This window comes from Dama dama, chromosome 6, assembly GCF_033118175.1.
Source record: "Dama dama isolate Ldn47 chromosome 6, ASM3311817v1, whole genome shotgun sequence".
NCBI classification, from domain to species: Eukaryota; Metazoa; Chordata; class Mammalia; order Artiodactyla; family Cervidae; genus Dama; species Dama dama.
In genome coordinates this window covers 43,546,346-43,834,703 of record NC_083686.1, presented here as the reverse complement: position 1 = coordinate 43,834,703, position 288,358 = coordinate 43,546,346, and the positions used below count along the sequence as shown (strand labels likewise).

At 41.7% G+C, this 288,358-nt stretch overlaps 1 protein-coding gene and 1 pseudogene across 3 annotated transcripts; one reads left to right on the top strand and one right to left on the bottom strand.

Annotated features, from left to right (window-relative positions):
• The first annotated feature begins 155,280 nt into the window (after positions 1 to 155,280).
• CRACD (capping protein inhibiting regulator of actin dynamics) lies at positions 155,281 to 283,794 on the top strand. 3 transcript variants are annotated; one of them, XM_061145907.1, is made up of 10 exons: positions 155,281 to 155,409; positions 233,330 to 233,501; positions 255,003 to 255,138; positions 262,552 to 262,716; positions 265,555 to 265,623; positions 267,848 to 268,030; positions 268,632 to 271,407; positions 280,405 to 280,595; positions 281,283 to 281,445; positions 283,615 to 283,794. In XM_061145907.1, the coding sequence occupies exons 3-10, from the start codon at positions 255,019 to 255,021 to the stop codon at positions 283,773 to 283,775; spliced, it is 3,828 nt and encodes a 1,275-aa protein (XP_061001890.1). In that variant the 5' UTR covers positions 155,281 to 155,409; positions 233,330 to 233,501; positions 255,003 to 255,018; the 3' UTR covers positions 283,776 to 283,794. The 3 variants fall into 3 exon arrangements, with proteins under 3 accessions (XP_061001890.1, XP_061001887.1, XP_061001888.1); XM_061145904.1 differs by lacking the exon at positions 155,281 to 155,409 and adding an exon at positions 172,018 to 172,035; XM_061145905.1 differs by lacking the exons at positions 155,281 to 155,409; positions 255,003 to 255,138 and having other exon boundaries at positions 233,284 to 233,501.
• LOC133058560 (large ribosomal subunit protein mL48-like) lies at positions 173,749 to 174,607 on the bottom strand (annotated as a pseudogene).
• Positions 283,795 to 288,358: the final 4,564 nt, after the last annotated feature.

Below are 288,358 nucleotides of genomic sequence, written 5' to 3'. Positions count from 1 at the left end.
TTCTCAATATATTTTATATCAAGCTTGCTAGGTGGCACTAGTGGTAAGGAACTGACCTGCCAACGCAGGAGACATAAGAGACGCGGGTTTGATCCCTGGGTGGGGAAGATCCCGTGGAGAAGGGCATATGGCAACCCAGTCCAGTACTCTTGCCTGGAGAATCCCATGGGCAGAGGAGCCTGGAGGGATATAGTCCATAGGGTCACACAGAGTTGGACATGACTGAAGTGACTTACCACACACACATCTTCGTCTATGTGATATGTCAATTTCTAAGAAAGTTTTAAAACTCTCCCACTATCACTGTAGATTATTAACTTTTCCTTTTTCAGTTTTTAAAGAATTCAAAATTTCTATTGTTAGATACATAAATTTTCAAGAGTGTTGTTTTCTGTTGTTTGCTTGTACCTTATAACATTTGATACTTTTCACCTTATAATCTCTTTTGTCAGATATTAATGTTGTTAGTTACTCTTGCTTCTCTTTTTGAACAGCTTTATTGAGATATAATTTATATACCTCTGCAAAGTCCACCTATTTAAATTGTAAGATTTGATGGTTTTTAGTATACTCACAGCACTAGAGTATAGAAACATCACATCTATTGAATGACTCTCCATTCTCCCCTCTCATTCCCCACCAACCATGATCTACCACTGTCTCTATAGGTTTGCCTGTCTGGATGGACATTTGATACAAATGGAATCATAGTATGTGGTCTTTTATACCTAGCTTCTTTCATTTAGCATAATGATTTCAAGGTTCATCTGTGTAGTAGCGTGTATTTGTACTTCATTCATTTTTATTGCCAAGTATTCCTTTGTATGGCTAATAACACCTTTTGTTTAATCCATTCATTAGTTGACAGACATTTCGATCATTTCCACTTTGGCCATTCTAAGTAATACTACCACAAACATTCACATTTTGTGTGATTATATACCTTCATTTCTCTTCGGAGTGTACCTGGGAGTGGAATTTCTGGGTCACAGGCAACCTCCACATTTAACATATTTCAGAACTGCCAACTATTTCCCAAAGTGGCTAAACCATTTTATATAACACCAGTGATGTCTGGCGGTTCCAGTGTTTCTACATCCTCACCAACAACTATTATCTTTTTTATTATTGCTATCTTGGTGGTATAAAGTGGTATTTTATTGTGGTTTTGATTAGCATTTCCCTGATGGTTAACAACATTGAGCATATTTTCATGTGCTTATTGGCTGTTTGCTTATATTTTTGTCAGAGAATTGTCTGAGGTCTCTTACCCATTTAAAAATTGAGGTATTTATCTTTTAAACTATTGAATTGTACAAGTTCTTTATATATTCTGCATACAGGTCCCTTATCTGATACATATATAATTTGCAAATACATGTATCACCTGATTTGCAAGTTTGATTTATGCCACTTCATTGTATCAGTACTTGCTTTTGGTGACTGAAAAAAATCCAAAGAGGATTTTCACCTTTACAAAAAAAGGCAAAGGTAAAAATAACATTCCGTGTTTTCTTACAGCTGTTATGGAAAAGATGTGCATTCCAAGCAGTGCGCGCAGCACTGCCAAGTTCCTTCCCCAGCAACTGCACGCTGTATCTTGGCATCAAGCTGCATGAGTTTGAACTGTTTCTGTGATTTTCTGTGCTTTATCTTTTTCACTGAAGTATAGTTGGTTTACAATGTGTTAATTACTGCTGCACAGAAAATTGCTCAGTTATACATGTTAATATATATACATTCTTCTTTAATATACTCTCCCATTATGGCTTATCATAGGATAGTGAATAACGTTTTCTGTGCTATACAGTAGGACTTCGTTGTTTAACTCCTTTATCTTGATTTATTCTGTGCATCCATTAGCAAGGTGTGTCCTAAGCTATGTGCTGCTTTGCTTTACACCACTGTGGCATATGTAAGCTTTCATAAGAACGCTCTGCTTTCAGACAGCAGAGGAAATCTTTTTACTTTGCCACCTTAAGGGCCATATTTTCACTCTCTTGATATTATTTGCTTCAAAAAAATTTTTTTAAAAAACTTACAAAAAGCTTTACATTTTGATGTAGTCTAGTTGTATTTTTTCCTTTTTGCCTGTGCTATTGGTGTTTTATCTAAGAAACCAGTCTCTAACCCAGGGAGGTGAAGATTACTCCCTATGCTTTGTTGGAGCAGCTTTATACTTTTGGCTCCTACTTTTAGATCTATATTTTGAATTAATTTTTGTATATGGTGAGAGATAGTGGTCTAGCTTCATTGTTTTGCCAGAACTATTAATATTCAGTTGTCTTCATGTGCTTTCTTTTTATTAGTATTTGCCTATTATACTTTGTCATTAGTTTTTGAGATCATTATAACTTTGTAATTTACTTTTTATTTTATGGAAATATACTCAGTTCCCCAACCAGGGATCAAACCTCTGCACCCTGCACTGGCAATGCAGTCTTAACTGCTGGACTACCAGCGAAGTCTCTGAAATATAGCTGATTTACAATGCTGTGTTGATTTTTGTTCTAGAGCAAAGTGATTCAGTCATATACATATATATATACATTCTTTTTCATATTCTTTTTAAAATATTTATTTATTTGGCTGCTCTGGATCTTAGTAGTGGTATCCAAGATCTTTAGGTGTGGCATGGGAACTCTTAGTTGGGGCATGTGAGATTGAGTTCCCTGATCAGGGATTGAACCGGGGCTCCCTGCATTGGAATCGAAGAGTCTTAGCCATTGGCACTAGGGAAGTCCTCTTTTTCATATTCTTTTCCATTAAAGTTTGTCACAGGAATAACTTTGTAATTTTGACGGAAGATGTGTACATCTTCATTGTACATGCAACAATTATCCTCAGTTTTACAGACTTGTGGAAAAGTCTGAAATTAAGTGAATTACTCACAAACCCCTGCACAGAACAGCAAGTCAGTACCATAACAAAGAGTTGGACACGACTTAGCGACTGAACAACTATTGATGGGATAGGCGTTTTTTAAATCTCACCCCATCCCAAGAGTCACTGCCTGCCCTTTGAGTCATTTAAATATGTCCCCCTGAACCCTGAAATATTCACAACAGCCTTTGACCTGGAGTGGTCAGGAGGGAATTACTAACCTTATGCTTGAGTAATGGAAACTTTCAGAACAATGGGCTGTTGGGAAGATGACAAGGCTCTGAAGAAGTTGTCAGGGACAATCAAGACACTTTCTTTTTTTTTTTTTTCTTTTTCTTTTTTTAGTAGAGTACAGTTTATTACACCGGTGGGCCCAAGGCAGTCTCTCCTCTTAGCTAAGGACCCCAACCAGTTTTTGTGAAAACGTTATACACCTTAAGCATATGTGCCCAAAACCACCTCCCCAAATTCCCTGAAACTAGTCTGAACAAAGGAAAAAGAAAGATACAATCTTAGTCAACCCGTGATTCATATGCCTTAAACCTAGGTAGTTAACAGCGGACACTTATCAATAGGCTTGTGGTCCTTCCCCAATAAGCATAATAGCATGTATGATTCTATTCCGTTACACAGATAATTAGGGTATTCTTTCAGGTGATGGAGAGCCCCAGGGTTCTTCCTTCCGGGGCCTGGTTTCCCAGTTGGTATGCAAGACACTTTCTACACCACAATATTTCTACTAGTTTAGCTTTTTCCTATCTTTATTTGTTACCTGTATAAATTTTATTTGCACAGATGCTTTTTCTCCCATTCATTTCATTGGTCTCTTGAGTGAAAGATTTGACTATTGTACTCATTTCTTGAGCATTAAGAAAACTCCATGTAAACACACAGGAATAGGGAGGCTAAAACAGAAATGACGGAATATGAAATCTTGAGGCTCTGGAAGTCCATGGTCTACCTCGGGGTTTTCAACCTTGGCACTGCTGACATTTCACCAGAGAACTCTGGGCTGTGGAAGGTTGCTCTGTGCATCGCAGGACGTACAGAAGCACCTCTGGCTTCTAACCACTAGATGTCAGTAGCAGCGCCTGTGAGCCAGTCGTGACGACCAACACGTCTCCAGAGACGGCCGGACGTTCCCGGAGGCAAAATTACCTGCAGCCGAGAACTATGGTGGTGCGGGGTCGGAGAACACTCTCGAGAGTCCCTTGGACTGCAAGGAGATCCAACCAGTCCATCCTAAAGGAGATCAGTCCTGGGTGTTCACTGGAAAGACTGATGCTGAAGCTGAAACTCCAATACTTTGGCCACCTGATGCAAAGAACTGACTTCTTGGAAAAACTCTGATGCTGGGAAAGATTGAAGGCAGGAGGAGAAGGGGACGACAGAGGATGAGATGGTTGGATGGCATCACTGACTCAATGGACATGAGTTTGAGTAAGTTCCAGGAGTTGGTGATGGGCAGGGAGGCCTGGCCTGCTACAGTCCACGGGGTTGCAAAGAGTCAGACACGGCTGAGCAGCTTAGCTGAACTGAGAACTATGGGTTTAACTATATAATATCTTTCTCATATTCTTTAACCTATAATCTCTAATATAGCAGTTAAATAAATGGTTAAGTATTTTTAAAATTCTTAGTGTTCTGCATCTTTATTTTGTATCGCATTATGAAAATCCACGTGTCACATGTCAAAAGTGGAACAGCAGACTGATAACCCTGTTTGATGTTCCACTGTTACTATAACCCTGAGTGTAGTAATTAGGAAGCAGTGTGTTTGAAAAGTGAGGGAAAAAAACAGCACCCATCAAAAGTGGTGCCTGATAGCTTCTGATTTCTGAGGCCTATGAGACACAAAATCCATTAGAGCTAAGGAAGCTCTAATATTAGTATAAATTCTCTAGAACGCTTTCAATAATTTATGAATGTATAATCTGGTGTCCCTTCTTCTGCAAAATTAAAAGACATTAGACCTACACTTGATTTATGTAAATTTGAATTTATAGCATGTGTATTCATGTCCTTGGCAAGATTATAATATGTCAAGAAAAAGACCCCAGTTACATGTTCTACACAGACTTGATTTTTGGCTTCTGAGAGCTTCTAGTGCTACTAGATCAAATCAAGGAGAACCTTCTCAAGCCTTCACAAAACTCTTCCTTGTGCTTATTTGGAATAAAGCAGACATCATTTGGGAGAAGGAAATGGCAACCCACTCCAGTATTCTTGCCTGGAGAATCGACAGAGGAGGCTGGTGGGCTGCCGGCTATGGGGTCGCACAGAGTCGGACACGGCTGGAGAAACTTAGCAGCAGCAGCAGCAGACATCACTTAGAATATCAAAATACTGAATATAGATATCAAATATAGATATCAAAATATCTATATTTACAAAAATACACAACCATATTCTGGTAGTTAATTAAAATGTTCATCTAGAAAAACCCATTTGGATCAGGCAGTATGCAGTAGATGTTTCCACTGTCAAAGCTGCTTCTTTAAGTCAGGCACCCATATTAAAATTAGTAGTCCTGTTTTTGGCACTGGGACATCTGACTCAAGATTGAGCACCTGTTTGCCTTACTCCTCATCTTTTGCATCTTTTGTCACAGAGGATTTATTTTTTTGCCCTGTTTTCAATTTCTTTATTAATAGTGATACAAAATTGTTTTTGGCATCTCTGCATGCATTGTGAAGGAAAAGATCACCAGAAACAGATTTCCAAGTTCCATCGAAATAGTCATAGCAAAGCATACGGGGGAAAAAAAAGTCTCAGTGTTTCCCGTTAAGCCACAAAAGGAAAATAGTTTTCTTAAAATATCAAAGTCAATGTTTAATTTCATTCTGGCTGGGAACAATAACACCCAATGTCAGCGTCACACTGTTCAGATGCACAGCCACTCAGCAAAGCAATTTCGAGTCTTTCTACTTTTGTGTGTTATCTTTCAACTTGTTTGACTTTCAGGAGTCCCCATGCCATTTCTCACGGTCGGGGCTCTGCAGGGGAAAACTCCCTCGGGAGTCCAGGTCGCTGCCCTAGACTCTAGCTCATCCCGGTACCGGGAGCCGGATTTGCACCCCGTGGAGGGTGCTAACTGACGGTCCCGAGTTCTCATCCCACGTAAGCCTCCCTGTGAGCCCACCACAGTAACCTCAGACCCCACAGGTCAGCCAGGCCATCCCCGGCGGTGGTGGAGAGGACACTGACCAATCCACGCCCTTGCCCGCGATCAGCTCCGATTTCTGGGCACCACCACCCCCAGGGGAAGGGAGCCGTCCCGCGGCTTCTTTCCCTGAGGGCTCGAAAGGAAACCGGGCTCTCCGGGTCCCGTGGCAGGGCCCGGCCGTCCAGGGGCGAAGCCGGGCGGGGCCGCGGCGGGCGCGGGTCCGAGCGCCCGAGGCGCGGGCGGAGCATGTGACCACGCCGCGCGGGGCCGGGCTCGCAGTGCCGCGCGGCGGCGGCGGCGGGGAGAGCAATGGAGGCCGTGGCCGCCTGAGAGGCGGGTGCGCTGCCGGCGCTGCTGCGGAGGCTGCTGGTGCCGCGGGAGCGCCGCGGGCATTGCACTGGCGCCCGCCGCCCGCGCGGGATCGCCATCGCCATCTAGCCACTTTCCCAGCCCCGGCTCCCGGCCGGGACGTCAGGTGAGCGCCCTCCCGGCCCGCGGCCGGAGCCAGACAATGGGTGCAGCGGGCGGGCTTCTCGCGTTCGCCGGCGACCCCCGGGCCAGGCCCCCGCGGCGGCCCGGGATCCCCGACCTTGCCCCTGCCCTGGGTTAGCGGGCTCGGCTGGGCGGGTCGTGGACTTCGGGGCGGTGTCCCCGCGCGTGCGGCGCGGACCCTCCCCGAGGCACCCGGCGCGTGGTGTGCGCGGCTCTGGATCCCACGCGAGGAACCTGCGGACGGGCTGCGCCCCCGGTAACTTGCCGAAAGCGTGGGACCTTTACATTCCCTCTGTCCTTCCCGCGACGCGGCATCCGGTCCTGGGGTCTCCGGCTCGGGTCCCGGCTGTGGCGGGGGTCAAAGCGAGACCTCGCCGTCTGGGATCTCGGGCGCTGACCGGGCTCAGCCCTGCCTCCCGCCGCCCTCACCCCCCAACTGCATTGCTTTGTTTAACCTCTGCCGAGCCATTTCGCACAAACTCTTGTTGTCCCAATTCTGATGAGCCACCAGTTTGATGGCTGAGGCAAGACAAAGGTTTTCCCTGTTTACAAGGGCTGGAGCCGGGAGACCGCACGCTGCCAGTGATGTAAAAATGTGTTTTCCTTATCTTCTCCCCTGGGTTCTTGCGATGGTTTTCCTGGTTCTGTAACCGTTCTTTCTTGCAGAGCTCTGTAGTGGCGAGATTGGACCTCCTAACCCTACCGAGACGGTGGGTGGGGAATTGGCTTTTATTCCTGCTTATCAGTAAACAGAAGGGCAGAGGGTTACGTTTGAGGTGTTCTCAGAATAGAGGCATCGTAATCGTTTTCTGAATTCTACATTTTAAGAGACAAAAAAAAAAAAAAAAATGTTTAAAGACACATGGATTCGGTGGATGGGCGGGGTGGCAGGGGGCAGAAAACCTAGTAACTATGAACATGTGTTGTGAAATTTTAATATGGTTTTAAGAATAATGGCCCGGAAACTGATCTGGTGTAGGTGAGGGAGTGTGTGTGTGAGGGGGGGTGGTGTTGATGGAGAGGGAGTGGTTAGAATACAAAGGATAAGGCAATTTCAGTAAAAGGTTCTTAGTCAATATCCTGTAGCAAATTTTCAGTTCATCAAGTTGTCATTAAATCATCATTCTTCTGTAAAAATCACCTGTAGTAGTTGTTGAATTATATATAAAATGGCTAACAATTATTTGGCATTGTAATGTGACTCAGGAATCTGAAAACAACAGTCAATTTTGAGTAATTTTAAAAAATCAACAAAGGAAAGATGCTTCCATCACTCCCTCTATTCTGTGAGAAAACTGAATCCTGGTTGACTATATTCAACAGAAAATTAGCCTGTAAGAAAAAAAATTTCAAAGGCAGGTTTTTTTAAGAAACATTTTTGAAAAATGCATCTTATGTAAGTGATATGGTTGGTTTCATTACTTCAACTCAGATATGTGAAAGGAAGAAAATCAAGGCTACTGGATTGTCCTTTTCCAGTGTTAAAACGTAGTTTCTTCCAAACCCCTATATTTACAGTCACCTTTGAAATGGAGAAACTTTCACTCTAAAGACTTAACAGTCACTTAGCACTGAATTTGGAGTTGGGAAGATAATACCGACTTGACATACTTAGGCAGTTGGTGTGAGAAACAAAAGCTTCCACTGAGGGAGGGGATGTAAGTATACTTATGTCTGATTCACCATTGTACAGCAGAAAACAGCACAACATTGTAAAGCAATTATCCTCCAATTAAAAATAAAATTTAAAAAAGTAAAAAAGAAAGCTTCCACATAGTTCTTTGCAAGCTATAAAGCACTGTAATAAATGTTAAGTTATTATTATTGCTAGGTGAGGAAGTTGTATTTTACAATTTTCCCTTACACAGTTTCAGGAAAATTAATTGAAATTAATATGAAATTCTCCAGGGTAGGGGACTTCCCTGGTGGTCCAGTGGTTAAGATCTGGTGCTTCCACAGCAGGGGCACAAGTTCAGTCCCTGGCCAGGGAACTTGAGATTCTGTAAGCAGTGAGACATGGCCAAAAAAAAAAAAAAGAAATTCTCCATGGTAAGGGACGGTCTGGTACATACTAGGTGTTCAATAAATAGTTGAAGAAAGAATGAATTAATGAAAAATAAAATGCAAATAGATAAAATATGCATACAGATTGAATTGGTTTACTTCTTTTAGTTTAATGAACATATACTGAAGGCCTGTTGTGTGCCAAGAACTGTATGGACTGTGCACACACAGTTCATAAAAGCCTGGTCACTTTCCTGTTTTGATCATGTGTGATGTATGTTTCTGTGAAGACCTGGGCCCCTTGGGTCATGTTAATGATCATCTCATATAACTGAGTAGCACAGTAGAACATTTCACTCGTTATATGTACAAATACTTTCTCACAATGGCCTGTGGGAGGCAGGACAGATACTATCATTCCTGTTTTGTAGGTGAGGAAATCCAGACACGGCGAGATTAAATGACTTGCCAGCTCCTCACCACTGAATCAATAGTGCCAGGGACAGAAGGGGACCTCCTGCCTGGTGTTTTCATCTCTGAATCATGTTGTCTTCTGCCCGTTACGCTGTACCTCCACAACATCTCTCTTGAATTAGACCTCATGAAAAAGTCTACCTCTTGATTAACTTTTACATAAGGAAAAATTATATCTTACCACCCACTAAGTGGAATGGTTGAGTGGGAAAATTCTGGAGACAGGTGACTGAATTTGAATGCTGGGTTTACCACTTGTTAGCTCTGCATCTTTGGCAGGTGACTTCATCTAAGTCTCAGTTTTGTCATCTGTAAAATGGTGTAACTAGCAGTACCTACCTGCCTTATAGGATTGGGGGCAGGATCAAATTAAATAATGTGCTTAGCACAAAGCTTAGCATAATGCTTAGCACAATGTCTAGTAGAAACTAAGCATTTGGTGTCAGCTGATTATTTTTATTCTCATTATTGTAATGAAGCAGTGGCTCTTAAACTTTTTTTTTTCACAATAAGAAATGTTTTACTTTGCCATCTGGTATACAGATACATTACAAATGTGTTTAAGTAAAAAAGTCATTAATCAATGCTTAGACTTCCTATGTGTGCAATGCATTTTTATATTTTTCATTCTGTTTTATTAGAAATGCTGGTTGAGATACACTAAATGATTTCACATCTCATTAATGCACCAGGACCTGCAGTTTGAAAAGCACTAATGTTAAGGATAATCAGGTTAATGAGTGCATTAAAGACAAATCTTTTTTTGAACCTTTATATTTTTCCTTCTAATTATTTACAGCATCTTCTGAAATTTGAATGTTAAATTACACTGAAAACAGATTCTTAAACATTTCTTAGTAATTATAACCGTATATTGAGTATTTATTACTGTCTAGATACTGTGCTAAGCAGTCTATTTTTGTATGTTATCTAATTTAGTGCTTGTAACAGCCTTGTAAGAAGGTCTTCTGTTTCCATTTGATAATTGAAATTAAGACTCAAAGAGGTTTTATGAACTTGCCCAAGGTCATAAAGTTAGTGAGAGATGAAGCAAGAATTCAGAGTTCTTTTTGACCCCAAAGCTCTCTGTTCTTCCAGCCCCAACCCTCTGTTCTCAGGCTCTCCCAGTGATTTCTGAAGATGTATTATTCCTTCTCTTAGATAAATTTGAATGGCAATATTGAGAACTTACCTGTTGTGGTACATCTTTTGCAGTTTCCTTTGAAATGACTCATTTGAAGAAAATTTTCAAGTTAGTAAGTAAGAAAGCACACTGCATAGACCAGTATTTCATTTTGACTTTGGCTGGTCTTTGATGTAAACATTTTGGAATAGCTTCTCAGGTTTTTATGATAGAGTCAATTAATTGGTCAGTTTTATTGAGCACCCAAAGGTTTAATATATCTTTGGAAGAGACATGAGATAGCTGTGTAACTATAAAAAGACTTCATTACAAATGAATGTCTGCTTTTGTTAAGGCACAAAATGAAGACTTAAGAGCTGCAAAGAGTACTTTATAGTATATTGATTTGTTTCAAACTCACCAGGCATTTGAAGTACTTATTTTGTAAAGTGCTTTTAAGAAACCATCACTAACTGTACTATTAATTTTTTTGTTTTTGTATTTCAGTTCCTTGCAAATGTTTCTTAAAATTTTAGTAATATTTTAGTCTTTTTGGTGGTCCTGGGGCTTTTCTCCTCTTTTTTTTTTTTTTAACTTTTCTCCTCTTTTAAAGATATTGTGAGAAAGAATTAAGGAAATATATTTTATAAATAGTACTTCGAAACACAAATAGATAATTCACATGACAATGGAAAGGCAGATCTCACTGTTTTTTTGCCATTTATGTCTGACAGATTCAGGCTCTTTTGTTGTCTGGTTGGATGCATAGGATTGTATCTTATAAATAAGATAATTACAAGGTGCTTAAAGATATATAAATACACTCCTGCCTTTGCAACATGGCTTCCATGTGCATGGAGCTTTGAACTTTCACTGGTATGTTTAACTAGTTTGCTTGTTGAATTAAGGTTGGTGTTTTCAAAACTGACAGGTTTTTAAAATCAGAGTTTGTATAGATCATGATGATATTTTGGACAAAGAACAGCAATTTCCTGGTTTTGTGAAACCACATATTTTCCTCAACCATCATTTTCTGTTAAGATTAAAGTGAGTATATTGTTTCAGTTATTGTTGGATATCAGATTTTATCCCTAGACGAACCCTCAAAAATTCCTTTTGCTTCTAATGAAATTGTGTATAATTGTCATAAGCTTATATTTTATGCTTATTTTATTAACTTATACCTTTTGTCTAACTCTTGACTCTTAGTGGATTGGCATAGTTTTTGTAAGCATCAAGAAACATTCTAGCTATTTTTTTCCCTAATTTTTTTATGTTCAGGCAAGCAAATTGGGTTCTCGTTACATTTTGTACTACTATTATTCTTGATCTGAACATTCTTAGGGATAAAAAGAGGAAAATCAATTTAGATGTGTACTTGCGCTAGTGCCTTATAGGCAGATACATATGCAAATTTGGATCTACATATATATATGATTTCCAGTTACATGAGAAGTACATGATTACAAACTCTTAATCCATAAATTTAAGAATAATCTTAAGTAACTTTGTGGAAGTGAAAACCTGAGTAAACACCTATAAGAGATGTTGAATGCCTTGTGTGTGTGTATGTCTGCTCAGTTGTGTCCGACTCTTCGTGACCCCGTGGAATGTAGTCCGCTAGGCTTCTCTTTCCATGGGATTTTCCAGGCAAGAATACTGTAGTGGGTTGCCATTTCCTTCTCCAGGGGAGCTTCGTGATTCAGGGATTGAACCTGCATCTCCTGCGTCTTCTGCATTGGCAGGTGGATTATTTACCACTGAACCACCTGGGAAGTGCATTGAATACTTTGGTCACATGTTATCAGAAATATTTAAGAAAGCAAATAGAACAACCATATGTAACAGCTTTTATATTGAGTTTGCATGTGGAAAGGTGATTCTGTATAAAGTGTCAAAAATGAAATGCAGAAATAATTATTCAGTCCGATTTTAAAATCTTCACCAGCTCTTCCAGATGTTTGTAGAGTTTTTGAAACAATATACTTTGAAGTTTGCATGGAAATTTTAATAAAGATACTTCCGAAGCTGGTACTATTTTAAAAATGTGGCTTTGAGGAAAAGATACAGAAGCTGCATCCGTGAAACACTTTGGGAAATATTTAAATTGGAAGTAAGCACTCAGCTCACTAGGGACAGGTTGTTAGAATTTAGAGCAGATACCAGCTGCTAAGAAGAAGTATTCTCAGTAACAAGATAGGAGGGAACACTTGCAAAAAAAAAAAAAGAAAAGACTTTTTACTAGGGAGGGTAGGGATACCCGACCCAGAGGTCCACTGGCCTCATTCCACTCCCCTGGGACTAAGGGGGAGAAGGGGAGCATGTGGGGTCGGGGGGGTGGGCAACAGAGAAACTCAGTTATTATTTAAATCTGAGATAAGCAGGATTCAATAAATAATCTGTGAAAATTCGTATGTGTAATTGTTAAGCCACAGTTTTCCCCGCTGGGGAGAAATAAAAAGGAAAGCCCATGGCCCCAAGACCACTGTTGTTGGCAGAGGAAGCATGAGGACCCCGTTGTCAAAGCCATTTGTGGCCTCAGGCCAGGGCCACAGCTGATACTCTTAGGGAAGCTTGTGATGAATTCGGCCGAGCTGGTCACACACTGCTGATGAATTCCAGCTGCCGTCAATGACTGCATTTTGTCTTTTCTTCATTTTGAAAAGTTCTTAATAAATGTAGAGTGACTTCTTCTCTTCCACGGTATCATTGTGACAGATGCTGTGGGCTTGCCTGGCACTCTTTAAGATGCAGCTGCCCGGGCATGTTTGTGATGGGTTAACTGTTTTCTAGAGTTAATGAGGTCAGGGTCACAGGTTCAATTCCTGGGAAGGCCAGTTAGCTTTGCTTTGTTCTCTGATCTCATGTTGTGCTCTTAACCCGGACTAGCCATCTGGCGAAGGCAGATCGCTGATCACAAAGGGACTAATAAGCAGGACAGTGTGGGAGGAGCAGCAGGGATCTTCCTCAGTGGATGTTGAGTAAGTAGAGAAACGACTACAGAAGCATGTGTACTTTTGTGTTTCCTAGCATTGTCTTAACATGTGGACGATAACGAGGTGGTCACATCATTTTCTTTGTCATTTCTGTTGAACTCCCATCTTTAACAGTTGCTTTTTTCTAGTTCTGAGGTTTTGGAAGTCTCATTCAGTCAGCAGTTCTACATTGTCTTGAATGCTGTTAGCTTCCTTGTAAGTTTGTAGGACAGTGACTCAGTGAGAAAAGGGTAAGGCTGACAGGAGAACAGACCACCTACTCAGTCGTTTGCGGATCTAACCCCCTTTGAGTTAAAAAATAAAAGTTACAAAAGCAAAACACCATTTTGAATGGGAATGAATAGACTGAGACTATCCAGGAGAACACTTTAGAGTTTTTCTAAGCATACTTTATCTATAAATCTCTTATGCCCTTTGTTAAAATTACACCTAGTGTCAAGTGAAATATCTGAGATCATCTACACGAGTGCTGTCTTGTACAGTCACTGGTCCCTTGGGCTATTAAAGCATTTGAAATGTGGTCTGTTCAAATTGGGAGGAGCCCTAAGTATAAAATACACACCAGATTTCAAACACTTGGTATGAAAAAAAAGTGCAATGTGTCATTGATATTTTAAAAATATTTTAACATGTTGAAACAATGTTTTAACTCTATCAGATTAACTTAAGCATTATTAAAGTTAATTTTACCTTTTTTTTTTTTGAAAATGTGTTTACTGGAAAATTTTGTATTTTGTGTTTACTATAAAAGCTACCAATGTGGCTTGCATTATATTTCTGTTGGGTGGTGTTGTTCTAGACTAGCCCTTCATTTTACAGATGAGAAGCCCAAGTTCAGAGGTTAAGTAACTGAGCTGAGTTCTTTCCATTGCCTGTAACCTCTCCCTGTTAATAGGTGTTCAGGAAGATGGGAACTCTTTGAACCATTGAAAGACCATTTAGTGCCTGACAGTTATCATATGTTGCAAGGTCTATGCCTGAGTCATTGCATATTTAGGTATTATGCCAGGGGTGTGTGTGTCTGTGTGTGTGTGTGTGTCTGTGTGTGTGTGTGTGTGTCTGTGTGTGTATCCGTATGTGTGTGTGTGTCTGTGTCTGTGTGTGTGTGTCTGTGTCTGTGTGTGCCTATGTGTGTGTGTGTGTGTGTGTCTGTGTGTGTGTGTGTGTGTAGGAGGGGGGCTTTGTTTATAATGCTGATATTTAGGCTTTATTTTACCTTCCTGTATAGATCAGAGGCCATATAGCTTTATTTAGTTCTGAGAAAAATACATTAAATTGGACATTAACAGTTGTAACTCTGGGATAAAGAAGATATGGTGATCAGTCACATGAGTACTTCGTTGTGAGTTTCTCAGGTAGTTTTGAATGGCCCTTGAGGACAGAGTAGCGAGCTTTCAGGGCTGTCCCTTTCGTGTTCCAAAGGAAGAACTTACAGCCTGTTAGCTTCCCTCTCTTAATTATGGATGTGCCTGATATTCCAATCAAATGAGAAATAGCCAGGATTGGGTGGTGTTAAGGCTGTGGCCTCCCATCGGGGCTTTCTGTCAGTTTTATGACATAATAGTCTTTAATTGGCAAAGATAGAAAGGAAGAAACCTGGGGGAAAATTGGAAGGTTGAGATTGACATGTACACACTATTATATATAAAATATATCACTAATAAGGACCTACTTAACACAGGGACCTCTACTCAATACTCTGGAATGGCCTATAGGGAAGAGTCTTGAAAAAGAGTGGGCATCTGTATTTGTGTAACAGATTCACTTTGCTGTATGCCTGAAACGCATGCAACACTGTAAACCAATATACTCCAATAAAAATTACAGGAAAAAAAAAAGAAAAAAACCCCTCAGGACCCAATTTGTTATTTTTAGTTGAGATTTTTATTTTCCTAATCAACATAGCAACTCTCATTAACATCTTAAAGAAGTTTACATTATGCAGCTTCCGATCTGTTCTCCCCCACCCCGCCCCAGCCCACTCAGAGTTGTAAGTCACTATCAGTTTGTTATCAGTGACAACTTGCTAACAACAACTTTGTCAGGCCACCTCTGACACTTCGATTACTCTGCTCATCCATACTAGGTAGTAATGTGCATGAGCTTACCCTTTTAATAGGGGCGTTCTGGAGTTTGAGAGAAGATAAGCAATTACTTCCAGAAAGGTGGTTTATAAAAGTAATTCCAGATTATCATTTTCCTGTGCTTTTTGTCTGTTACAAACAACCCAGGTAGATGGTAAGTACCGAGAGAATCAAAACAGGATAGCGACCTTTGAATGGTTACCTTGAAGTAGGCCAAAAATAAATAACTATGTCCTGCAGTATGAAGTTTAATGAAAAGTCTCATAACCACCCACATTCTGTGCAGCCTGAGTCACTGTATAAACTCAGTTTATCTCACGTCAGCAGACATGTGTTGAGTGTTGCGCCCCATGGGCTGGGCACTGGGGACTAGGCACCGTGGACATAGCATGAAAAGAACAAAAGTTGAGGGAGTTCAGGTCACTTGAATGAGGACTTTTGTTGTAGTTTCTAGCTTGAGAAAAGAATGTAGCATTGCTGCAGAATGAATGAACACACCGATGATTTATGTCCTACAAGTCTCTAGTTGATTTCATGTGTTGTATTTGATGTCATGTCCCATCTCTCGCAGTAACTGATTTTTCTAAAATTTGGGTCATTGGGACAGTCGCTTGGGTATGCCAGAAGGCTTGTTGTCATGTTGACCGTCACACTGGACATGGGAGGGTAGCATACGTCCCCTGTGTTCCTCCTCCTTTCCCTGACCCAGCTGTTCACACCAGGGCCTGTGGAGATGCTAGTGAATATAAATGTGAAGAGTTCAGTCTAGCAGAGAAGAAAGGCAAGAATGTAAAATGCGCTGTGAGAGAACGTCCCAGTGCTGTGGGGACTCTGATGAAGGGGTGACTGTTTTGGTGAAGGAGGACAGAATGAAGAAAGATAAGGAGGTAGCTTACAGAGGAAGTGATATAGGAGCTGGGTCTTGAAGGAGGGGTAGAATTTTGGCAGATGGAGAGGGGTGGAAAGGTATTCCAGGGGTCGGGAACAGAATGAGCAAAGATACAACAAGCATGGAGCCATGACATGGAGGCGGCAGGAGCATTCAGGCATAGAAGGGAATGGCGGGAGACCAGACCAGACATGTGGATCAGGCAACATTTGGAGTGATTTGAGAGGCCAAAGAGTACTGATATTTTTCAAGCAACAAGGAGCTATCAAAAGCAGGGAGTGGCATAATTGCATCTACTTTTGGGAGAATGACTGGGAGTTAAGCTTGGTTCTAAAGCCAACTTTCCCTCTAGCCTAGTGACCACAGGCGAGTCACTTTACTCCTCTGAGCCTCAAATAATCTCGTGTAATACTTTGGCCACCTGATGCAAAGAGCCGACTCTTTGGAAAAGACCCTGATGCTGGGAAACATTAAAGGCAGGAGGAGAAAGGGGTGACAGAGGATGAGATGGTTGGATGGCATCACCACCTCAATGCACATGAGTCTGAACAAACTCTGGGAGATGGTGAAGAACAGGGAAGCCTGGCGTGCTGCAGTCCATGGGGTCTCAAAGAGTCAGACACAACCTAGCAGCTGAAAAACAACAACAACAACAAATAAAAGCATAGAGCAAGAGTTACCAGTCGAACAGTAAACAAAGACAGCGCTTCCAAGGGTTTGGTCTATGCCAGCTCCTGTAGTTGGTGTTGGAATATGAGAGCAAACGTATGGCCAGGGCCCCTGAACTGCAGAGACATTCTGGTGGGAGAGAGGGACAAGAAACAGTACACAAATATGTATATAACAGTGTCAGGTTGTGATAAGTGCTAAGAGGAAAGTCATGCTGAGTGAGTGGAGTGAGAAGTTTCTAGATAGAGAAACCTAGAGAACTTTGAATGAAGTGGAAGAAGCCTTGGAACAATATGGAATTTCTTCCAGATCTCAAATCATCAGTATAATTAAGTGAAAAGTTATAGCTCTTTAACTTTGATTAAAGTCAGTTTCCAAATAGATGTTGTTCTTACAGTTTCATTTAGGTCCACCAGTATGGCTGTTGATGGGCAGACTCTGTTTAGCATTGCATCTTTGAAAAAGCTCGACTAAGCACAGCATAATCTCATTTTAGGAAACAGTTTTCTTCATATTCTGGAAAAATGCCTGTTGTGTGGGTGGGTAATCCCGAATGTTATCCCTCAGCCCTTTATCTATCTCCAAGCTTGTGGCTTATGGAAAGGGAAGATGCTTGGCATTTAAGCCACTAGATTTAGGATGGCTGTTCAATATATCGAATGACTCTTCTATTTTAATATAAATTAAAATTAAGTGAGAGCCCTGGGAAAGCTCTGTTTTAATTAGAGTTGGAATGCATCTTAGGAGACCATTGCTGCCAGTTATAATCATAACAGTGGCGTTATGAATTTTTTTTTTAAAGAATCCTTGCTTAATAAGCTGGGTCTTTCCTGAGGTCTTCAAGTTTATTTTATAGATGATTTTTGTTGAATCAAGTGAAAGGCAGAAGAATGCAAACATTCTTCTTGGACCCTAAACCTTTTTCTTGGAGATGTGAAACAGCTGAGCAGTAATCTGCAGCTGAGGGTGCTTATGACTGTCTTGTTCTTGAACATGAACCATGAGGTTGGGAAGTCTGGATTTACCATGTATTGAGGACCGTTCACATAGAGGTTTTTTTTTAATTTTACTTGAGCATAGTTGCGTTACAGTATTGTGTTAGTCTCTGCTGTCGAGCAGAGTGAGTCAGCGATACATGTACACACGTCCCCTCTGTCTGTGGATTCCCTCCCGTTAGGTCACCGCAGGGGACTGAGTAGGGTTCCCTGCGCTGTAATGTAGGTTCTTGTTAGTTATCCGTATCATACATGTCATCAATAGCGTGTACATGTCAATCCCAGTCCCTCAGTTCATCCCACCCCCTCCGTTTCCCCTGTGGTCACATACAGCTTTGAACTCTACATTGTTGGGTCGCTGGAGCGATAAACCACACCTTCAGGGATGGTGTAAGATGTGATCCATGAGCTCCGCTGGCGTGGAATCCAGGGCGTTGCTTGTCTGCCTCATGGTTCACAGCCAGTGAGACTGGCCCCACCTGAATTATTTAACCCATCTTATCCTTAAGATAATTGCAAAGTGTTGTTCTAGAACTAAACGACTTACAAATTTGGGGCTTGCACATTTTTGTCTTTTCCTCATTTTCTTTTACTGAAGATAGAAATATCTCCTGGTCTTCGGTTCTGCCCGATGATTGTTTATAATCCCTGCTCTGGATTACCTCATTCTGCCAGTCCCTTACAATATGATTTATCTTTTTAAAATTAAATTCTCATTATACTTCCCTATGAATCTTTCTTCCTTAGAATGTTTAGTTGTTTGGTATAGCTGAAGAAAGAGGCAGGAAGGAAAGGAGGGAAAGAAGAAAGGAAATTGTATTTGCACATTGTACTCATAGGTCATGTATATATTTGATTTGCTCATTATATTACATTAATTTTCAATATTCTATTTTTTTCCCTCCAATGTTAAAAATATCTTTATTATGGTAAAATATTTACAACAGAATTTACCATTTTTAAATGTGCAGTTTACTAGCATTACATACATTCAGAATGTTATGCAACCATTATTTTATCCACATCCAGAACTTTTTCACATTCCAAATGGAAACTCTGTATCTGTTAAACAATAACTCCTCATCCCCCCTTTCTCCTGGTAACCTCTGTTCTACTTTCTGTCTCTGAACTCTCTGTGAATTCTAGGTACCTCACAGAAGTGGGATCACACAATGTCTGTCCTTTCATGGCTGACTTCCTTCACTTAGAATTATGTTTTCGAGGTTCATTATGTTGTAGCATATATCAGATCTTCATTCCTTTTTATGGCTAAAGAAGATTCCACTATGTGCCTGTGTGTGTGTATAAAAAAATTTATTCATCTGTTGATGGACATTTGGGCTGTTTCCACCTTTTGGTTATTGTGAATAATGCTTCTTTGAACATTGTTACGTAATAATCTGCTTGAGTCCCTGCTTTCTATTCTTTTGGATATGTAGGTAGGAGTGGAATTGCTGGATTGTATGGTAATTCATTGTTTTTTTTTTTTTGAGGACCTGCCAAATTGTTTTTCATGGGGACTATAACATTTTATTTTTAATTAATTTTTTTTGAATATTGTTGATTTACAATGTTGTATTCCTGGTGGCTCAGATGGTAAAGAATCTGCCTGCAGTGCAGGAGACCCGGCTTTGATCCCTGATTTGGGAAGGTCTGCTGGAGAAGGAAATGGCAACCCACTCCAGTATTCTTGCCTGGGAAATCCCATGGAGAGAGGAGCCTGGAGGGCTACAGTCCATAGGGTCACAAAGAGTCAGACATGACTGAAACGACTAACACTTACTTACGTACTTACTATACCACTTTATTTTATTTTTAATTAATTTTTATTGGAGTGTAGTTGGTCTATAGTGTTGTATTTGTTTCTGCTCTATAGCAGAGTGAATTAGTTATACGTACACATATGTCCACCCTTTAGATTCTGTTCCCATACTGGTCATTACAGAGTATTGATTAGAGTTCCCAGTCTATACAGTAGGCTCTTATTGGTTATTTTATATGTAAATGGACAGGGAGGTCTGGCGTGCGTGCTGCAATTCATGGGGTTGCAAAGAGTCGGACATGACTGAGCAACTGAACTGAACTGAGTGTGTATGTCAGCCGGAATCTCTCAGTTTATCCTCCCCCTATTTCCTCTTGGTAATAACCCTGTTTGTTTTCTCCATCTGTGACTGTATTTCTGTTTTGTAAATATGTTCATTTGTACTAATTTTTTAGATTCCATATGTAAACAATGCCACATGATATTTATCTTCCTCTAACTATACCATTTTAAATTCCTACCCACAATGTACAAGGGTTTCAGTTTCTCCACAGCTTCACTGGTGATTGCGTGTTATAACAATTAATATTCCATTGTATATATATGCCACATCTTGTTTATTCATTCGTCAATGAAAACTTGGGTTCCTTCCATGTTTTAGCTATTGTAAATAATGCTACTGTGAGCATGGGTGTACAAATACCTCTTTGAGAACCTACTTTCAATTCTTTTGGATATATACTCAGAAATGAACTGCTGGATCACATGGTAATTCTATTTTTAACTTTTTTGAGGAACAATTTTATTGTTTTACACTGTGGCTATGCCATTTTACATCCCTAGCTATAGTGAACAAGGGTTCCAATTTCTCTACATCTTCACCAACACTTGTTGTCTTTTATTTTTTCACAATAGCCTTTCTGACAGGTGTAAAGTGATATCTCACTGTGGATTTGATTTGCATTTCCCTAATGATTAGTTATGTTGAACACTTGATCAAGTGCTTATTGGCCATTCCTGTATCTTCTTTGGAAAAATATTTTTTTCAAGTCCTTTGCCCACTTTTGATGCTTGCTTCTTGGTAGAAAAGCTATGACCAACCTAGATAGCATATTAAAAAGCAGAGACATTACTTTGCCAACAAAGGTCCGTCTAGTCAGAGCTTTGGTTTTTCCAGTAGTCATGTATGGATGTGAGAGTTGGACTATAAAGAAAGCTGAGAGCCAAAGAATTGATGCTTTTGAACTGTGGTGTTGGAGAAGACTCTTGAGTGTCCTTTGGGCATCAAGGAGATCCAGCCAGTCCGTCCTAAAGGAAATCAGTCCTGAATATTCATTGGAAGGACTGATGCTAAAGCTGAAACTCCAATACTTTGGCCATCTGATGTGAAAAACTGACTCATTTGAAAAGATCCTGATGCTGGTAAAGATTGAAGATGGGAGGAGAAGGGGATGACAGAGGATGAGATGGTTGGATGGCATCACCAACTCGATGGACATGAGTTTGGGTAAACTCGGGGAGTTGGTGATGGACAGGGAGGCCTGGCGTGCTGTAATCCATGGGGTTGCAAAGAGCCGGACATGCCTGAGCGACTGAACTGAACTGAACTTGCCAACTTTTGAATCAGATTGTTTGCTTTTCTGTTGTTGAGTTTTGGGAGTTCTCTGTATATTCTGACCATCAGTCCCTTATTAGATACATGATTTGAAAATATTTTCTTCCATTCCATGGTTGTCTGTTACTGAGTGGATAGTGTCTTTTGATGCACAAAATTTAAAACATTTTCATGAAGTCTAATTTGTCTGTTTTTTCTTTTCTTACCTGTGTCATTGGTGTCACATCCAAGAAATCACTGCCAAATCCAATATTGTGAAGCTGTTGTCCTATGTTTTCTTCTAAGAGTTTTATTGTTTTATGTCTTAACATTTTGTTCCTTGATTAATTTTGAGTTAATTTTTGTATATGGTGTTAGATAAGGGTCCAACTTCATTTTTCTACATATGGTTATCAAGTTTTCCCAATGGTCTTCTGTTCTTTTCTCATTGAATGTTCTTAGTGCCCTTGTCAAAAATCACTTGCCCCTACATACAAGAGTTTATCCCTGGGCTTTCTATTGTATCCCATTGGTCTGTTTGTCTGTCTTTGTGCCAATACTACACTTTTTGGACTACTGTAACTTTGTAGTAAATTTTGAAATCAAGAATTGTGAATCTCCCAATTTTGTTCTTCTTTTTCAAGATCTTTTTGGCTATTTGGAGTTCCTAGAGACATGAATTTTGGTATGAATTTTCTATGTCTGCCAACAAATGCTGTTGGAATTTTGATAGAAGTTGTATTGAGTCTGTGGATAACTTTGAGTAGTATTGACATCTTAGCAATATCAGGTCTTCTTATCCATGAACTTGGGATGTGTTTCCATTCATTTTATATCTTTAATTTCTTGCAGAAGTGTTTTACAGATTTCATGGTACAAGTCTACACCTCCTTAGTTAATTGTATTTTATTCTTTTTGATACTATTGTAAATGGAGTTGTTTTTTAATTTCCTCTTCATATTGTCTTCATATATGTGTATAGAAATACAACTGATTTTTGTGTTCTGACTTTGTATCCTGTGACTTTGCTCAATTCATTTATTAGTTCTAGTAGCTTTTAGGGTGGGATTTTAAAGAGTCTTCTACATCTAAGATCATATCATTTACAAAAAGAGATAATTAAAAGAATATTTTAATTTATTTTTTTGGCTATACCAGGTCTTAGTTGCGGCACACATGATCTTTTAGTTGCAGTGTGTGAACTCTTTACTTGTGGCTTGTGGGATCTAGTTTCCTAACCAGGGATTGAACCTGGGCCCCGTACATTGGGAGCTTGGAGTCTTAACCACTGGACTACCAAAGAAGTCCCCCGAAGAGGTAATTTTACATCTTTTTTTCCAATTTGTATGCCTTTTATTTTTTTCTTTTTCTTGCCTCATACTCTGGCTAGAAGTTCCATTAGAACTAGAAGTGAATAGAAGTGAATCCAGTTGAATAGAAACGGTAAAAGCAGACATTCTTGCCTTGTTGCTGATATTAGGGGGAAAATTTTCAGTCTTCACCTTTGAGTGTGATGTTTGCTGTGGTTTTTTAATATATAAATTTTATCATGTTTAGATAGTTCTCTTCTATTTTTATTTTGTTAAGTGGTTTTTTTTTTTTTTTGTTATCATGAAAAGGTGTTGTATTTTGTCAAGTATTTTTTTCTCCTTCAACTGAAATGATCTCATAGTTTTTTCCTTTCTTCTTTTTTTTTGATATGGCATGTTACATTGATTAAGCTTCATATGTTGAATCATTCTTGAATTCTAGAAATGAATCCCACTTGGTCATAGTGTACAGTTCTTTTAATATGCTGCAGAATTCTGTCTGCTGGTATTTTGTTGAGGATTTTTGCATCACTGTTCCTAAGAGTTACTGGTCTATAGTTTTCTTGTAGAGTCTTTTTCTGGCTTTGGTATGGGTTATGTTGACCTCACAGAATGAGTTAGGGAAGTGATCCCTCCTTTTAAATTTTTGGAAAAGTTTGAGAAGAAGTGGCATTAGTTCTTCTTTATATATTTGATAGAATTCACCAGTGAAGCTATCAGGTACAGGACTCTTTCTTTGTTGGGGAATTCTTGATTACTGCTTCTATTTACTTATTTGTTTCAAAACAAACTTTTTGGTTAACCTAATAGCAAACAAAAAGTACAGTTACAAACCACTGTTACAGTAATACTAGATTTTATAATTGCCTATTTGGTTACCTTTATTGAGATCTTTATTTCTCCATATGACTTTAAGTTACTCTCTAGTGTCCTTCCATTTCACCTTGTAGGACTCTTTTAAGCATTTCTTGCAGGTTGGGTCTAGTGGTCATGAACTCCCTCAACTTTCATTTACTTAGGAATGTCTTAATTTCTCCCTCACTTTTGAAGGACAGTTTTGGTGGATATTGGATTCTTGGTTGAAGTGTTTTTGTTTTAGCGTATTGAATATACCAGTGCCCTGCTTCTGGCCTCCAAAGTTTCCCATGAGAAGTCTGCTGGAAATTTTATTGAGGATCCCGTGTACGTGATCCTTTGCTTCTCTCTTGATACTTTAATGTTTTTCTGTTTGTCTTTTGAAAGTTTGATTATAATACGCCTCTGAGTTCATCTTGTTGTTGTTCGGTCACTGGGTTGGGTCCAACTCTTTGCAACCCTATGGACTGCAGTACGTCAGGCTGCCCTGTCCCTCACTGTCTCCAGGAGTTTGTCCAAGTTCATGTTCATTGAATCAGTGATGCTCTCCAGCCATCTTATCCTCTGCTACCCTCTTCTCCTTTTGTCTTCAGTCTTTCCCAGCATTAGGGTCTTTTCCAATGAGTTGGCTGTTCAGGTGGCCAAAGTATTGGAGCTTCAGCGTCATTTCTTCCAATAAGTATTCAGGGTTGATTTCCTTTAGGATTGACTGGTTGGATCTCCTGGCAGTCCAAAGGACTCTCAAGAGTCTTCTCTAGCACCACAGTTTGAAAGCATCAATTCTTGAGCACTCAGCTTTCTTTATGGCTCAACTCTCATGTCCACACGTGACTACTGGAAAGACTATAGCTTTGAGTATCAAACTGATGTCTTTGCTTTTTAATACGCTGTCTAGGTTTATCATAGTTCAACTTACTTCAAATTCATTGAACCTTTTGGATTTTTATATTGATGTCTTTTATCCTATTCATATTCTTCATCAGATTTGGGTAGTTTCAGCCATTATTTCTTCAAATATTCTTCCTGTCCCTTTATCTTCTCACTCTAGGATTTCCATGATGCATATTTATTGATATTTCCATTTTGTTCACGCATCATTTTCTTGGCTTTCTCCATATCTTCCTTTAGTTTCTTGAGCATCTTTAAGTTAGTTTTAGAGTCTTTGTCTAGTATATCTGCCACTAGGTTTTTTTCAGGGACCGTTGCTATGCTAGTGATTTATTTTTTCCTCTGAATGGACCTTGCTTTCCTGTTTCTTTGTCAGCCATGTTTTTTTGTTGAAGGTTGGACATTTGAATCTAACTCTGGAAATCAGATTCTCCCCCTTCTCCAGGATTTTCTGTTTTCTGTAGGCTGTCCCTGTGCTGAGAATTAGCCTGAAGTGTAAACTCAGTATCTTCTGAGGTCCTTTCTGAACCTTTCCCAGAATATATATGGCCACTTTCTTATTTTGCCCGTATATGCAGTTGTTTTAGAATGTTGTAGTCTTCAATATCTGGCTCCCCAGAGGAGAAAAAGTGAAAAATGGCAGGGGAGTGGGGGAAAGGGCACTGGCCTTATACATTCCCATAATTTCACTTCAGCCTCGGGGAGAGGGCTTGCAACAATGGGGAGAGATACGGTGCTGTAGCACGGCTCTCGAGTACTTGGAGGACAGAGTAGTTTTTGCTCACCCTGCCTCTCAGGTTGTGTACAAGCTGCTCCAGAGACCATACACAGCTGTCTGCCATGTGGCTGGGGGGAGAGATAACTGCCATGGTGCTCGGAGCGGAAATTGACTTAAATTAACCATAATTTACAGTTTAGGTCTTCCCCTGGAAATTGCAAGCCTTCAACAGAGCAGAATTCCAGATATTTATGTCTCACAGATTCTGGCAGTGTAGTTGTTTTCTAGATGGGGAGACTAATTCTCTGCCATCTTCTCCAGAACCCCTCTTACTTTTGCCCATTAAAAATTATTTATTTATTTATTTAGGCCATGCCTTGTGGCTTGCAAGATCTTAATTTCTCAATCAGAGATCAGACTTATGCCCTTTACAGTGGAAGTGCTGAATCTTAACTGCTGGACTGCCAGGAAAGTACCTCGTTTGCCCATTTTGGAATTGAGATGTTTGTTTTAATTTATTGTTGAGTTTAGGAATTCTTTATATATTCTGGATATCAATCACTTATCAGATGCAACATTTTGTAACTATTTTCTCTTATTCTAAGGGTTGTCTTTTCACTTTCTTGATGGTGTTTACATGTTTTCTTAATTGTAAAAGTTAATAGATGGGTGTGAAAGAGGATTAAAAAGCAAGCGGCAGACACAAACTCAGCTATTCAAGTAGATAGTAATATTGATGCTGTTCGATGAAGGCTTCCAGGAGAAGACAAGATGAAGTCTCTGCCTCATAGTCTGTGTTCAGTTCCCTGAGAGTTTGGGAACCAGTTTCCAGTTCTTCTGGGAAGCCATTCGTGACCAAAGCCACAAGTGAATACTGAGGCATGTAGACTTCTTATAGCCAGGGCATTTGACACAGAGTGGAGTTGGCTATTGGTCATTCATATACGTTTCCTCCATGTTTCTTCCCAAACCTTTGCTGGTAACCCCATGTTTTGGTTTTCTTACATATTTTCATCCACTTTGATTCAGCAGTAATATTCTGACCATGGTGTTCACCTGCTTTTCCCTGTAATATCTCCTTCTGTGCTGTTAGGTTGGTACAGAAGTAACTGCAGTTTTGCACTGTGAATTTAAAATCATAATAACTAGGTTCAAACACATCTTTATTAATCAAAATAGGAACCATTACAGTCAACACATTTTTGCCAATGAGAAATAAGTTTGTTTCTGTAGCATAAAAATTCATGCTTTAGGATTCGATGAATTCTTGGAAAGCATTGTCTGCCTCCTGCTAGTTGTGGAAGTGTTTTCCCTGCAAAAAGTTGTCGAGATGCTTGAAGAAGTGGTAGTTGGTTGGCAAGAGGACAGGTGAATATGGTGGATGAGGTGGAACTTTGTAGCTCAATTCTTTCAACTTTTGAAGTGTTGGTTGTGCAGTGTGAAGTTGGGCATTGTCGCGGAGAATTGGGCCTTTCTGTTGACCAGTGCCAGCTGCAGGTGCTGCAGTTTTGAGTGCATCTCATCGATTTGCTGAGCACGCTTCTCAGATGTAATGGTTTCCCTGAGATTCAGAAAGCTGTAGTGGATCAGACCATAGCAGACCACCAGACAGTGACCATGACATTTTTTTGGTGCAAGCTTGGCTTTGGGAAGTGCTGTGGCGCTTCTTGGTCCAACCCCTGAGCAAAGTCATTAGCAAAAGAGTAAAAAGTGAGAAGTGTGCATTAAAATGATGTGTAACATAATCACATTTGTTTAGAATGTATTTAAACATCAAATGGAACATTTCAACAATGCAAAAGCCATCATTGCTTTTGTACCAAATCTAGTAATTGTACATTTGTCCTAGTGTCTCAGGTTAGTGAGAGAAAATCTCCCCACCAGTTCAGTGAGTAACCAGAAATAACTCTGGTTATTTCTTTTGGAGGCAGATTTATCCATTACATTTCCACCTACAAGAGTTTTTAAATTATAAATCTGTTTGCAACTGCTGTCTCCAACTTTCTCAAGCAATCAGCCTTTTTGACTGGAATTGTCATTGTTTGTTTACCACCTGAAGCTTATAGTGGTAACACTTATGGTTTTCATTTTTAAAATGAAGCAAAATTGCCTTTATTACTCTCCCCAAACTCATACATAGGACAAGGAGAAGAAAACACAGTTGTGTTCTTATTGATTCTCTTGGTCTGACAAAGACTTTGGGGTGGTATGTGAGGCTGAGTAGGTAACAAAAAACTTGCAATACATATTTTCAGGACATTGTCCTTACAGTGTGATAGATGGAGCAACAGTATGAGGAGATGGCATAAGGTTTCAGTATGTGATCCTGTGTCTTTAAGTCTAGTAAGTAAAATCGAAATAAAGCAAATAGTTTGGTTGTTAAGAAGTTTAGAATCAGTGATGTTTCCTGACATGTCTCTGTGGCGATGCACAGATGCTAACCATGAATAGTTCCATCTTTAATTGAGAAGAGGGGTGCATAGAAGAGCCCACTTTTATTCATGAGCTCAGCTCCAAGTATAGAACTCGCATTGACATATAGGTTAATGTCAAAGCAGGAATAGATATATCTGTATATCCAATAATCGTGTTGTCTTTCCACTCCCAAGGTGCTACCTCAGTTCTCAAGAATTTCATGTCCCCAGTACTGCACAGATAGTTTCACCAGTATAGAATTCAGGGGTGACACTTTTGTCTTTTTGTAAGATTACAAGAGTTGTTCTTAGATGCAGTTGAACCTTTATATTTTAAAAAAGTTTTATGAAACATCATAAAACTGCTTTGCTAGAATAATTTGAAGGTTATTGAATTTTTTATGTGTATAAATGTGTTTGTACCTTTATATGTATGACTTTGTTTTTATGCCGTCTTATTTATAAATAGTTTCTCCAAGTAGAGTATTTGTTTTTGATTGGTTAGAGAGCCAGTATCATTAAAAAGGTAATAAGGAAACAACTATTTCCTTAGAGGATATTTGGGAGTTTTACTGCATCGAGTAATGTTTCAATGTAAAAGAAATGAGCCGTTTCAGTCCCTAGCCTCAGGTTGTAGAGTCCTGAAGTATTTTTTGGCCTCCTTCCTTAGGTTGCAGTAATGTGTTAGCATCTGTCCCAGAGCTAAGAATTATTTAATATAAATTCCAAACCACCCACCAACCTTGCAACAAGAGAAGTAAATAAGGACTTGCTCATTCTGAGTAGATTGAAACTTTTGGACCCTGGCCTTAGTGGATCTTATTTAGTGTACTTCTACATATCTTTGTGCAATTTAAAGAGTAGAGACACCTGGGTTCAGGATGGAGCATTGAGCTCACCCTCTCGTAGGGCTCTGTGCACTTGTTGCTCTGAACCTTGTGGATGAAGCCTCTTCTCTGACCATAATCTTCCCACTTTTCAGTCCCATCCTTTCCCCTGAGAGGTAATCTTTCTTTATTGCCTTAATTCTGGGTTTTTCCTCTTTTTAACCCTGTTCTGATTGTCCAGTGCATCGGTCTCCTAGTTTTACCCCCTCTCATGCCCAGCCTGGCCTCTGTGGGCAAGCATGTCATTACGCACTGGTACTCCCCTCCTGGGGCCTGAAAAGACCCCCAGCCCCAGCTGTTGCACTCCCGGAGCACTTCTCTCTGCCTCCAGCCCTCTTCTCTGTTCTGTAACACATTCATATTGTCAGCCCTTGACTGACCATCATTATTTGTCAGAGACATTACTTTGCCAACCAAGATCCGTCTAGTCAAAGCTTTGGTTTTTCCAGTAGTCATGTGTGGATGTGAGAGTTTGACTATAAAGAAAGCTGAGCGCTAAAGAATTGATGCTTTTGAACTGTGGTGTTGGAGAAGACTCTTTTTATTTATTTATTTATTTATTAGTTGGAGGCCAATCACTTCACAACATTTCAGTGGGTTTTGTCATACATTGATATAAATCAGCCATGGATTTACACGTATTCCCCATCCCGATGCCCCCTCCCACCTCCCTCTCCACCCGATTCCTCTGGGTCTTCCCAGTGCACCAGGCCCGAGCACTTGTCTCATGCATCCCACCTGGGCTGGTGATCTGTTTCACCATAGATAGTATACATGCTGTTCTTTTGAAATATCCCACCCTCACCTTCTCCCACAGAGTTCAAAAGTCTGTTCTGTATTTCTGTGTCTCTTTTTCTGTTTTGCATATAGGGTTATCGTTACCATCTTTCTAAATTCCATATATATGTGTTAGTATGCTGTAATGTTCTTTATCTTTCTGGCTTACTTCACTCTGTATAAGGGGCTCCAGCTTCATCCATCTCATTAGGACTGGTTCAAATGAATTCTTTTTAACAGCTGAGTAATATTCCATGGTGTATATGTACCACAGCTTCCTTATCCATTCGTCTGCTGATGGGCATCTAGGTTGCTTCCATGTCCTGGCTATTATAAACAGTGCTGCGATGAACATTGGGGTGCACGTGTCTCTTTCAGATCTGGTTTCCTCAGTGTGTATGCCCAGAAGTGGGATTGCTGGGTCATATGGCAGTTCTATTTCCAGTTTTTTAAGAAATCTCCACACTGTTCTCCATAGCGGCTGTACTAGTTTGCATTCCCACCGACTCTTGAGAGTCCCTTGGACTGCAAGGAGATCCAACCAATCCATCCTAAAGGAAATCAGTCCTGAGTATTCATTGGAAGGACTGATGCAGAAGCTGAAACTCCAATACTTTGGCCTTCTGATGTGAAGAACTGACTCATTTGTAAAGCCCCTGATGCTGGTAAAGATTGAAGATGGGAGGAGAAGGGGATGACAGAGGATGAGATGGATGGTTGGATGGCATCACCGACTCGATAGACATGAGTTTGAGTAAACTCTGGGAGTTCATGATGGACAGGGAGGCCTGGCGTGTTGCCAGGTCTCAAAGAGTCAGACATGACTGAGCAACTGAACCGAACTGAACTGAAAAGGTTTGCAATAAAATAATAATTAAAAACTTCAGTCACTTATTTTATTGCCCTTGACTACTTTACACATTTTATTTTATTTTATTTTTACTTTACACATTTTAAAAGCAGTTATCGCAAACCTTTTCTGTACATATCAAGGTGAAAGTGAAAGTCATTCAGGTGTTTCCCACTCTGTGACCCCATAGATTGTAGCCCATCAGGCTCCTCTGTCCATGAAATTCTCCAAGCCATAATACTAGAATGGGTTACCATTCCCTTCTCTAGGGGATCTTCCCAACCCAGGAAATGAACCCAGGTCTCCAGCATTGCAGGTGGATTCTTTACCATCTGAGCCACCAGGGAAGCCCAACGCCTTCAATTTTGGATGACTTAACCTCATGCTTTTCTCAGGAAATTCAGCGTGAACTTGCTTTTCTTCTGTTTTTCTAAACATTTCAAAACTCATAACTATCTCACTAAGTTTTCCTGTAGATCTGCTATTTAAAAAAAAAATTTATTTGGCTGCATTGGGTCTTTTTCAGCTGAGTAATTCAGGGTCTTTCTTGAGGCGCACGAATTCTCTAGTTGTGGCGCGCGGGCTTCACTAGCTGTGGCTCACAGGCTTACTAGTTGTCTGGATCCCAGGGGCTCAGTAGTTATGGTTCGCAGACTTAGTTGCATGTAGGATCTTCCAGACCGGGGATCAAACCCGAGTCCCTGCATTGCAAGGTGAGTTCTTAACCACTGGACAATCAGGGAAGTGCCTAGATCTCAGTTATTTTAACAGACTTTTTGATGTGTTTTTGTTTGTTTTTTACCAAACATGTTTTGAATGCCTGCTCTGTTGGCATTTGGTGAAAACTACCCTAGTGGTGAAGGACCCGCCTGCCAATGCAGGAAACGTTAAGAGATGTGGGTTCAGCCCCTGGGTTGGGAAGATCCCCTGGAGGAGGACAAGGCAACCCACTCCGGTATTCTGGCCTGGAGAATCCCATGGACAAAAGAGCCTGGCGAGCTACAGTCCGTAGGTTCGCAAAAAGTTGGCCACGACTGAAGTGACTGGGCATATGCACAGTATAATAACTAATGTCAGAGGGGTCAGAACACATCACGGGGTGCTTGCATATACGTCCTCTCCCTAATCATTACCCCGGGTCTGCTTCCTTAGTGTTCTGGAGGAGAAACTTGGCTTTTTCCAGAGGCAAGCTTTGTGTTTGCTCTCTTGACCTTATTACCTCCATCTTCTCAGAAACTTTGGTTTCAGATCATCTCCTTTTCCTCACTGATTCTTTCCCGGCTTAATACAATATCCTTAGGTCCGACTTACAATGTAAAACAGTGTTTTAAAACCATATTCTCGAGACTCACCTCCTCTTTGAGATGCCATTCTATCTTTATTTCTTCACTCACTCACAGGTTTTCCATAAGTGCAGCCTCAAGTCTCCACTTTCACTTTTAAATTTAAAATTTTCACTTTTAAATTTTCCACAAATTCCTTATCTCATTCTTTCTGGCTTCTTCCTCTCGTCTCCACTTTACAGATTCACCAAAAGTTTAAATTACAGCCAAAAAATTGCAGCACCCTTTTTTGCCATCTGTGTCTGGTCACAGGTGTTGGAAATGATCCTTCACTCTTGAAGACAACTGAAGTCATTGCGGGCTGGCTTCGAGGCTGGGGGCCTGCTGTGGTTGTTGGGCCATGGGTGGAGGACGTGATGCAGGGTGGAGGACATGAGTGAGATGCAGGAGGCTCCCCAGAGCTCCAGGTGACTGCTTCTGGAACTGCTTGACAGAAGCCTTTATGGTCACACTACCAACTGGGATCTGTTACTTTCTATGATGGTTTAAGATTGAGAGCCTTCAGTTTGGAGATGAAGCTTAAGTCGTGAGAATGGCTGAAACGGAGCAGGGCCCTGTGGCCTCTGCCCCCCGCCTTATCCTCTGCCTGCCTTGTCTGTGGAAAACTTTAGTCAAAGAGTAAGTTTAGTGAGAGAAGTGAGAAATGTGGAAACAGAGGAAAACAGTCAAAGGAGACTAAATGATCATAATGTAGTCATTAAGCACAGTTAGGGACCTTTAGTCCTTTCTCAAGGACTATCGGGAATATTCTGAGCCATATCCTGTGAAACCCCAGGTGGGAAAATTTAACTCCATGGTGACTAGGCTGTGCCTATGACATAAGCGGCCACAGTTCTGAGAGTTGGTCTCAAAGAAACGGGAACACGTGGACCTGGAAGTGAAGATGAACTGTACGTAAAACAAGCAAGATGACGCTGGTCACACCATCGATGACCACTTTGCAGATGACTGTCAGAGCTGACTGTGCTGTTTCTGCATGTAGCTCCCTCCATCTTGCTATAAAACCTCTTACCCAGGGCGGGGCCGGGGGAGGGAGTGGGCCTTCGGACAGACGTCCACCACTCTCCCCTGCCCAGTTGCTGACATCTGAAATAAACTTTCCTTTCCACCAATCTGGCCTGCTTATTGGCTTTTGAGCGGGGAGCATCTGGACACCACCACCATTTGGTAACATGGGGGAAATCCCCAGAAGAGTCTGTCAGGAGAAGAGAATAGGTCCGTCAACCAAGTCCCAGGGCTCTCCTATGTGCAGAACTTGGCTATGAGGGAGATTTAGGATGATCAGCTAGTAAGCTCTTTCTGATCGTGGTCTGGGAAGGAAGCCCTGTATCTTTCTCTGTTTCTGAGTATCAAGGGGAAAAATGATGCATTGACTTAGAGACCTCCTACGTTTAACGTGCTCATTAGCTTTTGTGCTGTTCTAACCTCAGATATCTTCCACCAGGGAACACTTTATGTCAGAGCAGGAATAATGGATGGGGGACCCTTTACCCTGACAATGAATGAGCCTGTGTCGAAAACGGCCCGAATACAACTGGAGCAACAAAGAGGCTATGTCTTCTGTTTTCTCCTCTCCTACTCCAAAGAGAGAATATACCTCCTCATATCAAAGGAGGAATTAGAATCAATTAGAGAGGCAGACTCTTTCCAAGAGTCTTAGCAGGTTGAGACTGGCAGGGGCTTAATTAACCTGACGGTGTGTGTACAAGTGCAGTACGCAGCCCTGCATATAATGGGTGAGCGACTTAACGTTAATTATTGTTAGTTAATAGCTGCCTTCAAATCCTCAACTGTCACTTTATAGATAAGGAAATTGAGACTCAGATGTTCAGGACCTAACAGTGATTCCCTTAAGCTACGCAAAAAGAGAAATCAGCGACAAGTCACTAGCGTGGCACCTCCGGCTGTCTGCTTTCTGGCTCCAGCTCCATTTCCATCCCAGGGCCTCCGCCACTACTCTCCGGACCCTCCGCTCAGCCTCCAGCCACCCGCCCTGGGCCGCCCCTGGTCCCCGTCAGCTCCATGCTTTCTACACGTGTGCTCTGCCTGCAGCCCCTTCCGCTTCCCCCGCCTTGTCCGGGTCCTGGCCCATTTTCAGGGTCTAACACCACCTGCCACTTCCTTCCTGACCTGTCTCGTCACATTACCCTCTTCCTCTTTGAGATTCTCTAGCATGATTCGCAGGACAGTATCTGGATGCTGCAGTTGAGGTGGTGGTGATGGGGAGTAAAGTGCTATTAGCTTCCAGTCCCCCATCCCTCATCTGCATGTTTATTGCCTCTGTTGCAGAGCGGAACCTGCTGGGTAAATACGGAGGAGAGCCGCCTGGGGGCTGTGCGGATGTGTGTGTGTGTGAGCACACATGCGTGTGTGCATGCATGCAAGGCACCCCCATGGGCAGGCGTCCCTTTGGGCTCCCAGGGAGAGGAGAACCGTCCTCTTGCTTGGCGGTTTCCCTGACGAGTCCCTGCTCACAGAAGTTGCATGCTTTGTCTGACGTGGGCTGTGTGACATTGTGCCAGCCTTTATTACCTTGTAAAAAGACCTTGTGAGGTTTTAAAGTTGGATCCTTCTCATGTTAGTGTCTGGATTAAAATAGCTAGCTAAATAACCCTATTTGTACCGACGGTTTCTAAGAATCATGTAACTTCTTTGGTAAGACTTTTATTCCCCTGAGGTTTTTGCAGTAGGATAAACTTAGGATAACCCAGGAAAAGTGAAAACTGCTTCTTCGTAAGAAAGATACTGAGGACAGTGATGTGTGCCCACTGTGACTGGCATCTTTTCAGATAGACAGTTTCTTGCTTCAAGGTCAGAGAAATACTAGAGTTTCCCTGGTAACAGTAATGAAGGGTCAGTTCTCTTGTATTTACCTTTGCTCTTCTGTCTAAAATTGTATTTACCTTGTCAATAGAAGATCTGGGTTCTTTTTCTCTACCTTAATATGTTGTGATGGTAACAATTACTATTAGTGGAGGTTGTATTTATGCATTTCTTTAATTCATATAAAAGTTTCAAAATTGGAATATCTGGGTCCAGAAAAAGTATGAACTCTGGCTTAGGTTCATAGTATGTTGTTTAGTTGCTAAGTCCTGTCTGACTCTTTGCAACCCCATGGACTGTAGCCTGCCAGGCACCTCTGTCCATGGGATTTCCCAGGCAAGGATACTGGAGTGGATTGTCATTTCCTTCTTCAGGGGATCTTCCCAACCCAGAGATTGAACCCACATCTCCTGCACTGGCAGGCGGATTCTTTACCACTGAGCCACCTGGAAAGCTCAAGAGACATAAATTATGCTTGTTTATACTTTCATTTTCATAAATATATATAAGTTTATATATATATTATATATAATATAATTTATATTATATAATATATATTTTATATATAATATTTATATTATATAATATAAATTATATATAATTTATATTATATAATATACTATATATATATTTAATTTTTTTTTCAGTGGATTTTGTCATACATTGATATGAATCAGCCATAGATTTACATGTATTCCCCATCCCGATCCCCCCTCCCACCTCCCTCTCCACCCGATTCCTCTGGGTCTTCCCAGTGCACCAGGCCCGAGCACTTGTCTCATGCATCCCACCTGGGCTGGTGATCTGTTTCACCATAGATAATATACATGCTGTTCTCTCGAAACATCCCACCCTCACCTTCTCCCACGGAGTTCAAAAGTCTGTTCTGTACTTCTGTGTCTCTTTTTCTGTATTGCATATAGGGTTATCATTACCATCTTTCTAAATTCCATATATATGTGTTAGTATGCTGTAATGTTCTTTATCTTTCTGGCCTACTTCACTCTGTATAAGGGGCTCCAGTTTCATCCATCTCATTATTTAACGGCTGAGTAATATTCCATGGTGTATATGTACCACAGCTTCCTTATCCATTCATCTGCTGATGGGCATCTAGGTTGCTTCCATGTCCTGGCTATTATAACATGGACATGGGATTTCCCAGGCAAGGATACTGGAGTGGATTGTCATTTCCTTCTCCAGGGGATCTTCCCAACCCAGAGATTGAACCCACATCTCCTGCACTGGCAGGCGGATTCTTTACCACTGAGCCACCTGGAAAGCTTAAGAGACATAAATTATGCTTGTTTATACTTTAATTTTCATAAATATATATAAGCTTATATATATACATATATATAATATAATTTATATTACATATATAATTATATATAATTATAATATATAAATATAAATATATTTATATAAATAAAAATATAATAAAATAAATATATATAATTTATAATATAATAATTTATATATAAATATATATGTTTTTCTATTGGGTAAATAATTTGTATTATACTTTGTATATAATGAACATTTGCGTGCAGGTTTTTGAGTGGGTATATGTGTTCAATCTCTTGGATGTATTTCTAGGAGTAGAATTGCAGGATCATGTGGTAATTCACGTTTAATATTTTGAGGAATGGCCAGGCTTTTCCAAGGTGGTTGCCACAGTTTACATTCCCAGCAGCAGTGTATGAAGGTTCTAGTTTCTCTGTGTCCTTGCAATACTTATCTTATTATGAGTGTTTTGGATTATAATTGTCTTAGGGCTATGAAGTAGTATCTCAGTATGATTTTGATTTACATTTCCCTGATGCCTAATGAGGTAGAGCTTCTTTTTGTATGTTTATGGACCCTTTGTATATATTCTTTGGAAGAGTGTCTGTTGAGATTCTTTGTCAAGTTTATGTTGGGTTGGTTTTCTAAAAATCATTTTGTAAGAGTTCTTTCTATATTCTAGATATATGTTTGCAGATATTTTCTTGTTCTGTGGGTGGTCTTCTCTCTTTTTTTTCTTCTCACTTTCTTGATAGTGTCCTTTGAACCACAAAAGTTTTACATTATGACATAGTTCAGTTTATTTTTTATTTTATATTTGTGCTTTTTATGTTGAATATAATAAACTATTGCCTAGTAAGTGGTCATGAAGATTTGTTCCTGTGGTTTCTTCTAAGAGCTTCGTGGTTTTAGCCCTCATATTTTAAGCTTTGGGTCCACTTTAGTCCATTTTTGTGTAAGGCAGGACTTTAAGTTCATTCTTTTGCATGTGGATGTGGAACCGTCCTTTCTGTCTCCCGTTGGGTTGTCTTGACGCCCTTGTTGAAGGTTCATTGACCATAAATGTGAGGGTTTGCCTCTGGGCTGTCCATTCTGTTTGCTTGTTCAGTATGTCTGTCCTATGTCAGCGTCACGCTGTCTTGATTAATATCACTTTGCTCTTCTCCTTCTAATACTCACATAGTAAAAAGGGGCAGTTAAGTTGTATACAGTGGCATCATCTCCTATCGGATAAGGTAATAAAGCCAATGGGAGACGCACAGAACAAACACAGGAGCAGTTACCCTTGACAGTCCTCGGGAAGGTGCAGCGTTGGAGGTCGGGTACTAGTTTTCATTGGTTCATCGCCACCATTTTTTTTTCGCTCGTGTCTTTAGTTGAGCACCAGCTGGAGTCAGCTTCCATTTAGGGGCCCTGCTATTTGCAAAATACTGACCTTTAAGCATTAGAATTTCAGTGCAAATTCACATTTTCCTTGCCCCATCCCTCATAGTACAGATGCTCATTGACTGGGGAGCTGGCAGAATTTTTTACACTGTTCATTTCAAGTGTTCCTCCCTTCTCTACCACTCTGCCTTTGTCTTCTTCCTCTTTCTACCTGGCTCTCCTCTTCCCTGCTTTTTTCCCCTTCTTTTTCTCTCTTTCTTTCAGTACCCTCATCGCCTCCCAGCACTCCTTGCTGAATTTCTGTATCTTCATGTGGTTGCGATATGACCTGAATTTAAATGCATAAAAAATGAACCAACCTCTGTCTCTCACAGTTTTTGTGTGTTTTTAATTTTTTGGCCACACTGCACGGCATGTGGAATCACAGTTTCCTGACCAGGGATCGCCCCCTGCAGTGGAAGCACTGGATCACCAGGGAAGTCTCCTCTAACGGTGTTGATTACAGCAAGGTGAAATTAACCTTGTGGGAAGCACTCAGAGGACAGGCTGTCCTAGATGCTTCTGGGGGTCGCAGCTGCGGGTTTCCTGGTGAAGTTTGAATCCTCGGAGGCTGTTAAAGAAATAAATCCTAAGACTTGTATTCACACAATGAGCTGGAAGGGGTTGCCCTTCTTCAGTACTAGCCCCGTGTCCTCTGGTCTGCTTGTTGAGGACTTCCTTCACAGTTAATGTCCTTGTTCATTTGTCTTGATTTCACCCAAATGAGGATCTTTTGAGGGGGTGGGGGCAGGGCACGAGACCTTTCTCAACACAGCTGTTACAAACAACTAGTAAGCAGTTCTGTACTTGAACAGGTCTCTAGAGTTTAGATTTGTTCTCTTGACATTTACTGTGCTACATCACATTACTAAGATCTTTGGGAAGATCACTGGCTAGTGGGAGATGAGTGAACAGATAGATAATAAGGATAGTTTGCTTGGTTTCCTGAACAAAGAGACAGTGACCTAATTGTGAAAAATATATGAAACTCAGAACTAAGTATTAACAAAAAAGTGAAACTCATTCATGTAGCCACATTGAGGTTACAAGTTATTTTAGTTCAGAATTACTTACCATCTCATGCTGTGTAGCTGGACATTGATCTGCTTGTTTTTAAGGGGGAGTATGAATTCTCAATAGGGAGGATACTGCCTTCAAGGGCACCAAAATTGGTTCTTGGAGAGGCTGAAATCTTTGCCATAACAATGGTATGTGGCCCTCCAAAGGGCCAGAGTATATAAACAGGTATTTACATTTTGTGAGTGAGGGGAGTGATTAGGGAAGAAAATATCTTAAAAGGTTCCTTGGAGGGTGCTTCTCCCTCCAACTGATATGTTGAAGTTCTAATCCCTTGTACCTCAGGATGTGACTAGTTGGGAGATAGGGCTTTGTAGCGGTAACTAAGGTAAAATGAATTCATTAGGATGGGCTCTAATCCAACATGACTGGTGTCCTTATAAGAAAAAGAGATTAGTACAAAGTCGAGCATAGAGGAAGGACTGTGTGAAGACAGGGAGATGATGGCCATCTTCAGGCCAGGGAGGGAAGCCTCAGAAGAAAGCCCTGCTGATACCTGGATCTGGGACTTCTAGCCTACAGAACCATGAGAAAATAAATTTCTGTTGTTTAAGTCATTCAGTCTACGCTTTGTTTTGGCAGCCCTAGCAGGCTAATAAAGGGAGGGAGGTGATAATGACAAAAGGTTTGAGAAATACCAATGTAGAACAACCTACTCTCTTTTATGTTCTTTTAAATTTAGATCTATTTTTTTCCAATTCTCTATGTTACTAAAAAATCACAACATTGCAATTTTATAATCTTATTAATAAGTACCATTCACAAAGGAATCTACCCTTCCACATCAGTATCTAATTTGAACCTCGAAATTGCTCTGTGCAGGGCTTAGGTATTCAGATTCCTATTTTATAGATGCCTCTGGGCATTTGTACATGTCATTCCTGCTTCCTGGCAAGACACTTCCCTGCCTCTTGCGTACCTCCCTGCCCCTTTCCTCTACTGAATTCTTTCAGGACTTAGCTTCCTTCAGGAGACTTTTCTCTGACCTGCTGACATGCTTCTTAGCACTGCTTCCCCACCGTGGTGCCAATCACATGAACGGTGTTGCCTGTTTGTCGTCTGCTTCCTTTAGCAGCCTGGCAGCCCTATGAATGGGAGCTCTGTCTCTCATCACTGAACTTCCAACATCTAGCAGAGTGCCAGGATATTTTATTTATGGAGGTATCAGATCCTATTGCTAATAATTTGGACTTAGTTTTCTAGCGTCTAAATGCAGCTCTTCCTCAACAATATCACACCACTTCTCTAAGGGTGCATCTGAAGTGTGTGTCACAATGGGTGTGGTTTTGTCTCTAAGTCCAAAAGAACACAAGTGGGGTCTGCTCTGCATGTGCTTCAGGCCCCTGTCCCATCCTGCCAGTGTGGCGTGTATGTGTGTGTCTGCAAGTGTGTATAATGGACTCAACCTTGGCTTGTTCCCGGGGGATTTCATGCTACCTATCCCATCAAAAAAGGCTCATTTGTCCTTTTATAGTTTCCTGGTAACTTCTTGGGAAAGACCCTGATACTGGGAAAGATTGAGGGCAGGAGGAGAAGGGAGCAACAAAGGATGAGATGGTTGAATGGCATCAGTGACTCAAAGGACAAGAATTTGAGCAAACTCCAGGAAGTAGTGAAAGACAGGGAAGTCCATGGGTGGCAAAGAGTCCGACACGACTGAGTGACTGAACAACAGAGTAGCTTCTTATTGGAGACCGTGATACAATCAGTTTCCTTCTTCCTTCTAGCTGTTGCTAGAGATGGGAACTAGACAATGTTTATGATACAACATGAAGCTGACAGAGCTGAATCCAGCTTATATGTACAACATGATTGCAGTTGTTTCGTTCGTTCTCATCACATACAACCTGCAAGTGGCAGGCTAGGTCCTGGGGTATGAAGGGGAGGCCTCTCCTCTAGTCATGAAAACAGATGGATTCTACAGGGTTAGATGAATTCAGCAGGGACAGTGTTTCAGCAGAGATAGGAGGAGGATGCTGTGAGGTCTGATGAGCCCAGCAGATCCTTTGCCTGAAGATATTTTGGGAGGATATTGTACATGAGCTGGTTTGAAGGGGGAAGAGTGGGAATTTGCCAGATGAAAGGTGGGTAAGAAATACACAAAGGCATCAACCTATGGAAAGGTCTGGTCCAAAAATGAACGTGTATATTGTAAAAAACTGAAAAGGAGTAGTTGGTGTTTCATGGTTGTGGAATTATCGGTAGGTTTCTTTTGTCCTTTTTTAGAATTTCCCTTAATATTTTTGCTCTATCCTTTTCCTAACTCAAAATAAAATGGAAGAAAAGCCTGTGATGATTGTATCAGACCATTAGAGTGAATTAGTTTGTCATTGTCTGTGTTTGTACTTAATTTAACATCCAGATTAAAAACCTAGTATTGCCCATTTGACTAAATTGTTACTGGTTGTTGTTACTAGATTTTTTAGGAGAGAACACGGACAGGGATACCATTTGGTTCCTTTTTTTTGATAACAGATCCCAAGTTTCTTTTTCCTTGGAGCGCTTGTGTCTGGCTCTCATTTGGGCCACAAGAATTGGCCTGGAGGGGGTTATTTGCTGAAGTCCATGGGAAAAATGTGTCTTTTAGCTTGGTTGGCAGAGCGAGTTGACCCTGGGTGCAATTAATGGAACGCATTCGACCAAGAAGGTGAGACAACAGGGTGGCTGAAAGGGCCCTGGGACAGACTGGGTAGTTTTAGTTACGGGGGAAGAATCTGCAGATGGAACTCTCAGAGGCACAGCAGGGCCGGGGAATGGAGCGAGAAACACAAGGCAGGTGAAGCCGGGCTGTACAGGAAACGAAGTCTGCAGACACTTGGCTGGTGGTAGAAGGCTCCTTTTATGTGGAGTCCAGCGTGTCTTGCCAGGGCAGGGAAGCCATTTAAAGGCACCATGCTGGCCCAGTCACCAGGCGCTGGAGGCTTTCCCAAAACAACTTCAGAGCGAGGCTGAATAGACTTTTCAGCGCACAGCGTATATTGAAGGTTACCATCGACTGATGGTCTATATGCAGAGATGTCTCCTTTCTGACTTTATTTGTGGAAGGAAGACTTACAAAAAAGATTTTGATTACTTCATATTTGAATTATCACACTGTCCCCCCCACCCCCCACAGCCACTTTCAGATAAAGTAGAAATAGACATGGCTTATTAGGTAGCTGCTTAAAACTTTTTTTTTTTGGTCTAATAATTGTTGATTGTGTCTGGGTCCAAACCAAACTTATTTCTCATGTGCCCCTAGTAACTTTTTCTTTTAATTCTCTTTCTCCTCTTTAAAAAATGAAAAAGCCTTAACTTTGTGCAGTAACACATTTGTCTTTTCCCCAGTGACATAAGGCAAGACAGAAGTTGGTTTACCATTTGAGCAGTTTAATAATTTGAATGATGAGAACCTGAGCATTGGAAGAGTGAGATGCATGGGGGTATACAAGACAGGATAAGGAAAACTGCTACTCAGAAGCACTGTTTTCTCATGGCTCTTGTGTTAGCTGAGTATTGAATATTTTAAATTACCTTTTGAAACGATGTTGAAAGATATGGTGGTAAAAAAAACTGGAAGAAATTATTTCATAATAGCAGCATTTGCTGGGTATATGATCATGGGTTCTGGCCCATAAAATACAATATATATATGTTTTCAGAGGTGGCTTAAACAATTCAAAGTTTGATTTCCACAAATCATCTTACATTATTTGTAAGCAACCACGTGTGCTGGATCAGATATTAAATTGCACCAGATTTTCCCTCGTCTTCAGGGCGTGTCATGACATGCATCCAGAGATCAGCTGTCACCTCTGCCTAAGAAGCCCTATATACATTTTCAGTTTTTTACAGTAATATTATAACACACATGCATGGTACTGCATGGGTGATTACAGAAGTCTTGTTTGTCAGATAATCCCTGCTTATAAACTAGAGAGTGGCTCCCAGTTCTGTGGAACCTCGTCTGAGCTGGAGAATGGCACATGCTGTGGTAGGTGGTGGTAGCCTGCCAACTCATTAGTAAGGTCAGTTTTCTAGAAGATATAGTTACAAAATAAAGGCCCCTCTCTCATCAACAGATAGTTTCAGTGGCAAAGTCAAGGTGACAAGACTTAAAATATTTATTACCTTTAAAGGCATACACCCTTTTATGAGCAGCAACCAGGACACCAGACCTTTATTAACAAAGATAAATGATATGTTTAGAGCAGCAATACCTCTCTAAAAACAAAATTCTGAAAATGTCTCATTTCTCAAGCTGTATTAGATCTGTACATCTGTTTTCTCTTGCCCCAGTTATCTTGTTATCATAGATCAAATTAAACACCTGCATGATGTCTTCTGTTTAAATTCTTTCATATCCACACCACTTAATACTTTGTACTATTTTGCTGAAGACCCATCTGGACAGTGTATGGAGAATGTATCACATATAGTTTTATTTTTAATGATCTGAGCACCTGTATAGCAGGACTGCCAGAAATCCAAAGATCTCCTTGTGGTAAAATGTTCAGGCAAAAGGGCTAATTAATTTTCTGACCAAAGTATTTTTTGTTTCCTGCCTCTATTCATTTAACTAGAGGAGGTACATATTTAATATTTAAGTTAATTAATATTTGTGGTTGATAATGGTGACATCATGAAAAGTTAAATAATGTATTAGTTGAAGACATCAGTTAAGAGATGCAGCAAAACACGAAGAGTCAAATGAACGCTCTGAAGTCGTAAAGGAAAAATACCATTTCAGGCTAGAGTGGTAAGAGAGGGCTTTGGAGGACCGTGTGAGTTTTTATTCATTCGTTTGTCAGGCGAGTGTAAGCTCCTCGGTTTTTGTCTTGTCACACTGTTCTATTTTCGCGGGCTTTTCCCTTCCAGGTCTTTTAGCCACCGCCATTGTGGACCCCTTTTCCCTATTCTAACTACTTAACACATTCAATAATTGATACTGGGAAAACTGGACAACTACGTGTAAAAGAATGAAATTAGAACATTCTCCAACACCATATACAAAAATAAACTCAAAATGGATTAAAGACCTAAATGTAAGATTGGATACCATATAACTCCTAGAGGGAAACAAGAGCAGAATACTCTGACACAAATGCAGCAGAGTTTTTGTGGAGCCATCTCCCAAAGTAAAGGGAATAAAAGCAAAAATAAACAAATGGGACCTAATTAAAAGCTTTTGTACAGCAAAGGAAACCGTAAACAAGATGAAAAGACAACCTACTTTGAAGGGAGAAAATATTTGCAAATGATGTGACAGATAAGGAGTTCATACCCAACGTTATGTAAATAACTCATACAACTCAACATCAAAAACCAGACAACTCAATTGAAAAACGGGCTGAAGACCTGGATAGGCATTTTTTTCCAGAGGGGAAATGCAGACGTCCAGCAGGCACATGGAAGGGTACACATCATTGCAATCATCGGGGAGATGAACATCAAAACCACAGTGAGCTAGCACCTCACAGCCTTTCAGAATGGCCATCTTTAAAAAGAACGCAAGTAACAAGTGTTGAGGAGAATGTGGAGAAAAGGGAACTCGTCTACATTGTTAGTGGGAATGCAAATTGGAGCAGCCACTGTAGAAACAGTAGGGAGGTTTCACACGAAAAACAACGTAAATTGCCATATGATCCAGCAGTTCCACCCTGGGCATGTATCTGAAAGAAAGAGCAACACTAATTTGAAAAGATACATGAACTGGTGTTCATGAGTGAGTGAGTGAATGAACGTCACTCAGTCATGTCTGACTGCGACCCCATGGACTATACCGGCCAGAATAGTGGAATAGGTAGCCTTTCCCTTCTCCAGGGGATCTTCCCAACCCAGGGATTGAATCTGGGTCTCCCACATTGCAGGTGGATTCTTTACCAGCTTGAGCTTCATAGCAGCACTGTTTACAGTCACTTAAGATATAGAAGCAACCTAAGTGTCCATCAACAGATGAATGAATAAAGAAGATGTGACCTACACACAGGCACTCACAAACACAATGAGATACTACTCAGCCACAGAAAAGAACAAAATGTTGCCATTTGCAGCAACGTGGATGGACTTGGGCATTATGCCAAGTGAAACAAGTCAGAAGGAAACAAATACTGTATGGTAGCACTTACCTGTGGATTCTAAAAAGTATAACAAGCTAGCGAATATAGCAAAAAAGAAGTGGACTGGCAGATATAGAGAACAAACCAGTGGTTTTGGGTTGAGTTTGCAATATAGGGACTGGGGATGGGAAACACAAACTGTTGGGTCTAAGATAAGATTCAAGGATGTATTGTACAACATGGGAAATATTGCCAATATTTTGTAATAACTAAATGGAAAGTAACCTTTAAAAATTGTATAAAAATATAGAAAAGTTAAAAAAAGAAGGTTTATTGAGATCTTACTTAATTCCTGGAACCTCTGTAGGTCCAAGGCATACAGTAGTGGACAAGATTGACCAGTTCTCTGCTCTTAAAGTGCTTAAATTCTGGTGGAAGAACAAGGGAAAAAATCTATTTAAGAAGAAATATTTGATAATGGTTCTGCAGAACTTTCATGGAAGGTGGTATGCTAGAACATCTTGGGAGATTGTTTTAGATTGTTGGCCTGTAGGCTGCTTGAAGTGGTGGTTTTAGCTGAGACCTGAATGATGAGAAGGAAGCAGCCCTGTGACATCTGGGCCCTCTAGTCAGAGGGGCAGCCAATAGCAAGGAGCTTCATTTGTTTGAGGAACTGGTGATGAGATAAGAAGAGTTGGTAGGGATCCTAGATCACATGCACCTATGGGGTTTTGGATGGTTTTGGATTGAATGCTAATTGCAGTGGTAAACAGGAGGAGGCTTTTAAGCAAAGGAGGGCCATGAGCTTGTTTCTGTTGAAGAATTTCATTGTGGACACTGGGAAGAATGAATTTGAGGAAGGCAGGAGCAGAAGCAGAGATACTAAGTAGGAGGTGACTGTAGAAGTCCAAGCGAGGGACTGTGGTGTCTTCTCCCAGAGGGTGGTGAGGGCATGCAGTGAGGTGGATAGATTTGGGGTGTGTTTTGGGTATAGAGGCTGCAGGATCTGCCGATGAATTTAAAATGGGATGTGAGGCATTACTGTATAGAAAATGAATACACAACAAGGACCTTCTGTATAGTACATGAAACTGTACTCAATATTTGATAATAACCTATATGGGGAAAGAATCTGAAAAAAAATATATATATTTATGTATATTAACCAAATCACTTTGCTGTATGCCTGAAACTAACACCACATTGTAAATCAACTATATATCAACTTAAAAAATGAAATTAGATGTGAGGAAAATAGTAATCAAAGGTGCCTTAAAGGTTTCTGGCTTAAGCAACTGGATAAATGATGATGAACTTTGAAGAAAGGATGGAATTTGGAGGAAAAGAGCCAATAGTTTCACACATAGAGATAGGAATAGATAGAGCTTATGGGGTAGGTTTTTATGATTTGATAAAAACCAGAAGTTTTTCTCAGTGCTTCCAAGAACAGAGACATCATATTCTATTCAGTATACTGAGAACAGAGATGTCATATTCTATTCAGTATATTTGGGAAAAAATTATAAATGTTTTTTCTGTGTGATGGCCTGTCAGCAGAAGTGGAACAGGAAGTTTGGGGAAAAGAAGAGTAGAAAATAGTAACAAGAGGAATAAGCAAGTTGGAGAAAGACCAGGGATGGAAAGATACAGAAAAAAGTTACAGATAAAAGACAGATGCTTAGAATTAGAGACACAAAGGCCACGCATTCCCACAGATTCTGCATTCTCCTGCTTTCTACACTTAAAGCCAAAGATGGATGCTGGAGGCAGTTATAAGGAGGTCAGAACATTTTTTCTTTCTTGTAATTAACTGTGGAAGTGGTACTGAGTTACCGACCAAAGGCAAATGAGACCAAATCTTTTTCAGAAGTGGAAGAGATTCCTTTCTTCCATTCTTTGTTATTAGAAAGGATGTTGTACCCTGAAGTGTTTCCAGGATGAAAATGTATTTTACAGTTTGTTATGAATATAACCTGAAAAATAAATCAGTAGCAATGCACAGTTATTCATTTTATAAAGAAAAGAGGCTCTCCAAAGGAGTTCTTTCTCCTTAGTAGAAAAAGTGAGAAATCAGCTATGAATTAACAGGCTAAGCTGAGCTGCATGAGTAAACACATAAACAAATACACAGTAAGCTCATGCATGCCATATCATACTCTGAATACACCTGCATTTAATTTAATAAATAGACTCCATTTTAGAATAGAGAAACAATTTGAGATTTTTCTGTTTCATTATTGTAAGGAGGATCTATAACCACCCTAGATTCATTATTAATTTTCTTAAAAATTGGTTATTGGTTAAAAATGTGCTTACTAAAATCCATAAGGACCTATGAATGAATCTAGTCAACAGGGAGATAAGACGAAGAGGGTTTTAGATGGCTATGTAAATAGAAGACCAAGAAACTTGCTATGTGCACTGTAAAAGTACATATGTTATTGGGACCTTGAGTTTGCTTCATCTGCAAAGACCAGTGAAATGATCACAAATAATAAAAGTACTCGAGAATTTAAAAGCCGTGGAACTACACTGGACTGAAAGGTTAGGAGCTACACTGGGCTGAGGATTTTTCCATGTATCCTACCTACTCATTCCTTCTTCCTTCCCTTTGTCTTTCCTTCTTTTTTTTTTTTTCCCCTCAAAGTTGTAATATTTTCTTAAGAGAACATGGAAGGAACACTCAATTAAGATATTATATAATCCTTGGATTCTGTTATTTATGATTATGACCTAGTATCTTTGTGAAAAAAAAAAAAAAAAAAACTGGACTAGATTTCTAGAATATACTTTTACACTCGAAAACAATACTCAATATGAAATTTGCATTTATCCTCTTGTTCTGGCTTCTTGCCTTTTGGGATATTTATGATGATGTTCATAATATTGTTACCATCAGGGTCAGCTCTGCTCGGCCCCAGGACAGAAGAAGGCCACAGGCCCTGAGAAATGTCTGATGGGATGACTGGGGATGTGTTTTGATTTAGAAAGACAGATATATTATCACCATCCTTTCTCAGTGAATGATATTAAATATCTGCCCCCAAGAGGAGTTGTTTATGAATGGCCATTCAGGACAGAGAGGTAGACCAGAAAATAGTCTGGTTAGTATAGAAAGATTTATGCAGGGGTTGTTACCATGTGAATTTTTCTTGGACATTTCAAGATGAGTTTTGATCATTACACATAACTTCATCAAAGGTTAGGTAAATGGATTACATAGGAAACCATTTGATATGTTAAAAGAAAGACATGTTGACCTGAATTAACACTTAAGCCATGTGTAAATCTCTTGGGCCACAGCCCTCACTGCAGGCTGTTGTGATTGTCACAAAGCTTCACAGTTTGGGTTTATGGGCAAGTGTGGGTGGGTCTGAGTGGAAAGCTGGTGCTTGGCCAAGAGTAAATCCTGTTTCCTGGCATAGCTTCTCTACAGACGTTCTTATCCAGGTGACAGAGATTAAATTTCAGGGGGAAAAGGTGAGTGTAGAAGGGGAAAGTCTGGGGGATGTGTGTTGCCCCTCACTAAATATTTCCTGCCGCTTTCACATCCCTCAACCAGGAGTTTTTAAAAAACAGTAGTGGAATCTTTATTTTAACGTTTATTTATGTGGTTCTCTTGGAAACCTTAATGTCGCCCCTTTTTATTTTCAAATGGGAATTACTCAGGTATGTGTTTGGCTGACAGTCATATCAGCTCTCGCGTGTGGTGGTTGGGAGGGTGCCTGGGACTTGGACCAGGGTTTCTTGTGGAAATTCTCCCGCTGGACAGCTGTGTGACTTCAGGAATGTCTCTGCTCTGCTGGGCACCAGGAGTCAACAAGTGTACCTGGGGGGCAGCCTTTTCCTGGAATGGAGCGGAAAGTAAATATTTTAGGTTTCCCAGGCCACATGTGGTCTCTGTTAAATATTCTACTTTGGTTTTATTTGTTTGTTAGAACCCTTAAAAAACATAAAAAACATTCTTAGTTCCCGGGCCACACATAAGCAAGCCGTGGGCTGAACTTGGCCTCCTTGCTTTCGTTAGCCCACCACCGTGTCAATAGAATAGAAAAGGAGCGGGGAGAAGAAAAGGAGTTTGAACCGGCAGTTCTTAGATATGACTGAGTAAGGTACACCAGGCTAAAGCGTAGATTCTTAAGGCAAGGGTTTTTCTTTTATTTTAAATATTATGTATTTATTTCATGATCTAGTTTCCCTTTTGTTTGTACTTTTCTCAGTTTTAAACGTGATTTCCCTCCCAAGTCCTAATCTTCGTCTTTCCAAGCGTGTTACTGTTTACCCTTGGTAGCTCTCCACAAATTTCTTATTTGCTCAGACAAGCAAGCTAGTTAGAGGAATGGCTTTCTTTGCAGATGCAGATGTGACCTTTCACTTACAAAAAGGAAGCAGCCATTTTTTTGCTCCTGGAAGCCTAAGAAAAGAAGTATTAAATAGGCCTGACCCCAGCAGCTCGAACTTTGGGAGGGAGCGGGTGGCAGGGAGCAAGGGATGATGAGGGGGGAGCGTGTCTGAGCGGTGCTGGTAGTGGGGAGGGGTGGGAAGGGGTGGATGGTGGTGAGTGTTAAGAAATACCCCAGTCCCTCTTTTTCTGTTGGAGTTGCATCCTGTTGCTCGCATGTAACACACAGTCCAGAATTCTATGTATAGAGACCCCTTAGCCCATACTGGGATGTACTGGTGTTTCTGCAGGACAAGACTCAGAAGAGGGCGCTGTGGATCACACACTCCAGTACCCCGTGAACCCCAGTCCAGCACCCCTCTTGTTTCTTTCTCTTCTCTGACTTTACCTGATTTCCATGGTGTTCAGAACTGTCTGGCCACAGCACTCTCCTGTCGCGGCCCAGTGAGTTTCTTCTAACTTTCTCCACTGTTGTTACTGGTGGCACGGTGGGTGAATTGGCCTAGCCCCCTTCATGCCATGGGGCCTGACTATCTGTGGGGTTTTGATTCCAGAACCACTCCGAACACGTCCCTTCTGTCCTCAGGCAGGCACATTTGAAGAAGACGCCTACTATACTCCACTCTTTGACCTTCTGTTCTCTCCTCCACCTCAGGAATTTGCTAATAGCTCCCCCTACTCCACAGAAATGCACTCTCTCATTTTTTTCTTTTGGAAGAATGACTAGCAATTTGGGCATTGATCCTTTTCATGGACTTCAGCTCATATTTGATCCCTCTAATCATTATTGATGAAGTAATTTGTTAGTATCTGCGTCTTACTTATAGACTGTTCACTCTTCCAAGAGAAAGGAATACCTGTTTGTTCCTCATTGAGTCTAAGGGCTTCCTTCTCAACAGTTATGATAACCCTGTGCAGTTGACGTTATTATACCCATTCTGTGGGTGAGGAAGCTAAAGCTCAAAAGAAGCTAAATAAATATCTTGTTCAATGTCACATTGCCAGTGTGGCAGGAGAGTTCGGATTTTGTTAGCATTTATACATGTTGGTTATACATCCCGAATGAAAGAATAGTTTGCAGTTGTAAATTTAAGAAATACTCACTTTACCAAAATTTACCTGTGATTTTTGAGGCAGTAGAAAGAATAGTGGCATGGGGGAAGGTGGAATAAGATGAAGGCAGATAAAAGTACAACTGCTGGTTACAAGATAATACATACTAGGGGTATGCTCTGCTGCTGCTGCTAAGTCACTTCAGCATGATAAATACATGCTAACACTCTGTATGTTACATATGAAAGTTAAGAGAGTAAATCCTGAGTTCTCGACATAAAGAAAAATTTATTTTTTTAAAAATTTCTTTATGTTCTATCTGTATAAGATGATGAATGTTCACTAAACATTTCATGATATCCTTAAGTCAAATATTTATACTGTGCCCCTTAAACTTAGACAGTGCTGTATGTCAGTTATATCTCAATGAAACTGGAAGAAAAAAAAAGAAAAGAGCAATAGATTTAATATCAAAGGCCTTGGCCATTATTGTTTTAGCGATTTTTAGCCAAACCGATTCACCCCAAGTTACTTCTTCCATTCGAGCCTTTGCGCAAACCATATGTGGCGTGTGGGAGTGCTCCATGAAGGTTCTGCAAATAGGACTTGTTACCTAGTTTTTCATTGGAGTTTACCTATGTGGATAAATCTCAGAGACCAAATTCTGGAGAGTTTTTTTTATTGTTTTAGAGTAGTATACCTCAGCCTTTTTGCAAATTAGAGATATTTTCCTTTAGTTTTGAGTAGTACATGAATTAATACTTAGTATCACTGGTCAAGTACAACATTTAGAATGCCCTACCAAGGTCTGGGAGTACAAGTGTGCATGTCTTGAAGCGTTCATACCTTCACGCTGAAGTAGGATTTTGTGTGCCAGCTAAATTGGGTCACTTTCTAAGTGAAAGGAGCTTGTATTGCTCCAGACACAGGGCTGCTTATCCTCCGTTTTGTGAAGCTGTAAACACGATGCTTCCCTCTCCCTCACTGTTTTCTTGATGCTTTTGTTACCTGAGGGTTCACTTTGCAGATTTTTTTCCCTGAGCCCTATCACTTTTCTTGATAGAATATCCACTGTTAAGTTGCCGCCTATGGGCACTGCTCTTCCTGTAGGTAGCCTACCTGTGTGTGCAGGAGTCATTCAGACAGGACTGGTTTTGGTGAGGGTATTAAAGGATTTTATGGGCTCCAGCAGCGGATTCCCAATCGAATTGCTCCAGGTGTCTGTTTATAAAGGAGGAGGATTTATTTCATGCGCTGATAGAGTTTCAGTCTATTATTAATTTGTATGAAAAGTTCTTAATGAGGAGTTTATCATTTGCTATATGTCTGCACCTTCAAATTTCATTTTAAAATAGTTTATTTAGCAGAAATATATTGGAGGATATCCATGTGCCAGAAACTATTGGTGAAGAGATAGAGACCAAGAGAGACCGACATATTCCACCTTCCTTGAGCTTATAGCATAACCTGAAAGGTAAACTTTAAATCAATAGTTATACTTGGGTGTGATGAATATAGTGAATGGGGAAATGCAGGATTTAGAGAAGCTGTGATGGACTGCAGTGGGTTTGATGCCTGGCACTCCTTTTCTAGGAATCGCTGTTTATATCCAACCATCCACATGGTTATTTATTTTTAAAATTTTATTTTATTTTATTATTATTTTTTTCACATGGTTATTAAAGTTGAACCAATGCTGTTGTCATTGTTGATTGTTTCAAAGATGAGCACCTTCAAATTGGACCAGTACCTTTTCTTCCCCAGAACTTTGGAAATGGATCAGAGGCAAGACGACCAAGGGATTTCTGGATGTCTAAGCAGGAATGTGAAAGCATGGGAGCTTTTAGGGTCACCATAAGACCTGAACGAGGGGAGGATGCCCCAGGAAGAAAATGGGAGGAAATGAGTCTGATACTCAGAGGTGTGGGTACCAGAGACGGGGAGAATTATCTTGCAGTGTTTAGGCTTCTGGTTAGAGTTCTCCATGAGAATCTTTATAATAAATGTCCCTTCTCTGCTTAAGGTAGTTTGGGTTGCACTTCTCTCTGATGACGCCGGAGCAGTCTTTTCTAATACAGACATGTATAGCACAAGGACCTTATCCAAACCAAGGGATTGGGAAAGCCACTTACAACGTACTTTTTACAGTGTTGTAATTGTTGGTTGGACTCCCAGGATAACATACCCATGATGATGTAACCCATAGTGTGGTTGAAATCGATTTCTGTTTCTCCTTAGAATGGATTCATTCATTCGTATTGAAGGCCCGATGTGTCCCATGGGACTTACTAGGACCTGGGGAAGTAAAGTGCACTGTTCGCTGGAGGAACTTCTGCTTTTCACTAAACCGCTTGTTGACATTCTCATCTGCACTGTCCCTTTCTCCTACGTTTTGGTTACATTAGGGGTTAAGTAGACTTTGGTGGGCGAGTCTGGGAAACTGACTTCCATATGACATTGTTTCTCTGGTAAATGCATTACCTAGTTGGTAGAAGGAGAATTTGTACCTTTTGGCTATAGCAATTGATGAGTGCACCAAATATTTTTTGAATATTTTCTATGTGTCGGGCACTGCTCCCAGTTCTGGAAACAGCGATGAATGATGTGGAAAAGGCTCTGCCGTCACGGAGCTTAAATTTTAGTGTAGGGACATGGGCAATAAACAGTGAACAAATAAATGAACAGACGGTTTAGTTAGTATCTGTGCCATGAACGAAAAATAAAGAGGATGTGGTGAAGGAGAGTGACTGGGGTAGGGTGGAGTGTTACTGTGGGGTCAGGAAAGGAATCACTAAAGAGGGAAGTTTTCAGGTGAGAGGCACCTGCCCCCGGGAAAGAAGGGAACATGGGGTCTCCAGGACATGGCCCTCCGTACCACCAGCTGCGAGGTGGAGGGCACCGGTCAGCCCTGGGCCCTGAGGAACAGTCTCTTTGCTTATGGGAATCAGTGTGGTGTAGACCTGGGCTGTCCCAGCACCATGACTGCTAGCCACAGGTGACTCTTGAGCACTAAATGTGGCTAGTCTGAACCAAAATGTTCTATAAGTGTAAAGTACACTGGACTCCAAAGACTTAGTATGAAAAAGAAAGCAAACATTTCCATTATTTTTTATATTGATTATACAATGAATTGATATTATTTTAACATACTGGGTTTATAAAATATGTGATTAAAATAAATTTTTACTTTTTTAATGCAACTGCTAGAAGATTGGAATTCCCTTATGGCTCTGTCAGTAAAGAATCTGCCTACAGTGCAGGAGACCTGGGTTCAGTTCCTGGGTCAGGAAGATCCCCTGGAGAAGGAAATGGCAACCCACTCCAGTGTTCTTGCCTGGGCAGTCCTATGGACAGAGGAACCTGGCAGGCTGCAGTCCATGGGGTTGCAAGAGTCAGACACAGTTTAGCCACTAAACCACCACTAGAAGATTAAAAATTGCATCTGTGTACAAATGAACTTGTTTACAAAACAGAAATAGACCCACAGGTGTAGAAAACAAGCCTGTGGTGACCGAAGGGGAAAGGGGTTGGGGAGGGGTAAATTAGGATTAACGTATATGTACACTACTATGGAGAAAATAGATAACCAACAAGGACCTCCCGTATAGCACAGGGAACGATACTCAATATTTTATAACCTATAAAGGAAAAGAAGGAAATGGCAACCTGCTCCAGTACTCTTGCCTGGAAAATTCCTTCGATGCAGGAGCCTGGTAGGCTACAGTCCATGGGATCGCAAAGAGTTGGACACGACTGAGCAACTTTACTGTATAAGGGAAAAGAATCTGAGAAAGAATATATGTTTATGTGTATGTGAAAGTGTTAGTCGCTCAGTTGTGTCCAACTCTTTGTGACCTCATGAACTGCAGCCTGCCAGGCTCCTCTGTCTTTGAAATTCTCCAGGCAAGAATACTGGAGTGGGTAGCCACTCCCTTCTCCAGGGGATCTTCCTGACCCAGGGATCAAACCCCGGTCTCCTGCACTGCAGGCAGATTCTTTACCGTCGGAGCCACCTGAATCACTGTGCTCTGTGCCTGAAACGAATATGACACGGTAAATTGTCTGTACTTCAGCAAAAATATATATAAAAATTAAAAATATAAATATATAAAATAAAAAAAATATAAAACTTAAAAACACTGTAAATTGTCTATACTTCAATAAAAATATATATAAAATTAAAAATTAAAAATATAAATATATAAAATAAAAAATATATATATAAAATTTAAAAACACATTAGAAAAAGAAAGTAGACCCAAATGGTCATGTTTCTGGTGGACAGCACTGGTGTTGATGAATTACCCAGTGTTTTGGATTCAGACTGGTGAGGTTTGAATATGTAAGGATTCTGTTATAGTTTCTGTGTTTGTTTTACTATGGACAGCTTATCTGCTTTTCTTTGTCCTTTTTCGTCTTTCAGAGGTGGCTAACACTTTGTAGTGTTAAATCAGCTTTGGTGGAGTGTCTACTGTGTATCAGGCACTGGGAGATAGCGCTAGCCTCTAATTTTATATAAATGTTCATTCCTTCCCTCACTTTCTGATGTGACATAAGTTAGTCGTACCTGCCTGTGGGTATTTGGGGATATGTTTGGAACTCAGAGAGTGACTTTGTTGAGAAAGTGCTATGCAGGCTCATGACACTATTTTAATTTACATTTTTGTCTTATTATTTTCACATGAGGTTTCTGAGGTCTTTATCGTGTGATGAAAATAATTATTCCATTTTACAAATAAAAGAGATTGTTCTATCCAGAGTGGCCCTCTAGAGGACCTTTGGCATAAAGAGCCTGGCCTCGTGTGTCCTGCAACCAGGCTACCTTCCCTTCCCTTAAATGCAGTTTCTTTCTCCATAGGAAGCTGAGTCCTTCCACTGGAAGCCCTGAATAGGAATTCCCGTTCCAGGTTTCATGCCAAAGTGATGCCATATCTTTTGAGTGTTTTTGATACTCTTGTTCTGCCAAAGTGACCGTATCAGAATCCTAAAGACCTTGTATATGCTTCAGGAGGTTAGGTAACCAGAGGCCCTCTGGCCCAACGCCATTTTAGATAGTGATTGGTTGGAAGAAAATGCTGATGCCCTTATTTTTTCCCTGGCGGAAACACTAAGGTCTTTCCTTCCCAGGTGGCCTCTATTTCCCTGCCAGTAATGTATGAACTATGGCTGGCAGTTCCTAGGCCTCAGATTGGGACACTAGCTGTCATAATAATTTGATTTGAATAAAGACACCTTGAAACTATATCATTTGGAAGACTGAATTTGACTCCTTGTAAGGTGAAATTGATTGCATAGCATGAAAAGCTTTGCTTAAATTTTAGTTGAATTCAAGTAGTAGTTACCGAGTTCAGTGTTGGAAAAATAGCTTGCGGTTTTACTCAATATCTGAGGGATTTTGAAATTGTATTTGAAAAAAAACTGTTTGAAATGCATTGAAAGCTGGGTTGGTTTACATATCCCTTTTCTTCCAATAACTGCTTGTTTCTTTTGAATCCCTGAGTCTCAAGGAGCTTTCTCTTTCTTCCCTAACAAGTCATAATAATGTTTGTGACTTGACTCCATTGGCTGTTGCTGTCTTTTAGTTGGAAATGTAAGCATAGGAAAATGTAGAAACAATTTATATGGTGACTTAATATGTATTCATTTATGTGTATTCCACAACTCCATGTACATTTATCTATATTTAGTTCACAAAATTATCTACCAGAAACCTTAAAAATTGCATTTCTTACAATAAAAGAAAATAAATATAATTTATTTTGTGTTTGAATGTATACATCCACCAGAATAACAAGAAGAGTTATGATTTATCTACATCTTTACCACCACTTACTGTTGGCAGATAACTCAGTTTTTACTCATTTCATGAGTATAAAATGGTATTTCATGGAGACTTTCCTTTCAGTCCAGTCGTTAAGACTTGGCTTTCCAATGCAGGGGGTATGAGTTCAATCCCTAGTCAGGGAGCTAAGATCCACATGCCTTGTGGCCAAAAAAAGGAAAACAGAACAGAAGCAATACTGTGACAAATTCAATAAAGACTTAAAAAAAAAATGATCCCCATCAAAAAAATTATTTTAAAAAACAGCATTTCATGGTTGTTTCAGTCTGCATTTTCTGATCATCAGTTTGGCTGAGCATCTTAGAATTATTGACCTGTTGAGCCTCCTTTCTGTGAATTACCTCATCATTAGTGTAGTCCATATTTCAGTTTTTGCCTTTTTTTTTCCTTTACAGCCTTAAGGAAGTCTGTATATTTTGGATCATCTTTCCATCTGTCTCTTAGCTTTATGTTGTCTTTAGTCAGGAAAAAGTAAAGCAACTTGCCGATTCTCTCCTTTATGATCCATACTGTTTCCTTTTAAAGAAATGGCATAAAATTATATTTGATTTCTGAATAAGACATTAAAATGTATAGATAATGAAGAAGAATATTGATAAATTAGAATACATCAAAATTAAAAACAATATAATATATAGTTTAAATCAGATAATACAAATTCATTCATTCCTTCACTCACTCAGCAAATACCCTATAATATGCCAGGAACTCTTCCATACTCTGACGGTATAACTATGCACAAGAATCTCTGCTTTCCTGCACTTACATTTTAGTGAAAGAAACAGAAGATAAACTAAAAATCTAGAACATGTAATTTATCAGTACTGTCAGTACTGCAGTGGTGAAATGACCTCCACAGAGAAAAACCAGGGAAAGAGGATAGAGAGTGCTGTAATCATTAAGTAGAATTGTTCGGGAGCCTGACTCAGAAGGTGACTTTTGAGCTAAACCCTGAAGAAGTTGAGGTGGTAGTGTGCGGGTGTAATGGGAAAGAATGAACCAAGCTGAGGACGGGGCCTGTGGCGAGGCTCTGAGGGGGAGTGTGCCTGCCGTGTTCAGGGAACAAGACCGTGTGACCGGAAGGGAGTAAGTGAGGGGCAGAGCGGCGGGGGAGGAAGGAGCCCGACCCGCATGCCTGCTGCCTCGAGGCTCACTGCAGAGGCTTTCGCCTTTTCCTCAGAGGGGTGGAGAGTCATTGGTGGGTTCTGACAGAGAGGGCTAGAAGCTGACTTCCCGGCTCACTCTGACACCTGTGTGGAGAGCAGCAGTGAGGGGACAGGGAGACCAGGTGAGGGGCTCTCGTTCATCTTGGGGGTATGATGGTGATGGCAGTGCGGCGGTGGGAAGTGGGCATGTTTTAAATATGTTTTCATATATCTCATACTTTTCAGAGGTAGAAGGAACAGGATTAATGATGTTTTGGATGTGGGAGGTAGAAGAGAAGAGTCAAGGGTAACACCAGAGTTTTCCGTGTGAGCCATTGGAAGGACATAGTTGCTGTTTATTGAGATGAGGAAGGTTAGGAGCATTTTTGGAGGGGAAGACCAAAGGCTCAGTTATTGACAAAATAAGAGGAAGACATGAGACTTGCATTCAGGGGAAGAGATCTGGGTGGAAATATACATCTGAGAAGCACCAGTGTATAGCTGGTATTTAAGCTATGAGGCTGGATGAAGTAACCCAGAAAATGAGTATAAATTACAAAAGAAGAGTTTCAAGGACTGAGCTCTCAAGCACTTTAATATTTAAAGGCTTGGGATATGAGGAGGTCTCAGTGGAGACTGAGAAAGTCTCCAGTGAGACAGTGATGATGGAGTTCTGAAGTCTAGAGGAGACAGTGTTTTAAGAAAGGAGGAGATGACCCACTGTCTCCAATGCTGCTGAGAGGTCAAGGATGATGAGGACTGCGAATTGACCATTGGGTTCAGTGATTTGAAGGTATGGAGGCTGTTGGTGACACTGACAAGAGCAGCTTAGTGGAACGGTGATTGCGACATTGTTTGGAATAGGTTTAAGAGAAAAAAGGAGTTGAACTGAAGACAGCAAATAGAGGCAACTGTTTGAGTTTACTCTCATGTGGAACAGGGAAATGGAACCAAAGCTATAAAGGAAAACAAAAGTCAAGAAAGCTATTTAAGGTGGAAAATACAGTATGTTTGTTTATGTGCTCATGTATGTGCCAGCGGATGTCCAAGTAAAGTGGAAATTTAATGGTGTAGGAGAACGGGGAGAATTTGCCTCCCAGAGGGTGGATGAGAGCAGGTGAGTTCTATTGCACAGAGTGGAGGGCTTGGTCTTAGGGAAGTGGACACGTCATCCATAGTAATAGGAAGGAAGAGAGAATACCCTTCACGGGCCCAGCTATAGGCAGGTAAGTTGGTGCAGTGGGGAGAGCTTGTGGAAGTTCTCCGCTGATGCCTCTGTTCCGTCAGCTGAGAGTGATGGTGTGGGGAGACCATGTTGGAGTTGGAGCAGAGGGGGAAGGTATGGAATGGTTGCTCCAGACAGGGGAAGAGTGGATGGTGTGGTGCTATGTTTGGATTGTCTGACCGCACTAGGAACTCTGCTGCTTGAGGTTCATGACCGTGAACTGAAAGTTTGACCATTCTAGTTGACTGTATTTCTCTAGCCATGTTCAAAAGCACTGAGACAGTTATGGAAGAGGTGAGGATTGAGTTTCACTGGGTTTGGTGTTTTGACAGATGAATGGGATGAAATAAGAAAAAGGGCTAGCGAGGTAAAGATGTATGCAAGGATGGTTATGCTAGACCACGGATCAAAACTGACTAAGAGAAATCTAAAGACAAGAAAAGAGTGAATGATGGTGAAAAAGGTATGGGATCAATGGCCTGTGAACACAGAGAGGTCAAAAATTGTTAGAGATGTTTGGAGGTAAAAAATGAAGTGACAGAGAATTGGATGGAGGGGTTGCTGTTATTAATTTTAGAGAAGTAGAGTTTTCATTTTTGGTCTGATTTTTAGTTGGCAGTTATTTTAAAGAATTATCTGTTTGACCTAATCTCCCCTCATTTGTTAACATTCTATAAACCAACACTTAAATTTCTCCTCAAGAACCATTAATTGAAAAAAATCCAAAAAAGAACCCTAAAATGAAAACGTTTATATGTATATTTAGTTTTTAAAACTGTAAGGGCCTTGCTGGTTTTTGCTGCTTCTTTAAAATATTTTCCAAGTGCCCTTTGGCAAATCCAGTGAATTCAGACTTTCTGGTTTGAAGTTCTGGTGCTTAAGCTCAGCTTTGCACATTTACTTGACAAATGTTTTACTGCAGCATATGTAGAATGCATAGTACAGTTTCTTTGAAACTGAAGTAAAATTATCTGGCATCTAAAGCCTAATGTGAAAAACAGTAAGGACTCAGGGGTTTTCTCTGGTGGAGCGGTGTGATAGATTTTGCTATGGACAGGTTGTAAAATCCGCCTGATTTTTCATATTTTCGCATATGAAACTTTGAAAAGTTTTTGACTGTTTTCATTTTCACATCTGATGATATAAGTTCAGTGGTGTTAACTCTTTATGTATGCATATACCTATGCTGCTTTGGTAACAATGTAAGTAAATGTTATTATGGCCTTATAGAGTTGTACAACATGTGATCAGCTTTAAAAACTGTTAATTACTGAGGCTTATTCTGACCCACTTTAAGAATAATTTCAGTTGTCACAGGTCTAGAGCATTGTTGCTTCATTTTAAATATCTGGTATAATTAACACTTCTTCCACTTAACAGCAGTGAGAACTTAAGGTGTCAACAGGATAATTCCCAGGGGTCAACAACTTGTTTCCCAGGCGACCTGCACATTTAAACTTGATGCTGCCGCCATTAGCTATTCTTTACCAAGGTAAACAGCGTTTACTCTCTGCTGAAATTTCCACCCTGTTAATTACACTAGAAATAGCATTTGTATAGATCTGGTGACCATTCACTGAGGAACAGGTAGCTGATTAGTTTCACGTGAACATATAGGTAGCTGTGGGCCTCTGTCTGAATCATCAAAGTCTGTTTTGAGAACTTGGACCTTCATCTTTCACGAGTACTATAGGTACCATTATTGTCACATGGAAGACTTTGGGTCTGTTGGATTTCTATTGTCTACTAGTGACTACCTTATTCAAGTATCATTTTTAGGACCAGAATCTGACATTAATTTGATGTTCTCTGTTTCCTCTGGCTCCTTATTTTTCCAGATGAAGTTGAATCTTTTAAATATCTTCTCTTGGAGGACATGTTTTGATGATGTACTCACCTGTCTTTGATATAAACTATGACTTGCCAAAACCACAGTTTCCCCAAATGAAAAATAGACATGTCTGTGGCTTAAAGAATAGTATCCTTAAGCTGCCCACACTGGCCATTTAAGGTTTTGGCATATCAGCTGTTGTGAAATGGCCAGTTTCCATGACTCCCTGTGTCCTTTGATGGGCTCACCCTAATGAGACCTGGCTCTCTTTCCTGTGACTACGGGCTCAAGAAAGGAGGCTCTGTGTGGGTTAGCAGACATTGAGACTTCTGCAGGCCAAGCCAGCAGAGTTCAATTTGTCACTCACTGGGCTAAATTAAGTGAGCAGGGCACTGGAAGTGGGACAGACTGGCCAACTGCACATCATATAATGCCGTGTGTGTTACTGTGGCCTATGAAGTGGTCATGTCTCTCCATTAGAAGAGCCTGTTGAAATAATACACTGGAGAAATCATACGTGTATGTCATTTCTGGCACCAGATGTTAGTTCTTGGAAACCAGTTGGGTGGTGTTTTTCCAACCAAATTATTTCTAGGAAATGAATGAGTTTTTCTTAAAAGACATAGTTTTTTTCTTTTTCTTTTTGGCTACACCATACAGTATGTGGGATCTTAGTTCCCTCACCAGGGATCGAACCCTTGCCCCCTGCATTGGAAGTGTAGTCTTAACCTCTGGACTGCTAGGGAAGTCTCCAAAGATACAGTTTTTCAATTTTAATGTCAGAATTAACCTTGCCTGCATGTCACAAATAGCTAAATCTCATAACTGATTTACTCAATTATGAGCCAAAGGAGTCCTATGTAAAAATTATATCCAGGTTAATTATGAAAATGTGTGACATTTTAGTGACAAGAAATAAACAGTTATAGTTATACCAGTTAATAGTAGCTAGCAAATTTAAATTAGTGGCAAGTTAGTAAATTTTTGCTATTTCTTTCCACAAACCTATCATTAGGAAGATTTACATCTTTCTTGTTGTTATGGGCTGAGTTATGTCCCCCACTGAAATTCATATGTTGAAGTCCTGACCCCCTAGTATCTCAGAATGTGACTGTTTGGAGATAAAGTCTTTACAGAGATAATTAAGCTGAAATGAGGGTGGGCCCTAATCCAATATGATTCAGTTCAGTTCAGTCACTCAGTTGTTTCTGACTCTTTGCGACCCCATGAACCGCAGCACGCCAGCCTTCCCTGTCCTTCACCAGCTCCCAGAGCTTGCTCAAACTCATGTCCATCAAGTCGGCGATACCATCCAACCATCTCATCCTCTGTTGTCCCCTTCTCCTCCTGCCTTCAGTCTTTCCCAGCATCAGGGTCTTTTCAGATGAGTCAGTTCTTCACATCAGGTGGCCACAGTATTGGAGCTTCAGCTTCAGCATCAGTCATTCCAATGAGTATTCAGGACTGATTTCCTTTAGGATTGACTGATTTGATCTCTGCAGTCCAAGGGACTCTCAAGAGTCTTCTCCAACACCACAGTTAAAAAGCATCAATTCTTCAGTGCTCAGCTTTCTTTGCAGTCCAACTCTCACATCCATACATGACTCCTGGAAATACCATAGCTTTTACTAGATGGACCTTTGTCGGCAAAGTAATGATTGGTATCCTTCTAGGAAGAGCAAAGTTGAACACAGATATACACAAAGACAATGAAGACACAGGGAAAAGGCAGCCGTCTACAAGCCAAAGGGAGAGACCTTCAGAAGCAACCAGCCCTGTTTTGATCTTGGACTTCCAGCCTCCAAAACTGTGAGAAAATAAATTTCCGTTGTTCAAGCCACCCAGTCTGTAGTACTCTGTTTCAGCAGCTCTATCCGACTCATACACATGTCAGGTGTGAGCAAGAGAATAAAAATGTGTCATCTTATAGATAAATAAGTACGTGCAAGTTTTAAAACCTTAGTTTAGAGTACAGGTGATCTGAGTGGGGAAACCAGCACTTTGTTCCTCTGTCGCCAGTTGCCAGAGCCCCCGGTGAGATGAGGGAGGGGGGCGAGTGGAGTAGAAAGCCATGAGATTTTAGATCTAGAAAGCAAGGACCTTAGGCATCATCTGTTGCAACCTCATTTTTTCCAGGTGAGGCAACTACCACCTGGAGTGCTTCGAGGCTGTCCTCAGGGGGGCATGGTTAGCTGTGGGCACATCCATGCCCAAGTCTCTTACTTCCTGGTTCAAAGCTGGGCCCAACTCCTTTTCTTCTCAAGGCTGTGTCTGTATATAAGTAATAAGGTTCTGCTGTTTTGGCACATTTGATTTAGAAAAGAAGTTTTTCTCCCCCCGCCCCTTTTTCCCCTTATGTTCTTGTTAAACATATTTTCTATACACAAAAAGGCATAAAGATAACATAGTACTGTGAATCACGTACATACAAATGAGTTCCCTTCTGAGAGCACGTTTATAAGTCCAAATTGTTTGTAACTTCAACAAAGATAGTGTAGGTACCCAACTAACACAATTGACTATAGTACTGCACTGTGATAGGTTTATAATACTTTTCACACAGATAATATATTAAAAACAACACAATTTTTAATCTTACAGTACAGTACCTTGGAGAGTACAGTAGTACAGTACAGCAGCTGGCATACAGGGGCGTGTTTGCATCTTTGAAAGTTCATAACTTTGAAGGTTTATATGTGGGCCCACCAGGCTTCTCTGTCCATGGAATTCCCCAGACAAGAATACTGGAGTGCGTAGCCGCTCCCTTCTCCAGGAGATCTTCCTGACCCAGGGGTTGAACCCACATCTCCTGCATTGCAGGCGAATTCTTTACCAGTGAGCCACCGGGGAAGCCTGTATATGGGGAATTTACTGTAATTATCTTATGCATCCACCACCCACTTGAAGCTGTGAAAATTTTACAAAAGGACTTAGAGCTCTTTCCGTGATCATATTTCCGTCCTTTCTCCAAAGGTGACTTGATTTTCTGTGTAATTTTGTACTTTTGTCAAAAGTGAATATATCACTATATAATTTTAAACAATATTTAGTATCATTTTATATATATTAAGCATTATATAAAGATCTCATGTCAACCGTATCCTTTTCAGTTTGTTTGTGTTCCACTCAGTTTTGATCATGAGATTTATCCTTGTTAGTGTAAACTGAATGCGTTGCTCTGCCTCATTCATGTCCACTGCTATAGTTTTCCTGTTTGTGAATATACTGCATCTCTCTAGCTGAGATTTAGGCTCTTTCTACTTTTTTAGAGAATGATACTGCTATAACTATCCTTATATATATTTCCTTGTACATAACTTTCCGTGTGTGAAAGTTTATTTAGGGCTGGTATCTGTGGGTGGAATTGCTAAGTCATGGGTTGTGTACATTTTCAGTCTTTTCCAGATACTGCCGAGTTTGCTCTGCCAAGTGGTTATACCAATTTACACTCCTATTTAATAGTATAAGTTCCTGTTGTTCCACATCCTTGCTAGCAGTGATTTTGTGCTGGTCGAACACAGTTTAATTTCTCTAATTATGTATGCTTATTAGCATCCTTTTCACGTTTATTGGCCACTTGAGTTTTTTAAAGTGTATCTTTTTTTTTTTCCTTTTTCTAATCAGAGTCCCAGAACCAGAATGGACTGGATAGTCCAGTGCCCACCTCCCCGTTAAAAAAGAAACTAAGGGACATCCCAGAGAAATGTCGTGTCTAGTTCACTGTCCCCAAACAGACAAAACTCCTAGTCGACTGTTCTTTCTATCATACCAAGCAGTCACATCATGTATTTGGATGGATGACCTTTTTGGTGGTGTTGTGAACAGAGTCCAGAGCTGAAGAGTTTAATTGGTGAGTGTGTGAGGATTATATGTGGGATTTTGTTGGATCTGAATTTTCTGCAAACCCGAGTCATCACCTCCTGTTGAAAACCCTCTTGGTTTCCTATTGCTGGCTAGAAGGTCAGAGCCACTTAGCTCAGTCTGTTGGGTCGGGCCCCTCCTGCCTTTTCCAGCTCTCTTGGATCCCTCATTGTCGTTCCTCCAGCCACGGGTCTTGCTTTCGGCTTCACACTTGCCCAGCAAGCCCCTTCCTCAGCAGGGCTCTCGGTTCTCTCTGCCTGCAGCCCTCAGCTCCAGCCTTCGCTTCCTCAGGCAAGCCTTCCGGAACATTCCTACTAGAACACATTTCTCCTTTATGCTCTCAAGGCTTGTGCCTCTCATAGCACTCACCACAGTTGCAGGTTTACATTTATGTGGTTGACTGTTTATGAAGGTCTTTTCCCTGTCTGTTCTTTAGTGTCAAGAAGTCAGGGCCTGCATGTGTTTCTGCTCACTCACCACCGTTCTATCCCTAGCTTTTAGCAGGGTGCCTGACTGATGGTTGAAACTCAGTAACTATTTGTGGAATAAGTGGATGATTAAAAGGTCAGAATCTTAAAGAAGTTCATCTTACCTAACTCCCCGGAGGCAAAGCTCTATCTAATTGGACTCCTCCATTTTTTTCTCAGCCTTGCCCTGCATTGCATTCTTGAGGAAGAGAGCAATACTGGTTGGACTGTATTAAAGATAAACATTCATGGCTTAAAGCATATGGCAATGGAATAAGCAGAAGAGTAGAAAAAGATTGAAAAAAGAAAAAAAGAATTAGCCGTTGGGAGGAGGAGCACTAGATCACTAGGTACCTAATCAGGCAGCTCCTAGCATGGGGCATCTGAGCCATGCTGAGGGTTTGAGCACAGCTGGCTGGCTAGCTAAACTCAAACCCCAGAGGGTCTGGACCACAATAGGATGAGCAACTGCTAGTCTAGAAGCAGGTGTTAACTAACTTAGAGCGGGAGACCTCTGAATAGATCTTAACTGGGCCTTTCCTTCCCAGATTCTGGTTTGAAGAACTCAAAATGAGGGTACACTGTAAGAAGAAGAAACAGTTTTGTGTTCCTCTCCCCCTAAATGATTACTTTTATGTGCACAAGACAAATATGGGTTCTGTATGTCACTAATCATTTCATTACATTAATCCTTAAAGAACAACAGAACTGCTGGCAAAGTCTAAGTTGTGAGATTCCATGTTCAAGTAGAAATCTTGCTTTTAGATTTTTTATTCTTTGTCTTTTGTAAACTCAGCATTGCCTAGGCTAGAAGAAAAGAAGAGACATCTCTACCTTTTTGTGGGCTTGTCCATAATTCTTACACCAATCAATAGCTATAATTCTTCTATGTTATCCTTAATTCACTATCAAAAGAAAGAAGACATTCTCTTTGCATTGTTCACTTAGCAATTGCAAGTCTTCACTTTGCTCACAGCCTTGGTAACTTGGGGTTCTCAGTGGAATGTACTCCTTGAGTTCTGTGTTTTTCACTAAAAGCAGAGAGCAACAATGATGTTGCAAGAATGCTGAGTGAGAACATTGAAACTAACTAAATAAAACTACCTATTCCCAAGTTATGTCTTTTGCTATAAAATGGAAGATATTTGCCTGAAGTATTATTGATCTTTCAAAGGACTCTTTAGGGTAGTTATTGTGAGCATCTAGTTATTTTGACTTTTGATAAAGTAAAAATAACTGAAACAGTGAGCCTGAGTTGTTTCATGTGCTAGGAGCAAAGTGCACACTTAAATCTGTTCTCATTTCTAATAAAATAATAGAACCTACTACACTGTCATTAAAGGACCTACTTCATGTGGTTGTGTGAGTGTTACGTGGGTAATAAAAGTGAGTTTATAAGTTTAGAGCTTGCCTCCAACATAATAAACTTTATGTGAAGTGTTGATTATTAGTTATTTATTATCATTACTATCATCTGATACCTTTCATACAGCAAACCTAGGTTGTGAAGAGACAGCATCCTTTCTGACCATTAATTCATTTGTCTTCTGTCAAAGTTTATTGAGTCTGAATATAAGCTAGAATCCAGTTCTAAATGTGGAGTATCTATGATGTCTGTTGGATGTGTATTACATCTGATCCTGATCTCTTCTTTCCACTCCTGACACTCTGCAAATCTATCCCCAGAAAATCTAATTCTTTCTTCCTGAGCTTTGGGCAAGTGCTTCCAAGTAATCCTTCTTGTGACATCTGACTTCCTTCAGAATCTTTTTTCCATCCCCAAGCTCTTGTCCTCATTAAAACCCTGGAAAGTCGCTGGGTGTATGTGGAAGTTATTATCTTAGACCTTGGTCTCTCTTGAATGACTTGCAGGCTGGGGTGAAATGGCGCTTAGGATGTTTTTCTCGGTCGCATCCTTTCTGATCTCCCAGTTGGGAGCCTGGATGCAGCGACTGACTGTTCCTGCAAGTCTGGATTCTTGTCTTTTTAAAGCTCTATCTCATCTCGTTTGTCCCCAGGCCAAACCCTTAGAAATCACACATCTTCAAGCCAAACGCTTTCTGTCCTTTAGACTCCTGCAAGAGTTGGGAAAGGCCCATGGGATCCTCAGAATTATAAACCATCAACAGCCAAAAGCACAGTGAGAGGAGACATGAAGTTCATGCCCCAAGAGTGAATCCTACTGTACAGCATTATAAGACAAAACTCTGGAGACTTCTGGTATTTAAAAGCACTTTTTCTTATTGAGGGAGATCTATACTTTCTCAACCTTTCTGACACTGTCAACCTGAATAGTATATTTGGAAAGTTCCTAGACTGGCAAATTTGATTTATTTATTCCAGTTGGCAGACCTTTTCAGTGTTAGCTGTGTGGGAATTTTCTCATCAGCCATAAGAGAGCTGTTTTATAGTCAGAGCAGGTCACATAGCTTCCTAAAGGAAATAGCAGGCTGGCTTATCAGTACAGTAAGAGAAATCATTTTTCTTTTTTCCTCCGTTTTCTTGGTTCCTCTCTAATAGCTTGGTCTTTAATAATCAGATCTCATTTGAGTTGTGCAAGAACCTGAGAATATTTAATGGACACCATTGAGCTGTGGTGGTTGTCCTTGTGGGAAAGCACAGGTACTATATTTGCTGGAAAAGCACAAGGCATATTTAAGGCCAAGCTCTGTTTTCTCACTCAGGCTATGCAACTTAAGATAATAGTGGGTGGCACCAGAGACAGTTGGTGAAACTTGCCAACCGTGTATGTGAACTTCGACTGGAGGCAACGGACGTGATATTTAAAGAGCATTGGGCAGCCCTGGTGCCTCAGTGGTAAAGAATCGCCTGCCAGCTCAGGAGACAGGGGTCCAGTCCCTGGTCCAGGAAGATCCCACATACCTTGGACAGCTAAGCCTGTGCGCCACAACTACCGAGCCTGTGCCTGGGAGCCTGGGGGCCGCAGCTCCCCAGCCTGTGCCCCCTAGAGTCCATGCTCCAGAAAAAGACGAGCCGCTACCATGAGAAGCCAGAACACCATAACTAGAGAGTAGCCCCTACTCTCCACAACTAGAGAAAAGCCTGCATACTCAGCAACAAAGACCCAGAACAGCCAAAAAAAAAAAAGATGAACACCATCAAAAGTGCAGTGTATCAGTACCCTTAGCACAGTGCGCTCTGAAGGACACAGCATCACTTCTGCCTGTTTTTGTAAAAAATGCATATCCTTGACCCCATCATGAGAAAATATCAAACTCAAATTGAGAGGTTATGCAAAATACTGTTGACTGATACTCATCCCAAGTGTCAAGATCATGAAAGACAAGGAGAGACTGAGGCGCTGTCACAGATGAGAGGAGTCAAATAGCTATAATGTGAGATTCTGGATAGGATCCTGGGACGGAGAAGAGTCATTAGGGGAAAGACTGTGAAACTTGAATGAGGTCAGTGGTTTAGTTGATGTCAATGTTAATTTTATGGTTTTGCTAATTGTACTGTGTTGATATACATTGTGGACATTAGGGAAAGCAGAGTGAAAGGTATGTATGAACTCTAAAATTTTTCAACTCATATAAATTTAAAATTAAGTATTTCAAAATTAAATATGAAAAAGATGAAATTAAAATACCTATAGGTAAAATTTTAAATATAATTAAAAGGCTTGAAAGATAAAATCAAAGAAAGCTCCCAGAAAGTAGAGAAAAAAGACGGATAGAAAATAAAAGAAAGAATATCCATACTGGAGGCCCAACATCCAATCACAGGAAATCCACAAAGAGGGAGAAATGGAAGGAAGAGTGTCATCAAAGAAATATTTCAGAACAGTTTCCCAGACAGTACTGGAGGCTATGAGTTTTCATACTGGAAGGCCTTTTGAGCACTCAGCACGATAGATGCTGGTCAGCCCACCCTGAAGCTTCCTGGGGTAACATTGCAAAATACTGGAGGTAAAGAGAAAATCTTAAACAGGTGAATAAAAGTGAAAACTAACACCCCAAATGTAAGTTATTTTAAAAGTTTAAAATATTCAGTTTGTCCTAAGAAGTGAATTTTTTATGGTTCTGAACGGCAACCTTAACACAAGAGTGTTAAAAAGCAGCTGGAGAATTTATAGTTAGAGGAGACACTGGTGGTGTGTACGTGACAATTTGCCAATTGTCCTTCTTTCCTAAACCTTCTTCAGAACTTTTTGTTTTCTTTCAGAAAAAAAGACACTCATGATCTAACAGAACTTGCATCTAAGCCATATTGCTTGAAATTTGTGTTTGACACGATCCTTATTCTCTCTCCTGGAAAAGGAAATGGCAATCCCATGGGCAGAGGAGCCTGGCAGCCTGCCGTCCATGGGTCGCAAAGAATTGGACATGACTGAGCGCAACACATACTTTCTCTCACACCCGTTTCTTCTGACTGGCTGGGGATTAGGCATAGTGTTTATTTGTATTGAGTTACTGGTTTTTTAGGTTAGTTTCAGACTCAGTAATTAGACTCAATTACTAATTTTGAAAATGTGTGAGTAAAGGTGTTGGGTCTAAAACCAAAAAAAAAAAAAAAAAAAATCCCAGATAGACTTCAGCAGGTCTGTCTGTCTACCAGTTCCGAGTCTGATTGCAGTGTTGAAACCATGGTATTGAGGTCACTGAGATCTTAATGTGGACTTTGCTCTAATACCTTGATTTAATTCAGTAAGTCACTGTGGTAATAAAAATCCTTGTTTGTAGTATGTGTTGTTTTAAGTTTTTATCTTTATCTTTTCTATTTGACAACATTTATGGTCTCACTGTTCTGGTCAGTCTGCTGTCTATTGTTCTAGTGAGTGATGATGAATAAAAATATCAGTTATCTTTGGTTGTTGACCCTTTCAAAGTGCTAAAATAGAACACTGGACAGCCACAGTGGCACCAGTTTAAATGACAAATGCAAAAAAAGTGTGATGTGAGATGACAGGCAGTAAGTCTTTTTCCTAGCTTACGAAAAGCTATTTGGAGATTTAATTGAATAAAAATGAAGTTCTTTTCCATGGGACATTTTTGGGGATCATAGAAGGGAAGGGATCATCATGGGAAGATATTTCTCCACATTATTCCATCGTAAGTAATCCTTTTTAATGCATTTTTAGAGGAGAAGTGAAGTTGCTAAGACACTTGAGCAAAATTTGCTAGTTTTTATGTCTGTGACACTTGGAAAGGAACATGAACCCTTTCTGTCTCATCTTGGTGCCTTCCCAGTGCCCTGGTGGCACCTTCACAGCATTTATCTCGTAATATTGTACAGACCTGTTATCTCTGCTTCTTGCACCAGATTGTAAGCTTCTTAGAGTTCTGTTCTTTGTGGTGTGTTCAGTGACTGGTACTGTGCCTAGGGGTGAAATTAATACACAATCTAACTTTTTACAAAACAGAATTCTTTTCTATGAACTGATCACTGTCAGCATTTTCCATACTGGAGATCTCCAAAGCCTTGCTTGTATAAGTAAAATGTTGGAAGCCCTCCATAAAAAGTTTCAGAAAAGATACCCTTAAGAAAAAAATTTACCTCCCATGGAGGATCATTGAGGCCAGAAATGTTTATTGAGTATAGGATCATTTTGGAATATGTTCAACTGTAAATAACCAAAATCCTAACAGTGGCATAAGCAGTAAGGATGTTATTCATCTCACATGATAAAATGTTTGCAGTGGACACCCCGTGGCTGATCTGATGGCTTGGTGATATCACAGTGGACTTGGGTTCCTTTTCTTCCACTCCTTGTAGTCTTGTTCTTGTGCCTATGAGTAGGTACCCATCACACCTCCATGTGTTATCTTCATGTTTTAGACAAGAAAAAGGGGAAGGAGGACTGAGGGGCATGGCAGGAGAATCTGGTCCCTTTTAAAACCAGTTGTAAAGTCCTCCAGTGACCGTGTGTACTCTTCGTTTACCAGAAATGGGTCATGGCTGTGCATAGCTGCAGGGGAGCCTGGGAAGGTAAGTATTTAGCTTTTCACCATCTGTAGGAAGGCAAGAAGTAAATTGTGAATGGCTTTTGGGTATTAATTCACTAAAATGGATCTTCCTTTAAACATTTTTTCATTTTTAATAACTCTCCTAGAGCACTAATTTTCAAACTGTAGAGTGAGATTCATTAGAGTTTCATAAATAGCAATATAGTCAATTGCTACCATTATTAAAAAGAATGAAATAAACTAAAATAGAAAAGAATGGAGAATATCAGAATATATCTTAACTTGATTAGGGCAAGTATTTGTGAAACACTTGTTTCATTTATATACAAGAATAGCAAGAGAGATAAGAAAGCCTTCCTCAGCGATCAATGCAAAGAAATAGAGGAAAACAATAGAATGGGAAAGACTAGAGATCTCTTCAAGAAAATTAGAGATACCAAGGGAACATTTCATGCAAAGATGGGCTCAATAAAGGACAGAAATGGTATGGACCTAACAGAAGCAGAAGATATTAAGAAGAGATGGCAATAATACACAGAAGAACTGTATGAAAAAGATCTTCATGACCCAGATAATCATGATGGTGTGATCACTCACCTAGAGCCAGACATCCTGGAATATGAAATCAAGTGGGCCTCAGGAAGCATCACTACAAACAAAGCTAGTGGAGGTGATGGCATTCCAGTTGAGCTATTTCAAATCCTGAAAGATGATGCTGTGAAAGTGCTGCACTCAATATGTCAGCAAATTTGGAAAACTCAGCAGTGGCCACAGGACTGGAAAAGGTCAGTTTTCATTCCAATCCCAAAGGGAGGCAATGCCAAAGAATGCTCAAACTACCACACAATTGCACTCATCTCACACGCTAGTGCTCAAAATTCTCCAAGCCAGGCTTCAGCAATATGTGAACTGTGAACTTCCAGATGTTCAAGCTGGTTTTAGAAAAGGCAGAGGAACCAGAGATCAAAGTGCCAACATCTGCTGGATTATTGAAAAAGCAAGAGAGTTCCAGAAAGACATCTATTTCTGCTCCATTGACTATACCAAAGCTTTTGACTGTGTGGATCACAGTAAACTGTGAAAAATTCTGAAAGAGATGGGAATACCAGACCACCTGACCTGCCTCTTGAGAATCCTGCAGGCAGGTCAGGAAGCAACAGTTAGAAGTGGACATGGAACAACAGACTGGTTTCAAATCGGGAAAGGATTTAGGTTAGTATCGGGAAGGTAAGTATTAGGAGTATGTCAAGGCTGTATATTGTCACCCTGCTTATTTAACTTACATGCAGAGTATATCATGAGAAACGCTGGGCTGGAAGAAGCACAAGCTGGAATCAAGATTGCTGGGAGAAAAATCAATAACCTCAGATATGCAGATGACACTACCCTTATGGCAGAAAGTGAAGAAGAACTAAAGAGCCTCTTGATGAAAGTGAAAGAGGAGAGTGAAAAAGTTGGCTTAAAGTTCAGCATTCAGAAAACTAAGATCATGGCATCTGGTCCCGTCACTTCATGGCAAATAGATGGGGAAACAGTGGAAACAGTGGCTGACTTTATTTTTTTTTTTTGGTCTCCAAGATCACTGCAGATGGTGACTGCAACCATGCAATTAAAAGACGCTTGATCCTTGTAAGGAAAGTTATGACCAACCTAGATAGCATATTAAAAAGCAGAGACATTACTTTGTCAACAAAGGTCTGTCTAGTCAAGGCTGTGGGTTTTCCAGTAGTCATGTATAGATGTGAGAGTTGGACTATAAAGAAAGCTGAGCACCAAGGAATTGATGCTTTTGAACTGTGGTGTTGGAGAAGACTCTTGAGAGTCCCTTGGACTGCAAGGAGATCCAACCAGTCCATCCTAAAGGAGATCGGTCCTGGGTGTTCATTGGAAGGACTGATGCTGAAGCTGAAACTCCAATACTTTGGCCACCTGTGTGAAGAACTAACTCATTTGAAAAGACCCTGATGCTGGGAAAGATTGAGGGCAGGAGGAGAAGGGGACGACAGAGGATGAGATGGTTGGATGGCATCACTGACTCAATGCACATGGGTTTGGGTGGACTCCGGGAGTTGGTAATGGACAGGGAGGCCTGGCATGCTGCGGTTCATGGGGTTGCAAAGAGTCGGACACAACTGAGCGACTTAACTGAAATGAACTGGGTCACAATGTAAAATATTTCTGTACATTCTGTTAGAAAACATCAAGAGCCATTTTTCTGGAGAATCATTGATTTTACAAGTGTTTATTATTACGGCAATATGATGAACTTAAAGGAGATAAAACATGCATTTGTAATCCAGGAAGAAAGCTGTATGTGCTATAAAAGTTACTGATAAAAAGTGCTGTGGAAGGTCAGTGGAGTTGGATTTACAGTAATTCTAATGGGGAAGGCTGGGATGCGCCGAGGTCCTGAAAGGAGAGTGGCATTTGAATTGAGGCTTGATGGATTAGAGGGTTCTACTCTTTGTCTGCCTCGTAATGCACTGAGCATTGTTCATACCTGTGTCAGAGGTGACAGGGCCCATTTCACAACCAAATGTTTGAGAGTTACAAGAATTTTAAGAACAGCTCTATTTCACTGTTTAACCCTGGACCTATTCATTTTGCATTTTTAAAAATAACTGCATGTCTAAATCGCAGATAATTAGGGCAGCTTTTGGACAAATCATCTTTACCTCTAGGTCTTAGTTAATAATTGCTGTTCTCATCTTAGTGGAAAAAATAGGGTCATATATGTGCTCCTATATTTTTTCAGTGAGATAATGGTAAAGCTAGAAATAAAAGATAAATTAAAATGTAATTAAATTGAATATAAGATTAAGTTAAAAATAAATTCTAGAAATATAAAATTGGTGTTGCCAATAAAATAAAACTAAAGTTTGTTTACAAATCGAAGCACTCCTAAACTTGGCATTTTAGTGTAGGAGGATCCTTCAGAGGTAGGTGGCCCAAGCTCATCTAACTAATATTGAGGAAATAAAGATTCATAGAAGTTAAAGTAATGAGGCATAAACCAGAAATCCAGCCCAGGTCGTGGACTTCCTAGCCTGTTGCTGTGTGTTACTATCACCAGTTTGTAATTTTAAGAGGGATGAGGAAGTGAGAACTCAGAATACTATTTCGGGACCTTCCATGCTTGCTAGAAATAAAATGATTTCACACTTTGTAAATTATGTGATACTAATGTAGACAGAACCACCAAAGTTCATTGTTTTCATCCCCACTGCTCTGTCCTCTGGTCAGCATTCTCTGTGTCGCCGACTGAGTTCTGCAGTCATTAGAATTCCGAGGTTACTGCTGGGGATGCAGTGACCCATTTTCAGAATCAAAAACATCAGCTAATCTGTCTCCTTGCCAGCCAGTGTTAGGTGTTGGCCACTCCTTGTCTTTTGCCGCCTGCACTCCTGAATAATTGCTTTAACCAACAAGCTTAGTCATCTTCTCTGGTGCAGAAGGTGATAAGTTGTACCCCTTCTGTCCTATCAGAGATTTGAATACATTTTCTTTCTCCTGTGGTATATAGATCTCATCCAGTTGCCTGAATGACATGACTTCTGCTCTTGACTCAGGAACACTGGCACTGATGTTCTGGCTTCATAATAGTACATGGAAAAAGGGACTTTTGTAAGAAGAAAATAAATGGGAGCAATTTTATCTAGAGCCTAGACGTGACAGGATAGACCCTGTAGACGACCAGCGTGAGCGTCATTGTCTTCATATCTATGGGGCAGACATTCTTGTCATCATTTTACAAGGTCAGAGTAAGTAATGGAGCTGTAATTCAATCCCAGGTCCTTCGAATTCCACTCTGTGCTGCCCAGTAGTGATATAGGACGTAGGAAGGGATCTTTGCTTTATGGTAGATTTCTTAAAAGGCCGGGAAATTCACAGGCTCTGCTGCAGCAATTTTAGTCCTCATCACCAAGTTTGTCAAAGCTCTGCCCTATCTTTTTTAGCCTCCTTATTGTAAGGAAATGTAAGCAATTAAAAAATATGTGCCATAGCACTGTTAGGCTTTTTTCAAGTGACTGGGTTTTTTATTTTTTTAATTGTTTTTTCATAAAAACAGCAACAACTAAAACAAAGCCTTTCTTCTGTATCATTTGTTTCGTTTCAACTGACAGATTTTCATCATCAGTGACAGTGGACATATGAAATGCCATTATTAAAAAGATCCATCAACCATAGGCTTATCATCAGCTGGACCAGAAGGGACTGCAGAGATCATCTGGCCCTGCCTCCTTATTCGTACAATCCAAATTATCCTTTTTGCTGTCCTGCATGCTCCTGATTTCTTTTGTTTGTTTGTTCATTCATGTATTCATTCATTCAGAACACTGCTGCATGCTAAATATTGATTTGGGTCCTAAGATAAGAGTAATGAAAACAACACATTTTGACTTCAAGGTACCAACAAATCTATGGGGAGGAAACACACTCACATATGACTAACTATGGTACAGTTTGATAAGTGGAGTAATGGAGCCATAAACTGTGGAAGTTTTAAAGATACCTTGTTTATTTCTGCCCTAACATTTTCATCCTTTGGTGTAGTGGATGATTAGGAAGCTTAGGGTTTTATTTTATTTTAGTTCATGGATTCTTGAGATGTTTAAAGTTGGGAAGGATCAGAGGCAGCAGGTTGTTATTAATACTAACAGGGAAAGATATAAGAATGCAGTTTCTTTAAATGCAGTAACTTCTCAAATAAGTTCTTTAAATAATTGTATGCATATAATTATACAGTCTCTCTCTCTATATATATTTTAATTGAAATACAGTTGGTTTGCAATGTTGTGCTAATTTCTGGTGTAGAGCAAAGTGATTCAGATACATATATATATGTATATATACTTTTTCTTATTCTTTTCTGTTATGGTTTATTACAGAATACTGAATATAATTCCCTGTGGTCACTCAGTCTATATTTTTATTATATAGTGAATTATGCTTTACTCAAACCAACAAAATACTCTTTATATGAGCAATTCATTGAGAAATTAAAGTAGATGTTAAAAACATAGAACAGTACAGCCAGTATTTATTAAGTTCCTCTCACATGGCCGGAGTTGTCGTAAGTTCTGTGGAGGGTTCGTCATGGCCACCATTATAGTAGCTAACATGTATTGAGTGTGCCAGACCCTGAGCGAAACACTTCACATGCATCATCTTGTCTGATTCTCACAAAAGCCATAATGGTGGTTACAGTGACTTATAATACAGATAAGGAAACTGAGGCCCAGGGAGATCATGAAACTTGCCCATGATCTCCGAGCTCCTAGTGGCAGAGTTAGGCCTGTCTGTCTGAGAATTTATGCTCTCTCTCTTTTTTTTAATCTGATTTTACTTATTTTTTTTAAATTGAAGGATAATTGATTTATAGCATTTTGTTGTTTTCCGCTATTAACATCTACTCTGGATAAAAGAAGTAAAAGATAGGGACCTGTAGTTGAGGAAAGTTTTTGCTTTTTCATGACTAAGTAAAATTGTAAGGGAAAATATGAGACCATATATAATCAAGTTCCATTATTAGTCTTTTCTCTTCCACTTACCATACTCCCGGTAGCCAGTCTCGTCCAGCCTGGTGATTGTAATTCCATCTCTCAACTGATGACTTCTGGACCTGTATCAGCAAGCCCCACCACTCATATGACTCCAGACCTGATTTTACAACTTCTGCTGGACATTTGCGTATTGTTGTCCCGTGGGCATCTCAAACTCATTATGTCTGAAAATAAACTTGTGAGCTGCTCATCCACATCTGCTCATTCTGTTCCAGAATTTGTTAATGGCATCACTGTCTGTGCCCTTCTCCAAAGCACAGACATCCAGACAATGCCCTGTTTTTGTTATCCTATAGCTGACTCCACTTTAATCTGCCGTTTTTATTGTGCGCATTTGTCTAAAACATTCTGATTTCAGAATGTTGTGATGAGTTAATTAAGTAGACATCATTTATTAAATGGGTTTCATGAAGATGAAACTATTCAACATTTTCACACTGCTTGAATGTGAAGAAAAAGTCTGTGCAAAATCAATTTTCACAGTTATATTATCTACATGTCAGAATTCTGTCTTGATGTCAAGATTTCAAAGTAGTTGAGGTTTAGAACTTACTATGAGCTAATTCTTTTTGCACTTTGTATGTATCTCTACTATCTCAGTGGTCACATTTTCATAATCACTTGTTTATATTTACCATTCTGTTGAATAGCAGAGACTCTGGTTCTATATGTTTTTGAAATGCAACCGCCACCAGCAAGCACAGTGCCAGACACAGAGCAAATATTTAAATAATATTTGCTGTTTGAAGGACTGATTCACAATAATTTTAAGACCAAAAAATTAACCACAAGTAGGGTAGGAAAGCATAATTTAATCGTCTAAGAAGTTATCAAATTGTTCTATATTAGTAAGCAGTCAATCAGATAACTTTAGAAAATCTTAGCCTTCTTCACATTAATTCACACGGTACAATGGGTTCAGTCTCATAATATACAATGTCACTGCTTAAAAATCTTGAGTAGCTTCTCATTACCTACTAATCCAGTGTCCTTTCAACTCTGATTATAAAGCTTCAGCCTCTCATCTCTTCCCTGAAGGACCTTAAAATCTGATGTGAAAAAAGGTAGATAGTATGCCACAGTAACCAGAATGGTTGTAAATATTCATATGTGAGTCATGATTCGTAGCATTAATGCCAGCGATTAGTAATTTGGGTCTTATTTCATATTTCTTTTGTGAAAGACAGTTAGTTATCTGATTTGAGTTGTCCTGCCCTTTTAAAAAATGTTTATAGGGTTTCCTTGGTGGCTTGGTGGTAAAGATCCTGCCTGCTAAAGCAGGAGAGATGAGTTCAATCCCTGATCTGGGAGGATCCCACATGCTGTGGAGCACCTGAGCTGTTGAACCTGTGCACTAGAGCTGCTGAGCCCACGTGCTGTGACTCCTGAAGCCCGCGGGCCCGAGAGTCTGTGCTCCACGAGATGCTGCCGCACGGAGAAGCCCGGGCATAACAACTGCAGAATAACCCCTCCTCGCCACAGGTAGAGATAAGTCTGCAGCAGTGAAGACCCAGTGCGGCCAAAAACAACTAGATAAATAATTTTTTAAAAAACCAAAAATCATTTATATGTGAGAATGTCATAAAATAACAGAGATTTGTCTGTTTTTGCGTTGACAGCTAGAACATGACCAGTCAGCACTACTAGCTCTGATACTTATCCTCAAGGTCTTGGGTTTTTTAATACTTCTAAGTGATTAATCATAGAAAAGAAGAGGATCAAAGACAGTAGTATGCTGACTTTATTTAACCTAGGACACATCAATTTTTTAATTTAATCCATATGGCATAATTATTTTTGTTACCAGTTAATATCAGAGCTAGTCATTATATTCTATATAATAATCATTGTAATATCAGTAAATAATCATTTCATTAAACACATATATACCTATGGCTGATTCATATTGACATATGGCAAAAACCATAACAGTATTATAAAGTAATTATCCTCCTGATTAAAATAAATAAATTTTAAAAAGAATTACTGTATTCTTAGTTTTATAAAACCATTTTTAAACAATAATAAATTCCAATTATAAAGATTATTTACATTCATTAAAATATTTTCTATATAAAATAAACTTTGTATGCTTAGTCACTCAGTCGTGTCTGACTCTGCAACCTCATGGACTGTAGCCCGCCAGGCTCCTCTGTCCATGGAATTTTCCAGGCAAGAATACTGGAGTGTGTTTCCAATTCCTACTCCAGGGTATCTTACTGACCTAGGGATTGAACGTCTGTCTCCTACATTGGCAGGCGGGTTCTTTACCACTGTGCCACCTGGGAAGCCCAACCTTTATGCATACTAAACAGAAATATTGCATCTTTCAAGTCTTACTGTTTTAAATGCAAACTAAAAATGTCAAATGGTCACCTAAACGACAGATATGAAGAAACTAAAATTCTGTTTCTTTATATGATAGTCACTGGACTATTGTTTTTTTGAATCTGCCATTTCAGTGCAGAAATATGTGACATGACAGGGGTTATTACATAAACTGTGAAGCCAGACTGAACAATTCTGAACCATTGCAAGTTATTCCAAAAATGAAACTTTGTAGCTGAATCTGCTTCCTCGGGTATATAAATGGGCATTCGCCTACCATGGAGAATAAATGTTTAAGTTATAAAATTAGAAATGTGCTAATTTGAAACTTACAGATATATTATTAAAACTTGACAGTGACTGTAGTAGTAATTTAGAATTTAGACTAACGAAAGATTTTGGCAGAGGACTTCCCTGGTGGTCTAGTGGTTAAGAATCCACCTGCCAATGCAGGAAATGCAGGTTCCATCCCTGGTCTGGGAGGATCTCATATGCTATGGGACAAGTAAGCCCATGTGCCGTGCTCCTGAGCTCCCTCGCCCTAGAGCCCATGCTCTGCAACAAGAGAAGCCACCACAAGGAGAAGCCCAAGCACCCCAACTAGAGAGTAGTCCCTGCTCGCTGCAACTGGAGAAAGCCCGAGCACAGCAGTGAAGGCCTAGCACAGCCAAAATAAATAAAATTGTAAAATTATACCCTTTAAAAAAAAAAAAGGATTTTGGCAGGGAGGACTGTTTTGTCACTAACACTGTTTTAAATCTCCAGTGCTTGATGGTAATAAAACTCACACTGAGTTTAGTCAGTTTATCCACGTTTTTAAGTTCTCTACAGACATCATATACCCTTACTCTCTCTACTGGAGCAGACCACTCCTGCTGCCCTGAGCTTTGGATACCAGTTAATCAGAGTCTTAAATTGATTTGATTTCTCTTGTGTGTTTCCATTGATCGTAACCTACATTGATGGCTCAGATGGTAAAGAATTTGCCTGCGATGCAGGGGACCTGGGTGCAATCCCTGGGCTGGGAAGATCCCCTGGAGAAGGGAATGGTTACCCACTCCAGTATTCTTACCCAGAGAATCCCATGGACAGAGGAGCCTGGTGAGCTACAGTCTAGGGTCGCAAAGAGTCAGACATGACTGCGTGACTAACACTTTCACTTTGACGTTGATGAACTTGAATTACATATTCTCTTCAGTGGAGCCCGACCTGCGTCCTAAATTCACTTGTATCCCACTGCCTGCAGTATCTTCCACTATCTGCCCTCCCCATCTTCATCCCTCATTCCCAGTTACATCAGCAGTTTCACCAAATGCTCGCTGTCAGGCAAGAGGCAGGAGGTCGTCCTTTTTTATTAAGCTTTAGCTTTGTTACATTTCAGAATCTCAACAGTAGGAAATGTTATTGGTGAATCAACTCGACTTGCATTCTCCAGCCCTGCTTATGCCGTTCTGACCTCATATCCGCACAGGAATATCAGTGATGTATTGCCTGAGGACAAAATGTGTTTCCAAATAAATTGGTTCACAGAAGGGCAGCTGGAGTGACTTCTCGATATTCTGCATCTTGATTTTTTGTTGTTGTTGTTAATTAATATGAAGGAACATGATGTTCCCTCAAACTGTTACAGGCATAGATGTATCACCACCAAATGCCAGATCCACTAAGTATTAAGAAATCTGGAATGGTATGAAAGTTCTTTTTTTTTTTTTAATTAGTTGGAGGCTAAATACTTGACAACATTTCAGTTGAAAGTTCTTAATAGCTATCAAAGTAAGACAATGTTTTATATGAGATTTTCAATGGCAGTGGAGTTAGAAGTCGTAGATTTGCTTTTTCAGTGTGATTTTTAAAAAAATTATGTATTTATGGATTTTTGGCATTGGGTCTTCGCTGCTGCACGTGGGCTTTCTCTAGTTGCGGTGAGTGGGGCTACTCTCTAGTTGCCGTGGTTTTGTTATTTCAGAGCACGGGCTCTAGCCTGCAGGGCTTAGTTGCCCCACGGCATGTGAGATCCTCCTGGACCAGGAATGGAACCTGTGTCCCCTACATTGGTAGGCAGATTTTTAACCACTGGACCACAGGAAAGTCCTAGATTTACTTTTAATATGATCCACTGATGGATGCTAATAATAGTTAATATTTGTTGAGTGCTTACTGTGTGTGAGGCACTGTTCTAAGTACTTCATATGGGTTTTGCTGAAGTAGGTGCTCTTGTTGTTGTTCAGTCGCTAAGTCATGCCTGACTCTCTGCAACCCCATGGACTATATAGCATGCCAGGCTTCCCTGTCCTTCACCATCTCCCGGAGCTTGCTCACATTCATGTCCATTGAGTCTGAAATGTCATCTAGCTATTCTCCTCCTGCCCTCAGTCTTTTTCAGCATCAGGGTCTTTTCCAGTGAGTCTGCTCTTCACATCAGGTGGCCCAAGTATTGGAGATTTAGCTTTGGCATCAGTCCTTTCAGTGAATGTTCAGGGTTGATCTCCTTTAGGATGGACTGGTTTCATCTACATGTCGTCCAAGGGGCTCTCAAGAGCCCTCCAGCACCACAGTTCGGTGCTCAGCCTTCTTTATGGTTCAACTCTTAACGTCACAACTATAGCTTTGTCAGCAAAGTGATGTCTCTACTTTTTAATGTGCTGTCTAGATTTGTCATTGCTTTCCTTTCAAGGAGTAAGCATCTTTTAATTTCATGGCGGCAGTCACCATCCGCTGTGATTTTGGAGCCCAAGAAAATAAAATTTCTCACTGCTTCCACTTTTTCTCCTTCTATTTGCCATGAAGTGATAGGACCATATAGCATGATCTTAGTTTTTTTTAATATTGAGTTTTAAGCCAGCTTTTCCACTCTCCTCATTTACCCTTATCAAGAGGCTCTTTAGTTCCTCTACACTTTCTGCCATTAGAGTGGTATCATTTGCATATCTGAGGTTGTTGATATTTCTCCCTGCAATCTTGATTCCAGCTTGTGAGTAATCCAGCCTAGCATTTCACATGATGTACTCTGCATATAAGTTAAATAAACAAGGTGACAACATACAACCTTGACGTACTCCTTTCCCAATTTGGAACCTGTCTGTTGTTCCATGCCTGGTTCTGACTGTTACTTCTTGACCTGCGTACATGTTTCTCAGGAGATAGGTAAGGTGGTCTGGTATTCCCATCTCTTTAAGAATATTCCACAGTTTGTTGTTATCCACATAGTTAAAGGCTTTACCATAGTGAATGAGACAGAACTAGATGTAGGTGCTCTTATTATTTCCATTGTATAAATGAGAAAACTGAGGCGTGGTGAAACTGAGTCTCTCAGTCATGTCCGACTCTTTGTGACTCCATGGACTGTAGCCCACCAGGCTCCTCTGTTCATGGAATTCTCCAGGAAGAGTACTGGAGTGGGTTGTCATTTCCTTCTCCAGGGGATCTTCCCCACCCAGGGATTGAGCCCAGGTCTCCTGCATTGCAGGCAGATTCTTTACCATCTGAGACACCAGGGAGGCTTTTATTATTCCCATTTTATAAACTGAGACACAGAGAGATTTAAGCAATTTTCTCCATATTACACAGTAGGTAGAAGGCCTGGAATTCTAGTCTGGGCCATTTGACTTCAGATACCACACTATTAACCACTACATCCTCAGTGGTACTTAAAAGAACCATTGGGTATCACTTAGTTCTAGGAATGCCAGAACCTGACAAACTTTCAGTAAATGGTTACTGAAATAAAATCAAGCTTCCCTGATGGCTCTGTTGGTAAAGAATCCACCTGCAATGCAGGAGACCCAGGCTTAATCCCTGGGTGGGGAAGATCCCGTGGAGAAGGGAATGGCAACCCGCTCCAGTATTCTTGCCTGGAGAATCCCATGGACGGAGGAACCTGGTGGGCTACAGTCCATGGCACTGCAAAGAGCTGGACACGACTGAGCAACTAAACCACCCTACCGTCAATCCAGAATCTGAGCACATCCGAACTGGAGACATTTTGTTCATTGTTGTTGTTGTGCAGCGGCTCAGTTGTGTCTGACTCTTTGCAACCCTATGGACTCTATCTATCCAGGCTTCTCTGTCCTTCATCTGTAACTAGTAGGGCTTCCTTACTTAAAAAAAAAATTCTTAATGATGGAACTCTCTGAACATATGCAAAAGTAGAGGGGAAAATGGTACAGTGAACCCTTGCAAACCCATCTCCCAGATTTGACAATTATCAACACATGACCAACTCTTGTTTCCTCTCTATCTGCCCCCTACCACCCTCCCTGGGATATTTTAAAGCAAATTTCAGGCAAGTTTTTCAGTATGTATTGAAACAGTATACAAGGCCCTGTGTCCCCGTCTTTTGAAGTAAATTTCTGACTAAGACTTAACAATTGGAAAATGTGAAGGTGTAGAAACACAGAATGGCTGTTGGGCTGGGGAACTGGTAACAATTTAGACTGTAATTCCCACATTGCAGAATCACCAAACCCCCAGTTGCCTGAAAGATATAGATAAAGGCCTGACACACATTCCTGAGTTGTGAGTTGTTTTTATGGGAAGCAGGCCCCCTCCAGATGAAAACTGTGACCACAAGAATATAGACCCTAGACTGCTTGAAACCAGAAGGCTGATGAAGCTTGAAACTCCACCTTGATGGCAACCAATCTGAGAGTTGTCTGTGAACTGATCACGCCCTGCTCCTTTAACACTATAAAACACCTCACCACCCCCTCCAGGGTGAGTCACACACACAGTCTTAGGGGCATTAGCCCCCTTTGCCTGGCAAAGCAATAAAAGCTACTCTTTTCTACTTCTCCTAAACTCTTTTCTCCACGTTTCTATTCAGCCCTGATGTACAGAGGCCAAGTTTTAGCAACAGTATTATCCAAAAAGGACTCTGTTAAAAATCACATTAAAATTAATTAAATTGATATCAAATAGCTCAGTTCAGTTCAGTTCAGTTCAGTTCAGTCACTCAGTTGTGTCCAAGTCTTTGCGACCCCATGAATCACAGCACGCCAGGCCTCCCTGTCCATCACAAACTCTCGGAGTTTACTCAACCTCATGTCCATTGAGTCGGTGATGCCATCCAGCCATCTCATCCTCTGTCGTCCCCTTCTCCTCCTGCCCCCAATCCCTCCCAGCATAAGGGTCTTTTCCAATGAGTCAACTCTTCACGTGAGGTGGCCAAAGTACTGGAGTTTCAGCTTCAGCATCAGTCCTTCCAATGAACACCCAGGACTGACCTCCTTTAGGATGGACTGGTTGGATCTCCTTGCAGTCCAAGGGACTATCAAGAGTCTTCTCCAACACCACAGTTCAAAAGCATCAATTTTTCAGCACTCAGCTTTCTTCACAGTCCAACTCTCACATCCATACATGACCACTGGAAAAACCATAGCCTTGACTAGATGGACCTTTGTTGGCAAAATAATGTCTCTGCTTTTTAATATGCTGTCTAGGTTTGGTCATAACTTTCCTTCCAAGGAGTAAGCGTCTTTTAATTTCATGGCTGCAGTCACCATCTGCAGTGATTTTGGAGTCCAAAAAAATAAAGTCTGATACTGTTTCCACTGTCTCCCCATCTATTTCCCATGAAGTGATGGGACCAGATGCCATGATCTTAGTTTTCTGAATGTTGAGCTTTAAGCCAACTTTTTCACTCTCCTCTTTCACTTTCATCAAGAGGTTTTTTTAGTTCTTCTTCACTATCTGCCATAAGGGTGGTGTCATCTGCACATCTGAGGTTATTGATATTTCTCCCGGCAATCTTGATTCCAGCTTGTGCTTCTTTCAGCCCAGCGTTTCTCATGATGTCCTCTGCATATAAGTTAAATAAGCAGGGTGACAATATACAGCCTTGACGTACTCCTTTTCCTATTTGGAACCAGTCTGTTGTTCTGTGTCCAGTTCTAACTGTTGCTTCCTGACCTGCATACAGGTTTCTCAAGAGGTAGGTCAGATGGTCTGGTATTCCCATCTCTTTCAGAATTTTCCACAGTTTATTGTGATCCACACAGTCAAAGGCTTTGGAAATAGCTCACAGTGTTCAAATTTTCCTATTTCATAAATATATTTTATTATTTATTTTTGTCTTCATTGCTGCGCTTGGGCTTTCTCTAGTTGCAGTGAGCGGGGACTACTTTTTGTTGTGCACAGGCTTCTCATGGTAGTGACTTCTCTTGTTGCGGAGCATGGGCTCTAGGCACACGAGTTTCAGCAGTTGAGTGTGGGCTCCGTAGTGGTGGCGCACAGGCTCTTCTGGGACCAGGGATTGAACCCATGTCCGCTCACTGGCAGGCGGATTCCCACCCACTGTATCACCAAGCAAGTCCCATAAATGGATTTTATAGTTGGTTTGTTTGAGTCAGGATCCAAATAAGAGTCTTGTGTTGCATTTGGTTGATTTATTTCTTGAGTCTCTCAATCCATCAACATCCCCTCTCTTCCTTTTGTTTTCCCTCTTACCACTTGTTGATAAAACATGCTCATTTGTTCTGTAGAATTTTCCATGTTGTCTTGCTCTACCTTGGGGTGAGAAAGAGTTACTTTTGATTTCTGTAAAGTGTAGGAGAGGAGAGGAGAACAGTTGTGGACTGTGTCGTCCCTAAGTGGAACCAATGGCTACTGGAAGGCAGTACAGGACAGCAGCCGCCTTGACCATCCCAGTGTGTTCTTGGAGACCTCTTTCTGAGCAGTGATCCTTTTACCTTTTATATTCCTACTGATAATAAAGAGGCACAGAAGGATGTAGGAGTGCCTTCCGAATCCTCAAATAATTATCAAATGTTACTGATTATGTGTTAATTGATACGTTCTAATTCTTCGAAAACTGATAAGTTCACAGATGTTCAATAAAATTAATTTCATTAACTGGGCTACTGTGTAATTAGAATATGCAATGCTGTATTTGTTATTAAAATCTAGAATCAAGAAATGGAAACCTTCATATTAAGGAGTATGTTGGGTCGTACTTTGAGAACATGTGAATATCTAATTATCCAATGATTTTTACATACATTGATGATCTGTGCCTGAATCAGTTATTACATGAGAGTTGCAAAATGGTGATTTTTCTAAAATATTTTTTTTCCCTACATTTGTTAGTTGCCATTCTTTACTTTCCTTATTTTTCTATTTGATATGCTCTGATTACATGTCCTCTTTTTATTTCATCATTTTGTGCTCATGAAATTAACATTTTTAATGTTTATAATCTTTTACTGTCATTGTTTGGAGGTTCATATTGCTCAAATTTGGCCAGTGAGATCCCCTTTATACCAGCTTTTATCAACTCTTATTAATAACATGATCCATTAGTCTCTCAGCTCTTCCTTGCCCAACAAGACAAGAGCAAGTATGAAGCCTTGCTCAGGGAGACTTCACACTTTCCCAGACTAGAACTCAGCCATTTCTTCAAGGGGTCCTCCCTCTGTAGTGAAGGAATGGTATTTAAAATCCAAGATCTGGGCACTTGGTGTCATCATTGCTTCTTTCCATGTTCATTTTGACGCAACCCTAAGTCTTCTGCTGAGGATGGAGAGGAGATACCAGGCTCTTCAAACCCGTTGAGACAACCCCTTTGTCTCTCTCAGATCCCTTAGTATCATCAACAGACAGTGAACACCATTTCTAGTTTTTCCATTTTCTAAGAATGAAAGTTTGTAGTCTGTTTTCCAGATGACTTGCTTCTCTTCCAGTTTTACCTGCTCTGTTATAGAAGAATCATGGAATTGCAGACTTCGGTTTACAATATTTTGCTTAGAAACTGTCTTATTGTTTGTTAGTTTGTTTTTTCCATTTATTTTTATTTGTTGGAGGCTAATTACTTTACAATAATGTAGTGGTTTTTGCCATACATTGACATGAATCAGCCATGGATTTACATGTGTTCCCCATCCCGATCCCCCCTACCAGTGATTCTTTGCCAACTTCAAGTCTCAGACTGTTTTGAAAATCTGATGAAAGTGGATACTAGCCCTGGAAAAATGCTCAAACACAAACATTTTTATATACAATTTTATTGGGTTCTTGAACTTGTAAAGCCGAGTTATCTCTACGAAACGCCCCTTATATCAGATCCTAGGTTGTGCTCCACCTCTGCCATATTATGTATGTACAGGGAAGCTTGGGATGTGGGCAGGTTTAGGTGACTTCCTAAAGGCTACACAGTAGCAGAAGCAAACTAGAGTCTAAGGGTTTTTGTTTTTTATTCTCATGAAAAACAACTGGTTTGCCCCCACTTATATCACAAAAAGTTCTGCAATGTAGTGAGAACAAGAACTTCAAATAAAAAAATGACCTTGTAGAGTGAAGACACTAGGAGTGGATTTTTATTTTTAGAAGAAGAGTCCATAGAAGCTGGGCACCTGAATTTTCCAATTTCAAAAGAATAGAATTCTTTTTTACTGAAATTATGTTTTCTGTAGTTCCTTTTTCTTACTTTCTTCACCCTAATATTTAATGTGAAAAGTGGTTGATGTCTTTGGAGGCAGAGGCCAGCACAGTATTTTGGGAAATGAACGGATGATGGAACGTTTCTGCCTGTGAACAGGCGCTTTCCCTCTTGAATAGCACCTGCTACCATAGGGTCTCGTAAGGCAGGTATCTGGTGTGACTGGCTGGTTTTATGAAGTACTCTCATTGCTCCCTGGGCGTCTTCTGTTAGTGTGTCTCAGTTGTCTCTGAGCCATGTGCAGTTTTTTAGGATTAAAGTTGTTTTTAAGGATTTCTGCAGAAACCTTGTTATTCAACACACTGTTGTGACCTTCAATCTGGAAAGCCTCAGTGCATCTCAGCCTTGCTCCAGAGAGCCAAAGCCGGCTCCAAGGCAGCACAGATTGTAGCTGTCTGTAGGCTTTGTTTGCACAAAGGGACGCTTCTGTTACAGGCTCCTTGGTATTGCAATGGTGGAAGAGGGAAATGTTACCGCTTTCTCTCTGGTGTTTTCTTGTAGTGGAGGAGTGACTGAAGTACAGGCAGTCAGGAGAATTTGAGCAAAATGAGATGGTTCTCATGATGTCCCATCTTATCAGTATCTACTGGTGTGTATGTGTGTGTGTGTGTGTAGGCAGGTGCGCTGTAATGCTGGAAAAACACAGGCTTCTTAAAATGTAGACAAATCAAGGAATGATTTTAACTCAAACAGGCTAGACTGAGAGTCTGTAAAATAATAATGACTTTAATTTGCTGCTTTTCATAGAGTATAAAATAGTCTGCAAGACATGACCTGCAGACCCCTGAGAACACTGATCACAGAGCTTTTATCACGATACAGCAGACTTCTGTTTCTCTCTCCTTGTGTGTAAAAGGGATCCTTAGTCACTGCTGGTTCTGGAATTCTTCAGTGGCATAGAATTGGTGCCTGGTATTGTAATTAATTTGTTTACTGGGCAGATCTTTCATCCTGTCCCCATAAATGCTTCTTGACAAGGTCGACTGGATTGGTTTCTGCTGTTGCGAGATGCAAAACTGGAAAGGCAATGATGAAGGTGTTTCAACTTTTATTTGTATGAAGTAGATGGATAAAAGCAATAGTTCAAATAAGATATAAGTAAAAATGTTTCTTAAGTGCCTGAACCTTTCATGTAAAATGTTCTCTTTTATGTTAAAAAAAATCAAAGACCATATTCTGTGATAATTGGACAAGTGCTAAAGATACTTAAATAATAAACGTGGCTATATTGACTAATGTTATTTGAGTCAAGAAGAGTATTTCAGAGATAAAATTTTTTGAACTAGCATTTATTTTTCAGTAGAAGATACACCAAGCATAGTTATTTTAGGAATCTGTTAAAAAAATCCTAGCTGTACTGTTGGATTATTTTACTTACTTATAAAACTTTTTTCTTATGATGTTCATCACAAGTACCTGATTAATTTTGAGAAAACAGATAAACATTAAAACTTTTTATGAACTGGCTTTTTGTTGTATGGATTCATTAGATATTTAGGTGGGGAAGAGGTGAAGAGAAAGTGGGGAATTTGGAGTATATGTAGGTTTACTGTTACTTTACAGATTTTTTAAAAAATCATTTTTAATTAGAAGATAATTACAATATTGTGAATTTTTTTCATACATTAACATTGGTAGACACATGTCCACTCCCTCTTGAACCCCCTTCCCACCTCCCTCCGCATCCCACCCCTCTAGATTGTGGCACGGGCTTTGGGTTGCTGATGTTCTAGGCTGGTAGGAGTAGTTCTCCGTAACTGTTCACGTCCTCCCTGCCCTGCTGCACTGGGGGGCTGCTGCCACCAGGCGGGTGCTGGTGCCTCGGTGTGGCTACACGGTCCAAAGTGGAAGGCAGTGATTCAGCAATTTAGCAAGTGTTTATTGAACACTGCGCGTCAGGCACTGTGCTGGGTGTTGGGGATACAAGGATGAATAAGAAGAAATCTCTGCCTATAAGAGACAGACAAAACCAGTAAAGTGATAGAAGTACATGTACTGTGCTCCAGAAGGACAAAGAGAAAAAATCACTAACCTTGATGTTTATGGAAGATGCTCTGAAAGGATCTGCTATGGAGCTGCACCTTGAGGGTGACTGTGACTTTAAAGTGGGGATTGTCCTGTAGACAAGTGATTCCAAGAGGATATACTTACATAAGTTGTGTTTTTTTGGGAAAATGATGACCATAAAGTTATTTAAAACCCTAAATCTCCAGTGACTAAAAATAATAATATAATGTTGTTCAGTCGCCTGAACTCTTCACGACCCCATGGACTGCAGCACACCAGGCTTCCCTGTCCCTCACCATCTCCCGGAGTTTGCCCAAGTTCATGGCCACTGAATCGGTGATGCCATCCAACCATCTCACCCTGTGTCGCCCTCTTCTTCTACCTTCAGTTTTTCCCAGCATCAGGGCCTTTTCCAATGAACTGTTTGCATCAGATAACCAAAATATTGGAACTCCAGCCACAGCATCCGTCCCTCCAGTGAATGTTCAGGGTTGATTTTCTTTACACTTGACCGGTTGGACCTCCTCGCTGTCCAAGGGACTCTCCAGGACCTTCTCCAGCACCACAGTTCAAAGCATCAGTTCTTCGGAACTCAGCCTTCTTTATGGCCCAACTCTCACATCCATACCTGACTACTGGAAAGACCATAGCCTTGACTATAGGGACCTTTGTCAGCAAAGTGATGCCTTTGCTTTTTAACACACTGTCCAGGTTTGTCATAGCTTTCCTGCCAAGAAGCGGTCATCTTCTAATTTCACGTCTGCAGTCACCATCCGCAGGGATTTTAGAGCCCAAGAAGAGGAAATGTGTCACTGCTTCCATCATTCCCACTTCTATTTGCTATGAAGTGGCAATTATATAATACATGTAAGAAAATTATTTAGAACAAAATTTAAAAGAATATAGGTATTTTAATATATTTAATTATTATTTGGTTAATTTCCCATTGTTAATAAGCAATCCTTATTCTGATCTTGGTTTAAAATCATCTTAAAATTACCCAAATTTAAAAAAATTAATTAAAAAAAAACTACCCTAAATTTTTTAAAATCAAAACTCAGTGGATCCAGACAACCCAATCAAAAAATGGACAGAAGACACTCTCCAAAGTAGACATACAGCTGGCAAATAAGCACATGTAAAGATGCTCGTCATCACTAATTATTAGAGAAATGCAAATGAAATTTAATGAGGTACCACCTCACACCAATCAGAATAGCTATCATTTAAAAGTCTACAGATAACAAATACTGAAGAGGGTGTGGAGAAAAGGGAACCACCCCCCCTTTATACTGTTGGTGGGAATGTAAATTGGTAAAGCCATTATAGAGAACAGTATGGAGGTTCCTTAAAAAACTAAAAATAGGACTATCATATGACCCCAGCAGTCCCACTTCTGGGCATATATCCAGAAGATACCTGCACCCCAATGTTTATAGAAGCACTGTTTATAATAACCGAAGATATGGAAGCAGCCTAAATGTCCACTGATAGATTAATGGGTAAAGAAGATGTGGTATACATACACACACACAAACATACACACACAGTGGAATACTACTCAGCCATAAAAGGAATGAAATAATGCCATTTGCAGCAATGTGGATGGACCTACAGATTATCATACTAAGTGAAGTAAGTCAGAAAGAGAAAGACAAATACCATATGATATTATGTATATGTGGAAACTAAAATATGACACAGATGAACCTATCTAAGAGACGGACTCATGAACATAGAGAACAGACTTACGTTTGCCAAGGGGCAGGGGGTAAGAGAGGAATGGATTGGGACTTGGGGGTTAACAGATGCACACTAACTCTTACGTATAGAATGGATAAACAACAGGGACCCTACTGTAGTGTGCAGGGAACTATATTTAATATCCTATAATAAACCATAATGGAAAAGAAAAAAGCATCAATCTTCCCTTTCCTATCTCTCTGTATCTATTTTATTTATACATTTGTCTATCTAATCTATCTATATCTGTCTTATCATCCATCAGAATTAAGGACTTCCAGGTAGCTTGGAGTTAAAAAAAGACTTTGTATACTATTTAATTTTTTCATCCACTAGTTGGTTAGTGTATAATATTCAACAATTGCACAGTACTTGTCATTTTATCTGTCTGAGACAAAATTGACTTTTCAACCAGCTTGACTTGCACTCCACCCTCATGAAGCTGGCTTAGTCAGGTCACCATCTCCTTGTTACTAAATCTCATAGACACTTCTCATGCACATGTTTCTTGACAAGATTATGTCACTTCTCTGCTTAGAACCATTCGTGACCTCACTGCTCTTAGGATGAAGTTCACACTCTTTAATGTGGCCACCTCTGACCCTACTCCTGCCTCCAGAGCTTCATCTCTTACCCCGCTTCTCCACTCACTGTTATGATCCCAAACAACTGACCTTCTTTCAGTGTTTTGAATGGACTCTGTCTCCCTCACCTCTAGGAATTGCTCTTTCCTCTGTCCTCATTCAACACCTCTGCTGCCCACTCCTATTCATCCCTTAAGTCTGAGTTCAGACTTATGCTTTCCTTTTAAAGAAACTAAACCCCAATCATGTCCGAATCCTGTTTCTCCCATCTCAATTCCAGCCCCTCTAGTCTCAACAATCATTATTCTGGAGTATACTAAAAACTCCCTAATTGGGGTTTCTATTGGTGCTCTTCCCATCTGTATAATCCATTCTCTACATACCCATAAGAATCATCTCTTAAAAATATAATTGGGATCGTGTCACTTTTATTTAAAACTCTCCAGAGGCTTAGCCTGTAATTGAACTCAGGTGGTCAGGGCCCCTTAACACTTTACAGATGCAAACTTCACTCTCAGCCTTGGTTGCATGCTCAGTTATCAAATAGGCATCCAGGTGATTCAGTATGCACTTACCTAATTTTAAAGAATGTTATCAGAGTAAAAATACAAAGCTAAAAATTTCTTGCAGAAAATGTTCAGACTTTGGCAGCACCTTCCCTCTTTGAAAAAACACACTAGCTCAAGCCTTCCCCTGGCACCTCTGCCCACCTCGCCAGTCTGGATGATAAACCTCTTTTCTATACCTCTTTCCATAGTCCATTGTCCAGTGATGTCTTTAAGGTCTAGTGTTCTTCTTACTCTAATTCCATCTCTGACCTCTAGTGTTGTGCTTATTAGCTCAGTAAATATTTTTTCAGTCGACTAGTTAAAATCTGACACTTTCCCATACTTGACTCTGGTTCTCTCTGTTGGAAGACCCGGCATCTGTACTGTTATCATGTCCAGTGTTCTGTCCTTATCATGCTTTCTGTCATTTTATAATATTATTGTAAATGATTCTGTCATAAGAGTAGTAATGTGTTCATTTGGAACACTTTTAAGGTTTCTAAAAGTGAAATTTAAGGTTTCAAATGAAAATGAACTATATTCTTGATAATGACATGTATGTGCCTGGCATATGTTACATACTAGTACTAGGGTTGAACTGAATAAGCTAAGTGGATAACTGCCTTTATTACCTCTTAATATTTTTCTATTGTTCTTATCTTATAACTATACTGTTTATACTATTTAGAATTCTTTTTAAAAACGTAAGAAGTATTGGCCAATGTTTCATAAATATAACTTTTCATGGCTGCCTGATATGATCTTCATGGACTAATTACCATATTATGCATAATTGATTTGGACAATTTTATTGTCTACCATGTGCCATGAGTGTGTAATGGTGAATAAGACACAACCCTTTACCTAGAGGTACTTCCGGACTAGCACATAGGGAGGAAGAAAGTGAAGAGACAGTTGCATTCCCATGTTTTAGATGTTAGGTTATTTCCAAGATTTCAATATGAGTCTTGACGTATGTTGTCAAAACACATCCTAGGTATTAATGACAACGACCTTCCCTCCAGTGAAAAAGACCTGGAACTCAAGAGCGCAGAACAGGGTTGGAATTTTCCACATCTAGCTGTGTCTGAGCCTGTTAGCTCATCTTAGCTGCGAGGATTAATGAGATCATCCTAAGCTCCTGTCACAGTTTAGACTTGTGCCGTTCAGTATGGTAACCACTAGTCACATGTGGCTGTGAAACACGTGGAATGGGCGCTGTGCTGCCGGTGTAGAATCCGCACTGGATTTGAAAGATTTGTTGCAGAGAAGGAATGGCGGACTATCTCAGTAACCACTTTTATGCTGGTTACATGTTAAAATGGTGGTGTTTTGAACATACATTTTAGTCTCATCTGTTTTATTTCCGTGTGGGTGCTAGGTGATTTGAGATTACATATGTGTCTCTCCTGGGCAGGGCTGTTGCAGATCCTCAGTAAATGTTGGTTGAATATCAGTGTCACCTACTTAGCTCCTCCTTTTGGACCTTTACCTCCTATGTGTGTTTCTTTCTTTCCCCCTCTGTCTTCCCCCTTCCTGTCTGTCTCTTTCTCCCCCTTTCCACCTCTACTTTCAGGACAGAGATTAGCCATTTGTCAGTTTCTGAGCTTCATTTCCTCCTTTGTAAAAGGGAGATGGTAATGCTTGTCTAACTGCCCCGTAGGTTTCTTTGTTGTAGCGATAAAATAAAGCGGTGCATAAAAAGTGCTTTGTGAGTCATAAAGCAGTGCACAAATGAAATGCATATTCATGCCTTTGTGTCTGCACTTTAGTATGAATTTAAACCCCACCATGAATTTAAACTTGTAAATTAAATCTGGTAATAGAATGAAAGATTTTATCTCCTGCTTGGGCTTCCCCATGGTATAACCTAATAGACAGGTCCAACTTACTGGTCCGGCCTGATAGACTGGCCCAAGTTAGTCATGCTCTCCAAGCCTTACTTTCCTCATCTTCAAATAGGTGCTCTAATATTTTGCAAAGTTATTTAATGAGTTGACCTAATGTGTTACAGAACGCTTGCTTGACACGTTGCAGATGATTAATAAATTGCCGCTCCCTTCCCTCATGCCTGGGCTTCCCTGGTAGCTTAGAGGGTAAAGCCTCTGCCTGCAATGCAGGAGGCCCAGGTTCGATCCCTGGGTCAGGAAGATCCCCTGGAGAAAGAACTGGCAACCCACTCCGGTTCTCTTGCCTGGAAAATCCCATGGACAGAGAAGCCTGGTAGGCTACAGTCCATGGGGTCACAAAGAGTCAGACAGGACTTAGTGACTTCACTTTCCCTTTCTCGCATGCCTATTTCTAGTGAGAGCCAGCAGTGGTCTGGGGATCAGGAGTCATCTAAAAATGGTCCTGAAATCATACTTAGGCACAGTGGTGGCTTATTGCCCCTGGTTTACTCTCCACCCCAAACATAGTGACAGACATGAAACTGGATGCAGTAAAGATTTCAGTGCAGTCCTTTGAGTTTGAGTTGTACTTGCGTAGAGTGGAGTTTTCTGCAGAGTCTGCCTCTGTGAGCAGCAATCCCAGGAGATTATGAATTTAATAAATTCAGGAAGACACTCTTCCAAACTTTTTCAAGCAGGACTTCTTACTTTATTGAATAAAACAATCTTTTAAAATATTTAGTGCTTTTTCATATTACAAAAACAATACATTCTCATTATAACAGTTTAAAATGCAGAAACTTATAGACAGTGAAAACACACCTATATATTCCATCTCCCAAAACCAGCTCTGTAGTAGCTCAGTTGGTAAAAAATCTGCCTGCAGTGCAGGAGACCCGGCCTTGATCCCTGGGTCTGGAAGATCCGCTGAAGAAAATGGCAACCCATTCCAGTATTCTTGCCTGGAAGATCCCATGGACAGAGGAGCCTGGCAGGCTGCAGTCCATGGGATCAACAAGAGTCGGACATGACTTGGCAACAAAACCACCACCAAAAGTTAATACTGTAGTTTATAGTTTCTAAAATTTTCTATGAACATGTACCTTCATTAACCTGTTAAAGTAGTATGTATAATAAACATTTCTTTTGCAAAATGTGTGTGTGTGTATATATATATGTATGTATGTATATATAGATAGATAGTTACTTTGCCTTTCTAACTTAGCTCATTTTGGACCTTTTTCCATGTAAGTATGTGGAAAACTTCTTTAACATTCAAAAACTTTTAGTAATCTTAGGTGATACAGTGAATAAACTGGCTATGAATTCAATTATATTTTAAAATATATTTTAAAAATTAAAGACAAGAGTAATCGTATACATTGGAAAAATGGCAATATGTTTGTGTGAAACATTCAGTCTATGTGATGTTTGGAAAATGGTGTTCAGACCACGAACCTGGTACTTATATGAATTTACTGGAATCCTTGGAATGATTCCATATTGCCCACAAATTAGAAACCACTTCATGGGAACAAGTTTAGCTGTAGATACATGGGAACAAGTTTAGCTAGTCACCCAGGGGTACCCAGTTTACCGGTAGTTGACATCTTCCAGAAAAGCTTCAGAAAAATGGTAATCATCTGATGGTCATAATAAATGCTCTGTTAGGTATGTATCAGCTGTGGGGTACCCTTTTCCTGGCCTTAGTGATGCAGCAGTTTCAGGGGCTTTTCTAAAACTGGGACCCACTCAGAAGCTGCTCAGGAGAGTCTTAATCCGGTTTGATTTTTGTAACCCAGATCTGTCAATGACTGTTACCTGCTCTGAGCAAGATCAGCTTCAACATGGACTTTTGAAAGTATTCTCCTTGCAGGTAGTGTGTAACTCTGGGGATCTGCCTCCTTTCCTGCATTCACCTCTGCCTGTTTAAATCCTCCTTTTCTTTCAAGACTCAGCTTATCAATGAAACACCCCTCTTACCTTCTCCTCTGTTCTGATTGGTTGTACCGTAGATGCTCACACTTCCTTATAGTCTACTTCATATATAATGTTGAGAAGTTATATAATGGCTTCTGCATAAGTCACCTATCCTATGGGCTTCTAGAAGACAGACATTTTCTTCCCAGAGGACCCAACACAAGACTGGATGGTCAGTAGTCACTTACTAAGTACATACTTTAAGTTATTAGGCACTTTCTTGAGTTTTATTTTCTCTCTTCCCTTTTTAAATCAATTGACTAATACATCTAAATCTGAGCATCTTAACATCTAAAATAAATACTATAGTGTTACTGAGCTATTGGAGAAAAATCAAGAGACCTCTGTATGTCCAAGAGGCACCAACATCTGTTGGTTTTGGATAGCAGAGAGCGCCAGTCCAGAACGGTTTTGCAGTAGCAACACAGCAGGAAGCTGTTGGAGGTCTGATTGCCCTTGTAGCTTGCACTCTTTTGCTGAGTCACTATTTCAGAACTCTGTTAGAGTGGTTGGATTCTGTTTCTGACATTTTCTTATACCTGCAATGTGAAAAATCTTTATTTCATTAAATACTAGTCATTTATAGATGAGAACCATCAGTGATGAGGCAAGGATTTTACCTTTGTATTGAGTACCCGTAATAGGTTAATGATTTATAGATATGAAAACTCCAAAGCACAATGTGTGGTGTGGGCAAAGGGATAATTTTCATCATTTTAATATTATTTTCAAAGGAAGTGCATGTTCGTTGTTGTTGATAATTTTGATTTCATTTGTTCTGAAATGTTAAAAGATGACACTTTGATTTTAGATTCATCTGTCTCATCTCACCCCCCCACCCTCGTCAAATAATCAACCATTCAGCCAACAAATATTTATTAGGCATGATTACAAACATGTGAGAGAAAATTAATTCAATTCAACAAATATTTACAGAGCAGTGCCAGTGGAAGAGATATAGCAGTTAACAAGAATTGACTGTCTGCCTCTTTGAATTTACAGTCTGTCTGAAAACAAACAGTAAACAGGTAATTACAAAGGTGATCCAGATTAAATATGTATAAAATTAAACTGAATTGACTGACACAAAGATACATATGATTTAGCCCCCTTTCTGAAGGAGCTTATACCTTAAGTGTTGAAAGAGATATATACAACTTACTAGAATGCCAGGCAAAATAAATCTTGTAGTAGGAGCATAAAAATAGTACTTTGGGGCAAAGATTAGGAAATGATTAATTGGGACCTCAGGAATTGCAAAAAATTCTGTGAATAAGAAGTCAGCCTTAAAGGGTAGACATTTTGACAGTCAGATGAAGGGAAGAAAGGCATTTTAGATGGTGGTGCTAATTAGTCATACCTCTGATCCACTCCTGTTGGTGATGGGGATTAAAATATCTCATCAGCTGAACTCATCAAACTGGATTGAGGACTATGCCTGGGACCCATGGGGCCTACAGCATTCCTCCTCCTCCCCAGTTCCATGTGTGGACTTCATTCGGATGCACAGCAGCTGGGAGACTTCGTGCTGCCTTCCGGAGGAGGAGGTGCTCTGCTGATGTACAAGAGACTCTGAGAAAGGGGCCAGCCCGAAGCTGTCAGCCTGAACATTGCCCTTCTCCCCAGTCAGATGGTTTATGTCTCCTGAGGGGAGGGAATATGAGAAATGGTAAAATGAAAACTTCCGCCTCATTACTTTCCTAAGAGAGCAGAACTAAGGGCAGAAGTTCCAACAGTATAGGCAAAGCTGGAAACTTGAGGAGAAGAGTAGAAGAAATCCCTCTATACTAGGTAAGAAAATGGACAACCGCCCATGCTAAACTGCATGACGCAAATAAAGAATTCTGCCTCAGTCAGAGATCAGGGGAGAAGGGATGTCAGCGGGTCCCAGGATGGTCAGGGAAGCCTGACTGCATGAAGATGGTAGAGCTGAACTCTGTCTGTGATTCAGATAGAACAGATTCATGCAGTTTTTTAGTCATTTATTATTTAACATGAAATGAGTTTCTGTTACCACCTTCTACCTTTCTTTTGAGAGGGAAGTGGGATAAAGGAGAGGGGCTTTCTTCTTCATTGGAAACTGGACTTCTGTTTTGAGATGTGATGAAGCTGTCAGTGTTCATTCTGACCATGACTTCCATAGCTTGCAGATTTTTATCAACTTCCCACTCAGAATAGCTTAGTGTTATCCAAGCATAAATTTTACACTCTTAGTTCTCCTTGATCATTTTATTGCTATTTTCTAGATCTTTTCCTTAAAGTCATTATTTAAAGTCATTATTTATAGACTCGTCACACAGGTTTTTTTGTTCCTTTTTTTTGGTATGGCATGTATCACATCAACAAAACACAAGCTGACTTATGTTTTTGCTAAAAAAAACCGTGTGGCCCTTCAGGCAGTTTCTTAGAACGGTGTGTTATTTGGCAAAGGACAGGTCAACTTTGAGAGCTCCAGAGCAATTCCAGATCAGGGAGCCTCAGGTGGATGAAAAAGAACAAGAAAATAACCAGTGTCCCCTGGCAGCACCCCTCCACTCTCCCCTGTAGTGTTGATCAAGTGTCTGCTCTGTTATCTCCTGACCCCTTCACCTTCTAGTAAAGAAAAACAGGGTCTTATCGAAACAGTATTTCGTGGATGGATGCCAATGCCATTTAAAAAGGTATTGAGTGGGTTGGGATTGAAGAAATGTGAAATCGTTTGTTGAAGGAACAGTGAACAGTTGAATGCTCAGGGTATCTGAGTTTTAACAGTTTTATTGAGGTGAGATTGGCGTAAGATAAATGGCACATATTTAAAGTGTGCAATTTCGTATTTAAAGTGTGCAGTTTGATGGGATTTGACATACGAATTCATCTGACTGTATTCTCCTCTCAGGGAACTTACGAGGAAACTGTCACCACAATCAGGAATATTTCATCCTGCAAAGAATATTCACGCTGCCCTGAAACTCATCCTTCCTCCCATCTCTTCTCCAGACAACTTACATGCTTTCTGTCATGATGAATTAGTTTGAATTTTATGTAAATCAAATTATACAATACGTACCCCCCCCTTTTTTTGGTCTAACTTTTTTCCCTCTCAACATAATAATAATTTAGATTCAACCACATCGTGTGTATCAATAATTTGTTTCTTCTTATTGCTGAGTAGTGTTCTTTTGTGTGTGCGTGTGTTCTAAGTCACTTCGGTCGTGTCCGACTCTTTGCAACCCTGTGGACTGGAACTGGCCAGGCTCCTCTGTCCATGGGATTCTTTAGCCAAGAATACTGGAGTGGGTTGCCATGCCCTTCTCTAGGGGATCTTCCTGACCCAGGGATCGAATCTTACTCTCTTACTTCTGCATTGGCAGATGGGTTCTTTACCACTAGTGACACCTCGGAAGCCCAGTATTCTCTAGTTTGGGTGTACAGTTTTATTTTTCCACTGATGGAAATTTAAAATAGAGCTGCCATGAACATTCACATGCCAGTCTTTGTTTGGATGTATGCTTTCATTGCTCGTGTATAAAAATGTGTAGGAATGAAATGGCTGGTTTGTGTTGTACATACACGTTTAAGCTTGTAAGCTGATAAACTTTTCTGAAGTGGCTGTACCGTTTTGCATTCTCACTAGCAGTATTTGAGCGGTCCAGTTGCTCCACATCCTCAGCAATAGTTGCTATTGTCAGTCTTTTTAATTTTAGCTGTTCTAGTATATATAGTATCTACCTGCAGCTCTAATTTGCATTTGAATAATGACTTTGTGCATTGAACGTTGAATGACGTTTCATGTGCTTATTTGCCATCTGTATATCCTCTTTGGTAAAGTATCTATTCAAATCGTTGGCCTGTTTTCTTACTGGAGGCTTTCCTGTTGTTGAATTCTAGAAGTGTGTATTCTGGATATAAGTATTTCATTGGATAGATATTTTACAAACATTTTCTCCCACTTTATGGCTTGCCTTTTCATCTTCTTAAATGTCTTTTGAAGAGCAGAAGTTTTCAGTTTTGATGAAGTCCCCTGTATTATTTGTTTTACAGCTTGTGTCCTGTTGAGAAATATTTGCCTAATCCAAGATATTTTCTTCTAGAGGTTTTAGTTTTAGATTTTACATTAGGTCTGTCATCCATTTCATTTAACTTTAGTTTATGATGTGAGATAAGGATTGAGCAAGGTTTATTTATTTTTTTCTCTTATGCATATACTTCCTGAGTTGCCCTCATACTTTCCTTGAAATCAGGTGGCATATATGTCTGTGTTTATTGATGAATTCTCTGTTCTGTTACATTCTTTGTTAGTTTGTTTTTACACCAATATCACTTTGTTGTGACTAGTGTAGCTTTATAATAAGTCTTGAAAATGCACTTCCAACTTTGTTCTTTTTCAAAATTATTTTTTTGCTCTTCTGAGTCCTCTCTTTCTATAGACATTTTAGAATCTGTTTCTCTTTTCTACCAAAAAAAAAAAAAAAAATTGCTTGCAAGGATTTGAGGTTATGATTGGGGTCATGTTAAATCACTAAATCAATTTAGGTGAAAATGGATATTTTACCAATATTGAGTCTTCCAGTCCATGAGCCTGAATAAATACTGTATTTTGTTAGGTCATCTTTAATTTCTCTCAGTAGTGTTTTAGTGTTTTAGAGCTTTCAGTGTATATCTTGTGTATCTCTGTCACATTTTCCCCATTTTAATATTCTTTTAATACTGTTAATGGTACTGATTTTCAAATTGTAGGTTGCTAATATCTAGAAACACAGTTTTTCTGTACTTTAAAAATTTTATTTATTTATTTATTTCTGGCTGTTCTAGGTCATTGTTGCTCCTTGGGCTTTTCTTTCATTGCTGTGAGCAGAGGCTGCTTCTTGTTACAGTGCATGGGTTCCTCATTACAATGGATTCTCTTTTGTGGGTACAGACTCTAGGGAACGGGGAGCTCAAGTAATTGCACTTCCCGGGCTCTGGAACACAGGCTCAGTGGTTGTGACACGTGGGCTTAGTTGCTCTGTGGCATGTGGGATCTTCTCAGACCAAGGATCGAACCCATGCCTCCCACAGTGGCAGGCAGATTCTTTACCATTGAGCCCCCAGGGAAGCCCTAATTTTTTGCATCATGTAATATTACTATGCATACTTATTAGTGCTATAGTTTTTAATATATTTCTTATGATTTTCTATGCATATAATGTCTTCTACAAATAAAGACTATCTTACTGTTCCTTTTCAAACTATATGCCATTTCTCTTTCTTGCTTTATTGAACTGGCTGTTATTTTCTTGATAGTGTTCTGTAGAACTGGTGAGAGCAGACATCCTTGCTTTGTTCATGATCTTAGGGGGAGAATATTCAGTCTTTCACCATTAGGGATCTTGTTTGCTGTAGATATTTCGTAAATATTCTTTATTCTTCTCTTTCTAGTATGCTGAAAGCTTTTATCATGGGTGAATGTAGATTTTGTTAACTATTTTTTCTATATTTATTGAAATTGTCATGTATTTTTTCTATTTTAGTCTGTTGATATGGTAAAATAAATTGATTTTTGATTGTTGAAGCTTTGGATTACTGAAGTGAAATCCACTTGGCCTTTGTCTTTACCTGTTTATATATTGTATGATTTTATTTGGCAGGTATTTTTGTGTATACATTCATGAAGTGGGTAGGTAGATAGGGTGTTTTTGTTTGTTTTTGTTTCTTGCTTTTAGTGTCTTTGGTTTTGGGGTCAGTATAATGTTGGCGTCATGGAATGAACTGGGGAGTGTTCTTTCATCTTTTATTTTCTAAAAAAGTTTTGTAGATTAGTGTTATGTCTTCTTTAAATGATAGGTGGAATTAATAAGTGTTAAGTTGCTAAAAGAATAGATCCTAAAAGTTCTCATCATAAGAAAAAAAATGGTTTTTTAAATTTTTCTTTCCTTTTCTATGTTTTTTTTTTTTTTTTTGCATTTAAGTAAGATGATAGTTGTTGGTTAAAATTATTGTAATAAATCATCTAATAATATAAGTCAAATCATTATATTCTGTACCTTGAATTTATGCAATGCTATATGTCAATTATATATATCACAACAAAACTGAAAGAAAAAGAATAAGTGAAGACAGCTGAATCTACAGTTCTTTTTGTGGAAATGTCTTTAAAAATTCAGTTTCTTTAATAGCTATTGGGATTTTCAAGTTATCTATTTATTTCCAAAAAAGTTATTGTAGCTTATATCTTTATGGAATTCGTCCATTTTATTGAATTTTTCCTTGCCATCTATTAATGTTTTTAAGCTATGTAGTTATGTCTCTTTTCTCATTCCTGGTATTGATAATTTATGTCTTCTCTCATGGTTTTTATCTCATCAATCTGGGTAGAGATTTACCAGTTTCATTGCTTTATGTTCCCACAGTGTAGTAGAGTTCTTTTTTCTTCCACACTTCTCCAGCATTTATAATATATAGACCTTTTGATGATAGCCATTCTGATCATTGTGAGGTGGTACCTCACTGTGGTTTAGAATTAGTGATGCTGAGCATCTTTTCATGAGCCTGTTGGCCATCTGTATGTATTCTTTGGAAAAATATATATTTAGGTCTTGTGCACATTTTTGACTGGGTTGTTTGGTTCTCTGATACTGAGTTGTGTGAGATTTATGTATATTTTGGATGTTAACCCCTTGTTGGTCACATCTTTTGCAAATATTTTCTCCCATTCCATAGGTTGTTTCTTCATTTCATTGATGATTTCTTTTGCACAACAAAAGCTTTTGATTGTGATTAGGTTTTATTTGTCTATTTTGCTTTTATTTCTTTTGCCTTGGGAGACTAGTCTAAGAACATATTGCTGTGATTTATGTCAGAGAATGTTTTGTCTATGTTCTCTTCTAGGAGTTTTATGGTGTCATGCCTTATGTTTAAATCTTTAAACTATTTCGAGTTTGTTTTTTTAAATGTTATGAGGGAGTGTCCTAATTTCATTGATTTACATGTAGCCATCCAGTTTTCCCAACACCACTTACTAAAGAGACTATCTTTTTTCCATTGTATATTCTTGCCTTCTTTGTCATACATTAATTGATCATAGGTGTGTGGGTTTATTTTTGTACTTTATATTCTGCTCCATTGATATTATATATATATATATATATATATATATATATATATATATATATATATATACACACACACACACACACACACACACATATATATTTGTGCCAGTACTATGCTGTTTTGATTACTATAATTAAAGTTACCATAAAACTATCTACTTGTTTTTCATTTGTCTCATTTGTTCTTTGCCCTGATTTTTTCTTTTCCTGCCTTCTTTTAGCCTTGTTTTTTTGTTTTTTAGCAGGATTGAGTATTTTTATGATTCTAATTATCTTTATTTATTGGCTTATCAGTTATATTTTTGTGGTCCCTCTAGGATTTATTGTGTAGCCAAGTAATAATATATCACCTCACATATACTGTAAGAATCTTAGAATAGTATGCTTCTGTTTCCTCCTACTTACCCTTGTATGTTGTTACCATACATTTTACTTCAACATGATTTGCTGTTCTAAGCCGTGTAATTCATTGTTATTTTTACTTTAGGCATTTAATTATCTTTTAAAAATACTTTAAATTTGAGAAAAACAAATACTTGTGTTTACTGACATATTTACTGTTTTTGGTACTTTTTATGTTTTTGTGTACCTTCAGATTTTCATCTGGTATAACTTTTCTTCTACCTAAACTTCCTTGGAGTGCTGTTCTGCTGGCGATGCATTTTATTTCACCTTTATTTTTGAAAGATATTTTCACTGGATATAGAATTCTACATTAAGTTCAGTTCAGTCGCTCAGTCGTGTCCGACTCTTTGCAACCACATGGACTGCAGCACGCCAGTCTTCCCTGTCCCTCACCTGCAGCTTGCTCAAACCCATGTCCATCGAGTTGGTGATGCCATCCAACCATCTCATCCTCTGTTGTCCCCTTCTCCTCTTGCCTTCAATCTTTCCCAGCATCAGGGTCTTTTCCAATGAGTCAGTTCTTTGCATCAAGTGGCCAAAGTATTGGCAAAGTAATTCTACATTAGAAGGGTGGTTTTTTCTTTCAGACTTTACAAATATAATATTACTCTTATCTAGGCTCTATTGAAATCCATTATCATTCTTTATTCTTCTGTGTGTGTGTGTGTATGTGTGTGCACTCACGTGCTCAGTCATGTCTCAGTCTTTGCCATCCTGTGGACTGTAGCTTGCCCGCCTACCAGGCTCCTCTCTCTGTGGAATTTTCCAGGCAAGAATGCTGGAATGGGTTGCCATTTCCTCTGTCGGGGGATCTTCCAGACCCAGAGATTGAACCTGTGTTTCTTGCATCTCCTATGTTGGCAGGCAAATTCTTTACCACTAGCGCCACCGTGTAGATTCAAGGGATTAGATCTGATAGACAGAGTGCCTGAAAAACTATAGATGAATGTTCAGGACATTGTACAGGAATCAGGGATCAAGACCATCCCCAAGAAAAAGAAATGCAGAAAAGCAAAATGGCTGTCTGAGGAGGCATTACAAATAGCTGTGAAAAGAAGAGAAGTGAAAAGCAAAGGAGAAAAGGAAAGATATACCCATTTGAATGCAGAGTTCCAAAGAATAGCAAGGAGAGATAAGAAGCCTTCCTCAGTGATCAATGCAAAGAAATAGAAGAAAACAATAGAATGGGAAAGACTAGAGATCTCTTCAAGAAAATTAGAGATACCAAGGGAACATTTCATGCAAAGATGGGCTCAATAAAGGACAGAAATGGTATGGACATAACAGAAGCAGAAGATTTTAAGAGGAGGTGGCAAGAATACACAGAAGAACTGTACAAAAAAGACCTTCACGACCCAGATTATCACAACGGTATGATCACTCACCTAGAACCAGACATCCTAGAATGCAAAGTCAAGTGAGCCTTAGGAAGCATCACTACAAACAAAGCTAGTGGAGGTGATGGAATTCCAGTTGAGCTATTTCAAATCCTAAAGGGTGATGTTATTTCAGTCCTAAAAGATTGTGTGAAAGTGCTGCATTCAATGTGCCAGCAAATTTGGAAAACTCAGCAGTGGCCACAGGACTGGAAAAGGTCAGTTTTCATTCCAATCCCAAAGAAAGGCAATGACAAAGAATGCTCAAACTACCTCACAATTGCACTCATCTCACACGCTAGTAAAGTAATGCTCAAAATTCTCCAAGCCAGGCTCCAACAGTACGTGAACCATGAACTTCCAGATGTTCAAGCTGGTTTTAGAAAAGGCAGAGGAACCAGAGATCAAATTGCCAACATCTGTTGGATCATAGAAAAAGCAAGAGAATTCCAGAAAAACATAAATTTCTGCTTTATTGACTATGCCAAAGCCTTTGACTATGTAGATCACAACAAACTGTGGAAAATTCTTAAAGAGATGGGAATACCAGACCACCTAACCTGTCTCCTGAGAAATCTGTATGCAGGTCAGGAAGCAACAGTTAGAACTGGACATGGAACAACAGACTGGTTCCAAATAGGAAAAGGAGTATGTCAAGGCTGTATATTGTCACCTGCTTATTTAACTTATATGCAGAGTACATTATGAGAAATGCTGGGCTGGATGAAGCACAAGCTGGAATCAAGATTGCCAGGAGAAATATCAATAACCTCAGATATGCAGATGACACTACCTTTATGGCAGAAAGTGAAGAAGAACTAAAGAGCCTCTTGATAAAAGTAGAAGAGGAGAGTGAAAAAGTTGGCATAAAACTCAACATTCAGAAAACTAAGATCATGGCATCTGGTCCCCATCACTTCATGGCAAATAGATGCAGAAACAGTGGAAACAGTGGCTGACTTTATTTTTGGGGGCTCCAAAATCACTGCAGATGGTGATTGCAGCCATGAAATTAAAAGACGCTTACTCCTTGGAAGGAAAGTTATGACCAACCTAGACAGCATATTAAAAAGCAGAAACATTACTTTGCCAACAAAGGTCTGTCTAGTCAAGGCTAAGGTTTTTCCAGTGGTCATGTATGGATGTGAGAGTTGGACTCTAAAGATAGCTGAGCACTGAAAAATTGATGCTTTTGAACTGTGGTGTTGGAGAAGACTCTTGAGAGTCCCTTGGACTGCAAAGAGATCCAACCAGTCCATCCTAAAGGAAATCAGTCCTGGGTGTTCATTGGAAGGACTGATGTTGAAGCTGAAACTCCAATACTTTGGCCACCTAATGTGAAGAACTGACTCATTTGAAAAGACCCTGATGCTGGGAAAGATTGAAGGCAGGAGGAGAAGGGGACGACAGAGGATGAGATGGCTGGATGGCATCACCGACTCGATGGACATGGGTTTGAGTAAACTCTGGGAGTTGGTGATGGACAGGGAGGTCTGGTGTGCTGCAATCCATGGGGTCACAAAGAATTGGACAGGACTGAGCAACTGAACTGACTGACTGAACGCCGTCTGGTAAGGCCATTCTTTTGTGTATATTATATATATTTTTTCTTTTTAATGTTTTCCTCTTAATCAGTGGTTTTCAATAATTTGGTTTTGTTTTATCTTGGCATGGTTCTCTTCATATTTTTTCTACTCGAGGATTTGTTTAGCTTGCTGAATCTGAATTTATAGTTTTTAGAAAATGGGAAAAATTGTCACCATTATTCTTCAAATAAATTTTCTCTCTTCTGTGAGGGTGGGATGTTCTAAGAGAAGAGCATTGAAACAAGTATACTATCAAGGGTGAAACAGATCGCCAGCCCAGGTTGGATGCATGAGACAAGTGCTCAGGGCTGGTGCACTGGGATGACCCAGAGGGGTGGGATGGGGAGGGAGGCGGGAGCGGGGGATCCGGATGGGGAACACATGTAAATCCATGGCTGATTCATGTCAATGTATGGCAAAAACCACTACAATATTGTAAAGTAATTAGCCTCCAACTAATAAAAATAAATGAAAAAAAAAATTAAAACACTCCTTTAAAAAAAAGTTTTCTCTCTTTTTACCTTTATTCTCTCCCTCTGAAACTCCGGTTACCCTTATGTTAGGGCACTGCTGTTTCCCGGAGCTTGTTGTTGGTCTGTTTGTTTCCTTTATTAAAGTAATTTTGAGCTCTATATTTAATTTTGGAGAATTTTTATCTCTGTGCCTTCACATTTTCTAATCTTTTCTTCTACACTATCTTGTCTATTGTTGACCCTATTCGGTGTATTTTTCATCTCTAGAAATTTGATTTGGTCTTATTTATATATTTTATTTATCACTCTCATACATGACTGTATCTTCTTGAACATATTGAGTATATGTTCAAGACTCAGATATGTTCTGACTCAGATCAATAAATCCTCAGGCTGCTAACATGTTAGTACCTTTGACTACTAAGTTTCTTGTCCATGTCATTTCTGGGTCTGTTTCTCTTGATTGATTTTTTTGTCTCATTGTCAGTCATATTTTTTGCTTCATCCTAGGTCTGGAAATCTTTATTGGATGCTGGACCTTGTGAATTTTATGTTGTTGGGTGTCGGCCTTTTTAATTCCTTAGAATAGTTTTGGACTTTGTACTGAACTAGCTAACTGGGGAACAGTTTGATATTCTGAGAAATAGCTGACATGTTCAAGTCTTCGTGTTGGCCTTTGTTGAGTGAGCTCGGAACAGCCTGTGTCCTAGGGCTCAGTCGTCCCCGCGGCTCAGACAGCGCCCTTCCGAGGACTGTCCTCCTGCCCGTCCGTCAGAAGGCCTTTCCCCTCTGCTGGTGTGAACTCCGCTTGCCGTGCCCTCTCATCCGTGGTTCGGGGGTTTGTTCACATGCATGTGCCAGTCAGTCCTCAGTGAAAGACTCAGGGTAATCTGTGGATCTCTGGACTTCTCTCTCCATAGCCCTCGCCTGATTAATGCCCTCTCCCTGAATTCTAGGTGGCTTGGGTTTCTTAACTCTCAACTCTTCTTTCCTCAACTCAGAGAGATCACTGGGCTGCTCCTGGTCACTGTCCTCCTGCGCTATGGGCTGTAAGTTCTCTCCAATCAGTAAATTAGAGCAATTGGAGGGCTTACCTCTCTTATTTCTCTTCTCCTGGGGATTGCTGTCCTGTGCTGACTGTTATCTAGTGTCTGAATAACATTGCCTCATATATTTTGTCCAATTCTTAGCTGTTTTAAGCTGAGAAGAAAAATCCAGTCCCTTATACTTCATCATGGCCACAGTTCAGATAGCACTTTAAACAGTGAGAAAAATGGAATGTGGATTTAAAGAGTTGTTTCAGATATATGTGTACATATACATGACTTTCTCTGAGATTGTGAACTGAGGTTTGAATCATTGATTTTGGAGATAGATTGATGAAAGAGTGATATTAAATCACTCACACTTCAGTCTCTGATTCTGAATTCAGGCTTTATTAACTAACCTGTGCCATGTAATTGCACTTCAACTCCCTGGGTGTAAAGGACAGTTTATCATCCATTATCAGAGGAGTCCGAAACATGAGATTTGAGAAGGTTTGACGCTATCTAAGACTAGAAGAAAGTCCTCTTCTAATTTCAAGCCCTTTGACCTAGAAAACTGTAAATTATTTGTCTCTCTTTCAATCAACAGAGGAAATACATTTGATGATTTCTGATTCTCATCCTTTCCTGAAGATAGCTTCTTTTTTTCTCAGCAGATTTCAAAAAGCTTTGATTATTAGTGCTCCAATAATAAGCATAATTTTAGTGGACTTCAAAATTAGGGCAGTATATATAATAATTCTTGTCTGAAAAGTCTACTGATGACTTGAAGAAAATTGCTAATTAAATTGTCAGTGGCTTCTATTTATCAGTGGGTCCATATTAAGCCAGAAAAGTCATTTTGAAGTTTGTTTTCACTATGGATTCTTCCATATAGTCAGGTACAAATATCTTTCAGTGATAAAGTCTCTTTTCCTTTTGATACTTGAGTTATGAAATAGACAAACATGTAAATAAATGACATTGAAAGTAAAAGTTTCAGCAGTCCTATACCTTGGGGAAAACAACTCCTGATTCTTTAAGATTTTTTTCCTTCATCTTTTAAAAAATTTTTTATTTATTTTTAATTGGAGGATAATTGCTTTACAATATTGTGTTGATCTTTCCACACTAATTTAAAAGTCTGTATGTAACCTTATTGAATTCCAGTGATTTTTAGATCTATTTATATACCTTCCAGCTTGATCATGATTATTTTTGATATTCCTGTTTTGGTATCACATTATTTACATTTCAGCATTGTATTTCATTTTACCGTCTAATAAACAAGCCCTTTTCCACTGAATTTCTTTTTCACAATTTTTTTTTACATATTATCAATCACTTATTTTATTAAGAGAATTTTAGATTATAGTATCCAATTCCAGGCATAAAAATTGCATTGACTTGGTTGGACTTACGTTAATAAATGAGGGATTTGTTTGGAGAATTTTTCTTCATTTAAATTTTGTACTTTTTTTGTTAAGTTTATTCTCAGGAATTTTATTTTTTTGTTGTTGCTTTCATGATTCGTACCTTTTTCCTCCTTCATTATACTTTCTAATTAGCTAGTGTGGGAAAGTTGTTATCTTGTAACTGGAAAACGTATTAAAATTTCCAATTAGTTCTCAATAGTACTAAGGTAGATAGTCATAAGCTGAAATAATGATAATTGTCTCTACTCCAGTATTTTAATTGTCTTTCTTTTTTGCCTTACTGCCTTTCAGCTGCAGTGTTCAAAACAATAATATCAGTTTTCACAGACCTCCAGTCTCAGTCATTTTTGTCTCTATTGATTTATCATTAAGATTGAATTTCTGTTCTCTTATAATAAATGCTTTATATCAAATTAAATATCTATTTAAAATTACCAAATGGTCATCATAATGAATTTTGATATCTACCAAATGTTCTGTATTATCTATCCAAAGAATTATGTCATTTTTCTTCTTAGGTTTCCTAGTGTTGAATCATCCTTCTAGTCTTAGAGTAAGTGCATCTTGACCATGATATACTATTCTTTGTCAGACTGCTGGATTTGACTTGATAATGCTTTATTTCAGATTTTCATCTGTATTCATAGATGAACTGGACCTACAGTTTTATTATGAATGTTTATTTTAACCTTGCGTATCAATGTTCAATTTCTTTCATTCTCTCAATAAATTTATATTGAATTTCTTTTTTTTTTTTATATTGAATTTCTATTATGTGCCTGGAATGCTATTAGTTACTGGGGATTAAGTGTTGAACAAGATGATAAAATCTCTGCTGTCTTGGAGCTTGTAGTCTGTTGAGGAATAGGGTTAAGAAAACAAGGTATTAAAACACAGTGTTATAAATGCTATAGTAAGGATAAAGGGAAAATAGGAGGAGCGTCTATCCCATATTTGGGGAAATTGGAAAACACTTTCTAGAGAAAGTAGCATTTAAACTGACATTTAAGTAAGAATGTCTATTCTAAAGAGTAGTGGAGTGGAGAGGAGAGTGTCCTTGAGAGATGGAGGGGCCTGTGGGAAGACCTGAAGGTGAGGAAGAGCATGGTGCTTCTGAAAAAAAGGAAAAATGTTCAGTAGGACTTGAGCAAAAGTGGAGGAAGAGGAGAGCTGAGACATAAGGCTAGAATGCTTCCCGGAGATCAGAACTGACAGAACCTCGTAGAATATGTTCAGAACTTTGAATTCTCGTCCCAAGATTAACGAGGAGTTTTTAAAGGATTTTAAGCAGCGAAGTGGTATGATCAGATTTCTTAATTGGTGAAAATCTCAGCTGTTAGATAGAGAGAGAGGATACCAGTTGGAAAGCTGCTGTGGTGATCCTGGGAAGGGATGATGGTAATGAAAATGAGGGTTTTAACTGTATGCTAGAGAATTAGGAAACTCCTCTGTTCCAAGAAGAGTTAGTGGTTTTGACTGTACTTGTGGTGTTTAATCTGTATTTCTTTCATGGTTATTAAATTATTTGTTATCCTACCTCTTTTTCAATGAACTTTCATAATGCATATTTTTCTTGAAAATTGTCCATTTTGTGTATATTTGCAATATTTTAGTGTAAAGCTTACATGCAGTTCTCTTGTTTTTAATCTCTTCCAATTCTATGTTTCACCCTCATCAAGAGGCTGTTTAGTTCCTCTTCACTTTCTGCCGTTATAGTGATATCATCTGCATATCTGAAGTTGTTGATATTTCTCTCAGCAATCTTGATTCTAGCTTGTGATTCATCCAACCTGATATTTCCCATGATGTACTCTGCATGGGAATTAAATAAGCAGAGTGACAATATACAACCTTGTCATACTTCTTTCCCAGTATTGAACCAGTCAGTTGTTCCATGTAAGGTTCTAATTGTTGCTTCTTGACCCTCATACAGGATTCTCAGGAGACCGGTAGGCGGTCTGATATTCTCATCTCTTTAAGAATTTTCCACAGTTTGTCGTGATCCACACAGTCAAAGGCTTTAGCATAGTCAATGAAGCAGAAGTAGGTGTTTTTCTGGAATTCCCTTGTTTTCTCTGTGACCCAATGAATGATGGCAGTTTGATCTCTGATTCCTCTGCCTTTTCTAAACCCAGCTTGTACATCTGGAATTTCTCGGTTCACGTACTGCTGAGGCCTAGCTTAAAGAATTTGAGCATAACCTTACTGCAAGCAAAATGAGCACAGTTGTATGGTAGTCTGAACAGTCTTTGGCATTGCCCTTTGGGATTGTAATGAAACTGACCTTTTCCAGTCCTGTGGCCACTGCTAAGTTTTCCAAATTTGCTGACCTATTGAGTGCAGCACTTTCACAGCATCATCTTCTATGATTTGAAATAGCTCATCTGGAATTCCATCACCTCCACCAGCTTTGTTAGTAGTAATGCTTCTTAAGGCCTCCTTGACTTCACACTTCAGGATGTCTGAATCTAAGTGAGTGACCACATCATCGTAGTTATCCGGGTCACGGAGATCTTTCTTGTATAGTTCTTCTGTGTATTCTTGCCACCTCTTCTTAATATCTCCTGCTTCTGTTAGGTTCTTACTGTTCCTGTCCTTTATTGTGCCCAACCTTGCATGAAATGTCCCCTTGATCTCTCTAGCTTTCTAGAAGAGATCTTTAGTTTTCCCCATTCTATTGTTTTCCTCTATTTCTTTACATTGTTCATTGAAGAAGGCCTTCTTATCCCTCATTGCTATTCTCTGGAACTCAGCATTCAGTTGTATATCTCTTTCCTTTTCTCCCTTGCTTTTCACTTCTCTTATTTCCTCAACTATTCATAAAGCCTCCTCAGACAACCACTTTGCCTTCTTGCATTTCTTTTTCTTTGGGATGATTTTGGTCACCACCTTCTGTACAATGTTATGAGCCTCTGTCCGTAGTTCTTCAGACACTCTGTTTATCAGATCTAATCCCTTGAATCTGTTTGTCACTTCCACGGTATAATCATAAGGGATTTGATTTAGGTCAAACATGAATGGCCCAGTGGTTTTCCCCTAGATTCTTCATTTTAAGGCTGAATTTTACAATAAGGAGTTGATGAACTGAACCACAGTCAGCTCCAGGTCTGTTTTTTGCTGACTCTATAGAACTTCTCCATCTTCGGCTGCAAAGAATATAATCAGTCTGATTTAGGTGTTGACCATTTGGTGATGTCCATGTGTAGAGTTGTCTGTTGTGTTGGAAAAAGGGTGTTTGCTGTGACCAGTGCATTCTTTTGACAGAACTGTGCTAACCCTAGGCAACCACTAATCCACCTTCTGTCTCTATTATAGATTTGCCTATTCTGGACATTTTATATAAATGAGATCATGTTATATGAGGGCTTTTGTCACTGAGTTCTTTTAACATAGTATTTTCAGAGTTCATCTGTGTTGTAATATGTGTCAATAATTCATTCCTTTTTTATTCTCAATAATATTCCACTATGTGGATATTTCACATTTTATTTATCCATCCATCAGTTGATAAGCATTTGGCTGTTTCCTTTGGGCTATTATAATTATAAATTATAATTTGGCTATTATAATGATCGTGCTGTGAACATTCATGTGCAAGTTGTTGTGTAACTATATGCCTTCATCTTGAGTATATGCTGGGAGTGGCGTTGCTGGTTAATATGGTAACCCTGTGTTTAAGCTTTTGAAAAACTAACCAACTGTTTTCCAAAGTGGTTACACCATTTTACACTCCCATTGGCAATGTTTACAGGTTATAATTTCTTCACCAACTCTTATTTCCTGACGTTTTGATTATAGACAACTGCTGCTAAGTTGCTTCAATTGTGTCCGACTCTGTGTGACCCCATAGATGGCAGCCCACCAGGCTCCCCCGTCCCTGGGATTCTCCAGTCAAGAACACTGGAGTGGGTTGCCATTTCCTTCTCCAATGCATGAAAGTGAAAAGTGAATGTGAAGTCGCTCAGTCGTGTCCGACTCTTAGCGACCCCATGGACTGCAGCCTACCAGGCTCCTCCGTCCGTGGCATTGTCCAGGCAAGAGTACTGGAGTGGGCAGCCATTGCCTTCTTCTATAGACAACTCCTATGTACTTAATTGCTTCCTTTTCCCCTGCCATTTGTGTACTGGCCCCTAAGCCCCCACAGTGACTGTGTTAATGATACAGCTTTTAAAGAGGTAATTAAGGTTAAACGAGGTCTTAAGGGTGTGATCCTAATCCAGTAGCATTGATGTCCTTATAAGAAGAGAAAGGGATACCAGGATACCATGAACAAACACAGAGAAAAGGCTGTCTAAGGACACAGGGAGTTGGCCGTTTGCAATCCAAAGGAGACCTCAGGAGAACCTAAACCTGCTGATGCCTTGATCTTGGACTTTTACCTTTCACAACTATGAGAAAATAGTTTTCTGTTGTTTAAACTCTGCAGTCTGTGGTATGTTAAGGCAGCCCTAGCAAACTAATACAACATTCTAATTGGTGTGAAGTGTTATCTCATTGCACGTTTGGTTTGGATTTCCTTAATGGCTAATGATACTGAGCATCTTTTATATTTGTTTTTATTCATTGCATTTTTAATGTCTTCTATTTATTGTGATTTCATGTTTTCCTTTAATTTTCTTTATCTTTTGCTGAGTTAACTTTAATAAGTTAAAATTTTTATTTCAATTGTAATAACATTTATCCTTGGATTTTTATGAATAAATTTAAACACATATTTTCTATCCATGATAAGAATGAAGCACAAAACCCATAGCAATCTTTTTCTTCTCTTTTCCAGTTCTGGGACTGCCAGCTCTCCTTCCCAGTCCCTGCCACCACAACTGTATTTTCTGTCATCTTAAAACTGATTGCTGGACTGTACTGCAGATTCAGTACAAGGTTCTTGCCTTTCGAAAAGAAAGATACAGTCCTTAAACTTCTTGAATTCTACAGTTTGAGATTGGTAACTCTTTCAAATAGAAAAAAAAAAAGATTCCTTTCGGGGCTTCGCCTTTTAAAGTTTCTTTTAAATGTTCTGTATTTGTTTATTTGTAAATTTTACACTTGGAAATGTAACTAAGCCCTGAAAAGTATGTGGGATAATGTTTCAGCCAAACAAAATGTGGAGTTTTTTAAGGAGAAAGACATTACATAAATCCAGAACCAGTAAAGAAAATCAAAAACTATGATTTCTTTTCAAAATATAATATAGTGAAATTGGCTCAGTAGAACTTTGTCCAATAAAAAACTGGTTTTCAGAGTGAGTTTGAATTTTTATGATTACACATAATTCCTTCAAATGGGCTATGTATGGAATCCTGTCTCAAGCCTATTGGTCTCTTTGAAAGTGCATTAATGTACTTACATGCATTCTTGCTGTCAAAATCATGTAAACCTCTTGCCTTTTGCTTTAGTATAAATGCTTTTCTAGTTTAAGTAAAGTTTTAAAGACTTGTGCCTTTTATTTTAAAGCTAAGGCTCTCAGCATTGATGGAAGGACTAAGCAGTATCTCAGCGCATTACACAATAGTTACAGCTCTATTAGAAATAACAAATTGCTCAGCTAGTCAACAGTCCTTAATCAAGCCGCAGTTTTAAAGCACTGTTCTAAATACTATAGAAACTTACAGAGAAATCCCTCATGAACCCAAATTCTAAGAACATATATCAAAAAATAGAGAAAAATCAAAGCAGAGCTTAAAAGCACAACTTAGTGGTTAAATTTGCAAAGCTCCAAAGTCAGCCTTATGTCCATGTTTGTCAGTGTTGATGTCGGATAACTCACTAAGCTTCAGTTTGAACATATGTAGAATGATGAGGATAGTAATAGTACCTACCTTATAGACTGGGAAAATTTTAATAGGATAAAACATGTAAATGTGCTCATTAGTAGCTGACACATAATAAGCATTCACTAAATGTAAGCAATTGTTTTTAATGATTTTTAAATTTTTAAATATTACAGATATCAAGAAAGGGAGCAAATCATACATATATACATTTAACAAGCCATAATAAAATGAGCTCCAAGGGAATCACCACCCCAATGGCAAGAAATGGAACATTGCCAACATGTAGAAACTGACTCTCATCTTCCCCATCACAGCTTATTCCCTCCCTGCCTCTACTCTCTTGACATGTGTTATAATCATTTTCTTATGTTTTACTGCCTAAGCAATATAGGTTAGTTTTTTCTATTTTGGACTATTAAAAATGGCTGTATTTTGCTCTTTCATTTAACACTGTCTGTGAGAATCATCCTTGTTGATGAGTGTTGCTCTAATTCATTCCTTTTTATTGCTGTATGGTATTCCACTATATAAGTATATAACTAACTTACTGATCTATTTTATTATGATGGATATTTAAGTTATTTTCAGTTTTTAAGTTTTAAAAACAGTGCCGTCATTGACATTGTGGTGTTCATATTCAAGAAATTCTCTAGCAATGCAGTTGCTGAGTCATATATGATATGTATCTTCAGTTTTCTGAACTCAGTTTTCTCAAATTGTTCTGGTTTCACTACCATTAGCTCTGATTGAGGGTTCCCGTTACTTCATATTCTCACAAATACCTGGTATCGGTCAGACTTTTAATTTGTACACTCTGGTATGTAGATAAATTATTAATTCATTTAAAAAAAAAATCCCAAACTTACAGGAAACTTGCAGGTACAGTACAAATAATCATTTTTTCTTGAAGCGTTTGAGAATAATTTGCCAACATGATAACCTAATGTCCCAGAATATTTTGGTTTATGTCTTCTACAAAGAAGGATATTCTTTGATGCATCCATAATATAGGCAATAAAATCAGGAAACTTACTCAACTGCATTGTGACCATCCAATCTACAAACCTCATAAACGGTTTCACTAATTGTCAGATGCATGTCCTTTAGACTTCCCTGGTAGTTCGGACAGTAAAGAAACTTCCTGCAATGTGGGAGACCTGGGTTTGATCCTTGGGTGGAGAAGATCCCCTGGAGAAGGAAATGGCAACCCACTCCAGTATTCCTGCCTGGAATATCTCATAGACAGAGGAGCCTGGTGGGCTAAATCCATGGGGTCACAAAGAGTCAACATGACTGAGCAACTGATGCTGTCCTCTATGATGAAAGGATCCACATTAGAACACATACTGAACATAGTTGGTATATTCCTCTGGTCTCTAGTCTGGAGCCATTCCTCTCTCTCCTTGACTCTTATGGCCCTGATACTTTTGCAAATAACAGGCAGATAATTTTGTTGACTCTCTCTCAGTTTATGATTGTCCGTTATTTTCTTCTGATTAGATTCAATTAGATATCTTTCCAGGAGCATCACAGAAGATGGTCTGCTGTATTCTTCTCATTGCATCGTATCCCGTGACAGATTCTTTTGATTTGTCTTATTACTGCTACTGCTGCTGAACACTTGATTAAGGTGGTGACTGCTGAAGTTCTACATCATACAATTAATCATTTCTTCTTGTAATAACTAAGACATTTTTGGCGAGTGAGAATCACTGCAAGCTGGCTTCTATCTTTTTCACAGGTCACCCTCTTTTACTACTTCTTTACTTTCTGGCATAGTCTCCCCAGCCTAGGCCACCCTTCCATGGGAATGCCCTCCTTGCCTGTAGGTAAGTGTAAGTAAGTGTTAGTCACTCAGTCGTGCCTGACTCTTAGCGACCCTATGGACTACAGCCCATCAGGCTCCTCTGTTCATGAGATTTTCCAGGCAAGGATACTGGAGTGGGTTGCCATTTGCTTCTCCAGGGGATCTTCCCAACCCAGGGATCGAACCCAGGTCTCCTGCACTGCAGGCAGCTTCTTTACCGACTGAGCTACAAGGGAAGGCCTTGCCTGTAGGTAACCCCTCCCAAATTTATTGCTTACTTACATCTGCTCTCTTGAGTTTCATCCCTGACTGTCCAGTTGTCTGTCTGGCATTTCCAGTTGGGTATCTCACGGGCATCTTAAATTTTAAGTTTAGAGTGCAATTCTCGACTTCCATAAGACATAAGCCAAACGGCTTCCTCCCCTAAGCATCTCCATCTCATGCAGTTGCGTTGCCATCTTCTCCCTTTCTCAGGCCGAGAAACACAGATCTCAGCCTTTGGGCTTTGCTGTCTTCCCCATCACATGCAGCTTCAGACTGTCAGCAAGTTTCGTACATTTACCTCCCAGATATGCGTCTTGCCTCCCCTCTTCTTTGCAGCCCCTCTGGGCTCACTCTCCTTCCTCTTGGACGTTTACAACAGCCTCTCCCTTGGCTTCCCCACCCTCACTCTTGCTTCACTCAAGTCCTTCCCCACACACCTTGTATCAGTGCAGATCAGACCAGCTCACTTCTGTGCTTAAAACCCTGCAGTGTCTTCTCATTCTTTCAGAATAAAAGCCAGTCTCGTGAAGCTTTGCAGGCTCTGGCTTCTGCTTTGTTTTTCAGCTCCATCTCGCATTCTTCTTTCTCCTGCTGAAATGTGGACAGCAAGGGAAACACCCCCTTCTTTCAGTTTCTTTAACCTTGAAAGCTCTTTTCTACCTCAAGGTCTCGCCTGAACACGTGTCTTCATGCCTTTCACACAGCTACACTTTCCTTAGCCTTCAGGTCTCACCTTAATTGTCCCCTCCTGAGATGGGTCTTCCTGGATTATCACAAAGTTCATCCTGCCCCACACGTCACTACACTGTTAAAACACCCTCTTTTCTTCATAGCACCTTACATGATCTGAAGGTATTTGCTTCTTTTTTTTCCTAAGGGTTTTGTTGATTTTTTTTTTTAATATGAACCATTTTTTAAGTCTTTGTTGAATTTGTTACAGTATTGTTTCTATTTTATGTTTTGGTTTTTTGACCATGAAGTGTGTAGGGTCTTAGCTTCCTGCCTAGGGATCCAATCCGCACCCCCTGCATTGGGAGGCGAAGTCCTAGCCATTGGACCTCCAAGGAAGTCTCCATTGCTTCTTAACTCGCTTGTTGTCTTCTTTACCCGAGTAGATTCCAGGCTTAGGAGAAGAGTAGCTTGTGCCCAAGTGCAGCATTGTGTTAGAAGAAAGTAACAGTGGTTCAGTACTCAAGGCCACCAGAAATGAACGCAGTGCAATTGCCTAAAAGAGGAAGTGCATCCTTTTTGAGGTATGGAGAAGAAGATTAAGTGCCACTGTTAATATAAGAGAATAAAATGATTTTTAGAAGCTAATTTTTCCAAAACTACAAATGGCCAAGATGGGAAAATCAGTGAGAATCTATGAATAGACCATGATGAAATCTGCATCAGGGAGTTCTCTTACCTTTAAAACAAAAGAACCACGTTGTTCTCCAAGTCCACAGAGCTTATAAGAGAGGCCTTTGAAAGCCAGTCTCCCAGCTTCCATTGTGTACCTCATAGCTCCCAAGAGAGATGTCCTGTAGTATATGTAGAATAGTAAACTGAACTCAGCAGAGATGCTGGTCATTATCAATAACGGTTTGGTCAGGGGACATGGTTACTAGGTGAAGGGACAGCAAGCCGTGGGAAAGAACAGGAACCCAGTTACTCACTTCCTGAGATTTTTGTAACAATCAGACCCATTCAGATCTGTTGTAAAGGTTTAGGATTTTTACGTATTGATTTTTCTAAGTTTTTCAAAGCTAATTTTTTTTTTTAGTTAAAATAGAAATTTAATCCAATAATAATGATGACTGTTTTAGTCAGCAGTTCTTAGGTAACAAATAGCCCCAAATTTCAGTGGTCGTCAAGAACAGAGGGTTATTTCTTGCCCACATTACGTGTCTTTGGCAGATGGGCATTGAATCTGCTCCTGGTCCCTGTGTCTTTTCATGCTGTGGTCCAGGCCGAAGGAGCAGCCTCTCTCTGGGACGTGATGTGCTGCTTATGGCAGAAGAAGAGCCAGTGGAAATGTACATTGCCCATTAAAAGTTCTGATCAGACATTATCTGTGTTGGGTCTACTAATAGGCTTGTGGCCAAGGCAAGCCACATGGACAAGCCCTTCATCAGTGGGTTGGGGATAAAAATCCTCTTCAAGGATCCTATGAACACATGGAACCAACGGAGATGACAGGGCATATCCTGTGAACACCTGAGGAACCAGGGAACTGAGGATTCGGAATCAGCGGTGCAGTATACCATGCTGGCAAACATTTACTGAAGCTATTTGCCAGTTACTTATCCATATTAACTCATTAGTCCCTATAATTTTCCTATCAGATAGCTTTTATTGATTACTCCTGTTTTACAGATGTGGAAATTGAGGCCAAGGTCCACATAGCTGGCAGGTGTGAGCCAGGCTTCAAACCTGGGCATCTAGTTTTTAAGGCATTCTCATTCTAGGAAATTTGAGAATGAGCACAGGTTGTTGATTGAAACATTTGGTGTGTTCTTTTTGAGAACAGTGCTGCATAATAATTAACGTTACATTATACTGATAGTTATTCTTCTAAGTAGAGTATATTTCCAAGGAATTATAAGGCTTCCCCCATGGCTCAGTGGGTAAAGACTCTGCCTGCAATTCAGGAGACACAGGAGATGTGGTTCATTCCCTGAGTTGGGAAGATCCCCTGGAGAAGGAAATGGCAACCAACTTCAGCATTCTTGCCTGGAAAATCCCATGGACAGGGGAGCCTGGCAGGCTACAGAGTCAGCTAAAGAGTTGGACATGACTGAGCGACTAAACACATAAACAAAATTTAAAAGGATGTTAACTGTGATAACTAGATGGACCAGTCCATTGACCTCTAAGGACCTGAGAATTCTCTCCATTCCAAGTTGCCTTTCATATCAGCATTCTGATTTGTGAACCTATAGAAATAAATATATTTGGCTTATATATTTCTTGAGTTCTTACTATTTGCCTAGTAAACCGAAGTATGACATTAAAATCCTACTAGTTCACTTAAAGGCACAGCTCAACATCTCTTCCCTTGGGAAGCTTTCCTTGGCATTTCAAGCTAAATTTGCCACTCCTGCCTCTGAGGTGCATTAGAAAGAGCCCAGGAGACCTGGTGTTGCCATGTAGCAACCATGTGACCTGGGGGCAGGCTCTGTCTTCTCTGAGTAAAGAGGGTCAGGATACACATCTCACAGAATGGTCATGAAGGTTCAGTAATGTTTCACTTGGAAGTACTTTGTGACCATTAAGGTTTTCTGCAAAAAGGATATGATTAATCTTTATAGCATTCTTCCTGACTTCTCCCCTGACCTTTCTGTCCTCCTCTCTTCTGTGGGTTCACCCAACAGGTATTTCCTGGACGCTGCGGTTAGGGACAGTCATGGCAGTGCTTAGGGACATGGACTCTGGGACCCGATTACTTGAGCTTAAATCCCTGCTCTACCGTGCATTCACTGTATCAGCTTCGTATTTAACCTGCCTTAATTTTCCAATCTGTAAAATGGAAATAGTAATAACATCTTTCTATCTTGGCTTATTGTAGGGAACTTTGCCTGATGTATATCATTATCTGCTGGGATGTATACTCTCCATGGGACTTGGCTGGCAGTCCAGTGGTTAAAACTCTACCTTCCAATTCAGGGGCACAGGTTCGATCCCTGGTTGGGGAACTAGGATCTCACATGCCACAGAATGTGGCCAAATTTTTTTTTTTTTTAATGTATGCTCTCCTAAAGGAAATGAACCTTGAATGTTCATTGGAAGGACTGATGCTGAAGCTGAAGTTCCAGTACTTTGGTCACCTTATGTGAAGAGCTGACTCAGTGGAAAAGACCCTGATGCTGGGGATAATTGAGGAGAAGTGGATGACAGAGGGTGAGATGGTTGTATGGCATCACTGACTCAGTGGACATGAGTTTGAGCAAACTCAGGGAGATAATGATGAGCAAAGAAGCCTGGTGTGCTGTAGTTCATGGGGTCCCAAAGAGTCAGACACACTTAGCGACTGAACAACAATGCTCCCCATGTGGGTTTCTCTCGTGGCTCAGACGGGAAAGACTCTGCCTGCAGTGCAGGAGACCTGGGTTCAGTCCCCGGGTCAGGAAGATCCCCTGGAGAAGGGAATGACTGCACACTCCTGTTTTCTTGCCTGGAGGATTCCATGGACAAAGGAGCCTTACGGGCTATAGTCCATGAGGTCACAAAGAGTCAGACATGACTGGGCGCATGTGTGCACGCGCACACACACACACACACACACTCTCTCTCTCTCTCTCTCTCTCGTTCTCTCTCTCTCTCTCTCCATAAGGGCAGTGATTTCATAGCCATGTGCCTAGAAACAATAAGTTCTTAATAAATATTTGTTGAATGAATGAGTGAACATTATAAGCCTTGCAGAGAAAACAGTAAAAGACAATGTGAAATCACATGTAGTAAGTGATTTTTAAAAATCTTTGCTCTTATTTTAATCTTTGAATATTCGGAGATTAAATTTTAGCTGATTAGCAAATATACTTACTGGCGTATAATGATTAGGCATCACTATTATTGAATCAAAACATCCTATTTAAAAAATTAATTTTATGAGACTTCTGTAGGAAAATAGTATGTTAATGTTTTTAAAATAAACCATCAACACTGTATCCTTTAACTTTAAATTAAGCTACAAGTTCTCTGATTCTTTCATTACACTTTGACTAGATGTCTATTTGCATTGCCTTGAAATTACGTGGTTGTTTTTTTTTAATGCTTTCAGTGAAGCATGGTAAATACTGTTCTATGTATCATCCTTTCCAAGTTGCCATGAGTTATAAGCAACACTTGTGGAGAATAAGGTCTCTGACAAAAAAAAATATTTTTAGAAATCAGAATTTACCAAACCATGAGTTCTTCAAGAATTGAGAATGTGTCTTACTGTGCCTTTGAATCCACACAATTAGCTTGATTTTCAGCATCTTGGAGAAGCTTAAGAAATGAATGGACAAATGAATGGATGGACAAGTTCTGTTCTGTCAAAGATTGATAGGAAAGAATGTCATCCATCTACGTTTTTTTGAACTCCTGAGTCTTGTCATTCATTCTGCTAGCAAATAACACTGCTGAGCAAAATCAACTTAGTCACTTAAAGAATTCCCTTCACAGAGCTGAGTTTTAATGTTTTGTGCTATGTTTATTTTTAATCAAAGGATGATACAAGGAAGTAAATAAAATTAGTTACTCCATTTATTACAGAAGTTTTGACGGCAGTGTCTATTGTCTCAATTCACTCCCCACCCCCCCACCTGCCACAACCCTCCCCAAAGAGCGTTCCATTTGAGAATTTCCTTTTAAAATTTCATGCTAGGAGAATTTTGCTTTCCTGAAGTGTTGTCTGCCTCCTTCTTTCTGCTTGTGAAAATGATCTGACTAATTGTGCCTCTGCTTTAATTGTGACTCCCTGGAGTCCCAGAGTCGAACTTGGAGTGTAATTATAGCACATATATTTGTGTCTTTCATTTCAGAGGTCTGGAATTTCTGCTCTTACTTATGTTCTCCCTGTCTGGATTTTAAAATGTCTATTAATATTTTACTGTTACTTGGTTACACATGTACTTGCTGAAAGCCACCCCAAATCCCTATGGAATGAGGTAAATTATAAATAAATACATACACATGCATTCTTACAGTCCCAAAGCGACTATGTATACAGAGGCCTCTAATTGGATTGCTGACACCTAGTGGCAAGAATCTCTTTTCCACGTCAAGTAGAACTCCCATATGCTCTTTCTCTGTGTTGTCTCTGTGGTTCCTACAGTATAAATAAGTTCTTCAAAAGGTATGGATCTGGCGTAGCTTTCTGAGAAGGTGGCCTACTTTTGGGTTCTTTGAGTTTGCTAAAGTAGTGCTTTTGCCTGAAAGTCCATCCTATAAATAAATGAATTTTTTTTTCGTAACTTCCTCAAAAGAAAGACCAAAGATCATCCAGTAAGTTCTTGCCTTTTGGGTAAAGTAGACCATGTTTGCATTCTGTCTGTTATTCTCAAAAAAAGGACAATTTTAGGAGTTGTAATCATTTCAGCTCAATTGGCAATTGTTTTGTTAGTGGTTTGTAGAAAAGGCTAAAGCTCTTCAGAAGACCTACAACTTGTCCATTTGATATTTGTTTTAACAGGGTTATCTTTATGGTTGGCTGTTACCTTTGTGACGATATGTCAACCGGACAGGGAAGAATGTGGCATCCATCAGGGTGATTTCTCTGAGCTGGCACTGCCATCAGTCAGCTTTTTAAGGGTTTTGGCTGAATTCTAAATTCACATATTGATGAAAAGTAGAGAACTATTTCAGGACAGGTTTTATTTTTAAAACCTTTTTGTTTTAGAGTATAGCCAATCAGGATAGATTTTAGAGCACAACTTCATTTTCAGTAATGTCATTTGAATTCTAGAGAAATAAAGCTTGTACCCTGTTCCTCTGAACTTTTAAATGCGCGTTTCTCTTCTCCTTTCTTGTTTCCCCAGTAGGTACAAATCTGACTCTTTCTTCACATCCAGCCCAAGGTCATTTTTTCTGTAGACCACTGCTCACCTCCTGTATGCAGAAGTAGTTGCATGTTGTATGTTATGTGATAGCAGTTACTATAATACTTTCTTGTGCTATGGTAGCTTACCCCTCTGGGGAAGAATTACTCTTAAAGTCCTATTATGGAATTATGAAAAAAGAAGGGAAATTATCATTAATACTCACAGAGGAGAAAATAGATTCTAGCATTTACTCTCCTATCACTCGTACATTGTCTCCTAGTTCTTGGAAGAGCATTTCTTTAGTAAAGCTACACAAAATCCTCCTGAATGTAGTCATGCTGTCCAAATGCTATCATCACCAGTGTTAACTCCAACCTCCTGGGTGAACTGCTACATAGTACCTGTGTTCTTATCTTGACTTAAAAAAATAGTAGACTATTAAAAATAGTTTTTATTGGACTTTACCTTTGCATAAAAATGAAGGCTTGTTTATTATAGAAAATCTAGCAAAAGCAGCCATACAAGAAAACTCACAGCTAAGTCACTCTCATGTTTTGATATTTTTAACCATCCCATATTTTGAATTGGGAAAAGTTTCATACTATTTTGCTACCTGCTTTTTAAACCAGGCTACTTATATAAAGTTTGTATTAATATGAGCAAACTCTACAGAAAATATGTCCCCTTTCTATAGGAGACAAGTGCTTGCGTGATAGATCATTAAGGACATCAAATAGAAACTGCACTGTATCCAGGTCTGAATTCTGCTTTTGCCCTTTGTCAGCTGTGTGACTCTGGGCAAGCTACTTAAACCTTGGGAGGCTTCGTTTTTTTCCGAGTAAAATGAGGACAGTTAATGCCTACCTTTTCCAGGCACCATAAAAATGAAATGACTTGACGCGCATACACACACCTGTTACATAACCTTTTTAGTCTGTTCACCTCTACCTGCCCGTGGTGCTGCATTGTCAGTGACCTTTGCCCCCTGTGTTTCTGCCATTTGATCTTCCTGCAGTTTATGAACTAGACCAGCGTCTCTTGTGCAGATGTACTCATGACTCATTACATCCTGCGGTGTTAACTAGTGCAGAGGGAAGATGTAGACGAAGATAAAGGACTGGAGACAGGCTTTACCTGGAGGTTCTGGATAGAGGAAGATAACTACAGACACAGTCCTCAGCCTAAATAAGATCTGTAGTCTAAAAAAAATTAATGTGTATCAAGAAAATAACTAGCTGAGAAGTGTTCCTTATTCCTCATATTTGTAATAACTAGTTCTCAGTCTTTGGATTTGCAGGGGTAACAGCATGAGATGTTTGTTTTTATAGGAAGATCACTTAATGAAAGTGATTCTAACAGGAAGGACTAAAATAACACTTTGCATTTGCATACATTTGCATGTTTAAGCAATGGGTAGGCCTTTCTGTTTTCCTCTGGCATTTGTGGATAAAAAAAAGAAAGAGAGCCACACAGATTGATGTGGTTTGGGGTCCAAGACTGACTTTATCACATATGCCCACCAGATTCTTCCCATTTCCAGCAACTGAAATGTCTTCCTTTTTGAACTATTGATACTTTGTGTTTTGACACACTTCTGCTTATGCATTGTTTTGGCTGATATTAACCACACCCTAACTGGGGCAGGTGAAACTACAGATAACCTACTTTATTGAACAGCACAGTTAGGGATCAGAGTTGTGTAGGTTTTATTTTTTACTTTTATGATGGGTTTGCCAAATTGAATACATCATATAAATAATAAATATTGTTATAAATTTATAAACTCCACTTCCTGCAACAAACATCTCTGCTCCACGTAACTTCTCCCATGCTTTGGATTATTTCCTGAAGTCATAAAACTGAAAACCTGATTGAGAGAAATGAATATAGTTCAAAATGCAAACTGCCTTCCAAACTGTATTAATTTACATTTCCATTAGCAGTGCATTCATTCTTAGCTGTCTCTATGTGAACTCTTTGCTTATTAATTAGATAAGCAAAATATATTTTTTTCTTTTTTTGGCCATGTGGCATGTGGGATCTTAATTTCCTGACCAGGGATCAAATGTGCATTGGAGGCACAGAGTCTCAATCACTGGACTTCCAGGGAAGTCTCCTAAGCAAAATGTTAAATCTCATTTAATTGCTTTATTTCTTTGATTGGAAGGGTATCATTTTTCTCTATATATGTTGTTGGCCTTTCATTTTTTGGTAAATTGTTAATAATATTTGACCTTTTATCTCATGAGGTAACACTGTTTCTATATAAGTGGGAAAGTTTTGATGTTTATCCATATTTCATAAGGCATCTAGCACTGACGTTCTGGAACCCTCTAAGGACAACATTTCTGCTGACTGTCCACCACTCAGAGAGGCAGTGTAGCTACTAAGGGCATGGACTTAGGGAGTGAGTTCGCCTGGGTTTCACCCCAGATTCTGCCACCTTTTAGCTGCGCATCGTTGGATAAATTACTTGGCTTGCAGGGCTTCAGGTTCCTAAATTTTAAATGAACATGCTAATAATTGCCTCTGCACTCCATGGTTGTATGAATTCAAGGTCAGCCCCTGTGGCATCTGGCACACAGCAAGCATTTAATACATGTGTGCTGTTTGAAAAACAGAAAATACGTGTGTGCTGTTTGCCATCCTTCAGAACCTAAGCTCCAGGACAGCAGGGCCTTCGGTCTTGTTTGCTGTTGTATCACGTGCTTGGGAGACACGCTCTTGGGTGCTCCTTCAGGAACTAATCCTAGAAACATCACTGAGAGCAGTGATGTGACTGCCCAGGTGTCTGCAGTTGGCACTTTTTTTTTCCTGGGCTGTTTGAGAGGAAGATAAGGGTGGGACGGAACCCAGCAGGAAGTGATATGATTTACCTCAGCTTCCTTAACACACTGGATCAAGAACTTCTCAGGAGTCTGGGAAGAATGGCCAGAAACTGCCATCTGGGCCAGGACCTTCCAGATGCCCAAGCTATTTCTCCTTTCTCCCATTTGCTTTCAGAGATTGGCCTGCCCCTGAGTTGCCCTCAAACAGTCTTTGAGAGGAAACAAATGAAGTGCCTCTGACCGAAATCTCAGTATTAGATCACAGTATTAGCTCCCGTTCAGAGTTTAACTTGAAGAACAGTTTATTGGAACCTTTTAGACCTAGTCCCCATTTATCTTTGCCCGAGGCAGTTTTGTATGGGTTTATTGAGGTCTAGTTTATATACAGTGAACTTCAGCTCTTTTCAGGTGCGCTTTGAACAGTGTGACCACATTACAATCAGTAGAGAATGTTCCCATTACTCCAAATGGCCCCTCTTCTCCCTTTTCATTAGTCCCCTCCTCTTATTCCAAACCTAGCAACCACTGATCTGAAATATATATTGTCTTGCCCTTTCCCGTGTCATGTAAGGGGTATCATGTTGGGTTGGCCAAAATGTGTGTTCGGGGTTTTCTGTACCATCTTATAGAAAAACCCGAATGAGATTTTGCTCAACTCGATACAATACTCAGCTTTTTGAGTTCAGTTCCTTTCGATCAGCATAATGCTTTTGAGATTCATCCACATTGTTGAATGTATCAGTATTTCCTCCCTTTTTATTTCTGAGTGTATGCTTTTTTGAGCCATTTAGAAATGATCTTCTTTACCCCCAAGAGTAAACGGCTGACTCTTTTTGCCTGTGTTTACAGAAGCTCCTTGAGTGTCAGATTGCCTGTGAAGTACACGCAAAGGACTTTTATAACTCAGAAAATCTGAGTAACAGGAAGATACTGTGGATGTGGGACTTGCTGACTACATATCAAAGTGTTTCTGAATTACACTGATTTTTTGTTCCTGTTCTTTTCCATTGTGTTAAGAAATAAAAGTTTAAAAACTATTTGGTCCCAGTAGAAAATTATATATATTATAAATTTTAAAAGTGCATCCTAAAAATAGTGTTGCACTTAAACTAGACAAAATCACTGGTTTGCTCACATAAGGGGACTCCTTCCTATGAGAGCAAAGGATAGCTTGGTTTATTACTCATCTCCTTTTAGACTGCTGAAGAGCATGAATCAATTTAACATACGAAAAAGTCATTCAGTTGAGTAAATCGGAAAATGTAAACTGTCTCATCAGTCTTTACAACATCTGTGTTGTACGAGGGAATATTATCAATATTTGTATTTTAAAATGGAGTCACTGACGACAGTGAAAGTGAAAGTCACATAGTTGTGTCCAACTCTCTGCTATCCCATGGACTGTAGTCCGACAGGCTCTTCTGTCCTTGGAATCCTCCAGGCAAGAGTACTAGAGTGGGTTGCCATTTCCGTCTCCAGGGGATCTTCCAACCCCAGGATTGGACCCAGGTCTCCTGCATTGCAGGCAGATTCTTTACCAACTGAACTACTAGGAAAGCCCATTGATGGAGGTTAAATGTTTTACTCAAAGTTACATGATCTTTTTCTCATCTTGGAGCTTTTGGAGGACAGAGATTCATTTTATTTACTTTGCAGCCTCCTGTGTGGCTGCATTTGCCTCACACAGAGAAGATACACAATGTATCAGACTGGCTGCATGAGGAAGCGCAATGTCTGTCTTAGAGCAGGAGCCTGTTTTTGGCCCCTTAAATTATTGGAACACAGACATGCCCATTCATTAAAGTGTCTGCTGTGGATGCCTTGTCTCTAAAACAGCAGAGGTGATCATTGAGGACCATCTGGCCCCAGAGCCTAAAACATGTACTTTTCATTTACAGAAAAAGTTTGGCAGTTCCTGCCTTAGAGTCATACTGTCCAGGCTCACATCTCAATTCTCCCACTCATGGTGTGATGCTGAGCAAGCATAATCTTAGATTATTCTAAGCTGGAGTTTCTTCCTCTGCAAAATATGGATAATAGGAGTAGCTACCTTGGAGGCTACTTTTTATCATGGACTGGAATGCAAAAGTAGGAAGTCAAGAGATACCTGGAATAACAGGTAAGTTTGGCCTTGGAGTACAAAATAATGCAGGGCAAAGGCTAATAGAATTTTACAAAGAGAATCCACTGGTCATAGCAAACACCCTCTTCCAACAACACAAGAGACGACTCTACACATGGACATCACCTGATGGTCAATACTGAAATCAGATTGATTATATTCTTTGCAGCTGAAGATGGTAAAGCTCTATACAGTCCAGGAAAAACAAGACCAGGATCTGACTGTGGCTAAGATCAAGAATTCCTTATTGCAAAATTCACACTTAAATTGAAGGAAATAGGGAAAACCACTAGACCATTCAGGTATGACCTAAATCAAATCCTTTATGATTATACAGTGGAAGTGACAAATAGATTCAAGGGATTAGATCTGATAGAGTGCCTGAAGAACTATGGATGGAGGTTCATGACATTGTACAGGAGGCAGTGATCAAAACCATCCCCAAGAAAAAGAAATGCAAAAAGGCAAAATGGTTGTCGGAGGAAGCCTTACAAATAGCTGAGAAAAGAAGAGAAGCTAAAGGCAAAGGAGAAAAAGCAGGATATATCTATCTGAATGCAGAGTTCCAAAGAATAGCAAGGAGAGATTTAAAAAAGCCTTCCTAAGTGATCAGTGCAAAGAAAAGAGGAAAACAACAGAATGGGAAAGACTAGAGATCGCTTCAAGAAAATTAGAGATACCAAAGGAACACTTCATGCAAAGATGGGTACAATAAAGATCAGAAATGGTATGGACCTAACAGAAGGAGAAGATATTAAGAAGTGGTGGCAAGAATACACAGAAGAACTATACAAAAAAGATCTTAATGACCCAAATAACCACGATGGTGTGGTCATTCACCTAGAGCAAGACATCTGGAATGCAAAGTCAAGTGGGCCTTGGGAAGCATCACTACGAAAAAACCTAGTGGAGGTGGTGGAATTCCAGTTGAGCTATTTCAAATCCTAAAAGATGATGCTGTGAATGTGCTGCACTCAATATGCCAGCAAATTTGGAAAACTCAGCAGTGACCACAGGACTGATAAAGGTCAGTTTTCATTCCAATCACAAACTAAGGCAATGCCAAAGAATGTTCAAACTACCGCACAATTGCACTCATCTCACACACTAGCAAAGTAATGCTCAAAGTTCTCCAAGTGAGGCTTCAGCAGTATGTGAACTAAGTACTTTCAGGTGTTCAAGCTGGATTTAGCAAAGGCAGAAGAACCAGAAATAAAATTGCCAACATCCATTGGATCATAGAAAAAGCAAGAGAATTCCAGAAAAACATCAATTTCTGCTTTATTGACTATGCCAAAGCCTTTGACTGTGTGGATCACAACAAACTGTGGAAAATTCTTAAAGAGATGGGAATACCAGACTATCTTACCTGCCTCCTGAGAAGCAACAGTTAGAATTGGACATGGAACAATGGACTGGTTCAACATTGAGAAAGGAGTACATCAAGGCTGTATATTGCCACCCTGCTTATTTAACTTATATGCAGAGTACATCATGAGAAACACTGGACTGGATGAAGCACAGGCTGGAATCAAGATTGTCAGGAGAAATATCAATAGCTTCAGATATGCAGATGACACCATCCTTATGGCAGAAAGTGAAGAGGAACTAAAGAGCCTCTTGATGAAAGTGAAAGAGGAGAGTGAAAAAGCTGGCTTAAAACTCAACATTCAAAAAGCAGAGATCATGGCATCCAGTTGGATCACTTCATGGCAAATAGATGGGGAAACAATGGAAAAAGTGACAGATTTCATTTTCTTGGGCTCCAAAATCGCTGCACATGGTGACTGCAGCCATGAAATTAAAAGACGCTTGCTCCTTTGGAAGAAAAGCTATGAGAAATCTAGAAAGCATATTAAAAAGCAGAGATATTAGTTTGCTGACAACAGTCCATCTAGTCAAATCTATGGTTTTTTTCAGTAGTCATGTATGGATGTGAGAGTTGGACTATAGAGAAAGCTGAGTGCCGAAGAATTGATGCTTTTTAATTGTGGTGTTGGAGGAGACTCTTGAGAGTCCCTTGGACTGCAGGGAGAACAAACCAGTCAATCCTAAGGGAAATCAGTCCTGAATATTCATTGGAAGGACTGTTGCTGAAGCTGAAACTCCAATACTTTGGCTACCTGCTGCGAAGAACTGACTCCTTAGAAAAGACCTGATGCTGGGAAAGATTGAAGGCAGGAGGAGAAGGAGACGATAGAGGAGGAGATGGTTGGATGACATCACCGACTTGATGGACATGGGTTTGAGTAAGCTCCGGGTGTTGGGGATGGACACTGCACCAAGCCTGGCTTGCTGCAGTCCATGGAGTTGCAGAGTCAGACATTACTGAGTGACTGAAGTGAACTGAACTGACCTTGGAGGCATTAAAACTGCCATCTGGGTCAGGACATTCCAACTGTCTCAGGTATTTCTCTTGCCTCCCTGGACTGTCAAATAGAAACTTTGCCTGATTATTTTCCGATTCTAAACTTTCTAGCAGATTTTAAGCTCCTTGACAGGTAGTTAAAACTTTTTTAAAGGCAGAGCAAAGGTCTTCAAATTTTCAAGCTTGAACTGTAAATCTTGCAGTGCTAAGGCCCCATGCTCCCAAAGTCTAAGAAGTGTGGGATGGGACCCTGAAATCTGCCTATTTGCCAGGCACCGAGGTGATTCTGGTATGAACAATCCATCCAGACTTTAAAAACACTATTTTAAAAGAACTAAACCAACATAGCTTAGTGAGTGGGATTGTGGATAATTTTTTAGTGTCTAGATTTATGTTTTGTGGTGTAATTTCAAGTTTATTTTATTATTAATACCTCTGTAAACTATTTTAATTTTTTAAGTAAGCCATAGTATCCATAAAGCTACTAAAAATAAACAACACTTGTCTACATGGTACTGATGCAATAGCCTCAGTTATTAAGGGAAAATAGAAACATGTAAGACAGTGTGTGTTATATCTAATTTTTGTGTTAAGAGAAAGAGGAAAAGAGTTGAGGACATACACATATATGATAAATACAAAGATTCCTTGGAAAGACAGAAGAAGCTGGAACCATCCTTACCCATCTTCCTTACCCACCTTCCTTTAGATCAAGGGGATTTAGGAACACAGAAAGACTTGAGATCCCTCTGACACTACTGCAGTGATGTGAATAATTAATCACGAGAACCAGCCTGAGAGCCTAAGGCCAATTTAACATACGGTTTTTATAAGAAAAGACCATCAACATTTCCACAATGGCCTTTTACAAGCCAACATGTAGAACCTACGTATAGAACAGAGATGGATGTTACAAAGCAATATATAAAATCATATTTTGGGGGGTTTAATACTATCTATGTTAATGCCACAATAAAGTCATTACTGAAGCTGGTGAGATTCATCAGGGCAGGAGTGTGGGTGGATCAGGGGAAGTCTATTCCTGATGCTGGAGAGCAAGCTAACTGGAGAAAGTTTCTTTGTAGCTAAATCAGGGAAGATTCTCTACTGTGTTCTCAAATGTCATCAAAGGAAACAAGTTGAGTCAAAAAGTACTTTACAAGATGAACAGAGAATTGGCAGTTCTGGAGCGCCTTCAAGAAGGATACACACTTGATTGCTATTTTAGAATTATGTCTAAAGTCTAAATCATTTTTATCATCTGGTAAGGAACCACAGCTGCTTAGCATTAGCTTAAGCAGTGCTACATAGTCTCAGAAGGATCACTGACCATCTCTCTCAGAACTGTACCTTTGATAACTGGTGAAGAGGTGAACCAGTTCATGATCCCATACTAAGTCTATCCTCTCATGCCTGAACCCTAAAATTTCCTTCAAGAATATAGGAAGTAAATAGCCATTTATTCTCCAACCAAATATCAGAGAGATGCAGTTTATTGCCTAAGATGTGCTTTTGAACAGTTACCTTTTAGAAGCTGTAAATAAAGAAACAGATTAGTTTACTCATCTGTATTTCAAACAACCAGCAGAGGTATTTATCTGTTGAGGTACTTTCTTGCAAAGAATTAAATAAATTCAGGGTGTGATGCTCAGGTTCGGTTTGTACTTTCACCAAGTAGCAGAACAGAACACCTTCCTTTTCCCTGTTCTTCCTCCTCCACCTTCTAATAGAATAAGCTCCTGACGCCATCTTTACAAACACAGAAGATCATGGCATTGCTTGGCTTGCCACTTCATCGCTTGGCTTGACACTCCCTATCACATGCATTCCGGTTTGAGTGAACTAATACTTTGTGGTAGACTCCAGTTAGCCTTGAAGATGGTGGGCTCCTTGTTGGGGGATATATGTGTGCTCTAGCTCTGTTGGGAATGGTGATCATGAGTCACCGTGGTAGAGGGAATGTAAAATGGAAGTCCAGGAAAACAAAGGGTTTTTCTCTGATGCTTGTTGAAACTAGGGGAGGCTTAGAGTTGAGACTCATCCTGGATGTTTGTGGGATGCAGGGACATTGATTTGACCAGAGCAGGCAATTTGTGATGGGGGATGGTAGATGTTAGGTAATAGAAACTGGAGTGGATAGGTTAAGTGGGGCCAGGTTGTGGGGTGAGGGGTCTTGAATGCCAGACTCAGCTAGAAATTTATTCTGAAATAAATAATAGAGAGTCATTGCATCTTTTGTAGAAAGGGAGTAACAATGCAAGCAGATTTTCCTGAAATAATCTGACAGCAGTGTTTAGAGCAGAGCAGAGATATAGAGCAAGTCAGGCATGAGTAGATGACAGCCTGGATTAATGGAGAACAGATTAAAGAGGCATCAGGGAAGGAAACAAATAAGATTTAAAAAGAAAACTAATCAGGCATGGAGAATGACAGAAATGAAAAGGTAAAATTACAGGTGTTAGAAAAACTGTGTAATATTTTCTTCACTTTGAAGATTTATCAGTGGAAGGGGAAGAGTATGTAGAGGATTAAAAGCAATTGGGAATACAATTTTCAAGGAGCCTAAAGAAACAGACAAATTCAAATAATGGTGTCCAGTTGGCAGCTGTGGATGGGAGGGTGGTGAGTGTTGAGATGGGTGTGAATTGAGCACAGACTTGTTTGGGACTCAGGGGTCACTGTGCAGTTTGAGTAGAACAGTGAGATCAGGAGTGGTTTTGGGGGGTTAAGAAAACAATGCTGAGATAAACAAAGGATACAGACCACTTGCCTCTGAAGTTAACAGTGAAAAGAAGACTATTAATTAAAGTCAATAGTAGCAGCAACCTTACGGGTCACCAAAACTTGTAGTTTAGCCACCTGTTTTCTGTGCAGAGGAATTCTACAAAATTATAAGATCTGGGAGGGGAAAAGGGTGGATTCCAACCCTTGAGCCTGACTCTTGTGAACAGAGCATCTGTGACAATGTTTACACGTGCTGATGGCTTTAGAGTGTCCTCATTTATACCACACAGCTTTACTTACATGTAGCTTCTGTACCTGTGAGTTCCCAGAAGTTTTGTTGAGTAACGCAAGAGATGAAGGAGCAGAATTTCTGTTCTCCTCCTGCTACTGCATGGAGATGGAGGAGAAAGGGAAGGAGGTCACTGATACCCTTTGTTTGAACTTCACAATATAATTTCACATCTAGCGAAGACTGGATTGTGGCTCTCCTGGCCTGAAGTTCAGATTATTCCTACTGCCCCTCCTGTCAGGGTGGGGGCCTTACAGGAGGAAAAGGAGGATGGTATCACTCCTTAGGACCTGCTGTCTGCTGAGAGCCACCAAAACTGGTGGCTTTTCTTGCCAGTTGCTGCTGATAACGGGCTGAGAAGACACTGCTCCAGATGACTTGTGTTGCATCTGCCTGCAAAGCTGAAGCCACTCAGACAAACCTAATTCTACCTGGCCAGAACCAGCGGCACAGTTCCCAGTCTGGGCAGAAACCTTCCAAGATATTCATTCAGCTGCTGTTTCTGTCACAATCTGCTCTCAAGTGGCAGGTCATAGGCATCGTGACTTGCAGAAGTAAATGAATCTTGGAGTTGTGGTCTGACACCCTGCCGTACTGACTGCTGGATGAGAGCTTGAAATGCAGGAAAGTGATTCTTAGCACTTGTTTTTTGGGGGGGCAGACCCCACAGCCAGTTAGGGGCTGTGAAACATTCTATGCATGGCCTGGAAGAAGGAAAATTTCCACTTCTCAGCTTGTTCAAAGGAGTTTACCTGGAAATACATACTCTGGGTCCAGTGAAGGATCACAGGCAGTCCCTGGAGTATGGTATCAAACATACATGGCCTCATTATGGCTGATTTTGTTCTTGTGTCTGAAAACATCCAGGTGTAGGAATTTGCAAACTGGTCACATTTCATGGGTTCTCCAAGGTTCCCCCTCAGGATGTGAGAAAGAAAGTGAATAGAGGTGGGTTGAGGGCTGAAACCTAAGTTTTCAACTTGGGATGAAAGATAAGTTGTCGGGACTTACTTGGTGGTCCAGTGGTTAAGACTCCTCACTTCCACTGCACCAGGTATAGGTTCGGTTCCTGGTCAGGAAAGATCTTGCATGCCATGGCCAAAAATCTCCCCCAAAGATGTAAATTTCCATCTCCACAGTAAGTGAGCTTCCATGAAACTAATTCCAGTCAGTTAAAACCTTGCTTGGGGATCATGAAATTTACTTGGTGCTTCACCAGACCCCTTTTGTCTAAATGGGAAGAAATTTAAGAGAGGAAAACCAGATATCAGACTTGGAACCATACGTGCAGTCAGTCCTCATTATTCTTGGATTCTCTATTTGACAGTTTGCCTACAAGTTAAAATTTATTTATAATCCTAAAATCAGTACTTGTGACACTTGAGTCGTCCTTTGCAGGCATACACAGAGTGGCAAAAAAATTTGAGTTTTCCAACATACACATTCCCAGCCAAGGTCAAACAAGGCCGTGATCGACCTTATTGTTCCTGCTCTCATTGTGTAAACAAGTGTCCTTTTCGCAGTCTATTTATTGCTGTGTTTTCTCATATTTGTGGGGTTTTTGTTGGTGGTGGAGGTGATTTTGCTACTTAACCCAGCATGATGCCAATGTGCTGTTTAGTATTACTGAAATGCAGGAAGACTGTAATGTGCTTTATGAAGAAACATGTGTGTTAGATAAACTTAATTCAATCAGGAGTTGTAGGCTGTTGGCCTGAGTTTAATGTCAATGAGTCAATATATACTAAATAAGGTATCTTTAAACAGACACCCACCTAAAATGATACACATGTATTGATTGCTGGATGTGTTATGAACTGGGCTCTCAGGAACCTAACCCTATATTTCCACTAGGAGCAGTGGTTTAGTTTTCATCAATTCAGTGTCCATGTTAAGTTTATAGAAAACACCTACTAGAAATAATGAGAAGCAGCTATACGTAAAGTGAGTGCCTTCTTTAGAATGAGCAATGTTTTACTCATAATGTTGGGTTAATGTTGTATAGTAAATGCCATCTCAAATGACTCATGAAAATGATAAACATCATAAGGCTGGAGTGAGTCTTCAAAGGACTGAGGAGCAGGGATTGCCTTTGCTGGTCAACGCTTGGATCCTTGAGTGCCCAGAAGGAGGGGGGGTTCTTTAAGAGAGAGGATGAGCTCATTTCAGCATCTGGTGGGTTATGAGAGGCCTTCTAGACAGTACTGCTCAGTACTGTTGCCCAGAAAATGGCTTTGCAGGTTGACTGGGGTGTGTGTTTGTATGTATGTTTGCTTTTAGAGTGTGACTGAGAGAGATGTTGTGTTTGTTTTTTAGTCTTACTGTAGTAAATTTGAACCAAAATTTAAAGAAAGGGATAAGTATTTGAATTTATTAGAATTTATTTTCTTTTTATTTGAATTTATTTTAGAAGATTAAATACTGTGAACCATTTAATTACAGCCTCTTGATGTCCTGCTAATTTTGAAAGCAAAGATTTTGGATACTTTTTTCCTGTCCTTTTGTGATAGTCGTGTTGGGCAGACTGACTTCCAGGATACATTAGGAAAGCATATACAGTAACAAAGACCCCAGTCTTTAGTTGCCTTACCTCTTCCTTGAATCCAGGAAAGCATTACCTTCTTGATCACAGGAGTGGAGACTGAGAGAAGGATATGAACCTTGTGAAGTTCCACCTTGGTGGAGGTGGTAGGGGTCACGGTGGTAGGTGGTGATGGGAAGAATGATGGTGGTAGATGTGTTTCGTGTAGCCCACACTTGGATGCATGTGCTAGGTGCCCTTCTGCGGTATTTGCCCAAATACCAGTGCCTTCACTTCCTTATTCTTTGTGAATTACAAGTCCCTGGCCTCCATTCTCCAGGAATGACTCCCTGGCACCCATTTTTACACACGGTGACTTTGTCTTTCAGATTATAGCAGATCATACTGGATCCCAGTTGGGCCCAATCAGAGTCCACTGGAATTAAGAGGTTTTAACCTTAGTCTGGGTTGTACTATTAAACAGAAGAGATCTAAAGTATGTGGCATGACCCGTCTTCTGCCTGCCGGATAGACACAGTACCAGGAACAAAATGACCTGTAGAGAGAAAAACAGATAGTAGAAACAAACAGAGAAGCAGATATGAGAAATGGTCTGTAGGTTCAAGTTTTAAGCTTTTTTTCTGCAGCCAGTCTGTATAATTATTCCAAAAGTTCTGTGTAAATTTTGTAAGTATAATTATAATAGATTTTAATTATAATAATTACAGTTTTTTTTGCCTAAGTCAATTTCTGTTACATGCAACTAAATGAATCCTGCAAATACAATATGATACTATATTATCTTAAAGTTCCTCACAGTACTTTTATTCTAAAAACTTGTAGATGAAGATCTCTTCCAAGATTATTAATATTAGATTGCTATCAGTGTTTTATCCTGTTAAGAGTTTAGACACAGTAAGAAAAGGAAGTGGAAGACAAGTATATCTCAAGCATTACCTTTCTGGGGAAGCATTTCCAATTCAACCTGAGTTAGGTGCCCTCATTGTGGGTTTCCATGGCACAGGGTTGCCAGATAAAATGCCAGAGACCTCAGTATTGCATGGGACAAATTATTTATTGTTTATCTGAAGTTCAAATTTAACTGGGCATCCTGCATTTTACCTGGCAGCCCTAGATCCATGCAGAGGAGTCCAGAATCAGGAGTCGTGCATGAGAAATTACCAGAAATTAGGTGTGGCTGGAACATAAACCTTGTAGAGTTGGAATCATTTTGGTGATAGTGAGAGCCAGAGGTGTAGAGGAGGACAGAGGCCAAGTCATTCTTGTTCAGTCACTAAGTTGTGTCCAATTCTTTATGACCCCGTGGACTACAGCATGCCAGGCTCCTCTGTCCTCCATTAACTCCTTGAGTTTGCTCAAATTCATGTCCATTGAGTCAGTGATGCTGTCTAACCATCTCATCCTCTGCTGCCCCCTTCTTCTTTTCCCTTCAGTCTTTCCCAGCATTAAGGTCTTTTCCAGTGAGTCAACTCTTCGCATCAGACGGCCAAAGTGTTGGAGCTTCAGCTTTACCATCAGTCCATCCAATGAATATTCAGGGTTGATTTCCTTTAGGATTGACTGGTTTGATTTCCTTGCAGTCCATGAGACTCTTAAGAGTCTTCTCCAACACCACAGTTTGAAAGCATCAGTTCTTTGGTGTTTAACCTTGTTTATGGTCCAACTCTCACATCCGTACCTGACTACTGGAAAAACCATAGCTTTGACTATACAGACCTTGTTGACAAAGTAATGTCTCTGCTTTTTAATACATTGTCTAGGTTTTTCATAGCTTTCCTTTGAAGGAGAAAATGTCTTCTAACTTTATGACTGCAGTTACCATCCACAGTGATTTTTAGAGCTCAGGAAAATAAACCTATCACTGTTTCCACTTTTCCCCATCTATTTGCTATGAAGTGCTGGGACCAGATGCCGTGATCTTAGTTTTTTGAATGTTGAGTTTCAAGCCAGCTTTTTCACTCTCCTCTTTCACCTTTATCAGGAGGCTCTTTAGTTCCTCTTTGCTTTCTACCGTGAGGGTGGGATCATCTGCATATCTGAAGTTATTGGTATTTTTCCCAGCAATCTTGATTTCAGCTTGTACTTTATCCAGCCTGGCATTTCACATGATGTACTCTGTATATCTTCCCTGGTGGCTCAGAGGTTAAAGCGTCTGCCTCCAATGTGGGAAACCCAGGTTCGATCCCTGGGTCGGAAAGATCCCCTGGAGAAGGAAATGGCAACCCACCCCAGTATTCTTGCCTGGAGAATCCCATGGACAGAGGAACCTGGTGGGCTACAGTCCACAGGGTCACAAAGAGTCGGACATGACTGAGCAACTTCACTTTCACATTCACTCTGCATATAAATTAAATAAGCAAGGTGACAATATATAGCCTTGACCTACTCTTTTCCCAGTTTTGAACCAGTCCATTGTTCTGTGTCTGATTCTAACTATTGCTTCTTGACCTGCATACAGGTTTCTCAGAGGCAGGTAAGGTGGTCTGGTATTCCCATCTTTTGAAGAGTTTTCCACTGTTTGTTGTGATCCACACAATCGTAGGCTTTCGTGTAGTCAGTGAAGCAGAAGTAGATGTTTTATTATCATTTCAGAAAAATTCCCTTTGCTTTGTGAGAGCACAGTAATTGAGTATATATCATTTTTTGCTTTGTTTTGATGTAACACTGTGTGATACATTTAATGGTGTGGTTGTAAGTTCATTTTATTTTGATAGCTGAGTTTTAATAGCCAAAAAAGGTAATTCATAAAGAGGAATTGATCCAAATAGAAGAATGACATCATTGGCTGCACTTACTAAATCAAAATATATATTTTTTCAATTGCATTCACCAACAATGCCAAAGTTTTTGTTTCAGTTCAGCTAGTAATTGTTATTTTTCCCATGCCACTCAATTGTCCTTATAAAGCATATTACATTTTTATATTTCTAAGAAAGAGTTCAAAATTCATTAAGATTCATTCTGAAGATTTAGAAAATGCTGTTTCCAAGTTTATAAAGTGTGCAGATATGAAGATTTCTATAAACTCCTTATTCTTTCCTCATCAGGTATTCACATATTCAAGTATTATTGCTAGGCATTGTTACAGACCTTGGTGCTAGAACACTGAACACAAAATAGACAGAATTCCTCCCTTCATTCAGTGAGAAAGGGAGATGGACAATAACAGATAAGCAAGTGTAATTAAAATTTGTTGGATGATGATAAACGTTAAAGAAAAAAGCAAAGCAATGAAAGGGGATGGGAGGTGTTGGGAACAGTTCCTGTTTTAGATGGGGACCAGGGGAGGCCACGTGGGAAAGTGATATTTCAGTAGCAATCTGGAGGAGGTGAGGGAGGATATCTGGGGAAATATTCCAGGCAAAGGGAGCGGCCAGTGCAAAACCTGAGGCCGCATGTGCCTGGCCTCTTTGGGGCATGGGTCCATCGAGGCTGGAGGTGGGCGTAATGGTCCAATCATGTAGGAACTTTGTAGACCATTGTAGGGAATTTGGCTTTTACTCAGAGACGTGTGAGAAACCGTCAGGTTTTGAGCAGAAGAGTGAGGGTGACTGGCTGCTGGGGGCAGTGGTGTAGTGAAGGAATTGGGGAAGTACATGTGGGCACGTCAACAGGAAGCTGCTGCTGTAATCTAGGAGTGAGATGACAGTAGTCAGGGCTAGCCTGGGAGCGTCATCGCTGATGAGAGTGCTTGTGGTCTTGATGTATTTTAAAAGTGTTACCAGTTAGTTGTCAGGAGAGAAAAATTAGGTTTGGGACAGTTGTGGGAAGTGTGAGAAAGAGGATTCAACAATGACTCCTGAAGGTGATGACTTCCATCGTTTTCAGCAACAACAAAAATCACCTGATGGAAAACTCTCCAACACCCATTTTCAAAATATTCTTTTCAGAGTCAGTTTCCTTGAAAAGTAATTATTTACCACTCATTATTAAAGCCCCAGCTGTATCAGAAAATTAAATGGCAACTAGCTTACAACCTGGATCACTGTTTAGAAAAATTTTTGGAAAAAAAAAAAAGAAATAAGCAGGTTGTCTTTTTGTTTTTTCACCAAAAACACATCTTTTGAAGCAAACAGTTGACAGTTGCTTTCACTGGAGCAGTCAGGATATTTTAGATCACATGTGTACTTGTAAAAGAACAAGTATAAGTCAAATTGAGATTTGACAAGTCTTGGTGTGGTGGTGTGAAATAACCAAGGAACTGCTGTGTAGTATAAAAGATTTTCATGCTCAGTTCCATGTTATGACGAAGTTTCACAACGACTCTGCTAAATTAACTATGCCAGTGACGTTCTGTAGCACTTGGTGCTTTTCTGGAGTCAGCTTCTCATTCTGTAGTAGCTTGCCTCTGAAGGATGCAATGAATGCCTTTCACAGCTGCTGTTATCTTTTCCTGGACTCCTTTCTTTACTCCATCAATTTGTATAGGTGCTTCATAAAATGATTGTTTTTTTTATTAGAGAAGTCATTTATTATTAGAATGTGTATTTCTTCTGCCTTTCTTTCTTTAGTGGCTCACTAAAAAGTAGTTCTTTATAGATTTCATTATTGAGACAGTATTTTCTGTGTTTTCATTAATAGTATGATCCATTTTGCATCGCAAGTAACTTTTAAATATTTTCTCAACTCTTCACCCAGATTTTAACTATTGACTAAGAAATGAATTTGATTTATTGCCAGTTTTTCAGCTGTGCGTTATTTATCAGAAAGTTATTAATACTGTTGGTTGATTTTTGTGTGTCATTTATAAAATCATTTTATACAGAGGGAGGAAGAACAAATATTTCACAGATGATGTGTGACTTATCTTTTGTTTGAACATAATTATTACTAGTATTATATTGAGTATCATAGTGCCTTAGTACCAGGGGAAAATAGATTTGTATTCACATTTTGTAGACTTAATTGTAAAATGTCTTGCTAATCACACTGGCTTTATATTATTGTTCATGGCCCTTTAAGGCACTTAGAATGAAGCTCACTCTTAATGATCATGGATGTAAAGCAGTGTTTCAAATACTCGTATTGATGGTTTCATATCTTGGAAGCTGAGGTTTCATCAGGCCACCGTTGTTTTAACTTCACAGAGTTGCTGACAGAGAGCTCATATTAGAAATTCTGGAACCTCCTTGTGTTTATTTCTGTTTTTCTGTATTTGTTTCTCTGTAAGGAATGAACACAAAAGTCTTGCAGGCAAAGTAGACCCTGTATCTTTGGGACCAACAATAGGGAAATAAGACTTAATCTGTCTGAAATCAGTGTGGTAGGGAGAAGATTTTTAGGTCATAGGATTGGGGTGAAAGGCTTTGACTCTGCTTTTTGAGGACCAGCTGAAGGTTTAGTGTTACTAATCTTTTACAAAGAACCAACTTTTTTGCCTTTGTTGATTTTTCTCTACTCTTAATTGTTTTCTGTCTAGTTCATTAAATTTTTTTCTTATTGTTTATTTCCTCTTTCTTTCCTTGGATTTATTTCTTTGTTCTTTTTCTAATTCTTTGATATGGATATATAAATGATTGATTTCTAACCTTCTTTTAAAATATAGCTTAGCTTCACTATTTTTTATTTGTCATCATTTTTTATTACTTTAGTTAAATTTTTTCTAATTACTCTTGTGATTTCTTCTGTGACCTGTGCTGTTTAGATGTGTACTGCTTCATTTTCAAACATTTGAGAATTGTCTGGTTAACATTTTTGTGCTGATTTCCAGCTTAATTGAAAACATGCTGCTGTTGTTCAGTTGCTCAGTCGTGTCTGACTCTTTGCAACCCCATGGACTGCAGCATGCCAGGCTTCCCTGTCCTTCACTCTCTCATGGAGCTTGCTAAAACTCATGTCCATTGAGTCGGTGATGCCATCCAACCGTCTCATCCTCTGTCATCCCCTTCTCCTCCTGCCTTCAATCTTTCCCAGCATCAGGGTCTCTTCTAAAGAGTCAACTCTTTGTATCAGTCGGCCAAAGTATTGGAGCTTCAGCTTCAGCATCGGTCCTTCCAGTGAATATTCAGGATTTATTTCCTTTAGGATTGACTAAAGAAAACATGAAACATTGAAAACGTGCTGTAAGATATGTCGGGCTTCCCAGGTAGTTCGAATGGTAAAGAATCTACCTGCAATTCGGGAGACCCAGGTTCGATCCCCTGGAGAAGGGCATGGCAACCCACGTCAGTATTATTGCCTGGAGAATTCCACGGACAAAGGAGCCTGGTGGGCTCCACTGCATGTTGTCACAGAGTCGGATATGACTGAGTAACTACTACTTTCACGTTAATGTATGTCCATTAATCTTCAACGAACATGTTATGACAGTTTAATGAGAAAAGGAAAGTCTTTCCAACAAATGTGGGAATAAGTTGGGGGAAATGAACCACATACTCCTTCCTTAGACCGCAAACAAAAATTATTTTGAGATAGATCATAGGCATAAACATAAAGCTAAAACTGTAAAACTTCTTGGAAAAAAAGTAGGTGAATATCTTTTAGACTTTGAATAGGGAAAGATTTCTTAAAGAATGCCAAAAGCACTAATGTAAAGAAAAAAAAGATTAATTAGGATTTATCAGCATTAAAAACTTGTGCTCGTCAAAAGACTGTTAGAAATTGAAAAGGCAAGCCACAGGCTCAGAGAAAATATAAACAATACGTATATCTGACAAAAGACTGGCATCAATATAAAATGAACTCCTATAAGTAATTTTTAAAAAATCACAATTTGAAAATATTGGACTAAAGACTTGAACAGACACTGTGTAGAAAGATATGCAAAAAGCTATGATTAGCCACCAAAGAAATGCATATCACAACCTCACACTGGAATGGCACAAACTAAAAGTCTGCCAACATCAAGTGTTGATGTGTCTGTGTAAACTGGAACTCTCATGTGTTACTGATGGGAGTATAAAATGATACAGCTATTTGGGGAAAATGTTTGGCAGTTTCATATAAGGTTACATGCACCAACTCTATAACCTAGCATTTCCACTCCTAGGTATTTACCCAACAGGAATGAAAATATTTATTCATAAAGAGACATGTAAGAATATAATAGCTTAGTCATAGTAGCCCCAAAATGGAAACAGCCAAAAACCCATTTATGAGGGGAACATATTAAAAAGTTATGGTATTTTCATACAATTTTCATACAATTGTTTAGCAATAAAGAATGGTGAACTATTGATACACTCAACAGTGTAGGTGAATCTCAGACACATTATGCTGAGTAAATAAAGCCAGTACATACTATATGTTTTTCTGCAACTCTCTTGCTTTTTCGATGATCCAGCGAATGTTGGCAATTTGATCTCTGGTTCCTTTGCCTTTTCTAAAACCAGCTTGAACCTCTGGAAGTTCACGCTTCACATATTGCTGAAGCCTGGCTTGGAGAATTTTGAGCATTACTTTACTAGCGTGTGAGATGAGTGCTATTGTGAGGTAGTTTGAACGTTCTTTGGCATTGCCTTTCTATGGGATTGGAATGAAAACTGACCTTTTCCAGTCCTGTGGCTACTGCTGAGTTTTCCAAATTTGCTGGCATATTGAGTGCTCCACTTTCACAGCATCATCTTTTAGGATTTGAAATAGCTCAACTGGAATCCCATCACCTCCACTAGCTTTGTTCGTAGTGATGCTTCCTAAGGCCCACTTGACTTCACATTCCAGGATGTCTGGCTCTAGGTGAGTGATCACACCATCGTGATTATCTGGGTCATGAAGATCTTTTTTGTTCAGTTCTTCTGTGTATTCTTGCCACCTCTTCTTAATATCTTCTGCTTCTGTTAGATCCCTACCATTTCTGTCCTTTATTGAGTCCATTTTTGCATGAAATGTTCCCTGGGTATCTCTAATTTTCTTGAAGAGAACTATAGTCTTTCCTACGCTATTGTTTTCCTCTATTTCTTTGCACTGATTGCTGAGGAAGGTTTTTTATCTCTCCTTGCTATTCTTTGGAACTCTGCTTCAAATGGGAATATCTTTCCTTTCCTCCTTTGCTTTGTGCTTCTTGTCTTTTCACAGCTATTTGTAAGGCCTCCTCAAGACAGCCATTTTGCCTTTTTGCATTTCTTTTCCATGGGGATGGTCTTGATCCCTGTCTCCTGTACAATGTCACGAATCTCCGTCCATAGTTCATCAGGCACTCTGTCTATCAGATCTAGTCCCTTAAATCTATTTCTCACTTCCACTGTATAATCATATGGGATTTGATTTAGGTCATACCTGAATGGTCTAGTGGTTTTCCCCACTTTCTTCAATTTCAGTCTGAATTTGGCAATAAGGAGTTCATGATCTGAGCCACAGTCAGTTCCTGGTCTTGTTTTTGCTAATTGTATAGAGCTTCTTCATCTTTGGCTGCAAAGAATATAATCAATCTGATTTCAGTGTTGGCCATCTTGTGATGTCCATGTGCAGAGTCTTCTCTTGTGTTGTTGGAAGAAGGTGTTTGCTATGACCAGTGAGTTCTCTTGACAAAACTCTATTAGCCTTTGCCCTGCTTCATTCTGTACTCCAAGGCCAAATTTGCCTGTTACTACAGGTGTTTCTTGACTTTCTACTTTTGTATTCCAGTCCCCTATAATGAAAAGGACATCTTTCTTGCTTTATTGACTATGCCAAAGCCTTTGACTGTGTGTATCACAATAAACTGTGGAAAATTCTGAAAGAGATGGGAATACCAGACCACCTGACCTGCCTCTTGAGAAACCTGTATGCAGGCCAGGAAGCAACAGTTAGAACTGGACATGGAACAACAGACTGGTTCCAAATAGGAAAAGGAGTACGTCAAGGCTGTATATTGTCACCCTGCTTATTTAACTTATATGCAGAGTACATCATGAGAAACACTGGGCTGGAAGAAGCACAAGCTGGAGTGAAGATTGCCAGGAGAAATATCAATAACCTCAGATATGAGATGACACCACCCTTATGGCAGAAAGTGAAAAGGAACTAAAGAGCCTCTTGATGAAAGTGAAAGAGGAGAGTGAAAAAGTTGGCGTAAAGCTCAACATTCATAAAACTAAGATCGTGGCGTCCAGTCCCATCACTTCATGGCAAATAGATGTGGAAACAGTGGAAACTGGCTGACTTTATTTTTTGGGCTCCAAAATCACTGCAGGTGGTGATTTCAGCCATGAAATTGAAAGACACTTACACCTTGGAAGGAAAGTTATGTCCACCCTAGACAGCATATCAAAAAGCAGAGACATTACTTTGCTAACAAAGGTCCATCTAGTCAAGGCTATGGTTTTTCCAGTGGTCATGAATGGATGTGAGAGTTGGACTATAAAGAAAGCTGAGCACCGAAGAATTGATGCTTTTGAACTGTGGTGTTGGAAAGACTCTTGAGAGCCCCTTCGACTGCAAGGAGATCCACCCAGCCCATCCTAAAGGAGATCAGTCCTGGGTATTCATTGGAAGGACTGATGCTGAAGCTGAAACTCCAATACTTTGGCCACCTGATGCAAAGAGCTGACTCATTTGAAAAGACCCTGATGCTGGGAAAGATTGAGGGCAGGAGGAGAAGGGCACGGCAGAAGATGAGATGGTTGGATGGCATCACCGGCTTGATGGAGATGAGTTTGAGTAAACTCCGGGAGTTGGAGAGGCAGGCCTGGCGTGCTGCGATTCATGGGGTCGCAAAGAGTCGGACATGACTGAGTGACTGAACTGACTGACTGACTGACATACTATATGGGCCCGTTATTTTTTTAAAAGCTCAAAAACAGGCAAAACTAATCTTAGGTAATAACAATGAGAACAGTGCTTGCCTTTGGGATGTGGGGGATTGATTAAAAGGCACCTGAGGGAACTTTCTGGAATGATGGAAAGCTTCTGTATTTTTATTTTGTTGATTGTTGCACAATTGGATTTCTTTATCAAAATGTATCAAACTATACAGTTAAAACCAGTGTTTTCCTGAATGTAAATTTTACTTTAATTTAAAAAATGATATTGTTTTTGTAATTTCCTGTGAATCTATATTACTTCAAAATAATAGGTTCAGAAAAGTACTCTTATCAGATATTTCCATTTGTTGAAATTTCTTGAAACTTTTGTGATCCACATGTGGTTAATTTCCATAAATGTTAGTGTGTGTTCTAATTTAAGCACTATGTAATCACAGTTGTTGAGTGCAGTTTTCACTATCTCTCTTTTTCTTAAAGGGAAATTTTCCTAGTAATTGTTGAATGACTGCAGGACATTATATATAAGCTTCCCTGATACATAATGGCCCAGCGGGTAAAGAATCCACCTGCAATGCAGAAGACACAGGAGACTCTGGTTCAATCCCTGGGTGGGGAAGATCCCCTCGAGGGGTAAATGGCAACCCACTCCAGTATTCTTGCCTGGAGAATTCCATGGACAGAGGAGCCTGGCAGGCTACAGTCCATAGGGTCGCAAAGAGTCAGACATGACTGAGTGACTAAATACACACATGTATAAAAAGTCATAGATACTGTGGATGATGGTATCGTTCTCCAGAGGCTTACATTTGCTTCTGATAGGCAGTTGGAGTAACGCAGACCTCTTCAATCTAATGAGGGACTGAGCTGATTGGAGGCTTCAGTTGTATTTTTAAGGATGCAGCCCTTTAAGGCATCCTAACTGATAGCATGGGATATTCACCTGGGCTTTTCCTTCATCAGTGGTCCCTGAACTCTACTTTTCCTTCCTCTAGCATCATCGAACAATGAAATGCGCTGTTTAGCTCCCCAGCCTCTTGGCTGCTGTTTTCTGCTTGGTTTACATTGTCTATCGATGAGCAAGTGCTTAGAGAGACAGAATGTGGAGCTGGCTTCTCTGGACTCCCCTTTACTTTGGGGTCTCCTCCACCTTGTGAGCCTGTTAAAAGGCCTCCTCACTTCATGTTGTCTACAAGCAGCTGCTTTCTGCTTGGCTTCTCAGCGGTTTTGTCCTGCGCCTCAAAAAGATCAGTAGATTTCAGGGGCTTCCCTGGTGGCTCAGTGGTAAAGAATCCTCCAGCCAATCCAGAAGACACGGGTTTGATCCCTGCTCCCGGAATATCCCATATGCTCCAGGGCAACTAAGCTCATGTGCCACAATGACTGAGCCTGTGCTCTGGAGCCCAGGAACCTCAGCTGTTGAGCCCATGTGCTGCAGCTACTGGAGCCCACACCCTCTAGAGCCTGTGATCTGCAGCAGGAGTGGCCCCTGCTCACAGCAACTAGAGAAATCGCCAGCAACGAAGACCCAGCACAAAGTAATAAGTTAAATAAATAAATAAGTTAAAAAAAAATCAGAGAGGAAAAGTAGTATGATGACTGCCCTCATTTTTATTTACCTTCTCCCTAAGTTCTTGGCCTCTCATGTCCTGCTGCCTTGGTAGTACTCCAGTACCTTCCAATAGCCTTTAAAAATAATTCTGTCTAGCTTTTCTAGCTGTTTCAGTTGGTCTGATACAAGCTTTCCATCTTAGCCATAACTGGGAATCCTTCTCTAAGCCCACAGTGTGAACTCCTCCCAATGGCCACTGTCATCCTGAGAATTGAAGTGATTCCTTTCTGTGTCATTGCCCCAGAGCATTGTCTTTTCCTGGGGTTTGTGAAGGGCATATATGAATCTGGAGTTGTTCCTGGACATTTCCCACCTCCTTTCCAGTTAACATCTCCAGTCATTAAGTCATTTCCATTCCAGTGTATTTAAAGGGATTGTGTGTGCCCTACCCACAGGGAGCCTGTTAACCTAGTTAACACTGTGGTTGGTATTTGAATAAAAAGTGCCCTCATTATTTCTAATGATTACTGTCTTCACTAGACTGAATTTGTATCTTCTAGCTCCTTGAATTTTAGCTGAATTACCATGAAAAATAAACATGAGAATTCTGTGTATAAAAGGATGGGAGCCTCAATATTCATGAACATGATCCTTTCGGCCTCTTCTAAAGTGGAAACAGTTTGTAATAAGTGTTTTCAAGGCCCTAGAATAAATTTAGGCTAAAGAATGCAAATTTAATATCACTAAACCTAATTGGTAACCTCAAGAAAAAAAAAAAACAGACAATAAAAAGCCTCTTTTGTAATGACTTCTGCCAGGGAATGGAAAAGAGATTGATTTTATTTTATTTATTTATTTATTTTATCTTTTTTTTTTTTTCATTTATTTTTATTAGTTGGAGGCTAATTACTTTACAATATTGTAGTGGGTTTTGTCATACATTGACATGAATCAGCCATGGAGTTACATGTATTCCCCATCCCGATCCCCCCTCCCACCTCCCTCTCTACCCGATCCCTCTGGGTCTTCCCAGTGCACCAGGCCCGAGCACTTGTCTCATGCATCCAACCTGGGCTGGTGATCTGTTTCACCATAGATAATATACATGTTTCGATGCTGTTCTCTCTAAACATCCCACCCTCGCCTTCTCCCACAGAGTCCAAAAGTCTGTTCTGTATTTCTCTGTCTCTTTTTCTGTTTTGCATATAGGGTTATCATTACCATCTTTCTAAATTCCATATATATGTGTTAGTATGCTGTAATGTTCTTTATCTTTCTGGCTTACTTCACTCTGTATAATGGGCTCCAGTTTCATCCATCTCATTAGAACTGATTCAAATGAATTCTTTTTAACGGCTGAGTAATATTCCATGGTGTATATGTACCACAGCTTCCTTATCCATTCATCTGCTGATGGGCATCTAGGTTGCTTCCATGTCCTGGCTATTATAAACAGTGCTGCGATGAACATTGGGGTGCACGTGTCTCTTTCAGATCTGGTTTCCTCGGTGTGTATGCCCAGAAGTGGGATTGCTGGGTCATATGGCAGTTCTATTTCCAGTTTTTTAAGGAATCTCCTCACTGTTCTCCATAGCGGCTGTACTAGTTTGCATTCCCACCAACAGTGTAAGAGGGTTCCCTTTTCTCCACACCCTCTCCAGCATTTATTGTTTGTAGACTTTTGGATAGCAGCCATCCTGACTGGCGTGTAATGGTACCTCATTGAGGTTTTGATTTGCATTTCTCTGATAATGAGTGATGTTGAGCATCTTTTCATGTGTTTGTTAGCCATCTGTATGTCTTCTTTGGAGAAATGTCTGTTTAGTTCTTTGGCCCACTTTTTGATTGGGTCATTTATTTTTCTGGAATTGAGCTTCAGGAGTTGCTTGTATATTTTTGAGATTAATCCTTTGTCTGTTGCTTCATTTGCTATTATTTTCTCCCAATCTGAGGGCTGTCTTTTCACCTTGCTTATAGTTAGTTTCCTTTGTTGTGCAAAAGCTTTTAAGTTTCATTAGGTCCCATTTGTTTATTTTTGCTTTTATTTCCAATATTCTGGGAGGTGGGTCATAAAGGATCCTGCTGTGATTTATGTCGGAGAGTGTTTTGCCTATATTCTCCTCTAGGAGTTTTATAGTTTCTGGTCTTACATTTAGATCTTTAATCCATTTTGAGTTTATTTTTGTGTATGGTGTTAGAAGGTGTTCTAGTTTCATTCTTTTACAAGTGGTTGACCAGTTTTCCCAGTACCACTTGTTAAAGAGGTTGTCTTTTCTCCATTGTATATCCTTGCCTCCTTTGTCAAAGATAAGGTGTCCATAGGTTTGTGGATTTATCTCTGGGCTTTCTATTCTGTTCCATTGATCTGTATTTCTGTCTTTGTGCCAGTACCATACTGTCTTGATGACTGTGGCTTTGTAGTAGAGTCTGAAGTCAGGCAGGTTGATTCCTCCAGTTCCATTCTTCTTTCTCAAGATTACTTTGGCTATTCGAGGTTTTTTGTATTTCCATACAAATTGTGAAATTATTTGTTCTAGTTCTGTGAAAAATACCGTTGGTAGCTTGATAGGGATTGCATTGAATCTATAGATTGCTTTGGGTAGAATAGCCATTTTGACAATACTGATTCTTCCAATCCATGAACATGGTATGTTTCTCCATCTGTTTGTGTCCTCTTTGATTTCTTTCATCAGTGTTTTATAGTTCTCTATGTATAGGTCTTTTGTTTCTTTAGGTAGATATACTCCTAAGTATTTTATTCTTTTTGTTGCAATGATGAACAGTATTGTTTCCTTAATTTCTCTTTCTGTTTTCTCATTGTTAGTGTATAGGAATGCAAGGGATTTCTGTGTGTTAATTTTATATCCTGCAACTTTACTATATTCGTTGATTAGCTCTAGTAATTTTCTGGTAGAGTCTTTCGGGTTTTCTATGTAGAGGATCATGTCATCTGCAAACAGCGAGAGTTTCACTTCTTTTCCTATCTGGATTCCTTTTACTTCTTTTTCTGCTCTGATTGCTGTGGCCCAGACTTCCAAAACTATGTTGAATAGTAGTGGCAAGAGTGGGCACCCTTGTCTTGTTCCTGATTTTGGGGGAAATGCTTTCAATTTTTCACCACTGAAGGTAATGCTTGTCATATATAGCTTTTATTATTATGTTGAGGTATGTTCCTTCTATTCCTGCTTTCTGGAGAGTTTTAATCATAAATGGGTGTTGAATTTTGTCAAAGGCTTTCTCTGCATCTATTGAGATAATCATGTGGTTTTTATCTTTCAATTTGTTAATGTGGTGTATTCCATTGATTGATTTGTGGATATTAAAAAATCCTTGCATTCCTGGGATAAAGCCCACTTGGTCATTGTGTATGATTTTTTTAATATGTTGTTGGATTCTGTTTGCTAAAATTTTGTTAAGGATTTTTGCATCTATGTTCATCAGTGATATTGGCCTGTAGTTTTCTTTTTTTGTGGCATCTTTGTCTGGTTTTGGAATTAGGGTGATGGTGGCCTCATAGAATGAGTTTGGAAGTTTACCTTCTTCTGCAATTTTCTGGAAGAGTTTGAGTAAGATAGGTGTTAGCTCTTCTCTAAATTTTTGGTAGAATTCAGCTGTGAAGCCATCTGGTCCTGGGCTTTTGTTTGCTGGAAGATTTCTGATTACAGTTTCGATTTCCTTGCTTGTGATGGCTCTGTTAAGATCTTCTATTTCTTCCTGGTTCAGTTTTGGAAAGTTATACTTTTCTAAGAATTTGTCCATTTCTTCCAAGTTGTCCATTTTATTGGCATATAGCTGCTGGTAGTAGTCTCTTATGATCCTTTGTATTTCAGTGTTGTCTGTTGTGATCTCTCCATTTTCATTTCTAATTTTGTTAATTTGGTTCTTCTCTCTTTGTTTCTTAATGAGTCTTGCTAATGGTTTGTCAATTTTGTTTATTTTTTCAAAAAACCAGCTTTTAGCTTTGTTGATTTTTGCTATGGTCTCTTTAGTTTCTTTTGCATTTATTTCTGCCCTAATTTTTAAGATTTCTTTCCTTCTACTAACCCTGGGGTTCTTCATTTCTTCCTTCTCTAGTTGCTTTAGGTGTAGAGTTAGGTTATTTATTTGACTTTTTTCTTGTTTCTTGAGGTAAGCCTGTAATGCTATGAATCTTCCCCTTAGCACTGCTTTTACAGTGTCCCATAGGTTTTGGGTTGTTGTGTTTTCATTTTCATTCATTTCTATGCATATTTTGATTTCTTTTTTGATTTCTTCTATGATTTGTTGGTTATTCAGAAGCATGTTATTTAGCCTCCATATGTTTGAATTTTTAACAATTTTTTTCCTGTAATGAGATCTAATCTTACTGCACTGTGGTCAGAAAAGATGACTGGAATGATTTCAATTTTTTTGAATTTACCAAGACTAGATTTATGGCCCAGGATGTGATCTATTCTGGAGAAGGTTCCGTGTGCACTTGAGAAAAAGGTGAAGTTGACTGTTTTGGGGTGAAATGTCCTATAGATATCAATGACCTAGCTGGTCCATTGTGTCATTTAAAGTTTGTGTTTCCTTGTTAATTTTCTGTTTAGTTGATCTATCCATAGTTGTGAGTGGGGTATTAAAGTCTCCCACTATTATTGTGTTACTATTAATTTCCTCTTTCATACTCATTAGCGTTTGCCGTACATATTGCGGTGCTCCTATGTTGGGTGCATATATATTTATAATTGTTATATCTTCTTCTTGGATTGATCCTTTGATCATTATGTAGTGTCCTTCTTTGTCTCTTTTCACAGCCTTTATTTGAAAGTCTATTTTATCTGATATGAGTATTGCGACTCCTGCTTTCTTTTGGTCTCCGTTTGTGTGAAATATTTTTTTTCCAGCCCTTCACTTTTAGTCTGTATGTGTCTCTTGTTTTGAGGTGGGTCTCTTGTAGACAGCATATATAGGGGTCTTGTTTTTGTATCCATTCAGCCAGTCTTTGTCTTTTGGTTGGGGCATTCAACCCATTTACATTTAAGGTAATTATTGAGAGGTGTGGTCCCGTTGCCATTTACTTTGTTGTTTTGGGTTCACGTTTATACAACCTTTCTGCGTTTCCTGTCTAGAGAAGATGCTTTAGCATTTGTTGAAGAGCTGGTTTGGTGGTGCTGAATTCTCTCAGCTTTTGCTTGTCTGTAAAGCTTTTGAATTCTCCTTCATATCTGAATGAGATCCTTGCTGGGTACAGTAATCTAGGTTGTAGGTTATTCTCTTTCATTACTTTCAGTATGTCCTGCCAGTCCCTTCTGGCCTGGAGGGTTTCTATTGATACATCAGCTGTTATCCTTATGGGAATCCCTTTGAGTGTTATTTGTTGTTTCTCCCTTGCTGCTTTTAATATTTGTTCTTTGTGTTTGATCTTTGCTAATTTGATTAATATGTGTCTTGGGGTGTTTCGCCTTGGGTTTATCCTGTTTGGGACTCTCTGGGCTTCTTGGACTTGGGTGGCTACTTCCTTCCCCATTTTAGGGAAGTTTTCAGCTATTATCTCGAGTATTTTCTCATGGCCTCTCTTTTTGTCTTCTTCTTCTGGGACTCCTATGATTCGAATGTTGGGGCGTTTCACATTGTCCCAGAGGTCCCTGAGGTTGTCCTCATTTCTTTTGATCCTTTTTTCTTTTTTCCTCTCTGCTTCATTTATTTCCACCATTTTATCTTCTACCTCACTTATCCTATCTTCTGTCTCCATTATTCTACTCTTGGTTCCCTCCAGAGTGTTTTTTATCTCATTTATTGCATTATTCATTTTTAATTGACTTTTTTATTTCTTCTAGGTCTTTATTAAACATTTCTTGCATCTTCTCAATCTTTGTCTCCAGGCTATTTATCTGTAACTCCATTTTGTTTTCAAGATTTTGAATCACTTTTATTATCATTATTCTAAATTCTTTTTCAGGTAGATTCCCTATCTCCTCCTCTTTTGTTTGGCTTGGTGGGCATTTTTCATGTTCCTTTATCTGTTGGGTGTTTCTCTGCCTTTTCATCTTGTTTAGATTGCTGTGTCTGGAGTGGGCTTTCTATATTCTGGAGGTCTGTGGTTCCTTTTTCTTGTGGAGGTTTTACCCAGTGGGTGGGGTTGGACGATTGGCTTGTCAAGGTTTCCTGGTTAGGGAAGCTTGCGTCAGTGTTCTGGTGCGTGGAACTGGATTTCTTCTCTTTGGAGAGCAATGGAGTGCCCAGTAATGAGTTTTGAGATGGGTCTATGTGTCAGGTGTGACCTTGGGCAGCCTGTATGTTGACGTTCAGGTCTGTGTTCCTGTATTGTTAAAGAATTTGCGTGGTGTGTCTTGCTCTGAAACTTACTGGCTCTTGGGTGGTGGTTGGTTTCAGTGTAGGTATGGAGGCTTTTGGATGGTCTCTTATTACTTAATGTTCCGTGTAGTCAGGAGTTTTCTGGTGTTCTCAGGTTTTGGGCTTAAGTCTCCTGCCTCTGGATTTCAGTTTTATTCTTCCAGTAGTCTCAAGACTTCTCCAACTATACAGCACTGATAATAAAACTTCTAGGTTAATGGTGAAAAGATTCTCCACAGTGAGGGACACCCAGAGAGGTTCACAGAGTTACATGAAGAAGAGGAGAGGGAGGAGGGAGATAGAGATGAGCAGGAGGAGAAAAAGGGAGACTCAAGAGGAGAGAGACAGATCTACGCAGCTGTCTGTTCCCAGAGTGTTCTCCGTAGCCCAGACACCCACAAAGATTCACAGAATTGGATTGGGAAGAGAAGGGGAAAGGAGGAAACAGAGGTGTTCTGAGGTAGAAAACAGAGAGTCAAAAGTAGGAGAGAGTAATCAACACACTCCTGAATAAAAATGGGAACTGAATATTGGATTCTTAAATGTCCAAAATTTATATCACATACTGAAAAACAAAGATTAGAAATCTAGAGTAGGGGTTAGACTCTTAAAAATACAATATTAAAAACAAAAACAAAAACACAAAAAATTTTAGAAATATATAAAATTTTAAAAATAGGGCTTCTCTCTCTTTTTTTTTTTTTTGCAAGGTTATAGTGAAATGAAAATGAAAATTAAGGAGTAGTAGAGGAGTAATAGAGGACTTTAAAACAAAATAAGAGAAAAAAAAAAACAAGAAAAAAGTTTTTTTTCCTAATTAAAAAAAACGTAAAAATATATGAAAATGAAAGTTAAGGAGTAATGGGGGAGTAATAGGGAATTTTAAAAGAAAATAAAAGATAAAAAATAGAAAAGAAAAGAAAAGATAAAAGTATATCTAGGAATTTCTCTGGAGCTGTTACGGTCAGTGTGGGTTCGGTTCAGTTTCAGATAGCTCCTCGTTCCAGCTTACGCTTCTCGATATCTACAGGCCCCTTCTGGTGTAGTAAGTGTTTTCTACAGGGATTTTAATCTGTTGCACCGGTCCCTTCTGAAGCGGTTCCCTCTGTTTATTTGGCTTCTGTTTGCCGGTCTCTTCAGCGCCTCATTTCCGCCCTGACACAGGCGGGCGGAGGTGGTCTCTTGTTCAGGTTGCTGGTTCCGTCGCGCTGCGGGGAGAGGCTGGCGCTGCTTTCCCCTCTGCGCTGCTCAGGCTCCCGGCTGCTCTATATGGATCGTTCCCTGCGCTGCTCAGGCTCCCGGCTGCTCTACATGGAGCGGGCCCTGCGCTGCTCAGGCTCCCGGCTGCTCTACATGGATCGTTCCCTGCGCTGCTCAGGCTCCCGGCTGCTCTACATGGAGCGGGCCCTGCACAGCGCGCGGTTCCAGCCCTCCGGTGTTCCACAAAAGCGCGGACTCGGCTGCGCCTGCGTTTTGTGCCTTCCCCGCCTGAGCGGCTCAGGCAGCCAGGAGCTTGACGGGCGCACTCTCCCCGGGTGCGTGCGCCTTCTCCCCTCTGGGTCCCCAACCTCAGTCCCCGCCCACACCGGTTCGGTGCCTGTGCCCTGTGTCTAGCCGCGACCCTCCCGGCGGATGTCGACCATCCAGAATCTCAGGAGGTCTTTGCTTAGAAACTGGAGGCCTGTTTGCAGTGCGGTAGGGGATGCGGTCCTTGGGGCCGAGCCTGCCCCTTTCCCCTCCCCGCTGCCTCCTGCCTCCGGCGGGGCTGGGCCGGTCCGCAGCCTGCGAGCTCTTCTCTGGGCTTGCTCAGACCCTTTGTTCTGTGAACGGCCGGCAGTGTGTTCAGGCCGGTTAATTTTCTCTCTCTCTCGCTATCCCACAGTTTAAGTTGGAATGTCACAAAAGCTCCCTCCGATTGTCCTCAGGGCACTCAGGCCCGGTCCTTACCCTAAGCAATGCCGCCCGCTCCTCTCCGTTCCGCCCCCACTTGCTGGTGGCGGATGCGGGCGTCTGGGGTACTTTTCTGCTGGGAGTTGCTTTTAGGCACGGTAATCTGTGGGTTTTATTTATTTTTCCTCCCAGTTAGGTTGCCCTCTGCGATTCGAAAACTTCCCCCAGACCCGCCAGTGCGAGGGTTTCCTGGTGTTTGGAAACTTCCTTTATTAAGACTCCCTTCCCGGGACAGGTCTCCGTCCCTAGCTCTTTTGTCTGTCTTTTTATCTTTTATATTTTGTCCTACCTCCTTTCAAAGACAATGGGCTGCTTTTCTGGGCGCCTGATGTCCTCAGCTAGCGATCAGAAGTTGTTTTGTGAAGTTTGCTCTGCATTCAATTGTTCTTTCGATGAATTTGTAGGGGAGAAAGTGGTCTCCCCTTCCTGTTCCTCCGCCATCTTCAAGAGATTCATTTTAAAGATGTCTTTGGAGAGAAATGAAGATATAAAGTTCATGATTTTTTTTTTTTTTTCCTCAACAGTTCACAAGAGCAGTGATTCCCAGGCTTTCTCAACAATGTACCCTATTTCTGGGCACACTTACCACTGAGGATAAATTCTTCTTTTTACAAGAAGAAGAAAATTTTGGAGGAGTGCTATCTACAAGGGCGTGTAGCTATTCAGAGAGGTGAGTCGTTTGTTTAGAGGATGGGGAAAGAGGTAGCTCACAGAGAAAATACTGAAGAATGTTTCATTTATTGTGAGTGGGACTTGACGTGGATGGTGTGCATTTCACTAAATATCAAGTTAAAAGATCCTTGTCATTGATGGTCTTCTAATTCTAGATTTAATTCTCAGTTCTTTATGTGCCATCTGTGTAAATTTGGACAAGTCATTTAAATTCTCAGAGCTCCAGTTCTTTTATCTGTAAGAGAAAATTTCATATGAAAATGCTTTGCCAATGGGAGAGTATAATATAAAAATAAAACTGTTATTGCTTATTGTTAATTACTGTTATTTGCTGCTGTTACAAAATTCTATGGAATAAGTTAGCGGCCTTGTGTCTCATGGTGCAGTTGGTCTGTTGAGCTTGGTACTGTAGATTGAGGGCTTTGTCCTGAGTGCCTGGAGTGGAAGGTGTTTCACACCTGTCCCCCAGTAAACGCAGCATCATACTGTTCTTTCAGCTGCAGGTTTCTGTTATCTACTTTTTGAAACTTGGAGGAAAGGGTGGAAGTTAAAGACAAGATCAAAGATGAGAAAACAACAACCACCTGTATTATTTGTTACAACAAGCAAATCAGTGTTGTTTAATGCACACACCAAACCTTGGAAAGTGAGTGCTATTCCTACCATGACATTTTTTCTCAAGAGACAGGATTCCTTAGGGAATCGCTTAAAAGCAGATGAAAACCATTTTGTTTTACCGTGATTGGGGAGATATTATTGGATGGAAGGAACTCGAAGTTCATGATTTTTTCTAATGTTTTTGATGACATGTACAGTTTCTATAATGATAAAGTGGCTAATTAAAGATAAATAGTGGATGAACAAAATCTTTGTGGAGCACCTGTTATGAATTAGGTCCTATTGTAGATGCTAATCCCCGTCATGAATGAAGCAGGTGAAGATCCCTGCCCTCATGGAGCCTGTTCTACCTTGGAGAGAAATAGTAAATAATGTACACAGTAGAGAAATAAGCTAAAAGCAGTCAGGATGTTAGAAGCCAGAAAGAACACAGGAAAAGAAAAAGCAGAGCCAGGTAAGGGGAAGTGGACGTATGCTGGGTGGGTGGGAAGATAGATTTCAGGGTCAAGTGAGGTGGCAGGACCTGCCTTATTGAGGAAAGACAGGAATTCCGGGGTTAGCCCTGGTGTGTTTCAAGTGGAGAAGGAGCTAATACAAAGCTCCTAACAAGGGGACATGGTGATGTCCCAAACAAAGCCAGGAGGCCTGTGAGCTGGAGTAGAGTGGGTAGGAGAGAGAGGAGCAATGTCAACTCTAGAGGAAATAATGTCATTTCCTTGGTTTAGATACATAAGGAAAGTTACCTTGTCTTCTTGTCTCTCTGGTTTATTCTAAGTATTTTGTTCTATTTCCTCTGCAATTAGGGTACACACATGCACAATAAGTAAACTGTACCTCCACCACTGTATCAGTTTCCAAGTGTTGCTGTAACAAAAGACCACAAACTGGGTGGCTTAAAACAACAGAAATGTATTGTCTTGCAGTTCTGCGAAAGTCCCAAATTAAGGTAGGGTCACGCTCCCTCCCATGGGATGGGAGGATGTCACGGTGGTGGCAGTCATTGGCTGGCGTTCCTTGGCCTGAACTGCATCACTCCAGTCTCTGCCTCTGTAGTCATGTGACTTACTCCCTAAATGTTTGTATCTTCCCTTGGTGGTCCTTTCTTTTTAAGGAATCCAGGCATATTACATTAAGAGTCTAACCCAGGCGTCCACAACCTCTGGGCTCCAATGCCTGATGATCTGAGGTAGAGGTGATGTAATAATAATACTGGAATTAAAGTACACAATAAGTGTAATGTGCCTGAATCAATCCTGAAACCATCCTCCCCACCCACCATGGTTCATGGAAAAATTGTCTTCTATGAAGCCAGTCCCTGGTGCCAAAAAGACTGGGGACTACTCTAGTTTGATGCCATCTTAACTATGACATCAACATTCACCTTATTGCCAAATAAGTTCACATTCTGAGGTACTGGGGGTTAGGAATTCAATACATCCTTTGGGGGGACACATTCACCCAAAACAGCACCTTAAATAATACATAATAGTCATTATTATCCCCATCTTGCAAGTAGAGAAACAGGCTCAGAAAGCTTAAATGACTGGGCCAAGGTCAGAGTCAGTAAGCAGAAGAGCCTGGTCCGTGTTATTTTCATCATGGACATATCAGTGCCTTTATCAGTGTGGTTTTATCATGCTGTGACAGTGACGGAAGGATGGAGGTGACAGAGCCCTGCCCAGGTCGATGCATTGTGGTCCTCATCCGTACTGCTTAACCCCAAGGCAGCTCACAGTTAACACTCTACCTCAGCTTCCTGTCAAAAGGAAAATAGGTGCCCCTCCATAGACCACTCCCCATTTTGCATTTCATTCCATAGCATGGTAAACATAGGAAACAGATGCTTTTCCCCTCCTTCAGGATTTTTTTCCAGGAAAATATTGCTATAATTTCTGTGGCTTGTAGAACATTTTGTGACAGGACCACATGTTTTTTTCCTCACACAACATGGGGAAAAAAAAAAAAAAAAAACACGACTCTCTGAGTCAGTTGGCATATTGCAATAAAATTAGGGGATTTTGAAAGCATTTAATTTATTTTGCTTTCTCATTATATTTAAGCATTTCTTCTTGATGTAAAGCTTATCTAGCCATTGGTAAGCCCGAAATCAACTCTAGAACCTCGTTTATGCTCAGTCTTAAGACTAAGGGAAGCACCAAGAAAAAGAAGGATGCAGCAAAACTGAACTGAACTCTTTTCTGTGGGTCACAGTGAGCAGTGATATTGTTACGGAACCAAACTTGGCCTACTCATCCATGTGCAGTAAAGCACATCTCCTCACACCAGGTTCTCATGAAGGGAAATACAGCATTTATCGTAGGGCACCAAGCAAGAACAGGCAGCTTATGGTCGAAAGACCCGAACTCCCTGGCAGCTTTTCAGAAGGGATTTCAAAAGCAGCATGAAGGGGACCCAGGGTATGTGATCAGCGCACAATTCTCAGATTGGTTGGCATCAAGGTGGAGTTTCATTGGTTGGCATCAAGCTTCATTAGCCTTTTGGTTTCAACCGGTCTGGGGTCTATGTTCTAGTGGTCAGTTTCCATCTGGAGCTTCCTGTAAAAACAACCTAGGAATGTGTATCAGGCCTTTATCTGTATCTTTCAGGGAACCTTCAGTCTGATGATCCTGCAATGTGTCAGATTTATATGCTAAATTATTAGCAATTTCCTGGCCCAACAGCTCTTTGTTTCTATATCTTCACATTTCCTTTTCCTTAACTCTTGAGTCAGCCTTTAGAGACGCAAGGGAGGCCTGGGAGACGAAAGCAAAAGCCTTTTACTTCAAAGAACAGGTACACAGGGGCTTTTTCAGGGTTTCCCCTTTTCTTTGATACTCCTCAATCTTCAGGGGAACAGGTTCAGGAAAAGAAGCAAAGTTTTGGATAAAGGGGTTAATCATAAACTCAGCAGAGAAACTCAGTTTCAGGGGGACTTGGTTTCAATGTCCCCTGGCCAGGGTGAATAGTCCTCAGAGGCAGGGGTCCCAGAGGAATGTCTAAACTGTGGTCTAGGAAATTCAAGGCTAAGCAGTAAGTCTAGGAGATGGAACCAAGCCGTGGTTGAAAAAAGAAGCCATAAGGTCAAAAGGGGAAAGGTCAGAGCTAGATCAACAAAAGACCACCTGAGTGGTTTAGAAAATTGGTTGGGTGAGCGTTTGGGAGGCCTGATATTCTACGGCCCTAACTGCACGGGGTGGGGTCCCAGGAAGGAAGGTGTGGGGTAAGACGGGGCAGTCCCAAACCTGCTCTTCCCAAATATGATCATTAGCAGTTTTGTTGTTGTTACATAGTCTACAAGTTTCTTTTCAAATTCCCTTCTTTTTACCTCAACTCAGTATTTTTATTCCCCCTACATTCTGGGACTTTTCTTTCCACTTAACAGCTGACTGCTTTGGATCTGTGTGTGGAAGTGTATGTTCTTCTTAGTATCAAAAAGAAGTGGGGAAAAACTGTCTTTCTTCCAAAGATGCTTCTGCTCTTTGTTAAAATTGATGATCTGTGATCCTGAGAGTGTGTGGAAAGAGCAGTGTCTTCATATTTTAATGCTAAACGGAAACAACCCCTGGCCTTTGACGTCACCACCACAGAAGGCCACTCCCCAGAGCGCAGCTTGGTCACACAGCTCTGGGAGGGGGCAGGGGGCTTGTGAGCACGGGTGCCCGCTCGGCTCGAGATTCTCCAGCCACACAGGTAACCGCAGGTGGGCAGTCGCTCTCGCTGCTGCTGCTGCTGATGGTGATGATGATGAAGGACCAGGCAGATCAGGGGTCAGTGGTTAAAAGTACTTCCCTGAAACAGACATCATGGCAAAATGCTGGAGTTTCTCTAAGAAAGACTAAAGGGTGACAAACACTGGAAATGGCTCTTTGCAACCCCATGGACTGTAGCCCGCCAGGCTCCTCTGTCCACGGGATTCTCCAGGCAGGAATGCTGGAGTAGGTGGCCATTCCTTTCTCTCGGGGATCTTCTTAATGCAGGGATTGAATCCAGGTCTCCTGCACTGCAGGCAGATATTTTGCCATCTGAGCCACCAGGCTCTAGGGGTTTACCTGTTCTAGCTATTTCGTATAAATGGCATCATGCAATATTCTTTCTGTGTCTGGTGAAACATTTGTTTTCTGTTACAAGTCATTTATTTCTTTCAGTCTGCTCCTAGCATTGCCCTCGGATAGCTGAAATGCTCTGGGAAAATGAAAATTTCTAATTAGGACCTAAGAAGACCTCTTCGGGAATATCTACTTCACCTTGGTTGCTGGTGAGCTTATGAGCCAAGTAACAGCTGAGAATGAAGTTATTGACTTTGCAAGGATATGAAGAATTGGACTTTACCTTATTCACATCTATCTTGACTCTCAATTCCTTCCAGCAGCATCTCCAGTTTATGTCTTGTGTAGCGATCTGGACACCAATTTATCCCATTATCCAAATGAACCTGTAATTGATATTTTGGCATCAGGATACTAGAGATTATATTGCTGGCCTGAACAACAAAGCATAGCCTCCCCCCAGGGAGTAAAATGATACTAGCTGTTGAAGACGAAAATTTGAGAAATACTTTACACTCTCCTCTCTTAGGGAGGCTGCTCATCCTCCCTCCTCCCTTCCCTCCCTGAAGAAATAGAGGCTGCCCAAGAGGGCTCTGGGATGCAGACAGCAGAGGCTTGAAATAAGATGCCTCTCTCCATCTGCCGGACGTAATCCAAGATGAGCTGCACAGATGAAGCTGGCAGAGAAATGGGGAACCGGATGGCAGACAAGGTTCTAAGGGGACAAAAATCCTAGCTAAATCCTTTTATGGGAGCAAAAGAGCCTGCTGGTCTAATAATGCGGAATCCAAGAAGGAAATTGATGTAGTGCTAGTGGTTTAGTGAATGAAAGTTTCTTTTCTGTAGACCCCCTAGGGTCTAACTAGTAACAACTAAATAACCAGTAACAACTAATGTGTTCTGTGGGATGACAGTTAAATATGGGACAAATGATGACTCGTCTGCACCAATGGTGATTATCATGTACTGTTTTATGTGCTAGGTGAGATTGAATCATTGACTGCCTGCTCTGAGATATTTTTTCTGGGAGCCTGAAAATTCCACTTTAGAGTAGCTGATGGATTTGATAGGGTCCAGCAATGACAGGGCTGGGGTGGAGCATTTTTGTTGATTCCCGCTCCCTTCTCTCCCACCCTCCCTCCTTCTCTCCTCTCTCCCCGTCTCCCTCCCTCCATTCACCTGTAAGGAGCTTGTTATGCACCAGACCCTGTGCTAAGGACTTTTGTTGTTGTTCTTCAGTCCAACTCTTCATGACCCTGTGGACTGCAGCACGCCAGGCTTCCCTGTTCTTTACCATCTCCCGGAGCTTTCTCGAACTCATGTCCATTGAGTTGATGATGCCATCCAACCATCTCATCCTCTGTCACCCTCTTCTCCTGCCCTCAGTCTTTCCCAGCATCAGGCTTTTTTCCAGTGTGTGGGCTCTTCACATCAGGTGGCCAAAGTTTTGGAGCTTCAGCTTCAGCATCTGTCCTTCTAATGAATATTCAGGGTTGATTTCCTTTTGAATTGATTGGTTTGATCTCCTTGCTGTCCAGGGGACTCTCAAGAGTCTTTTCCAGCACCACAATTCAAAAACATCAATTCTTTGGCATTCAGCCTTCTTTATGGTCCAACGCTCATATCCGTACATGACTACTGGAAAAGCCATAGCTTTGACTATACGAATCTTTGGCAAAGTGATGTCTCTGCTTTTTAATACACTGTCTAGGTTTGTCATAGCTTTCTTCCAAGGAACAAGCATATTTTAAGCGCTAAGGATGTGAAATGAGACCCTGCCACCCAGGAGTTCCTGGTCACTCCCTTCTTATTTTCTCTCTTTTGTTTCCTGTTCTACTGTTACAGAGGACGTAAGCAGCTGTGTATTTGTCCATCTCTCATAGTAGGAAGTAGCTTCCAAAGGCCAGAGTCCTTCCTGCCTTTAAGCCTTTGATTCTATTGATAGCATTGCCCTAGCAGAAATTTATTGAATTGAACTCAGATATGTAAACAGATAACTGGATAAAATACAGTTAGTGATATTTGAGCGAATTTTGCACAAAGTGCCTGGAAGCACATGGGGCAGAGTCAACAACTGCCAAAGGCAGCCAGCGGGCCTCCTGGAGGTGTCACTGGAGCTGTCTTGAAAGATGAGAAGGTGTTTGCCAGACAAACAAGGGGGGTGCCCAGTCTTCTGAGGTCACACCTGCGTGAATGTTTCTTGGGAGGTGATCCTCTAATCCTGCCCTTTTCTTTCTTTAATGAAATTTCAAATGAAGCAAGTGATTCTGCTTGATTTGCCAGGAGCTTTGGATCAAGTCCTGGGATTAAGTATGGGCTTCCCTGGTGTCTCAGTGGTAAAGAACTCACCTGCCAAGAGACAGGAGTTCAGTCCCTAGGTTGGGAAGATCCCCTGGAGAAGGAAATGGCAAATCACTCCAGTATTCTTGTCTGGAGAATTCCATGGATAGAGGAGCCTGTCGGGCTATAGTCCATGGAGTCACAAAGTGTCGGACGCGGCTGAGTGACTAAACAACAACTGCGACAGTCCAGGTACCTTTCCAGAAAGTGACAAAGCTGGTTTCCTCTAGGGGCTAAAGCCCCTCTCCCACCAAAGAAAAGAAAGTCTGTTGACTTCCTCACCCCTACAGTGCAACTTGCTTTCATCTTCCTTTTCCTTATTGAAATATTAAATATTAAGAATTTCATTTCCTAAACGAGTTTGAGTTGGAGCCAAGATTTCACTCTAGTGATCCTTTCACCATCGTAGCAAACACGCCCAGAGAATGCCTGCACTGCTCTGGAGTGGAGACTTAAAGAGACCCAAGGGGAGAGACTTTCTGCTCCTAAAGAGCCTAATGCTGTGCTTAGTCACTCAGTCGCGTCCAGCTCTTTGCGACCCCAAGGACTATAGCCCGCCAGGCTTCTCTGTCCATGGGATTCTCCAGGCAAGAATACTGGAGTGGGCTGCCATGCCCTCCTCCAGGGAGCCTTCCCAACCCAGGGATTGAACCCAGGCCTCCCACATTGCAAGTGGATTCTTCACTGTCTGAGCCCCCAGGGAAGCCCAGAATCCACACCAAACAGGAAGTGAACATCAGCCCAGAAGTGCTCCTCTTCTGCCCGTTACTATTGAAGCAGATCTTCCTTGCACACAGAGTTGACATCGACACTTTTTGACACAGCTGACTCTAACCCTGAAGTTTTTAAAATTTATCTATTTTTTGCTACTCCTTGTGGCTTGTGGGATCTTATTTCCCTGACCAAGGATCGAACCCGGGCCCTCGACAGTGAGAGGGCAGTCTTAAACACTGGACTACCAGGGACATCCCTAAACTGAAATTTAGAAGTTTCAAGGCCCAGGGAACAGTGAAGAGAGCCATACTCACCACCAGAAGATTTACCAGAAGAGCATCTTTAGTCTAAACTTGACAGTTTTTATGTTTCAAGTTTTTAATATATTTTAAGAAACCTCAGAAAGTCCTTTCCACGCAGAAAAATACCCCCAAAAGGAGCATTTATCTAAAAGGAGCATTTATTATTTGGTTATATATATTCATGTATTTTAAGGGCCTCTATCATTTTATTTTCATTTATCTATGATAAATTTCAGTGTTTTGTGAAACTCAAGAATTTTGCTAGGACTGGAACCCCGATTTATAATTCTGATGATTACACAGATGAGGATGTCACTTAGCAAAGCTCATCTTGCCTTCCCCACACAGTTCCTTTTGAAAAATATTTATTTATCTTTAGTTGCACTGGGTCTTTGTTGCTGTGCATGTGCTTTCTCTAGCCGCTGTGTGAGCTCACTGCGGTGGCTTCTCGAATGTTGCCGAGCACAGACTCTAGAGCAAGGGCTCAGTAGTTGCAGCACACACAGGCTTAGTTGTCCTGCGGCATGTGGAATCTTCCTGGACCGAACCTGCGTTCCCTACACTGGAAGGCAGATTCTTTACCACTGGACCACCAGGAAAGTCCCTTATGTGATTCTTGAGTTGGGCACCACTTGTTATAGGTAAGGTTGCTCACCCAAACTTCCCTCTTCTCTCGCTTTTCCAGTCATCAGCCTAGCTGTGCTTCAGTTCAGTTCAGTTCAGTCGCTCAGTCGTGTCCGACTCTTTGCAACCCCATGAATTGCAGCACACCAGGCCTCCCTGTCCATCACCAACTCCAGGAGTTCACCCAAACTCATGTCCATCGGGTTGGTGATGCCATCCAGCCATCTCATCCTCTGTCGTCCCTTTCTCCTCCTGCCCCCAATCCCTCCCAGAATCAGGGTCTTTTCCAATGAATCAACTCTTCGCATGAGGTGGCCAAAGTATTGGAATTTCAGCTTCAGCATCAGTCCTTACAATGAACACTCAGGACTGATCTACTTTAGGATGGACTGGTTGAATCTCCTTGCAGTCCAAGGGACTCTCAAGAGTCTTCTCCAACACCACAGTTCAAAAGCATCAATTTTTCAGCACCCAGCTTTCTTCACAGTCCAACTCTCACATCCATACATGACCACTGGAAAAACCATAGCCTTGACTAGACGGACCTTTGTTGGCAAAGTAATCTCTGCTTTTTAATATGCTACCTAGGTTGGTCATAACTTTCCTTCCAAGGAGTAAGCATCTTTTAATTTCATGGCTGCAATCACCATCTGCAGTGATTTTGGAGCCCAAAAAAATAAAGTCTGCCACTTTTTCCACTGTTTCCCCATCTATTTCCCATGAAGTGATGGGACCAGATGCCATGATCTTAGTTTTCTGAATGTTGAGTTTTAAGCCAACTTTTTCACTCTCCTCTTTCACTTTCATCAAGAGGCTCTTTCGTTCCTCTTCACTTTCTGCCATGAGGGTGGTGTCATATGCACATCTGAGGTTATTGATATTTCTCCCGGCAATCTTGATTCCAGCTTGTGCTTCTTCCAGCCCAGCATTTCTCATGATGTACTCTGCATATAAGTTAAATAAGCAGGGTGACAATATACAGCCTTGACGTACTCCTTTTCCTATTTGGAACCAGTCTGTTGTTCCATGTCCAGTTCTAACTGTTGCTTCCTGGCCTGCATACAGGTTTCTCAAGAGGCAGGTCAGGTGGTCTGGTATTCCCATCTCTTTCAGAATTTTCCACAGTTTATTGTGATCCACACAGTCAAAGGCTTTGGCATAGTCAATAAAGCAGAAATAGATGCAAAGCAGTTGAGGAAAACAACAGAATGGGAAAGACTAGAGATCTCTTCAAGAAAATTAGAGATACCAAGGGAATATTTCATGCAAAGATGGGTTCGATAAAGGACAGAAATGGTATGGACCTAACAGAAGCAGAAGATATTAAGAAGAGGTGGCAAGAATACACAGAACTGTACAAAAAAGATCTTCACGACCCAGATAATCATGATGGTATGATTACTCACCTAGAGCCAGACGTCCTGGAATGTGAAGTCAAGTGGGCCTTAGAAAGCATCAATGTGAACAAAGCTAGTGGAAGTGATGGGATTCCAGTTGAGCTATTTCAAATCCTGAAAGATGATGCTATGAAAGTGCTGCACTCAATATGCCAGCAAATGTGGAAAACTCAGCAGTGGCCACAGGACTGGAAAAGGTCAGTTTTCATTCCAATCCCATAGAAAGGCAATGCCAAAGAATGCTCAAACTACCGCACAATTGCACTCATCTCACACGCTAGTAAAGTAATGCTCAAAATTCTCCAAGCCAGGGTTCAACGATATGTGAACTGTGAACTTCCAGATGTTCAAGCTGGTTTTAGAAAAGGCAGAGGAACCAGAGATCAAATTGCCAACATCTGCTGGATCATCGAGAAAGCAAGAGAGTTCCAGGAAAGCTGTGCTTAAAGGACTTCAAATCCAAATGCCAGGTCTTTCATAATTCATTCTGACACCTCCCACTCTTCCCAGAAGTGTTTTTTTTTCTTCCTCCAAACATCCACAGCACTTCATCCACCCATACACACTCAAAACTTAACATTTTCTACTTGGTTTATAATTTTTTGGTAAATATCTCATCAATTCAGTTCAGTTCAGTCGCTCAGTCGTGTCTGACATACCTCCTACTAAATATATTTCCCATGGAGTCAGTGAGATTTTCTTTATGTCTTTGTATATATCTCATCTCCTCTTCCCTCATCATTCCCTCTTCTCTCATCCCAATAGCCGTCTCAACATAAATCCATCACAGATACTTGGTAATAATTCACTAAATGGAGTCAATGGATGGAATTTCCATCTCGATAAATGTATCCAAGAATGTCTTCATCCTTTCCAGATACCATAATCCATAGCGTAAATCCTTATACCAGTGTTTCCCAAAGTATGTTTCACGAACAACTATTCTGAAGAATGTTTAAAAAAGAATTCTTAAAACGTCTATGGTTAAAAACTTTTGGGAAATTCTAACAAAGTTTTAAACAGGATTCTTACTGTGGGACTTCTCACGTTGTAAGCATTGAGGAGTTTTAGTTTCAGAGTCTAAAATGAGGCAGTAAGGCTGTGTTCCTTCTGTAAGCTTGAGGGGAGAATCACTTTCCTTGCCTTTTCTAGCTTTTAGAGGTGTCTGTCTTCCTTGACTCAAGGCCTCTTCTTCCATCTTCAAAGCTGGCAATGTAGTGTAAGGATGGAAAGTTTTTCTGTTTTTCCCTTCTAGGTTCTTTGGCTAACCTGATAATTAAATTGCCATATGAAAGACTGTTGTTGAGTCACTCAGTCATGTTTGACTATTTACGACCCCATGAATTGTAGCCCACCAAGTTCCTCTGTCCATGGGATTTCTCAGGCAAGAACACTGGAGTGGGTTGCCATTTCCTTCTTCAGGGGATCGTCCCGACCCAGGAATCGAACCTTCATCTCTTCTGTCTCCTGCATTGGCAGGTGGGTTCTTTACCACCAGCACCACCTGGGAAGCTATGATAGATTAACAGGAGAAAAGCAAATTTAATTTTGTATATATGGGGGTCCCATATATACATGAAAATATGAAACTCAAAGAAATCACCAAAGTAGGAAGTTTTTATACCTCTTAGACAAAGGAACAATAAATTTGTGCAACCTTGACAAAACAAAGAGGTTTGGGCTTGGGGTAGTAAATTAGTGAAGAAATAACAAGTTTTCTTTGCACAGCCTTCTTGGTCTTGAATTCCCCATGTCTGGTGAGAAGGATGCCTTCTATCCCCCAGGGAGGATACCTTTCACATGGGAGACTTATTTCCCATTTTTAAGGGCGACACGCGAAGGTCAAAGTGCCCTTTTTGCACTGTCTCTTTCCCAAGTAACTTTAACTCAAAGTAATCAGTGTGCCCAGATGGCATACTTTAGGGTGGCATATTCTGCTTGCCTTCAGTCTCATGTTCCAGTCTCTCTCCCTCTCTGATGTCTGCTTCTGTCATCACATCTCTTCCTATGACCCCTGACACGCCTTCCTCCTGCTTATAAAGGTACTTGTGTTTGCATTGGGCCCACCTGGAAAATCCTTCCCATGGGATACTCTTCATGTCACAATGCCCTTAATTTAATCACCTCTGCAAAGTTCCAGTGCACAGAAGGTAGCACATTCACAGGTTCTGGAGACCAAAAGGTCACCGTCTCTGGGGTTCCTGTGTCTGCGGCAGTTAGGGGAATAAACCTTTCATTCCTCGACAGAGAACTGGATGGAATACCCACCACCACCTCTACCATTATTTCTAAAGGAAAGTGAATTTTGAGTTGTGATGCAAAACAAGTTCACATCTGCAATACACAATCAAGGATAAACTGTGAACTCTGTGTATAGTAACATCAGCAGTTATGACAGTAAAAATCACTGACAGCCATCCTACACCCAAATCTGCCTAAACTCTTCTCTCACAGTCCCAGGTATATAGCCCTCGTCTTCACAGTACATCAGACAAATTTTGTGATAGGACTGTCCACTAGGATTATTTTTCCCTTCAGAGTTTTCCATGATCTTTTAAACTGTTTACAAATGTGAACCTGTTATACATGATTTTGCACTGAGTTTATTCTCTGTACAGGAAGCTATACTCTTCTGGTAGTCTTGTTTTTAACCATGTCTTACCCACTGCCCCAGAGACGTCAGTAACATCTATCCAGTGTTATCGTCACTAAGTAGGGTGTGATGCAAATGGTAAACCAGAAACATGGTACATGAGAAGCTTGGTAAGGTGTGAAGACTTGTGGGAAGAAGCTGACTATGAGGAAGACTAGAAATATACAGTGGAATATTACTCAGTCATAAAAGGGAATGAAATTGTGCCATTTGCAGAGATGTAAATGGACCTCAAGACTATTACAAAGTGAAGTCAGAAAGAGAAAAGCAAAAATATCATATATTAACGTATGTATGTAGAATCTAGAAAACTGGTACAGATGCAGCTGTTTGCAAAGTAGGCAGAGACACAGATGTGGAGGAGAAGCATGGACACCAGTGAGGGGAAAGTGGAGGTGAGATGAATCGGGAGGTTGACATATGTACATGTTGATGCTGTATATAAAATAGATAGCTGATGAGAACCTGCCGCATGACACAGGGAACTCCACTCAGCGCTCTGTGGTTTCTATGGTGACCTCAATGGGGAGGAAATCCAAAGAAGAGGGGATATAGGTAAACATAAGCTGATTCACTTTTCTGTACAACAGGAACTAATATAGCATTGTAAGGCAACTATACCCCAGCCAGATGTTTCTAAAAATCAAACTAGAGATGGAAAAAAAAGCTGACCAAACAATAGAATTATGAATTGAAGTCTGAAATGTGTCATGTTTTAAAAGACTTTGTGGGGAGTAAACCCATAAACACTGTCCTGTGCAAAGAAAATCAGGTTACCTAAGGAAGCTACTTGATTTCACATAACTAGAATGATTTTCCTAGTGTCAAAAAACTGGACTTTTCTTACGAAATATAGCCATGAAAGATCTTTGAAACTTCATACAGAATTACATATCAGGCATTAGGAGGGAGCAGTGTAAAACTGATTAATATCAGCCTCCCTTCAGCCCACACAGACAACATTGTCTCATAAGACACCAAGTTCCTCCAAGGCAAGGACATTGTCTCATTAATCTTTGAGTCCCCAGCCCGCACATGTAATTTGGCATATTGTCATAATGTTTGTTGATCACCAAGTAAAATGGTTGCAAAGTTAGTCCCTTCCTGTATGATGGAAAGGAAATTATGTTTGAAAAAGCTGACAAGGGAGGAGTGTATGAGAAAAGAGAAAGAGTGTGGTATGTTGAGATTTTCAAAGGAGATGTCTAGAGATTTTCTTCATTCTCAAAGTGTTCATTTTACTACAGTTATACCAAAGTATTCCATCAAAAACAACAACAACAACATATGCACTATCAATAGAGAAAAACAAAAGTATATTGAGATTCTGATGTTGATATTAAGTTATGAGAATCATTCTTCAACTAAATTTCATATGTTGTTGTATACCCACTGTTGCATGCATAATCTTAAGGAATCACTTGCAAATAATTAAATTGGCAATTACTAAATCAAAGAATTCTCACAGGCTACTATGTTTTCCTTAGAAGATTAGGAAGACAAGTTTTGTCATTTTTGTATTCCAGTTGGAGCATTCTCTATCCTGCCTCTGTTGAGATTATGAATTTTCTGAGGACAGAATATGACTTATGCCTCTTTTCTCTCCCCAATTTGTGTAGTTCCATTTTGTGGGCTTCATGGGCGTTCAGTAAGTAGTAGAGGACTTGGATTAAATGGGAAAATATACCATTGTGAGCACTGTAAAAGTCAGTGTGGGTAGGCATAACAGGATGAGAAACACATTTGCATGTGTCAACTATATTGATGCATTTTCCCAATCTTGTCCTAACATTTCACATAGGTTGGGTAGATTATGCTTTGCAGTATACCAATAGAGCCTATGAAAGAAAGCATGTATCTGATTCCAGGTCATCTACCAGAGGACTTTTGTAAGTCAGTCCCAGGAAATTGCGTTCAAAAGCAATATTGTGTCATTTATAGCAATATGACAGTGGTGCCAAAGAAGAAAGGAGTGAAGCTTCAGAATATCCAGTTGTTCAGTGATGATGGAATTTAAGGCTACCATGAACAGAGTCGTGAAGCTAAAGAAGCAGCTAAGAGGTGCATAAAAGGAATCAAAATTGAATAAAGAACTGTTAATATTATAGCTTATGTTTTAAAGATAATCACAATGAAAAGTAAAACCATGGGGGATAGAAGTAGTGCTCTGAAAATGGTTTGACTTCCTCCTGTGGTTTGACCAGCTTGGATACATCTGGACTAGTCTCGGTAGAGAGATGACATTTAAGTTGAGACTGATTGTTTTATCAATAAATTCAGTAACCTTAAGAGAGGGATGGAAGTAATAACTTTAGAGATTTGTGTTGTAGTGTTGAGGAAATGTGTAAGAAAAACATTCAGTTTCATCTTTCTACCTGAGATTTTTTGTGAGCAACGTGGGTCGTGAAGAGTGTATTTTGAGTTTTAAGAAAACACTTCATACTGGGATGTAAAAGTAGGGAGGATGTTTAACTTGCTTAACGCAGCCACTGTGATGTGGGAGCTTCAAGGCATAGAAGGGGGTATAATCACAACATGGCTTTAATATGCAGGGGAAAGATGTGCAAATGCCTCATGACAGAATGTTATAAGAAACAGCTGATAAAAACTGTACAAATAACAAAGAATTTTATGGAAGCGCAGAGAAATGAATGCTTCAAAAATGTGATTGGAATTTGAAAAAGTTCAATAAAGGTAAAAAGATATAAAAGACATTTTGATACTAAGACAATTTAGGTGGTTACATGGGCTTCCCAAGTAGCTCAGTGGGTAGAGAATCCGCCTGCAATTCAGGAGACACAGAAGATGCGGGTTCAGTCCCTGGGTTGGGAGGATACCCTGGAGGAGGGCGTCGCAGCCCACTCCAGTATTCTTGTCTGTAGACTCCCATGGAGAGACGAGCCTGGTGGGCTACAGTCTCTGATGGGTCTCAAAGAGTGAGACATGACTGAAGTGACTGAGCACGTACATAGTTGATTACTTATACCAAGTAGAGAGATAGTTGCCAAAGGAACCGGTGGGCATAAGCCAGAAAAACTCATGGAACTTAATTTTTCTAAAGAAACAGAACTTAAAATGGAAATGTGTTATAGCTGGGAAAGTAGGAGGATAAAAATTGACCTTATATAAATGCAAACATTTCAAAAAATGATTTTTGCCTTAGTTTGTCAAGCCAGGAAAATTTTTTCTCTAATAAATAATCTCTACAAGGTAAACACTTCTGAATTACCTGGGAAATAATACAGGAATAAAAGAAGAAGATGATGATGTTTTTTAAACCTGTTCTCTTATCCTAAAAATATTATGAGAAATTAGATTTATAATAACAGATCTTATAATAACAAATCTTGGGTATTCATGAGCTTTTGAAATAGAAGAGATGAGATGTGAGAAAGCTGTATATTTGGCAAGATATATTTTTCTTAGGCATAGTTTGGAAATTATGTCGTTTTACCCAGAATAAACATTGACTTTATTACTACTAAAAGAGAAAACATCCCTGAGCTAATCCTGCCTTTCCTTTTCAGGTATGAGGAATACAGTAAATTTCTCCCTGGGGGCAGGGGTCAGCAATTTGATGGAGACTGTAATTCACTGAATGTGCAGTTTTGTGGACTGTGAAATGCAATAATAATTTCAGGGTTTTATTACAGGTATTACTTTGTCTCCTCCATCTCTTCCATTTTATTACATATCATATGCATCAACATGACGAACGGTAATGTGTTTTCTTTCACTGAAGTGGAAGACATAGAACAGAATTGGTAATATAAGTGTGGGCCACTGTTTTTTTCCAGTGTCGTAAACTTTGTGCTCATAGTCTGTATGCTATACTTTCTATTTCAGTAACGTTTAACAAAACCTTGGCCATGGAGGAACTTACACTTACACAGAATGTCCGTACTGAGTCTCTGAGTGCTAATGTTTCAGGTATGGTACCAAGTGGCGACTCTGAGTTGCAAATTAAAGAGACAGAAGCCATCTCTTCCCTATTGTTTTTAGTGGATTTAGCTACAAATAATCCATACAATAACCTCAACTGTGTGGGACACAGAGAAACACCCAGATGTAAGTGAGCAAAGCAAAGGCCGCAGAACCGGAGCCATTCATCCTCTAAACTCCTGGGGGACCTTCCTAGCCTTTCCCTCAGCACCTAGTGATTCTCTCTGCATATAATCTTATCATACTGGATGATCTAATTTCCTATCTCACAGGCACAAGCAGCCGCAGCAACCTAATAAGAGGGCTTCCCAGATGGCCCTAGAGGTCAAGAACCCATCTGCCAGTGCAGGAGACATAAGAGACGTGGGTTCGATCCCTGTGTCAGGAAGATCCCCTGGAGGAGGGCGTGGCAAGCCACTTCAGTATTCTTGCCTGAGAAATCCAATGGACAGAGGAGCCTGGTGGGCTACAGCCCATGGGGTTGTAACAATTTGGACACAACTAAGTGACTCACACACACACAACCTAATAAGAAGAGACAGTTAAACTCGTGAAAGAAGGAGGCAGAAAACTTATTTTGAAATAGGCACAAAAATGTTTTAAGGCAGAAGGGCCACTGATAGAGACAGACCATCCTGTCTACTTTAGTTTCTCTTCAAGTTATTGCATCTGAGGTTAATAGTAATAGCCCTGAGACATCAAGACTTTAATTTATATTCTACACAATGTATTATTTATTAGAGATAAAGTTTCTGTTCAAAATGCTTTAATGTTTAAAAATTTTGATACTGATAGGGATAATATTTACTTAACCTCTTCCTTCAGCCTGCTTTGCTCAGCTTAGTCGCTAAGTCATGTCTGACTCTTTGGGACCCCACAGACTGTAGCCCACCAGGCTCCTCTGTCCATGGGATTTTCCAGGCAATAATACTGGAATGGGTTGCCACTTCCTAGTCCAGGGGATCCTCCTGACCCAGGGATTGAACCTGTGCCTCTTGCGTCTTCTGCATTGGCAGGCAGATTGTTTACAATTACTGCCACCTCGGAAGCATTATAATATAGTGCATTGAATGAACCCTAAAATACATGTTTTTGTTACTGGTAATCAGAACATTTTGATTTTCAACTTACATTTCCTCTCTTTTTTCCCCCTCAAAATTCCTTCAAATGAATTACATGGAAACTACCAACAATTGGATTTACCCTACCTTCCTTGACAGAAAAATGATATGTGTATACTAGTCGATCCTTGCTGGTTCATGTCCTGGGTTGTTCAATGTTTTCATTTTATTTTATCCAGAGCAGTTTTCTCTCCCTTTAAAAAAATTAGTTAGGTTGAAAATAGCGTATTGAGATGTTTATATATTTTTCTTTGTGAGAAAATAGAAATCTAAACCAGGGCAAGGGAGAACTTTGGAAAACATTCTGCGTGATGCCTGCACTAAACGTCCCTTCCTTTTCCTCCTCAACACACACCCTTGGGCCAACATGGCTTTAGTGTGTTTGTGAAAGCCTGTCCTGAGAGTACCTTTCTGTGACTCAGACTGTGAAGCTTTTACTGCATCTCTAGGGAAATACAAAGTCTATGAGCTCTCCCTATTTCCTTATTGTATAGGGTAAAAAAAAAATTTTTAGGACATATATTTTATTTTTCTTGATCAGCTGATTCAGTTGACAACATTATTTCTTTTTTTTTTTCCTTCAGCAGCAGCTTTTTATTAGATGGAGGATACCCAGGGTTGGCTCAAAGAAAAGTGGTGACAATTGGTAAGCAAGGAGAGGAGACGCTCCTGGCAGTGGAGATGGGTACTTGTGATGTTGAGGGTCAGGGTCTCCTGCTCAACTCTGGCCACCCAGGAAGCTCTTCCCCTTGCCACTCAATATCACCAGTGTTGAAAGGCATCAAAGGGTCTGCAATGAGCTAGTTCAACTTGGCTAACAGTTCTTCCAGTTCTGGCCAAGCTTTGAACCTTCCCTTGAAGTCTTCTTCAGTGTGCTCCCTCACTGACAATTTGACTCCTTCAGGAAGATTGCTTTGGAATTCCCAAGAAAATCTCTGCAAACATATCACTCAAACCGCTGATCTGAACCACTCGCTCATGGGTGGTAAGAACTGAGTCCAGTAACATTTTGTTGCCTTGGTCCTGAAGCTGCAACACCTCCATGGTTTTGGTGGGCATCGCATAACTTTTCCTCGACTTTAATGGAGAGATGATTGCAAAGGTTGTGAACATACTGGGCATAACTCTCTGTCAGGGCCATGTCATATGCAATCAGGTGAATGTTTAAAGCCCCATATTCATAATCTGTCCCCAGATTAATGGGTCTCACTTCCACTTTTCCCTTCTTTTGGGGCTCTTCTGGCTTAACTAGATGCTTGTATCTTCCAATGCCATGCATGGGCTTTGACCTGTAGTGCTGACTGGTGGTCAACAGAATGCCACCTGCAGCACAGATGGGATTCTCTCCTGAAGTTCTGAACCTCAGGAGGGAAAAGGCTTGCTTAAAAATGGTGTCATTCTTCAGACACAGCACCTTTCCTAGTGCTCCGTTCATCCTTGGTGGCCGACAACATTATTTTTTATCTTTCATCACTAGAAATCACAATTTCACTTTGCTATGTGATTCATCTACACAGTTCTACAGTTATTTGTTGTTATCTGGAATATAAAAGGGGCTTCCCTGTGTGGCTCAGATGGTAAAGAATCCACCCATAATGCAGGAGACTCACTCAGGTTCAATCCCTGAGTTGGAAGGTCCCAAAAGCATTGGTTTCTCAAGTTTCTGTTATCTTAACCCCAAATAAACCAGGTTCTATTTTTGGATTAGGAAAAAAGCATATATACTACCATATAGATAATGGCAGTATACCTCCTATCTGTTTTAAGCTATTATTTCCTTGAGATATGAGAAATTGTGCAGCGCATTGGCCGTGAACCTCGATAGAAAGTTGAGAGAAGTCAGTTTCTCCTTAGGGAATTTATACTATTGTTGGTCTTTGACTCTAGCCTGTAATTGGGAAAGAAACAGACCTGTAATGATCTCATTCCTACACTTCTGTAACACAGCAAGATATTTCTCTGTTCGTGGACAAGGTATGGGTGGTATTTAATACAGGAATGGTAGTGGTTTAGTGGCTAAGTAGCGTCCAACTCTTGTGACCCCAGGGACTGTAGCCTGCCAGACTCCTCTGTCCATGGGATTCTCCAGGCAAGAATGGTGGAGTGGGTTGCCATTTCCTTCTCCAGGGGATCTTCCCGACAAACCTGGGTCTTCTGTGTTGCAAGCAGATTCATTACCAACTGAGCCACGAGGGAAGCCCAATACAGGAATAGGAAGGAGAAAAAAAGAAAGTATTTGTTGAACTGCTTAGTACCTGTGAAAAAGCAGATCCATGAAATTGTCATAAAAAGAGCTCTTATTCTGTTCTTGTTGGAGTTGCTTTGATTACCTACTGTGTGCCAGGCACTGCGCTCTAAGTCACTTCACACGTATCTTTTTTTTTTTTCTTGGAGCCATGGCTTTATAGTTCACAGGAAGGAAAGAGACCATTTGTCTGTTTTCCATGCTGACTTAAAAAAAAAACGCAGAATAGAAGACTGTTGTCCTTAAAGTTGAAGGGGGAAATAAATGGCATAGAGAAAATAATGTACTTTAAAATGAGGCCAGAGAGTTACCTTAGGGTGCTAATTTTCATGCTGCTGATTGGCAATTCAAATGTAGAAAAACCTGAGCAGCCATAGATCACTTTCCGTTTAGTTCACTCACTCAGTCGTGTCTGACTCTTTGCAACACCATGGACTGCAGCATGCCAGGCTTCCCTGTTCATCACTCCCGGAGCTTACTTAAAACTCATATCCATCGAGTCAGTGATGCCATCCAACCATCTCATCCTCTGTCTTCCCCTTCTCCTCCCACCTTCAATCTTTCCCAGCATCAGGGTCTTTTCTGAAGAGTCAGCTCTTTGCATCAGGTGGCCAAGTACTGGAGTTTCAGCTTCAGCATCAATCCTTCCAATGAATATTCAGGACTGATTTCCTGATTTCCTTGAGAATTGACTGGTTGGATCTCCTTGCAGTCCAAGGGACTCTCAAGAGTGTTCTCCAACACCAAAGTCCAAAAGCATCAGTTCTTCGGTGCTCAGCTTTCTTTATAGGCCAACTCTCACATCCATACATGACTACTGGAAAAACCATAGCTTTGACTAGACGGACCTTTGTTGGCAAAGTAATGTCTCTGCTCTTTAATATGCTGTCTGGGTTGGTCATAACTTTTCTTCCAAGGAGTAAGTGTCTTTTAATTTCACGGCTGAAATCACTATCTGCAGTGATTTTGGAGCCCCAAAAAAGAAAGTCTCTCACTGTTTCCATTGGTTCCCCATCTGTTTGCCATGAAGTGATGGGACCAGATGCCATGATCTTAGTTTTCTGAATGTTGAGCTTTAAGCCAACTTTTTCACTCTGCTCTTTCACCTTCATCAACAGGCTCTTTAGTTCTTTGCTTTCTGCCATGAATTGTGTTATCTGCATATGTGAGGTTATTGATATTTCTCCCAGCACACTTGATTCCAGCTTGTGCTTAATCCAGCCTGGCGTTTCGCATGATGTACTCTGCATATACCAGCCTTGACGTCCTCCTTTCCTGATTTGGATTGGGAATAGATCACTTAGGTTTAGTCAAGTTTCCTACATTTTTCACGCATCAAGCGGATTCCCTTGTACTTTATCAAATTCCAGGATTTAGTCTGTGTTTTGGTGGGCCCCTTCTCAGCTCTTCCAAAGCAGAGTGGCATTTTGGGGAGGTCAGCCCCCACAGCGTGAGGCATAGCAGACAAGACAGATCCTAAAGGAAGTTATTTCTAGACAAAGATGCTTCCCCTAATATACACTGTCTTGGGAAGATGATCTGAAAAAACGGCCTTGGAATAAGGTTCTTCCACAGAAATGTTGTCAAGGTGGTAAACTGAAAGTAGAAGAAATGCTGAGCTTCTGTGGCAAACACCGTTTAAATCTCTAAATACTTCTGATGATATGTTCATTTGAAAATGAGGGACAGGCTTGGTTAGAGAGAACCTCACATTTCTTTCTGCCCTTAGTTTGAAGTCTAACCAATACTGGTGGGACTTATCCCTTGTTCCCTGAGAACTTCTCATGTTTCCTTCCAGAAAGAAGTATTCTTTCCTCTGAACTTCCAAGAACAGATTTCATGTCACTGAAAGCTAAGTGAAGTTTCTAACTTTTAGACTCCCAAGATGGAGGTAGTGACTCTTTCCAGAGACCAGTCAACCGTAACATGGAAATATCCTTTTGTTCCCGTGCTTGATCTGGGAATAAAAATGGATTTTAGTTTTGTCATTATCTTTAAATAATGTTAAAATGTTAAAAGTAGAAACTTTAAAACATGCAGAAGTCTATTTTTATCAAGTTCATTAGAATGAAACAGTTTCACTTGTATCTTGATGATTACTCCAGCTTCTTGATTAGCATCCTGGATGCAATATTTGTTGCAAGTTCTCCTTTCTTTCTGGCTTAGCATTCATTGGTGGTAGTGTTTTAGTCGCTCAGTTATGTCCGACTCTTGCGACCTCGTGGACTGTAGCCTGCCAGGCTCCTCTGTCTATGGGATTCTCCAGCAAGAATACTGGAGTGGATTGCCATTTCCTTCTCCAGGGCATCTTCTCGACCCAGGAATCAAAGCCGGGTCTCCTGAATTGCAGGCAGTTTCCTTATCGACTGAGCTACGCATTCATTTAGGACGTTCTAAAAGAATAGCCATCCCCCAGAAGTGCTCTCATTCATTACATTATGCTAGTGATAAATAGAATTAATTTATTTTCTTCTGCTTTTTAATTAACCTAAAACTTATGTTTTTTCTCCTATGAAATATTTCTGCACAGTGAAATTTTCATTAATCATCAGCTGGTACCCCAGAAGTTCAGCCAGAATAGAAAGAGAAGGAATGGCTATCTCTCTCTCAATGTTTTTGAGGGTGGGGGTGAAATAGAATAGTTTTATTGCTTTGCCAGGCAAAGGGGGCCACAAGGGCTAATGCCTTCAAGATTCTGTGAGCCTTTCTTCCAGTATCAACACTGTTAACTTCTGATAAGCATAATGGGAGCAAGGGCCACTCTCTGCAGGATCTATAAGTTGCCTTAGGGTAAAAGTCACCCAGACGTTTTTGAATATGCTGACAGTCTTTTCACTGATTCTCTAAGAAGCCACTCCACTTGCTCATCAGATATTATTATAAAGAACAAGGGGTTACAAAGAGGCCTATCACCCTGTAGCTTTTATGTATCCTACCATCTTCTAGAATTTTCAACATAAAATTAATGAGAACAGAATACTCAAGGTTTTTTGTTTTAAATATATTTTATAGAGCAGCTTTAGATTCACAGTAAAATCAGTGTGGTATTTTAACTTTAAAATTCTACTTATACAAAAACAACTTCATTGAGATATTATACACACATAAAATTTACCTTTTTAACTTGTACAATTCTGTGTTTTTCAGTATGTTCATGGAGTTGTGTAACCATCACCACTCTAAGTTCAGGATTAAGATTTACTTTTAAATGATGAAATTATAAAATGCCATTTAAAGAATTTAAAGAAAAGGAGAAAAATATCCTTCAAACTCCCCATTCTAACCAAATTCTTGTCATTCTTGGTGCATTTTATTTTAGATTTTTTAAGCATTGAGATATTTTCATGACTAATGATGACAGTGTTCTATGTCATTGTTTAAAAATTTGAGAGTAGATGGCTTTGTCTCTTTAAGCTGCTCCCAGTGTGATGAAGTGTGCTGTGATTCTTACTGTGGTGTGTGAACATGAAATTATTCAAGTGAAGAAATAACTTCATGGCTGTGTATCCTGTGTTGTGATGCTGTTTCTCTTGGTATTTGAGCATTTCCAACACACTGTTAAGGTTTAGGCTTTTGATCACTAATAGTGAATAGTCTTTTATTCCTTTGTTCTACGGTATGAAAACATTAGAAGCTGGAATGTCCTTAGATGATGGTGTCTCCTTAAACTCAGGGCAGATTTGGTATTGGGTATTGTGAAGGAGTGATTTCAGCAAGCATCAAAGAGAAGACTGGACAGTAAGTATGTAAGAGTGAACAATAGGAAAAAGACAGTAAAACATTCATAGACAGTGGATCTAAACACGTTTACAGAAGTTACAGAAATGGCCAAAAATATATGGAAAGGTGCTCTGGGGTTATGAATGAAAACCTTTTTTCTGGAATCAGATTAAGAACAATTGAAAAAAATGGATAACTTTAAATGGAATAAAGGACATGGAAAGGAGGTAGTTATACTATGAGAGTATAATCGTTCAACCTTTTAAGAGGCTAATTTGATAGCATTTATTAAGATTTAGAATAACTTATCTTTAATTGAAGAATAGCACTCTTAAAAATTTTGCAGAAGTAATATCACTGTATATAAAAATACATGTATATAGATGTTCATTGAAGCCATAATTCAATTACAAGAAATTGGAAAAAACCTGTTACTTGGCAATAGGAAAATTGGCTAAATAAATTATGGTTCAGATAGCCAATAAAAAAGACAAGGTACATATATATGTATTGCTCAGTGCAGATGTGTATGTGAAAAAGTAGAAATATGATAATCCCTCTTATTTTTTAAAAGGTGTGATTGTAGGTAAGTCTGTTTCTGTGTAGGAAAACAGGGATGGGGGAATATTTTACTTTTTGTTTTATATGCTTTTTTTCAATTGATTGGATTGCGAGTGATTTTTACTTTCTTCCCCACCATCCCATATTTCTCAAATCCAGAATTTGGAAAATTAAGTGACATTCTTATAAGGCTCTTGCAAAGAATGCAATAATTTGAACCAAGCTGTCAAAATATTGCCAAGTAGAACTCCTTAAGGAACCAGCTTTACTGAATAGCTAACTGATTTTTAATTAGGATATTAGCAATTTATATGGAAAAAGATATTTCTTAAGTAGGTGGAAATAGTTTTCACTTAGGTTAAATCTTTTGAAATAATTTTTACTTTTCTAATCATAAAAGTAAAATATCATTAGAAAACACTTTGAAAAAAATTTTAAAAAGATAATAAAAATTACCTGTAATTCTTTCACCTACAGATAATAGTAGGCTAAGTCTTAAAACCTCATTTGTGCCATCAATTTGAAAGTTCAAAAGATTTTATTTTCACAATGAGAGTATGCTTCACCTTAATCACCTTGTCTAATTGCTGAATTAGAGAGGGGATCCATACAATCTTATTGAAGTTTCCTGAAATGTTTCCTATAGAAAATTAGCTTTGGTAATGTTGCACGTTATAAATAGAGTTAAAAGAGAAGGGTAGAAATGCTGAAAGGTGAAAAAGAAGGGAGCTCGAAGACAGACAAGTGTGACAAGCAAATCCTATATTTTCACGTAATTAAAGAAGGGAGTAGCAGTGTCTGCGATCAAACCAGCCAGAAAAGACATTTCCTTTCGCTTCTCCCCTCCTGCTGATGGTGCTGGCAGACAGCCTAGTGCGAGTGGAAAGGACCAGCAGTGGCAGGAGCATTTGTGTTAGTTCGTGCGTGCGTGTGCGCTCAGTCGTGTCCAACTCCGGCAACTCCATGGCTGTAGCCTTCCAGGCTCCTCTGTCCATGGGATTATCCTGGCAAGAATAGTGCAGTGGGTTGCCATTTCCTCCTCTAGGGGATCTTCCCAACCCAGGGATCAAACCTGTGTCTCCTGTATCTCCTGCGTTGGCAGGCAGATTCTTTACCTCTGCACCACCGGGGAAGCCCTGTGTTATTTGGTACCTGGAGGGTAATTGTCTGAGGGACTCAAATCCTCATGCTTGCTGGGGGAGAGACTGGATTACAGAGGTAACTACCCTAAGCTTCTCACCCTTGGTACTACCCCTTAAGTCTCCTCTTTGCCACGACAGACCCCGACTCCTCCCTGATAATTAATTAGCCCACACATCACAGGCAGGTCTGGTCATGGCTTCTTGCGGTCCCTTTGTCCCCTCACTCCCCAGGCCAGAATCATATATTGTGGTGTGCTACCAGAGGCTAGTGCCTTGAGTTCTTCCTAACTCCTCAGCACTTTCCCCAGGCCATCCTCACCTTAAGGATGGCCCATAAATTTTGTTGTCCAGTGCTAAACAAAAACGTGGGCCCCTTGTTCAAAAATTAAGAATTTTAAGTCAAAGCATTAGAACAAGTGGGGGCCTTTTGGAACTGCAGGGTGCAGGCCCATGAGGCTGGCTCTGCTCACCTTAGCCCCATCTCCTGACCAGAGGTTTCCTGTTACCGAGAGAGGGCACATAGATAGTACCCCCATTCTGCCTCCTTTCCTTTTCTGAGTTCGTTTAGTACTTAATATCCACATGGGGCTATGGGTCTGCTGATCCTTGGAATAAAACTGTTCTTTGAGAAGGACAGGTGTTGTGGGGGAGGAAACACATTCTCTTTCCTACTGCCCTCTTGATTCTCCATCTGGGACCCTGTAGCTTGTACTGACAAGGACATATTAACAAGGGGAAAAGAAACAAATGTTTATTAACATCTGGAAAACACTTACACATGGGCATACCCAGAGATGGATAGTTCCAAAGAGTGGTTAGAGCTTGGGCTTATATAGCATCTTAGCAAGGGAGCAGTACATTTTTAGAGAAGTGATGAGACAAAGGAAAAGGAGTTTGAGTTTCTAGGGGCAAAAAATTGATAGAAAGCAAATATATGGGTAACTAATGGATAATGAGTAAGAACTAGTTAGTGAGAGTTGTTATATAGAATCTTCTGGAGCCATCTCTGGGTGGACACAGGTCTAAAGAACAATTCTACCCTTGTTCTTTGTGGTAGAGAGTTAGAGGGAGGACACCTTTGTAAATTTATGTTCTGCTTTAGGCAAATAGAGGGGCTTCCCTGGTGGCCTAGATGGTACAGAATCTGCCTGCCATGTTTGAGTCCCAGATTCGATCCCTGGGTTGGGAAGATCCCCTGGAGGAGGGCATGGCAACCCCCTCCAGTATTCTTGCCTGGAGAATCCCATGGATGGAGGAGCCTAGGGTTTGGAAGAGTTGGACTTGCCTGAGTGACTAACACTTAAACTTTCGGCAAACAGGAGGAAGACAAAGAGCTTTCCTCCGATCTGCTTCTTCTGAGTTGCCTTCAGCGCACTATAATCCTTAAGGTGAAGTGGCGTACATCGGGGCGGCATTTTCTGCTGCCCCGTAGTGTCCTTCCTGGGCGGATGGAAGCCCATCTGACACCTTGCGGATATTTCAGAAAAGACTGCCCTTCCTGCAGACACGGCCCTGTGCTGAGGCACCTAGCTCAGCGTTCAGTGAGTGGGGTGCAGGCTGGATTTCATTCCGCTCCAGTGTGCCTGGCGGGGCATCCCCATGCCGGCCACAGCCTGCATGATCCTATCCGATCGCGTGCCCAGGGCGCAGTGTCCTTCTCCTCCGTCGTTCCCGTGTGCATGCGTACTCACCTGTGTCCCACTCTATGCGGCCCGTGGCCTGCAGCCCTCTAGGCTCCTCTGGGATTTCCCAGACAAGAAGACTGGAGTGAATTGCCATTTCCTCCTCCAGGGAATCTCCCTGACCCAGGGGTCGCACTCACGTCTCCTGTGTCTCCTGTGTCTCCTGCATTGGCCAGAGCTTTCTTTACCACTAGCGCCACCTGGGAAGCCCCACATAAAGATCCAAATCCCTTGACTTCAGTACTTAGTGGGTTTGTACTCTAGGATATAACTCTTTGCCCTTTTTGCTAGTTGGTTTTGCTCACTTATTTTCAAAATTCCTTTTCTTATGAATAAAAGTCTTTCGTCATTGGGATCTATCTACTAAGAATAGGCAAACAGATCCATTAGACTCTTCCATCTTTCTGTTCTAAGTTGGAGGGGTTTTCAGCCTCACTCTTAAGATAGTATATGTTTAAACAAAGAAGAGAAATGAATGAAATATAAAAAGAGAAAGATGAATTGTTATACTCTCTATAGTATTTTATAATTTATGGCTAGATTCGCTTGAGAGTAAGCCGGGGAAGGGTGAGGACTGAGGTGAGAGAAGAGAAGAACAAAAGAAGTCATGTTCTTGAGAGGGTTGGGTTTTTTTTTTTTTTTTTTTTAGCTGTATCAGGTCTTAGTTGCAGCATGTATAAGCTTTAGTTGTGCAGAAATTGTAGTTTGGCATGTGAACGCTTAGTTGCAACATGTAGGATCTAGTTCCCTGACGAGGTATGGAACCTGGGGCCCCCACATTGGGAGTATGGAGTCTTAATCACTGGCCCATTATGAAAGTCCCTCGAGAGGGTTTTTTTAAACTGGATTTCGACACATTAAAAGGAAGTTAGCTTCCCTTCATCTTCCCACCCACCAAAAATAAATAATGCATATACCAGAAAGACTTATGGAAGTTGGGATCTATTTATTTTGGCCTTTTAAAACCCTGCATATGTTCCTCCCATGAAGTCATAATAGAGCAGCCGAAGGGCTGTGGTGAGTTACCACCAGACCATCCAGCCTGGTATTCAAATTGTAGTCATACCCAGGAATGGGACAGGGGAAAATCATCTAAAACACACTAAGCCCCCATGAACTTTTCTAAGCATTTGTATAACCTGTGTAAACACTACAACCTCTGGACTCTGTGTATGTGTATGTGTGTGAGCGTGTGTATGTGTGAGCATGCATGTGTGAATGTGTTGGAGAGAGGACTGGAAACTAAAACTCCAGTACTCATTAAATAAAATAAAGTAAAAAAAAAAAAGATTCTGTATTTGCTTGCTTGGATCCTCAGATTTATTTCTGATTTGTGTGCCATTTCTGATGGCAGAAATTCAGGCTCTATGATTTTGGAACAGATTTTGGTACTCCTGTGGCTTGGTATTGTACTTATGAACTTAGAGATATTGTATATGAACAGATTTATAAACAAAGATTTGCCAACAAAGGTCTAGTCAAAGCTATGGTTTTTCCAGTAGTCATATATGGATATGAGAGTTGGACTGTAAAGAAAGCTGAGCGCCAAAGAATTGATGCTTTTGAAATGTGGTGTTGGAGAAGACTCTTGAGAGTCCCTTGGACTGCAAGGAGATCCAACCAGTCCACCCTAAAGGAGATCAGTCCTGGGTGTTCATTGGAAGGGCTGATGTTTAAGCTTAAACTCCAATACTTTGGCCACCTGATGCGAAGAACTGACTCATCAGAAAAGACCCTGATGCTGGGAAAGATTGAAGGCAGGAGGAGAAGGGGACGACAGAGGATGAGATGGTTGGATGGCATCACCAACTGTATGGACATGAGTTTGAGTAAGCTCTGGGAGTTGGTGATGGACAGGGAAGCCTGGGATGCTGCAGTCCATGGGGCTGCAAAGAGTCAGACATGACTGAGCAACTGAACTGACTGATAAACAAAAATGTACAATATGTGTGCATAGGTTCTTGCTCATCTTTTCTCTAGGCAAATTCAGAGTTTATAGGAATATGCTGTTCCTGCCATTAAATGTTTGTAAGGCAGACTAGAAGAATATTTTCTTTGCTTTTTATTCAAAAGCAGAACTTCTTTTTACTCTTCCGTATTGTTTTGTTTCTGATAAAGGAATTGGATTTCTAGGTGGGTGTGAATTGATATGTGCTTATTTTACCAGTTAGGATGTGAACTTGACCGTGAAGACCAAGACACCAAATAACAGAAATATGATGGGAACGTATTTCTCTCTCTTGTAACAGCTCAGGGGTAGGTGGCCCAGGACAGTATGGTGGCCCTGCTCCATAAGGACATCTGGGACCTAAATTCCTTCCCCCTTGTTACTTGGCCATCCTTAGTGTGTGTTCCTCACCAAGGTGGTCCAGGATCGTTTCCTACTGTGTGCATGTTCTTGGCATCAGAGTGGAGGACGGGGAGAAAAATGGCCTGTGCCTTCCTTTTAGTACACATCCTGGGAGTTTCCTACATCCCATCAGCCTTACCTTAGCCACAAGCTTCAGAGTGGATGGCCAGACACTTCACTGAAAGTCGTGGGGTTTACCCTTGTTGGAGAAAGGGAGAGTAGAAACTGGGGGACAGCTATAGCTGTCAGTCTCCATCTCCCTCATCTCTGAGATCATTCTGCCCATCACATGTTAAAACCAGAGCTCTAAATGTTATATGACATAATTAGTTCGTTAAGAAGTTAGACACAAAATCTGACATGAATTGCAAATGGTTTCTAATCGGCAGTCAGTTTTGATCATATGCCAGTGGCTGCCTGTGGCATGTTAAGAACTATGGTTCTGTATTGGCGCTGAACAGGAAAATAATTATATGATCAATAAGTGAGAAGTTATTCTCCTATCCTGGGCCCAAGATAGCATGATAAGGTCATGTGTTTGCTATCATCATCTTAATTCAGAGAAGAACTCTTGTAAAGTCAGAGATTTTTTTTGTCGGTAGCACTGTTAGAGATGTTTTCTCTTTTCCCCAGTGAGTCATTTCACTGCCACCAAGCAAGCATTTAAGTTGGAGGATGGGGCTGGGGTTTTATGTGTAATGGAAATACCACTGACTGGTGGAAGAGCGGGGTCTGTTGAATGACCAATTGAAATAAAATTTTAGAACACAGAAGAAAACCTGAAGGTACTAAGAAACCCCACCATTGTGTGATTATATTAAGAAAAGAGTGAGAAACAGGTTGGTAAGAATCAGTTAACTTTCTCCTTGCTCTGAACTTGTTTACATGACTGAGTTTGTAGTTTTCAAGTTCTGTGTGTGTATTGCCTTGTTTTGCTTTATCTATGTGTCTCCTCTCAACCAGCCATGTGGCTTTGAGAAACAAGTCTACACGCAAGGTCTCACACACAGAGAGAGCGAGAGATATTTGTTCATTGCGGGAATGAAACCATGCAGGGTGTTCTAGCTTGCAGTGCTTTTGTGTATTCAAGGAGTTTGCTCATGGCATAAGCATTACTACCTCTGTTTGTCTTCCGGACGCTGAGGTTGACGGTGACTAAGTGACTGTACCATTTCCCAGTGGTTCTGAGTGCGTTATTGATTAGTAGCAGAATTGACTAGCATAAATGGCAGCTGAGGGTTTTCTTCCTCTCTTCTACCTTGTGCTGTTATGGCAGAAGTGAAGGGCCATTTTCAAGGCTCTCCAAACTACATGATAAATAATTGTTGGATAAATTAATATCCTCCTCTAGACGAGTGCAAAGCCAGGGGTCAGGTCCGGCTGCCCTGACTGTGATTTCCCCGTGCAGCCCACTGGTGGGCGTCGCCTCCCGTTTGGTTCAGGTCCCAGCTTCTCCCTTACTTGTCTGTAACTGGGGGTGAGTCATGGCAACCTTGCTGCCCTCCTTTTTCCAATTGTAAAAGAGAGATGCCTTTGCCACCAGCTGTCTTAAAGTGCCTCTGACTCCTGGAACGAAACCCCTCTGGAAGCAGGAAGCATTGTAGTCGAATAAACGGGCTCTTTGCATGATAACTGCCTCGTCCTCTCCTCTATTCTCACCCCGATTTCCTGCTGAGGTAAGGAATGTGGAGTGGGTTTTGTGTGTTTCTCTTCAGCTTTCAATTCCTTTTGTGTATGTCTGGCCTTGTAAATGTAGTGAATAAATGCTATAATTATAACCCTTTTTGACAGCTCTGTAATTTAATTGTAATTCACTCTGAGCATCTTTTAAAGACAATGATGTGTATTGAAAATGCAGCTGTTCCGATCTCCTAATCTGACAGGAACCGTTGGAATCATTGTCCCAGCGACTGTGGAAACTTCCAATCTATTCAAGGCGAAATATAGGAATATACTGTGTGTGTGAGTGTGTGTGTGTGAGTGAGACCACTTTCTGTACTCTAGTTTGGCAAAAGTAGCTGTGTGATATTTACAGAGAAGTATTGGTTAAAATTTGCCTTTGCATAAATATGTAAATTACATATTATAAAGTGGAAAAACCCTTGGATTTATTTCGTGCAGTAACCTGAGCGGTATACCTCTGTTAACATTGCTCTGCCAACCTGAAGTTGATTCCCGCCAACACTGGCAGGTGGTCCTTGGGAACCTTGTGGTTGTTAATCGCTCACTCATGTCCAGTTGTTTATGACCCCATGAACTGCAGCACACCAGGCTTCCCTGTCCTTCACTATTTCCCAGAGTTTGCTCAGATTCATATCCATTGAGTCAGTGATGCCATCCAACCATCTCATCCTCTGTTGTCCTTCTCCTCCTGCCCTCAATCATTCCCAGCATCAAGGTCTTTTACAATGAGGTGGCTCTTCACATCCGGTGGCCAAAGTATTGGAGTTTCAGATTCAGCATCAGTCCTTCCAATGAATGTTCAGGATTGATTTCCTTTAGGATTGACTGGTTTGATCTCCTTGCAGTCCAAGGGACTCTCAAGAATCTTCTCCAACACCACAGTTTGAAAGCATCAATTTGTCGGCACTTGGCCTTGGTCATAAAAATGTTGTATTATTTCCTAGGGCTGCCATAACAAATTACCATAGACTGGCTGGCTTAAATAGCAGAAATTGATTGCTCTGTTCTCTGTGTCCTGGAGGCTAGAAGTCCAAAATCAAGGTGTTGGCAGAGTGCTGTCAGAGAGGATACGTTTATTCCTCTCTCGAAGCTTCTGGTACTTTAGGTGTTCCTTGGTTTGTACATGATGTTCTCTCTGCATCTTCACACCATCTTTCCTCTATGTGCATCCCTGTCCAAACCTTCCCTGTTTATAAGGACACCAGTCATGGGATGAGGGCCCACCCCACAGACCTCATTTTAACTTGATTACTTCTGTAAAGACCTTCTCTCTAAATAAGGTCACATTCTAAGGCACTAGGGGTTAGGATTCAACATATCTTTTCTGTAGAGGACACCATTCAGCTCATAACAGATGTCTACTTGAATATGCAAAAATTTTCTTCTGACAATAGCTACGAATAATTTGTGCCCTGAAGACTTTTGGATGATTGCAGGAAGCCTCTCAAAAGTATTATTTATTTTATATTGATATTGTTCCTTTTATTTATTTTGGGCTGTGTGTGTGTGCTCAGTCACTGCAGTCTTGTCTGACTCTTTGTGACCCCATGGACTCCATGGAATTTTCCTGGCATGGATACTGGAGTGGGTTGCCATGCCTTCCTCCAGGGTATCATCCCGATCCGGGGATCGAACTCACATTTCCTGTGTCTCCAGCATTGCAGGCGGATTCTGTACCACGGAGCCACTGGGAAGCCCCTTGGGCTATACTACAGGGCATTTAAATCTACCGTCTTCCATTGGAAAAGACACTGATGCTGGGAAAGGCAGGAGGAGAAGGGTACGACAGAGGACGAGATGGTTGGATGGTATCACCAACTCAATGGAGATGTGTTTGAGCACACTCCAGGAGAAGGTGAAGGTCAGGGAATCCTGGCATGCTGCAGTCCATGGGGTCGCAAAGAGTTGGACATGACTGAGCGAGCGGACAACAATAACCTGCTCTTTGGCCAAGTAGTTGCAGTGGAGCCTGCCTGCCTTTTGACTTTCATTGCCCTGAATACAATCTGAATACAAGATGTTGTGAAAGAATTGATAATGTCAGATTGTCTCAGTACCTTCTAACTGTTAGGTGAATTGAAGATGAGTTCCTCCAATTAAAGCTGAATAACATGGGTCTTTCCCCAACCCTAGTTCTCCTCTTGCCCACCACTTCTACTTCCTGTTACAGAGGAGTTTGAATATAATTCAGGAAGATGTTTCTAGTATCAGGAGACTCCTTCATTTGAAGATTCTGGTGGGCTTGATCAAAGTTTGTTATGAAACAGAAATTTGAATATAATATCTCAGATTAAGGAAATAAAATGGAACAGATAAAGATAGCTTGATGCAATAGAAATAATACTCAGCTGGGTATTAGGAGACCAGATTATGGTCAAAATTCTGCAGTTAACTAATGTGACCTTGGAGGAGCAAATTCACCTGTTTACTGACTGTACACTGTGGGCATTGGGTCATTAGGTGACCTTCCAGCTCAAGTCCTGTGATTTCAGGGTCACTGATACATAAGTAAATGCAGGTAGATAGTAGTGATTTAGGTCAGTGCCCAAACGTGGTGCTTGGCAAGATGTTAAAAGGTGTTGTTAGAGATCCAACATAATTGGTGAAACAGATAAATGATTATCAGGTGCACTGAGGCTTAATGCAAGGAGGTGAAATAAGGAAATGAATTGGGGAAATTCGGTTGTAAGAAATATGAGAAAGGAGATCAAAGGATTCTGTTTGAGTGAAAGAAAAGGAGTAGAAGCTTTCAGAAGCCCTCCCTTGGCTGTGGTTGGCAGGCACCTGTCAGAAGGGCCCCCTCAACTCTAGCAGCCACACCTGTGTCTTTGTTACCACTCAGGTGTATTTCTGAAGCCAAATATTTACTTTCTCTGAATCTCAAATCCTGAACATGCTAAAGAAAAGTACTCAGGTTGCAGGCTTTCTTTGGTTTCTAGGAGATCAGCTCAGGAGTCTCATTAGGACAACTTGTGATTTCCAGTCTCTGCTCTTGTGACCAATTTTTGGCTCTCATCTAAACGAGCTCTTTGTACTTCACTCTGCTCCCTAAGAAATGAGACAGTGGCGTTTTAGTTTTTGTGCCTAAGGGAAACTTGCCTTTCTTTGAAGGAGTGCATAGTCTGCCAGAGCCTGTTGGAGGAGGGACCCAAGCCTCACTTCAGTTCTTGGTATGCTGTATGACAGGATGTTGATTTCAGGACCATCTGCAATGAGGATAGGCTGATAAATTCATTTTGGTGGCCTAGTCATTTTTTTTTTTGCAAGCGTGGCTTTTGATTTTTTTAAAAAATTTGTTCTTTGAGCTTACGACCCTTGAAGAAGGAGTTGGATTGGCTGTAAGGCATGATTATTCATTTATTAAATACCGACTAGAAGAAACAATAATTATGGCATGCTGTGACATATGCTGTATTAGAGGTTTGAACAAAGGACTCTGTGAGCCTAGTGAAAGGGGGAAATTAGTGGAAGGGGAACTCCTGCCTGGAGAAAGCGAGGGCAGGCTTCTTAAAGGATGTAGCATTTTAGCTGGGTCTCAAAGGGTATATAGAAAATAAATAATACCCAGAAAGGAAGGCATATGGATAAACCATGACCAAGAAAAATGTGCTTGATGTGTTCAGAATATAGCCAATAATCCAGTGTGCTTCTGTTGAGGGTCTGTAATGAGGAGGGATGGGGCAGACCTCTGGAAAGGAAGTAGGTTAAGGCTAGATTATGAAAGATGTCAATGTTGTGCCATGCTTGGGAGCTGAACTTGATCCTGTAGGGAAAGAGAGATACTGAAAGTTTTTAAACACGATCAGATCCGCATTTTAGAAGATCATTCTGACAGTCACATGTAGTATAGACTAGAAGGCCCAAAATCAGTCAGGAAAATGAATTTGGAAACTATTGCAGTACTTCTTTGAGAAAAGCAAGGCACAGTCTCTTGTTCAGGTGTTTATTTTTTCTTGTCTGCTGTTAACTGCTACAGGGGCTTCTACTCAGGAGTTTTTATTATGATCATTACATGGTTAAGAGCTGAGGCTTTTTCTTTCTCTTTAAGTTCATTGGGTTTTTAATTTCTTTTAATTTTAAAATAGGTAATGAATTTACATATGTCAAAAACACCAAAGTTTGAAAACTATAAAGTGAATTCTTCTTCTCACCCCATTTCTCATGTTATTTTCTCCCTCCCCAAGGTATCAGTGTTCTTAGTTTTATGTGACTCTCTCTAGAGATTTTTTTAATGTATATACAAGAAGATTTTATTCTATATTTTTTTATACCTTATAACAAATATGGTTGCCAGGCACACGATTCTTACTGTTTTCATGGAGTTTTGCTTCATGGGTATCCTGGAGGGTCTCCCACAGTCTGGTTTTGCTGATTGCATCCCTGCAGTGGAGTTTATATGTTCCTCGGTCCTCTGTGTTTTTTGTTAAGTTAGTAGTTTGATCAAAGCGCTATCAGATTTAGATTAGATTTTTTTCCAAAACTGTTTCATAGGTGGTGTGTCCTTACAGCAGAGGCAGACAACACCAGGTTGTCTCTTTTCTTGTCGCGTCCAGTACTTTTTCTGTTTCATTCTTTAATGTTTTAATCTTTGCCCCATTTGGAGGTTTTTTTAGTGAGTAGTGTGAGTATGGTTCCAGCTTTGTCCTTTTCCAGTTGGCTATCCAGTAATTCCAACAACATTTACAGAATAAACTATCTTTCCCCTCTGATTTAAGATGCCACGTGTATTAAATATTGAATTCCCAAATGTATTTGGGTCTATTTTATGAGTTTCTATTCTGTTCTATTGATATATGTACTCATGCAGTCTTTTCATTTTTTTAAGTTTTTTTTTTTTTTTCCTATTATGTTAAAAGACTTTATTACATTTGTCACAATACTGCTTCTGTTTTATGTTTCAGTTTTTTGGCCATGAGGCATGTGGGATCTTAGCTCCCCCACCAAAGGGCAAACCTATACCGTTTGCATTGGAAGGTGAAGTCTTAACTAATGGACCTCCAAAGAAGTCCCCATGCAGTCGTTTCATACTGTCTTAATCATTCTTGTTGTTAAGACGCCAAGTCGTGTCCTCATGGACTGCCAAACTCCTCTGTCCTCCACTATCTCGCAGAGTTTGCTCAAATTCATATTCATTGAGTCACTGATGCTATCTAACCATCTCATCCTCTGCCACCCCCTTCTCCTCTTGCCTTCAATCTTTCCCAGCATCAGGGTCTTTTCCAGTGACTCAGCTCTTCGAATCAGGTGACCAAAGTATTGGAGTTTCAGCTTTAGCATCAATCCTTCCAATGAATATTCTGGGTTGATTTTCTTTCGGAGTGACTGGTTTGATGATCTTGCAGTTGGAGAGACTCTAGAGAATCTTGTCCAGCACCACAATTTGAAAGCATTAATTCTTTGGTGCTCAGCCTTCTTTACAGGCCAGCTCTCACATCCATACATGACTACTGGAAGAACCATAACTTTGACTGTATGGACCCCTGTTGGGGTCCAAGTGATGTTCCTGCTTTATACTTTAGACAATACACTGTCTAGGTCTGTCATAGCTTTCCTTCCAAGGAGCAAGTGTCTTTTAATTTCATGGCTGCAGTCACCATCCGCAGTGATTTTGGAGCCCAGGAAAATAAAATTTGTCACTGCTTTACTTTTTCCTCTTCTATTTGCCATGAAGTGATGGGACCAGATGCCATGATCTTACAGTTTCTTGAGTGTTGAGTTTCAAGCCAGCTTTTTCACTCTCCTCTTTTATCCACATCAAGAGGCTTTTTAGTGTTAGTGTTAGTTCCTCTACTTTTTGCTACTAGAGTGGTGTCATCTGCATATTTGAGGTTGTTGATATTTCTCTGGCAATCTTGATTCCTGCTTGTGATTAATCCCAGCCTGGCATTTCACGTGCTGTACTCTGCATAATTAATTATTGAAGGTCTATAAAGCATCTTATTATCTGGTAGAACTAGTTTCCCCTTGTTAGTCTTCTCAGAGCATTGCTCATTATTCTTTTTTATTGGAATTGCCTTTGACTTGTAGGTTAAGTTAAGAAGAATGATGTCTTCATGATGTCAGGTTTTCTTGCCCATGAGCATGGTACGTCTTTCTGTTTGATCACTTGTCTGGCCCTTGGAAACATCTTGACATTTTCCTTTTTCAATCCCTTAACATTCTTATTAAATTTATTTTGTTGTTGAGGACTCTTCATCCATTATATCTACTCTGTGTTCTCATTGATCCTTACTCCATCAGACTTAGAAATTCTCTTCTGTTTTAGTAGTTTTCGGTTGCTTTTCTTGCATTTTTCATCATCAGTTCAGCTCAGTTCAGTCACTCAGTCGTGTCCGACTCTTTGCGACCCCATGAACCACAGCATGCCAGGCCTCCCTGTCCATCACCAACTCCCGGAGTCCACCCAAACCTGTGTCCATCGAGTCGGTGATGCCACTCAGCCATCTCATCGTCTGTCGTCCCCTTCTCCTCCTGCCCTCGATCCTTCCCAGCATTAGGGTCTTTTCCAATAAGTCAACTCTTCGCATGAGGTAGCCAAAGTATTGGAGTTTCAGCTTCAGCATCAGTCCTTCCAACGAACACCCAGGACTGATCTCCTTTAGGATGGACTGGTTGGATCTCCTTGCAGTCCAAAGGACTCTCAAGTGTCTTCTCCAACACCACAGTTCAAAAGCATCAATTCTTTGGCGCTCAGCTTTCTTCATCATCTGTAAATAATGTGATTTAACTTATTCTACTCCGGTCTTTTATTTATCCAACTCCTTTCTATTGTGTTGGCTAAACCTTTCACTTACTTAGCTGCTAGTGCTGTTTTACTGCAAATTTGCTTTGGATTTAGTCCCACTTCTCCAGCACTACCTGGCAGCAGGTGACATAACTGCCTCCTTTGCCTGGAGCTGGGTGCCAGGTGTGATCAACTGGTATCAGATCTAGGGAGAGTTGGGTGTCAGAGGATACAAGTGCTAGGCCATGTCTCTCCGTCTAAACAGTAGGCTCTTCACACCCTTATTTTTTTTTTAAGGGAAATAGGTAAATAGCTCTTCATTTGTGATCGTCTCTCAACATTGTGGTTTTTTGAATAGCCCTCTTGATTGCATCTTCCCCTTCTATGCTAGATTGTCTTTTCTTTTGCCTCCATTTCTCTCTGCCTGTGTGTGTGTGCTAAGTTGCTTCAGTTTGTGTCTGACTCTTTGCAACCCTATCAGCTGTAGTCCGCCAAGCTCCTCAGTCCATAGAGAGTCTCCAGACAAGAATACTGGAGTGGGTTGCCATGCCCTTCTCCAGGGGATCTTCCTGACCCAGGGATCAAACCCATGTGTCTTATGTCTCCTGCATTGCAGTAGATTCTTTACCACTAGCGCAATAAGGGAAGCCCCTTCCCTCTGCTTCCCTGGACCCTTTTCTTTACCTCTCTTTTATTTCTCTCTTCTATTTTTCTCTTTCCCCAGTTCCCTGTTATTCTCTGTATTATATTTGATTTTGAGTCTTGGGGTAGTTAAATTCTTATAAAGAAAAAATCTTATAGCTAGACTTAGCACGCTTTATTGGGTACCAATATTTAGGACTTTTATCTTTGTCATTTGAAGCTGAGGCAGGATGACAGGTTAGAGTGGCAGGAGCCTCATGTTGGAGACTCCCTAATGTCTCTTGGGCATTTAGGAAGTGATTCAAGATTGTTTTAAAACGATTCTTTGAGATATTACTGTGTAATACAGAGAAACCTCCATTTTTTAGATACAATTTATTCTTGGAAATGCATCTTAAAGGTCTTGCTGTGAGTTAAAATCCTGATCATGAAAAGCAAGTGTTCTGACTGCACATGAAGTTTCTCAGGGTCCAGTTAGACGTGGATGTATAAGGAGCAATGAATCAGCCTTGCTGCTGGTTCGACTTTCACTATGTACTGGGTTTCGGTGTTGGGGCCCTACCGTGGAGCCCTCCTGGCATTCTGGTTCCTCTAAGACGGACATTCTGCCTTCTCCTCTAACCCCAGTCACTGCAGTGATGGTGTCCTCCTCCAACATTAGGCACTGTATTGAAACAAAACCAAGATAATCAACTTCTTTTGTTGAGCGCCTGTCCTGAGCTGGCCACTGGTGCACGTCCATGAATCAAGCCTCGGGCACCTGCCTTTGCTGCCAGATGCTGTGCTGTGTGTGGATCACCAGTGCAGAAACAGCTCAAACACAATTTTAAGAATCCACAGTACGACTTTATTGAACCTGTACCCTGATGCTTCTTTGTTAATACAAATGCCACATTATTATAAACTTCAGTTCTAAAAGAACGGTATGCTATTTTCTAAATAAAGAGAAGCTTGCCCTTTCATAAACTCAGCTAGGGAAAGGCATGGACCAGCATTCAGGAGCTCCGCTTCAGCCCACTGCTTCCTTGGATATCTCTGCTGTGCACTCTCTCCACCTGTGTTATTTCCTCTCTCCAGCACTTGCTTCCTTTGTTGATGGAGCAACAAGTGACAGGATAAAACTTGGAGCCAATATAGTAATAAAAATCAATATAGCAATGAAAATATTTCTTGGACAACAAAGAAAGGCGTGCCCTTATATTTGCCCCTGCACTGTGGGGCTTATTGCTTATTATTTCTTTGTGTCTTTTATCTTCCTTTTAAAGCTTGAAAATAATCCACTTCCCTTCTCATCTGTTCACCACATTAATTGCTCTAGGCTGGTAGGAGTTTCTTCAATATAGGTCTTCTTCCTGCTGTTGATTTTAAGTCCATTACATAACCCCAGCTGATTTATTGTTTAACTTCTTAATCTTCCTCTTATTGGTGTTGGGAAATGTCCTTGGTGCCACTGAGCAGATTAGGTTTGGAGACTGAAATGGTCCCTAGTTTCTTTATAAAAAGCATGTGTAAACTTTTTTGTATATATTTCACCTTGGGTGGTGATCTGTCTGGCCTTTTCCAATTGAATAGCAAGTGTATATCAATTGCTTGATTAGAAAAGATGGTCTGAGTACTGCCGTCTGTCTTTGCTGGCCTGGATGGGAGACATGGAGATGTAAGACATTGCTTTTATAATTGGAGAGTGTAGAGTCCACTTGAAATGCAATCTTAAGTCACTCAGTTGTGTCCGACTCTTTGTGGCCTCATGGACTATACAGTCTATGAAATTCTCCAGGCCAGAATACTGGAGTGGGTAGCCTTTCCCTTCTCCAGGGGATCTTCGCAACCCAGGGGTCAAACCCAGGTCTTCATGTTGCAGGTGGATTCTTTACCAACTGAGCCACCAGGGAAACCCAAGAATACTGGAGTGAGTGGGTAGCCTATCCTTTCTCCAGTGGATCTTCCCGACCCAGGAATTGGACGGGGGTTTCTTGCATTGGAGGTAGATTCTTTATCAGCTGAGCTACCAGGGAAGTCCATGATGGGTTGGAAAAGATTAGACTCCCAAGTCAAAAGATCTGCAGCTATCTTGTTTTATGGCCTTGTTTTGGCTTTTTTTTTTTCTTTAGAAAATGAATGGATTGAATTGAAGACGCTTAGGACCATCTACCTTAGAGAGCTAAGCAAGTGGGCTCTGGTTCCCAAGGCTTCTACCAAATGCTCCAAGTCCCTCACTTTTAAGTATTAGCTTTCCATATAAAATGTTAAAAAAAAAAAAAAACGCTTGCAGAGCTAAAGTTATTTGAAAACACCTCTTCTAATTGTGATTTTTTTGTGTGAGTCCAAGACTTTGCAACAAAATATAAGAACATTTAAGAAGCATATGCTAAGTGTGTGACATAGAATTCTCTGTTAGTCATTCAGCTTTCACTAGGTTCCTTGCAGATTGGAGAATATTGTAGCTTCTGAACACCATACTGTCTTCAGTTAAGTATGCTGTGGACTCAGATCAAAACTTATGTGAAATTTTATATGGCTGGTAGTCCTAGAAAATATAAAAAAGTAGAAAAAAATTGTTAATAGATCTCCCACTTAATAAAGATAATAATTCTTATGTTGCTGACTTATTTTACTTCCAGGTTGTTTTCCTGTATACCATGATATTTTAACCTAGTTCTGAATATATTGTGTGTGTATATATATATATACACAAACACACGGCTTTATATTCTGTGTGTGTATACATACACACACACACACACACACACAGTTTTATATTCTGGCTTTTTATCTAATCTTACAGCTGAAATGTTTTCCTGAGGGCTATGAGGCAAAAGCCAGAAAAAAACATGTAGCACAATGCATGGCTAACAGGAGGTGCTCAACAAATAGCAACTAATCAAATTACTTGTTAAGTTAATTCCAAGCAAATCTGAAAGTTCTATTTCTGCCTATTCTGTGATATTAAAAGCTCCTGTTGCCTGTTTCTAAAACTGAATGTACACATACTGTAGGATCCGCCAACTCCAGTCCTAAGTGAATCTTGAATAGAAATGCATACGTATATTAACTAGAAGATGTGTTTTAGAATGTCGTAGGAGCAATGCTAATAATAGCCCTAACCTAAAAATTAGCCAACAGTCTGTCAACATATGTTGAGATAAATCTGTGGATTCACACAGGGAATACAAAACAGCAGTGATAATGCGCAATCCACGACTAGACACAAAGCCAGACACAGAAGAATTCGTGCTACATGATTTCATTTAAAAGTTCAGGAAAAACCACTCTGTTCTGTTAGAAGCCTGTTTAGGGAGCATGGAGAAGACTTCTGGATGCTGGCACTGTTTGATTTCTTCTTCTGGGGGCTGATTACACGATTATATCAGTTTGCAAAGGCTCATCCTGCTGTATACTTAAGATAGGAGTGCTTTCTATATGTTTATTATACTTAAATGTAATTTAATTTTGAAAGAACCTGTTGTTTGCTAAATTACAGATGATCCAATATAATAATAAAGTACTACTAAGTACTTTAAGGATTTCATAATATATTCATTAAAAGGTAGAATGGAATCTGTTATGCATCTATTTATCAAGGTACCCCTTGGACATATTCTGATGTCATTCTATAGTTCCCTGCTATATAGCACATACCAGACTATATTATAATTGTCTATTTTCCTCTTCTCCACAGTAGACCTTAACTTTTCTGGGGTCAGGAACATTGTCTAGTTTGATCACTCTTATGTCGTCAGCACCCAGTAGGACTCAAGAACTCGCTGAGTGGATAGAATGAATAGGCCACACGAGGGAGATCTGTGAATAGGGGCACTGTCCTGGGTTCCCAGTGGCCATTCTGGTGTCTTATTTATGATGTTCTGCAAAGTTTGTGTCCTTATCCTGAGTTTGCACATGTTTTGTACAGGAGAAAACTGTAGTTAAAGGAATGTGCTCTAAATCCCTTAAAAATAGTGCTGCAGAACCATAGTTGGATTTTTTATGTTTTGACTTCAGAGCACCCACTAGTTACATACAACTAAGTTACATAAGCTTCCTTTACATTGGTAATGTATAACTAATATGGTCCCTGTATCAGTTAGGGGCTTTCCTGGTGGCTCAGTGGTAAAGAATGCTCTTGCAATGAAGGAGACACAGGAGACATGGGTTTGATCCCTGGGTTGGGAAGAACCCCTGGAGGAGGAAATGGCAATCCACTCCAGTATTCTTGCCTGGAAAACCCCATGGATAGAGGAGCCTGGCGGTCGCAAGAGTCGGACACGAGTAAGGTGACTGAGCACTGAGCTGTATCCGTTAATTTAAAATCTACGTAAAAAATACACATGAAAGAAAAGAAAAAATAAAAATATGTTCTATATACACATGGGAAAAACAATTAGTGAACAATAATATTGCATGCTGGGATTATAAGGCCAACCGCAGCTACTAATAAGAGGCCCTGTCAAGCCTCTACATAAGCTACACAAAGACAACATCAACATATATACCCACATTGTATGGTAAGGTGATAAAACGCCAGATGATTCAATACAAATAAAAATATATATTAGAGTGTTAATTGTGTGCTATACAAATTTGGTACAAAAAGAGCTAGAAGAAGGAGTGAAAATGGCTAATAAGCAAATAAACAATAAAAAAGTCAAATTCATTGATAGATTATTGTTGTTGTTCAGTTACTAAGTTGTGTCCGACTCTTTGTGACCCCATGGACTGCAGCATGCCAGGCTTCCCTGTCCATCACCAACTCTCAGAGCTTGCTCATCTCATGTCTATTGAGTCAGTGATGCCATCTAGCCATCTCATCCTCTGTTGTCCTCTTCTCCTTTTGCCCTCAAACTTTACCAGCATCAGGCTGTTTTCCAATGAGTCGGCTCTTCACATCAGGTGGTCAAAGTATTGGAGCTTCAGCTTCAGCACTAGTCTTTCCAAAGAATATTCAGGGTTGATTTTCTTTAGGATTGACTGGTTTGATCTTGCTCTCCAGTCTTGAAGATTCTTCTTGAAGAGTCTTCTCTAGCACCACAGTTCAAAAGCATCAGTTCCCTGGCACTCAGCCTTCTTTATGGTCCAACTCTCACATCCATACATGACTACTGGAAAAACTATAGCTTTCACTATATGGACCTTTGTCAGCAAAGTGATGTCTCTGCTTTTTAATACACTGTATAGATTTGTCATAGCTTTTCTTTCAAGGAGCATCTTTTAATTTCATGGCTGCAGTCACCATCTGCAGTGATTTGGAGCCCAAGAAAATAGTCTCTCACTGTTTCCATTGTTCCCCCATCTATATGCCATGAAGTGATGGGACCAGATGCTATGATCTTAGTTTTTTGAATGTTGAGTTTTAAGCCAGCTTTTTCACTCTCCTCTTTCACCTTCATCAAGAGGCTCTTTAGTTCCTCTTCGCTTCCTGCCATATGGGTGGTGTCATCTGCATATCTGAGGTTATTGATATTTCTCCCGGCAGTCTTGGTTCCAGCTTGAGCTTCATCCAGCCCAGCATTTCACATGATGTACTCTGCATGTAAGTTAAATAAGCAGGGTGACAATATACAGCCTTGACGTACTCCTTTTCCTAGCTTTGAACCAGTCTGTTGTTCCATGTCCAGTTCTAGCTGTTACTTCTTGTCCTGCCTACAGGACAATAGAAAAATAATTGCATATTAAAAAAAAGACTGAAAATTTTCATCAACAGATCATCAGTAGTTATGTATGGATAAATTATGGTACAAAAAAATAAATATAAACCCACTTAACAGCTGGCATCTTTTTGGAGTAAAATTTGCCACTGTTAAAAATTTAAAAATTGCTAAAATCTGGCTGTTCTTTGACCCAGCAATTTAGTTTTTCAGACTTTACATTCAGGCAGCTATACAGTTAATCCTCCAGTGACTAATTCACTAAAGAACATTTACTGAATATACACTTTGCATCATAAAAGAACACTATAGGTGAATAAGGCTGTTTTGGCATTTTTGATAAGTTTGATAATTTTTGATAATGTTTATGGCAGTTTTGGTAAGTTTATAAATATGGACAAAAATGAAAACAACCCATCTCCAACAGCAGAGACATAGCCCCTTCCTCCATTCCCATTCCTGTTCCCCTACCCCCACCCTAGGTAACCACTAATCTACTTTCTGTCATATTGTATTAGTTTACATTTTTAAGAGTTTTATATAATGGAATCATACAGTATGTTTGTTCTCTGTCTGACTTTTTAACTCAGCATAATTATTCTGAATAACTCAGATCCATCTGTGTATAGCGTGTATAAATGGTTCATTCCTTTTCATTGCCTGCTAGTGTTTCATTGTATGTAGTATTCATTGTTATGACACAGTATGGCTGTGTCACAGTTTGTTTATCCATTCATCTACTGATGGGCATTTAGGTAGTTTCCCACTTGGGGCTTCGATGAATGAGTATTCTAGTATAACAGAACACTCTTTGCATATTTTCATTCTCTTTGGTATGTTTTCATTTCTCTTGGGGAAATTCCCAGGAGTGAAATGGCTGATCGTATGATAGATGTATGGTTAACTTTAAAAGAAACTGCCAAAGTGTGTTTCCGAAGTTGCATTCCCACTAGCAGTATATGAATGACATTTCCTCCACATCCTTGTCAGTAATCAATGTGTTCAGTCCTTTTGATTTTAGCAAATGTTAATAGGTGTGTAGTGGCTTAAAATGGGTTTTCCATGATGATTCAGTGGTAAAGAACCCGTCTACCAGTGCAGGAGATGTGGGTTCGATCCCTGAGTAAGGAAGATTCCCTGGTTCATGGCAACCCGCTCCAGGATTCTTGCCTAGGAAATCCCATGAACAGAGGAGCCTGGCAGACTACAGTCCATGGGGCTGCAAAAGAGTCAGACACAACTCAAAGACTAAACAATAATAATATTTTACTACAATAGAAAGGAGTAGATGTATAGTCAGTGTCTATTGAATGAATAAATGGTTAAAAAGTCAACAGGATTTGATTGGGTAAACAAAAGGGCAAAGGTGACCGCAGGATTTCAAGTATTAGTGGTACCACTGACAGAAGTTGGGAAATGGTAGGCTGATGTGGTTTTACTTGACTTCATTGTATATGACATGACAAGTGGAAAAGTTTTGGTGGACAATTGGAACTTAGGTGGATGATTACGACTGAAAATATAGACTCAGAAATTACCATAGTGGTACAGTTAAAGCCAAAGGAACTCTCTGATTTTCCCCAAGCATTGATAGGGAATTAAGCACACACTGCCCTCTGCCCCACCTTCCTATCTTATTCAGAGGATAACACCCTATTTTGTTTTAGATCATGTTTTCAACAATTCATTGACATTTGTAGACTTATAATAAAAGTGAATTTTAAGGTGTCTTCATACTGTGGATTTTAAAAGAATTAAAATGCCTCACACTATTTTCACTATAAAACACAAGATTATGTGCTTGAAGAAATACAATGGGACTCGGGGAAGAATTATAAAATCTCATGAACTCATATCTAGCCAGATGCCGTAAAGCAATAAATCTTAGGGTATTTGTCAAGTCACGGCTTTCATCAAAAGCTGATAAGATATCTGAAGCTGGAGCTGCCTGAGTTTGCATAAACCACTGAGAGATTCTGTTTAGGAAAAACTGTAGAACTTAGAAACTTGCATCTTATGAAATGCCTATGCAAAGATTATTTTGAAGGTTATTTTTGTTTCCTTGGAGGAACAAGAAATATATTGGCATGCTTTGTAGTGCTAGAGGCACATTAGATACCAGCTCACATCCCCATCAGTAAGGCTTAGTTCATTGAGGAATGGAATTGCTCTTTTTTGAACAAAAGTATCAGACAAACCACTTGTCTAGAACCCAGGATCACAGAAGTATAGGCTCCCCGAACAGTGGCAGCGAAGTGTTAACCGGAGGTCAGACTTAAGTGCTCAGGGCAGGAAGGACAGGCCCATCCAGGTGAGTCTGCTCAGCGGCTCTGGCACTCACTAATGCTAATCATTAACAGTGTCTTTAGCTCTTAAAACAAAGGTCTAAGCAACTAGAAAGGAAACGATTGAGAGGTTTGACCATGTAAAATCTGACCATACGATAACATCTGTGCTACAAAACATGCCATGAAGACAGTTTAAAAACAGACAGGAAAAATATTTGCAACATATGACAAGAAGTTTATATCCTAGATATATAAAAAATGGGACTGTTTTCTACCCATGAGAGAGAGAGAGGGAGAGAGAGGGAGGGAGGGAGGGCTAGTTGCTGGTGAGGGTGCACGCAAATATCCTTTAATATCTTTGTATGAATAAAAAAAATTTAAAAAGAGCCAGGCATGAGCTACTGATGAATATGATTAATCTAGTTTTTTACACCCAAGGTCCATTTATTTGCACATAAGGTCCCATAAAAAACTGGTAAGAAAAATGGACCTTAGGCACAAAGAATTTGATTAATTATAATTTTTGATTCATGACTCACTATCTTGTCAGCAACTGCAGCTTCATATCATCACCTTTTTGTTGGCTGCTTAGTAACTGATCATATGAATATGGAGAAATATATTTAACCACTTGCCTATTGCTGAACATTTTAGATTGTTTCAAAATATTTCATTTTCTGAATAATGCTACAGAGTCATTTTTGCATATTTTCTAAGTATTATCTTAACATAAATTCCTAGAATTGAAATTGCTAGGTTAAAAGATATCTATCTGTATACACCTATATATAGATAGATAGACTGATATGTAAATACAGATGTATAAATTATATAGATATCTTTAAATGCAGTAATATATATTATACTATAATATATTAGCATATGTATAATATATAGTATTCTAGTTATCTAGTACTATATAACTACTCCAGAACTCTATCTATATATTATATATGTATGAATACAGATATCTTTTAACCTAGCAATATAGATAATGTTTTAATTATTTAGTGCTATATAACAAACTACCCAAAACTTAGTACTTGGAACATCATTAATTTTACTCATGAATCTGCAGTCTGGACAGGGTTCAGTTAGGGTGGCTTATTTCTGTTCCATTTGACATTAGCTGGGGAGGCTGGATTCTTCTGAAGGCTTTTACTCAGCTGTGTGGTGCTGGGTGGGGAAGAGTTTCATCCCTGGGGTGGGAACAGCTGGAACTCCCCAGCTTTCTTCTCCATCTGTGTGTCATCTCTAGCCTGTCACTTCGGGGTAGCTAGGCCTCTCACATGGCAGCTTAGGGCTCCAAAGGCTTGTGTGCCCCTAGAGCACTGGTAGAAGCAATGTGGTCTTTTCTCACTTGGGCTTGGAATCCGTGCGGCATCACTTCCACTGAGAGGCCCATGCAGGTTGGGGAGGACACGTAGACTCCCACCTCTCAACAGAGCAGCGTCAGGACCACATTGTGGGACGAGCATAAGGGGATAAGGCGCTATGTTGTTGTGGCCATCTTTGGAAAATATAATCTGCCACCCTCGTGCTGGTAGAGATTGAGGGCGGGAGGAGAAGGGGACGACAGAGGACGAGATGGCTGGATGGCATCACCAACTCAATGGACATGAGTTTGCTCGAGCTCTGGGAGAGGGTGAACGACAGGAAAGCCTGGCATGCTGCAGTCCACGGGGTTGCAAAGAGTTGGACATGACTGAGCGACTCAACAGCAACATATGTTTTTAAGACGTTTTATACATAGTGCCAGATAGCCACTTCAAATATTGTACAGTGTTGAAAATTATTTTTTTTGAAAAAGGAAATGCTACACAAGAGTCTTATTATTTTTCACTTTGGCCAATCTGATCAGCAAAGATGGTGCTTCATTTTTTTTAATTAACTTTTTTTGGTTACTCTTGGCCATTTTTATTTATCTTGTGAGCTGCCTATTCTCATGTTTTCCAGAAATAATAAGATAGTCATAATATCTTGTTTATAAGTCTGATTTTTAACTAGAGTTTCAGAGGGCAGTTTCTTCAAACCCACTCCTTTTACTGATAGGGAAACTGAGTCACAAAGAGCCCCAGGTTGAGTTCCATGAACTTGTGCAAAGCTTATGTCAGGTAATCCAGCACTGCAAACTGATACTAAACACTGGTTAAAAGTGCCTGTATTTGAAAATAATTCATCATATGGAACTGTGGTAGGTTGAAAATAATGTCTTGGTAGAAATTTTGTGAAAAGGAACCCTTCTCTATGAAGATTCTTCCTATAGATAATATATATAATATAGCTCTTAGGAAAGGTTTCAGTGCTACTCCAGAGGACATCCCCAACAAAAGAGTGGATGCTTAACATACACCTTTTTGGTTCAACTTACTTAACAGGGCTTCCCTGGTGGCTCAGTCGGTAATGAATCCACCTGCAATGCAGGAGACCTGGGTTCGATCCCTGGGTTGGGAAGATCCCCTGGAGGAGGTCATGGCAACCCACTCCAGTGTTCTTGTCCGGAGAATCCCCATGGACAGAGGAGCCTGGCGGGATACAGCCCATGGGGTCACAAAGAGCTGGACACAAGTGAGTGATAAGCACACACACTTACCAATGAGTCAAGCAGAATGTTGGGTCCTGGCTACACAGTGGTTCGTCAAACAGACTGTCTGCCCTCAGGAGCTTGTCCTCTGCAGGTGACAGTGGACATGGAACAAATAATCATGAAACGAATATAAAATTGTCAGTTGCCATGAATGTTGTGAAGGAGCAGTGCAGGGTGCATGAAACACAAGCAGGGGGTCTGCTGAAGTGCTACTGAGGCAGTGGGCAGTTCAGCTGAAACCGAAAGAGGAGTAGGAGACGCTGAGGCAAGTCAGGGGAAGAGTGTTCACCGAGGAGGCAAAGACCCAAGGAAAGGAGGGGACTGGAAGGATTTATTAGTGTGCCCCAGGGGAGTGAGCAAAAATGCATCTAGAGAGGCGAGCAAGGCCGGAGCTGGTGAGCCAGCAGTGCAGATTCTGGCCCCTCTCTGACCTACTTTGTTAAAAGATCCTCTGGCTACTATGAAAGTATGAAAGGCCTGGGGTCGGTGAGCATGTAAATGGCTTGCAGTCATTCAAGCAAAAATGAGAGTGACTTAGACAAGGGTGCTGACGGTGGATAGGCAAAATGTGACAAGCACTTTAGGTAGGGGTGACTGGAATTCTGCTTTGCACTTCAGTGCTGTCTTTGATTCATTCTGTGTCCTGGAGCCCTGGAGGGCTCAGCCTTTATTGGCCATGGCCTCTTCTGAATCCATCTCTACCATGTCAGACTGACTTGGCTGTGGCCCCGTGGTGCCAGGGCTGTCCAGAGGGAACCGTGGGTTTCTGATTTGATGCTCCAGCAGGCAAGGGAAGAAAAGACACCTTCTGACATGCTTTCTGACTCCCCCTTTGGCTTCCCCTCACCTCCTGAAGCAGAGGAGAAATAACACGATGAAGGCCTCGGGTTTCTCAGCAGAAGAGAATTGAGTGGGGCTGGAGCAGGTGGAGCAGCTTAGAGGAAGCAGGGAACAACATCCAGATCTTCTGTTTTTCAGACTTTTTGTTCCCCACAGTTTCATCAAAACTTTGTTTTCTCTACGGCAATCCTCTGAGAAAGAAATTCTTTATAAGAAAAGTTGCCTTCTGTGAGGGAAAAGAAAAAGAAGCGTCTTTGGACTTGAATTCTTATTTAATTAAATTGATTCAGATCCATAAACTGGACCAAGAACCTGCAATGTCCTAGGCAGGCACTGTGGTGAACTGACATCATCTTATTTATCCCTTCACTGTGGCCTTGGGAGAAGGATGACCCTGTGCTCAATTTACAGATATGGAAATGGACCTTTATGTAAAACATCAACATCAAAGAATAAGAGAACCGTCAAAATCTCCCTTTTCTCCAAGTTTAGCTGAGACGAGTAATGGCCTGCATGCCATCTAGATGCATTTAAGCAGAACTAAACCTGCAGCAAATTCAGGTCATCTTTGCACCTGGAAAAAAAAGTCTCTAAATCTAGAAATAGGATGGTTATTGTCAGCTTAAATCGACCATTGTGAAAACAAAATCAGCCACCATCAGAATCAATTAGTCCTCGGCTTTGTTATGAACCCCAGCCAGACTCCCTGCACTAGTCTCCTGTGTATTGAAGACCGACCATAATAAAGTTTTGTCTTATAATTACCTCCGAACTTACAGACTTCTGGAAGATGAACATATGGATATCTGCCCTGCTGATATTAATGTATGAAATCAGGTGAAAGTATTAAATCTATATGGAACTTTTAAAAAGCAATTAATTTCCAGATGTTTTAATTTCATTCCTGATTTTTTAAATTGCTCATTGTTCTAACATGACCCAGGTGTATAGTAGGCTCCAAGATTACAGATCTTATGGCATAATATTCATTTATTAAAAGTGTACCCTTGGGGGAGGGAGACTCAAGAGAGGAGGACTACATATATAATTATGACTGAATCACGTTGATGTACGGCAGAGACCACCACAACATTGTAAAGCAATTATCCTCCAATTAAAAAAAAAAAGTATACCTTTGTTCATACCAAAAAATACATGGTATCATCCCCAACCTCAAGAAGTGGGGAAGATTGACAAGGATGCAGATGATAAATATCCTGGGAGAGATATGCCAAAGATCTCCCCAAGCACAGGGTGGCTGGGGAGGAAGCACCTAATACAGACTGAAGTGGGGGAGTGACCCCTGAGAAAGAGTCCCTGGAGGAGTCAATAAACTGCACAAAAATCAACACAGTCTTGCTGAGCATATGTGCTTTACATTTTGCCTGGTTTGCCTCTCTCCTGGCTTGCTTGGTCCTTGGAGAGACCAACCACGACTTTAAGCAGGGGGTCGGTGGTTAGGCTTAATCACAGAGGTGCTCTTGCATTTAGCTAGGTGCATGCCTGATTGCTGGTCTTCCCAGGTAGCTCAGATGGTAAAGAGTCTGCCTACAATGTGGGAGACCCAGGTTCGATCCCTGGGCTGGGAAGATTCCCTGGAGAAGGAAATGGCCACAGACTCTAATATTCTTGCCTGGGAAACCCCATGGACAGAGTAACCTGGCAGGCTGCAGTCCATGGAGTCGCAAAGAGGCGGAGACGCCTAAAGCCACTAATACTATGCCTGACCGTTTAAAAGAAGATTCCTAGGTTATGTCTGCTTTCCTCCAGCCCATTCCTGTCTTCCTCAGAAACTTACTCTGATGCTGCCCTTCCGCCACCGTGAGTCCCATTAGAACATCTGTAAGTCCGCCTGCATCCCCCGTGACTTGGGAGCCATCCCACGTGACAGATGGGCCGCTGTCACGGCAGCTGCAGTGGATGAAGGCAGTAGGGAAGCTCACACCATGCGGTCAGCTGTCCAGCCTGGGAGTCAGAATCCACACTAGGGCAGCTGCTGTTTTCCTCCCGGTACCTGGTTGGCATATGGAAAAGGGAAGACTATAACCCAAGATGCTCATGAAGTTTTCCTGTCCTCTACGGCTCTTCTCTCTAGTATGGCTGCACATTACAGGGCTTCTGTGTTTTCTGAGTCCATAAATTCCACCCCCCACCAACTTTAACCTGCCCATTGCAGCCAAAGGGCCTTGACTAAGACAGATAAATCAAAGCCTACATTTATACATTGTTTTATCTGACCAGCAATCCAGTGGCTTTATTCTCCAAGGTGAGTTTCTCTTCCTGAAATGTCATTGAATTGAGTCTTATAGAAGATGTTTTCTATGCTTGACTCAGATAATACTGAGCCATTGAGGGAATGAGTAAATGGAAATAACCAAAGTGAATGATCCTTCCTGACTCCTCTGCCCTTCATTTCATTGAGGGACTTTTATCCCAGTTAGAAGCCAGGATTTCTTTTATTCCTTCAATAAGTGAATATATAACCAGCAAGTGCTATGTTCCAGGCATGGTTTATAGGCGCTCGGAATGTGAAGATTAAATAAGATATGGACCTTGTCCTCCAGAAGCTCACAGTTTAGTGGAGGAAAATGACAAATAAACCAGGGACTACAATATAGTAAATGCTATTTAGGGAAGCACTGAGTAATACAGAAACGCAGGGATAGCACTGGATCAGCCTTTGGAAGAGCTCCAGGAGGCAGTCAGGACGGGCTTCTTGTAGGAGCTGACACCTGAATGAGTCTCGAAGAATGAGCACGAGCTAGCCAGAAGAGGAAATTGAAGAGCGTGTACCATGTACATAATCTAACATAAGTGAAAATAGGAAAGTAAAAGACATGCCAAATTATAAAGTTTTTATATAAAGTTTTGTTCCTCAAAATAATCTTTCAGGATAAAGAGAGTTGCCTTATGTTAAGGTCTTTAAAACCTTTTCCATCGTAGGGCACTCTGTCAATTACTTTATTCTGTTTAGGAAAGACACAATAGCCCAGAACTACCTATGTCACTGCTGGTTTGTATGCTTATAGAGGTCATTTGACCAAGGAAACAAAGAAATTCAATATAGATTTAATAAGTATTTGGGGGCAGGGATGGGGAATGACTTTGCAACTGCAAGCCTTGGATATCATTGCAAATAAGCCTTTTAAAGATCACTTTAGTATGAAATACAATTAGTGGTTACTTTGTGGAGATCATGAGTGTACACCCACAGGATGAATGGAAAAATAAAACTCTTCTTATTTTAAAATAGCAAATGGATATTTGTGGCTTGGGATAAAATTTCCAGTGATAATATCATGTACAGATGAAAAAACTATTTCCAGTTTTAAGATGGAGAAGGAAAGCCACTTTCATATCTTTCCCCTTTTTCAGTTCCCCAAAATAATAAAGTGAACAAGAAACAGAAATTCAGATTCACCTTTGATGACACTAGGAGAGATATATGTAACCTTGAACTAGAATTTTTAAAGACTGAAAAGTGACAGAAGGATGGTAAGAATGGTAAGGAAAGTCAAACAAGTTCCTGCAACATAGGCATTCAAAAAACACCTGAAAAAATAAAGGCATTGGGGACCACAGGAGACGGGTGGGGTAGAAGGCTGAGAAGCAGGGGATTTAGAAGAAAGTCTGTCCAAGGAGTCATTGCACCCCAGATCCCCATCCCATTCCCCTCAGAGAGGAAGCCAGACCTTGCCTCCTTCCCCTCCTCACATAAAACAAGAAGGTTATCCTCTGGAAGAAGTAAACCAAAAGACTGCCAGACTCAGGTATAAGGCACAGAGGAGGTGGCATGAGAACACCTGAGAGTGGATGCCAGCAGCCTGGATGTTGCAAGGGAGGAGGTTGGACAATCCACCTGTAGCGAGATCCTGACATTTGGGAGTCCATAATTTGGAGAAGGCTCTAATGCCCCCGCCCCATCTCTTTTCCCTTCTGTCCTTTTTACTAATAGAATACCTGCAAGTTTTGGCAAGGCACATGGCTGCCTAGGCTGCAACTACATTTCCCAGGCTCCCTTGCAGTGAGGTGTGACCGCTGACTAAACTTTTCTGAGCCCTGTGAGGAGCCCCTACTTCGTCCTCCCCTATCCCTCCTTCCCTTCTAGGGTGGGCTGTGGTTGTGGTGCCGATAAGGGAAGGACAAGACCCTGGGAGACAGCGGAGCGGCAGAATAGAATAGAAAGAGCAGCAGCAGCCTGGACCAGCCATCGACTATGAAATGTTAAAGGAGACAGAAGTAAACTCTTAACGTGTGTGAGCCACTGTATTTGGGGACTGCTTTGTTGTGGCAACTTAGCCTATAACCTAACTAATACTCTATGTAGTAAAAAAAAAAAAATTAACCTGGCATTTTTCTCAAATACATTATCATGAAGTCTACCAGTTCATATGCTAGCTTCAAAACAGCTTTTTCATGCTTCATTATTAAATATGAGTAGATAGCTAAGAGTCACTCAACCTTTGATTAAAGTATCCAGCATGAAAGACAGAGACCAGAGTGAAGAAACAGGAAAAGAGAACTCAAAGACATCAGAGCAATGCAGGGAGCAGAAGAAAACTTCAAAGAAAACAGTTAAATCCTCAAAGATATAAGAGAAAGACACAGCCTTTGTGAAAAAAAGAGTAGGAACCTATTCATTCAGAGAATAAGAAGAAATTCTTGAAAATTAATCATTTATGAAGTAGATCGTTCAGTAAAAGGTTTGGAAGATGAAGCTGCAGAAATTTCCAGAAAGATAAAAAAAGGATGAGCAATGGTGAGAAAAAAAAAATTAAGAAAACTGGAGAATATTCCAGTAAGACCAACATATTACTGAGTTTCAGAAACAGTGGGAAGAGAATAGTGAGAATTCTTAAAGAAAAATTATCAAAAACAATTTATTATTGATTTATAAAATGTCAGAGTTGAATAATAGAGTATTTCCAGATTAATATATCACTTAATTTAATATAGGCATAATTAAACTAATGTATTTGAAGAACATGTTTGACTATTTCAACTGTATCCCTAAAATGTTATGGAAGGTGATCAGAAAGTCAGGGAATAGGAAGATAGTCTTACAGGAAAAATGCAAGAGTCCCTGAGATTCAGGACTACCTTATGTTTGATTTGTTCTGGAAATTTTAAAAGGTCCTGGAGGCAGACACACAGTGTGAGAGAGAGAGAGTAGCCCTGGCTCCCATCAAAATTCACTCAATGATGGTTCCCCCAAACTGGGAAGGTGGTTCATGTGCTGACAATGATGTTCTAGGGCTGGTAATGATTCCCAGGTCATGGCGTGAGTGCCTGAGGAGTTTATGACACCATTCCCTTAAGTGGTCATAAGATGTTACATGTTTAGGAAAGAATACGATGGGGTTAGTTTTAGACCTGCTGAGTTTGAGGTATCTATGGGATGCCCAAGTAGAGATCCAGTCCACAGATCTGAAAAACAGAAGCTTAAGGAAGCTTTAGGCATGCATTTATATATTTATTTGTCTCTCTCTTATTTGTTTACTTAACCTTAGAACTGAAATCCGGTTAGCATACCTTGGTCGGTTGTATTAGTTGCCGAGATTATGAAATGCCCTGTGCTCATTGGTAAATGGTCACCTCTTTCACACCCCTCAGTGCTGTTTCTCCGCACACCCTCGCTGTCCTTACTCCTCCTGTCGATCCATTCAGTCCTTTGCAGCGGCCAAAGGGCCCAGAAGGGGGCTGTCCCAGTCCTGTCTGCTCTAATTGTGAAAGCTTTTGTTTAAGTCCTGCTTACAGCTTGTGAAGGCTGAACCCATTTCCCACATGTCCATGTGTTTAGTCTGGGTCATGACCTTCCATGAATCTGCTCTGCAGATCTGGTAGCTCTCCTCCTTGCCTCTCCTCTGCCTCTTGACTGCCTGAATTACTATTCACTGCTGCTGGGCTCCGTACACTTTCTCACCTCATCTCTGTGCTCGTTATTCATAAAAACTTCTCCCTCATTTCTGAACATTCCACATTTTTATTCAGCCTTTAAGATCAGTTCATTGTCCTATTCTACCAGAAAGCCTTCCTTATCTAGAAATGATCATTCCCACCTTGAAATAACCAGTTCCTTCCCATGTAGCATACCATTTCCTGTCTTATGCAGGTGATACCTTAGTCCTTACTGTAGAGAATTTTTCATAGTGGATAGGCAATAGTAATTGTTGAGTGGATTAGGATATAAATCTAAATTTAAGAACTCCACCAATTATCACTGGTATATAGTGGCTAGCAGTTTCATCATTTCTTTAGAATATTCATATAGTATAATTTCAGCTTCTCCCCAGATCTCCTTGGGCCTGATTTCTATAATATTATATTTCATTACATGCCAAAAAACAAAATAAGACAAAACAGCAGCAACCACAAACAGATGCAGAAATGTTTGTGCTGATTTTCTGAACTATCAAGTTGTGTTGTGGTCATCCCTCTCTCATGTGAAAGGGTGATGGTGTTTTTCCATTTTCTGCACTGACTTTAATCAATCTTTCAGAAATGCTGGAGCGGAGCTTTTCTTCTCAGGAGCGTTTGCTGTTTGCTCTGCTGCCGCAAATCAGGCTCCTATTGTGACATTGGCAGCGGCGGATGAGTCATTGCTTTGGCTGGGACGAAGTGTTTCCTGAAGTCAGATACAAGAGCAGAATAACTAATGGTACCTCGCTACCTGTAATCTCTCTCACTCACTCACTCTCCTATTGCCCTGTGTGGAAGTGAAGTAAAAATCAAACTTCCAATGTTTGGTTGAGGTAGCAAGTAATTTGTACTTAAGGTCATTGGTATATTAGCATACATGTAATTTCCTTTTTTCCCCTCTCTTCTTTTAAATAAGATTCAGGCAAAAGATAGACTCTGATGTGTTTCTCACATGACACCTCTGTCTGTTTTGCTCAGAGGCCATGTCTGGTATTTGCTCTAGGTAGATGTCATGGAGAGGAGGATTGGCAGAGACCTGCGGGTAGATACAGCTGTGATGTCCAGCCCCCGCACCTGGCCACATCTCATGTCTGCAGTGCTCAGAAAATCTTTATTTTGCCAGAAGTATGGGAAATGAAACTTCCTCGATATCCACTTTCCTGTCTTCTAACACTAGGAAATGCTGAATGGACCTAAAATATCTAATCTCTTCCCTTTCTCAACTCCCTTAATTTTATTTATTTTTGGCCACACTGCCCAGCATGTGAGATCTCTGTTCCCTGACCAAGGGTCAAACCTGCACCCCCTGCATTGGGAGTGCAGACTGTTACTGCTAGACCGCCAGAGAAGTCCTCAACCCCCTTATTTTAATGAAAAGATTTATATATATATATATATATATATATATATACACACACACACACCCCTTTCTTGGGGGCCATGTGTGGGAGTGAACCTAAGTGAAGTTAGTTGTTGTAGAAATAACTAAAGTGGACACAGTAGCAGAGGACAGTTCTGCTGTTTCACAGAGGGTCTCTTGGAGTAACTGTCGGGGGCAGAATCCTGAGTTGAACACTCCATCGGCAGTTTTCTCCTTACTGGAATTAGAACCATGTCAGAAGCCACCCCGGCGGTACCTGGACCTAACCTGAGTCGAGCGGTGGAAGGTCTCACCCTAACACACCATGCATCCCCCTCATACTGCAGTGTCTCTGACTGGAATAACTTGCTGGCTGGGAGAGTCTCGTTTGTTTGATTGGGAAACTGCTGGCTTTAGTTATTCCAGAAGGTAAGTGTGTGGAATGTGAAGAAAAGGCCCTGGATTTGCCCTCCAAAATTGGGAAATGGGGGGTAAAAAATAGGCAATCAGTGTCAACACTTACTGGCATCAGAGCATGGCCTCCATGGCAGCAGTTTTCCACAGTGGTGTATCCCCTAAGCACTCTCTTGCCTTCATTTGAATAAACTTTGTTGCATGTGAGAGAACAGAGTGCATTATCACTAGGTCAGGTAGTTACTCATAATCCAGGCTTTGTGCTCTGTGACCATCGCCTGCCACGGGGCTTGTGGGAAAGGCTGAAAACCACTGTGACTTGAGACCATTTTTCAAACTAGTCCTCTCTTTCCGTCTCAGTAGCTGAGAGTCGAGACCCAGATGGAGTCAGTATCTTCTGACACTCTCAAGTCTCCCTTGCTGGATCCATACTGTCTGATGAAACACTGTCCTCGTGGCCTTTTCTCACCTGACTTTATTTCTGTGTTGGCGAGCGAGCAATAATGTGTGTGATCTGGTAGGTGTTGAGTGGAAGATGATGGTAACTCGGACATTTAAAGAAAAGTCTATTTTGGTTTTCCAGAGTTACATATGGAGAAGGCAATGGCACCCCACTCCAGTACTCTTGCCTGGAAAATCCCATGGACGGAGGAGCCTGGTAGGCTGCAGTCCATGGGGTCGCTAAGAGGCAGATATGACTGAGTGATTTCACTTTCACTTTTCACTTTCATGCATTGGAGAAGGAAATGGCAACCCACTCCAGTGTTCTTGCCTGGAGAATCTCAGGGGTGAGGGAGCCTGGTGGGCTGCCGTCTATGGGGTCGCACAGAGTTGAACATGACTGAAGCAACTTAGCAGCAGCAGCAGAGTTACATAATGGATCTCAGCTTCTCTTCTCTCTCTCTGGAGTTGGGAGCCTTCCAGTTCCTAACTGGGAGAGGAACTCACCAGAGAGTTCTGTTGTGAAATTTGGGAGGGGATTTTGCATCAGATGCCTCACACTTACAGCATCCCACAGTATTTTCTCATGATAAATAAAATGGAGGAGTGGATTCTGTGAGGCTGAGGATAATTCTGTAGGCACCTCCCCCCCCCCCCAAATACCTAAGTAAGTGAATAAAACATCCCAGTAGCCCCAGATGTGGAATTAATCTTCCAAGTGCCAGCAGGGCTGTGGGGTCACATTAGAGGGTACTCAGGTGCTGGTCCTCATGCAGCCTCTTCTTGCATACAGACCAGGAGCATGATTGTCTCTCACTCGAAAGTCGGAAGCATCGCAGAGGGCAGCCCAGTGCAATTTGTTTTCAGAGAGCTTTTTTCTCAGGTTATTAGAAAGATATTTATTGAAATAATTCGTCCTGAGAGCTGATGTCTTACTAGGCAAAATGCACATTTGAGGGACCTGGTGTTGTTCATACATACATGCAAGACTGTGTTTTAAACTTTGGATAATTCATCTGCTCTGTTTCAGGGAGCTAGAAGTACAGCTCAGCCAGGAAATATTTATTAAGTGCCTCATTCTTCCACCACCATTAGATGCAACAGGGCCCTGCTCTCATGGAGCTTGCAGTCTGTTTGGAGAGGGAACAACAGCATGGATTTTTAGAATTAAAATGTAGTCAAGGCTCAGTGCCTTGACTGAGTTAGTGACTGAGACTAAATTTTGCCAAAAACACCAGGTCCCTACCTTGACAGTTGTCTTTCAGAGTCTGCTAAAGCCTCCATTTCCACAAAGTCCTCTTGGATTGTGTTGGAGGGAGGGGGAGGATTCCTCTTGGAATGTGTCTATTTGCCTTTTACCCCAGAGCCCGGCAGCAACCTGGAGTTAGTGTAATTATTAGGATGTAGGTTGGTTTCTCTGAGAAGGACACGGCAGCCCACTCCAGCGTTCTTGCCTAGAGAATCCTGTGGACAGAGGAGCCTGGTGGGCTGCCGTCTATGGGGTCGCACAGAGTCAGACACGACTGAAGCGATTTAGCAGCAGTAGCAGCAGCAGGTTATTTTCTAGCCCTCCTTGAAAAAAAAAAGAATGCCTCATCTCATGGTTATTTGAACTCTAAATTGTGCATGTGTCTGTTATTGCCTGTGTAGCTGATATATTACAAACATTACTTGTTTATATGTTTGTCTAGAACTGTAGGCAACTGGAAAGAGGGTTAGCATTACTTTCTCGCTATCTGGAACCCTACCACATGCCAGTGAGATTAAATATGTTCTGGGATTGGGGTGAGGTAGGATCAAGAAGCCTCATTTACATCTTATGAATAAGTCTGAAATACTCTGAAAAATATCTAAAATTAAATTTTTTTCTCATTAAATATATCCTTACATTCCTTTTTCCTCTTTATTTTCTTCTTTCTCCCATTTTGCACCCATATTTCCCACTCTTCTCCTTTCTCTTCCTCATCTTTTTTCTTTTTTTTAGTAGTAACTAAGAAATGGTACTTAAAGGTCATGACATATCCATTCATCAGTTCAATGAATTTCTTAATACTATCACTATAATTCCTAATTTTTTTTGAGTACTTAACTATATGCTCACATTCTGCTAAATGATTTATATGCAGTGTTTTACTCTTAAAAATCAATAAGCTTTGTATTATTATTATTCATGGTTTATAGACAAGAGAACAGAAACTTAGGAGACTGGGAAACTTGCCCAGAGTCTTATTTCTAGTAAGTAAGTGAATTGAGACTCAAGCTCAGGATCTTACTTCAGAGCTCATCTGCCTCCTGTAGAGGGAGTGTTCAGTCAAGAAGTATCACCAAGATGCACATTTGGAATGCAGCAAAGATGGTTGAGATCATGGTATTTGGAATTAGACAGACTTGCTTTGAATCTCCACACTGCCACGTATTACCCATATAACACTGGAAAAATCATATCACCTCTCTGAGCCTCAGTTTCCTCACCTATAAATGTGAAAAATAGTAACTTACTGAGTGGTTGTGAGATATTACATGTAAAACTTCAAGCCTGGCACATAGCCAAAGTTTAACAAAGTTTACAAGTTTTATTCTTTATGGTAAAAAAAAAAAAAAAACATTTACCCTTCTGCTAGCAACTTCGTCTCTTTCTAGTCATATTTTGAAATATTCTTTTAAGGGTCCTCTGTAACCACTGGGAATTTAGCATTAAGAGTATCTAAAGATTCCTTGAATCCATTGATATCTGCACCTGTGTGGTTCTGGGGGTTAGTGACAAATTCTGAAATTTCCCACATGACTTGTGAAGGAGTCTAATGCAGTACTTCTGTTCAGCAGTTCCAGAATGATCCCCTTCATTCTTTTGCCTAATATCCTAGTGCTTCATCAGTACTTTGGATACCAGCCTAGGAAAGGAATCCTGGGAAAAGTGATGGAGAGGAGCAGGATATTCCTCAGTGGTCTGTCTTCTGGTCAGAGCGCCTCCCTGGCTGGTGGCTGGCTGGACATCAGGCTCAGAGGCAAGAGACCTGATGTCTTCACTCACTTGGCATCTGACCTTATTCAGCTAACTTCTCAAGTAGTGACTTAATTGTCACTCCCAGCTCCTTGAAATTGTCCTGAGAAAGGCATTTGAAAAATAAAGTGATGTAATTCAGCAGAAATGAATCTTGTGCTAGCAGATTGGATTTCCTGCGTGAAATTTTATATTGAGGGTAAAGAAGGTACAAAAGGTGGGGCATAATACCTTTTTAAAAGTTGTTTCCCAAATTAGAAGTTTTTAAGTTATGCTCCAAAACCCAGCTCAGCAGCCACAAAGGCGCAAGTTTAATGAAGCTTTCTTCCTTTTTTAGTCCAGCAGTGGAAGATTTTATAGAATGATCAAAGCCAAAGTAGAGTGTAGTATGAACATCAGCTTTGGCTTTGGCAGTGTCAGGGAGCTTATTGCTTTGGCAGCTCTTAGCTTGTTTTTGAATGTATTACTTTCTCTCATTTAGCCAGCGTGCCTACCACATATGCAATGCCCTGTGTTGATAAACAGTTGTTGACTCTTGCATTGAAATGCATGCCTGGCTTACTGGGAAGTGTGTTAACTTTTTTTATTAGCATTTCTCAAGTATTTTTGACTTGATCTGGAGCAAGAAACACATCTTATATCAGAACATATGTGTGCATAAAGTTGTGTATACCCACAGACATAAACACAAATATATAAACTAGAGAAAAGAGTTTTCTGAAATCATACTCATCCTGTTTTGTGTTCCATTTTCTTCTCTTCTTTTCTACTTAGTTTTAAAGGATTCTGAATTCTACTAAACTGAATGCGGGGTCTACTATTAAGTGGGCTATCACTCACTATGTACAGGACACTGGCCTTAGGATTCCCTTCGTCCAAACTTCCCTAGCATCACCAGCCCTTGCAGGAAGACTTTGTGTCTTCTTTTCAGCTCACCCATGGTACATACGTACCACCATCACCACTGTCAATAAAACCTTTGGACCATCAAGTAGGGTAGTGTTAAGTCGCTCAATCATATCTGACTCTTTGCAACCCCACGGACAGTAGCCCACCAGGTTCCTCTGTCCATGGCATTTTCCAGGCAAGAATACTTGAGTGGGTTGCCATTCTCTTCTCCAGGGGATCTTCCCAACTCAAGGATCAAACTTGGGTCTCCTGCATTGTAGGCAGATTCTTTACCATCTGAGCCACCAGGAAAGCCCAGTAGAGAGAGCCCTACAAACCATTGCAAGGATGTTTTCTTCTCGCAAGTCTCTACCTTTTTCTCATAGGAGACTAGAATCTTGAAAACTTCTTAAGTTTTGAAAAACAACTTATTCTCCTCCTAAATTTTAAGTTTCTATTAGCTGGTGTCAGGAACTCAAGAATTCCTGTGATATGCCAGTGCCAGCTCAGTGCTCTGTACCCAGTAGGACTGCAGTCAATATGGTTGATCAATCAGTGTCCCAGATCTGCACTCATCACAACGGAAAAGGGACTCTCGCAGAGGTAGCAAGGGCCTGTGCTAGACAGAATAACACTGCTCCTCCATAGATGGACTGAGTTGGTAGACAGGACATAAAATTGTAGGATTGTTAAGTACAGTAAGAATCCTGATAGGGTGTGCATTCCTCAATATACAGCTAAGAAAAGCAGACAGGCAAATGCAAGTCTAGCAGAATCTGAATATTGTTGTGTGACCCCATGGACTGCAGCATGCCAGGATTCCCTGTCCTTCACCATCTCCCTGAGTTTGCTCAAATTCATGTCCATTGAGCTGGTGACGCTATCCAACCTTCTCATCCTCTGTCGCCTCCTTCTCCTCCTGCCCCCATTCTTTCCCAGCGTCAGGGTCTTTTCCAATATACTGCAGTAGAATTGGTCAGCAACTAAAGCTGTCTCCATTTGTATCATTGGCCCATAAATCTGAGGTTGTCTGGGACCCATCTGACTTTGTCCTTCAGAACTTAACAGGAACCCTGAGTGCCTAATGTAACCCCTGAAATCTCAGAAGTGTGTCTGAAGGCAGGTCCCCATGTTTTGCCCAGAGTTGAGGCTCCCATTAGTCACTTTTCTTAGAAAACCTTACTGAGTCAGACCCAGGATGGCAGTGGGGTTATGGGGTTGGGGATTCAGGTTCTAGGATTGTGACACTGTTTCTTCTCCATCAGCATTGGCATTCCTAGGACTGGGAAACTGGATTCTGACACAAAGAAATGGAGTGACTTGGCTCTCTTTGCCGACTTGCAGACTATGTTATTGCTTCTTCCAAACCCTACAGGTCTTTAATTTTGCAAAATAACTATGATGGTAACAAAACCAGTGTAATTAGGAGACAAACCAGGAATGGAGAAAATGTAATGAATATAATTAACAGATAACTTATGAAAAGAGTTCGAGGTTTTATGAGCCAGAATATATTCTAACTTCACCAACATTTTTTTAAAAAAGATTTACTTATTTATTTTCAGCTGTGCTGGGTCTTCACTGCAACACGCGGGCTTTCTCTAGCTTGTGTGGGGGCTGCTCTTTGTTGTGGTGCCTGGGCTTCTCACTGTGGTAGCTTTTGTTGCCGAGTGCAAGCTCTAAAGCATGGGCTCAGCAGTCATGGCACATGGGCTTAGTTGCTCTGCAGCATGTAGTATCTTCCCAGACCAGGGATCGAACTGGTGTCCCTTGCATTAACCGCTGGACCACCAGGGAAGCCCCTGAAGTTCACTAACATTTTAAGAAATGATTCTTAGAGTTTTAAAACAGGGAGGGACCTTCGTATAGAGCTTAGGCACTTCATTTTGCAGATGTGGAAACTGAGGTCCCAAGAAGCTAGAAAATGGCAGCAGTGACCAAATAAACCCAGATCTTCAAGATTGGGGGGCTTGTTTCCCCACATTTACATAAACTCTTGAGATGAAGAGCATCTCTCCTTATCACTGGGAAATAGTACACACACACAAAAATCACAGGTTTAGCCACCGTTAGACTTGGTGATGCTAAAACAAACAAACCAAAAAGCAGCAGCATTTGCCCAGAGGGCTGTGTTTAGGTATTAAAATCTGAGCCATAATATTTTTGGTTCAGGAGTGACCTTTGTGTTCACAGTAGAGCTCCTGTGACTCTCCTGGAAGGCTGTGGACAGTGAGTTATATGGGAAACATTTGCATTTCTAAGGTGCTTGTGACCCCTGAACCTAGATTACCTTACAAAATGATGCCCAACCATAAAAGGACAAAGGACACCTTTGAGGTTTCTCTCCAACTTCCACATCACGTGAACCCAGGGATTTTTAAAGAGATAATACATCTCAGACACTGGAGGAAATTTAAATCACCTTCCCTTGGACTCTCAGGATTGGGTTGTCGTTTATTCTGCCAGCATCTGGTGCACGAACTAATGTAAAAAGTTTCTATAAAACACAGTGGTTGTGTCTTTTTTGTCTCTCTGAAATAGGACATTGCCAGAGTGAATCTATTACCTGTCTGAGCTATGGTCCAAGGATTAGCCTAGGTATGAGAAACCTGCCGGGAGGGCAGTGATGCTCAGAGAACTGCCTCATCCCCACAAAGTGCTCTCCAGGGAGAACAGAACAGAGTCAAAAGAAATAAACCTGGTGCAAAGGAAGGGGTTCAGATCAAAGAAGAATCGCCCGACAGGACTGTCTGACAGTCTGGAGTACTGACACAGACCATGTAATTCCATTTGAAAATCTTTTAAAGCAGTATTTTTTTCTGTTTTCAGAAATGATATCAGAGTAGTTTTACCCATAGGTGCTTCCCTTGTGGCTCAGCTGGTAAAGAATCCGCCTGCAATGTGAGAGACATGGGTTCGATCCCTGGGTTGGAAAGATTCCCTGGAGAAGGGAAAGGCTACCCACTCCAGTGTTCTGGCCTGGAGAATTCCATGGACCGTACAATCCATAGGGTCACAAAGAGTCAGACATGACTGAGTGACTTTCACTTTCACTACCCATAGGTAGGCACAGAGGACCCACTTCCATCATGCAAAGAGCAACACTTTATTCTTACTAGAACAGACATTCTGGAAAAAGATCTGCCTTCTTTGCCTGTGGTGCTTCTGTCAAAACTGTCATTCATGCACTTACAGACTGTCTTATCTGCTATCATGGTAGTTTGGGGCTTCTCTGGTGTCTTAGGTGGTAAAGAATCCGCCTGCAATGTGGAAGACCTGAGTTCAGTCCCTGGGCTGGGAAGATCCCCTGGAGGAGGGCGTGGCAACCCACTGCAGTATTCTTGCCTGGAGGATCCCCATGGACAGAAGAGCCTGGCGGGCTGCAACCCACAACATCATGTTTAATCAAGGAACTTGAGAGGCCCCGGCTTGTGGAATTCACTGGTCTTGTCTCTGCTCCCCATCATCCTGTGGCTGCCGGCTTGATATACTGCAGTGGCCTTTGAAGACTCAGTTATATAGTGCCAGTGACATAGTGATACCTTGTGGGGCTGGGACAGTGTCTTCTAGTTATGATATATGTTCTATGTCAGTGTCCAATATGTAGTAATGTCTCTCTCATAGCCAGGCTTCACTGGTCCAGGAATCAATGGGTGGAAATGGGAGTGGCTTCATTTTCTGTGATCCACTAGGAAAATTTTTCTTCCTGCCCTCTTGACCTCAGGTTCTGCTTGTCTAGAGTTCTTAGTTACAGTAGGAGGAATACTTCCACCAGTAGACACAGCAGTGATTCCAGGAGACAACATAGTGAATTGTTGGGATTCACGTGGTCCCTGTGGACCTGCTTCTCATTCAATGGGCGAGGAAGAGAGTTACTGTCTGGGCTGGAGTGATTGACTCTGATTATCAAGGGAAAATTGCCGCTACTGTATAATGGAGGCAAGGAAGAGTATGTCTGGACTCCTGGAGATCCCTTAGGGCATATTATATTCCCACATCCTGTGGGGTAATCAAAAACTACAACAATCCAGTTTGGGACAGCTAATGGACCAGGTTCTTCAGGTGTGAATCAACTCACCAGGCAAAGAACCACAACCAGCTGAGGTCCTTGCCGAGGGCAGAAGCAATGGGTAGTGGAAGAAAATAGCTATGATCAAACCGGTATTGTAAACCAATCATCAATCAATTAAAAATAAATATTAAAAAAAAAAAAGATAGCTCTGAAGACCAGCTACACCACATGACTGTTGGAGAAACAACCCATACTAGTTATGGGTACTTCTTCCTTATTTTGTTATGAATATGTTTCTCTGTGTAGTAACAAAATATGTTTTCCTATCTCCTGATCATCGAACGTAAGATGTTTTAATAATAACTTTATATCTCAATGGGGCTTCCCTGTTGGCTAAGACAGTAAAGAGTCTGCCTGCAATGCAGGAGACCCAGATTCGATCCCTGGGTCGGGAAGATCCCCTAGAGAAGGGAATGGCAACCCACCCCAGTGTTCTTGCCTGGAGAATTCCATAGACAGAAGAGCTTAGCGGGCTGCAGTCCATGGGACTGTGAAGAGTTAAGACACAACTGAGTGACTAACACTTTCACTTTTCACTTTATATCTCAGTATATAAGTTACAGGAGAAGTGTGAGCATTGCCCAAGGACTTTGATCTTCTTTTGCAGAATGGGTGTTTTCAGATGTATATAGGATAGTTGTATCATGTGGGTGAAAGTATGACTTTGTTATTGGCTTTATTTGGAAATCAAGTGTGGTGTGAGTGTGCATGAGAGCCAAGTTGACAAAGGGTGGAGTGTGATGATCATTTTGTTGCTGTGTCAACTTGGCTAGGGTATACTCCCCAGTTATTTAATCAAACATACTTCAGTTCATTTCAGTTCAGTTCAGTCGCTCAGTCGTGTCTGACTCTTTGCGACCCCATGAATCGCAGCACGCCAGGCTTCCCTGTCCATCACAGACTCCCGGAGTTTACTCAGACTCATGCCCATTGAGTCGGTGATGCCATCCAGCCATCTCATCCTCTGTCGTCCCCTTCTCCTCCTGCCCCCAATCCCTCCCAGCATCAGAGTCTTTTCCAGTGAGTCAACTGTTCGCATAGGTGGCCAAAGTACTGGAGTTTCAGCTTCAGCATCAGTCCTTCCAATGAACACCCAGGACTGATCTCCTTTAGGATGGACTGGTTGGATCTCCTTGCAGTCCAAGGGACTCTCAAGAGTCTTCTCCAACACCATAGTTCAAAAGCATCAATTTTTCAGCACTCAGCTTTCTTCACAGTCCAACTTTCACATCCATACATGACCACTGGAAAAACCATAGCCTTGACTAGATGGACCTTTGTTGGCAAATTAATGTCTCTGCTTTTTAATATGTTATCTAGGTTTGGTCATAACTTTCCTTCCAAGGAGTAAGCGTCTTTTAATTTCATGGCTGCAATCACCATCTGCAGTGATTTTGGAGCCCCAAAAAAATAAAGTCTGACACTGTTTCCCCATCTATTTGCCATGAAGTGATGGGACCAGATGCCATGATCTTAGTTTTCTGAATGTTGAGCTTTAAACCAACTTTTTCACTCTCTCTTTCACTTTCATCGGGAGGTTTTTTACTTCCTCTTCACTTTCTGCCATAAGGGTGGTGTCATCTGCATATCTGAGGTTATTGATATTTCTCCTGGCAGTCTTGATTCCAGCTTGTGCTTCTTCCAGCCCAGCATTTCTCATGATGTACCCTGCATATAAGTTAAATAAGCAGGGTGACAATATACAGCCTTGACGTACTCCTTTTCCTATTTGGAACCAGTCTGTTGTTCCATGTCCAATTCTAACTGTTGCTTCCTGACCTGCCTATAGGTTTCTCAAGAGGCAGGTCAGGTGGTCTGGTATTCCCATCTCTCAGAATTTTCCAGTTTATTGTGATCCACACAGTCAAATGCTTTGGCATAGTCAATAAAGCAGAAATAGATGTTTTTTTGGAACTCTCTAACTTTTCTGATGATCCAGCAGATGTTGGCAACTTGATCTCTGGTTCCTCTGCCTTTTCTAAAACCAGCTTGAACATCTGGAAGTTCATGGTTCACATATTGCTGAAACCTGGCTTGGAGAATTTTGAGCATTACTTTACTAGCGTGTGAGATGAGTGCAATTGTGTGGTAGTTTGAGCATTCTTTAGCATCACCTTTCTTTGGGATTGGAATGAAAACTGACCTTTTCCAGTCCTGTGGCCACTGCTGAGTTTTCCAAATTTGTTGGCATATTGAGTGTAGCACTTTAACAGCATCATCTTTCAGGATTTGAAATAGCTCAACTGGAATTCCATCACCTCCACTAGCTTTGTTCATAGTGATGCTTCCTAAGGCCCACTTGACTTCACATTCCAGGATGTCTGGCTCTAGGTGAGTGATCACACCATCGTGATTATCTGGGTCATGAAGATCTTTTTTGTACAGTTCTTCTGTGTATTCTTGCCACCTCTTCTTAATATTTTCTGCTTCTGTTAGGTCCATACCATTTCTGTCCTTTATCGAACCCATCTTTGCATGAAATGTTCCCTTGATATCTCTAATTTTTGTGAAGAGATCTCTAGTCTTTCCCATTCTGTTGTTTTCCTCTTATTTCTTTGCAGTGATTGCTGAGGAAGGCTTTCTTATCTCCCCTTGCTATTCTTTGAAACTCTGCATTCAAATGGGAATATCTTTCAGTTTCTCCTTTGCTCTTCACTTCTCTTCCTTTCACAGCTATTTGTAAGGCCTCCTCAGACAACCATTTTGCCCTTTTGCATTTCTTTTCCCTGGGGATGGTCTTGATCCCTGTCTCCTCTACAATGTCACGAACTTCTGTCCATAGTTCATCAGGCAGTCTATCAGATCTAGTCCCTTAAATCTATTTCTCACTTCCACTGTATAATCATAAGGGATTTGATTTAGGTCATACCTGAATGGTCTAGTGGTTTTCCCCACTTTCTTCCATTTAAGTCTGAATTTGGCAATAAGGAGTTCATGATCTGAACCACAGTTAGTTCCCGGTCTTATTTTTGCTGACTGTATAGAGCTGCTCCATCTTTGGCTGCAAAGAATATAATCAATCTGATTTCGCTGTTGACCACCTGGTGATGTCCATGTGTAGAGTCTTCTCGTGTGTTGTTGGAAGAGGGTGTTTGCTATGACCAGTGCATTCTCTTGGCAAAACTCTATTAGCTTTTGCCCTGCTTCATTCCATACTCCAAGGCCAAATTTGCCTGTTACTCCAGGTGTTTCCTGACTTGCTACTTTTGCATTCCAGTCCCCTATAATGAAAAGGGCATCTTTTTTGGGTGTTAGTTCTAAAAGGTCTTGTATGTCTTCAGAGAACCGTTCAACTTCAGCTTCCTCAGCGTTACTGGTTGGGGCATAGGCTTGGATTACTGTGATATTGAATGGTTTGCCTTGAAAACGAACAGAGATCATTCTGTCATTTTTGAGATTGCATCCAAGTACTGCATTTCGGACTCTTTTGTTGACCGTGATGGCTACTCCATTTCTTCTAAGGGATTCCTGCCCACAGTAGTAGATATAATGGTCATCTGAGTTAAATTTTCCCATTCCAGTCCATTTTAGTTCGCTGATTCCTAGAATGTCAACATTTACTCTTGCCATCTCCTGTTTGATCACTTCCAACTTGCCTTGATTCATGGACCTAACATTCCAGGTTCCTATGCAATATTGCTCTTTACAGCATCAGACCTTGCTTCTATCACCAGTCACATCCACAGCTGGGTATTGTTTTTGCTTTGGCTCCATCCCTTCATTCTTCCTGGAGTTATTTCTCCATTGATCTCCAGTAGCATATTGGGCACCTACCGACCTGGGGAGTTCCTCTTTCAGTATCCTATCATTTTGCCTTTTCATACTGTTGATGGGGTTCTCAAGGCAAGAATACTGAAGTGGTTTGCCATTCCCTTCTCCAGTGGACCACATTCTGTCAGACCTCTCGACCATGACCTGACAGTCTTGGGTGGCCCCACATGGCATGGCTTGGTTTCACTGAGTTAGACAAGGCTGTGGTCCTGTGATCAGACTGGCTAGTTTCCTGTGATTATGGTTTCAGTGTGCCTGCCCTTTGATGCCCTCTCGCAACACCTACTGTCTCACTTGGGTTTGTCTCACCTTGGACTTGGGGTTGCTCCTCTTGTGGGGTTTGCTGCTCCAGCAAAGCGCAGCCGCTGCCCCTTACCTTGGTTGTGGGGTTGCTCTTCTCGGCTGCCACCCCTGACCTCAGACGTGTAGCTCCTCTCGGCCTCTCCTGCGCCATCGCAGCCTGGTGCTCTCGGTCACTGCCCCTGACTTTGGGCAAGGGGTAGCTCCTCACAGCCACGCTTCTGCGTGGTCCATCGCAGCCAGCGTGCTGGTTGCTGTGAAGATATTTTGTATGTAATTAAAGTCCATAATCAGTTGACTTTAAGCAAGGGAGATTATTCAGTATAATCCAGGTGGGCCTGATTCTATACATTGAAAGACCTTAAAAAGAGCTGAGGCTTCTCTGAGAAAAGAAATCCCACCTGTGAACCAGCAGCAGATTCGAGCCTGCCCTTCCTAAGGACTTGCCTCGTGGGTTCAAACTTGCTTAGCCAGCCCCCGCCTGGCATAAGCCAATTTTTTGCAAATAATCTCTTAATGGATCTTACATGCACACACTCATGCATGCCTGTGTAAAAACACCTCCTGCTGGTTCTGTTTCTCTGATTAAACCCTAACTGATACAGCCTCAGATGTCCCTAAAACTGTCTTTACTCATTAGTGCTGCCAGTTAGGCCCCACGCAGATCCTACAGGTGTTGGGTGTTTAGTTAGCATGTGTTGAATTGAAGTGAATTTAAGGTCTTCAGCCCTTGGGTAGAGGTACCTTTGTTGAGGTAGTTTGCTACTGCACTAAATTGCAGAGCAAGGTAGCAGGCAGCTCCCCAACCAGTATTTCCCTCTCAGAGTTGGGCGTTGATTCACAGCACCCTGTGAAACTCAAGTGACAGAAATTGGCAGTGAAAAGAACCACCACCCACACGTCTTCTAGTATGTGGGAGAAATGTGGCCAAACACTGAGACTTCACATTAAAAATTATGTCTGCCTCTGTAACCATTTCTCAATATTATTTAGTTTGTCTTGTGAATTATTGTGAAATCTGTAAAAGGAGGTTCTGAGAGTCCAATGGGAAAAACTGGGAAAATTAAAAATTGGTTTTGAGAAACAAAGGACCTGAGAAGCAGCCAAGAAGTTACATTTTCTTTGGTTGGTCCTTGTGTAGATCTAGTAAGTACAGTACAAGCCTATTTCAGTATGTTTTCCTTAGTATGTAGAGTGAGTTCTACTATCATGTGACATATGTGTGGCTAAAAATCAGTGAGCTATGCTGAATCACAAAGGGAAAACCAGGGACTCATTGGAAAATGGGAGAGCGGCAGAACACAAAAAATTATCTATGACACATTTAAAAGGATAGGCACTAATAAAAAAAAATGGTAACACAGTTTTACACATGTTAAATGGTCATGAAATAAAGCAATACTGTAATATATATGGTAGTCTACCTTGAAAAAGACCTAGAGTTTTCTTGTGGATTGGAGTATTGGAGGGCTGCCCCTTGTGAGTTGCTGTGAGGCTGTGGAAGGGAGACAGAAAGCTGCAACACCACATGTGCATGGGTTTATCTCAAAGCACAGGTGGCAATCTGGGGGACGTGGTAGACGTTTGAGGTGTATGTGTGTGGAGCTTTTGTGTGTTCCTACACACCTCATTTCAGCAGAGTGCAGTTTTCCAAGCACTCATCTACCGCTGGTCGCGGATGAGATATCAGTCACATTGGAACAAATTTGCATTTTCAAAACAAGCGTGATTGTGAGACTGACTGTGCTGCCCAAAGAGATCACCACCTCTTATCTGTACTTTCAAACTCCCAAAGGTTCTTCATCGGCTTGGTGCAAAATTCATTTATTAACACTAAGATGAATATAAATGTTTTCCAGAAACACTGCATTTGATTGTGAAGTGCTGTCACGCATACCCGTGGGGTTTTGACATGCCTCTGTACAGTCTGAAGACGTCTCATTTCTAGAGCACGTCTGACTCTAATGGAACGGTCCATCTGTAGGTCGAGTGTCTGCCTTGTGTCAGGCGTTGTGTTAGGGCACGGTACCCAGCAACTGCCTGAATCCTGTAATTTCACTAATTTAAGAGGAATCCTGCAGTGCTTTTCTTATTTCTGGAACATCAGAATACTTTTGAGAAGAAGCTGTTTAGTTAAAAAAAAGATCACTAGAGCTACACTCTAGTAAACTCCTGTTTACTGAGCAGTCTGCTCTGGAATTTAGGGGAGAAATTTTAGAGTGTATAAGAATATGGTACCTAAAGAAACTACAAGACATTTGAAAGAGATAATGAAGACATTGTTTCCCAGAGTGTTCAGAGGAGCACGAGTCATGATGGATGTTCAGAAAGTCAAGTTTGGGCAGCACTGCTCTTCTGGAAGACAATACTTGGTATCAGCATATTAAAAACTCTGAAAGGTCCCATAGTGAAGAAACAAGTTTAACTTTGTTTTACATGGATTCTCAAATGGACTGGTCTTTGAATAAGAACCTGGTACTGACCCACAGAGCACAATCTGAGAAACTCCAGACTAACACGTGATGTTCTAAATGAACTAAGAGGAAATTCTGTTTCTCATTTGGAATGGTGTTATATAAATCTAATGCAGAGAAATTGTATGCTTTTATTATTTTAGGTTTAGAAATGAAAATGTAAAAGTTGCATCCTCATGACAAATGGAAAAATGAATCAGATTTGCTTGACTTGCCCAGTGATTTTTAATTTTTGGAGTCTTCTGTATAAACTAGTAATTATACTGATGTAGCCATCAAATGGTATGTAATTATATCCATGAAATAATAGATAATGGGCACTTTTTTAAATGAAAAAAAATCCCCTTAAGTAATTATTAGATGATGAAAGTAAATTAATTCAATTCAGTACTTAAAGAATGGAAATTATTGTGATCCCTGAAGCAGTGTGTATGCAGATATAGGTTCTTTCATGTGAAAAATTATGGCAGAAAAATGCTGAAATATTAAAAAAATGTGATACCCGCTGCTTTTTCTCCTATAAACTCAGTCATTTTAAGATGGTAAATATCCACAGAGGCTGGTAAGCAGATGTTTCATAGCTAGAAAGACATGGAATCAGGATTCAGGCCAATTACACGCGCTCTCATCTCTGGGGCCCACACGCTTAACCCCTAACTAGAGCTGCAGTCAGTAAGAAAAAACAAATTTAGTAGAAATAATACTTATTTCTTCTTCTTTCTCTCCTTTCCCCACTGCCCTAACCACCCAACAAGAGTAAATTTCTGTTGTAAAGTTGTAAAATGCCATCCTAAATATTCTGTTAGAGAATATTTTGCTATGTCCTACTGCTTCTGATGACTGTCGTATTTTGGGAGTATTTCATATTAGCATTGCAGAAGTTGTCTGTTTTGCTACATTGTGAAAATTGCTTTGATTTTTTAGGCCCATCTGTACAAAAATATTTACAGTAACAATTGGCATTATTTGTCAAGAAAATAGCTGCTAATGATGACCACTCACTTAATCCAGTTAATTCTGTGGAGACAGACTGTTGATTCAGCTGCCAAATCATAAATTGATCATAAATAGTTTACTGAAGGATACGTACAGACATATGCTCAAGTTTTCATGATGGTTGTTGTGGCATAGAATTGTAGATTCTTCATAAAATATAGGTACTTGCCTTTTTGATATGGAAGATCTTAGACCTAAACATTGAGAATAAAACTGGGGAGTCCAGTAAATAAGAGTATAACTCCTTACCTGATTTATAAAATTGTATTCCCTATTCAGATTGCTTTTTCATCCTGTTCACACCTAGACAGCGTATTAAAAAGCAGAGACATTACTTTGCTAACAAAAGTCCATATAGTCAAAACTGTGTAGTTTCTAGTAGTTTCATGTATGGATGTAAGGGTTGGACTATAAAGAAGGCTGAGTGCTGAAGAATTGATGCTTTTGAACTGTGGTGCTGGAGAAGACTCTTGAGAGTCCCTCGGCCTGCAAGAAGATCAAATCAGTCAATCCTAAAGGAAATCAGTCCTGAATATTTATTGGAAGGACTGATGGTGAAGATGAAGCTCCAGTACTTTGGCCACCTGATGCAAAGAGCCGACTCATTAGAAAAGACCCTGATGGTGGGAAAGATTGAAGGCAGGAGGAGAAGGGGATGACAGAGGATGAGATGGTCGGATGGCATCACTGACTCAATGGACATAAGTTTGAGCACGCTCCGGGAGATGGTGAAGGACAGGGAAGCCTGGCATGCTGTGGTTCATGGGGTCGCAAAGAGTCGGACACCACTGAGTGACTGAACAACGACAATATTAAGGTTGCTTGGTCAGAGTTTGCTGTCTGAATACTGGGTGGGCCTAATGTTAGTTGCAATTACTAAGTTTTTTTTCTAAAGTTAATCTTGTAAAATTAGTTAACTGCCACAGTCAATAATAAAATAATCATAAAAGTAAACTTTTGAATTTTATTTAAAATGTAAAGATATTTCCAACAGGAACATTAATTAATTGTGGAAATGGAGACGGGGGAAATTTTGTTTAATAATTGAGATGTCACTAAACACTAAGACTTTGAAGCAGACTTCAGTGAAAGCTTCTGTGTTATGACTCCTCCTCTGAAGAAAGATTGGTGTTCCTAGGATTTAGAATCTTTTTTTTTTTTCCGTGGTAAGAGGAATGGTTATTGGTTGCAGAGTTCAGGTAGGTTTCCCTGTTCTTTTACCTTCGCGGTAGTAAGTAAGGCACTGATGAAACAGCCTTTGCTGAGTAATTCACGAGCAGGGTGCCGTCTGACATCTGGACTTTGATATGTGTGTGGGCTCATGCCAAGGGATTGGCCATATAACCTGCAGCACACAGTGCCAGGCTGGTGGGTTTATAGACAGCCCTTAAACAGCCAGCTCTGCAGAACAAGTCCCCCGGAGGGGGCCTTTGTGTGCTTGCCAAGTCCGCCAAGTTCTCCGAGCAAAGGCTTCCACAGCCGGGTGTCCTCTCCCAGACTGTTCACTTTCTGTCCTCCCCATCGATATGATCAATGCAGCCAGTATTTTATATGGTGGCTGCCACCATTCAAGACACTGGGGCATTACAAAGGCTGATGATCCCTAACATCAGCCTTCTTGCCTGACCATGTAGACCAAGTCACCCATCAGTTAAATAGCCATTCAAGAAACTGTCATTTAATTTGCCTTTAATTATAGATAAGTCCCTTGGTTCTAGCTCAATTGAACCCCATCAAATCCACTTTAACTTTAGAGCAAGGGATGACTTTTTTCTTATCAGTAAATTCTAACAGTCTAAAATTCTCTACTTAGCTTAAAAGCTTTATTTGTGGACCCAGGCTGGGGGGTGTCATCATAACTGACATTTTTAGAACTTTACTATGGTCTTTTAGAATATTTCCAATTAGAAAACTTGGGGTTAGGTATGTCTACAGTGGGAAGAGAAGCAATTGATATAAAAGGAGAATTTTATCTCCTAAATAAATGAAATGTAGCTTAAGTTGCTATTTGACCATTTACTACTGCTGTCAACCTAGAAATCAGATGTGATGTCAGTTACATGTTTTGAACCTTGGATGATCATGGAGAAAGTACTGTACTCATTTATTTCATCAGGCAGTGCCAAAGACCAGTTATGTAGTAATGTAATAATACTTGCGGCACTTACAGGATGTTATTCGTTTAAATTTTTTAATGGATTCATTTTATATAGAGTCAAATCTTTTTAAAAAATATTTATTCTCGGCTGCCTTGGGTCTTAATTGTAGCACACGGGGTCTTTTGTTGCGTCTCAGGCTTCTCCCCAGTTGCAGTGTGTGGCCTTAGCTTACCAGCGGCATGTGGGATCTTAGTTCCCTAACAAGGGATCCCCCCGGAATCCCCTGCATTGGAAGGTGGATTCTTAACTGCTGGACCACCGAGGAAAACACGTGAAGTCAATTCTTCTAACACTTACCTAATGTTCTGTTATGGTCTTCAAAATCTACTGATTATAATTTTTAACATTAACCATTGGAGACGTTACTGTTGGAAACCAAAAGTAGGTTTTGTGAAAATCTCTGACCTATATGCCTGAATAAATAATCACTGAAAATATTTTGAAATTAAACCCTCCAATTTTTTTTGTTTGTTTTTGCCATTTTTAAATAATGTGATCTCAGTTATATTGCACATTTCCTTGTCTTTTGGTTAATTTAACTCTTTCTGAGGACTACATGCCTAACGCACTGCCTTATTTGCTGTGTTATCAATCTCCTTTCCTCTTAAGGGGGATACAGTATGTTATTTCCGGGATTGATGAAGTTGGAAGGTGTGTTTGCGTCTATACTAAGGATCCCAGACTGTTATCTTCTTGTAATTGGTAATTATTCTTTATGCTTCCTCACTTCCTCTCACTACTGCTTAGGGCAAAGTAGTTTAAACCACTTCTTCCTCACATCAGACTTTCTGTGAACTCTTAGTAAGACCAGAACTGCAGATCACGAGAGGAAACGAGATGACCATCTTGAACATCATTAGCCTCGTTTTGATCTCGGGACAGCAGAGATCTGGGGACTTGACACCCAGATGGGGGCTCAGTCCTGTGTGTGTTGTGCAGGTACTTTTCCATACATATGATGAGCGTTCATCTCTCCTTTCCCCTCAAAGCTCCTGACTCCAGCTTCCAAGATATATTTCCCAGGATACAGACAAGTAATTTCATCTCTCTGGGCTCAGGTTTCTCATCCAGAAAACAGAGATGTTTGCAGTATCTGCTTCCCAGGTGGTTTTGAGGATAACTGCAGTAGTATCTGTGAAGTTCTCACAGCAGTCATACATGTGTCAGATATGTGCATGCTTAGTCATCCAGTCGTGTCCGACTCTTTGCGACCCCGTGGACTGTAGCCCACCAGGCTCCTCTGTCCAGGGAATTCTCCAGGCAAGAATACTGAGTGGTTGCCACTTCTCTAGGGGATCTTCCCGACCCAGAGATCGACCCTGCATCTCCTGTGTCTCCTGCATTGCAGGCTAATTGTATGCTGCTGAGCCAGCAGTCATGCGTAGCAAGGGTTAAATAATTAAAAAAAAAAAAGATTGGCCTCTGGATAAATGACTCTTTAATTTTGAAAGGAAAGATCTGAGAGGAAGCTTCTCCTAGTAGAGGTTGATTTACACTTTCTCCTCTGGGGTAGGAGTGGGGTAATTTAGACGAATTTGTATACGAAGGCGCAGAACTGAAAGGGATTACCTAAAATATCTGTAGAAAGTGCTGGCAGTAAGCCTGGGTCCTGACTGGATCTAATAACGTATGGAAAGATGTTCATAACAGTTCCTCTGAGGCTCTTCATAGTATGTCTTAAAAGGAGACAAGAGGAATAAACTGCAAAAATATGGGGATGGAGGGACTTGGGGGCAAAGCTTATGCCAAGAGTTAGCAGTTATCTTCTATTACCTAATAAAGGCTGAAAGAGTGATTCTCAGGGAAGATGAGATATATATATATATATATATATATATCTCAAGTTATATGTGTATCTATCTATCTATACCTATCTATCTATCTATCTATATAAAACCTTTTAACCACCTGTCTAACTTAGGTGTTTTTCTCAGCATCTCCCACGGAAAGGGGCCCTGGCCATCTGCTTTGTTAAAGAAAGCAGGCACCAGCATGGTGTAGCACACGCAGGGGATGCCCTGCCAGCCAGCATGAAGCTGGGCAACCCTTAGTGGTGCCCGCAGGGAGAAGGCCCTGCCCGGGGCGCGGCCCCCCGCCGCTGTGTGGCCCCGCTGCCCGAGGACCATGCTGGCGCCGGGCCAGGTGGCTGTTGGCTCCGACGGCCGCCCTTTGCCCCGGCTTGCAGCCCAGGTCATAATTCGCTCTAGGCTCAGAGGTGCAGCCTTGTCCAGCTGCAGCGTGTTTATCTTGTAATCCACAGACAAGAAGAAAGGAGGCAAATTCCAGCCTTTTAAGAAGTTGTTCGGCAAAAGGAAAAAGAAAGGCACGTCGGTGTCCCAGGAGGCGTCTGCGGGGCGCAAGTGCCGCTCTCCCCCAAGTGTGAGCAATGGGACCTTCTCTTCCGACGAGGAGACCCTGGAGGACAGTCTGAGGTAATCACTCACGCTTTTTGCCCTGAGACCTTCCACGGAGTTCGGGGTAGGGAGTGGTGTCCCAAGGGAGGCAGGGCCACCTCAGGCCGGGTTTCACCTCCTGGAAGGTGGAGGATCGGGGTGCATGGGGCGCTAGCTCTACGCAGCCGCCTCGGGGAGCTGGCACATGGGTCTCACTTGCCGGGAGAGCCCCGGAGTCTAAGCCTTCCTCTTGCTGCCCTTGCCCTGGAGGAAAGTGGCAGCTCACTGCCTCAGCTCAGCAAGCTTCCTTGGCTTGAAGGAGACCGTGTCCCCTGTCCCACTGCCTGGTGAGGAAGAGGTTTCACGCCCACATTGAGTACATAGACTGCTGGTGCACGGACGCCACCCTCACACCCCTGGCCATCTCTTGCAGCTCCTAGAACCCACCTCCGATGAGTTTCTGCTCCTTGTTCTCTCTCCACCTGTCTCCCTTCTTCTCTGCTCTCCTCCGCCCCTTCCCCCTCTCCTCCTTCTCTCTCCCTCCCTGTCTCTTTTCTCTCCTTCTCTCTCTCTCCCCATCTCTACTCCCTCCTTCTCTCCCCTCTTGTCTCTGCTGTCTCCTCCTCTCTCCCTCACTCTATCTGGCTGTGACAGTGTCAAGAACTTAGACACGCAGGGTCAGGCAGTACTTTCTCACCTGAGTGCTGGGAATTGAAGTCAGAGTCAGAGATGGTTAAGCTCTGCCCCTGACAGCTCTGCAGTCAGCTCCTCTGAGGAGGCCTTTCCCACTACCAGTTCTGGTTTGTTTGCCCTTGACAGCATTCCCGCAGCATCGGGAGCCTGGCTCCAGCAAAGAGCTTGTCGCTTTCTCTGGACATTATTGATGGGCTTGTCTGTCTCACTCACCTGTCAGTTCCGTGAAGTCAGAGAGCGGGTTTTCTTCAGCCTCATCTTAGGCTCTCAAAATGTTTCCTGTGAATGCTTGGCGATGCATTAAGTCCGTGTTGATGGCATAGATGATGTAATCTGTGATATTCTTATTGTGTTTCAAGGACAAAGACAAAAACATCCTCAGTGGCCTGTCTGTGAGTATAGTGTTGTCAACTGCAGCTGAGCCCAGATTACAGAATCCTGAAGCAGGCCATCCACATTAAGCTTTACAGTGCCCACGACAGCATTTGTTAGTTCCAAGTAATGCCGACTCCTTTTCTCCACAGGCCCGTATTTATTTTCCATTCTCTTTAGTAAGGAAATTACTGACCAAAGGAAACGATCTCAGTGAAAGAGAACACAGCTAGCACCAAACTAGACCCAACTGTTGGAATGTCAATGCTGATGTAGAATTGAGTATTGTTCAGCGTGAATCACTTTTGATTTTACTTCAGTTTCTTCCTTTGCAAAGTAAGACTCTGAAACTTTCTGCTTCACACATCAGAATGAGGTACAGATACTGAAATACAACCGAGTAGCGGATTAATGCAAAATCTGAGCACGTCTGGAAAGTTCTCCTTGAGAAGGACTGTCCTGTGAAAACACAGCTGGTCCCTTTTATAGCTCTGTCAAGTCTCTGATTTCTTGTCGAACTATATTCGACTCAGAAGACCCTAGACTCTGGTTCTCATCCCACTTAATTGGCATTCCAATTACCCTTAGGTTTTTTCCTTAAGGTTTAAAGTTTTACAAAGCCTTGGGGAAATCTACATTGGATCTGACAGCTACATTTCCAGTAAATATATGTAATGTTACCGGTTCTTCTTAATAAACCTATATTTATGAAATGTATGCTGTATTTTAATTGTTTAACACATTTGTGTGATACAGGAAGCTAGAAGGATACACTTTGGACAGTGAGCTTTAAAATGGCTCTTTAAATATTTTTAAAATTAAACAGGAAAATAGAAGTTCCTTAAAATAGATATATTCCTGTTTTCTTCTCAGAAATTTCATTTTTTAAATATTAAATTATTTACATATGTATTGCCGCTCTGGGTCTCCCCTGCTGCAGGCCGGCCTTCTCTGGGTGTGGCCAGCACGGCTGCCCTGTGTTGTGGGGCTCACGGGTGTCTCCCTGCGGGACTTCCCTCGTTGCAGACCACAAGCTCTAGGTACTCGGGCTTCCGGAGGTGTGGCACATGGCCTTAGTTGCTCCGAGGCATGTAGAATCTTCCCAGACCAGGGACTGAACTCGCCCCTGTGTCGGGAGGCATATTCTTATTCACTGTATTACCAGAGAAGTCCCAGAAATTTCCAACTGAAAAATAATTCCACCCATGAAGTAAATACTATGTGCATCATCTACAGTATAGCTGAACTTCTGATTATTTGCCCTATTTACAGAAGGAGAAGATGAAAAATGCTGCTTCTGATAATTCTTATTTTCAGTTCACTGCTCAATTAACAGATATGCTCCTTTATGTTGTGTAGGATTCAAAAAGTATGTGTGTGTGTATATATATATGTGTGTGTGTGTGTGTGTGTAGTGTATTTTATTTGTTAATTTCCAAAACGGGCAGCTGGTACTAAAGTACAAAACTCAAAATTCTGTGAACATGATCTCAGGTGGAGGCTCCAAGGAGGCAGACTTTTCAGCCCAGTGTGAAGGAGAATTTCATAATTACTAGAGCTGTTTCAAAATGGAGAGGCTGGGTGTATGCCAGGGGGATGGGGACTGATGAAGGGCAATTTCTGCACCGGGTATGAATTTAAAGGAGCTGAACTTTAACATGCTGTCGAACTCCAAAAATCTCTAATTCTAGAAATGTCTCCATGGCCAAAAATAGCTCATTATTGATCTGCTCCTTCTGCCTGAAATTTCTCATTTCCTTTGGGTCTTAAAGTATTCTGTTCTTTCTCTGGCTTAGAAGCCTTCATTTCTCCTAGGCTGCTACTTTTAAATTATACATGCCAGTGGGGAAAGCAAAACAGTAAAACACGATCAGTTTTTAACAATTTACTATGACTTCCTTTATTAACCAAAGACAGCTAATGCCGTGTTTCCCAAAGTGTGCCAAATAGATTTTAAACTTCAAAAGGGGGAGAGGGTCATTTTGACAAAAAGGTCGGGGAAATCCTGGACCAAAACGAATTAAATGGAATTCTTTACACAGGACTTTTCAGAGCTTTTACTATGCCATTGTGCCCTGGGAATTTCCAAGAAGAGAGATGTCATTTGCAGCATTTCCAAGATTCCTTTAACCACACATTTCCCCACCCCCCACCAGAGAATATCCATTGGTGTATATTAAAGTTACCACGTGTCAACCTTAATACAAACGTGTTTTACGTAGGTGAATTCACGTGATATTTCCCATGACTCTCTGAGATAGACATTATCCCTCCCATTTCAAAGATGAGAAAGCCAGAGCCAGAGAGTGGCTTGCTGGTAAGCCGCTGAGGCGAGGCCCCACAGCAATGGGCGCGCTCGGAACCGCCCGCTCTCGGCCTCTCTGTCCCGCGTCCGCTGGGCTAGGGAGCTAGTCACGTGGCCCCGGTTGTCCTGCCGGCCCCGGGTCGCTGAGCTCGGACATCCTTTGGTCCTCAGCTGCCTGCCAGGGGTTCTGCGACTTCCGGGGACGCGCTTGTCCCGCCTCCAGGCTCCGCTTAGCGCCCGGCGGTGACTGTCTCACACGCAGCTGCGGCGCTCGACAGGGAGTGCCCGCTGCGAGCGTGCTAAGGCCGGAAGGGGCTCCCCGGACGCGGGCGCCCCCGGGGGCTGGCGCAGGACAGGCAGGGCCTCGGGAGTAAGGGGACCTGGAGCGGCCTGCCGGCAAGCGGCGGGGCTTGGAGTGGCTGAGAGACAGGCGCGGATGTTTCCAGTCGGAAGAGGCATAAGCAGGGGCTTCCACGGGGGGACGAATGTGGCAAATAGGAGTAAACTTTGCAGCTCATTCTGTGAGGCCACTGTTACCTTCATACCAAATCCAGGTGAAGACATCACAGAAAAAGAAAACTACAGACCAATATCTCTAAGGAATCAAGACATAAAAATTCTAAACAAAATACTAGCAAACTGCATCCAACAACATATAGTATTACACGCCATGACCTAATGGAATTTAAGCCAGAAATACAAAGTTACTTTTATATGCAAAAATCAATCAATATAATACACTATATTAACAAAATAAAGGACACAAACCACATCTCAGCTGATGAGATAAAAGCATTTGACAAAATCCAACACCCTTACATGATAAAAAACACTCAAAACTGGGAGTGGAAAGGAATTTCTTCAACTTGATAAAGGACAGTGATGAAAATCCACAGCTAATATTATGCTTAATGGTGAAAAAATGTGTTTCCCTTGAGATCAGGAAAAAGAAAAGAATCACTTTTTAACACTGTACTTACTGTAGGTTATAACTAGGACAGTTAGGCAAGAAATAGAAGCTTTAATTTTGGAAAGGAAGAAATAAAGCCATCTATCTGCAGATGCCATGATCTTATATATAGAAAATCCCAAGGAATCCACAAGAAAACCATTCAACTAATAGAGTTGAGCAAGATTTCAGAATACAAGATTCAGGTTTTCTAAATGTCCATCGACAGAGGAATAGATACAGAAGACGTGGTACATATATGTGGTGGAATATTACTCAGCCATGAAAAGAATGAAATAATGCAATTTGCAGCAACTCTCTGTTTGGACCCAGAGAGTGTCATACTGAGTGAAGTAAGTTAGACAGAGAAGGAAAAATATCATATGACATCCCTTATATGTGGGATCTAAAAAATGACACAAATGAACTTACAAAACAGAAAGAGATTCACAGACTGAGAAAACAAATTTATGGTTGTGGGGGTGGGGTTGGAGGGGGCTTGGGGGAGGGGATAGTTGGGTGGTCCGGGAAGGTCATGTACACGCTGCTATATTTAAAATGGGTAACCCATGCATGGTACATTAACAACATTGTTAATTGGCTAAACCCGAATACAAAATAAAAAATTTAAAGTTTGGGGGAAAAAAGAAAAAAGATTAGGGTTTTGTATTTCAGTGTGCCCGCTACTCCTAAGAAAAAAGTCCAGGCTTCCCAAAGCCCTCCTGTTGGTCCCTCTGACTGGCCCTCCACCCGGCCACGGGGGCTCACCTCCCTGCATTGGACGCCAGGACTGGGGTACCCAGTATGTGGTTGAGCCCCTCACTGCCTAGGCAGGATCTCTGCCCATATAATCTCCGTTTCCTTCTGAGTCCTCTTCCCGGAGCACAGGTTCTGGCCTGATCACACCCACTAGGAAGACTGTAATAAAAAAGACAGACAATAGTAAGTTTTGGTAAGGATGTGGGAAATGGGAACCCTCCTACATTACTGATAATGTAAAATGATGCAGCCACTTTGGAAAACACTTGGACAGCTCCTCCAAATTGTTAAACATAGAGTTACCATATGACTCCAACTCAGCTGATTTTGTACATGGTAATTCTTTTGTCTGGAAAACCCCACCCCCCACCTCTACCTCCTTCCTCATCTAATTCCTCTTCATCCTGCAGTTTTCCGCACAAATGCACTTTCCTCCAGGGAGCAAGCTTTCTCTGGCCCCCTGAGCCTAGACCAGGACCCCCTGCCCTTGTTCTCACAGCTTTCTTTACTTTTCCATAAACGTAGGCCTGCACACCTTACCTTTCATCCTATTTCCAGCCTCCAGCACTGTGCCTAGCACATAACAGGCATTCAATAATTATTCATTGAATGAATGAATACATGAATCCTCCCCTTTTTACCATATTGACTCTTCCCACTCACTGTACCAGTCAGTATTCTCTTAATTCATCCTTCGGTTTCCCACCGTGGTGAAGAGGATCTCTGTCCCTTTGACCTGCTGGAAAAGGAAAATTACACGGTTGGTGCAGTGAGACAGCATGTCACCAGTGAAATTACAGTGAAGCCCAGGCTCTCTGATTACCGTGTGCGCGTCGGTTCCTTGGCCCTGCTGCTTTTCAAAAGATGAAGTCAGAAAAGACTAGTTTACTTTATCATTTCTCCTCTATCCATGAGAACCTGGGATGTGCTAAAATTGAACAGAGTGGAGAAGAGGTGCAAAAAGCATTAAATGCATGAAAATTAGGACTAAGCAGGAGAACTAATAGACCTGGGCTGAATAAGTCTAGGAGAAAGAAGGTTGATGATCAGTTTCAGTAATTATTAGAGATACAAAATGTGGAAGGGCAGAAGATTGGAAGCCAGGATCCTCTTGTGAATCCAGGTGTTTTCAGAGCTGTGTGACCTTTACCAAGCCAGCCTCTTGATCTGTTAAATGGATATGCTGTCTTCCAGGATAATTCTGAGGACAAAAAAAATGCATGTGGGGGCTTCCCTGGTGGCTCAGTGGTAAAGAATGTGTCTGCCAATGTGGGAGACATGGGTTTGATCCCTGGTCTGGGAGGATCACACTTGCCGCTGAGCAGCTAAGCCTGTGAGCTGCAGCTCCTGAGCCCATGCACTGCAATTGCTGAAGCCCATGTGCCTAGACCCTGTGCTCCCCTAGAGGAGAAGCCACTGAAGGGAGAAGCCTGAGCACCACAACGAAGCGTAGCCCCTGCTCACTGCAACTAGAGAAAAGCCCAAGCAGCTATGAAGACTCAGCACAGCCAAAAATAAATAAAATAAAATAATTGTAAAAATTCATGGGCCCTGACACTATTTGCTATAAAGAAGTACTTTCCAAATGCAGGGTGATATTACTACTGAGACGAAGAGGATGTTGATAACTAGTTTTCTATTTCCAAAGCATAGACCAAGACTAAACCGATTGCCACGGTGGCTAGAGAGGTTTATGGAAAGACCTTACTCCAGGTGGGGCACCTGCAGGGTGCATGGGAGGCTGAGGAGTCCCTACAGAATGTCCGAGGCAGGCTGGATGACTGATGGTCTTACATGACGTAGACCGGGGACTGAGCCTGGAGGCTGGAGTAGATGATCCTTTGACTTCTAGTTCTCGGTGTCTGTTTTAAGACTCAAAACTTCCTTCCTCTTCCTTGAATTTTTTATGGCATATCCTGTTTCTCTTGTAATTATAGGTGATTCGGTACCCTTTAGCCTATTGAGAACTGTGTATTTTCATAGAAGGTCAGAGTCCAGGATGAGTCTCCAAGATGTCACACAAAATGTAATCTGACTTCAGTCTCTTGCAGCAACTCCAGTTTGTTTGATGATGATAGTTAATTGCTCTTCAGCATTTCATTTAAATGAGACTCACGGCTCTGTTTAGGAAGAAAAGTGCTGATCAATTACAATTGCCCCTGTTGTCATGGAAACAAGCTGCAATTGGACTATAATTATATTTCCTTATTCCTGAAGTGAATCCCTAATCATTGCCGTGGTAATTACCCAATATCTATGGTCCCAAATTACATGATGCTTGTCCAAAAAAGACAAAGGAGAAGTAGGAGGGCTGGCCTGAGACATGTGTTAACTGTGCAGCTGCGGAGAGCCTTCTCCTTTTTTGGGTGGGGAGAATTTCCCTCTGTAGGCTCTTACTCCAAGGTTAGATGCGATGTCAGTGGGTCTTAGATGTGACCAGAGTTTAGAGTAGTGGCCAGAAGACGGTATCAGGCATCATGAGTTAACAGAAAACCCATCTACAGGTATCTTTCTGCAATGGTAATGAAATGCATTATCTGATTCCTGACAGTCTAGAAGACTTTCCATGTTCCAAGGACCATTGAGGAAGCAACCTAACAACATAATCAAGATCCAGTCTGATTCCTTTTCTTCTCTGGCATTTTCAGGGAGCATGGCTATCCCCAGGCTTATTTCCTCAGGGCTCCAATGTGGCTGCCTCTGTTCCAGCTGTCACCTGCAGATGACACAAACCAGGAACAAAAAGGGAGATCATCCCTGTCTTGTGTCACATTTTATTCACGAGGAGACTTTTCCCCAAAACACCTCCGCCAGCAAACTTTCCCTCCCTTTTCATTGTTCCTTTCACACCAGACCCTACTGGAAGCAGTAGTTCTAGACAACACAACTTAAAATGGAGATGGCCCTCCTGTGCTCCTTAGCACTCACTGCCCAGTGGGTGAGGGATGCAATAGTATGTCTAAGGGATAACTTTGTTTTATTTTCCTTCTCACTTTCTCTCTCTGCTGTTCCTTTCTAGGGCTTAAGCTCCAGGCCACAGACCCATCACACACCCTCTATCTGATCTCTGCCGCTTCTGCAGATAGGCATGGGCATAGGGCACTGGAGATAGGTGTGGACATGCAGGAGCATGGGGTGTGGCATCCTTTGCCCTCAGGCCACAGCCTGTGCCACTGAGAAGAAAGACAGCCTCTTGGAGGACAAGTGGAATCCGAGCACCAGAGAGCTAGCTGTTCAGATGACTGGTCTGTGCGGACGGGCTGAGTGGGAGACGAGCATCAGAAGGGGATCCCAGAGCATAGTGGTGGCTGGTCTGGGTCATGCAGCTGTTAGCTTCTGGTTCTCCTTCTCCAAGCACCCAACTTCCCTTTCAGGGAATCAGTTCTGCTGTGTGCCCTTCTGGCAGAAGTTGGTGCCTGCTTCCTAGGACAGAAGCCAAAAGGCCCGGATCTTCTGCTTGCCCTCCTGCTGAAGCCTGGCCTGAACATGTGACCCAGCCTGGCCAATGAGCCTTTGTCTCCTAGGGCTTTGACTGGGCAGGTGGATCCAGGAAGTAAAGACACAGCCCGGAGAGCAGGCTGTAACCGGGCTCTTTGAGCGCTGTGTTCCAGCGGCTGTGGTTCCTGACGCCTTGACCTCTCGAGCTCTCTTCACCCCTGTCTTTCTCCAGGCTCTCACTCTAACTTTCGTTGTCCTTTGAGCCCTCACTGTTCATCTAGTAGCTTTTCTTTTCTTTTCCTAATTAGTTTATTTATTATCATTATTATTTTAATTTCTGGCCACCCTAGGTCTTCCTTGCTGCGGGCAGAGGCTATTCTCTTGCTGTGGAGCATGGGCTCTAGAACTCTAAATTTCAGACAATGAGTTTAAAAATGGCTCTTTAAATATTTTTAAAATTGAAAGAATAGGAAAATAGAAGTTGCTTAAAATATATATTCCCGTTTTCATCTCAGAAATTTCTTTTTTAAATTATTTATGCATCTATGGCTGCACCTTTACTGCTGCACACAGGCTTTCTCTGGTCACGGCAGGCGGGGGCTGCTCTTCGTTGTGATGCATGGGCTTCTCATTGCCGTGACTTCTCTTGTTGCAGAGCGCAGGATCTAGGCACTAAGGCTTTGGGTAGTTGTGGCACTTGGGCTTAGCTGCCCCTCAGCATATAGAATCTTCCCGGTCCAGGGATCAAACCCATGTCCCCTGCATTGGCAGGTGGGTTCTTAACCGCTGGACCACGAGGGAAATCCTAGCAGCTTTTCTCTTGGTTGAGTGAGACAAAGTTGGTTTCTCTTACTTGCAGCTAAGAACTATAACTGACACAGAATTAAACCTGGAAAACTTGGTGAGAGAGAGATGGGAAACAGCCAGAAGCAGTTTGCTGGTTTGAGTTGGGAAGGAGGCCTAGAAGGGCCCTTTGAAGATGCTGATCATCCTGACTTGCCCACGTTTTGCCTTCTCAGGACTGTCACTCCCTCAGTGGCCTCCCCATTGAAAACCCATCTGATGAACTCTGGTACACTGTTAATCCTTTACACATCCACTGAAAAAACATACAGCCTTCATTTTGTAAAGCTCTGTGGGAGAAGCTGGGCTTCCCTATCGTGGACTTCCTTGGCATGGGCTTCCCTGGTGGCTCAGATGGTAAAGAGTCCGCCTGCAGTGCAGGAGACCCAGGTTCGATCCCTGGGTCAGCAAGATCCACTGGAGAAGGGAATGGCTACCCACTTCAGTATTCTTGCCTGGAGAATTCCATGGACAGAGGAGCCTGGCAGGGCTTATAGTCCATGGGGTCACAAAGAGTCGGACACGACTGAGCGGCTAACACTTTCACACTTTCAGGGAGAAACAAAGATAACAGTTATATCCCTGCCCTCATGCAACTCCAAGTGCTGTAGTGAAAATATAATGATACATCTTACAATGCGAAAGCACTTTTGTTTTCCTTCTCATTTAAGGCATGATTTTAGTAACCACAACATAAACATGTATGTAACGAGAAGTGCATGCATAGGGCTTTCTGAGGGAGAAAAGGTCCCCTTCTTCTGGCAAAACAGGCGAGGCTTTGTGGGATTGATAAGGTGCTGTTGGACCTTGAAGGATAAGTAGGACCTGCATGGAGAGATTGGCAGTGGGCAGTCAGCCCACGGGGAGGAAGGGCCTCTGCAGTGATGGAGCCAGGAGAGGGTGTCTGGGGGACTGAAGAGTTGGGTTTGCGTTTCTGGATGTTTGAAGTAGGGTAACACTTGATAATAAGAGGTAATATTTATGTAAACACGTTACTCTAAGGTTTTTACCTGTGGTAGCTCATTTAATCCTAAATAAGCTCCATGTGCTACGCTAGTCACTCAGTCATGTCTGACTCTTTGTGAACTCATGGACTGTAGCCCACCAGGCTCCTCTCTCCATGGAGTTCTCCAGGCCAGAATACTGGAGTGGGTAGCCTTTCCCTTCTCCAGGGGATCTTCCCTACCCAGGGATTGAACCTAGGTCTCCCACATTACAGGCGGATTCTTTACCATCTAAACCACCACGGAAGCCCTAAGCTGCATGAGGTAGGTCGTATTATCATCCTTATTTACGGATAAGGAAACCGATGACCTGGAGGTTTAGTGACATGCCCAAGGCCACACAGCTGTAAGTGGGAGAACCAGGTTTCATAGGGAGGCACATTGGCTTCAGTCTGAGTACTAAATCCCTGCATTGCAGGGCCTCTGCTTCAGAAAGCCAGAGTGCTTTAGGGTGCCTAAATGCCATCATGAAGAGCCTTAAGTGCCAGGCAGCCACTGAGCTTCATCTGGTAGAATTTGGCAAAAAGGAACCACTAGAGGTTTCTGAGCTGGCAAGTTAACTGCTTAAAGATGAGTGTCAGGTTTGAGAGGAGGTGGAACTGGAGGAGACTGCAGTCGGCGATCATTTACAGATGTCGGTCATCTTATAGGAAATAAGCAGAGATCTGCTAAGGGCAGTTAAAGGGCTAGTGAGCATTGTTGTCACTGTTCCTCCTGGTTTCAGTTCTTTTTAAAAAGAAATGTATTTGGCTGTGATGAATCTTAGTTGCGGCACATAGGATCTTTGACGTTCCTTGCAGCATTTGGGTTCTTGTCATTGCAGCATGTGGGATCTAGTTCCCCGAGCAGAGTCAAATCCAGACCCCCTGTGTGGGGAGCACGGAGGCCTAGCCACTGGACCACCAGGGAAGTCCTTCAGTTCTGTCTTGGTAAAGCCTCTCTCTTCACCTTCGGGGCCTCAGCTTCTTTGTCCAAAAGGACAAGTCCTGGCCTTGGTGATCACGGAGGCAGCAGAGACTGCTGGCTGGCGAGGACGGCTGCCGCCCTGGGTGCGCGGCTCTCTCCCGGTGCTGGTCTCCATGAGGGGCCCACTGGAGACGGGGCAGGGAGCTCTCCAGGGCCCCAGGCACAGCCGTGGAGGACTGTGGCAAGCAGACTCCAGTGCAGGTTTAAATGGGTCCTGGAGCTCAGATTTGCAGTCTTACTCATTGATTTCGATATTGTTTTTGAAGGATTTCTACCTGTGAAAGGGCAGATAATGTTTACTCATTAAGGCCTTTGGTACAATACCTTTCCCCTAACCTGGATCTGACTTCACTTACAAAATATTATAGCACAGAACCTAAGGGATGGTAGTAACAAAGAAATAGGAAACATTGGAATTTTGTGGGAAATGCCTGATGAGTTTGCTTTTGTTTGTGTCAAATCTGTAGAGACAATGGGCTAGCCACATAGTAGGGTCCACTGGAGTATCAATCCAAGTAGTAAGCATCCCTGGTGGCTCAGTGGTAAAAAAAAATCTGCCTGCCAGTGCAGGAAACGCCAGTTCAATCCCTGGGTCAAGAAGATCCCCTGGAGAAGGCAATGACACCCCACTCCAGTACTCTTGCCTGGGAAATCCCATGGACAGAGGAGCCTGGTAGGGTGCAGTCCATGGGGTCTGAAGAGTCGGACACGACTGAGCGACTTCACTTTCACTTTTCACTTTCATGCATTTGGAGAAGGAAATGGCAACCCACTCCAGTGTTCTTGCCTGGAGAATCCCATGGACAGAGGAGCCTGGCGGGCTACAGTCCATGGGGTTGCAGAAGAGCCTGACACAACTTAGCGACTAAACAGCACATTGGGGTCCACTAGTGTAGCAGGAGACAGGTGGGTAGAAGAGAGTGCAGTACTGGAGTTAGTTATTGAAAGTGATTGTTGGGACTTCCCTGGTACTGCAGTGTATAAAAAGTTGCCTTGCAATGCAGGGGACATGGGTTTGATGACCAGTCGGAGAGCTAAGATCCCACATGCCACGGAGCAACTAAGCCTGCACGCCGCCACTACTGAAATCCTCGTGCACGGCAACTGGAGAGTCCATATGCTGGAAAGAACCTGCGTGATTCAACTGACCTGACACAGCCAAATAAATAAATGAATAGTTTTTTTTAAAAACTGATTGTTAAAGCCCAAAGAGTAGCCTCAGGCCATTCTGCTGTCTCTGCCTTTGGAAGGATAACCAAAGGAGTCAGTAAGGCAGTTGAGAAGATGAACAGTGGTCTCCATGAGCTGATTAGAAGTTTCTGATAGATGTTTGGAATCCCAGTCTCTCTGTGAATAACAATATTATCAATGACAACAACAACAAAAACCAGAACAGAGATCTGGAGATGAGAGTTGTGAGTCCTTTCTTTCCATAAGGCCCCAGGAACTTCTCTGCTCTTTGGACCTCTAAGTCCAAAGGGACTATTTTTGTGGCATCTGTAAGTCACGGCTCAGTGGTTCTTCTCTAAGCTTAGGAAAACGGCTCCTCAGGGCCCAGTGTTGTTCTAAATTTCCCAAGTGGGCCTCTCTTTCTGTCCTTCTAGAGTTTGCTTTTCCCACATGTGCTTTACATTTGACTTCAGGTCTTGCTTAAATTAAGATGACTGTTAAATGTCTGTATTGATCATCTTTCAGTTAGAAGTTAAAAATCTGGGGAGTTTTAGAGGTCTTTATACATCTCACAGTTGATCAAGAGGCTACTAGGTATTCTAAGCATCACAAGAGAAGTTTGCCACACGGCAGGTCCTATTTCTTCCTTCTGAACAGATACTCCAAGGGTAAGTTGCAGCACGGAGGCGCAGAGACCCCTCGCCTCTTGACTCACTCTTAATAACAGAAGGAGGAGAACTGGGCTACTTTGCAATCAATCGTGAAAGATCTGTAAATGTCAAGAATAAAGAAGTCCAGATGAACTTGGCTAAGGTGCAATTTGTGGTAAATTGCCCCTCCACCTCCTAATCACGTAATTCATAGTTCCCAGCTGGTTAAGGACAGAGATTCCCACCAAGCTCTTTGTTCATTAGAACATAGTTTCAAGCTGAGCTCTCTGCACGTGGGCTATTCAGTTTCCATTCCAGCCCTGTCTCAAAATCTGGAACTTCGGGCAACATTCTTCCCCACTCTTTGTGTCAGCTTCCTCTTCAGAGAAAAGAAAATAATCTGCATTGTAGAGTTGTTTGGAGACCAAATTGGTAACCATGATTACCAAAGATCTAAAGTTACACAAATTGCCAAGGATGTAATGTTAACTCGCGTTATGTAAAGTGAATTATCTAGAAGAGAGTGTTCCTGAGTGTTACTAATAAATCAGTGATCATTCTCCTCTGCCGTTTCTTCTCAGGGCTTTAAAAAAGGCACAAAAACAGATATAAGAGAAAGGTAGGAATGTTTTTTTTTCATCACTTTGAAAAGTAGGTATTGTCTTCCTGCCTGTGCTCTAGGAGGCTGGATACCAGCCCTGGAGGACTCGGGGCATTGCCAAGTGACTCTTTCTTTTTATGTCACAGCTGCTTCTGTGTTTATCCTCAAGTTAAATTTTGGAAGTATCATACTAAAAAGCAAAATAAACTAATTTGTGTAACAAGAAAAAGGAATTCTCATAACAGCAATGGCCGTATCAAAAAATAGATTCTGACGTGTGTAGAAACTTAATAAATATCAAAAAAAATTGGTTACTTTCACTTCTGGCTGTGATGAAGTAGCTTATAACAAATCAGTGCTCTCACTGAGAACAACTGAAAATACAAATAAAATATTCTAACAGGGACGTCTGTTTGAAGGTGTCAGATTGCTGTTGGCGCACCAGACTTGAGCAATGAGATCCTGGAGAGAAGGGAGATAGACTGATCTGAGCCATGCTTTCTGCATATTGCTTCTCTCCAGTGGGCATTAGTTGATTCTTGGGTACAGGCCAAGAGACCAAAAATGTTCGGGGTGGCCACCAAGAGGAGGAGAAGGCAGAAGGGCTGTAGGCAAACTCATGGGGCTGGGAGCACAAAAATTAGAGTTTGAGACTGCCAGGACAGCCAGGACTTAAGGGACTAAATTCCCCGAGAAGAGAAGCCCAGAATGAAATCTAAATCTAAGTAACAGTTTTCCTTTTGAGGCATTTGCTGGTAAAGCTGCACAAGAATGAAGGCTGAAAAACAGCAGAATTTTTGGCAATCTTTGGTGCCGGAAAGACAAAAATTGTAGTTTGAGATTGTTGCCAAGACTCAGCCTCTGTTCACTGGTGCCACATAGAAACATGGAGACAGGGTTTTGGGTGATGTAGAAAAGAGAAGCTTTTATTGCTTTGCCAGGCAAAGGGGACCACAGTAGGCTAATGTTCTTAAGACTGTGTGACCCACCCTAGGGGGGGTAGTGAGAAGTTTTATAGTGTTCAGGAGTGATCAGCTTGTGGAGTTCTCAGATTGGTTGCCATCAAGGTGAAGTTTCAAGCTTCACCAACCTTCTGGTTTCAACCAGTCTAGGATCTATGTTCTTGTGGTCAGCAGTTTTCATCTGGAGGGGGTCTGCTTCCTGTAAAAAACAGCTTAGGAATGTGTGTCAGACCTTTATCTGTATCTTTCAAGGAACTGTAAGTTCGATGATTCTGCTATGTGGCAGAATTTTAGTCTAAATTGTTATCAGTTTCCTAGTCCAATAGCTGTTCTTTGTGTCTACATCTTCACATATCCCAGTCATTAACTCTTTTAAAATATAATTTTACTCATTTTTTTCTTTCTTTTTAATATAATTTTTATGATTTATTTTTATTTTTGGCTGCAGTGGGTCTTTGTTGATTTGCAGAGCCTTTCTTTAATTGCAGTGAGTGGGGGCTGTTCTTCGTTGAAGTGCGCGGGCTTCTTATTGCAATGGCTTCTCTTCCCGCAGGCCCTAGGCATGGGCTTCGGTAGTCGCAGCACATGGGCTCAGCGGTTGCAACTTGCGGGCTCTAAAGTTTGGGCTCAGTAGTTGTGATCCAAGGGCTTAGTTGCTCTGTGATGTGTGGAATCTTCCTGGACCAGGGGTCGAAACTCTGTCTCCTGCATTGACAGGTGGATTCTTGTCCACTGTGCCACCAGGAAAGTCCCCAGTCATTAACTTTTGAATCAGCATTTTACTTCAGAAGACAAGGACACAGGGGTTTGTACACAGTTTCAAGACTCACCAACCTACCCAGGAGAAGGACTTTTAGGAAATAACCCATGTGTGTTTTTTTTTTAATTAATTTACTTTAATTGAAGGATAATTACTTTACAATATTGTGGTGGTTTTTGCCATACATCAACATGAATGGCAATGGGTGTACATGTGTTCCCCCATCCTGAAACCCCCTCCTACCTCCCTCTCCACCCCATCCCTCTGGGTTGTCCCAGTGCCCTGCTTCATGCATTGAGCTTGCACTGGTCATCTATTTTACATGTAATAACCCAGGTTTTTATTTGCTAGAAGCAAGGACAAAGCAGAGGTAGCCTGAGCCTTACAAAGGTTGCTGATCACTGTGATCATCCTGATTGGATTGATGTGATCTAATCCTTTACTGCTTGCTAGCTGCTGGTGCTAAGTCGCTTCCATCGTGTCCGACTCTGTGCGACCCCAGAGACAGCAGCCCACCAGGCTCCCCCATCCCTGGGATTCTCCAGGCAAGAACACTGGAGTGGGTTGCCATTTCCTTCTCCGATGCATGAAAGTGAAAAGTGAAAGTGAAGTCACTCAGTCATGTCCGACTCTTAGTGACCCCATGGACTGCAGCCTACCAGGCTCCTCTGTCCATGGGATTTTCCAGGCAAGGGTACTGGAGTGGGGTGCCGTTACCTTCTCCGACTGCTTGCTAGAGGAACCTGCAAATCCTCTTTGGAAGGAGAGAACCCAGCCTTTACAATTTCTCATGCATATGTGTTGAATTCAATAAAAAATTACCAGGCATTTAAGAAACAGACTATGAGGAAAACAAGATAATAGAAATAGACCCAAGCCAAATAAATAAAAGTAAATATTTTTTCTTAAAAAGGGACTTTTTTGGTGGTCCAGTGGTGAGGACACTGTTTCTACCTCAGAGGGCCCAGGTTTGATTCCTGGTCTGGGAACTAAGATCTTGCATACTGTGCAGCAAAAAAAAAAAAAAAAAAAAAAAAAAAACCCAAAGAGACTAAAATATTGCTTTTTCAGACAGAGCTTTTCAAATAATTGTGATTACCATAGTCAATAAAATAGTTGACAAGATGGATAATTTCATGAGACAACTGGAATCTATTAAAAAGAATCAAATGGAAATTCTAGGTCTGAAAAATGCTACTGATAGTAAGAACTCAGTAGGTAGTTTTCACAGCAGACTGGACACCCCTAAAAGGGAACATTAATGAGCTGAAAGTTAGGTCAGTAGAAAAATCCAGACTGAATCATATTGATTAAAAAGAGTGATGAATACAGAAAAGAACATGAAAGACATGACTTATATTGTAAAGGTCTAACATTGCAGAATCAGAAGAGGATAGGGAAAAATGGGGCAGAAGCAGTATTTGAAGAAACAATGGCTGAGAATTTTCCCAAACTGATGAAAGATGCCAAGCCATGGGTTTAAGGAGTATTATGTACCCTGAGCTAGATAAAACAGAAGACATTCACAACTAGCCACAACAGACAATAACTGAGAAAACCAAAGACAAAGGAAAATCTTAAAATCAGTTGTAAGAGACAGATTGCCTGTTTTTTTCAAAGAAACAGAAATTCTACAGCTAAATCGCTTCAGTCATATCTGACTCCTTGCTACCCAAAGGACCATAGCATACCAGCTCCTCTGTCCATGGCGATTCTCCCGGCAAGAACGCTGAAGTGGGTTGCCATGCCCTCCTCCAAGGGGTCTTCCCAATCCAGGGATCAAACCCACGTCTCTTATGTCTCCTGCACTGGCACGTGGGTTGTTTACCACTGGCGCCATCTGAGAAGCCTACCTAACATCATAATTTATGGAAAAATATTGAACGCTTTTTTGATCAGCTTGGGAACATGACAAAGTCTACCATCACCCCTTCTGTTTAAGTTCCTATGAAGATCGTAGCTTATTGCAGTATGGAAGGAAGGAAGGGAGAGGGAGATTGAAAAATGAACAAATAGGGTAATTCCCTGGTAATTCCCAGTGGTGGACTCTCTACTTCCACAGAAAGGGGCCCAGGTTTAACCTCCAGTCAGAGAACGAGCGACCAAAAAAGGAGAAAGAAAGAAAATGAACAAATAAAGCTGTCTTTTGTCACAGATAAAATGACTGTATACCTAGAAAATCCAAAATAATCAACAATCACATTATTATGATTAATAAATTTAGTTAAGCCTAATTATGATGTCAATAATCAATAACCAAATGATACATTAATACTCTGCCAATAAACGATTAGAAAAATAAACATTTTAACCTATACCATTTACAGTAGATTCAGAAACATCCAATATGTAGGACTAAATCTATGAAAATATATAAAAGACCTCTATACAGAAAACTACAAAACTTTATTGAGAGAAAGTAAAGAGGATCTAAATAAATGAAGGGATAGCCAGTGTTCGTGGATGAAAAGAACAAGTGTTGTAAAGATACTAGCTATCCTCAAAGTTTATTTACAGATCCAGTGCCACCAGAGAAGCAATCCTAGGAGTGTTAAGAGGGTGTGCATGTGTGTGTGTGTGTGTGTGTGTATTTATGTAAGTTTATGTAGAAATGCAGCGATAAGTACAGCCACCTGGGAAAAAAATGAAAGCTGGAGAACATAAACTGCTAGATATCAAGACTCATAAAACCCTGGTGGTGCAGTGGGTAAGCATCCGCCTGCCGGTGCAGGAGACACTGGTTCGACCCCTGGTCCGGGAAGATCCCAGATGCCGTAGAGCAGCTAAGCCCTTTTTGTGCCACAGCTACTGAAACCCACGTGCCCAGGAGCCCTTGGGAGAAGCCCCTGAAGTGAGAAGCCTGCGCACTGCGATCAAGAGGAGCGTCCGCTCGCCACAACTAGAGAAAGCCCACACGCAGCAGTGAAGACCCAAAGCAACCAAAAATAAAAAGTAAATAACTTCAGGGGGAAGGAAAAAGCTATAGTAACTAAGACAGCGTGGGGCTGTTGCTACAAAAAACAGACAAATAGACCAGGAGAACACAGGCCAGAAACAGGTTCACACATGCACAGTCATTTAATTCATGGTGAGTTGCTCACTGTCTTCAAGCCTCAGTTTCCTCATCTGTAAATGGGCTCAATAATAGTTCCTACCACATAAGGTTTAAATAGTGTATATCACAAGGATTGAGATGGTATATTAAAGAAGTTATCACATGTGGAGGGGACATAGCAAGTGCCCAATAAAATTTAGCCAGTGTTAATATCACCACTTTGATTACACTCGTTTATAATTATTACTGCTACTCCTAGTACTGTTCATTTTCTCTATTTTTCAGTAAGATAATCTAGAAGCGGAGAATGTGGGGACCTTAAATCCTGGCTAGCAGCAAGGAACATTTGGGACACACACAGAAAAGCAGGAAACTGTCGGTTCTTAGTTTTCCTGGAAAAAAAGAATTTGAGAACTTCATGATTCAAGGACTTCCCTGGCTGCCCAGTGGTTGACTTGCCTTCCAATGTAGGGAGTTCGTGTTCATCCCTGGTCAGGGGCTAAGATCCCCTGTGCGTCAAGGCCAAAAAGCCAAAACATTAAACAGAAGCAATATTGTAACAAATTCAATAAAGACTTTAAAAATGGTCCACATTAAAAAAAAAAAATCTTGGAGAAGGAAATGGCAACCCACTCCAGTATTCTTGCCTGGAAAAATCCATGGACAGAGGAGTCTGGCGGGCTGAAGTCCATGGGATTACATGACTGAGCATGTGTGCACGAGGGTGGAGGGAGATGGGTTGGTAGCAATAAACTGGTAGAACTAAGAAAAATAATAAGTAAATAAATAAATAAATCTTTAAAGAAAATGTCATGATTCAGCCAGAAGATTGACCTGGAAACTGGAAGAGAACTTGGCTTTCCAGTGTCAGCCTATTATGTGCATACAACTGTGAGACATTAGTAAACGTTTATTAAGCATCTAAAGTGGGCTTGTGCATATATGTGTTTATAAGAGTATCTGAGAGCCTATGTGTGAACATAAGCCATTTGTAAAAACACTGTGTAGAAAATGAAGTTCGTTACCTCTTCTTTCATCTGAATCCTAGCCAGGGAATCTGAGGAAAAAAGTTCAGACAGGATATGAAAAGGTTTGATTCCATAACTTTGAATGAAATTTTAATTCCTTGCATCGTTGGGTGAGTTTGGAAGTTCATTTGGTAGCACAGGTCACAAAGTTTCTGAGGAACGAGGACATAATGACGCATTTAATTGCCTCTGATATTCGTATGCTGAAACAATGCCTCGTATTTCATAAAGTGGGTTGCTCCTCCTCAGTGTCCTGTACTGTGTAGCTGAAGGCTCACCCATTATTCCAGCCTTCCCGTATTCCAGCCCCCATGACACTGGCATCCTGTATTCCTCTCCCACTGCTCCACCCAGACTCCATCTCACTCATGGGAAGGAATACGAGAGCCCTTCTGCCACTTTAAGACACGTCAGCTGCCTGGCCTGGGGTTGTGTTCAGCTGTTCTGAATCCTGTTTCTCATGCTACAGCTTCTATTTAGGTGACTTTGCCTACTGTGTACTAAGTCACTTCAGTCATGTCCAACTGTTTGTGACCCCATGGACAGGCTCCTCCGTCCATGGGATTCTCCAGGCAAGAATACTGGAGTGGGTTGCCATTTCCTCCTCCAGGGGATCTTCCGACCCAGGGATTGAACCTGTGTCTCTTGTGTCTCCTGCTTTGCCAGGCCGGTTCTTTATCGCTAGCACTACCCTATAAGGCTGTTTACCCCTTGAGTTTTTTGTTTTTTTTTTACCCCTTGAGTTTTATTTGCAACAATCAGTTGGTGATGAGATCACTAAAGTAAAGCTTTCAACACAGTGTTTTCATCAAAGTCGCAATTGGTGGTTATTACTGTTTTTATTATCACACAGCCAGGAGGCTTATGTCCAAGTCTTTTGTCTCTAAACTTCATATGGTTTGTTACCATGCTGCTGGTAATTTGGCCAATTTGATGATATAATTTGGTACTCAATCTTCCCAAGAAACTTGGTTGGGACCCTGCCTGCTGCATTTCTGTAATTCAGCTCAGAGGTACCAGCCAGAGAGCCCTTTCCCCCAGTGCTGGCTCTTCTTTTCTGCCCTTGATCACTGATAAAACCTCCTGATGGGACCCCTTTCTGTGGGGGAGGGGAGAGGGAGAAGTCGAGCTCTCAGCCCTGGGATAGCTGCCCGTGTGCCTGGCATCGTGGACGTGTGCCTGTCTTGCCTTACGGAGAGTGTGTGATTCTGTCCCTGCGTATTCCTTCCCAGAAATAGCTTAATTTCCCATATCAAGTGAGGAACGTTGGCATCTGCTGCCCCCTCTTCTTGCAGTTCACCCAACCTATACCTCACAGTCAGGGTAGAAGTCTAGAATTCCTCCGAAGTCCAGCCTTTCAACTGAAGCGTTCTTATTGTTAGGAACCTACCACTGATACGCTGCCCAATGCATGACGCCCATTTAGAGTCTCCTTAGCACATGTGCCCCCATCCCTCTGAATTCCTGAGGAGTCTCCACAGAGAGGCTCTTTATTCCGATAGTGTCCATCAGCAGTTCCAGTCCTCATCAAGTCTTTGTTTTAGATGTACGTATTTTTCTTCCCAATGGATTACAATCTGAGAGAGAGAAATTCTTGCCTCATACGTCGAGATCTTCATGTTACTTAAAAAGGACTGCTTGACAAGACTTGACAACTCATCGGGAGAAAGGCTCCTGCAGCTAAGTTTTTGCAGTGCTTTCTGTCCCGGGTCCTCCACAAACAGGTAGCAAGCACGCTGAGTTCTCCCAGTGAGCGGCTCTAAAACAGGCTGTGTAGGAGACATGCCCTCTTATTCCCAAGGGACACTTCCGTCTGCCCGGCTACTTGGCTGACCCCTCGCAGAAGAGGACAGCGGGCTGGAAGCACTTTCTGAGTGAGACTGGGGATGTGGGTGGAGTCCCCTGAATCAGGAGGAACAGGAGATGGAATTGCCAAAAGAAGTCTTATCATCCTAATAAAATGAAGCACATGATTTGCATTCCAGGTCCTTCAACTATTCTATGGGAACCCGGGCATTTTCCCATGACAGTATTTTTATCCCTGATGGGGGAGCAGAAAGTGAGCAGACAGTTCAAGCAATGTCACAGGACAACATCCTGGGCAAAGTCAAAACTCTTCAGGTAAGACAGCTTGAAGGTCAGAGGCATAGGAAGGGGGAGGGGGATGGCCACGGAGGGAAGTGGGGAAGGTCCCTGGCTTGGCCTTGAGTCATGGATTGGGAAGTCCAGGGGTCACTCCCGGTGAGAATGTTTGCTTTCTGAAACCTGGCTTAGTTCTCTGGAAGCTTCTGTGCACCCATGAGAGGTTCATTGTCAAGTGGTACCCACTTTCAGAACACCCCCTCTCCTTTTCTGTCAAGTTGCTCCCTCATATTTAACTGGACTTAATGAGGACAGGTGCCCTAGAGAAGCTGCAGAACTTGGGTGGGAGGAGAGCACTCCTTACCCCGAGTGTCGGCCGTGACCCCTGAGCACAGGGCTGGCTGTCGGCTGCAGGCACGCTCAGCAGGCACCCTCTCCGAGGCTCTGCGCTTGGCCATGAAGGGCCACAGTTCTGCTGTGTTTCTGGCCCTGGCTCTCCCGAGCCGCCCTGTCCCAGAGGGACGCTGCGAAGCTCTTCCGCTTCCCTCCTATTTGCGCCGCAGAGGTGGGCAGTCTTCCTCCCTAAAACTGATAGGTGGTAACTCCTTTAATCACTGAATTGAGATTGAAATAACGGGAAATCCAGGAAGAGCAAGGGGAGCGAAGACCCCTGGGATCCGACAACCTACGTTTGCCTGAGTGCTCAGTAGAACTCGGTCACCCGGCAGAAGTGCCTAAGCAAGCACTTCTCTGAGCTTGGGCTGCTTGGAGGCGATCCAGACTGTACAGGGGACTCTGGTGTGCTGCTTTCCATCTCTTTCTAAGTCTGCAACAGTGAAGGAACAAATGAATGAATGAACCAAGCAAAAAAATAATAAAGGAGACAGCTGGCTTGAGTAGCTATTGACATGATGAAGCATGGTACTCAGAATTTTCTACTTGCTTGAAATATTCTTCTTTCTACTGAATATTAAGCTATGTATTTTGTGACCTGTGTTTGGTTATATATTCCACAGGTACTCAGCTAAATATAGCATATGGCAGCTGGGAAATAGCCAACACCCTGGAACCACACCCAGACTTGCCTAGATGTTTATACCTACCCCTGTGCTGCCCAAGGCCATAGTCCTGCCCTCAGAACTAACCTAGGCCCTTCCTTCAAATTCCAGCACATCTTGACTAGCTCCCATTCTTGGTTCTTGCTGGCCGTGCAGCAACACGTTTTATGGACTCAGAAAGGAAAGTTAGCCTCAGTCACTTCTCTTCAGCTGGAGAAGAGGAAAGGGCAGTGATGGCCGAAGAAAACCTTGACAGCCCCCCCCCCCCCCACTCCTCCTTACCTTTCCTTCTTGAAGTGTCTGGCTCCTGGAATATTATTCCTAAGAAGTAATGAACCCTCATAATAGCCCCTTTCTGAGGGGAGTGACCTGCAGATCTCAGTCTACAAACCAACTGTATTTCCCAAGGGCTTTCAAGGAGCTCTTTAAAAATTAGGGAATAGTCTGTCGTCTTAAATGGTAGCATCTTTGTAATATCACAGCACGTATCAGCATCACTCCACTAAGTGGATTTGGAGTTGTAAAAAATAGATAATTCTGCAGTATTGAAAATATAGAAACTCAGTAGAAATATGTGAATGCCTGCTGTTTGTATTAATGATGTAAGGCAGAAGTTTAAAGAATCTGATTTCATAGTTAATAAAATGTAAAACAATTTCTCTGAAGCAGCAGTTCTGTTAATGCTGGAGGAGAAATGTGAGGGAAACAGAATAGCTGTCTAATTGAATGCTCTCCTCTGGACCATATCTACTCACACGAGGTCTGCCTTAATTTTGCTTCTGCTGCATGGATATGCACAAGCTTCCTTACAGCTCTAATGCTATGTTTTGAAACAATGTAATAAGAGACTTTTGCTTTTCAAGGAGGGAAATGGGGACCCTTATCATAGCAAATGTGATTTTTGGAGTGCCATAAGATATCACTGTGTCACCCCCAAAAGACTCTGCTTTATTTTTCAGTCGACTAAGCAGTATGTTCCTGGTAAGTCGTAGAAACAGTAGTTAACTTATTAACTTGCATGAATGCTTTGCATTTTTCCATAAAAACGTTATGCTGGTATTGATGCTTAGTAAGCAGCATAAAAGACCACCCCCTCGTAGACTCCAGCATGGAATGAGGGTGTTTATTTATGTCAGACGCATGTATGTTATTTATGTCTGGAATTGTCTTTGTGTATGTGTGTATGTTTATTTTAAAAAGAGAGAAGTAGTGGATAACACCTATTTGACACTAAATGTCCTAGCAAGCTAATTTGCCACCATTATTAAGACATTCTTTTGAAATGAGATTTCTACTGGAATGCTATTTAAAAAAAAAAAAAAAAAACCAAAAACATGTTTGTTTTTTTTTCTGGCTCAAGAAACTTCCCAGCCCATGGAAACCAGAGCTGCGCCTGTAATGACTGCATTTGGAAAGGTTGCCCCCTAGTGTCCACATATAGTCACCTCAGCCAGAACTGTCCTAGGTTGTGCCCGTGATGGTTAGTATCCGTCTGCTGAGTACAGAGTGACTGAATACAGCATAAATAAGCCTACTCTTTCCTGAACAGTGTGAATCTACCACCTGCTAAAATTTCTGTAGCAAGCAATTGAACCTTTAAAAGAAAAATTACCTTTTTTTCCCCTGAGTATAAAGATAATGCATGTGCATAGAACAAATTTTAATATACAGGATAGTCATAAGGGACAGAAATGACAGTGGTGTCCTTTTTGAGGACCCTATACATACCAGTCAGTTGTCCTATGGCCAGTAAATGAAATAAAAAATGCCTGACAGGCCTCTGCCATCACCTGGCTTTTTGGTCTCAGGGCAAATCATTAAAGCTCTCTGACCCTCATATTCGTCATCTGAAAAACAAGAGGATGCGTGTAATGGATGATCTGAAGAGCCCTTCCAGTTCTTAAAATCTGCCATTTATAGAAAATCATTGTTCATCTGCTAGAGCATGAAGTGGCTTTGTAAGCTTTGCACTGCAACGCATTGGACTACAATGACCTTGATGTTCCCAGAGCTCATATCAGGGAGGTGCCTGTTTATTTCAGAGCAAACCAGGCTGTGAAGTATGTATGCACCTACTGATGATAGGAATCAGGAATATCACAGTCCAAGCCCACAAGTGATGTTTAGAATAATACCAGAGCTTTGTCAGAAAATGCTTAGTCTATTAGTCCACAGACTGTTTAGCTCAGGAGGGAGAACGTCCGTCTTCAGTAGCTGCTATCTCTTGCCGGGCTGGATTTCATTTTAAAATGCCAAAGTGTCTTACTTTTGAGGATTTGAGCACCTCGTGCAGCTGTCAAGGACACAAAGAATAAATACCTGCTCTTCACCACTTCTGCACAGAGCAGATGTCTTTAAATCTGTGTGCGTTTGATTTTGCTTATTCTCTTAAATTCATTTTAACTATGGGAGTATCTGGAGTTTGCTCGAGAAGACAGTGATTTTATTTTCTCTCTGCCTTGTTCTTATAGCCGTAGTATGAAGGATGGCTATGAAAAATCTGGGGAAATCTAAATTGGCAGTGTTGAGAACTACAGAATATGATGTGCTTGGAATTTCTACACCATAGGAAAAGAGCCTCATAAATATAGATGTGCATTCCTATAATATCATTCTCCAGCATTCCATTTTACAGCCAAATGGCCAAATTTGAATGAATAAAATATCGCCCCTTTAGCTCACATTCCAGTCTAACAGTGAGTCCATTCATTGCCACAAGTAACATGGACTCAGTTTAGGCACAGAGGTTCCACTCTCCCCTCTGGTTATTATCTCAGTGCCTATGAAGAATCCATGCGTATGTAAAAATATACATATCTATTAAAATACATCTATGTATAGATGGAAGGAGTGGTAATAGTTTATTTCCCTGAAAGGTTACGGGCAAGCTCATCTTAATGGTCTGGTTTCAAGTGACTGCTTGTGTCTTCCCATGACAATGCCTGAGCAGTGGGCGGAAGAAAAGTCACCAAAAAGCCTTGTTTATCCCTGTTCACTTCGTTCGACATCTGAGATGGCAGATAGGTCTCGGCAGTCATCTTTTAGTTGTCAATAAATCAGATGAAGTGTCCAGCAGCCCCGTCCCCTCTGAGTCAGTTGAGGGGAACATTTGGAGCAGGAACCACAGATCAAGTGCAAGAGCCTGGGCCTTGAGAGCCTGAGGCTCAGTCACCATGGCCGTGGCCCTGCAGCCCTGCCCTGGCCTGTGGCCACGGCAGGGTGCGTCTGCGAGGACAGTCCTTTGTCTGGACGGAGAGGCTGCCTTCCTGTCCCTGGATGGTGGCCGTCGTTTTTTGCACGACCTGGGTCCTCCCCTCCTCCTTCCCTCGCCCTCCTCCCAAGCTCCCTAACCAGCAGCCTGAATTTGTTTTCTCCGGAGGAATTTTAAATCAGCTGCTTTACGGAGATGCTCATTGTCATTCTCAAAGGCAACAGCATTGTGTTTCTTTTGCCAGGATGAACATACCCGCGACTTAAACCAGCCCCTAGATACACACGCATTCTCATTCCCTCCCTGCCTCTCCCTCTCCCTCCCTTCCAGTCTCCCCCATCCCGCCCCCTTCGGCTTTGTCCCTGCCACCAGGGCTGCAGCTTCTCCTCCCCGGGCCTCCCGTCTGCCCCCTTCACCCTCCTCTCAATTTCCCTCTTTAACTCTCAACTTTGTTTGTTAACGTCATGCTCTCCATTTCCCCAGCTTTGTCCCACACACCTTATTTCACCTGTTCTTATTGCATCTGATGTATTATTTCCCCCATTTTCTCTTTCATTTTTGTCTGGTAGCCACGATAAACATCGCATCTTCGGAGTTTATTTCAATATAAGCAATGTGAACTTGACATCAGTGTTATAAAAAGGGCTCTAACAAAAACAAAAACAAAAAAGTCAGCACATTCATTCTTTTTGTGATGGTGGCCAAAATCCTAACAAAAGAGCGTTGATGTATTAAGCTTAGTTCTCCTTGGGAACTCATTAAAGAATTACTCTTTCCATTCTGAGTAGAAGAAATACCCTCATCTTAGATATTCAAGAACATTGGTAGATGGCAGACCCTGACACAGGAGGTCTCATTCTAGGGTGATTGGAAAAAAATTTTTAGCTCTTTACCAGCACACATAGAGAAGAGATAACCAGGTGACCAGATGACCAGATAACTGGTCAACCAAAGGCTGGGCTGGGAGTCCCAGAGGGAAGCCCTGCCCAGACTGTGACTAGGACACAGGAGCTCTTCCTGCCACTCCTGCTGAGGCCCCCATCCATCTCCCACAGGGCAGCAAGAGTGCCACAGGGCCTGTGGCTTTGTTACACCGTGTCCTCTTGTCTAACACCATCGGCTGTTCTAACTGTGCCTGCTTATTGATCTGCTTAGAGTAGACACTAACTGCCGCTTTCTGCTAAACTCATTTTAGAAGACACCCTTTTGCAGCCTTCTCCTCCCTGAAACCCCTTTAGGCTGTTGAAGCTGTACTTCACTGGCTGAACTTGGGCTTCTGATGTGTGTTCCCTCCCCGTGGTGTCAGGGGGTGCCGGGTTCAGGCTGAGATACAGCAGGTCAAATCCGAGTCCTTGTCTCTCTGTGCTCCTGACTTGGCATGCTGGGGTGCCCGGGGTGCGGGGAGGGGACCTGGGGCTCGTCTCTTTCATGTCTCTGCAATCTCGCCGTCCACCACGTAAAGCTGAGGGGGAGCTGGGTGAAGGTGGACTTGATACTCTTGAGTTCAAAGAGAGAATGGGCATTTTCCTCAAGGGAGGCCACCTTCAGTAAGGTGGTAAAAATGCTGGATCCTCTCTTTCTGTCCCAGTAAGAAAAGGGAAGCGCAGTGTAAATTTATGAGAACCAGTGGAGCACCATGAAAACAGCACTGAATATGTTTTAGAAGACGTGGATTCAGGTCCCTTTGGTACCACTCATTCATTCCATAAGCTTGGGCCAGTCACTGGACCTTGACTTTTTTTGTAAAACGAGGGGTTCAGATTAAATGATTGCTAAGGCTTTTTGCAGCTTTGTGGGATTAAATATTAGCCACATTAAAGATAAAGATCAGATAATGTAGTCTGTTTTTTTTTTTTTTTTTCTTTTGAATCATAAAAGACCTAGGTCTCGAGCAGTAATTCTCAGCCCCAGGCGATCTTCCCCACCAGGGGACATTGGACAACACCTGGAGGCAGTTTTTGGTTGTCCAGACAGAAATGAACAGGTGTTGCTGCTGTTTTCTGGTGTCCAGAGGGCAGGGGTGATGCTAAACACCCCGTGATGTGCAGGAGCGCTCCCCACAACAAAGAATTATCTGGCCTCAAATGTCAGTCGTGCCGAGCTTGAGAATCCCCGCTGTAGATAAAGGCAGTAATTTCTACAATAGATTCAATTCATTACAGTCTTCTTTCAGATGACCACAGCTTACCTCTTTTCCTTCCTGAATGTCACTCATTTTCTGTACATATTAAATATTTTATATCTAATATATCAAGCCCATTAAATATCTTGCCTCTTATTAAAAACTATTGTGTGTATATATTTTTCTTCAGGGAAAATAATTCCCATTTTAATCCAGCTTTTCTTTAATTCTAAATACTATTTTTCTTCCTAATTTCTGTCCTTTACCCTCCTCCCACCATCCATTCAGCTCCCTCCCACCAGCGATCGGTCTCTCTCTGGCCCTTACTCCAGCCTCCTCTGACGCACTGCGTCCCTTCTGGCCTGTGGGTCACAGTGGGTAGCTGCAACAAGGCAAAGAGGACATCCTAGTGGCAGGACAAGATTGCTTTCATCTTTTCCGTGTATTTAGCATCAATCATGGAAAGACTTATTGGCCTGGTGCCTTCTTCCACTTGGCCATGGTACCCACTGTAACCCAAACCAGATGTTTAAGTTAGGGGCTGGTGAGGAAGGTAGATGAAATAAATATTCAAGGGGAATATGTCCAAAGGGGGCTGGAGGGTTCCTCCATTTGTGCAACCACAACAGTCTTGATTTCCCGCAGTGGTTCTTGCAGCTCATGAAACTATTTTCTATATAATTTTTGTACCTTTCAAGTACTTTTGTGCCTTTGAAAGACTTTTGATTTTTTTGACAAAAATCAAAAAAATTTCTGTCATACCCAACTTTTTTGATCAGAAATATGATCTCTCTACCCCCCTTGGAAATGGTGGCATCTCCATGAAAGAGATGGCTGGATGAAAAGGCTGATGGCTCAAAGGTGGGAAAGAAAAAGAAACACTGGGAAGGAGACTGAGGTATTACAGGACTGCGTCCGGGGTTTCTGGCTTGGTGGCTAGTCTAGAAACCAGGCGTGTAGAGCATGTGCCTCAGCGCCTGCTCGCTGTGCTGGGGAACCTGACTGGGGTTACTGTGGACCGCTTCACCGCTTCAGGACGTCTTTCTTTCCTTTCTCTCCAGCGACAGTTGGGCAAAAACATCAGGTTTGGGCAGCCGCCACCCGACGCCATTCCCATGAAGAAGGCAAACAGTGGCGAGGCTCGCTTCGAAGAGGACCCGTTCCTCACCGGTCCTGTGGAAGTCGCGACTCAGCAAGACCTCATCCTCTCAGACACCGAGAACAAAGTAAAGCTCCTCCGGGGAATGACTCGATTGCTCACAAGCCTGGGAGGAGGCTGGGCAGTGGGCAGGGGCGTCAGAAACCCCGGGGTCTGCAGGGTGGGGAGTCGCCCTGCACCTCCGGCACAAGTGCCTTGAGCTGCAGGGGGGCCAGCTTGGAAGGGGGGGGGGGCAAGGGAGACGTGCCCGTTGCACCTCCTCTTCCCAGGGTCTTCCACTTACTCTCGGAGACTCGGGCTGCCCCTGCCCCCGAGCTGCACTGTCCTCTCTGCCGTCACTGTGCATCCTGAGTGTTTCTCATATGTCTGCACTCCGCGTCTGTGGCCGTATAACTGTCTTCTCTTCATCTCCAAACTGTTGGGCTCCTTGAGGACAGGCTGGATCTTACACATCTGTCTCCCCAGGATACCATCACTGCTTCCTTAGGAGCACTGAATAATTACTTGTGGAACTGGACTGACTTGAAATGAGGAAAGAATGAAGTAGGTGCTGCGCAGGCATAGAATATATCAAACAGGCCAGCTTAAAGTTTACTTGGTGTGGAAAGTCACGCTGACCCAGCACTATCCTATCTAAGTTTTGCCTCTTCTTGTTGTTTTTAATTCAGTTATGGTTGTGCTGGGTCTTTGTCGCCGTGCCAGGGCTTTCTGTAGCAGTGGGAGCATGGGCTACCCTTGGTTGCAGTGTGGCGGCTTCTCCCGTTGTGTAGCTCGGGCTGTAGGCATGCAGCCTTCCGTAGTTGCAGCACGCAGGCTCAGAAGCTGTGGATCGTGGGCTCTGAGGCTCAGACTCAGTAGTTGGGGGTGTGCGGGCTTAGCCCACAGCATATGGGATCTTCCCAGAGCAGGGATCAAACCCATGTCCCCTGTATTGGTGGGCAGATTGCTATGCACTGTACCCCCAGAGAAATCCATTCTTTGGACACTTTGAAAGAAACACTCTGAGCAGATCCTGAAATAAGAGTCCCTTTAGCAGCAGCAGGAGTGCCTTCGGGCCTCTTATGGGAAAAGGAGAAACAGTCCTACCGGTAGGGAGATAGACAGTACTTAACTGAGGCTCCGAGTCTTCCCATGCTTACAAGAAAGCCTTCTCTGTGCTGTGCCTACCACGGTGCCTGAAATGATGTTGGGGGTTACTAAAATGCCCCTGAAAGAAGTCATACTAGTTATCAGCTAATGCATTATAATAATAGTAAGAAAGATAAGTGCTCTGCAAGTTGTAGCACAAAAGAAGGAGAGGGATGAAAGATGACAATCTCCTTTGTTGTCTGTCTCTGCCTGGGCCCGGCCCCGATGACTCCCGGCGCCCACACCTGTGGGTGGTAGGTGAAGCAGGCACAGGGCCCCTCTCTCTTGGCTGGTCCAACAATCCTCATCTCCAGTCTCTTGAGGGCTGGCCCGCAACATCAGCCATCAGCCTTGATTGAGGGATTCCTGTGGACCAGATCTTCCCTGTCACTGCAGACCTGATAAGCAACAGGGCTCAGTGGTCTGGGGGACAAGGTGGGTCGTTCGTTCAGTAGGTGCTCCCCCAGCTGAGGGATCACAGTGTAAACATAGGACTACCTTAGTGCAGTTTACATTCTGATGAGAGGAGCGTCACACAACAAACAGCTCAACAAATAGATATCATAATTTCAGACTAATAAAAATGCTGCCTAGAAAATGAAACGGTGATACAAAAGTGAGCAATGTGGTTGGAGAGGGGTTTGCTTCTTTAGATAAGGAGGTCAGGTGGCCCTGATCAGGCCTGGTAGGGGTGGAGGGTGCTCTTGGAACAGGGAAGAACAAGTACAGACACCCCGAGATGGAACTGTTTGTCCTGCAGGAGGCACAGAAAGCAGGCCCATGTGCCTGAGGGTGAAGGGCGGCTGTGGATCACAGGATAGATGCTGGGTCATTTAGACCACGAGAGAACGGGTGAATTGTTTGGAAAGTGATAGGAAACTGCTGAGAAATTTTTGAATTTATTTTTTATTATTTTTATCTTAGTATCTTATTTTACCTTTTGACTGTGCTGTGAGGCATGTAGGATCTTAGTTCCCTGACCAGGGATTGAACCCACGCACCCCCCCCGCCCCCCATTGCAAATGTGGAGTCTTAACCACTGAACCACCAGGGAAGTTCCCCTCTGAGTAATTTTCAGTGGGGCAGTGATACAATCTGATTTATGTTTCTAAAGATGCTTCTAAGTGTGGTGCAGAAAATGGACTGAGGTAGGGCAAGCTGATGTTCTGGCTCCGGAAGGGGCAATGAGACCCTTTTGTAAACATAGGTGATAGGAGGCAAGGTTTAGCTGGCACATGTGACATGATATGTGTGTACCCAGGACCTGCAAGGCGACTGGGATGGGAATCATTAGGCTTTTTCCTCCTCTTCTTTCTCTCTTTTCCTCTCTCCCTCCCGCCCTTCCTCCAAAGTTTTCTCGCCTCCTCTGGCCACCCACCTTCTCAGCACAGGCCTGTGTGTGCCCCTGGAAGGACCCCCTATTTTTCTCATGGAGAAGAGGTCTGGCAGGTGAAGGGGGTGGAAGGCAGCCAGCCAGGCTGAAAGCTGTGGGGTCAGAGTTCTGCCTCGCTGGCGACAGGGCAGTCCCTGATTCTCTCAGCAGTGGGGAAGCACATCAGGGACTGAGGTTGGAGCCCACCCAGATGGGAAATGAGTTGAACTCGAGGGAGAGGGGAGTGAATACTGAGCCTCCGGAGCCCTGGTGGAATCTGGACACCATGAACCTGCCAGCGCTCTCTGCTCAGAAGGGGGGTGGCCCTCTGCACAGACGCCGGTTGTGTTTGCCCAGGACTTCCTGTGCCCCCGTGTGACTTGAGCACTCTCTCTGCCGTTCCAGTCCAGTGAGACGCCAAGTTCTCCAAGTCCTCTGAATCGGCCCGGAGCCAGAAGTGAGATGGAAGAGAAGGTAATGTGATTTGAACTTGTGTGTGTAACTTCCTTACTTTAACTTCTGTTTTTCTTTTTGTTGGGTGAGCTGCTGCCTCATTTTTCCATTCATAAATGCTGCCTTCATCCATTACTTTAAATCCCTTCAAAATGCAACCGGTGGTAGATGTTGGCATCTGTTTCCATGGCAATGCAATGGCTGGACTTGAACCCTGCTCTGAAAAACCGCCACACTCTCGCCAAGTCTGTTTGGAGTCTCGGGTGTCAGTAGTTTTCCTAACAGCATCGTGCATTAATACTTCAAGACATTGGTAAGTCATTGAAAAAGACACTCAAGAATACCTGAAGGTGAAGAGTCTGTCAGGAAAAGAATATCCTTCTATTTGTTGTTGTTTAGTAGCTAAGTCGTGTCCAACTCTTTTGTGAGCCCATGGGCTGTAGTCCGCCAGGCTCCTCTGTCCGTGAGATTTCCTAGGGAAGAATGCTGGAGGGGGTTGCCATTTCCTCCTCTAGGGGATGGAATCCACGTCTCCTGCAGTGGCAGGCGATTCTTTACCATTGAGCCACCTGGGAAGCCCCTCTTCTATTTAAAGATGCCCAGAAAAGATGATAGCATTTCTTCATTTATGTGTATTTCTAGTTTTTAACTTTTCTGCATTCCACTGAAACCTGGGACATTGCCTACAGGAGCCTGAGGAGCCCTGTGGAGATCAGCTGGGATCAACAGGGGAGTGTCCCCAGGTCAGGGGGTGGCTCAAGACAGTCCCCCCACTCAGATGCAGAGGCCCAGCCTGAATAACTAGACTTGAAACACTGCATTTAAATCTCAGCTTCAAATGCTTCATCTGTGTCTTCCGTCTATCACATTTGGCTCTACCTCCCTTTACTCATGCATTCATTAGGGGATGGAAATAAATGTTTAATTCCTGTCTCTTCAACACAGGTTTAGAATTTGACGCCTATCATAAAGATAACCATAAATAAATAAAGTCTTAGGAGACCAATGACTGGAATTATTTTTCCTTACTTCCATGCTTCTTGTCATAAATTATTATTTACCGAGCATTTACTTTGCTCTTGGAGCTAGCTGTGTCTTTTATCTTTGTGCATAAATATGGAGGGTAATTGCAAAAAGCAAAGCCATTGGCTAAACCCACTGGCTTGGCACTTCACAGCACACAGCCAAACGGGTGGACCCTGGCCTCCACGGATGCTGCGGAGGAGAAACGTGGGGCTGTGCGCGCCCCCTGCTGCCTGGTGTGGCCGGAGCCCTGGCCTCCCTGCCTGCCTGTGAATTCTCTGAAGTTACCTGCCTGGTTTCGACTCGGCCTGGCCTCTGAGCCTGGGTCTCTCTGACCTACTTAAATGTTTACAATTGGTCTCAGGTTGTGGTTGTTAAGTGACCATACCCGTGTTACAGAGCTGCAAGCGGTTCTGCAGTTCATCCTTTGAAGAACTGCCCTTCACCTGGGACCTCCTCCTTTTCGCTTTCAACGCATCAGTGCTCTGTGACTCTGGCGTGATTGTGCTAAAGCATTTTTGCCAATAACAAATCTTATGCTCTAGGTGGAGAAGTTATTGTTCCTTCTTTCAATAAATATTTATTGACCACTTAACAAGTGAGATTTGCTACTTGGGCATAAAGAGGACTGATACAAAGGTGAAGACAAAGATACGTTCCCTGTTCCAAAGGGGCTAAAGTAAGAGCTGAGGTGTGTACACGTCTGTGGCAATGGAAGGCGCTTAGAGTTACAGTGTTCTTAGCATAGAGATGAGCTTGTCCAGGGCTTAGCAAACTACTGCTTATTTTAGGCCTCACGGCCGTAAGGTTGCCACTAACAGACTCCCCTTTGTTCTGCTCTTCCTTTGTAGTACAAAAGCAGCCACGGGCAATGGTGTTGCCATGTACCAGCAAGACTTTACCCAGACAGGACCGCTGCCTCTGTCTTACTGACCCCCGATCTAATCTAACCCACATGTCACTCACAGCAGGAAAATTAGTCCCTGAGAGATTAAATGGCCTTTACCAGTTAATACGGATATCACTGGTGAAACACATGCTGAGTGTCTTTTGGTTCTAAACACAGTGCTCACTTCACTGTGCCCATGAGCCCCCCGCGCCTGGCAGCATCTCCTGGGCCAGGCTGGGCCAGGAGCAGACTCTGACAAGGGCTGACATGCTGGGTTCCCTGCAGGCTCTTCTCTTAGCTGGACTGATTTCATATTTTCAATCTCCACTGTAGGTTGCTCCAGCTAAACCATCCCGGCCCAAGAGGCACCTTTCTTCTGCCGGCACCATCGAAAGTGTCAACCTGGATGCCATCCCCCTGGCCATCGCTCGACTGGATAACAGTGCCGCCAAGCACAAACTGTCCATTAAGCCAAAAAACCAGAGGGTGTCCAGGAAGCACAGGCGACTTGTCGGGGTATGTCTGGCCTGGCAGACATCCTGGTGCTGCCTAGCGCGGTGGTGCTGAGACGGGCCTATGGGAGGGACTTGGTCTCTCCCTGTCGGGATGTGGCTCTGTTGCCGGCACAAGGGTGAATGGGCCCATTTCCTTTCCACCACCCTTTCTGACCTGTTGCCCCGCATCAGTGGCTGGTGGACCTCAGAGAGACAGGCTCCCTTCCGAGGGGCTCCAGACATTTTGCTTTGCAGCAGACAGATGGCTCACTGTCCTTAGCCAGGGGCTGAGTCAAAGGTTCTTCAGTTTGATTAGACTTCTGAGTCATGAGTTTCAGGGGACACTGATGAAGTGCTAATCTTATTTTTCCTCGCCTTTTAATGCTGGGCTACTGGTTTTCCTATGAGTACACATGTGTGTTAAAAAAAAGAATTTGAGGATGACATAGAGCGAGGAGACCCAACGGTTGAAGCTCTTCCCTGCCTGAGGTGACCTGTGTCTGTGGTGGGAACGTGGTCCCTCTTTCACGACTAGGAGGGCCACCCACATCAGTGCACGGGATTGTAAATAAAGGTGGCCTGTGCAGAGGGAAAGCTAATTCTGTCTCCCTTACCCATGTTAGGATCGACAGAATGAGCACGGTGGCCTCCCGCATCAGCTGTCCCTGGACCAGAACGGACACCCTGGAGAAGACAAGCCAATCTGGCATGAAAGGGAGCCAGAGCCGCTGGACTCAGAGGAAGAGAAGCGACGCCAGGAAGAATACTGGCGAGAACTCGAGGCCAAGTGCAAACGGCAAAAGGCCGAAGCTGCGGAGAGGCGACGCCTGGAAGAGCAGAGGCTCCAGGCTCTGGAGCGGAGGCTTTGGGAGGAGAACAGAAGGCAGGAACTCTTGGTGGAGGAGGAGGAGGGGGAGGAGGGAGAGGAAAGAGAAATACAGCTAGAGGCAGAGAAGAGGCAGCGCGAAGAAGAGACGCGGAGCCTGGAAGAGCCGGGCTCCCGGGACCCAGAGCAGAGGGAGGAGGAGGAAGGAGGACTCCCGGAGGCCGAGGAGCCTGTGGGCCTGGAGGAAGAGGCGCAGCGCCGGGGGAGATGCTTGGCAAAGGAGGAGGAGGAGGCTCGGAGCCGGCAGGAGGGGGAGGAGGAAAGAGAGTTGGAGGAGCTCCGAAGACTGGAGGAGCAGGGGCAGCGGGCAGCCGAGGGGCAGCGGCTGGAAGAGGAAGAAAGGCAGCGGGAGCTGGAGGAGGAAAAACGGATGGAGGAGCTCAGGAGGCAGGAGGAGCTCAGGAGGCCGGAGGAACTGGAGGCCCAGAGATGGCGGGAGGAGGAGGAGGAGGTGAGGAAGAGGGAAGAACTGAAGAAGCGAGAAGACTTGGAGGCCAAGAGGTGGCAGGAAGTGGAGAAGCAGCTTCAGGAAGCACCGAGGGTGGAAGAGGAGAATCAGCCGCAGCTGGACTACAAAAGCAGCTTGAGGAGCCCATTTCAGAGCGACTTAGCAGAGAAAGCAGAAGAGCAAGAACACCCGCAACTCGAGAAGCCGAGAGAAAACTCCGAGAAACCGAGTATCTGGGTGAAGCAGAGCCAAGAGGCCACGGAGACATCGGGGGAGCAGCCCGGAAAGCAGGGGGATGTTCCTGGGGATCGCAGTTGTGGACGGCAGGAAATGAGGGAAATAATCAACATGCAGCCTCCCCAGAAGCCAGTGGCCCCCCGGGAAGAGATGCTGGCGCCAGGAGAGAAGGAAGCTGCCGCTCCAGAGACAGACAGAAAGGTGGAGGAACTCAGATGGCAGGAGGTGGATGAGCGGCAGACCATGCCCAGACCTTACACTTTCCAGGTGTCTTCGGGAGGGAAACAAATTCTCTTCCCCAAAGTCAATCTGAGCCCGGTGAAGCCCACGAAAGATGAGGGGCTCACCTCAGCTCCCCAAGAGCCCAAGGCCCCCAAAGCCAGCCCGGCCTCCCACGCCCTGCCCTCGACCCTGAGCATCCCCCACACGGCCATCCTGGTCACCGGAGCCCAGCTCTGTGGCCCGGCCGTCAACCTGAGCCAGATCAAGGACACTGCCTGCAAGTCTCTCCTGGGCTTGTCGGAAGAAAAGAAGCCGGTGGATGTCCCGGCCCTGGAGAACGGAGCCCGAGCCCCCGGGGAACCCCGGGCAGGCAGTGCGAAGACCAGGCCCCCACCGGAGTCTCCGAGCAGCGCGGCCGCGCTCGCTGAATGGGCTTCCATTCGCTCCCGAATCCTGAAGAGCTCAGAGAGTGACCAACGGGGCGAGAGAGAGCAGGCTCGGGCCGGGGATGAGCTCACGCCCAGGGGCCGGTGTGATTCCCGGGGAAACCTCCGGAGGACCCCGCCCGTAAATGCCAAGTTCTCCATTAAGCCTGCCTGGCAGAAGTTCTCCGATGGGGGCGGGGAGGGCTCCAGACCCAGCGCGGAAGGGGAGAACATCAGGAAGAGATGCGCGCCGGCACCCAGCGAAGAGGCCGTGGCCCAGCCCGCTGCTGCTGATACTCAAGAGGCCCTGAAAGCTGCAGAGAAACCCAGAGCCCACCAGGAGCCAACGGACACCACAGAGGGGTGCAAGTTTGCCAAAGACCTTCCATCTTTCCTCGTTCCGGGCCTCCCTTACCCGCCACAGAAAGCAGTGGCCCAGGGGGAGCCCGGGACCACTTCAGACGGCCAGACCGCAGACGGAGCAGGAAAGCCAGAGCCCGCGATGCCAGCTGGGGAGGATAAAGCGTCCCTTTTCGGAATAAAACTGAGAAGGACCAACTACTCCCTGCGCTTCCACTGCGACCAACAAGCAGAACAGAAGAAGAAGAAAAGGCACAGCAGCGCAGAGGACGGTGCCGACGGGGCGCCGGCGACCCCGGGGAGCGCACACGGGGAGCGGGAGACGGAGGCCGCAGCCCCCAGGCCTGGCCCCTTGCTCCCCGCCGAGAGGAAGCCAGCGCCGGCCCCCTGGAAGGACTCCTCTGAAAGCCCTCCCAGCCTCTCTCCTCCTGCGGCCCAGCCCGGGCCCCCCCTGGCCGGCAGCCAGCCCCCGGCTCCGGAGCAGGACAAGGCAGCCAACAGGTTGCCCCTGGCCCAGAAGCCAGCCCTGGCCCCCAAGCCCGCGGGCCAGACCCCGCCATCCTCCCCGCTCTCCAAGGTGAGCAGGCCCTCCTTGGTGGAGTTGCTGACTCGCCGGGTGGGGAGGCCCGAGCCGGAGCCCAGCGAGCGGTGCAAGGAGGGCCGGGACAGCGGCTGGCCGCCCTCGCCCCCGCCGCCTGAGGAGAGAAAGGAGCAGAAGCGGGAGAAGGAGGAAGAGGTGGAAACCGCGAGGAAACCGGCTTCCCCGGCTCCATCCGCTGGGCAAGAGAAGCCCGCCCCAACGCCCGAGGCGGGGAGGAAAGGTGCGTAGCTGTAGATCGCAGAGCTCTGCCTCTCTCCATCCTGCTGAGTCGCAGCTAAAGGCAGAACTGCCCGGGGCCGGAGGTAGCCCCTGGAGCTGTTGTTGGAGCACTTCCCTTAATTAGAGGCTGGTGCCCCGTTCCCCAAGGGCCCCGACTCCTGAGTCGGACTGGGGCTCTGCACTTGTCTTTACAGTTTTGGAAATGTGGACTGACCTGTGTGTCTGCAGCTCACACCCATTAGTGATCCTTCCTTACACAAGTAGTGAGTTAGGTGCTGCACAGACGGATACACTTTAGGTTGACAGTGAAAGTGTTAGTCGCTTAGTCCTGTCCAACTCTGTGTGACCCCATGGACTGTAGCCCACCAGCCTCCTCTGTCTATGGGATTCTCCAGGCAAGAATACTGGAGTTGGTAGCCATACACTTCTCCAGGGGGTGTTCCCAACCCAGGGATCCAACCTGGGTCTCTGCGTTACAGGCAGATTCTTTACTGTCTGAGCCACTAGGAAGCGGGTGTCATTAATCTTTATGAGGGGCCTGTGCAGTGACGATAAAGGCTGATTCCTGCCCCAGTGTATGCGCTCTGTTTCTGAGCAGTAGCGACAGAAACTAAGGAGGTGGGACCTTAGGGGACTTTTAACTAGCCCCCCAAGGAGCCGCAGTGTGCATAATCGACTTTGTCTGTTTATGCACAAGGCCCTGCATATGCACCCCAGCCCCACCAGCTTGCTACTGTGAAGCGCTCTGGTAAAGGAAATTTTAGGGCAACCCTTACTCCTGGCTGCCCCTCGTGTTTCTTCATACTGGATGTTTGGGGCAGTGTGGTGATCACTTGGTTTGACTTTGGCGCCCCAAGAACCTTCATCTGATTTTTCTTTTTGGTTTTGTAGAGTAGGTGGTCAGGTGTGGGTCATAGCCCAAAATTTGCTCCTCAGGTTTTTCTAGGGAAGGTTTAGGTAATTGTTTAGATTTGGGGTGGGTTTTGCAGAGAAAAGAACTCCCTCAGGGACATTGATTTGGTTACTTGCCTTACAGAAGACCCTATCATCCTTTTTAACCAAGTTTCCTTGGCTCCCTGGACTGGCACATTGATCAGCAGCACCAGATCATATCTCCCTGTTGGCTTCTGTTTGTCCTGCCGAAGAGGAGCCCGTTTTCACGTTTTTTGTTGTTGTTGTCTTACCTCTGCACTGGGCTCTAGGGGTTAGCTGCAGTAAGTCCCTGCAAGCCTGTTAAGATCTGTGCCTTCGATTCCCTATGGTCTTGTGGATCTTGTGGACATAAGCCCCATTGGCTTTCAGAACTAGATGTTTTGAGGGCTGGTCACTGAGATTGAAGCCTTAAAAGTTGACGTCCAGAAGTGGGGGTCCAAATCCTTCGCTTCTCAGAGAGAGAGAGAGGGCGTTCTGCTGCGCTCCCTTCTGGTTGTGGATCACTGTACCCGGGGATGGGGTTTATGGTGAGATTGTCTCTCAGCCTCTCTGACCCATTTCCATGTATGGTTTTTTGTTTCTGTTCCCCCGATGTGCTGGAGTCAGTGAGCTAGTTTCTAGATCTCTTTTCAGAAGGACTTGTTCTGTATGTGACCATAAACGTGGTTGTCTATGGGAGGAGTGGAGTTCAGGATCTTCCTACGTCACCATCTTGAAGCAGAACCACTGTTTTCAGTTTTGACTTTAGCTTTTGTGTTGTTCCCTTTTGTGGTATCATCAGAGCTTCTCTCACCGCTGACCCGCTTTCTTATTCTCTTATCTTCTCCCAGAGAAACAACGCCCTGTTTTCTGCTGCTCTCTCTTAGAGAGATTCTTCTAAACTTTACCAAAACCTGTTGCTGCCCCTGTTTTCTTTCTCAGTATTGAGATTCTGGGCTGACAGTCTCTGCTAATTGAATTTTTCTTTATTTGGTAGAAAAGAAGTGTGAGAGCAAGGACCACATGGTGGTCTCTACCTGAGCCTGTTAGGGTTTTACACTACAACTCCAGGCCTGGACTGACCACATTCTTTAGCTGAACACCTATCAGGATAAAAGTGTTAAGCCTGGACCTCCAATTTATTTGTTAATTGTGTATATATATATATATAGTACCATCCTTAGCTAAAACCCATGGAGCACCACATGTACTGAGGGTGAGAGTCACTGTAACAACAGTGGATGTAAATCCACATTGCAAATCATGGTGCAGATTTTTATTTTATTGGGCCAACTTCTTGTCAGATCTGATTTCTTCACGGAGTATCGGGCAAAGAACATGACAGCTTTGCTGTGTTTTTATGCTTGCATTATCAGTAGTATGTTTAATCTGTGTTTGTTTGCTGGAATTTCATTATACCACCTGTCCATTTCATAAGAGATCATTTGGCTCAAAGAAGATATGATATGTCATAAGCTTACTGAACTGCAGAGCCTCAGTACAAATGAGCAAAGTGAGTGAGGACTCGAGTACAAGGTCTCTCCCTGCATCACATCACAGGGCTTCCAGCTTCCTTTGAGTCTGTCTGTATTTTCCATTTTTTAAAAAATTGAAGTGTACTTGGTATACAATATGGTGCCAGTTTAAGGTGTATGGCATAGTGATGCATTTTTTGTGTATTTTGTTTGCAGATTATATTCCATTATAGGTTATTCCAGGATATTGGGTACAATTCCCTGTGCTGTTCAGTAGATCCTGTTGCTTGCATATTTTCTGTATAGAAGTTTGTATCTGTTAGTCCTTTACTTCTGATTTATCCCTCCCCCCTCCCTCTCCCCTTTGGGAACCATAAATTTGTTTTCTGTGTCTGTGAATCTGTTTCTTTTTTGTATAGTCATTGCATTTTGTTTTTTGGTTTTTTTTTTAGATTATGCATATCATATAGTATTTGTCTTTCTCTGACTTTTTTCACCAAGCATAATATCCTGTAGGTCCATCCATGTTACTGCAAAAGGCAACATTTCATTTGTTCATATGACTGAGTAATATTCCACTGCGGCTCCCCTTCCATAGGACGAAAAGAAACCAGTAGGGAGTTATGGTCTTTACACTGCTGATCACCATGCCAGTCCAGGAAACCAAGAAGATGTGGTGTGTGTGTATATATGTATGTGTGTATATATGTATGTGTGTATACATATGCGTGCTAGGTCGCTTCAGTTGTGTCCGACTCTTTGCAACCCTATGGAGAGTAGCCCACCGGGCTTCTCTGTCCAAGGGGTTCTCCAGGCAAGGATACTGGAGTGGGTTGCCATGCCCTCCTCCAGGGGATCTTCCTGACACAGGCATAGAACCAGCATCTCTCACATCTCCTGATTGGCAGGTGGGTTCTTTACCACTAGCGCCACCTGGGAAGCCTGTGTATACGTGTGTGTGTGTGTGTGTGTGTGTGTGTGTGTTGTGTGAGCCCATATATAAACATATAACATATACACACTCCACATCTTCCTAAGTCAGTTATCTGTTGATAGGCACTTCGGTTGCTCCCACATCTGGACTATTATAAATAATGCTGCTATGAACACTGAGGTGCCTGTATCTTTTTAAGTTAGTTTTCATTTTTTCCACATATATACCCAGGAGTAGAATTGCTGGATCATATGGTAGTTCTATTTTTAGTTTTTTAAAGAACCTCCATAGTGGTTCTTTATAAAGTTCTCCACAGTGATTACACCAATTTACATTTCCACCAACAGTGTAGGAGGGTTCCTCTTTTTCCATATCATCTCCAGGATTTATTATCTATAGACTTTTTGATGACAACCATTCTGACCTGTGTAAGGTGGTGTCTCCTTGTGGTTTTGGTTTGCATTTCACTAATAATTAGCAATGTTGAACATCTTTTCATGTGCCTGTTAGCGATTTGTGTATCTTCTTTGGGAAAATATCTATGTAGGTCCGTTTTTTAGAAAACATTTACTTGCAGCCACGCTGGGTCTTTGTTGCTGCCTGTAGGCTTTCTCTAGTGGTGGTGAGCAGGGCCTGCTTCTCATCGCTGTTCGCAGGCTTCTCACTGCAGCGGCTGCTTTTGCCGCGCAGCCTGGGCTGTGGGTTGTGGGCTTCAGCGGTCCCGGCTCGGGGGCTCTAGAGCTTGGACTTGGTGGTTGTGGTGCGTGGACTTACTTGCTGCACAGCCTGGAGGATTTTCCCGGACCAGGGATCAAACCCACGTCCTTTGCATTGGCAGGTGGATTCTCAACTACTGGACCATCAAGAAAGTTCTCAGGTCCATTTTTTAATTGGATTGTCCTTTTTTCCCCTATTTTTTTGGCCATGCTGCATGTCATACAGGGTCTTAGTTCCCTGACCAGGGATCAAACCCGTGCTCCCTGTAATGAAAGCATTAGTCCCTTGACATTTAACATAAAGTAATTATTGATAAGTATATACTTATTACCATTTTAATCCTTGGTTTCCAGTAATTTTTATAGTTCTTTGTTCATTTCTTTTTGTTTTTCCTTTTGTGGTTTGATGATTTTCTTTTGTAACATGCTTCAGTCTTTATTTTTGGTTTTTGTGAATCTATTATATGTTTTTGATTTGTGGTTATGATGGAGTTCATGTATGTTGACCCATGACTATATCTGCTTGCTTTAAACTGATAGTCATTCAAGTTCAAATACATTTTAAAAGATCTAGTTTTATACTCTCCTCCCTCATGTTTTGTGATTTTGCTGTCCTATTTTACATCTTCATGCTTATCCTTTTACTATTTATTATCGTTATAATTGCTTTTACACTTTCTTGTTTGTTTTTTGATCTAAGTACTGGATTATTTGCGGGGCTTCCCTGATGCCTCAGTGGTAAAGAATCCACTTGCATTGAAGGAGATACAAGAGACTCGGGTTTGATCTCTGGGTCGGAAGATCGCTGGGGGAGGAAATGGCAACCTGCTCCAGTATTCTTGCCTGGGAAATCCCATGGACAGAGGAGCCTGGTGGGCTCCATAGGGTCACAAAGAGTCGGACACGACTGAGCACACACTGGATTATTTAGGTGATCTGCAGTTCTTACTGTAGGTTTGCCTTTCCTATCATGATTTTCCCTTTCCTAGAAATTCTTCTTTTCTAATTAGAGAAGAAACTTCAGTATAGAGTAAGTTTATTATTGCTGAATTCTTTTTAGTTTTTGCTTGTTTGAGAAATTCTTTCTCTCTCCTATTCTAAATGATCATTTTATTGGGTAGAGTATTCTCAGTTCCAAGTTTTCACCTTTCAAGACTTTAAATATATCACTCCACTCCCTTCTGGCCTCCAAAGTTTCTGCAGAGAAATCAGCTGATGGCCTTACTGGAATTCCCTTGTAAATGACTATTTTTCTCTTGTTGCCTTTAGAATTCTCTCTCTAACTTTTGGCATTTTAGTTATGATATGTCTTGTTGTGGTTCTGTTTGGATTCATTTTGTCTGGGACCCTCCAAGCTTCTTGTACCTGGATTCCTGTTTCCTTCTTTAGCTTTGGGAAGTTTTCAGCCACCGTTTTTTCAAATACATTTCAATCTTCTTTCTCTTTTCTCCTTCTTAGAACCCCTATTATACACAAGCTTGCAAGCTTTATATATACCATGTATCTTGTATGTTGCTTTCATTTGCTTTTTAATTTGTTTTTCTATCTTGTGTTCTGATTGGGTGGTTTTCATTATTCTGTCTTCCAGGTTATTTATTCTTTGTCTTTTAGCTGATGGAGGAGCCTGGTGGGCTACAGTCCATGGGGTTGCAAAGAGTCGGACACGACTGAGTGACTTCACTTCACATTGCTCTTAGATTGCTTTTTTTTTTTTTAATCCTGGCAATTGAGTTATCTGTTTTTGATTGGTTCATCTTTACAGTTTCCAGTTCCTTATTACAGTGGCCTGAATTTCTATTAGTAATCGTTATTAATCCAGTTAGCATTTTTACTACCACTGTTTTGAACTGGGGTTGGGTAGACTGGTGAGCTCTGTTTCATTATTTCAGGGAATTTCTCTTGCTTTTTTAATTGGGAGTAGTTCCTCTGCCTTTTCATTTTACTTTATGAGTTTAGGAGAAACATTATCTGTTGTGGTCTTGGAGTATTTTTCCATGGGTGCATCCCTGTATGGATTATGTGTGTCCAGTGTCTTTGGTATGAGGGCTGGCTTGATACGGATGCCAGCCACGTTTTTCCTGAGGTTGTGCTGGCCAGCGTCACCTTGAGGAGGGTTGTGTGCTGGGTGATCTAGAGCCCATGCGGGATGTGAGATGGGACTTCCCCACTGCTCTGTGGCTCTTGCCATGCTTTCAGCAGGGAGGTCTGCTCCCCAGTCTTAAGAGTAGCCTTGTGGGTCAGGCCGAATCAGGCTTTGTTCTCCTTGAGTGCATGCCCTGCTCCAAAGGAGGGGATTACCGAAACACGCGAAGCCCGTGCATTCACAGAGGACCTACACACCTATGTAGGTGCTCTGCTCATATTCAGCCCAGGGTTCTGTCCCTTCCTCGTGTTCATCCCAGATCTAGTGTATGGCTGTGGAGGGGAGAGACTGTGGCTGCAGGAATTGAGATGGTCATATGCTGCCACCAGAAATCTGGCTGCCTCTGTGGCACTTTTCTCCCAGGATGGTCTCCTCCAGAACCAGCACTGAACTGGGGTGAGGAGAGGGTGGGGCATTCTTGCTAGGCTGGGAGGCAAAACGGGGGCAGGCTTCTGGGGGGCCACCCAAGCACATGCTGACAGTGGCCACCACCCCATCCAGATCACATCCCAGGGCCCCCAGTCTGTCTGAGTAGCTGGACTAAGTCTTTTTCCCAGGGGACAGTTCGCCCAGGTCACATGCCGAACTGCGGTGTGGAGTGAGGCCAAGGAGCTCACCCAGCTCAGACTGGGGAGCGCAGCAGGCTGGCAGGCACCAGTGCAGAGCTCTCTCCACTTTGCTGGTTGACAAGCCCGTGCATGCACCGTCCTCACGGATAGGTCTCTGCTTCTGCAGCCCTCTGTCCCAGAGGTCCTCCCGGCAGCCAAGGGGACTTGTCTCCTCCACAAAAGACACTCGGACCCGGATGCCCAGTCTGTGGCTCAGTCTGTTAGCTCCCCACGGTGAGGGTCTCCGAACAGGGATCAAACCCGTGCCCTCTGCAATGGACGTGCAGAGCCCTAACCCCTGGACCAGCAGAGAGTGCCCAAGAACACTTAACTTTTGTAGAGCAGTTACTATATGCCAAACACTGTTCTAAACGTTTTCACACCCCTGACCCCTTTTAATCATCACATCAGCCTGATGAAGCCAGTGCCATTCTTGACTCTAGTTTATGGATCAGAAAATGAAAGCTTGGAGAGGTTAAGTAGCTTTTCTGGGGTCACATAAAGTCAAACTCGGGTCTGCTCAATTCCAGAGCCCAGTTACTCAACCTCCGATCCTCTCCACCTGGGAAGCTTATTGCCCCGACTTGCACGGTCCACCGTGGTAAGAGCACAGACTGCAAGTCAGAAGTCCTCAGCTCAGGCTTCACTGTGCGCTCAGTGACCATGGTCACTGCCCTTGATGGCTTTGGACCCAAGTACTCACATCTATCACGTGAGGGCAGTGGGCCCAAACCGCCGTTCCTCACTGTCTTCCTAGAGTCCTGGTGCCCTTGGCAGCCCCTCTAAGCAGCGCAGTGCCCCCTTTACCTCTTTCATGCATTGGGTCCGCTTGTTTCGTCAGGGGACAGTGTGGGGTTGGGGCGGGGGGAGGAGGAGGTTCCATTGAAAAAATAAATTTTAAAAAGCAATAAAAAAAAGAGCAGTCAACTAACTTTCTGGGTCCTCTGTAGGCCAGGTGTGTTTTGACAGTGGAGACGATTTTTTCTTCCATTTTGAGGAAAGAGAAATGCTCCTGTTTTTTTCATTGAAGATGCTGCTTTCCCACCCGGGGTAGTCACTCAGGCATTGGCACGCTGTGCGCCATAAGGGAATAGCTGACGGCTGCTTGGGCTGATTAATGTGTCACAGTTTTAGGGGATGAGGGTCCGAGGTGAGAGGGCAGTTAGTTTTGGTGCAAATCTGCTTTTTGTCTTGACTGATTTCTGTTGCGGGGTGGTGGAGTGTGGGGTCCCACATGGCCAAGCAATTCTCTGACACCAGCTGGTGTCAGTTCAACTCGGTTCTGAGTCCCTCCTGGAGACATCGTTCGAGTCCACAGGTTGTGGGCTCAGTCCCACCAGACTGCCCCCACACTAGGTGCCAGCTGCAAATCCACACTGTTCAGTTAGTTTGCTAGAGAATCTCACATAACTCAGGGAAACATTTTACTTACTAGGTTATCAGTTTAAAGTTTATATGTGTGCTGTGCTTAGTCATTTCTGATTCTCTGCCACCCTTTGGATGGTAGCCCACCAGTCTCCACTGTCCATGGGATTTTTCAAGCAAGAAGACTGGAGTGGGTTGCCATTTCCTTCTCCAGATTTTCCTGACCCAGGGATCGAACCTGCGTCTTGCGTGTCTCCTGCATTGGTGGGCAGATTCTTCACCCGCTGAGCCATCAGGGAAGCCTGTGTGTACACACACACACATACACACACACACACACACACACACACACACACACACAAGTTTATATAAAGAGTATAACTCAGATGGAAGAGATGAAGAGGGCAAGGTATGGGAAATGGGCCTAGAGCTTCCATAATTGCCGAGCTAGTCACTCTCCAGCATGTGTGTGTGTTCTCAGCTTAGAAGCTCTCCAGACTAGTCCTTTTGGGTTTTTATGGACGCTTCATTACATAGTTGTGATCAATTAAGTCATCAGCCATTGATGACTGAACTCAGCCTCCAGCCCCTTGCCCCTCCCCAGAGCTTGAGGGTGGGACTCAAAAGTTCTAATCCCTCTGATCACATGGATACTGCCAACCAGACTCCATCTTTACATGCTTCCTAGGAATCACCTCATTTAGCCAAACAAAAGAAAAGAGACCTTTATGCTCTCATCAGTTAGGAAATTGCAAGGGTTTTAGGAATTCAGTGACAGAAACAGGGACAGAGATCAAATATGTATTTCTTACAGTATATCACAATCAGTCTTTTTTTCCCCATAGAAAAGCCGATGCTTCAGAGCAGACACTCCTTAGATGGCTCCAAACTTGTGGAGAAGGTTGAGACCGCGCAGCCACTGTGGATCACGCTGGCGCTGCAGAAACAGAAGGGGTTTCGGGAGCAGCAGGCAACTCGGGAAGAGAGGAAGCAGGCCAGGGAGGCCAAACAGGCAGAGAAGCTCTCCAGAGAGCACGTAAGTAGCCTGGTCTTCGGCTTTAACTCTGAGCTTGGCTCGGTCTCTCTTTTATTTTTTAGCATCACAAGGCTCGTGGGGTCTTAGTTCCCTGACCAGGGATTAAACCCAGGCCCTGGCAGTGAAAGTGCCAAGTCCTAACCCCTGGAGAGCCGGGGAACTCCCAAGCTTGGCCTTCTTTTAGTTCACAGGATTTAAAACAACAGTAACGAGAAAAGGCTGGCCAGGAATGGTGGAAAACACTTAGATAGTAGAGCAGTAAATCAGTTGACCACTGTTAAGCCAAAGAGGTATTTTCAGTTAGAAAGTTGATTTGGTTTCCTTATGCTCTTAGGTTAACCTGATTTGGCAGAATCCTCACACACAACAGTTATATGAAAAATGCGAAAATAACTTCATTTTAAGCAATGGGTCGAGAGGACATGAGGAGCCTTGCTCTGTGGCCCTGACTGTACAGTGTGATGGGACTCTTCCGGGAGAGCACGCAGCAGCCCCTCGTTGGGACGTGTGCACCGAGCTGGGGGCCAGGGTTGAGCACACACCGCTCCCTCTGCAGTCTGGCTCCTCCCTTGGGAGCAGAAGATGGGGCCAGCTGATGGAAACCTCCAGGCGGCTTTTCCCTGCACGGTCCGTCCTTCCCTGTCTTTCGGATGAACACGTGCTTCCCCTGACTTTCTGTCCATGCAGGTCAGCGTCACCCCGCAGCCTGGAAGCAGCAGCGTCAGCAGACCTGGCTCCCTGCACAAGCCCGCCGCTCAGCCAGAAGAGAAGAAGCCGGAGACGCCAGTGTCCAGGCTTGAGCGCAGAGAACAGCTCAGAAAGGCCAACACTCTTCCTACATCAGTGACAGGTAGAGAGAACAGGTCCATTTCTATTTAAGTGTACTTAAAGGTTTTTTCCCTTCAAGCATGTTTTATTTCCTCCAGTGTAAAAACTAGCACAGCATTTTAGGCATTTCAGAGCACAAGCTGTCTCACCACCCCATTCATAAACTTTGACATGGATAAATATCACCAGAAACATACCTACTATCAGTGGGGTGATGAACCACATTTAATAGCCAGGTCTTCAGGGATTTGGAGATACCTGTGATTTGTAGTATTTGTCCTTTTCTGTGGTGTAAATACTCCCACCCATGGCTAATTACAGACTACCAATGTGATGGAAATGGCAACCCACTCCAGTATTCATGCCCAGAAAATCCCACGGACCGAGTAGCCTGGGGGGTCCATGGGGTCGCAAAGAGTCGGACATGACTGAGCAACTTCAGCTTCAGCTCAGCTCAATGTGATATCAAGTGGCTTGTTAAGTTCCTGAGCCTTTAACAAGGTGTGATACGAGCCTTCTCCACCTCCACTGCCTGTGGTCCAACAAAGTGAGGTTTTTTGACTTCCTGTAGCAAGGAAGACTGAATACCCCAAGAACCGTCTAAACAAAAGAAGAGACAAGATTATATTAGGATGTGGGGAAAGGGTGAATTTTAGGTAGAATTTAAATAGAGCCAGTGTTTTTTGATAGTCTCAAAGCCAAGTAATTGACATCAAGCCTGCACTGAAAAGCGGATTCAGGAGCCTGTTTGCTTTGACTCCACATACTTAAGACCAGTGTGAGAAAGCTGTGTGCGAAATCCCCTACCTGGAGCTCTGCTCTGGCTGGAAATGGAAACTGCTTCTCTGAATCAGGGTGATCCAAGTGGCTCAGATGCTCCGGGCAAAATTGGGCTGGCCCCTTCTCAGTGATGTGAGTTCAGACAGCTAACTTCTGACCCAGCTGTGACAGAGCACAGCGGTTCTGCTCTAAGTCCCGAATGTTAATGAACAACAGCAGTGTTTATACAAATTCATGACATGTAAGAGACACGGGCAAGTTAAAAAAAAAATCTTTATCCTGTTACTAGGTAAAATGATCTGATAATGTTTATGACCGTTTCCTTATTGCAAGTCACCTGGAGGATGGAGAGTTTGAAAGAGCTTCCTCTCGGGGGCTGTTAGGGTCCCTGTTTTCCCCAGTAGGCAACCCTGTTCCTCAGAGGACACCCACCCTCTAGACCTAAGATTTTTTTATGCCTTAAGAAATACCTGCTAGCTGAGGTCTGGAAATGTAGACAGGTCTCATGAGGAAAGCTATGTTTACTATTTGGTGTGGAGGAAAAACACTTTATATTTGAAAACCACATTGGAACATTTTCTCAAGAACCCTCCAAGGGGCTTACTTCATTTGATCTTATACCTAGGAATTAAGGATTCTAAACATCATATTGATAAGGCTCAAGAGAGAATTCTTTCAGAACGGTGAAAGCTCCAAAGTCAACAACGAGATCAACGTTTGTCTGCCTGATTTCTTAGAGACACCAAAGGGTACATGCAGTTCAGAGTTGGCTCCTCCTTAATAAAGCAAGCCTTCTTCTGAAGTTTTGTGTTTTTAATCAGTATTTCCAGAGTTCTGCATACCTGTAAGGACACTGCCATAGGCACTACATATGACCCAAAGATAAGATGGGAGCCTTCACCATACAAAGCCTCTGAGGTCTGATAAATAGTGATAGGAGACAAAGGAATTTGTTAGACGAGTCTGAGTCGTAAGAGCAGGCAGGATCCATGGGTCTTGGAGGGAGGAGGGACCCAGGGCATGCTGGGTAGAGGAAGTAGCTTTTAACCTTACCAGCTAACGAGTTCAAACTTCAAACTACTGGTTTAATCTTTTTCTTCATCAAATTGACTGGTTGCATGACTTAGAATCACAGAACTTACCTATTATTGCTGTTATTGTGCAGGCATAGCTTCTGTGCACAGAGAAAACTGGGTTTCTAGAAATTCTCTGAAATTAAGATTGACCGCACTGTGATCACTGTAATTCTGTATGCAGCCGTGAGGATCACACAGGTTTTTTCCCCTAATTTCTTCTTGCCAGAGATGCTCAGTGCTTCAGTGGGTTTTGCTTTCTTAATCTTATATTTGTGATAAATCAAAAAAATGTGGCTCTGACTTGTACTCCTTTCTCCTTTTCCTTCAAAATCTAGTGGAGATCTCTGATTCAGCTCCCCCAGCGCCACTGGTGAAAGAAGTCACAAAGAGGTTCTCCAACCCAGATGCTGCCCCCGTGTCAACAGAGCCAGCCTGGCTGGCTTTGGCCAAAAGGAAAGCCAAGGCCTGGAGCGACTGTCCGCAGATTATTAAGTAAAGAGTGACTCTTACCCATTCTTATTGCAGTCATTGGCTCTTCTCTTGCCCTTTTTATTTATTTATTTTTTATATGAGGTAAAGAAAACCAAACTAGGGAAAAGAAGCATGTTTTATAGGCTCTAAAATAATGTTTAGAAACTGAACTGGTGGTGTTCCTTGTAAAGAGTGTATTTGCACAACCCTAGGTCCTGGTGCCTTGAGCTCCTCCTAGTTTTGAAGAAAAAATTCCGTCCGAGGGACCACATGAAGTAAAATCTCTCGACTAAGACCTCACAAGAGCCTGCCACACCCATTCCATGGCCCTTCCACACACACCCCCACACACCATTCAGAACATGTCCTTTTGCCAACCTTTGTAATATTAATAGTTTTCTTGATTCTTTCCTCCAATTTCTTTTCTCTAAACCATTTATTTACCTTGTGCTTGGGGATTTCTACCCTTTTCTAAAGTCACAGTGAAAGGACAAGAATGCCCATTCTCCTGAATGCAGTCACCGGGAACAGCAGGTGAAAAGTCTGGTTTCCAACTCTGTGCCCGTCTCTGCTTCTCAAGGTTTTGCCCCGACCGGAAACTGTAACATAGTGAGTCCATTCACTCTTCTACTGTGTTGTTGAGCTACAGGCCCTGTTACACCAGAACTCTCCTTAGGGACATGTTAACCATTTGGCCCAGCTGGCTCCTAGGGAACATTTTTATTTAAATGTTTAAATAATAAATGATTTTTTTTTTAAACTACAAATTCTCTGTCTCTGAGAATCCCCATTTAGTGTAGTTGTTCTTAACAAGTTCAGACTCTATCCCAGACCTACTCAGAGATTCTGTAAGGATGGGGCCAGATTGTGTATATTCTGGTAAAAATTCTTCAGATAACTTCTGATATATCACAAAGGGTGAGAAGGGTAGGATACACTGCTTCTAGTGCTACCTACTTTTTAAAACTCCGAAGGAGACGCTCACTTCACCCAAAGCAGCAAAAGTGAGACAAGAAAAATAATAAAACAACCTCCAAACCAGCCATTTATTATGGAGTACAAGAGGCTACTGACATTACATGTCTCTGAAAATCTTTGAAGTCGCTAGGGAAAGTTAACAGTAAGACAAGGTTTGAAGCCTTTTGTACTAAGGACCTCCTGTGGGGAATTTCTTTCTTTACCATAGCCAAGTAATTCATATTTAGAGTCAAATGTTCAATAGCATTAAAACATCTCAAGAGTTTTAAGTGGCCTTGTTATTATACACAAGATTTTTTTAAAAGGTGAGGGGGGAGCTTGGCAATTTAAAAGCCACAAATATTCACTTTTATTTCCCTAAATTTGCTTTACATGAAACCCATATATTGCTAGTACATTACATTTCATGATGTTGACATATTCCCTTTTTCTTCGATTCTGACTTCAAAATCTAAATATAGATCCTTTGCTTAGTGCAGCAGGGGAAGAATTACACCCTACAAAAACACATTTTATTAGTCTTAGTATCATTTTCTTTATGTTTATGCAATGACAGTGTGCTGTTATTCTATTATGTACCTTAAAGAAAGGATGAGTGCAAAGATATTTACCATATACAAGGCATTTTCTTTCTGGAAACCATGACAGCCTCGTGGTAGTACCTGGCATGTGTGGTGAAGTGGACAGTTGTACTTTTGCAAGTTGGAGTTACCATATATAGTGGACCTTCAAACTGTTAAGAATCAATGGGACGTTAATTTTCTTAATGGCTGTGAGACGCTATTAATATTCCACTGCACGTTTTCCACACTGTTCATTTCTAAATCAAATATGTAGGCATTTGTTAGCTTCGATGATTTCCTTACAAATATAACACTTTTTTAATATGAATCTTTCCACTTAGAGCCCTAGAATTATAGTGCTACATTAATTCTTCTGCATTGACTTTTTCTTTCACGCTGTCAGCTTTGAATAATAATCACAGTAATGGCAGAGAACAGGCGAAGAAATCAGGTCATTAACAAAGAATGGTAGATAAGTCTGTACTGGCTTACCACTGAGCCCATGCAAAGGAGGAGAAATACCTCAGTTGAAAATTTTCCATCAAAATCTTTAAAAGAAGCGCATACTGAGGAGAAGACAGTCATAGGACTTACTTCCAACAGCTTCTAAAGGCTACATGTTTAATACTTCATGTAAAAATTACTCCAAATTTGCACTAAATACCAATGAAGTGTTATTTTTCTTTAGTTACGTTGCAGTCTTTTCTGATCAACAAACTATGGGGGAAATTCTATAAAGCATATGAGAATTCAAGACTTTTAAAAGAAATGAATGATTGCTAGTTAAATACACAAGCTTTTTTTTTTCTTTTTTAATTTAAACAAACATACACTTCTGGCAAGGTTATAGATGATTAACCTCTGTTCATAAGACTTAAATATACAAAACTAGAGGTTTTTTGTTTACTTTTTTTTCAAGTGCAATTGTTTCTTATACATGTTACTATTAAATTATCATTTTAGCCAGTTATTAGCAAATTATAGTATGTATTGTCTCTTCTTGTGACGTTTAGTTTTAATTGCTTATTTTAAAGCAGAAACATTAGAATTACAAGTGTCTTGCAATATTTTTATCAACAATAAAATGAAGTAGACTTAACAATGAAAATACCTTAGTGTGATTTTAATATTATTTTGAGATTTTGGTTGTATAAAGTTTTAATGTAAATGTCCATTATTGAAGGAAAAAGACCTTTCAATAAAAAATACCCACAAGATCTTTGGCACTGATGGAATTTCCTTTTGAAGTTTTTACTGATTTCAGTGACCATCTACAGAGAGCTTATATTTGCATAGCTTTTGTTAAGAAAGATAAATTTCAAGGCATTTTATAGGGTACCTTATTAATTTTTAATTAGATATTTTTGGAGAAAAATAATGAGTAGGGGACAAATAAAATGGGCTTCCCTGGTGGCTCAGATGGTTAAAAAAAAGAATTTGCCTGCAATGCAGGAGACCCGGGTTTGATCCCTGAGTTGGGAAGATCCCCTGGAGATGGGAATGGCTACCCACTCCAGTATTCTTGCCTGGAGAATTCCATGGACAGAAGAGCCTGGTGGGCTACAGTCCATGGGGTTGCAAAGAGTCAGACACAACTGAGCAACTAACACTTCCACTTTTTCACTTCAATGAGTAGGGGACAAATAAAATGTTTATCTGAATCCTAAATTTGAATTGGTCTGTGTCTCAGGCAAAATGATCTTACAGCCTCTTAAAGTATGGGCCGTGGAACAGCAGCATGGGCGCAAGCTGAGAGCATGTGAGAAACAGCTTAGGGCCCCAGACCAGCCCTACTGGCTCACGGGGCCAGACAAGCGCAAATGGGGTGACGTGAGCAAGGCCTTGCCTTGGGTGCCAGAAAGGTAATCAAGAGCAGTGCCATTTTAATGCAATATTTTTTTTTTAAAGATTAATGGAAATTCCATGATGAACAAGTGTCAAAATTTTAAAGAAATACGGGGTCAGTATTACTCATTTTCCCTTTTGCCTTAGGTCCCAGTGTGGCCCAACCAAGCCCCTCCCTCTCAATTGGACTAGGCGTTTAGCAACAGCCCCAGGTGGTGAATACATCAAAGGTGAAGCAGCGTGGATCTGAAACCTGGCAGAAGTTTTGTTGTTCTCTGGGGCTGACCATGGCCTCAATGCCCTTCCTGTGTTTGGGGAGGTCTCCGTCTTGCGGGTCTTGGCAGAGGGCGGCACTCGCCTCCTACTATGGCTGGAATGCCTGTTGGGTGCTTTCCTCCACTCTGGTGGGCGCGACATGTGTCACCTCAGGTTGGAAGGGACTGAGGATTGGGAGCAACTGGCCAAAAGACGGGGGAACTGTGAGGAAGTCTGGCAGTGATAGCGACCAGTGTCTGGTGTTAGTGGGGTCAGCCATAAAGTAAGCATTTAGTTTCAAGGACAGCAGCTGTCTCTGCCCAAAATGATGATTTTAGGCATTCCTTATTTCTGGCTGTATAGCCCTAGCCCTCTATAATTCTGCAAGAGACTTAATATTCTTTTAAAAGTTCACTCTGGAGGAGACTGACCAACATGGCAGTCAGGTATCTTGAAAGACCCTGAGCTTATCTCCTTTCATAGGCACACCAAAATCCCAACTATTTCCAGAGCAACATTTGATGATTAACCACTGGAACCTACCAAAAGCTCTTACACAACTTAAGCACAATGAACCACAACAAAGTGGATAAATGGTAATATTCGAGATATGGTCAAGTCCTATATCTTTGGAAAGAAGACCCACAAATGGGAGGATAATTATATTGGAAAGGTTCTCCCAAAGGACTATGAGGTCTGAGCCTCACATTGGGGTCCCCAGACCAGGGGTCCTGCACCAGGAAGATAAGCCCCCAGAGTACTTAGCTTCGAAGGTCAGTGAGGTTTACTTTCAGGACTCCCAGAGAGCCAGGGGAAATAAAGAATTCATCTTAAAGGGCACACATAAAATCTCACATGCTCTGGGACTCAGGGCATAAGAGAGAATTTGACAGACGCCTAGGTCAGACCTACCAGCTGATCGTGGAGTCTTTCAGAGGCAGGAGGCAGCTGCAGCTCACCCTGGGGA

Bases quoted from the DNA above. Each gene is read 5' to 3' on its own strand.
- CRACD (XM_061145907.1), top strand. From the start codon at position 255,019: ATGGGAACCCGGGCATTTTCCCATGACAGTATTTTTATCCCTGATGGG. The intron at 262,717-265,554 runs GTAAAGCTCCTC...CTGCCGTTCCAG, and splicing joins TCTCAGACACCGAGAACAAA to TCCAGTGAGACGCCAAGTTC. The intron at 265,624-267,847 runs GTAATGTGATTT...TCTCCACTGTAG, and splicing joins GAAGTGAGATGGAAGAGAAG to GTTGCTCCAGCTAAACCATC.